The sequence below is a fragment of the Syngnathus typhle genome, linkage group LG6 (assembly GCF_033458585.1).
Source record: "Syngnathus typhle isolate RoL2023-S1 ecotype Sweden linkage group LG6, RoL_Styp_1.0, whole genome shotgun sequence".
Taxonomy (NCBI): domain Eukaryota; kingdom Metazoa; phylum Chordata; class Actinopteri; order Syngnathiformes; family Syngnathidae; genus Syngnathus; species Syngnathus typhle.
The window spans coordinates 14,292,176-14,580,533 of record NC_083743.1 but is presented as its reverse complement, the minus strand read 5'-3'; the positions used below and the strand labels follow the sequence as shown (position 1 = coordinate 14,580,533).

The 288,358-nt window shown below is 42.0% G+C and overlaps 11 protein-coding genes and 2 long non-coding RNA genes across 23 annotated transcripts in view; 5 read left to right on the top strand and 8 right to left on the bottom strand.

Moving 5' to 3' along the window:
• Window positions 1-14,537, bottom strand: part of zbtb44 (zinc finger and BTB domain containing 44) — a 21,135-nt gene extending 6,598 nt beyond the window's left edge. The window contains exons 1-6 of one of the 3 annotated variants that reach the window (XM_061280414.1): window positions 11,265-14,537; window positions 10,378-10,473; window positions 7,791-8,889; window positions 7,399-7,483; window positions 2,656-2,807; window positions 84-384 (exon numbers count right to left, since the gene is read on the bottom strand). In XM_061280414.1, coding sequence (XP_061136398.1) covers window positions 84-384; window positions 2,656-2,807; window positions 7,399-7,483; window positions 7,791-8,853 — 1,601 coding nt within the window. In that variant the 5' untranslated portion in view covers window positions 8,854-8,889; window positions 10,378-10,473; window positions 11,265-14,537. The remainder of the gene's footprint in view (window positions 1-83; window positions 385-2,655; window positions 2,808-7,398; window positions 7,484-7,790; window positions 8,890-10,377; window positions 10,474-11,264) is intronic. The other 2 variants (XM_061280413.1, XM_061280415.1) reach the window with 2 other exon arrangements.
• Window positions 14,538-17,592: 3,055 nt separating this feature from the next.
• On the bottom strand, window positions 17,593-28,816 carry LOC133155773 (A disintegrin and metalloproteinase with thrombospondin motifs 8-like). Of its 2 annotated transcripts, none has more exons than XM_061281313.1 (9): window positions 27,819-28,816; window positions 26,130-26,369; window positions 24,960-25,092; window positions 24,689-24,856; window positions 23,662-23,951; window positions 20,614-20,797; window positions 20,065-20,237; window positions 19,599-19,774; window positions 17,593-19,520 (listed from the first exon to the last, which is right to left on the bottom strand). In XM_061281313.1, exons 1-9 carry the CDS (start codon window positions 28,548-28,550, stop codon window positions 18,779-18,781), a joined length of 2,838 nt encoding a protein of 945 aa, XP_061137297.1. In that variant the 5' UTR covers window positions 28,551-28,816; the 3' UTR covers window positions 17,593-18,778. The 2 variants fall into 2 exon arrangements, with proteins under 2 accessions (XP_061137297.1, XP_061137296.1); XM_061281312.1 differs by having other exon boundaries at window positions 23,662-23,954; window positions 27,819-28,812.
• A 1,737-nt stretch (window positions 28,817-30,553) lies between these two features.
• Window positions 30,554-45,071, top strand: LOC133155931 (A disintegrin and metalloproteinase with thrombospondin motifs 15-like). Its single transcript, XM_061281606.1, has 8 exons — window positions 30,554-31,792; window positions 33,346-33,478; window positions 35,193-35,360; window positions 38,888-39,171; window positions 40,131-40,308; window positions 40,408-40,583; window positions 40,729-40,904; window positions 41,755-45,071. Exons 1-8 carry the CDS (start codon window positions 30,854-30,856, stop codon window positions 42,530-42,532), a joined length of 2,832 nt encoding a protein of 943 aa, XP_061137590.1. The 5' UTR covers window positions 30,554-30,853; the 3' UTR covers window positions 42,533-45,071.
• Window positions 45,072-76,088: 31,017 nt separating this feature from the next.
• LOC133155416 (uncharacterized) lies at window positions 76,089-80,855 on the bottom strand. 2 transcript variants are annotated; one of them, XR_009714671.1, is made up of 2 exons: window positions 80,569-80,855; window positions 76,089-76,562 (listed from the first exon to the last, which is right to left on the bottom strand). It is a non-coding gene; the product is annotated as an uncharacterized LOC133155416 (long non-coding RNA). The 2 variants fall into 2 exon arrangements; XR_009714670.1 differs by having other exon boundaries at window positions 76,089-76,502.
• A 1,214-nt stretch (window positions 80,856-82,069) lies between these two features.
• LOC133155026 (uncharacterized) lies at window positions 82,070-84,220 on the bottom strand. The gene is made up of 3 exons (XR_009714563.1): window positions 84,085-84,220; window positions 83,296-83,423; window positions 82,070-82,140 (listed from the first exon to the last, which is right to left on the bottom strand). It is a non-coding gene; the product is annotated as an uncharacterized LOC133155026 (long non-coding RNA).
• A 37,501-nt stretch (window positions 84,221-121,721) lies between these two features.
• Window positions 121,722-222,690, bottom strand: snx19b (sorting nexin 19b). Of its 3 annotated transcripts, XM_061279983.1 has the most exons (15): window positions 222,563-222,690; window positions 221,859-221,913; window positions 221,678-221,771; window positions 218,767-218,961; window positions 217,184-218,380; window positions 215,658-215,856; window positions 215,467-215,567; window positions 215,243-215,362; window positions 212,569-212,693; window positions 211,037-211,130; window positions 210,794-210,947; window positions 208,462-208,594; window positions 127,880-128,064; window positions 122,857-122,944; window positions 121,722-122,738 (listed from the first exon to the last, which is right to left on the bottom strand). In XM_061279983.1, the coding sequence occupies exons 2-15, from the start codon at window positions 221,879-221,881 to the stop codon at window positions 122,615-122,617; spliced, it is 2,832 nt and encodes a 943-aa protein (XP_061135967.1). In that variant the 5' UTR covers window positions 221,882-221,913; window positions 222,563-222,690; the 3' UTR covers window positions 121,722-122,614. The 3 variants fall into 3 exon arrangements, with proteins under 3 accessions (XP_061135967.1, XP_061135966.1, XP_061135968.1); XM_061279982.1 differs by having other exon boundaries at window positions 221,678-221,913; XM_061279984.1 differs by lacking the exons at window positions 121,722-122,738; window positions 122,857-122,944; window positions 127,880-128,064 and adding an exon at window positions 198,234-198,371 and having other exon boundaries at window positions 221,678-221,913.
• A 968-nt stretch (window positions 222,691-223,658) lies between these two features.
• On the top strand, window positions 223,659-230,099 carry il4i1 (interleukin 4 induced 1). Its single transcript, XM_061279985.1, has 8 exons — window positions 223,659-224,676; window positions 224,802-224,892; window positions 225,085-225,299; window positions 225,389-225,501; window positions 226,764-226,965; window positions 227,455-227,523; window positions 227,631-227,767; window positions 228,336-230,099. Exons 1-8 carry the CDS (start codon window positions 224,632-224,634, stop codon window positions 229,099-229,101), a joined length of 1,638 nt encoding a protein of 545 aa, XP_061135969.1. The 5' UTR covers window positions 223,659-224,631; the 3' UTR covers window positions 229,102-230,099.
• Window positions 230,100-232,029: 1,930 nt separating this feature from the next.
• Window positions 232,030-233,105, bottom strand: timm8b (translocase of inner mitochondrial membrane 8 homolog B (yeast)). The gene is made up of 2 exons (XM_061279987.1): window positions 232,851-233,105; window positions 232,030-232,385 (listed from the first exon to the last, which is right to left on the bottom strand). Exons 1-2 carry the CDS (start codon window positions 232,950-232,952, stop codon window positions 232,218-232,220), a joined length of 270 nt encoding a protein of 89 aa, XP_061135971.1. The 5' UTR covers window positions 232,953-233,105; the 3' UTR covers window positions 232,030-232,217.
• Window positions 233,106-233,398: 293 nt separating this feature from the next.
• sdhdb (succinate dehydrogenase complex, subunit D, integral membrane protein b) lies at window positions 233,399-242,779 on the top strand. Its single transcript, XM_061279986.1, has 4 exons — window positions 233,399-233,529; window positions 234,430-234,540; window positions 235,478-235,628; window positions 242,060-242,779. Exons 1-4 carry the CDS (start codon window positions 233,481-233,483, stop codon window positions 242,223-242,225), a joined length of 477 nt encoding a protein of 158 aa, XP_061135970.1. The 5' UTR covers window positions 233,399-233,480; the 3' UTR covers window positions 242,226-242,779.
• An 11,042-nt stretch (window positions 242,780-253,821) lies between these two features.
• Window positions 253,822-256,881, top strand: LOC133156070 (uncharacterized). The gene is made up of 3 exons (XM_061281830.1): window positions 253,822-254,803; window positions 255,250-255,374; window positions 255,566-256,881. Exons 1-3 carry the CDS (start codon window positions 254,435-254,437, stop codon window positions 255,861-255,863), a joined length of 792 nt encoding a protein of 263 aa, XP_061137814.1. The 5' UTR covers window positions 253,822-254,434; the 3' UTR covers window positions 255,864-256,881.
• A 2,378-nt stretch (window positions 256,882-259,259) lies between these two features.
• On the bottom strand, window positions 259,260-263,712 carry lrrc51 (leucine rich repeat containing 51). Its single transcript, XM_061281831.1, has 5 exons — window positions 263,466-263,712; window positions 263,209-263,268; window positions 262,824-263,029; window positions 262,604-262,752; window positions 259,260-260,839 (listed from the first exon to the last, which is right to left on the bottom strand). Exons 2-5 carry the CDS (start codon window positions 263,261-263,263, stop codon window positions 260,704-260,706), a joined length of 546 nt encoding a protein of 181 aa, XP_061137815.1. The 5' UTR covers window positions 263,264-263,268; window positions 263,466-263,712; the 3' UTR covers window positions 259,260-260,703.
• A 132-nt stretch (window positions 263,713-263,844) lies between these two features.
• On the top strand, window positions 263,845-275,296 carry LOC133155068 (nuclear mitotic apparatus protein 1-like). 4 transcript variants are annotated; one of them, XM_061280067.1, is made up of 25 exons: window positions 263,845-263,971; window positions 264,088-264,149; window positions 264,220-264,308; window positions 264,416-264,486; window positions 265,105-265,193; window positions 265,461-265,535; window positions 265,642-265,735; window positions 265,825-265,984; window positions 266,217-266,356; window positions 266,483-266,594; window positions 266,679-266,796; window positions 266,929-267,069; window positions 267,338-267,451; window positions 267,532-270,816; window positions 270,897-271,106; window positions 271,488-271,675; window positions 271,803-271,940; window positions 272,048-272,153; window positions 272,289-272,487; window positions 272,561-272,697; window positions 272,968-273,261; window positions 273,481-273,582; window positions 273,768-274,073; window positions 274,209-274,253; window positions 275,140-275,296. In XM_061280067.1, exons 2-24 carry the CDS (start codon window positions 264,108-264,110, stop codon window positions 274,212-274,214), a joined length of 6,216 nt encoding a protein of 2,071 aa, XP_061136051.1. In that variant the 5' UTR covers window positions 263,845-263,971; window positions 264,088-264,107; the 3' UTR covers window positions 274,215-274,253; window positions 275,140-275,296. The 4 variants fall into 4 exon arrangements, with proteins under 4 accessions (XP_061136051.1, XP_061136048.1, XP_061136050.1 ...); XM_061280064.1 differs by lacking the exon at window positions 274,209-274,253; XM_061280066.1 differs by having other exon boundaries at window positions 274,209-275,296.
• On the bottom strand, window positions 275,179-281,349 carry naalad2 (N-acetylated alpha-linked acidic dipeptidase 2). Of its 2 annotated transcripts, none has more exons than XM_061280069.1 (20): window positions 281,210-281,349; window positions 280,563-280,671; window positions 280,305-280,462; window positions 280,060-280,161; window positions 279,857-279,982; window positions 279,514-279,594; window positions 278,497-278,602; window positions 278,325-278,418; window positions 278,155-278,250; window positions 277,766-277,851; window positions 277,296-277,415; window positions 277,144-277,226; window positions 276,988-277,051; window positions 276,854-276,921; window positions 276,699-276,790; window positions 276,490-276,580; window positions 276,029-276,293; window positions 275,871-275,952; window positions 275,649-275,741; window positions 275,179-275,584 (listed from the first exon to the last, which is right to left on the bottom strand). In XM_061280069.1, the coding sequence occupies exons 2-20, from the start codon at window positions 280,597-280,599 to the stop codon at window positions 275,395-275,397; spliced, it is 2,034 nt and encodes a 677-aa protein (XP_061136053.1). In that variant the 5' UTR covers window positions 280,600-280,671; window positions 281,210-281,349; the 3' UTR covers window positions 275,179-275,394. The 2 variants fall into 2 exon arrangements, with proteins under 2 accessions (XP_061136053.1, XP_061136052.1); XM_061280068.1 differs by having other exon boundaries at window positions 280,305-280,491; window positions 281,210-281,343.
• Window positions 281,350-288,358: the final 7,009 nt, after the last annotated feature.

The window sequence follows — 288,358 nt, the reverse complement described above, 5'->3', positions numbered from 1 at the left end:
ACATTAATGTGACATACATAAATCAATATAAGAATGTTTTCTGACCCCCAATGTGATCGGAGTGAATGATGGGGTCTCCTCACCTGCTCTGGAAGTAGTTTGCTAGTTCGGATGCCTCATGGTTCAGACTCCTCAGGTGTACAATTAAATTGCCAGAGTTGGTGAACATGGCGCCACACGTTTTGCACTCATAAATCCGCGGCTTGCGGATTATGTGTCGGGAGACCCTCATGTGGTGCTTATATTCACCGAAGGACGTGAATGTGGCACTACAAATCTGGCACCGGAAACAGCGTTTACCTTCGTGCTTCAGCCGATGCATCTTTAAGGAGTAGGCCCGTGTGAACTTTTTCCCACAGCGGTCACACTGGAAAGGCTTAATGCCTAGTGGAATCAAGAAAAACAACACTTACATTCAGATTCAATTCACGTCACGACAAGGTCACACTTCATAATTTTACAATAACAAGAGAAGAGGATGTGGACTAAGCAAACCAAATGTTGACAACTGTGGATGTTAGAAGTAATACACCATAAATCTCGATTTTACGTGGACTTTAGGCTCCAGAATTTGGGAATCACGTTAACCCAAAAGTGCGTTGTATAGAAAGTCTTATTTTAGAAAAGTGTGTTTGTAGGCAGCCGAAGGGGTCCTTGGTTATTTTAATTTAGATCAGGCATGTTGTTGGGCAGCCAAAGCGGTCAGTTTGCTGTCCGTGACATCAAAGTCTGTTGACATTTTATTAAAAGAGAAGCAATACACAGTTGACAATATCAGGCGGATTGAGTAAGTCATTTTGATGCTATGTGAATTGGATGGAAGCGAGAATAAAGCAGCCACTTATTCTACTACTGTGTCTGGCCATGCTCTTTGACTTGTGAGTGACTGTGTGGATGAGGTGCTTCCGCAAACTTCTCCCTTTACGAATCCAAAACGATCCTAGCTATCCTTAACACTAAAAAAGATCAAACAGCCCAACTTATTATTACTTAACGCCTTTATATTGGTCACGGAAATTCATCAAATCATTAGCACTAAGGTTTACGCGCTAGTCATTTAGCGTCATACTGTCCTTATACCATCCATTTAAAATACCGTTTTTTTCCGTGTATAATGCGCGAAATTTAACTAATTTATTGTCCTAAAATCTGGGGTGCGCATTATACATGGGTACAATTTTTTTTTAATTTAAAAAAAACAATGATCGTCACACACACAGGGAGGCAATGGGTCCCATTTTTATAGTCTTTGGTATGGTCTTAACTAGGCTGGATGTATTTTTTTTGTTGGCGTTGATTTCTCCGACTGCCCATGAAGGCACCACCGCGATCCGTGCGCACATGTGAAAAAGGCGTGCAGACGTGAAAAAGGCGGCTCTGTATGGGAGAGACGTTGAAGAGGAATAAAAACACCCGTGGAAACCAAAACTTGCCCCTCATCGTGACTTGGAGCCGCAACAAATGTTTCGGATTTGTGTAGGGTACATTGTGACAGCAAACGAGCAGGTGATCGAGCAAGCGTCTGATACGAGAGCATTGCGGTCGTATGGAGCGTGTTTGAAGTGAACAGCAGAGACGAAAGGAACAAGGCAAAGTGTTGTGAAATAAAATATTACTTGTAATGCGCATTTTGTTATTTGCTGATTGAAACTGCTAATTAAACTGTGAATTGAAACTAATAGGAAGAAAACAACTCTCGCTCTTTATAGAGCTGACGTGTCTTGCGCATCCGTTCTGCGCATCGGATCCATAGTGCGCATGCGCAGTCATACTGCCTCCGTATGACGTCCGGTCCGCGATGGAGATTAAAAAACAAACAATATTTGACAATAACACACCATCAAGGATTGCACCATCGCATCAAACGATGTGTCGTCAATTATGAATTTTACTGACTAAGTGTGTTGGGCAGGATGGCTGAATGCGATGCGCGATTGACAACAAACAAGAAGAAAGGTGATTTCAAGTTTTATTTCGAGGGAGATTTGTCATGTCTCGTCCCCAGTTTTGCTATGTGTCTAGGTTGCCATAGTTTCTGTTCGCGTCGCCCCTCCCTTCCTGTGTCACCTCAATCAATGTAACGTGTTTTGTAATTTAGTCCTGTCTGCCCCTCGCTCACCGTCAGATGATGTCATGATGTCTGTTTGGTTTCTGTTCCTGTCTTTGGTAATGTCACCCTGTCTTTTTGTTCCACGTCTTTGTCGGTCAGTCCTGTTGTTGGTTTTGTTGTACCATGACTTTCTTAAAAAAAAAAAAAGAAAAAAAAAAGAAATAATACAAAATTTTGTACTTATGTATAATGCGCACCCCAGATTTTAAGACAATAAATTAGCTAAATTTGGCGCATTATACAAGGAAAAAAACCGTAAATTAAAAGTATCTCTGCTGATCCATGTGTTGCGATAACTCTCCCTCATTTTCTTCACGCGCTGCCTCTACACTTACTGCCTCGACTTCGCTCGAGCAGTCAGTCGGTGACAAATTGACAAATAGGCTCTGTCAATGTGTAATTGACAATCATGTGCAAGCTCTAACGTGAGCAGCCACATTAACACAACATTTTGAAGGTAACATCAACCTGATGTTACACAAATTTTATTTGGTTTTAATTTTTCACTGAAACTATCATGACGTCATGTTTGCATCTTTACCTACCGGAGTGTATGAGCATGTGCTGCTTGAGGTTTTGAATGCGTGTGAAGCGAACTCCACAGGTTGGACACTGAAAGGGTCTGTCCGGGCCATTGGTCCCAGGGCGGGCTGATGGGCCAATGTAGAGGTGGTAAGGATATTGAATACCTTCCAATCTGAAATACAAAACAAGAAAAAGCTTCAAATAAATGAATAACATATGGTTAAACTGTCCGCCTGACAAGTGTAACTCATCCCAAACATTACTAGAGGTGCAATGATTATTAATTAATCAACTACCGTATTTTCCGGACTATAAGCCGCTACTTTTTGCACAAGCTTTGAACCCTGCGGCTTGTCGTTTGGTGCGGCGTATCTACGGATTTTTCATGATTTTTGTGATGACTAATACATTTATACATTTATACTCAGGAGCGACTTGTATATGTTTTTTTTCACAACTTTTTACTTGATCATTAACACATCACTTACAAGTATAGTTGACCACTTCACATGTTATTTTTAGTATAGTTGATCACTTCACATGCTTTGATATCTTTATCTTGAACATATTCAGAACATGAAAAATATAGAGAAAAATCAAATAAAGTAATTAACACTTTAAAGCTCCATATCCTCTGGACATGTCCTCTGTCACCAGGATGACATAAAGGACGAGAAATTTGATCGATGGATTTAATGATTTGGAGTGACACAAATGGTTTGATAATATTGTTGTTTATGTGATAGTTATTTAAAATATAGTTTATATTTCATTGTATGGGCCTGTGGAATAATTTGAACTGCGGCGCGACACACGCCATTGTTGACAAAGGACGATCGATGGATTTAATGAATTGGAGTGACAGATGGTTTTATAAACGTGTTATTTATGTAATAGGTTTTTTTAAATAACTGAATGTTACGTCCGGCTCGTTCTCAGCTCCTCGTTTGTGTTTGTCACGTTAGCATACCGTATCGTTTAGCCCAGGGGCGGGCAAACTTTTTGACTCGCGGGCCGAACTGGGTTCTAAATTTGGACCGGAGGGCCGAACCAGGAGCAGATGGACGTAGGCTTTGTGTGAAGTCATATAAGCGACCTGTAAAGGTCATTGCATAAAAGATTTTGGCCTTTAGTAGGTAGTAAAACATGGATATTTCAGACAAGTTTTTTGAAAACAAATGCATTTATTAACAGCATTACAAAAAATAATAATAATAATTCACTAAAAAACTGCTATCAGTGATTCTCATAAAATACGACACTGTTATTATGAATAACAGTCTCCATCACTTCAGTGCCTGCAGGTCAGATTAGTGAAAGATGTTTATCTTATGAGATCACATCAAACGGCAAACATTCTGACCAAATATATCATCTTGAAGAATCGGTGAAAGCATACATCCAAATAAAGTAATCAAAACAGCAACACGGTGAGGGGTATCTGAAAATCAGAGCAGAGTTTTAGCTCACAAACACCTGGTAACAGAGGTGAGGAAACAGGAAACACTTCCTTAAAGTAAGCCTTAAGAACCTTACAGGTTAAGATTAGTCGCAAATAGGTGGTGCATCAATGTCCTTGAGCATCCTGCATTGTTTGAAAATGAGAATGGTCGCTAGGTTCAATCCCTGCTATGTGTACAAAATGACGTCATATGATGGCGCCGCGGATGGCAGCCACGGTGAGTCGCTCTCTGTTTATTTGTCTTATTTTGTGTGTTTTCTGTGTCCTCTGCTGTCCATCCCGGATCACTTTTACCAGAGAAGCTCTGTTAAACATCGGACAGACTTCTTCTGGTACTTTCCCTCCTGTTCTCTCCGATTCAGACTGTTTGTCGGAGATTCTAGCCGGAGCGGCGGTGCTGTACAAAAAAATTTTTGAACTACTCCCCTCTTTTGAACTACTCCCCTCCGGACGGCGTTATAGAGCTCGGTACGCCAAAACCAGCAGACACAGAGACAGCTTCTTCCCCCAGGCTGTTGCTCTGATGAACTCACACCACTCATAGAGTCTCAGAGACATTACTGTGCAATAACATCCTGCTCCTCACACCTTTTTGAATTTGTCTACACTGTTTCTGCCATTATTCACATGTCCTGAATGTTGTTAGTCACCTAAATGTTGAACAGAGGGTGTGTTTCTACCGAAGTCAAATTCCTTGTTTGGCACGCTCAAACATGGCGAATAAAAAACTCTTGAATCTTGAAATCATATTCAAAATGTATTTTTTTACAATAAACTTGAGAGCCTCCCGTTCATCTTCAGTGGGAACAGTGTTGTTGGTCTCACTTTTTTGCTAGTGCGTCATAGTCTGGAATAAAATTTGTTGTGGCAATTCTTAGGAGAGATCCGAGGTGTTGGTCCGTTTACCTCGATCTGTGACGGGTTGATGTTGATGTGGCTGAACGTCACGTCGCGTACGTCGCGCCAAATTGGCCACTCTCTTTTAAACACTCGGCACCGTGTCCACCTTGCTTTTCCTTGGGCGACTCATTTTAATGGAAGGATTCCAGGGGAAGGTTTGTGGGTGGCTTTAGCGCAAAACTACATCTGAAAGCTCAGCGCGCGAATTACAAGAATGCTGTCGTCAAAGCCCACGCTCTAAATTCGGGACTGATACGAATAGAGCGAGAGTGCGCCATGTCCGTACTACTGAGTACGTACACGCACTTGTGAGTGTGCACCGAGCTTTCTGACACGGCTTCCGGTAGTAAATGCGCAGGAGAGCGCTTCGCCATCTACTGGGGAAACGCAATCATTGCAGGCAAAATGACCCGAAAAAAAAAGTTTAATAGTACAATTTGTTCAGGGTTGGCAGGCCGGATTAAACGGTCCCGTGGGCCGGATGTGGCAAGGCAAGGAACAAGGCAAAGTGTTGTGAAATAAAATGCACAGAACGGCTGCGCAAGACACGTCAGCTATATAAAGAGCGAGAGTTCAGTTCTCTACCTAAATCCAGATTACAGGTAATATTTTATTTCACAACACTTTGCCTTGTTCCTTTCTTTTCTGCTGTTCACTTCAAACACGCTCCATGCGACCGCAATGCTCTCGTATCAGACGCTTGCTCGATCACCTGCTCGTTTGCTGTCTGTCAATGTACCCTACACAAATCCGAAACATTTGTTGCGGCTCCGAGTCAGGGGCAAGTTTTGGTTTCCAAGGGTGTTTTTATTCCTCTTCAACGTCTCTCCCATACAGAGCCGCCTTTTTCACGTCCGCACTCCTCTTTCCCGTGCGCGCACGGAGCGCGGTGGTGCGTTTACGGGCAGTCGGAGAAATCAACGCCAACAAAAAAAATTACATCCAGCCTAGTTAAGACCATACCAAAGACTATAAAAATGGGACCCATTGCCTCCCTGCGTGTGTGACGATCATTGGGACTTAAAAAATAATAATAATAATAAAAAAAAATTCATAAAAATTGGGTGCGTATTATACATGGGTACAGGCTTTTTTCCAGCATCAGCATGCCATTTTTAGGGTGCGTATTATACATGGGGGCGCACTATACACGGAAAAAAACGGTACACGATAGACATACAAGTAAACGACACAATATAAAAACAAGAAGGCACAAACAATAAATAATAAGAGTGATAATAAATAAACAGATAACACAACAAATAAGAGGAGCAAAACGGAGCCAGTGTGCATACAGCAGACAGTAAGCATAGCGCAAAAGTACAGGACGCTACGCAGAACGGGGAAGCGAGTTCAGGATCCTAACAGCCAGGAGTATGAAGCGGTTTGAGAGTCTGGTGGTCCTTCAAGGAGGGGAGCGAAGCACCAATAATCTTACCAGCCGTGTTCACTATGCGCTGCAGGGCCTTCAAATTGTAGACAGTGCAGCCGCCACCCCAAACAGCAATACAGCTGGAGAGGACACTCTCAATGGTGCCGCGGTAAAATGTAGTCATGACGGCCGGAGGAGTTTCCGCAGGAAGTACAGGCGGCGCTGGGCTTTCTTTGCCAGTGATGCGGTGTTGGTGGACCAGGAGAGATCCTCACTGATGTGCACCCCCAGGAACTTGGCGCTGCTCACTCTCTCCACCACAGCACCGTCTATGGTCAGCGGCAGGTGTTGGGTGTGACCCTTCCGGAAGTCCACAACAATCTCCTTGGTCTTGTCGACGTTCAGCAGTCTGTCTGTTCTTGGTGTTGGATATTGTCGAATAAATTGCCCCCCAAAATGCAACTTATACTGCGGAGCGACTTATATAGGTTTTTTTATCACATTTTTGGGCATTTTATGGCTGGTGCGACTTATACTCCGGAGCGACTTATAGTCCAAAAATTACGGTATTTAGGATTTGATGGATCATTTGGATCTTTTTTAATTCAAAAAATGTGAAAATGCTGGGAATATCTCCTTTTTTAGTATTTATGTAGTCTTGGTATCCATCCATCCATCCATGTTCTGAACTGCTTGTACCCACGGGGGGTGCGGGCGTGCAGGAGCCAATCCCAGCAGTCATCAGGCAGTAGGCGGCAAACACCCTGAACCGGTTGCCAGCCAATTGCAGGATACACAGTGACGAATAACCATCCATATTCACACTCACACTGACGGGCAATTTGGAGTGCTCAATCAGCCTACCATGCATGTTTTGGGATATGGGAGGAAACAGAAGTGCCCGGGAGAAAACCCACGTCAGCACAGGGATAACATGCAAACTGTGAGGCGGACGTGCTAATCAGTGCGCCTCCATGCCGCCCTGTATCTTGGTGTTCAATCAAATTAAAACATTAGCTTTTCCTATACCTTTCATCATCTTCGGCATGTCCTCCAGCACTAGAGGCACTCTGAATTGATGGCAAGCCCTCTGACGCTCCCTCATCCATTGATCCTGAAAAAGAAAAGAAAATTGCAAACATGTTATGGGCGTTTCCGCATTTATATTATGCAATCATCATATATTTAAGCTCATAATGAAAAAAGAATGACACTGAAGATGGGCTTGAAAGTCTGCGCGTTTTGGGGAATAAGGAATGTGTGAAAATATATTTTTTAAACTACCTAGATTAATTCTAGAACAGTTCAAAGTAGTATGTAAATAATCACTAAGGAAAAGCTGCCTCACACATTTGCAGCTGTAGTTTAACTTTTAAAGCCCATGAGTCAACAATTATTATTTTGCAGCGCAACTCTCCCACCTATGGATGATGACTGTGGACTGATGAGGAGATCTTCCTGAACCTGCTCACTTCCTGGCACCGTCTGCTGATCACTGAGTGAACTTTGGGAGGCACTGACAGCATGGGAAGGTGCTTCCTGGACCTCCTCGTCACTGAGGCGCTCAACTTTCACCCTCACATCTTCTTCCTCGGCCGGCACAGGTGGTGACACTGCCTTGGAACTTTCACACGTCAAAAAGTCACTGAGTCGCCGACCAACCGCCACCTCAGATGTAACTGTTGCTGCCTGCTCTTGGCACCGAGGGCTCTCTGGGAGCTTTGACTTGTCCGAGTGGAATCTCCTATCGATGCCGAACGGGAACGTCCACGGGAAGGCCAGGGAGGACTCCACAGGCTGGGCTGTGCTATCTGAAAATGAAGGGGATGGGTTGGGGACCTGTGGGGAGGTAGTGACCATCTGTGCAGTGCATTTGAGGGGACTCTCAGGCGAAGCCATGGTTACAAAATTCTTCCGTTTCCGGCGCGATTCGCGGCAGACGGGAACATTTCTCTCCATTACACTACAGTCAGATGACACAGGTGACACGCTACCATCAAGTGGCGTGAGGGCAGAGTTTGATGAGGCACTCTCAGGTGCTGATTCAAGGGGCTTGCTTGCTCCAAGTGTGCTGTTACTGTTGTTACTTGGACTCCATAGAATACTGGACTTCATGAACTCTGAACATGTACTTGCTACAGCAAACATCTGCATGTAACTTGCAGCTGCAAGGACATCAATGATATTTTCTGTACTGATGGAGAGCGTTGATGTGTAAGCGTATTCCAGCAGAGGAGCAAAGCCACTAACTGTTACATGGTGAAGGTCCAAAACAAACTTGTCCTCTTCCTCGGGCCGACCCACAAGTTTAGAACGGAAAAATTCGCTGCAGCAGGCCAGGACAACTTTGTGGGCCAGGAAATGTTTGTCTTGAACCCTGATGGTAACATCACACAAGTGACCTTGGTTACGCAAAGTGTTGAGCTTCTCGAGCATCTCTTGGCTGTGGGATGCCGAGCAGTGGGTAAAAGTTTTGACTCCCATGTTAGTCAGCTTCTGAACATGTAGAGAAACTGTATCCTACGAAGACAGACAAAGTATTTAGTGCATCATTTTAAAGAGGCGTAAGATCATGTAATCACTCACTACTCTCCATAATAATCCATGTTTATTTACAGAACAGGATTTGCACTGAATCAACCAAGAGTTTCTCTGTCACTTGCTTTTTTTTTAAGAGCATTCCAGTAACAACCTCAAGAATCGAATGTACGTACGGTTACCTACATATATATTACACAAAGTGCTGTTGGTAACGTTTTACTCAACAATAGGCATAAAGTAAATGTACACACACACATATATATATATATATATATAAGTTATATAAGTTATTTGTTTCCTGACTTTTTTTCTGTAAAGAACCTGGAAAGGGTTATTAAATAACCGTTATTTGGTTATGTGTGGCTTTCTGGAAAACAATAAAAAATTTAAGCTCCCCTACGATCGTCACACTTTTTCTGTAACAAACTGACACCGGCCCCCCATCAGAGAAGGGAAACGTTATGTGGCCCTCACAGGAAAAAGTTTGGGGACCCCTGTTGTAAATTGATCTATATTATTTCTTTAATGTTCATAAGAATGTAATAAAATGTAATGTAATTAATTATGTGCAGTGTACATAAACATTTTATGGCTAAATTACACTATTTAAAGTTGTGGCAGAGAATTGGGGGGGTTAATATTTTCTCCATTCTTGGGAGTCCGTCACAGAAAACAATTGTAAAGCAATGCTTTATACAAACTTTAAATAAAATGAAGTTTATACTGTACTGTTTATACTGTATTGCTTTACTTCAACATTAATTAGTAAGAGAACTTTATAAAGTTTTAGAGACAAGCTGAAAGTGCATCGTGGACAGTTAAACAGCAACATTCATACACTTTTAGGGGGAACAAAGGGGGGGGGGGGGGTGAATGGAGCATCGAGGACAGAATGCCAGGTTATGCAACTACAATCAATGCAAGCCAGGCTCATGTGGAGGCCAGTGAACTACAGGATGCTTAGCAGCTGACTGTGAGACATGTGGACTCTCCGCCATGACATTTTCCATCAAACAAAAGCTTGAGAAAGGGGCTCCTGTAGGGAAAGCACACTCCCTGTCACACTAACACACCAAATAAAAAGTACTCCTGGGCTGCGCTGGCCTAATAAAAGAAAAGTAAATTACGGATTTCAAGTAAAAATAATAGAAAATAATCTAATGTCATTTTTTAAGGATTCAAGAGCTTCTCTGGTCATTTAAAAGGGACTTAAATTTATTATGGTTTGGATAACTATGTAGTATTCATAACGCATTCTGGTTTTTCTGCAATATTGGTATGCGATCCAATGCGGAGTCAATCAATAGGATTATTTCTGTTTTAACTGAAAATAATGGGCCACAGGTAGATCAGAGAGGTAGATTGTAGATCAGAATACAATTTTATGCAATCGCTTAAATGTAACATCTCATATTTAATGTCTGAGAACCCCTAAAACATTACACACAAAGTTCATGTCCATCGTACCTCTCAATTACTCGTGATGGCGGCGTCCAGTTTACAACCTGGTCCTTTCACTGTAACTATCATCACATACTACTATACTAGCGAGTGGTCAGAAAGCTGAAACAAGTGGAAAACGTCGATTAATGGAAGCCGTTGGGCCAAGGTGAACATAAAAGACAAACACAGGACTCTATTAACGTGTGGCGAGGACGCAAAATGAACTTACTACATAAAAAAAACTAACAATGCAGTTTAGCGAACACCAGCTGTGTCAAGTTCCCATTTGTAATCACGGTTTAGATGAGAAATACATCCTGTTTCACCTATCAAATAAAACTATTTCACTGAGTTTGCTATTTCGATTGATTTACACGTTGTTGTCCCCCATAAATGATTGGAGGAAGTAAAGTTGTAGCAAGGTTCATTGAACATGTATGACGATGGCAGCGAGTCAAATAAAATAAACATAATGAACAATTTTCGATCAATGATTTTAGGTTACTTAATTCAAGTTTCCTTTATGTTCCTCCTATGTCCTAACGGTTACAGTAATAAAATGCTGTTTTGCAGACTAGACTTGTATGTATAATTAATTCATCACCCAGCTTCCTCCAATAAATACGACGTGGAGTATCGACACCAAGTACGCACGCCTTGGTTTACCTTCGAATTCAATATAAGCTTTTCTTTCGAAGCGTAGGATGTTGAACTTCCGGTTTTGCCGCGGATAATTCTAAGTACCTCAACACACCAAGCGATGCACGACAACTAGCACATTAGCTACCAAGCTTACCATAGCATAGAATCCTGCATCCGGCAATAAACAAAAAGGCCTACCCGACATAATAGTTGAACAAAAAACGCGCACCATGTGACACCAAAACATGAACTGCAATTACAATGTTTACCTTTTAGTACAGAGGCCACTTCTGGCTTCCGGGCCTGAGCATCCGAACAGTTGAGCTGACAAAAAGCTGCTCGCGACGTGTCTTGTCGCTTCTCCTGGAAAACTTACATCCCCAGCGTTATTCCGGCTAATTTCCAGCTCTGGCAACGCTCACTCGACCTCACTACATACCAAGTTGTCATTATAAGAGCCCGTTTGCTATTTTCTAACAGTTTGAGATACCGGCTAGCCTTTCAGCCCTCTTGTTTGTATCCCCACAATGCAATGCGCATCAGTACTGTACCGTAATGTAAGAGGCAGGAAGTCTCATTGTCCAACATCACAATAACGACTCTGCCACATAGCTTCCCAACATTGACCTTACATATTGCTTTTCAATTACTTGGACAAACATTACACATACTTGCCACAATATAGGAACACAAATACCATCAAATACAATCGTGTTGTTTTAAAGTATTCCTTAACAATATGTTATCCATGCTCACTTGTGCTTATTATTATGGTTGTGGTGCTCATCAGCATGTAATAGTAGTTTTTGATATTTGACACTAATGCACTACTCAAAATTTAAAAGACACAGGGGTGGCGCTACACTGGGACTAGAAGGGATATAGCGAAATCTGTTCAGCCCTACTGCATTTGATTTGATATTCTAAAATGTAGTTTTAAATTATTTTCTCAGCCCCGCTCTATATCAGTCTATCCCCACTTTATCCCTGGGTAAGAATAATTCCTAAAGCCATCCCTAGGAGTACAGTAGGCTACACGGCTTGCATTAGCAAATGAGCCTCAAATTCACTGAATCAATGTACCGTATTTTCCGGACTATAAGACGCACCTAAAACCTAAAATTTTCTCAAAAGCCGACAATGCGCCTTATAGTCCGGTGTGCCTTATATATGGACCAAATTCCTAAACTTAAACTGGCCTGAAGCATTATGTCATGAAATCAATCATAAATGGCCCGCTGAAGACTACTATGAATCATGAATCAAAAAGACTATGGATCATTATTTTGTGATTTGTTGCATCTGAAGTTGAAATGAAAAAGATAAAATGGAGAATGATTTGATTTGGATTAAAAATCTGACATGATGCATTAATGGTGCGCCTTATAGTCCGGTGCGCCTTATATAAGGACAAAGTTTTAAAATGGGCCATTCATTGAAGGTGGGCCTTATAGTCCGGTGCGCCTTATAGTCCGGAAAATACGGTACATATTTTTCTAAGTAGTGCATGGCTAAGATAAGGGACTAAAAAATTTAGGAACATATTGAAGTGTAAATCTAATGCAACGTGAAAACGTACTTGCTCTCTTTTCAAGTCCTTACTTAGTTTTCACCTCTGTGAAATTAGTGACATATTGATGAATGGTGTGCAAAGGTAGTAGGTACACAGTATAAGCCTGGATCAATCAGTGAAGAGCGGACATGACGTTGGGAAAAAAAATACTTTTTTAGAAATCACTTCGCTAGTAGTACCATCAGTGTTTAAATATCTGTCCTTGAAGACTTTTACAAAGTATTTTGTCTCAGCCATCATTAAGGACCCGCTGTATTCTGCCAGGAACTTGTTAGAACTTCTTCCCTTTGGGAGACAACGCTATGCAGGCCTTAATTTCAATTTTATTGTAACCTTGTTTTTTAAACTTATTTACCGTTTTCTTTCCATGTATAATGCGCAAAATTTAACTAATTTATTGTCCTAAAATCTGGGGTGCGCATTATACGTGGGTACAATTTTTATTTATTTTTTTAATCCGGATATCATACGGAGGCCGCCATTACAGATGTGCTTTCTTCTCTGCTGTTCACTTCAAACACGCTCCATGCGAACACAATGCTCTCGTATCAGACGCTTGCTCGATCACCTGCTCGTTTGCTGTCACAATGTACCCTACACAAATCCGAAACATTTCTTCGCTATTGAGTTTGCTAGCGCATGCGCAGTGATACTGACCGTCAGATTAACATCCGGTTGTTCCCAAAGATGATCTTTTTTCTGAAATAATTATACGTTTACGGACTTAAGCAGGAGTCAAAATTTGGGTGCGTATTATACATGGGTACAGGCTTTTTTCCAGCATCGACATGCCATTTTTAGGGTATTATACATGGAAAAAAACGGTAATTTGTTTGTTTCTAAATTTTGAATTTTTTTTATGTGTTTTATGAATGAATGTTGACAGTGCACTTTGTGTGCACTTGCACCTTTTTCCCAATGTGGTTTTGCACTGAAAATGGCAAATAAACCAAAATGAAAGACTATAATTACAGCAAATAAATAAACTTGACTGCAGGGTTCGTTATGAACCGAGGCCTTGGTCTCCAGACCCACTTCTTCTTGGCAGGCAAGGTATACAGCAGTGCTTCTCAAATAGTGGGGCGCGCCCCCCTTGGGGGGCGCGGTGCTATTCCTGGGGGGGCGCGTGTGACCCTGGGGAACAGGCTTTTTTTTTGGCAGTACTAGAATAAAGTGTAATTGCGCGTTTACTACAGCAGGGGGCAGTGGCGCTCTCATTGTTACTTCTGTCACGTTTGCGACAGTGCAACATTTTACGACTTACAAGACAAGTTAGGATAGTCACGGTGGGGAGGGGGGGCGCGAATAGTTTTCCTCTTGCTAGGGGGGGCCGTAACAGAAAATAATTGAGAAGCACTGGTATACAGTAATATCAAATTTAACATGATGTAGAGTTCAGTTGAAAAGCATTTGGTCTTGAATCTATATTTAATATGTTGTGAAAAAAACAATTATAGAATTACACTAAAATCTAAAATGTATGTCGGTCTCTAAGTAATCAGTGTCAAAATTTGTAAAGAATGTGTTGAATGATCACGTTTTTTGGAGCCAAACACATTTACCTATTGTAAGTAAAAGAAGGGGATCACCTATTGGGTAACCACCAATCACGACTTATGTTTTCAGGTTTTGTTCATGTGACATTCATAAGCTGAGCCAGAGGCACTGTGATGTCTTTTTCAGTCAGCAGCAAGTAGCGAAGTGGCCACCTGATGATGGATAAAAATGCATGGATGTTTTTTATATATATTCCACAAACGCAATATTAATCAGAATGATGTGTATATATATATACTGGCGGCTCGGTGGAGCACTTGGGTAGCACGTCCGCCTCACAGTTAGGAGGGTGCGGGTTCGATTCCACCTCCGGCCCTCCCTGTGTGGAGTTTGCATGTTCTCCCCGGGCCCGCATGGGTTTTCTCCGGGCACTCCGGTTTCCTCCCACATCCCAAAAACATGCTTGGTAGGCCGATTGAACGCTCCAAATTGTCCCTAGGTGTGAGTGCGAGTGCAAATGGTTGTTTGTCTCTGTGTGCCCTGCGATTGGCTGGCAACCGGTTCAGGGTGTCCCCCGCCTACTGCCCGATGACGGCTGGGATAGGCTCCAGCACGCCCGCGACCCCAGTGGGGACTAAGCGGTACAGAAAATGGATGGATGGATGGATATATATATATATACTCAGATTCAAGATTCGAGAGTTTTTATTCGCCATGTTTGAGCGTGCCAAACAAGGAATTTGACTTAGGTAAATCTCACCCTCTGTTCAACATTTAGGTGACTAACAGTCACTAACAGTGGTGCAGGATGTAGTGCAGTCCCATGTTGACCGCATCATCCACCGACCTGTTTGCCCGGTAGGCAAACTGGAGGGGGTGAAGCAGGGGGCCCGTGACCTCCTTCAGGTGGTTCAGCACTAACCTCTCGAAAGATTTCCTGACCACAGATGTCAGTGCGACGGGTCTATAGTCATTCAAACCTGTGATGGCGGGCTTCTTGGCCACTGGAACGATGGTGGAGCTCTTGAAGCACGAGGGCACCTCACACAGCTCCAGAGAACGGTTGAAGATCCGTGCAAAGGTGGGCGCCAGCTGCTCAGCGCAGACTTTCAAGCAGGAAGGTGACACGCCGTCTGGGCCCGGTGTCTTCCTGGTCTTTTGTCTCCGGAACATCTGGCGCACTTCCTCCTTGCGGACCTGGAGTGCGGGCGCGGCCTCTGCAAGAGAGAGAGTGGGTGACAACGATGATAGAGGTGTGGACAGAGCAGTTGTGGGGAGAGGTGTGTATGTAGATTGTGCTGCAGGAAGTCCTATTGTGTGGGAGGACCGATCAAACCTACAATAGAACTTGTTTAGCTGGTTATCAAGCCTTATATTCTTATATATCGTTTTTTTCCGTGTATAATGCGCCCCCATGTATAATACGCACCCTAAAAATGGCATGTTGATGCTGGAAAAAAGCCTGTACCCATGTATAATACGCACCCAATTTTTTAAAAGTTTTTTTTTTTTTTTTAAGTCCCAATGATCGTCACACACGCAGGGAGGCAATGGGTCCCATTTTTATAGTCTTTGGTATGGTCTTAACTAGGCTGGATGTAATTTCTTTTGTTGGCGTGGATTTCTCCGACTGCCCGTACAGGCACCACCGCGCTCAGTGCGCACATGTGAAAAAGGCGTGCGGACGTGAAAAAGGAGGCTCTGTATGGGAGAGACGTTGAAGAGGAATAAAAACACCCTTGGAAACCAAAACTTGCCCCTCGTCGTGACTCGGAGCCGCAAAATTCTTTTCGGATTTGTGTAGGGTACATTGTGACAGCAAACGAGCAGGTGATCGAGCAAGCGTCTGATACAAGAGTATTGCGGTCGTATGGAGCGTGTTTGAAGTGAACAGCAGTGAAGTGTTGTGAAATAAAATATTACCTGTAATACGCATTTTGTTATTTGCTGATTGAAACTGCTAATTAAACTGTGAATTGAAACTAATAGGAAGAAAACAACTCTCGCTCTTTATAGAGCTGACGTGTCTTGCGCATCCGTTCTGCGCATCGGATCCATAGTGCGCATGCGCAGTCATACTGCCTCCGTATGACGTCCGGTCCGCGATGGAGATTAAAAACCAAACAATATTTGACAATAACGCACCATCAAGGATTGCACCATCGGATCAAACGATGTGTCGTCAATTATGAATTTTACTGAGTAAGTGTGTTGGGCAGGATGGCTGAATGCGATGCGCGATTGACAACAAACAAGAAGAAAGGTGATTTCAAGTTTTATTTCGAGGGAGATTTGTCATGTCTCATCCCCAGTTTTGCTATGTGTCTAGGTTGGAATAGTTTCTGTTTGCGTCGCCCCTCTCTTCCTGTGTTACCTCAATCAATGTAACGTGTTTTGTATTTAAGTCCTGTCTGCCCCTCGCTCACCGTCGGATGATGTCATGATGTCTGTTTGGTTTCTGTTCCTGTCTTTGGTAATGTCACCCTGTCTTTTTGTTCCACGTCTTTGTCGGTCAGTCCTGTTGTTGGTTTTGTTGTACCATGACTTTCTTAAAAAATAAAAGAATAAAATAAAAATTAAAGAAAAAAAAAAAATGTTTGTACCCATGTATAATGCGCACCCCAGATTTTAAGACAATAAATTAGCTAAATTTTGCGCATTATACAAGGAAAAAAACGGTAAATTAAAAGTATCTCTGCTGAAATTTAAAAAAAAAAAAAATTAAAAAAATGTTGTACCCATGTATAATGCGCACCCCAGATTTTAGGACAATAAATTAGTTAAATTTTGCGCATTATACAAGGAAAAAAACGGTATATATATATATACATATATATATATACATATATACATATATATATATATATATATATATATAGAGAGAGAGAGAGAGAGAGAGAGAGAGAGAGAGAGAGAGAGAGAGAGAGAGAGAGAGAGAGAGAGAGAGAGAGAGAGAGAGAGAGAGAGAGAGAGAGAGAGAGAGAGAGAGAGAGAGAGAGAGAGAGAGAGAGAGAGCATTATTGTCAAGAGATGTTTGACTTTAATGATTCTTGATGCAACAGGCCTGAGGCAACCAGGCTTGGGAGTGGTCAGTGAAAATGAACTCAGCTGTGTCAGCTGACCCCAAGCTTTCTGAAACCTGGGAGCTCGAGTATTTCCTTTACAGTTTTGGAATTTCATTGTACCGACACAGATTCAAGACACTATGTTCTGAATACAAAAAAAAAAAATGCAGTCCCAAAACCAAACCAAAAAACTCCCTTCGTGTTTCACAGTAATTAAGGTGGTATTCTACACAGTACAGTACAGCAACAAAATGTTATTATTCCAAAAGGATAAGGATTTGGAATTTTATCAATGTGGTGTTTTGAGTGCACCCCCTTGAACTCAGATGTAGTATTTGGGGAAACCAAGAATTTTCATCACTTGGAATTCATTGGGGATTTGAATTAAGAATGCTTACATTCATTTTGATGCAAACCAAAAGCAGAACACAGAGTCTCATTTCAGAAACCTTAAATGCTGCATTATTGACGTAGATGTGTTTATTTGTCAATTTTTACAAACAAAACCATTTCTGAGACAGTAGCATCTGCCAGGTTCATTACATATACCAGGTAAAAAATAAATAGCTTAAAAGGAAGCTTTAATTGTAAAATGGTATGGTCCTTCATTGAAGGGATATAGGCCTAATGGTCCCTCTGATTTCTCTCATTACATGCTGTAAATTAACAGGAATGAAGAATAAAATAATACATACAAAAGCTTTTTAAAAAGTGTTTAAATATGATGGGTGATATTGTTAAGGAACGCAAACATGAAAATTGACCATCACAAGTACTTAACATGAAATGCACCTTAGATTAGGGGTAAGTACCCAAATATGAACATCTTGTACTGAAGACAGATGGTAAACCTGATACCTTCAACTGTAACATAAAGCAGAAACCAAAATGTAGGACATGGTAATTCTCTGTCCTGGGTTATTTATTTATGTGAAATATTTTACACAATGTGTAAACTTAAATTCTTACTACAAATGGAGTTTGGTATTGTAAGGAATTTGTTTTGACAAAAGCAGTACAACATTTATTTATTGCCCTATTTTAGAGTCGATAAAAGTCTCTCTCTCACACAAACACAAAATCACATTTACGATCTTTAACATAAATCAATTTGCTGTGTGTAGAAATAAGGAGCAGTGAAACAGGATCACACACAGAGAAAGCTTAAAACAACAACTCACTAACCTCATCTACCTCAGCAACTGGGGAAAAAACATTGAATTGAAGCAGCTAAGGGCACTGAGTTCTGCAGATGTCAGATGAAAGTACAGTATATTTACACCATGCTGAACAATAGTAGGCTTCATGCCACTTTCTTAGCCCCACAATAAATGAGAGCTAATTTCCAAATATATTCTGTAAGATAGACTGAATGTTACTCCAATAAATTAGTTGTCACTTGAAAGTGGAGAAAATACAACACAGCACCTTGATCTAGCATCTCTAAATGGCTTCTCATTACATTTCCGAGGTAGTTTTCCATTGGTTACTTTCAACAGTGGTTGAAATCTCCATCAGTGGTTGTCAACAGTCCCAAAATAAGACGGCAAAACCATACTCAGGCAAATGCACTTACTGTGATGTGATGCAATCTGTTGATAAGTGCCGTCAGATCAAAAAGGGAATTGTTCAGTTTGCTTATGTTCTTTCATAAGCACTCAAGGTTAAAACATTCTCCAGAGACAGGCGCGGGTTTTTTATTAGGGTCACACTTTTCTGGTTCAACAGTCTTCCCAGTGTAGTCTATACAGAAGATGCTGCGACGCCGCTCACCCTGACCGCAAGTTCGTGAGCAGGCCGACCAAGGTCCCATCTGCCAGATGGGACAGGGCTGGTCCCCGCAGGCCCTGATGTCCATTGGCTTCAGGTCTTTATCGCAAAGGCTTGAGAGAAAGCCTGCACTGTCTCTGCACTCCACATTCCTCCTGGACCACCCTGAACCGCAGCTCTTTGAGCACTCAGACCACTCTCCTAAAACCCAGTCTGGTGCACTGAAAGGATGAATCACATGCAAAGATGTCGAAGAGCCCGTCTTCTCTTTTGATTTAAGAGCAACATCTCTGGGGATGAAAAAGGAATATTTCACTTTTGGAGGACTGCTATCGCCCGCTGTAGCCAGAAGCTGAATAATGATGGCCTCTTTGAGCCGCATGAAACTCTGGATCCTCTCCAACGTGGTGGAGGAACCGCTGTATTTCAACACAGCACCAAGTACAGGAATGTCTTGTTCCATCGTCGATACTGAGAAGTTTCCATTGAGGATGTAACTTCCGCTCTCTCTCATTATAGCCAGGTAATTCCCGTCGTGTTTGATTCCTCTGTGGCTCCGCTGTTTGATATCAATATTGGTTGCACCGACAGGGATTGTGACAATGTCGCTGTATCCATAGCTGAAAGTGAATAGTAAGACATGATTTATTGATGATTTGGTATTTAATGAATGAAATAAAAAAAGTCCAGTGACTTACATTGCCTTGTTGTAGGACCCAGTGATCTTCCTGCAGGTAAGCCCATTTCCTCCACACACTCCACACTTATCCACTCTCTTATTGGATCCAATCACTTGATCGCAGCCTGCCTTTACACACTGGCCTTGGACGCACACAGATGTGGTGTCAGGACCACAGGGTGTTCCATCAATTACCTACACAAGTTGCATTATTAGAGTTCACGAAAAGGGTTTTTCATTTTCAACCCAAAGTATTTTATGGCAATGGAGTTGTAGTATGAAATGGAATGTACTAAATCTAAATACAGTGATGCTGTTGTAAAACCAAGTCCTATTTGCATATAGTATTTCCAGTTGAATATGTTACGATCATAGATCGAAAGAAAAATGCCAATTCAGGATTGATTCTGATTATTTGAAATTGTAAGTATTGCTTATTCTTACTCAGAAATGTTTTTTGAACAAGTTATGTTAGATGCATGTACCTTGGACTCAAACACCTTAAATTCACTGCTTCCCCTGGCCCGGCAGAACAGTTTGCATCTGTCCCGAGGAGACACACCAGCATACTTTGGTATCCAATGTTTTATGTTGCCGTTGTAATCCAGGTAGTTTGGGCTATTGTACTTCTCACACTGCTCCTCTCGATAACTTTTGCCTGTTAGAAAACAGCAGAACAAAGCTGTGTCAGTACCTTGTGTGGAGTTTGCATGTTCTCCCCGTGCCTGCGTGTATTCGGAAGATGAATGAATGATTGAATAAATAATATTTTGCTTTGAATCAGAGGTCTGATGGTTTTGTGATAACACTGACTGATATTTTGAACTTGTTATTATTCCCTCCATCTTGTCTAAGCCCAAGAGTTCCAGCTGAAGAAATACAGAACCAAGAAAGGAATTATCTTGGTCTCATTTTATATAACAGAAAAGCCTAGCATTTGAAAAGGGGTGTGTAGATTATTTATATCCACCATGTAGCGAATTTAATGATTATAAGGCTTAAAACCAATGAAAGGCATTGGACTTGTGTCTCACCATTGTTGTCACAAGGCTGTGTGTTGCAGGACTGGTACTGAACCCTCTGTCCTTCACAATAGTTTCCCCCATTCTGAGGCTCAGGGTTCGTACACTCCCTATAAGAGAACTCTACTCCACCTCCACATGTCCTGGAACATTGTTGCCATGGTCCCCATGTGCTCCAGCCACCATCTACAACCACCTGTGGTCAAGAAAAAAGGAACAAAAACAGGCAGTAGTCAGAGAGGTTGGTTGCCACAGGAAGTCTCAACTGTGCAGGCGAAACCACAGTCTGGGCTTCTTGCTCTGAGGCTTCAGTGGGTTGGCATGCCGTGACTGCAGGCTAATTCTGTGTTGAAGTATGGCACGCGTCTCCTGTCTGCCTGTACCCACATTCTTGCTTCATGTGTCACTCACTACTTGTGGAGCCTACCAAACGGTTCCTTGCTGAAGCACAATTTAAAGGCTGTGTGTGCGCACCTTTTCCAGAGGTTTAATGACTTTGGGACAGCTCAAATCCCAGCTGCCACTGTGTCTGGGTACATGAACAGATGTGTGATTATAAGTTATAATATACATAACTTTTTATATTATAATTTATAACACATGGATAAGCCATCAAGCACTGACTAAATTTAAACAGAGCAAGATGCTGAAAAACACCCATCAAAAACTCTCTGTATATTAACCATATTTTTTGCAGATGGTAAACAAACAACTCTTGCATTTGCGTTTGTTGTACAGTCCAGGTGTTGCAAGAGCAAAAGGCATTATATCTACAGACCGGTTCAGTGATAATACGCGCTTCGTACAATGGATGTAATGGATGTTTTATTTAATAATTTATGTCAGGATATATATATATATATATATAATCCCAGTGAGACCTAGATTATATATATATATATATATATATATATATATATATACACACACATATATATACACATATATATATATATATATATATATATATATATATATATATATATATATATATATATATATATATATATATATATATATATATATATATATATATATATATACTATATTAGGGGTGTAACGATTCATCGATACACATCGATTAATCGATATAATGCTCTACGATTTATTGGCATCAATGCTAAACATAAACATCGATTTATATCGCCGTGTTTGACCTCGGACATTAGTTGCGACTTTATTTTGAAATCCAGTTCATTATATATATGTGTATATATATATATATATATATATATATATATACACACACACACACACACACACACACGCGCACACACACACACACACACACAGTGGAGCCTCGGTTTTCGAACACAATCAGTGGAGCCTCGGTTTTCGAACACAATCCGTTCCAGAAGGCTGTTCGAGAAGTGAATCGTTCGAATTCCGCATCATATTTCCCCGTTACAAATAATGGGGAAAGAATTAATCCGTTTTCAAAAAAAAAAGATTCAACGCCTTTTTTACGCATTTTTTCATTTGCGCATTTTTGTCCAATCGCGCAACTGCAGCGCACCGCCGAACGCGCAACCGTAGCGCGTCGCCGACCGTGCAACTGTACCGCGCTGGTCGCATTATTGTGACAGAACCGTCGCTGAAATTCAGAAAATATTTTTAAAGTCCTGCTGTACTTTCCAAAATTTAAGTGGACATCAGTGCGAAGGGAGCTTAATTTTGTCCGATCGCGCAACTACAGCGCACCGCCGAACGCGCAACCATTGCACGCCGCCCACCGCGCAACTGCACCGCGCTGGTCGCATTATTGTGACAGAGCGGTCTCTAAAATTTAGAAAATAATTTTAAAGTTCTAATGTACTTTCCAAAATTTAAATGGACCTCAGTGCTCAGGGAGCTTAATTTCGTCCGATTGCGCAACCACAGCGCGCCGGGCGCTCAGTGTAGTATTGCTTTAGGTCCTTGTGTTTAAGGATGGCTTTAATGCTCCCACTTGCTTCCTTTAGAGGCATGATTAGAGTTGATGCAATCCTCAGAGTAACGAGAACTTAATAACGAACGGAGTCAGTTGGCATGCTGGTCCCCTCGGCTCATCTTGCGAGGTTCGACAACCGAATTTCGTCAGACATCCGAAGCAAAAAAATCTCGAATTTTTTGTTCGAATACCGATTTGTTCGAGAACCGGGACATTCGAAAACCAAGGCTCCACTATATATATACCGTATTTATTCTAATTATCGCCCATATTCTAATAATCGCCCAGAGTGTGTTAGCGATGACGTAAATAAAAAACATTGATACCTCTAATTATCGCCCATGCTGCTAAAAATTACCCCCAAAACTTACGTTTTGCTCCGCGACTGCATGCCGACGTCATTGTGCAAGTTCAAATATGACTGATTTGACAGCACGTCGAATATCCCTTTTAAATAGTTTTTCTCCATAAACTATGATACAATTACACTCGTCACTCCGCTACAATATCCTCACACAATTACGTTATCGGGGCGTGCGCTCGAACAAGGCAATCGCGATAACATGACGTGCGCAACATGTGATGTGCGATGGTAACGTGTCGCATCGATGGAGCGTCAATTGACGCACCCCGCTGTTAGAGGTAGATCAAAACAGCCGCTGTTCTAGTAAATATACAAAATATATTTACTAGAAAATATACATATTATCGCCCATTTCAGTGCCCCTTGTCACTTGACAACCTTCTCTAAAATAATCTAAAATAAATAAGGTATACCTCCGGCATGTGTGAGTTTTCTCCGAAACACTATATGTATATATATAAAGAAAAACATACTGTTCAAATGTTTTAAAAGATGAATGGTAATAAAACTAGCAACATCTCTATTTTTTAAAAGCAAAGACAAATCACGATTGTAGTATTGACACAAAGTCAATGCACAATTTGTCTTCACGGGCCAAATATAATTAGATTGCCACATTTGGCCCGCCGGTCAGAGTTTGACGCCCCTGCTTTATATAATGTCTGATGGTTCTCTTGCATTTTGAAATGAACTTAATATCATCAAATAACATCTTTCCACCTGTATACAAATATACGTATACACTTGTATATGCAGCTATTCTTACCAGTGGCTCCAGCACCTCCTTTGTCGGCATGCACACTCCATGAAGGCATGTCCTGTTGAGACTACAAGGGGTTCCGTCAGCCCAGGGCAGGCTGCCATTCTTTGTGGAGCACTGCGATGTTCCATCCTCTTGGCACCAGAGCTGGCTGCAAATATCACTGTCTGTTGTGTTGGGACAATGGTAGAATTCCTCTCCAAAAATCTGTTGGCACTGATGATCTAGGTTGTATTTGATGCCTGGCAGCTCCTTCGGCAATGGTAAACTGCTTTCTGGAAAATCCAGCAGGCAGTCTCCTGTGATGACAATACAGAGCAAAAACTGAAGCAGACCGATGACGCAGACCTTGTTCTTTGTGACAATGCAGTATTTGTGAATGTCTTTTTGTGTTCTACAGCAGAAGAAAAACTTTCAAGGTTGTGCCCTAAATGCTGAACTAATAAAATTAACCAATACAATATGTTTTTATAGGCGAGTCTGTAATTGTAGTCTGAATCTAACTAGTCGTTGCCGTCTAATTTGCTTTTATTGCACTCAATAAACTTTTTGTCTGGAGTAACATTCTCAGTTGGGAATGAACATGTTTTACCACGAGAGCTTTCTTTGGAGTCAACTGATAAAGAACATATTTTGGTGACAGCAGTTGTTTCTTTTGGCTCTCGGGGGCAAACAAGAAGAAGTCCATGCATAGTAAGACTCAAAGATCAAAAAGGTTCATCGTTAGTTCTAGCAAGTATACAAGCAAGGAAAGAAACATAACAATGAGTGCACCGTGAACACAAATTCAAGCGGGTTCAGAAGTAGAAGACAGCATGAGGAAATCGAGGGTGAGATAAACACTGCCTGCGGGTTAAAATTTATAGGGGTGGCATGTTAAGGCAGGAAAAACATAGTTAAGAAGAACTATCGATATATGTTATTCATCTCTGAATCACACTTAATTATAGAGTCTGTATACATGACTCATGTCCACAATGACAAAGTGTCTGCTCATATTAACAAGACTGATTTACACGTTCACTTCTCTTACCATGACCATTGTCAAAGAACTCTGTGATGTAGAGAGCACTACAGGGAGACCAAGGCATGGTTTTGTTGAGGCTAACAAACAATGGGGCCATCAAGTAATGTCCTCCAAGATCCCCAAACAGTCTCTCACAGGTTTTGGAGTCATCGTGGGGCATGCTAAGAACGTGACCTAAAGTAAGCCAGAAAGTCAAAATAAATAACATGATAAAAAAATAATAATAACTGAATAGAATATTGAAAAAAAACATATTTTACCAATCCAAAAAACTAACCAAGTTCATGTGCAGCAGTGAAAGCAGCTTGCAGACCATTGTCCTCTATAACAGAGCAGCTTCTCTTGGGATCACACATTGTCCCGACATCGGCAACACCCAAAGTATCACAGGTCTTTTGTCCACAAATGTCCTGCCACACAGAGAAAACACAGATCACTGCAACAGCAATATTATGACAGGAAAAGAATGACGTCCATAGACATTGAAATAATTTGAGACAAAAATAAAATGATGGATTTTTGTGCAGTATTCTACTCTATCTCTTCTTCATCTGAAAGTAAACTACAACTACATTAATACACAAAAGAAGAGAAAATATACTGAATCACTGAATGAAAATCACTGAATGAAAATCTGAACAAAGCAATACACATATTATATACATACATACGTACATACATACATACGTACATACATACTCACGCACACACACACATGCACACGCACACAGACACACACACAATAGAATTTCAGATACTGACATACCAGAATAAAAAATAACAACAGTGTGTGTTTGCAGTAAAAAATGAGAGCTGCATTAGACACATTCCCAAATATTCACAATCTACTATAATTGACAACACATCTGGTTTTGGATCTGCAGTTGAGCACTGCTCAGCATATTTATACATCTTGTTCCGCAAAAGCATCTGCCATTTATGTATTCAGCTCTTCATCTATGCCAGCAAGCATGGTTCAGCAAACACACAGATTTTTACCATCGTAAAACAAAGGCTGTGAAAGGTCAATAATCATGTACAGCACAAGTCGCATGTTTTTACTGCCTGCAACAATGTGGAAAACACAAAATGTGTCTCACGCAGTACAGGCTCTTGTGACTTTGGAAAAAATGACAGACACATATGAAACTGAACCTGGCTAAGCATTCAAGCTGGACCATGGGCTTCATAATGTCAGGGTTGATTTGTGGAGGTCCTAAAGTTAGCTCATTCATGAGGAGCCTTGCATCCTTTACATAACATATCTCAGTTTGGATGGAGAGGAGAAACACACACAACATTTGCATCAATGATGCCTTTTCTGATTGAATTGAACTCTTCTAAACAACCTCTTTGTTGTAATCGTCATGTTATGAGATTTGTGTAAGCACGTGATTCAGCAAGTCAGCTGGCTTCGAGCAGTCAAGACAAGTGGAATGCAGCTTACCTCTCTGGTGAAAAGCATGGCAGTGTCGTAGTGCTCTGGATGACGCTGACTTGGTGTGTTGAAGAGCTGCTGCCAGGAGCAAAAGTTCCTGAGAGCCACCCCTCCATTGCTGGAGACCTCTGGACCGACCTCTTCATCCTCTACCACCAGCAACTTCACTACCACTAAGTTCACGGAATTCTTTATGCTGGGGTGCTTGTACAGCTGGGCAGCCATTGACATCAAGGTCAAAATATAGTGCTGTGGAAAGGAAGGAGGAAAAATCTTTTTGATAAAAATTGTTTTGCATCAAATGGTTGGTAGGCGTTTTTATTTGGAGGCCTGAGTAGATATTCGAGGAGCTGCTGTTATGAATGTTATTCTTATGAACATTATTGCATGACCCGAAACAGGATATGCTGAGGGTAACAAGACAAATGGATGCTTTCATTTCTTTATATTAAATCTACTAATTGACAATCAGAATGTGGAATCATTCAAATCTGAAGGAAGTGATAGTTTGGAACGTAATCACAGTCTAAATTGATACAAAGATATTCAAGACTCAACAAATGTACAGTGATTGAAATGAGGTCCCTTTAGTGGCTTGCTGTAAACAAATATTTGGCATGTGAAAGAGAAATAAGAACTATCACGGTCTCCATGGCAACAAAAATGAGTTTGCATAGTTTGTGTATGAATGCTGTATTAGAATAGACATAGTACTATTGTATTTTCATTATATCCTTGCTACATTTGTGTGTTGTCACATTTTTGTTTTCACAAAAAAATGGAGAAACCTTCTGTCCAATAAACTGCATTGCCATTTGGAGGGAATGAGGGGAACAGATGTCTTGAAGACTCCAAGTAATGTGGAATATTTAGACTCTTCTCCATGTCTTGAACTAAGTGAATAATTAAGATTGATCGTCTTTCTGGCCTTGACACTGGAAAGACTTGTATTCAAATAATCTTATGTTCACTAGCCATGACTTTTATGTGAAGCACGCTTTCCCAATTCCAGTGTTTTTTTTCTTTTCTTTTTTCAGAAACAGTAAAACACAGTCAATACTATTGTGTGCCATGCATGATCTGTAATTACCTCTGAGGATATATTCTTTTTGTTGTTGCACAATTTCTTACGCAACAAATTATCCTACCATTCTACCTAGCACAGCATTTAGTTTGTGGGATCTTGTTTGTCATGACAAAACATGCCAAGTTTACATGCCGCTTGTCCACGTGACCTTGGGGTCTGTTAAACCCTGTAGAATTTGACACGTGTATCTTGATCAATAACAACTTTGACCACATTGTGACAACACTGTCAGCTTTTGACTTAGCTATTGCTTCCCATGGAATGCACTTTACATAGTTAAGTTATGAATCACGAGAAGTATCTTCCATGACGCTGCTGCACCCCTGCCAAATCATGATCAAGTCCTGAGGAATGTGTTTCAGCATTTTTTTGTTTTGCATTTTTGCTGCGCGATCTGTTTCTTTTATACAAAACGGAATTAAAGCAATCTCAGAACCAAAATGATTTTTCTCCAAACTCTCAATATAAAATAGACATTGTGCTACTAGCATTGTTGAACGTAATTGGGGGAAATATCAGATAATTTCAATTTCTGAAGAACAATATGGGCTAAATAAACATGACAATAAACTACCAAAGGTGTATACTGCGCAAAAGGGAGAGTGTCTGACCTTTATTTCATCCCCATAAAAGTGGGCCATGCTTGAATCTGCCACTGCCAGGGTCTCTATGAACCGTGGCGCGGAAACGAAGCGTCTCCGTCGAGGTTCCCTCGGTGTGTCACTGCCATCACGCGTAAAACTTTCCAACTTGCGTTTCTCCGGCCCACTCGCTTCGACCGCGCGATCGAATAGGAAAGGGACACCGTGGCTTTTGGACAATGTCCTCCTCTTGATCAGATGCAGCTGTTCAGCGAGTGACCCAAAGCCTCCTCGAAATTTGGGTTCAATTAGGTACTCTGTTCCCTCTGTTATGAAGGAGCCATAGACGCCGGAGCATAAACTGAGCGCCACAAGCGAGTGTTGATCTTGATCAACGTTCCCTGAATAAAAGCAACTTCTCAGCTCTCCTCCACTCTCATTCGTCTGGTTGATTAAATTGTGGAGCTCCTCACCCAGAGACGGTTGCGCACCTGAGGCGCTGCGTAAAAGCCCGAGGTCTTTGGCTCTCAGGCGCTGTATGGTAAAATAAGGTGAAATGAAACTGGTGTCGGGGATAAGATTTAGTGTCAACTCTTTCCCGAATGCGCTGAGGATGATTCTCGCCTGGTCCTCACTTCTTTTCCAAAAGCGACCGCTGACTCTTCCGTTTATCCGAACAGGTACAACATCCTCGGATTCAAACCAAGTGGAGAACGCTGGATGGAAGACGCACAAAAGCAGCAAGCAAACAACGGGGCACATCTTCTGCAAGTAAAATAGAGTTTTAGGCGAATTTATCACAATGCTCCTTAATCTTCGACAATGCGTCTGTCTTTAGGACTCAAACTCTTTCTAGAAAGCTTCTCACGTTCGGTTTTTAGTCCTGTATCGCCAGTCTTGGTCAAAGTGTGCCTGCTTGTAATTGCTAGTATGTGTGAGTGTTTCCGAACCGAGCTCGGTCCTTGTGTCACTCACCAGCGTCACTCGCTGCAGTCTGGACAGAGCGGGTCTATTTATACGTTCTGTTCTTCTCCAGACAGGAGGCGAGGGGGTTGGGGTGGGGGTATTTTTGATAATCTCGTTTGCTGGAAATCCTCCTCCCACTCGAACTCGAGAAACAGGAGGATAAAATGGACCCGATGAGAATAAGCCAACACTTACTCTTGTGGACAAACTATTATTAACCCAGCATGTTGAATGGATAGGCAGGACGGGCACGCTATGCATAGCGCGTGTCTGTATGCGTGTGTGCGTGCGTGTGCGTGTGTGTGTGTGTGTGTGTGTGTGTGTGTGTGTCCACTCACCTATGTGTGTATTATTATTATTATTATTATTATTATTATTATTATTAATGTTGTTATTATGAAAAACAATAATAATAATTTTATTTCTATGCTTGCCTTGCTTACAGCAGGGGGTTTTAACTGGTTTTGTCAAAGGGACCACCATTATAACCGAGAAGAACTCAGGGACCACTGCTTTGGCGGAATACTATTTTATTTTATTTTATTTTGCACCGAGGGAGGATAGACCTATACAAGCTTTTTATTTACATCTGTATGTATTTGAGAATCTCAGCTACATTTGACATATTTTGGATGGGTTAATGATTCACAAAATTAGCTGGAAAATGAATCAGATCTAAATAATTAATCAATTTTATTTTTAAACATTTTTAATTTCGCGGACCACCTGCAATACCGCTACAGACCGCTAGAGGGTCACGGACCACCGGTTGACAATCTCCAGTATTTATTTATTTATTTATTTATTTATTTATTTATTTATTTATTTATTTATTTATTTATTTATTTATTTATTTATTTATTTATTTATTTTATTTATTTATTTATTTGTTCGTTCGTTCGTTCGTTCGTTCGTTCGTTTGTTTGTTTGTTTGTTTGTTTGTTTGTTTGTTTGTTTACATCTATAATCCAAACCGTTTATAAGAGTTGCAGGGGTGCTGGAGCCTATCCCAGCTGACTGCAGGCAGTAGGCAGTGGACACCCTGAAGTGGTTATTTCCTTATTCTTAATTTGGTGTCCCTCTCACGTGATTAATTATTATAAACTAAAAGAAGGGTGTAGTCTTGAATCACTGCAAATTACAGCTACTTTGGGATGGTAATATCTGTTGTTTGAACTATCCCAGCTGACTTCGGGCAGTAGGGCGGTGGACACCCTGAACTGGTTTATTTCTTTGTTCTTAATTTGGTGTCCCTCTCATGTGACTAATTATTATAAACTCAAAGAAGGATGTAGTCCCGAATCACTGCATATTACTACTACTTTGGGATGTTAATACCTCTTGTTTGGAAATCAAAACTGCGCGTTATGATAGTTGTCATTGCTGGTGTTTAATGCATACCACCAGATAGCGCTAGAGGACAAGGCATTTTCACAGTGTCACAATCGTGCCGAAGTTTAAGTGGTTCCCAACACCAGCAGATGTCGCTCTTTGCCTTCAGACGATCATGGGGCAAACTGAATTATGGATGTAATGCCAGGCAATGATGTGCAAAAATGCAATGTTTATCTTCGTTCAAAATCCAGACCGTTTGTATTTTCTCCCCTACACGTTTAAAGTTGTTTTGATACAATTTCACAGGTGTTTGTCACCGTTGTAGAAAATCCCAATACTAAGCATCCAATTATGTTCCTGGATTTGTATGCAAAGTTATGCTGCTTCAAGCTGACTCGGTTGGTCTCTCTCGTGAGTGGGGGCAAGTGGGAGGGCTTGTGATGTTCTGGCTGGTGTCACACATGCTGCACAGCAACAATAATATTTGGAGAGTTACAAGCGGCTGCGGTCTGCAGCACAAACCGAGATGCAAGAACGATGAACTGTCTCTCTATTATGCGCACACCTTCAGCTGACAGAGGTCATCAGTGTGCATGCTTCGAGATTTAGAGCATGGGCACAGACTTTAGATCGACGATATAATGGCAGAATAGCAAAGCGGATTGAACTTGTAATTCAGTTTTTTTTTTTTAATAAGGGTGCCACTGTGCAATAAATTGCATGCAAACGTAATTTAGCGGACTTAAAAGGGGTGATTAGCAGCTATGGCTTTACTTAGTACTTTCACTTTGATAATTTGCGTAAAAGTGGTTCTTTATGTGACATTTACACACGGCATGGAAGCTGACTTCTGCAAACCTTTACGAGTGGACCCCCTTGCGCATGGAAAGCATTTACAGAATGAAAAACACGTTACTTTCAGGATCAATGCTTTCAAGCAGGAATTTTATCTTCATCTCCAGTCGGATTCTAATTTTCTCGGAGGGGGTCATTTAAACCCATTCGAACCCAACGCATCAACACCCGCGGACCTCGGGAAATGCTTCTACTCCGGTAACGTCAATTCCCAGGCGGACTCGTTTGCTGCGCTAAGCTTGTGTAAAGGTCTCAACGGGGGGTTCTATGAAAACGGCATGGAATATTTCATCAGCCTAGCAAGAGGTGAGGACGGAACAGCCCAGCTTGGGGACTCTTCATCCAAGACGCACGTCATCCACCGCCGGAGAAGCTCTGCGCCCTTGGTCGGAAACTTCACCAGCAGGTGTGGAGTGACACCTGACTCTAACTTCAACACATCCCTGGAAAAATACATGTATATGAAAGAAATAGAGATTGGAGGCTCGTCGGAAACTGTGCTGGAAAGACTGAGTAGGTCCAAAAGATTTACCTCCATCCCCAGATTTGTGGAGGTGCTGGTTGTGGCAGATCCATCCATGGATTCATTTCACGGGGATGAATTGAAACATTACCTGCTGACACTCATGTCGGTGGCTGCCAAGCTTTACAAGCACCCCAGTATCTTAAACTCCATTAACATAGTGGTTGTGGGCTTTGTGGTTCTGAAGGAAGATGACAGGGGTCCAAAGGTTTCCAGTAATGCAGCTCTAACTCTGCGCAATTTTTGCTCTTGGCAGAAGAAGTTAAATAAGCACAACGACAAGCATCCTGAGTACTGGGACACTGCAATTCTTTTCACCAAACAGGTAAGAAAAAGCAGATGCATCATGTAATCTGTGATTATTTAGTGATCCCTTCTAAAACGTCCACAATATTCAATTTTTTTCTAATGTATAGTTCTATTTTATTCAACGTGAGTTTTCAGCAACATAAAAACTCAACATTCCATAAGATGTCAGTATTATGGGTGACTTCACTTGAAAATGTTAGTTCATTCTTGGAATTGAAGTAAATAAGCTAACTGTTTTATTGTTGTAGGATACTTGCAATTGCTTGTGACTGTGTTACAAATAGTTCTCTTGAAGAATACTAATAATGCAATATTTTTGCTTACATGAGTTCTGACTGAACACCTGACACAGAAACCAACACTGCTTACAACTTATTTTTGACAGTGTGATTTAATTGAACAAAATTTCTCCATTTGCGTCAACGATGGGTTAACCAACATTGCTGCCAGACTACAGCATAAGCAACGAGACCCTTTAAGAATGTCGTCATTATGAGATCACAAAGAAAAACCTGAACCCCTAACCTACCCAAATCTCTGCAACAGCAGCACAGAGTCATCCATCACTATGTCATTTATAACATACCTGTGCTAAAACTACCACAGTAACTTGTAATTTGAACTTGCTTTGTGATATTTAACACTGTGAACATGAATGTACCATACAAGAGCAATTTTTTGTTTGAGCAATGCTATGGGAAGCATATTTTGCTGCAACATGCCACTCAGACGATAGTGATGTCCACCAAGGTGCACCGTTTACACAAGCGGCAAAAAATGTATGCGTGAAGCAAACAAAACATAAAGAGAAAAGACTAACTTATAAACACATTTTTTAAATAACAAATTGGCAATAGGTGAAAAACTGAAACGTAAGCTCAAATAAAATAATCGTAGATGCTTCTCCCTAAGCAACCTAAATCAAGTAACTTCACCGGTTACTTCCGCCTTTTCTTTCGCGGTTTCTTCCGAGGCGAAAGAAACCGCCGAAACGTGTCATGTCAGGTAATGCATCTAAAATAATTTGTTTGATATAAAAGAACCAGTGAAGTGATTAAAAAGGAAAAACAAGATGAACTTAGTACAACTAAATCAAGTAAACTACAACTTCATTCGTGCATCTGCCAGTTAGTTTAATTCCTTAAACGATCCCACGCAACATCGGTCCAGCCTAGTGGTTTACCACAAATGAGTAAATGACAAATTTGAGCTCACCCATAAATTGTGATGCAGCCAGGAAAAGGAAAACTGCCCAACCGTACTTCACCAGAAATAACATAATACATTCCTGCTCAATTAACCTTATATTGTTGACTATAGACTATAATTACATGGCCATACGTGGCCATATGTGTTCTTTCCTAATGCTCTTGTATTGCCTCTTTATCCAAGAGTCAATCTTGCTTGATCCCATACATCAACACACAGTAAGTTGACAACAAAGACAGAGCATGTGCCTTGTATTACTCTCTGTCATGGTCATGGCTCAAATATGCAAAACATATCATTAGTAAGATTCTGATTCCCCTTTTCTAGCAAGTCTTTTCATAATAAACTGTTGCCAACCAGGATCTTTGTGGGGCCACAACCTGTGATACGCTGGGGATGGCTGATGTTGGAACCATGTGTGACCCCAAGAGGAGTTGCTCTGTCATTGAAGATGATGGCCTACCTTCAGCATTTACAACAGCCCATGAACTTGGTAAGATGCAATGTTGGTCACTTCAGTTACTGTTTAGATCAACTGATTTTGTCCAAGGGACCACCATTATAACTAAGAAGAAACTCTGGGACTACTGCTTTGGCGGAATATTATTTTATTTTGCACCAAAAGAGGATAAACCGATACAAACTATTTACTATTTGCATCTGTAGGTCTATTTTGGGAATCTCAGCTACATTTGACATAATTTGAATGGGTAAATGATTCACAAAATTAGATGGAATATAAATATAAAGATATAAAATATAAAAAGCCTAAATAATAAATCAATTTTATTTTGAAAAATGTTACAATTATTTTCCATTTCCAATTTCACGGACCACCTGTTTAACCGCTATGGACCACTAGAGGGCCGTGGACCACCAGTTGACAATCCCTGGTTTAGATTAATAAAACCTCAATCTGACTCGTTTCCATCACAACAATGTGAGACACTTGGCCATAGCCTTGTTAACAATTGCAAATAGTGGGACATCATAGCAGTGTAACCATCACCAACAGTCCAAACATCCATCCATTTTCTGAACCGCTTAGTCCCCACGGGGGTCACGGGTGTGCTGAAGCCTATCTCAGCTGTCATCGGGCAGTAGGCGGGGGACACCCTGAACCGGTTGCCAGCCAATCGCAGGGCACACAAAGACAAACAACCATTTCACCAAACAACTAGGTGTGAGACAAACACCTAGGGACAATTTGGAGTCTTCAATCGGCCTATCAAGCATGTTTTTTGGATGTGGGAGGAAACCGAAGTGCCCGGAGAAAACCCACGCGGGCCCGGGGCAAACTCCACACAGGGAGGGCCGGAGGTGGAATCGAACCCGCACCCTCCTAACTGTGAGGCGGACGTGCTATCCAGCGCCCCACCGAGCCGCCTACAGTCCAAACAATGAACAATTTTGACACGGTGCAGTGGTGATAAAGGATGGATCTTTAATAAGGGTAACAAAGGTGTGATTTATAAGAAATGATGCTACAGAGTGTGACCATATAGAGCATGTTCTATTTTGCGACCCTTTATAATGAAAATAGACATAAGAAAACACACTGGTAATGCTTAGGTGAAACAAGACTTTTAGGTGCACACCTATGTTAATTTCTGCACTCAACTTTCAAATGACAGAAATGGAGATAGCCCACCCTTGTTTTCGGTGGATAAGTTATGAGGTTTGCTTTAGCTGAGTCCAAAACAAGCTAATAACTCCCCTGGAGACACAATGTATTACATTACACTTATGTACTATGTAATATAATAAGTGCTTAAACAAATTTGTCTCATAATGGATCACTCAGAAACCACAGTCTCTTTTCCTTTTGGAAGGATCTTCATGTTCATATTAAGGGAAAGAAATTGTTTCCTTGGGAACTGAATTCCCCTGTCAGGCCTGGTTGAGCACATGGATGTATGCCATGCTTTATATTCCCATGCATAGCTACATTCCTGCCTGCAATGACATCATCTTCAAATCAGTCCAATTTTAGTCTGTTCTGCCTTCTCCATACACAATGACTGGATGTCTGGCAAAACCTTTAAAAAAATGTTTTCATATGTGTCAGTGTTGATTTTAGAAACGTAGCTGCACATAGTGTGCCAAATAACAGATTATTTTGTTTTCAATAAACGGAACATAGAAATACGTCAAATAAAATGTGATCTTTTTTTTTTTTGTCTTCCCTTCCCACACTATCCTCTTAGGTCACGTCTTCAACATGCCCCACGACAACGTGAAGGCATGTGAGGATGTCTTTGGAAAACTAAAAGATAACCACATGATGTCCCCAACTCTAATTCAGATCGACAGGAATCGTCCCTGGTCTGTGTGCAGTGCAGCGATTATTACTGAATTTCTGGATCGAGGTCATGGTTAGTGAACCCTTCCTGTGTACGCTTCTTGATTCAGAAGGGAACGATAGATTCTGTCCAGGCGCTATACTATTAGCTGCTTGTGATCTATTTGTATATCTTTCAAAAGACACTTTGTGGCTAGATTGAATCAACTTGAACTTGTCAACATAGAGGCAAACCTTAACTAACAAAAACTGTGTTATAAAACACAGAAGAAAAATGAAAACGCGATGATTCAGTCTAAAAGCTTCAAAATAACGAACTGTGGAATGGTTCATTCATTTGACTTCTGTGGTGGCAGCGTCCATTCAATTCCCACTCAGTGATGTTGTAAATACAGCCTAAGTGTGAATGGTTATCTGTCTGCATAATGTATGTGACTGGTGACCAGTTCAATGTGTAGTCTGCCTTTCCCTCACTGTTGCTTAAGTTAAGGGTGTCAAACCCGTTTTTTTCACAGGCCGCATTGTAGTCATAGCTTATTTCGGAGGGCCATTATGACTGTCAACCCAAATAAATGTATGAGCACCTCATATTATATACAGTAAAAGCTACAAAACAAAGGGACAAATAACTTGTTTTCAAATCAGACTAGTAAAAACTGGTCAAATATTTAAAAAAAAAGATATTATTAAGACAATTTGCAATTCTAGTAATGACACGAATTTGATGCACAATTTGTCTTTGCGGGCCACATAAAATGATATGGCGGGCCGTATCTGGCCCCCGGGCCTTGAGTTTGACACCTGTGCTTTAAATGAAAGGGTTTAAGAAATGGTATATCTGTGTGCTAATAGGCAGATGTTGAACAGAGGAGTCCAAAAATACAACAGCTGTTTCATGAAGCCAATTTGAAGCTTCATTTTCCCTTTAATACTTTTTGAAATAGCTTCTTTTTTTTTTTAATTACATTTTAATTCCCTCTTTGACATAATAGTGGAGTTCACGTGAGTACCGTAATTTTCGGACTATAAGTCGTGTTTTTTTTTCATAGCTTGGGTGGGGGGGCGACTTATACTTAGGAGCGACTTATATACATATATATGGTTTTTTTTTCACTTTTTGGGGCATTTTATGGCTGGTGCGACTTATACTCCGGTGCGATTTATAGTCCGAAAATTACGGTAGCTTGAATTGTTTTCTTTGCTGCATCACAGGGTTAGACAGAATTCACACTGAAAACGTTCAGAGACCAGTCATGCCCACCAGTTTTAATGGAACATTAGAGGACGATGGTGCTTCAATGTGCCAATTCATAAAGCCAATTTGAAGCTTCATTTTCCCTTTAATACTTTTTGAAATAGCTATTTATTTATTTTTTAATTACATTTTAATTTCCTCGTTGACATAATAGTGGAGTTCACGTGAGTAGCTTGAATTGTTTTCTTTGCTGCATCACAGGGTTAGACAGAATTCACACTGAAAACGTTCAGAGACCAGTCATGCCCACCAGTTTTAATGGAACATTAGAGAACGATGGTGCTTCAATGTGCACCTATTCAAATATTTCTAATATAAACTTTTTTATTTCTCTTGTCAGGACAATACTATTTATGTGCACTCTTAGAATGCAAATTTCAGAACTAAAAGTTAAGATAGAGACATACTCATACACATGTCTCTGTCAAAACAGATCTGATCTCCATGTGTTTTTTTGTTTTTAGTAGTTGGTAGCAGAGGTTAATGTGAAAGCCATCCCTCATGATCCTACTCGAGAGAAATATCAGAGTCTGCAACTCTTCTTGACTTTGAGGGCTTCACACAAAGTTGCACAATCCGCACAAGTGCATTTGGCTTGGACTTTCGGAAGCTCCCTAAAACCCAATGACCTCACTACACAGTTTACACCACCTGGTTGAAAAAGGAGTCAATTGCAGTTCAATATTTATATTTTTGTTTTAGAAGTCTTGCATTGTGACTGCTGTAGGCTGAAGTTAAACACTTGGCTCATTTTAACAATTTGCATACGTGGTATGTAATTCTGGAGCAGATTAAACAGAACTAACTACTTTTCCTTTTGACTTGTCCCATTGTCCCACAGCGCGTCAGTCTTTTTCACCTAGGCCTATCTTCTGCAGCCTCATGTCTCCCTTCATTTACTGTAGCTCTCTTGCTTGCAGCTATATTGTCAACACCCATCCATCTATCCATTGTCTGTACCGCTTATCCCCACGGGGGTTGCGGGCGTGCTGGAGCCTATCCCAGCATTCATCAGGCAGTAGGAGGGGGACACCCTGAACCTTTTGCCAGCCAATCGCAAGGCACACAACCATCCACACTCGCACTCACACCTATGGGCAATTTGGAGTGCTCAATCGGCCTACCAGGCATGTTTTTGGGATGTGGGAGGAAACCGGAGTGCCTGGAGAAAACCCACACCTCAACGTCTTTCTACCAATACCCTCACTATCTATCCTCTGAATGTGTCCAAGCCATTTGATCTGCTCTCCTGACTCTGAAGGCCCTTGCATCATATATCACACTTTCCTCCACCCTTTCGAACCCACTTGACTCTGGTTTTTCTTCCCACGGTTAGGATTTGTCTTGACATTTGACCCTGTTGTCTCATCTTAATTCCTCTCCCTTCAAGGGCATGCCTCCACTTTTCTAAATGTCCATCCACCTGCTCCATGCTATCATACCAGATCATAAACTGCCATCTGTGAACATTATTTAAGTCCAACCACATTTGTCAGCTCATCGATTGTTATCCAAAGAGGCTCGCTGATGCAGTTCTCCCCTCCACCCTGAACTCTTTGGTTACACCCACAGCACACCTCACCACTGTCCTACAGCTGTTACACATGTTGTGTTGTATTCTAACATAACTTCCCTGCTACTCCAGGCTTTCTCACGCGGTACAGAGCCACTCTCTTGGTATCCTCTCATAAGTTTACTAACTGAAAACATCCAATTCTATTATCTGAGAAAGTGAAAAATCATTGCTGATAGTTAATACCACACTGAGAATATATATGATAGCCATCTATTTTTATTTATGTAGCTTCATTATAACATGTTTGCCCAAATCTAAATGCTTGCAACAGATTAAGTGGCTTCTATGTGCCTATAAAAATAAAACCCAACAATTTATGACATCCTCTTGACCTCTGTAATAGTTATCTAGCGAGCAGGCTGACAAACTTGAGCATGACTGAGTCATTTAGACAGCTTAATGATTAGTGTGACTGCAATATCCCATACAGTGTATATTTACTGCACAATTTATGTCCAACACTTACTCACAAGTACTCATTTGTCTTATAATTTAAGACATGTTAACAACTGAAGTAATTGATGCTGCAACATGGGTTTAGTTTTTACTCTGCAATGGTGTGAATGTCAGCATGAAAAGTTATCGCTATGTGTGATGTGACTGATGTATATTATACCTTTCAGCCAAAGTCAGCTGGGAAACGCTCTTGTTCTGAACCCTGAACAGGGCAAACAGTTATAGAAATGGATGGCTTTTTGTATCCGTATAATGGAATGAAGAACCTGAAATTGATTGTTTTTCCAAATGTTTTTTTTGGTTGTTATTGCAGGAGACTGCCTGCTGGATCAGCCCCAGAGGCAGCTGTCTCTCCCAGATAACCTGCCCGGCTCCAGTTACAGTCTTCATAGTCAGTGTGAACTGGCTTTTGGGGATGGCTCCAAGCCATGCCCCTACATGCAGCCCTGCACCAAACTGTGGTGCACGGGGAAAGCCCGTGGACAGCTGGTCTGTCAAACCAGACACTTTCCCTGGGCAGATGGCACCAGCTGTGGCACTGGTAGGGTGTGTTACCAAGGGGCCTGCACTGAGAAGAACACAACCATCCACATCAAGGTGTGGTATGCTGTTTGAATAATGGGACATTTTATTCTGAATAGTCACGAAATAGCACAGCTTCAGTAGAACCTTACTATTTTTATTCTTCAAACACTTTTCCCTCATAAATTGCATATTTAATATTGGTGGTATTGTATAAACCACCCAAAATTGTAGATGCCATGAAACTAACCAAATTGATTCAAAAGGCAGCTCAAGTTCTGTCTACCAAACACAATTGTTGTGTTTCTGGCTGATTAATAGTCTTTCATCTATCACCTATTTGATATAGATTATAAAGTAGTCTCGGCGGGTACATGCACTGTCATTTGATTTTTGCATCTCAGTAACGATTTGATCGCTTTGTAAAGAACACCCTCAAACACCCTGCAATTTCTTGACAGAATTATTTCTCAACCTATTTAACAAGAAATGTGGGCAGTATTGATGAAAATGTTCCAGTAACAAATTTATCAGATCGGATTGACCAATCCAATTACGTATATACTTTATTATCCGGATTATAACCCGCTATTTTTTTAACAAGCTTTGAACCCTGCGTCTTATAGTCCAATGAGGCTTATCTATAGAGTTTTTAATTGTTTTTATGATATTGTATGATTGTCTTATGTATGGAAATTAAACATTAACACCCCTGCGGTTTATAGTCTAGTGCGGTTAATATATGAATAAAACAGGATTTTCACCTAATTTTAGCTGGTGCGGTTTATATTCGGGTGCGGTTTAAAGTCCAGAAATTACGGTACAACAAAACCTTTACACATGGTCACATGTCATTATTGCAATCAATTGGCTTGTGCTATGGCATACCACAAAAGTGTTTTGAGTCTTCCAAAAAAGGGTATCACAAATGGCACGCTGTTTGGCAAATGGCAAAAGTTGGCCATCACATTTAAAATGTCTCAGGCATATTCTATTTTGAGCGGTGATAGAGTTATTTCTGCTATTTGTCTCAGGTGGATGGTAGATGGGGAAAGTGGGGCTCTTTTGGAGATTGTTCCAGAACATGTGGGGGAGGTGTCCAACTGGCCAGGAGAGAGTGTAACAACCCAGTACCTGAGAACGGAGGCAAATATTGCTATGGCCTTCGAATTAAGTATCGTTCCTGTAACCTCCACCCTTGTCTTGATACAGGTAGACAGCCCTATCTATACGTACATTACATTTTTATCACAGGACCTTGGATTCCACATCAGAAATTCTCAACTGGTTGCCATTTTTTTGCACCTTTAGATAAGAGTTTCCGTGAAGAGCAGTGTGAAGCGTTCAATGGCATAAACCTGAACACCAACAGACTGGGCTCGTCTGTGGTCTGGGTTCCTAAGTATTCTGGCATTTCCCCCAAGGACAAATGCAAGCTCATCTGTCGTGCCAATGGGACTGGTTATTTCTATGTCCTTGCTCCCAAGGTACGTAAAACCTTTCCCCATGTAGTGAAACACAATGATGGTCAGTAATAAAAACTATTAAATTACATGTTATATAAAAGTTGGACACTGTTCAGAAATTCATCTGTCGTGTAGCATGTCGTGATTCAATATCCGCACCCTACAGGTTGTTGATGGCACACCCTGTTCGCCGGACTCCACTGCTGTATGTGTTCAGGGAAGATGCATCAAAGCAGGCTGCGATGGGAAGCTTGACTCCAAGAAAAAGTTTGACAAATGTAGCGTGTGTGGCGGTGACAACCAGAGCTGTAAGAAGGTCTCCGGAATGTTCACAAAACCCATGTATGTAGTTTGTATGAGATTTGTCAGTATGTTTGAGAAACTCTGTCCAAACAGGACACACCCAAAGAACGATAAAGCTACTTTTAAGGATAACGAGCAGCCTAAACATTATTTTTACAGTGCATACATTATTGATTGAAGGTGCTGTACATCCCAGAAATAAAAGTCCTTAATACCTTTAATGGTGTACTAATAATTTAATACAAGGATAGTAAAAACAAAGGTACTGCTTTAACAGCTTTGGAAATAACTCATTTACAAGAAGTCCTGATTGTCATCTTCAGTGGATTGGAAAAAAAATCGGAGTCTATCTGAAACCACACAAGAATGTTGTGGTTTCTTTTTTACTCCATGCCACAGTTTTCTGAATATTGATTAACAGTTATGTTGTTGACAAACAAAAAAACAAAGAGAAAAACTAGCTTTAGTCTGTCATTCTGTTTATCTGTAAAGGATTTAATCCCAACAACACAGGAATGCAACAAACAAGCAGCGTCTAACAAACGCCGGACTTAAATACAGTGATTGAACTTTGTTATTGAAGTTTAATTCAAAATAATGACTATCAAAATACACAAATGGATAAGTAATGACAATTTAAACCCCCTTTCTAAAACTGAATTACTTAATTTGGGGTCATGCAAATGATCCAGTGAATCAGCAGGCTTAGCTGCCAAGTGTTGGGTAGAGAAACTTGCTGTGGGTTGTTATTTCCTTTTAGACTTGATGGGTTGGAAGGAACACCAGACACCCAAGCATTTATAAACAGTGAAAATATCAATATTGATTTCCTTTTTATGTCATTTTATTTCAACTCACCTGGAATGTTTACGTCTATGCTCTTTTCCAGTCATGGCTATAACTTTGTGCTGACGCTGCCTGTTGGCGCATCAAACATCGACATCCGCCAGCGGGGCTACCGAGGAATTGTCAGTGATGAAAACTACCTTGCAGTTAAGAACAGGCATGGGAAGTACCTGCTGAATGGCAACTATGTGGTGTCAGCTGCGGAGCGCGACCTGATAGTGAAGGGCAGCTTGTTGCGCTACAGTGGCACTTCGACATCTGTGGAGATTCTTCAGTCCACGAGGCCGCTGCAAGAGGCACTGACAGTGGAGGTGCTCTCAGTAGGGAAGATGACCCCTCCCAGAGTGCGCTATTCCTACTACCTTGCCAAACAGAGTAAAGAGGAGAAGGTCTTACGGAAAGAGGAGAAGAACCATGCGTCACACAATAGCGTCTTACTGAATGGCAACAAAGTAGAAGCCCAGAAAAAGCTAATGGGGAAGCAACCAATAAAGCACTGGGTGACCGGAAGCTGGGATGCATGCACAGTAACTTGTGGTAGCGGCCTGCAGAAGAGGCTGGTGATGTGTCAGAATACAGAGGGGAATCCGGCCTTTGGCTGTAACAGTGCTGTCAGACCTGTTGCTCTGAGAGCGTGTGGAGATCCATGTCCCATTTGGGATGTCGGGGCCTGGTCTCACTGTTCCAAATCCTGCGGCAGGGGCTTTAAACGGCGACCAGTGCGCTGTATGACTGAGAATGGACTTCAACTGCCGAGAGACCACTGCTCCGGAAGAAGGAAGCCTCAGGAGCTGGACCTCTGTTATCTGAGACTGTGTTAACGCTGACAAATACCACATCATTATAATGTTTGTTACTCGATTGTTTTTGTTGGTTGAAAATACAATCAAATGCCACATGACTGCAGCTGACAGGGACCAACATAACAAAGTCACTGATGACGGCGAGGGTCTTCCTCAGACCTTCTGTTTACAGGAGAAGAACATGTTTTGCTCTCCTCACCTGCCGAACCAACTGAGGCAGGTTGGACTTCTACCTCTTCCGGGACATGTGAAATGCGCTTCTTCATTCACAAGTAATACCTGGCATTCATCAGAGGATGTTTCAAGAGCAGAAAAGTTCAGGCTAACTCATACGATTTCAAGAGTCTGCTTGAACCCTGTGTTGTTATGAATAATGTAATGTGCGTTACCTGTGAAATTACTTTTTTTCCATTTTAGCAAAGAAATCGGTGGAAATGTGAAACGCAGTACTTTATTGGAAATATTTAACTGAAATGTTATGTTCCTGTGTTTTTGTTTCAGTGCTGTTGGCCAGTGAACAATTACCTTAGGCTAGAGTTACACTATAGGTCTAATTGTCCAATTCTGATTTAGCGTCTATCAGATTTTTTAAATGACTATTACATGTATCTTCAAAATACGCACATCAAATACCACCATTTACATTTTACAATCATACAATTTAGTTGGCCAGGACTGACTCTTCCCATCATTAAGTTAGATCAAAGTGGAAGTTTCCTTCCTTCACATACCCGCCGATTCAAATGATCAGGGTCATTAACAAGCTTCTACAGGGCTTGCTGATGACCTGATCACTTGAATCAGGTGTGTTGAGGAGGGACACTTGTAAAACTGGCAGGACAGCAGCTCTCTAAGATCGGACTTCGCTACCCCTGAGTTAGATAAATGCAGCTGCATTATTTTCCTTTTTAAAAGATCCACATACCAGTAATGTATAATTTTTAGATTGTCTTTAATGCTGTCAGGCATTTTGGTGTTGTTTTGCATAGAGGCCCGCATATAGTGTGTATTTGAGTGATACCAACATCACATTGGCAGGATACTGTTTGTATGATCTGTCGGTTGATACTGCAGTCACACTGATCACAAATACATTCAAACGTACTAGCAAATACGCTGAGACGTGCTTGCAAATACGTTCAAATGTACTTGGATTTAAAATCCCCAAATGTAGCATTTTTCTCATAATGCCACTGGGTACCTGTGCGAGTAAATAGTAAAAGTATTTAAATACCGTAACTTTCGGACTAAAAGTCGCTCCGGAATATAGGTTGCATTAGCCATAAAATGCACAAAAAAAACATATACTATAAGTCGCTCCGGAGCATAAGTCGCATTTTGGGGGGAAATTTATTCAACAAAATCCAACACCAAGAACAGACATGAACGAGCAACAACAGGCTAAACGATAGGTATGCTAACGTGACATAAACACAAACGAAGAGCTGAGAACGGGCCTGACGCATTCAGAGTTATGAAAAAAACGATTACATAAATAACACGTTTATAAAACTATCTGTGTCACTCCAATTCATTAAATCCATCGATCGTCCTTTGTTAACAATGGGTGCGCGCCGCTGACGGCGCTTGCACTTCAAAATATTCCACAGGCCCATATAATGATATATAAATTAGATATCAAATAACTATTATCTAAGCAATAATATTATCAAACCATCTGTGCACTCTAAATCATTAAATCCTTCGATCAAATTCCTCGTCCTTTGTCAACAATGCCGCGCGTGCGCCCTGACGTCAGCCTCGTCGTTATTCCACAGATCTAGTATATAACTATATTGTAGCATTAACAAAGTACAAGGAAAGACGTGGGTTTGGTAAACGGCTCTTTATTTAACAAAACAAACTTTCAGGCGTGTGGCGGCGTGGACTTCCAGCCACGGAGGTGGAAGAGAGCTCCATAGAATAGGACCGGGCGTGCGTAAAAGCCATGACCGAGCCCCATCCACCGTCCCCGTACAGCCACCCGGCCGAGCGTCGGCCCCCGACTACTATCCACAGAGGTGAAAGAGTGCTCCGTAGAGTAGGACCGGGCGTGCGTAAAAGCCATGTCCGAGCCCCATTCACCGTCCCTGGACAGCCACCCGGCCGAGCGCCGGCCCCCGACTTCGATCCACGGAGGTGAAAGAGAGCTCCGTAGAGTAGGACCGAGCGTGCGTAAAAGCCATAATAGTTTTTCAAACCTTCTGTGTCAGTCTAAATCCTTAAATCCTTCAAACTCTTCGTCCTCCGTGTCACTTAGAAACAAAGCCCCTAATGATGCCGGTAGTACGTGGGGCCCTTCGTCATCTTCGTCATCCCGTGATCAATCTTTGTCCTTTTTGTAAACAACCGCCGCGCCACGCCGCGCTGCTGACGTCACTTGAAATTCAAATTACAGTAATCCCTTGCTACATCGCGGTTCGTTTATTGCGGTTTCACTTTCTATTTTTTTTTAAATGTTTGAAAAAAAAACACATACCGTAATTTCCGGACTATAAGTCGCCGTTTTTTTCATAGTTTGGGTGGGGGGGCGACTTATACTCAGGAGCGACTTATATACATATATATGTTTTTTTTTTTCACTTTTTTGGGCATTTTATGGCTGGTGCGATTTATACTCCGGTGCGATTTATACTCCGAAAATTACGGTACAAGTCGCTCCTTATTATAAGTCGCCCCCACCCAAACTTTGAAAATAACGCGACTTATAGTCTGAAAATTACGGTACGCATTATTACCCTATAATGCACCCGTGGAAGTAAATAGCCCGTTGCATGATAGGGAACCATGCCGAATAAAAATCATGCACTGCAGCCACAGTAAAACCATAACATTTAGAATAAAGGTTTTTACTTGGTTATTATTTTAACATGCAGTATTGGTATAATGTTGGGCAAATGCTGACAACAAAATAACGTTTTAACTCACGCTTGCACAAGACAATACCAGGTGGTATCAAGGGGAAAATGCTACGTTTGTAGCATGTAGCTCCAACTACGTTTGAACATATTTGCAACTAGGTTTGAACGTATTTGCAAGTATGTATTTGTGAGTATGTTTAAATGTATTTAAATACGTTAGAACATACTTGCAATGATTACACCCCATTGGCAGCTACACATTTGTGTAGAAAAGCTACTTGGTGTAGGTCCTTGTTGATAGTTGATTGATGAATAATTTCTTAACACGTCGCAGTTTATAAGGAAATCTGGTTTCCGTAAACAGATATTATTTGATTTTAAATTTCAATTTACACATTTCCAATTGATCATGAAAATTATAGGCAAAAACCATCACATTTAGTGCGTTGCTGTGGGTTAATTGCTTACTGGCTGCTATCTTTTCTCCATCTTCTGGATGGCTGCTTCAGCACCTCAAGAGCTTAAAAAAAATCTTCAGATTGCAAATTCACGTTGACGTTACTTAGTTTTAAAAGCCTGCTGTATATACAATGCAGACAATGCAAAGTCATGTTGATGCATGAATTTGAAGTGAGCATAAACCAAAATCCACATTCGTAAGATATACTATTACATTGCATTCCATATTGCATATTACATTTCAGTTATCTTTTCTTTTACATTTCACTGGGGATTTTGGTACTCTTGTCATATGATCTGTTAAATTCCTTACAGTATCTCCATGACTTATATCAATCGCACAGAAATTTTCAACCATAGACAGTCAAAAGAGCCTATCACCCTGTCTCTTGTTTAATTTCAGGAAGACATATCACAGCATCTAAAACATGGCTTTGTATAATTTATTTCACCTTACCCTATGTATTGAAGATATTATTTCTGGTTTTATATTGTATACTATGTATACATTTATCTAGATGTATAAACTATAAATAAATAAATAGTCTGTATATGTGATGGAGGGGCATGTGATGCACATTCTTTCAAGGCACTTATTCGCAGCATATTTATGCATTTTGTTCTTCAATCATTCAAGTGCACACATTCACAATCACACACATAACATGTGCAGTACAGCTTAAGCCGAGGGTCTGCATATATATATATATATATAAATTCCCCTCTCACCCTCCGCGGGTGGTTTTCTTTTTTTCCACTCCAAGCTCGGGTCCTCTACCAGAGGCCTGGGAGCTTGAGGGTTCTGCGCAGTATTTTGGCTGTTCCTAGCACTGCACTCTTCTGGACTGAGATGTCTGCTGTTGTCCCTGGAATCTGCTGTAGCCACTCCTCCAGTTTGGGGGTCACTGCCCCAAGTGCCCCAATGACCACGGGCACCACCGAGGCCTTCACTTTCCAGGCCTTCTCAAGCTCTTCTTTGAGGCCCTGGTATTTCTCTAGCTTCTCAAGTTCTTTTTTCCTGATGTTGCCATCGCTTGGTATTGCTACATCCACTACAACGGCCTTCTTCTGCTGTTTGTCCACCACCACAATGTCTGGTTGGTTCGCCATCACCATCTTGTCAGTCTGGATCTGGAAGTCCCACAGGATCTTGGCTCGCCCGTTCTCTGCCACCTTAGGGGGTGCTTCCCACTTTGACCTTGGGGCTTCCAGTCCATACTCTGCACAGATGTTCCTGTACACTATGCCAGCCACTTGGTTATGACGTTCCATGTATGCTTTCCCTGCTAGCATCTTACACCCTGCTGTTATGTGCTGGACTGTCTCAGGGGCCTCTTTGCACAGCCTACACCTTGGGTCTTGTCTGGTGTGGTAGATCTTGGCCTCTATTGCTCTGGTGTTCAGAGCCTGTTCCTGTGCAGCCATTATGAGTGCCTCTGTGCTGTCCTTCAGTCACGCTTTTTCCAGCCATTGGTAGGATTTCTTGATGTCAGCCACTTCACTTATCTGCCGATGGTACATCCCATGTAGGGGTTTGTCCTCCCATGATGGTGTCTCTAGCCCAGGGGTGGGCAAACTTTTTGACTCGCGGGCCGAACTGGGTTCTAAATTTGGACCGGAGGGCCGGACCAGGAGCAGATGGACGTAGGCGTTGTGTGAAGTCATATAAGCGACCTGTAAAGGTGATTGCATAAAAAATCTTGGCCTTTAGTAGGTAGTAAAGCATGGATATTCCAAACAATTTTTTTGAAAACAAATGCATTTATTAACAGCATTAAAAAAATAATAATTCACTAAAAAACTGCTATCAGTGATTCTCATAAAATACGACACTGTTATTATGAATAACAATCTCCATCACTTCAGTGCCTGCAGGTCAGATTAATGAAAGATGTTTATCTTATGAGATCACATCAAACGGCAAACATTCTGACCAAATATATCATCTTGAAGAATCGGTGAAAGCATACATCCAAATAAAGTAATCAAAACAGCAACACGGTGAGGGGTATCTGAAAATCAGAGCAGAGTTTTAACTCGCAAACACCTGGTAACAGAGGTGAGGAAACGGGAAACACCTCCTTAAAGTAAGCCTTAAGAACTTTACAGGTTAAGATTAGTCGCAAATAGGTGGTGCATCAATGTCCTTGAGCATCCTGCATTGTTTGAAAATTAGAATGGTCGCTAGTTTCAATCCCTGCTATGTGTACAAATCATATTCAAAATGCATTTTTTTACAATAAACTTGAGAGCCTCCCGTTCATTTTCAGTGGGAACAGTGTTGTTGGTTTCCCTTTTTTGCTAGTGCGTCATAGTCTGGAGTAAAATTTGTTGTGGCAATTCTTAGGAGAGATCCGAGGTGTTGGTCCGTTTACCTTGATCTGTGACGGGTTGATGTTGATGTGGATGAACGTCACGTCGCGTACGTCGAGCCAAATTGGCCACTCTTTTTTAACATTCGGCACTCACTTCTTTTTTTCGGGCCACTCATTTTAATGGAAGGATTCCAGGGGAAGGTTTGTGGGTGGCTTTAGCGCAAAACTGCATCTGAAAGCTCAGCGCGCGAATTATAAGAATGCTGTCGTCAAAGCCCACGCTCTAAATTCGGGACTGATACGAATAGAGCGAGAGTGCGCCAAGTCCGTACTACTGAGTACGTACACGCACTTGTGAGTGTGCACCGAGCTTTCTGACACGGCTTCCGGTAGTAAATGCGCAGGCGAGCGCTTCGCCATCTACTGGGAAAACGCAGTCATTGCAGGCAAAATGACCACAAAAAAAAAGTTTAATAATACAATTTGTTCAGGGTTGGCGGGCCGGATTAAACGGTCCCGTGGGCCGGATGTGGCCCGCGGGCCGTAGTTTGCCCACCCCTGCTCTAGCCACTCTTCCTCTGTTTGCCATTGTCTGAGACATTCACTGAGCACGTCATCCGTTCGGGCCTTTTCCTTGATGTACTCATGGATCTTGGCTGTTTCATCCCGAACAGTGGCTCTCACACTCAGTAGTCCTCGGCCTCCTTCTTTACGGCTAGTGTACAGTCTCAGGGTGCTGGACTTAGGGTGGAACCCTCCGTGCATGGTTACGAGCTTCCGTGTCTTGACATCTGTGGTCTGCGTCTCTTCCTTTGGCCAGCTTATTATTCCTGCAGGGTATCTGATGACTGGCAGGGCGTAGCTGTTTATTGCCCGAATCTTGTTCTTGCCATTTAGCTGACTTCTGAGGACTTGCCTTACTCGTTGTAGGTATTTGGCTGTGGCTCCTCTCCTATATATATATATATATATATATATATATATATATATATATATATATATATATATATATATATATATATATATATATATATATGCTATAGCATATATATATACATACATATGCTATATATATGTATATATATATATATACATATATATATATATGCTATAGCATCCAGTCTTCCAAAAAACATGAATGAGAGTATATTTGACATCTCATCACTAACGCACGCTCAAGTGAGGCATGACTGCTGATGAAAACAGATTCATTCATCCATTTAAAAACTATGTTTTGTCAAGCAACCTCATACCAGCTGCACTGTGAAAACACACCATTCAAAGCTGGCACAAAATATTAGCACTTTTTTCAGAGATGAGTGTAGACACCCATTATTGCAGAAAATAAATATGTGTGATTTGGTTTTAATTTTAATATTGCAGTAAGGTAAACTGAGAACTGTGGATTTAGCTTGAGAAATAAAAATAATAATAAAGTGTATAAATATGTAAATTATAAAAACATTTACATCATCCTCAAAATCTCAATGTGCTACAATACATCAGAAAAGACAAAACTAGAAACTAATTAAATTATTTTTCTATAAATGTGTGTTGTCGAGCCTTCAAAAACAAAACAAAACAAAAAAACATCCACATTCTGTGGTGCCCTTAGTTCTTAACCTTTTTCCTTGTTCGCACCCCATTTAATTCACCAACCAGTTCTCGCACCCCTAACCATAACCCTAAATAATTATTATAATAATAATTGGTTTACTTTACAGCTATAAGGCTTAATTACCATTATCCCTAATGCCAATTAACACAATGACTTCTTGATTTCCAGAATTCTTCACTTTTTTCGGTTACCCGACCATTATCCCCGAAAAAATTGTAGATTTCCCCCAAGGTATCCTCGCACCTCCTAGGAAGCCTTCTCGCACCCCTAGGGGGTGTGAGCACCCCCGGTTAAGAACCACTGCCTTAGATGGTCCAGGAGAACATTCCGCTGACTGGGAGCGGTGGAGCAGAAGGCACAGCGGTGGAGCAGAAGGCGTGGTTGTTCATTGTTCAAAACTTAGTCCTCAGAGGCTGGAGATGGTTGGCCAGTGCAGAGTGGAGGTGGGGTGTGAGAAAATAGCAGCTAAGAGTTTCCTGAGGTATAGGGGGCAGTGCCATTGAGGTACTGATAGGACAGCAGAGCCTTTAAATTATTTCCGTTGTTGAACAGGAAGCCAGTGGAGGGATTTATGAATGGGTGTGATGTGATGGTACTTCCGCATTCCCATCAGGAACCTGGCAGTGCTGCTTTGTATATACTGCAGCTACGAAATGTATTTGTTGGGGATCCAGAGTTTTGCCATGTTTCTGAGATGAAAGGAGGTTTTGCAGAGGTATTTGATATGGAGCTCAAAAGTCAAGTGAAGGTCCATTTGATACCAAGGTTAGTGACTGGAAAATGAGAGGTGACCGTTATGGCCAGAAAACATGATGGAGGACGACCGGCTCTAGTGTTGGGAGCTTTGAGATTTGCTATCGTATTTGAGCTATTGAGTCATCCATGCCTTGGTCTCCTCCAGGTAGGTGGTAATATAGGATGAGGGCGGGGCTGCAGAGGGGGCCGGATTTGCTAAACGGTATCAAATACTGTTTTTTTCCATGTATAATGCGGAAAATTTAACTACCGTTTTTTCCGTGTATAATGCGCAAAATTTAACTAATTTATTGTCCTAAAATCTGGGGTGCGCATTATACATGTGTACAAAATATTATTATTATTATTATTTTTTTTTTTTAAGAAAATCATGGTACAACAAAACCAACAACAGGACTGACCGACAAAGTCGTGGAACAAAAAGACAGGGTGACATTACCAAAGACAGGAACAGAAACCAAACAGACATCATGACAGTAACACATGCAATGATCCGACGGTGAGCGAGAGGCAGACAGGAACTAAATACAAAACACGTTACATTGATTGAGGTGACACAGGAAGGGAGGGGCGACGCGAACAGAAACTATGGCAACCTAGACACATAGCAAAACTGGGGACGAGACATGACAAATATCCCTCGAAATAAAACTTGAAATCACCTTTCTTCTTGTTTGTTGTCAATCGCGCATCGCATTCAGCCATCCTGCCCAACACGCTTAGTCAGTAAAATTCATAATTGAATCGTTTGATGCGATGGTGCAATCCTTGATGCTGTGTTATTGTCAAAAATATTGTTTGTTTTTTAATCTCCATCGCGGACCGGACGTCATACGGAGGCAGTATCACTGCGCATGCGCACTATGGATCCGATGCGCAGAACGGATGCGCAAGACACGTCAGTTATATAAAGAGTGAGAGTTCAGTTTTCTTCCTATTAGTTTCAATTCACAGTTTAATTAGCAGTTTCAATCAGCAAATAACAAAATGCGTATTACAGGTAATATTTTATTTCACAACACTTTGCCTTGTTCCTTTCGTCTCTGCTGTTCACTTCAAACACGCTCCATACGAACACAATGCTCTCGTATCAGACGCTTGCTGGATCACCTGCTCGTTTGCTGTCACAATGTACCCTACACAAATCCGAAACATTTCTTCGCTATTGAGTTTGCTAGCGCATGCACAGTGATACTGACTGGCAGAATAACATCCGGTTTTTCCCAAAGATGATCTTTTTTCTGAAATAATTTTACGTTCACGGACTTAAGTAGGAGTCAAAATTTGGGTGCGTATTATACATGGGTACAGGCTTTTTTTCAGCATCAACATGCCATTTTTAGGGTGCGTATTATACATGGGGGCGCATTATACATGGAAAAAAACGGTACTTTGGCATGAGAGGTCAAAAAGACTAGTGAATGGTGAGCCAGCATCTGCTGTCATCAACAGCTTTTTTATGACCCTGACCGTAGAGACTCCGAAGTGAGGCGGTTGTGGAGTTCAGCTGCAAGAACACTTTTCACTTTACTATGTACCCTGCCTGATAACAAGCAAGACTTGCCCACTTTAATGTCCACTACCTTTGGCTCAATTAACCCAATATTATCATTTCCAACTGCCTCCAGTCTACAATTGGGACCTGCATATACATATACATATATAGTTCCTATTTTCATTGCAATGGGCTTATGGTCAGACATGCCGAGATCGCATACTAGGAGGTTATTGACGAAGGCAGTTTGTAATAATCAGCTGGAGGTTAAGGCCCCTGGGGTGGGTTCGGACATCAATGTGCTGGGTCATGTTGAAGCTGTCCGACAGATGGAAAAAGAATGGCGACACAGTAGGAAGAGGAGGGGTTGTTAACATGAATGTTGAAATCATCAAGAATGATAATATTCACTCAAGTTGTGCAATGGGTGGTGACTCATGAAGAGGTCATATAACTCAGGGATCAATGATGTATTCAGTTTGGGTGGCGGGGAGACAAGGAAAGCCGAAAAATTTAGATTTACATTGAATGCAGCATTCAAATGAGGTCTGAGCGAGCAAGGGCTTGGGAGACAGGTTAACACAATTCTGGTGCATGATGGCTTGGCCACACCACCCCGGTCTGTGGCACAAACTTTGTTAAGGTAGCCATAGCTTAGGAAACTGAATTTATTGAAACTAGCATGTTGCTCTGGTAGTTTCACTAAGGCACATAGTCATGAATAATGGATGACTTGTTATAGAAGTCTGAGCACTTTGGATTACCCACAATGCATTGCCAGTGGACATATTGGTTGGAAATCCCCGCTAACACAGCATAATTTGCCATTGGTCAAAACATGTACATGTGTCATTGTCGGCTGTGATAGTTACAGGGAAAAAGCGGAAGAGTTCTTTTTTTTTCCTTCCAAAGATTATTACAAACCAGAGATTTGACGCCGACCAAAAAGAAAATCCAATTGATGAAGATGAAATTGTTTTAGCTGTCCACACCTCTTTTTCACCACTAGCTGTTGCCATGATTACAAGACGTGCTAACCAGTGCGCCACTGTGCCACCTTGCAAATGATCAAAGTCCACTTAAAACTTCTAGTTGGATGAACTAATAAAAATATTTACACATACTAGCATATCAGGGTTTGCAAAGGAAAAACCGAGAGGCTGACTACCAGTACGGTCGGCTACATAGGATTATGGGATATGTTAGACCTTTAAAAGGCGGGGTTAAAGTTTTGACCGACCCAGAAAGTTTGGTCAATTTGACCCAACTTTGGGTTGTTTTGCAAAACATAAATGGATCATGATTATTTTTGCTTCATTTTGCTGTGCCTGAATAAATAGAGGTCAAATCAATAAAGAATAAACAACATTTCTTACTTTTAATTTGTATTATATTATACCTCTTTCTCATTATTTTTTCGAGTGTGTGCTTGAATAAAAGGATTTAAACAGATTAAACAATATATAAAGTTTGGAATGAAAAGACTACACTGCAAGGGGTGGGGGTAGAAGGGGCAGAGTAACTCATTTGGAGGAGCTTTGCTCACAAATGCCCCCGATGACGCCAAGTGTATTGTAAGGATCAATAGATTAACTTGGCCAACAATACTTGTCTACTTGGTTTTTTTCCATTAAGTTTGAAGGAAGTGAAGTTGCATTCTTTTGCAGTGTCTTCCTGTCTATTCACTGTGGCGATCTATGGACTATACTCAGTGCATCCTTAATTTAGAAGCTCTACTGAATGTTATATTTGGTTCAGTATTGAGGGAAGCATTCACAGTAGGTCTCTGCTGCAGAAAAGTGTGACGAGAGCTCTTGTCCGGAAATCACATTATATGCCTTACAGAGTGTGGCCTTGGCTGAAAGTGCAGCGGACTCTAATGCACAGCCCTGCCACCTCTCCACCCCAAATGGAGGCCTTTCCACCTATTCAGAGCACACTCACATGGCTAATGGGCATGAAGGGTTAATGTTTCCAGTCCATGGGAACTCCTAAAACTTTAAGTTGGCCTTTCTTTACATTGAGTGAGGCGCAAAGTCAAAATGACCATTCTTTACATGCTGTTAAATGGCTGTGAACAATGGGCCAATCCAAAACAACAGGGAGTACATCAAGTTCGTCTCCTGCTTAACTTTGTCATCAATTCAAATAAATTTTTAGCAAAACACTACATACAACTTTAGGAGTTGTATGGCTACATAAATAATTTGAATATATTTCAGTGGGCAAAAAAAGATTATGTCACCTAAAGTAGGACATAATATAGAAATATTTTTATTCCTTACAGACAAATATTTAGAATTTCTGGAATGCCTGTCCAACCTTCAAGTGTGAAACTACATAATCAAATAAAAATATCTCCATTCCCGGTGTGGTAACGACAATCAAGACCTAAGTTGGCCCCACTGTAGGGTGGGTAGCAGTTGCTGCCTTTTTACCGATTCCGGCCCCAACATTCATGAGGCTGGGCTACCAATCCCGAATAAAGGTTGAAGTGATCCTTATCACACATTGCAAATGTTAGCCTGGTTAGCTTGGAAAAAGTAGAGAAGGCGATAACAACTGTAGCCAAAGTACTCAAAGGAAAGATTTTTGTTTATTATGGCCTGCCAGAAAGCATTAATTCAGACCTCTGAGAGTTGGCTGATAAAATAGCTGCTGTCCGTGTTGAGGATAACAAAATCAAGAACACCCCCATATCACCCTCAGAGAGACCCAACAGCTACTAGATTGATTCAAGAGTCCTCTCCTGGCCATGCCGCCACAGATGGAATCAGTACTCAGCAAGTATTAGCCATATTATGCAGAGAACCCCATATGCCCTTCAATCTGTTTTTGGAAAAGATGATGCGTGACCATTGGTCAAGTCCAATTTCTGCTGTATTATGTTTACTTGAAGTGTACTTAAGCAAAGCATGTGCACTTATACATTTACAGGAAATGCATCTGGAGATTTCTGTCCAACTTTGCCTGGGCTGTCAGTCACAATAAAAATAGATGTGGAGACTCCTACAAGAGCAAGCATTCTATTACTGACCAAGTCATTTCATAAAATGGAGGGGGGAAACTAATGGGAATGTCTGGGCACAGACCAACAGTAAGTAGATAGATAGATAGATAGATAGATAGATAGATAGATAGATAGATAGATAGATAGATAGATAGATAGATAGATAGATAGATAGATAGATAGATAGATAGATAGATAGATAGATAGATAGATAGATAGATAGATAGATAGATAGATAGATAGATAGATAGATAGATAGATAGATAGATAGATAGATAGATAGATAGATAGATAGATAGATAGATAGATAGATAGATAGATAGATAGATAGATAGATAGATAGATAGATAGATAGATAGATAGATAGATAGATAGATGTCAAATATCCACCACCAGTACAATCGGTAGAAAAGAAACAATGGAAAAAGTAGTCCTGTAGAATCACTGACTTAAAGACTTAAAAAAAAAAAAAAAAAACGTGTCTGATGACGCATGCAAATGCAGTAACAAATAATAGAGGCTGGGAGATGTTTCCTTCAAAAGAAAAAAGATAAACATGACGTTATCCATAAAGCTTGAACTCTGGCTGTCTGTGAAACATTAGAGCCATATGTTTCTGAAACATTGGGTTGGATCATTGTGGTGATTTTTTATCGTAGATGCAACATTATTTTTGTGAAGTTAAATAGTGCTATGGTTTTGAGGATACTGAGGGAGACAAATTATCATCTGCTTTTTCACAAGAGGAATGGTAACCCCCTTACATTTCGATTGTTTGACACTTGGTGCTTTTAAAAGCACTATTCTTAACACTATAGTTTTCATTATCTGCGTAAGATCTTCAATGTCTCATGGTCCATCCCAATAACATACCAGCTTCTCAAACAAAAATAAATGGATAATTGTAAAAACAAAGAACAATATTTATAATATGCAATGTCATATTGAAATTAGTGACTATGGTTACCCACAGTGTCCTTGATTAATCTTTTGGTCCAAGAACTGTATGTCTGTATGTTTTCAGTAATTCATAGGCATACAATAAACCTCAAGACAATAACGACACGCACAGGGCTTGTTACTCTGATGATTTGTTGGTCGCAGCAACTGTCCAATCATGCATAAACATTTTACAGCCTCCAGACTAGCTCTTTTGTGTGTGTTTGACACAGTACTATTTTGACCGGGCACACTCAGCTGCCCTTAGGATAAGATGAAATGTCTATCTTTTTTCCCTCTCTTGTAGAACTTCAATGTTACGATAGAGTAAGTTTAATTTAAGGAGTGAGAAACTTTTTTCCCTAAACGTGTACATAACGACTTCTGCCATGTGGCTTTTAAAGTTAAAGTTAAAGTCCCAATGATCGTCACACACACACATCTGGGTGTGGTGAAATTTGTCCTCTGCATTTAACCCATCCCCGTGTGATTTTAATCCATCCCCTGGGGGAGAGGGGAGCAATGAGCAGCAGCGGTGCCGCGCTCGGGAATCAGTTGGTGATCTAACCCCCCAATTCCAACCCTTAATGCTGAGTGCCAAGCAGAGAATATGGGGCAATGGGTCCCATTTTTATAGTCTTTGGTATGACCCGGGCGGGGTTTGAACCCACAACCTTCCAGTCTCAGGGCGGACACTCTACCACTAGGCCACTGAGCTTACCTTCCCAGGTAACAGAAAATAGTCTTCACTGTAAACATATGTGCTCATATACTCAATTTTTAATGGTTTGTTAGGAAAACAAGGTAGCTCAACTTGTCCCTATTCTTGATTGACCTCAGTCTCCCCTACACTGCTACACAAATGATACACACTCAATTATCAAAACTGCACAGGTAAAATGGCCCTATACATATAAGGGCCGTCTTTATACTTTGACTCTTACATCCATTCTTGGTTCCCTCAGAGAACAAAAATGCTGACAAAATGGGGTTTTCCAGGTAAACTGTACACAGATTTGGGTTACCATGGGAATCCTGCAAAATAAGGGTCATGCTCTGCTTAAGTTTCGGCAATCATCTCGACTGTAATGAAAAGCAGCATGTCGCAATAACTTGAGTCTTTACACTCCTTGGCAGTCAGCTTTGTATTATTCATTCCTAATGTTACAGTGCCGAACATAACACTGTGGTTTGAATCGATCCCAGTTCCTTGTAAGAGATTGAGCTGATGAAGATGGGATGCACCCAGATGTTTTGCTGAAGACATACAATGAATGATTCATTTGCCTGAGTAAGAATTTACGGTACAAACACTAGATGATAGGACACTCCTGAAGATTTCTGAAAACTTTGTTCCCATTGGGGGACATCTGGCCCTCAGCCAATGTTATCATGCTGTGAGCAGGACTTAAAGCAAATGAAGTAAAAATAAAGAAGGAAATTAAGGAGAAACTGTTTAAAGTTAGTGAGGCTGAATGCAAATACAGTTAGAGCTGTTTTTCTGAGCTGTACTTCTATTGACTGGTGTTATCTTGGAGGAAAATGAAAAAGACACACCATACTTTTGTTTGGACACATATTTGGAATACTTGATTACAGTTTGATTTGACATGGGATCATATTGCCTGTATGCTGACCAATATATTTTGATTAACCTCACGTGAATAATGATAGTTGGACACAAGAAATCAAATAACAAAACCAAGTGTCATTGTTTTTAGTGTAGACCTATATTCCATTTTTCATGTTATACTGACTGATTTCAATTAGAAAGAGTTAGAAAGAGACATCCGTCCATCCACCCATACATACATCTGAATTATAACATGCTTTTACTCATCCTGCAAAAAAAAAAGAAAAAAGTTACTGTTCAATTGTGCTTTGACAATATAAAAAAGCACTTGTTTAGTTTAGTTTATTTTATTATATTTTTTAACAGGCATAAACATTACAGACATACATGTCATCAGGATCTCTCAACAGATTGTTATGGCAGGCCAAATCTCTGTTCTCTGCAATTTACACTGTTATCTAAATCCAAACACTAGACCAGGGGTGGGCAAACTTTTTGACTCGCGGGCCGAACTGGGTTCTAAATTTGGACCGGAGGGCCGGACCAGGAGCAGATGGACGTAGGCGTTGTGTGAAGTCATATAAGCGACCTGTAAAGGTGATTGCATAAAAAATCTTGGCCTTTAGTAGGTAGTAAAGCATGGATATTCCAAACAATTTTTTTGAAAACAAATGCATTTATTAACAGCATTAAAAAAATAATAATTCACTAAAAAACTGCTATCAGTGATTCTCATAAAATACGACACTGTTATTATGAATAACAATCTCCATCACTTCAGTGCCTGCAGGTCAGATTAATGAAAGATGTTTATCTTATGAGATCACATCAAACGGCAAACATTCTGACCAAATATATCATCTTGAAGAATCGGTGAAAGCATACATCCAAATAAAGTAATCAAAACAGCAACACGGTGAGGGGTATCTGAAAATCAGAGCAGAGTTTTAACTCGCAAACACCTGGTAACAGAGGTGAGGAAACGGGAAACACCTCCTTAAAGTAAGCCTTAAGAACTTTACAGGTTAAGATTAGTCGCAAATAGGTGGTGCATCAATGTCCTTGAGCATCCTGCATTGTTTGAAAATTAGAATGGTCGCTAGTTTCAATCCCTGCTATGTGTACAAATCATATTCAAAATGCATTTTTTTACAATAAACTTGAGAGCCTCCCGTTCATTTTCAGTGGGAACAGTGTTGTTGGTTTCCCTTTTTTGCTAGTGCGTCATAGTCTGGAGTAAAATTTGTTGTGGCAATTCTTAGGAGAGATCCGAGGTGTTGGTCCGTTTACCTTGATCTGTGACGGGTTGATGTTGATGTGGATGAACGTCACGTCGCGTACGTCGAGCCAAATTGGCCACTCTTTTTTAACATTCGGCACTCACTTCTTTTTTTCGGGCCACTCATTTTAATGGAAGGATTCCAGGGGAAGGTTTGTGGGTGGCTTTAGCGCAAAACTGCATCTGAAAGCTCAGCGCGCGAATTATAAGAATGCTGTCGTCAAAGCCCAGGCTCTAAATTCGGGACTGATACGAATAGAGCGAGAGTGCGCCAAGTCCGTACTACTGAGTACGTACACGCACTTGTGAGTGTGCACCGAGCTTTCTGACACGGCTTCCGGTAGTAAATGCGCAGGCGAGCGCTTCGCCATCTACTGGGAAAACGCAGTCATTGCAGGCAAAATGACCACAAAAAAAAAGTTTAATAATACAATTTGTTCAGGGTTGGCGGGCCGGATTAAACGGTCCCGTGGGCCGGATGTGGCCCGCGGGCCGCAGTTTGCCCACCCCTGCACTAGACACTGACTTTTAGGGGTGTAAATCGCGGGTTTCGTCACGATACGATATCATATCGATACAAAGAACTACGATACGATATTTGCACAACAACGCCGCGCATTGCTCCCGGAAAGAGGAAGCAAGCAACAATGAACTGGATTTCAAAATAAAGTCACGTCTAATGTCCGAGGTCAAACACGGCAATATAAATCGATGTTTACGTTTAGCATCGATGCCAATAATTCGTAGAGCATTATATAGATTAATCGATGTGTATCGATGAATCGTTACACCCCTACTGACTTTAGTCTTACAATAACTTTCTTCTCTACAGTCCACAAATGGATTGTAGTGATGACCAGAATACCATAAAGCATATGTCATGTCTTTTTTGACTTGCAAACTCTTGCAATTTAGTTATTAAACTTTTTTGCTAGTATATTTCCAATGTTACAACATTGCTCCAAAATCATGACATTACTCAAGGGAACCAGAAATCTTTTTTTTTCTTCTCTGGACATTGAATAACGTTCAAATGGGATTATTTTGGAATATTACCTCACCTGGCACGTAATTCTTCCACTGTGGCCTGTACTTCTGTTCTAACCATATTAATATGTCATAACTAGATAGATTTGTAGCCACTGTTCATGAAATTATTAGGTGGTCTACATGTCAATCAATATACACAACACCACTTGGAATTACGAATTACATTGTCACTTAAGGGGCAGATTTATGAAGCTTTTTATTTCTTAGACAAACAGTTATAAGTGATGGAAAAACTGAGTATTACGTATGTAGTTTTGGAGGTAATGATGACTCTATGTGTCTGTGACTGACATGAGTCCAAGAAATAATATTTTCACTTGGAAGCACTTAAATGAAGAGGCCAAAGTGTTTTATTCTAGGGGATTTTTCACAGCAATTTAAATCAGTATTTCCCAACCTTTTTTGTCCACGGCCCACCACCAGCAGAAAACTGAATATGTGCCGATGCAGCACAATCAGACCAACACAACATGCAATGTCAAGATCCTCCGATTAGCCACGCATGTGTGATTAGCCAGGCCTTGCGCTAACTGACAAGAGGTTTGGCGATCCTTTTTACAATGCACTGCCTTTAATCCATGGCAGCAATCTTGACAATATATATAGTATACAGGAAAGTCCTCTTATGTAACTACAACAAAATATATTTTGATGGAACAACACTAAAAATATGACAATTTGCTACAATGTAAAACAGTTGTTGTACGGCTTGTAACCATAGTCTCCCTTCAAAATAACTTGACTCACAGTCATTATTGTTTAAACTGCTGGTCAAAAATAGTGAGTAAAAACTTGGCCCCGTGTTCCCCCATCCATTTTCATGATGGAGTTTTTTTTCTAAATCCGGTGCACAAGAAATCCCACAAGCAAATTCAGGACATATGAAGATTACTGGAACCATCTCCCAGGTATGAGAATGGCAAATGTGAAAAAGCACGGAAAAGTAGCAGGGGGGGGGGGATATACGCTGTCGCGGCGGGTGGGGGAATGCCCGCGAGAGTCACCGAGGGTAACGTTGCCCGGCCAGCTAGCCGGCTGATCCCCCCCCCCCCCCCCCATATATAAAAAAATGATTTTATTAACAAATTTACACGATTCACGAAAATACTTTAGACGGAAAAAAACACGGAAATCCGCGGATCCGCGGAAAATTCTCATCCCTGATGTCCTGTGGTCTGATGAGACAAGTCAGTCAAGCATGGTGGTGTGAGTGCCATGGTCAAGACTGCTTGAGTGCAGTCCACACAGGGGAAGTAGCGTTAGCTTCTCTTTCCAGTATAACAACCCAAATACATCTCCAAGATGAGATGACCACTACTAAAGAAGCTGAGAGTAAAATGAGCCAAAACAGCATTAAGCATCTCTGGGGCATCCTCAAATGCAAGGTGCAAAAGCACAAGGCCGTCTTGAAACACAGAGGAGTGTTGCATACGAGCCAGAAACAAGAGCGCAAGAGAAAGCATGTCAGCAGTCTAATGTGAGATGTCTAAAGTTACCCCCTTCTTCATTCCTCCACATTCTGCAATACATGACTGTCAAAGTGTATGTAGGCCGTTTTCAAATAGTTTTGCTTGACAGGACCCATGACTTGAGTACAGTACAGAACAGTCATTCATACTAATCATAGGGGTAGACTGGACACGTTCTCGCTTTTTCTCAGCAAGTCATAGTTATGACAAGCACCTTTTCAATTAGCAGCCCCAGTATATGTTCCAAAGTCTTAAAAAATCCACGAAATGAAATGAAATTTAAATTGACTACACAAAAGCTAAGGTATGTGTTACTGTCGCAGTCAATAATACAAATGGAGCATTTATATTGCAGCCGGGGCATAATTTATTATGTCTTAGCATCTTGCTAAATTGAATACTAAACCTCAGTTAGGTCAAATCAAATTATCTATACTTGGTACACATGCACTGCTTGTGTTGTTGTTTCTCCAGCTTCCATGGTGAGCGTTGTTGGGCGGAGTGTCCAGCGCCACACCTGCTTCCTATTACAGTCAGTGAGTATATATTGTAGGTGCAGCTGAATGGGTGAGTGCCAGATCAATCAATTGCTCACCAACGTCTAGACATTTTTTTCAGTTTATTCCTGGTCTGTTGTTACAGAATTTCAGCCAGTGGTTTTACTGTTCATTTGACTATTTATTGAATGCAAGCACTTCTATGATTCTTTGATTTATTTAATGTTTTTTGTTTTTGTTTTCTACCTCTACCTTAATTTAATAAAGCTTTGCTTGATTGCCTAATCATTTATCTTGTCGCCTTCAGAGTCCATCGTTTGATGCTTTTTGACAACCGTTACAATTCTTGGGCATCATTTTGTTTGTTGTAGTCTTCTAATTTGCCAACAAAATAATAGTGTCCTACGTCTTCCATCCCAAACATGGGATTATTGGTAACGTAATATACAGTAGTTAGTACAAGGGTGTATATTTGGACAGCGACCCAATGATGGAAGCAGTTTTCCAATAATGACAACGGATGGACAGACGGATTATATTATGAATAAGGATGGAATGACAAAAGGTGCCCAGGTCACAAATGAAAGACGGACAAATCTGGTAAATTACCCACATTTAGAATTTAAATTAGGTACGTTAGTCTACCCTAGGGTGCAGTACAGTTCACATTTGTTGGTCTTGTCTGATCATTAGGCTCTTGCACCGCTCCAACTCATGTCAGAACAACACAACGGAGAGCAACAGTTATGTACTCAGATAATATACATGTTGCTTTTAACCAAGTACAAGGTACTTACCTTGTGAATCAAAGGAGTGTAGGAATTGCAATCATGCAATTTTTTTTTTAATCTTTTGGGCATTATTTTTCAGCAGCAAAAGAGACCAAGTACGTACTGTATATGTAATTATTAGCTCTCCATTTTGAGAATTTTGGAATCCAGAACGGAATCTCTCCTGCTTTCAGGATTTACCAAGACAAATGTCCAATCGAACTGGCTCCCACTCCCTTCAACTCCTCTCACAGACTGTTCAGCCCCTTGCCATCTGGCAGTATGTGCTGACGCAAAGTCCAATATCACTGGAATGAGCAACAGATTAAAATCCCCAGGCTCTTTCGACAGTCTACACTTATGCGCAAAACAGGAAGACATTGTTGCTGTGTGCAAGCAAATAAATTTTCTATGTGGTTCTGCATTCACACTTGCTGTTTGCTCTGATGTCATAACTTTATTAAACCCACACTCGGGTGTGCATTGCATAAAAGGGACCTACCAGTACCACGGCATACGCACACTTGACATGCAGCCAAATATAATGATCCATCGTTTTTTGCGGATAATTGGTTCCAAGACCACTCGCAATAGGTCCTTGATGTAGAGAAAATATATTGTTACGATATCCACACAAGACTGTTAGAAACCTTTATTATGTATTTCTAAACACTTTATTTTATTTTTAAATGCTTTTTTGTATTTTTATACATGTAAAAATTTTCAAGTCAAACGGACTTTCAGAAAGATTCTCATTTATTCAAATAAATAAGAAAATAAGAAAAAAAGAGGAAATATAGTGTTACAATATCCACACTAGACTTTTATGAACCTTTATTGTATTGTATTAAGACTTTATTGTTTAAAAAAATTTTTTAAACACTTTTGTAAACATTTTAAAGTCAAACAGACTTTCAGAAACATTTAAAAAAAAAAAAACATTATTTATTTAAATAAATAAGAAAATATAAAAATAAATAAGAGTAAATATATATAACCTTTTATGAAGTATATATATAAACTTGTCACGGCTCCGCTCTGCTCTTGATGGCTGACGCGCCCACGCGGCCCAGCGGTCCGCTCTGCTCTTGCCGTGCTGGCTGGCTTATGCACCCCAGCAGCCCAGTGCGAGGGTATTCACACAACTTGATTGATTGATTGATTGATTGATTGATTGATTGATTGATTGATTGATTGATTGATTGAACTTTATTTATCCCACAGTGGGGAAATCTTCTTGTCACAGCAGCGTACAAGAGTACAAGAATACAAGAAACAAGTGTCAAATGTAAAAATGGATAAATAACAGATAAACAAGGACAAAGACAAGTGCCACTAGTAGCGGTAGAGACAAAACAGAAGGAAACCAACACATGATCACGTGCCACACGTGTCTGACAGCAGTGGGAATGAAGGACCTGCAGAACCTCTCCTTTCTACACCGTGGATGTAAGGGACCGCACAAAGTCATAGTAGAGGCGGTGAGAGGTGTTGCCCATGATGGATTTCAGCTTAACTAACATCCTCCTCTCACCCACAACCTCTATGGAGTCCAAACTAGTCCAACTCATCCATCCATCCATCCATCCATCCATCCATCCATCCATCCATCCATCCATCCATCCATCCATCCATCCATCCATCCATCACGGGCATGCTGGAGCCTATCCCAGCTGTCATCGGGCAGTAGGCGGGGGACACCCTGAACTGGTTACCAGCCTATCGCAGGGCACACAGAGATGAACAACCATCCGCACTTGTACTCACACCTAGGGGCAATTTGGAGCGCTCAATCGGCCTACCGAGCATGTTTTTGGGATGTGGGAGGAAACCGGGGTACCCGGAGAAAACCCACAAGGACACAGGAAGAACATGCAAACTCCAAACATGCGGGGAGGGCCGGAGGTGGAATCAAACCCGCACCCTCCTTACTGTGAGGCGGACGTGCTAACCAGTATTCCCACAACTCTTATGATTTTATTTTTAAACACTTTATTGTATTTTTAAACACGTTTTAAACATTTGAACGTGTAAACGTGTCACGGCTCCCCTCTGCTCTCGCTGTGCTGGCCGGCGGACACGTCCCCACGGACCAGGGCGAGGGCATCCGCACAAGAATCTAATAATTTTATTTTTAAACACTTTATTGTATTTTTAAACATTCTTTTTTAAATTTTAAAGTGTAAACGTATCACGGCTCCGCTCTTCTCTTGCTGTGCTGGCTGCTCTCGCTGACCAGCGCATCAGCTTGCCTTGTTGTCCTGCTCTGCCGGCAGAGGCGTAGCCAGGAATTTTTCCAGTAGGGGCGCACGCCCACAGGAAAAAAAATCGAACATCACCCACGTCGTTCGCTGATCGCTATAACAACATCCGGGTCTGGGAGGCAAACGGTGAATGGATAACATCGCGCACATAGAATAGCGCAAGCACATTAGCGCAAGACCGAAAGAAAAAAACGGCATGAAAATGAAGAATCGAAAAAGCTCGATTTTTTTCAACCGGGGCGCAGGGAGTTCTAACCGGGGCGCCGCCCCGGCTCGCCCCGGCTTGGCTACGCCACTGTCTGTCGGCATTCCAGCCCTCCTTCTCCCCTTTAAACTTTGTGTGAGCCCGTCTTGCATTTGGCTGTCCCGCCTCGTTAATGACTAAACGAAGTGGAAATCAGAGATGCTGCTGATTCTGCAGACGTGAACAAAGTGGAAGAGTGCAACTGTGAGGGGCTGAGATAAAGCGTGGTTAGAACTCCTCTTACAGTCAAAGCCAATCACCTGCATGGTCAAGCGCGAAGTGGCGAGGGATCACTGTAAATAGAGAAGATAAAATAGAGTTGTATTCCACAGACATGACATGAATGACACGAGTCTCGTATTTTTTTTCTATCACCGATCACCACGCAAAAAAGGTGGGTGGGTGTCTGTGGTTTGAAAGCATGGATTGCATTTTCATTTGTGGAGGCTCACCTTGTCATCTTTGTCAACAAGCCAATGAATTTCCACATGCCACTTGTAAGTGGATCTGGTCATATGACCCATGCCAACACAAGTATCACCCAAAAATAGGGTATATATGATGTTATCTTCTAAATAGTGTCTCTTACCCTAATCTTAATACCTGAAGATGAAAATGTCTCAGTTTTACCTTTTCATGTGAAACACAAGAGTTATCAGTCGGCAGCAAAAATAAAGGAACTATTCAAATACTTAAGGATGCCAATCTCTGTGTGTTTGGTAGTCAGGTTATTCTTTTGAAAGACAATGTTGAAACTCCAGTAAATAAATACCATATCAACGTAGTTTTGTGTGAACAGAATGAGTATATCAAATCACAAAGCACAGAGGTAAGCATACCAAGTAAGCAGCACCAGCACTTAAATTCAGTTCAAAATTGGAGTCATTGAGAAACGCACATGTTTATACTATTAAATATACATTTTGATAAAACATAAGTGAAGCAGAAAAGGATAGTAATCTGGAGATGAGTTCTTTGTACACATGTGGATGAGTTCAGTCAAGTGTTTTTGCATGATTGTGGCAAAACTGAACATAGCAATTAAAGGGATGGTAACAGGTTGCTTGTGTACTGAAATCCATTGACATTAAAGTACTGTAAGGTTAGACCGACAGACAGATGAGGAATTAAATACCACATATCAATTGAAATAAAGACTTTTCATGTTTTCTCTTTGAGTGAGTGCCAGAGAAACTAGTGGAGGTGTTTCAACAAAGGCGAGAAGAGGGATTAACAAAAACTGTCAATTACAAATGATAATGTGAATTGATTTAGCAGGCCTATTTTAAATTGAACTTTTTTAATTTTTCACCCAAACATCCATCCATTTTCTATACCGTTTGTCCCCATGGACAAGCTTATGCCAGCCGTCATCGGACAGTAGGCGGGGGACACCCTGAACCGGTTGCCAGCCAATGTTATGACTCGTCCCTGGTTGTTTTATATGTAGGTTGTCATTGCTTCTGTCCGCGTCTGTGTACTCGCCCCTCCCTTCCTGTGTCAAGTCACTGTCAGGTCTAAATACCATCAGACATTTATTTACACACTGGAAACAAAGAGGAGAAGACAACCAGTATTCTTTTGCTCGCAAGGAGAATTAGGTAAAGGGCCCAGTTCACAGTCCTCCACCAATTCTGACCTGCCCTACCGTCATCTCCTCTTTTTATATTGGGTTGCCCTGGTTACAAGAGGCGTTGCTACACTAAAGGGAGGGGAGAGTGTGACTGTAGCAACGGTGTTCAGCTAGCTAATAATGTCGTGTGGTGCGAGGCCGCATGGCCTTGGCCGATCTGTTACCCCAGGAATGCAGAGTCTGTTCTTAGATGGTTGGCAGCCTCGTTCCCGGCTGCAATCTCCAAACCTGGATGCCGTGTCCCTGTAAAGCAATGCTCTAGACTTTCGTGCTACATTTCACACAATAATAATAATGAGTAAATAATCAGATACCTCTCGTGCATACACTCCAACAAACGTTAAGTAGATGTGAGATAACTTGCATGAAGTCTACTTAAACAAACATTGAGTAAATATGGGATAACTAAAAACTGTCTCGGACAAAAACAGTTAACAGAGAAAGGACTTCTCTTGAACTAACAAAGAACAAAGAACAAAGGTGTTCTGTTCCTAACTAGTGAGGGCTTCTCACAGATAAGACAAGGAAGGGAGTATAAGGACTCCCTAAGGCTAGCTGGCAGATATGTTGACTTGAGCAAAGATATGTAACCTCTGGTTTCAGGCCGACCAGCGCTTCAGCAAAACTAATTATTCTAACAGTTGTACTAGGTTCATCTTGTTTTTTCTTTTTCAATTACTTCTCTGGTTCTTCTATATCAAACAAATTTGTTTTAGGTTCATTTACCTGACACTCTGATGAAGGCGGAAGATTCCGCCGAAACATGTCAGGTAAATGAACCTAAAACAAATTTGTTTGATATAGAAGAACCAGAGAAGTAATTATTCTAACAGTCACAATCAACGTTCTAATCACAGTCACCTGCCTCTTGTTACCTGTCTTGTATTTAATTGATGACGTCATATGATGGCGCCGCGGATGGCAGCCACGGTGAGTCGCTCTCTGTTTCTTTGTCTTATTTCCTGTGTTTTCTGTGTCCTCTGCTGTCCATCCCGGATCACTTTTACCAGAGAAGCACTCTTAAACATGGGACAATCTTCTTCTGGTAATTTTCTCTCCTTTCCTCTCTGATTCAGACTGTTTGTTGGAGATTCTAGCCGGAGCGGCGGTGCTATACAAGCTAGCGCGACGACGGCGGCGCGGAAAACGAGCTGGAGCCCTCATAAAGCTGAGGCAGAGAGGGTTCCGTTCTGCCCTACCGTCAATTCATCTGGCGAATGTCCGCTCCCTGGCGAACAAGATGGACGAACTGCTGCTCCTCACTTCTAGGAACACGGACTTCAGCAGATCCGCCGCGCTGTGCTTTGTTGAGACGTGGCTCAGCGAACGAACCCCCCACCACGCCGTGGAGTTAGCAGGGTTTCGGCTAACACAGGCAGATCGCAGCGCCGAGCTCTCCGGAAAATCAAAGAGAGATGGTCTCTGTTTCTACATTAATGAACGTTGGTGTACTGATGTCACGGTGTTGAAAGAGTTTTGCAGCCCTCTCCTAGAAACCAGGGCTGTGGACTCGGACTCGGGGACTCGGACTTGTCGGACTCGGACTCGGTCATTTTGCCGGACTCGGTGCTGATTTTGACCGAGTCCACTGAGTCCGACAATAAATAAAATACGTTCAATTTTATTTTCATCATGCTGCTGAGAATGCGCGTAGGAATACTGTCCACAGCCCTGCTTGGTTGTTATGAAGACAAATTTAGTTGTTGCGTGCGCGCCCGCGCCTGCCTGCCTGCGTGCGTGCACGTACAAGACCCACAATGCCCCGCGCGCAGCCAAGATGGAAGAACCCGGGAGCAGCGAGAGAACAATGTTTTGCCTCTAGATTTGGGGGGGAAACGGAGCGTAAGTTACGATCAATGCGGCCACGTTGAGTTGCACTTAGGCTAATGTTTACATTATGTACCAATGTCAAGGACGATTATGTCACCCAGCTTATATCATTGATGTGTTTCGATAGTTGTGGGGTCGTCACTAATTATTTGTGTTTAGATATATGTCTGAGCTATAATGGTGTAATTAATGATTAAAACTTGAAAGTATCTGCTCATCGTATTCGTTTATATGTTTAATAAAGACAAAGCCATCACAAAACTGTTGTAATTATTTAGATTTTGATCTAAATTAGCCTTGAATAAAGACTAAGCAGTCACATGAATTAACAGAAAAAATGGACAGCCGGACTCGGACTTGGACTCATGGTCAAGTGGCCGGACTCGGACTCGGCGCAAAAATCCGACCGAGTCCACAGCCCTGCTAGAAACCCTTTTCATAAACTGCCGGCCGTTCTATTCACCACGGGAGTTCTCCTTGATCGTCATGGCGGCTGTTTACATTCCACCACAAGCACGTGCGAGTGAAGCCACGCAGACGCTGGCTGACCAGGTAACAGACATGGAGAAACTTCTACCAAACTCACTAATCATTGTTCTGGGTGATCTTAACAGGCTGCACTCCAGATCCGCGAGGAGGAAGTGCGCCAGATGTTCCGGAGACAAAAGACCAGGAAGGCACCGGGCCCAGACGGCGTGTCACCTTCCTGCTTGAAAGTCTGCGCTGAGCAGCTGGCGCCCACCTTTGCACTACATCCTGCATCACCTGGACATCCCAGGAACGTACGCCAGGATCCTGTTCGTGGACTTCAGCTCGGCGTTCAACACCATCGCTCCTGAAATCCTCCAACAGAAGCTCATTCAGCTTGCGGTGCCTGCCTCCACCTGTCAGTGGATCACCAGCTTCCCGACCAACAGGAGACAGCGTGTGAGGCTGGGGGGCATCACACCTGACACCCGGACCACCAATACTGGAGCCCCTCAGGGGTGCGTCCTCTCCCCACTGCTCTTCTCTCTCTACACCAACGATTTCTCCTCAGGTGACTCTCCTGTGAAACTCCTGAAGTATGCAAACGACACCACTCTCATCGGACTGCTCCAGGACGGTGATGAGACTGCGTACAGACAGGAGGTGGAGCGGCTGGTCCATTGGTGCAGCCAAAACCACCTGGAGCTGAACCCGCTCAAGACCGTGGAGATGACAGTGGACTTCAGGCGTGACCCTTCACCACTTTTACCCCTCACTATCCGCAGTAATACTATTCTCTCTACAGACACCTTTGAGTTCCTGGGAACCACAATCTCTCGGGACCTGAAATGGACCGGCCACATAGACTCTGTCCGGAAGAAGGCCCAGCAGAGGCTGTACTTCCTGAGACAGCTCAAGAGGTTCAACCTGCCGCAAGAGCTTCTGAAGACCTTCTACACAGCCACATCCAGTCTGTCATCTGCACCTCCATCACTGTCTTTAGATAGTGGAATCAACCTCCCATCTATCCAAGACTTGTACCTGTCCAGGACCAGGAAACGTGCAAGGAGCATCTCTAAAGACCCTTCTCACCCAGGTTGCAGTCTGTTTGAACTACTCCCCTCCGGACGGCGTTATAGAGCTCGGCACGCCAAAACCAGCAGACACAGAGACAGCTTCTTCCCCCAGGCTGTTGCTCTGATGAACTCACACCACTCTTAGAGTCTCAGAGTCATTACTGTGCAATAACATCCTGCTCTCCCCACCTTTTTTTAATTTGTCTACACTGTTTGTACTATGAGTCCTCTCTGCATCCATTGCAGCCTGGTCATCCTGGATAAGGGACCTCCCCATCTGTGGTCTCTTCTCAAGGTTTCTCATTTCCCCTAGCTGGAGTTTTGAGTTTTTTCCTTGGTGACACATTCACTTTTTGAATTAAACTGTTATGTTGATTTGAGAGGTTTTTTTTCTCTTTTTGTTTTGGAATTATGATTAAACCAGAGGCACAACAATTCAACCAGGGCTCGGAAACCCGCGGCTCCAGGTTTGCATGCCGCTCTTTAGCACTGCCTAGCGGCTCCCTGGACCTTTTGCAAAAATGCGTGAAAATAGAAAAATGTTGTTTACTGTTGTTAGTTTTTTTTTATTTGTTTTTTAGATGGTAATCATGACACAAACATTCTTATGCTGTAAAATGTATGTAGTTGTAAATATATTAAAAAATACCAAATTTCAGAATGGCCCCAAATAGCAAAATTGCGTCATTAAAGACGTGCCTCTCTCTGCAAAAAAACAGTGAAGGACAAGGTTATTAAAATAGCAAACAATAACACCGATCAGCAAATCAAGAACATGAATTCAGCTCCAGCTTTCTCAATTGTCTGTGATGAGTCGTGTGACTTGACCGATATCGAACAGACAGCTCTGCTATGCAGGTAAGTAAACTCTAATGGGCCACAAGAAGAAATGATCAAATTGATACCACTATTAATATTTTTTTATTATTTTAATAGTAGCCATACACCTTATGTATTGACAGTCTATGTTGCCTTATAAAAGGCTTTTAGATATTTGCAGCTCCAGACAGGTATGTTTTTTGTTTTTTGGGCCAATATGGCTCTTTGGCCATTTTCGGTTGCCACCCCTGGTATTAAACCAAAACAGTGGCACTTTTACTTAGGAGTTTAATTGGGTCCATGACCAAGATTGGAAATCAGTTTATTTGTACAGTATATATATTTATCAGCTCCAAGTACCTGTTCCCTCCACTGCAAAATGTTGTTAAATGTTTGTAGTAAAGACAACATGTACAGTGTTGTATAATATCAATCTAGACAATGTCACACACACACGCACACACACACGCACACACACACACTGTAGTACATTTGTGTATTGTGTAACCTTTCGGCATGTGGCTTAGAGTGATATCACCAGCCTGCAGTCAGCCTGGATGGCCGTTGTCCACAGTTCACTTGGCGTGGGTGTCCCCTTCATCCTCCTTGAGTCTTAAACCACCATTCTTTTTCTCCATCAACAACACTCTTCCACCTTCATCCTGACCAATCTGTTTTTTCTGTTACTGTCTTTTATTGCAGTGAGTCACCCTGTGAGACACGAGCCAATGAGTGGTAAAACACCAGCTGAGTTTAGACTTGTGGTTCTTCATTCAAATGATAAAACCTAGAATAAATGAATGAATGAATGAATGAATGAATGAATGAATTAATGAATTAATGAATGAATGAATGAATGAATGAATGAATGAAAAAAAAAGTCACTAGAACAAGAAAAATACATCTAAAAACTATACCATGACATTTGCCATCCATAAAACCCTTGTTCTCATGGTTGGAACAAGCAACACAGAAGATTTGAACCCATGAGCAGAATCGGACAGGTTTAGTGGCAACTTGTGGGTTTTGGGTCGTGCAGGAAGCCAATCCCTGCTGAAACCAAAATTGACAAGGAGCAAAAAAAAAACAAGATTAAAAAAACTAAACGTCCACCACAGACTCTTTTTAAAACCACAAATCCATGTAAACGCGCACAGAAATCCAAATATGCCCTTAATCAAGTTTTTAAAATTCCAAATATGACCCCAGGTTTACTTTTTTTTTGGAATCCCAATATCTCGTCGTGTAATCACCATCAGGTTACCCCCTTCTACCTGCACATGTTCTTGTTCCGTCTGCAAGGTATCTTGGTCTTTGTAGGACTTTGTGGTGCGCAACTCACACAAGTTGTTGTAAACAATCAGCCCACGTTTTGAGGCTTTTCGACAACCGTTACAATTGTTAGGCATCATGATAAAAATGTGTTTTTCCTTTCACTTGGGTGGCTGCTTTAGTGCTCCTTGTCATTGGCCTTGAGTTTTTTTTTTCATTGATAGTTGTGCAGGGAGTGGTTGCAGTGAATTCAGTGTTTGATAAGGTAGAGAATGACTTGAATTTCACGATTTTGAAGCTTCATTTTACTTGCAAACAAATTTACCAGGAGTACAAGTCATTTATTTTCCTGTGACAAGACTTTAATTGTTTAATAAAGTGTTAAAATAAAAGACAGGTATGCCAAATATTTCTTCAGATGAATAGCTGTTCACACTGTTAAACACGTTGAATTTACTTAATTGCTGTTCGTAAATACAGTGTAACTAACTTACAAGTGTAAGTTCCCTGAAATACAGACCAGACTGATCCAGCCAGACACAGGCAGCATGAATTTTTGTCTGTAATACATCACTTTTATTTCATAGTGGCTGTGCTGGACAAGTGGCACTTCATTTTATGCAGTTGAGTAAATTAGTGAGAGCACCTGGTATAAATTAAATGTACATTTGAAAATTTGACGTAAAATTAACGGGCGACTCATGTCTGGACTGACCTGCTGGACTAGTAAACTGCAGGGGAGAGCTTGGCAGTAGATTTTTACAAGTAACACCTGTCCTTGTACAAGCCAGAGGTAGACTGCTTGTTGTGTCTTGCTCAACATCTTGTCAGAACAAGAACAACTCTCTCTCTCTCTCTCTCTCTCTCTCCCTCTCCCTCTCCCTCTCCCTCTCCCTCTCCCTCTCCCTCTCCCTCTCCCTCCCTCTCCCTCCCTCCCTCTCCCTCTCTCTCTCTCTCTCTCTCTCTCTCTCTCTCTCTCTCTCTCTCTCTCTCTCTCTCTCTCTCTCCTCTCTTTTTCTCCCTCTCTCTCTCTATCTATGAGTTAGTAAGTTAGGAACTTACAGAGAACACACAGAATATGTCTGAAAGATTTTTTTTTGTCTGGCTTCAGGTCCTAGCTGTCCATCAAAAGTAAGGCAACTCTCAACTTGCAAGCTGACTCGATTGGTGACACAGCAGCACATTCATGAGCAACTCCACTCAGACATGTAAAGGCCTATTTGTCATGAGGGGCTTCAGGAAACCCTAAACACAAGAGATAAAATCTTGAAAGAAAAGAATCTCAGGGAATGCATGGAATTGTTCTCATGAGGTTTCTGGCACACCGATTGCTTTTCTGTCAATACATTTTAATTATGTATTATTAAATGCTTATGCTCCTTGAGGGTGCATGGGAGTTCGCCCAACCAGTCCACATGTGTTTTGTGGACTTGGAGAAGGCGTTCAACCGTGTCCCTCTGGAGGTTCTGTGGGGGGTGCTTCAGGAGTACGGGGTACTGAGCCAACTGAGGGCGGTTCGGTCCCTGTATCACCGATGCCAGAGTTTGGTCCGCATTTCTGGCAGTAAGTCGGATTCGTTCCCAGTGAGGGTTGGACTCCGCCAAGGCTGCCCTTTGTCACCGATTCTGTTCATAATTTTTATGGACAGAATTTCTAGGCGGAGCCAAGGCGTTGAGGGTGTCCGGTTACGGGACCTCAGCATCACGTCTCTGCTTTTTGCAGACGACGTGGTGCTGTTGGCTTCTTCAGGCCGTGATCTCCAGCTCTCACTGGAGCGGTTCGCAGCCGAGTGTGAGGCGGTCGGGATGAGGGTCAGGACCTCCAAATCCGAGTCCATGGTCCTCGATCGGAAAAGGGTGGAATGCCCTCTCCAGATCGGGGATGAGATCCTGCCCCAAGTGGAGGAGTTTAAGTATCTCGGGGTCTTGTTCACGAGTGAGGGGAGGATGGAGCGCGAGATCGACAGGCGGATCGGTGCAGCATCGGCAGTAATGCGGACTCTGTACCGGTCCGTCGTGGTGAAGAGAGACCTGAGCCAAAAGGCAGGTGGGTAGGCGTTCCGGGCATGTCCCACCGGTAGGAGACCCCGGGGACGACCCAGGACGCGCTGGAGAGACTATGTCTCTCAGCTGGCCTGGGAACGCCTTGGGATCCCCCGGGATGAGCTAGATGAAGTCGCTGGGGAGAGGGAAGTCTGGGAGTCCCTCCTGAAGCTGCTGCCCCCGCGACCCGACCCCGGATAAGCGGAAGAAGATGGATGGATGGATGGATGGATGGATGGATAAATGCTTACGCAAAAGGGATTTCAGCAAAAAAAGTATGAAATGTTAGGTATGCAATTCTTACTCGACTCTTCAATGAATTTGTGGGAAAAAATAGTCACAAAAGTCCATATGGAGGAGATATTGTGCCATTTTTGCTTTCCCTACATTTTTTGCCAAAGCATTCATTAGCAGATCTGATAGGTATGCTCAAGTTCTTTAAAGAAATTTAATTTATGTCGTGTCACTATATTTCTTCAGCAGTGTATTAGTATTAAATGAATTCAAGAACAAAACCTGTAGCGTCATTCTGGGCAATTTATAATCTTTTTATTTGGGACAATATGGAAACATTGGCACTCCAATTTCTGTCAAAATACAGAATTTAACAAATTGAGAGAAGTAACAAACAAACATTGGAAATATAGTAGTTAAGATGAGACACTAAAATGCCACATCAAGCAGTTACTAAATGTCAAATAAGGTTGTGCTTATTTCACTCCTATACTGCTCAGAGCCCATTATGAGCATTATTGGATGCCATTTAGGTACTGTCTATCAAGTCTAAATTAATTTGTTGCCTTTCATAATAGCAATGTAACTCGCGTTGTTTTTATTTATCCGCAATTTTGAGAAATGGCATATTGTTTTTATCTGAAGTTGAATAATGCAAACTCTGGCATGGAATGTGCACATACGAAATCTTTGTCAAAAAACTAAAGATAAATTAAAGACAGTTGACAACAACAAATAACCTTTAAGTAAGGCCTGTTGCAAAAGGTCATAGATTTGTTACCTGAGATTGGATGTACTGTCAAAACCACGGATCAGTACTTCAATTTATCTCTTTGAAAACCAGTAACTATCCTCAAATGACAGAGTAGCTTGATAAATGTTGCAAGGCAGGTGCAAAGATTTTTGCATGAAGTAGAGAGGTAATTGATATGAGGTCGTTGCGCTCTGAGCAAAATAGCTCAATACTGATGGAACTTTGTGAAATTACCAACTATGTTCATTGATGCTATCTCAGTGTGAGTGAATAGTACATCTGGAAGATTCAAAACTTTGAATCTCCATTCAGATCGTTCGCTCTGGAGTTCTAATAAATATGATCTCCCTTTACTTGTGTCCTGGGCACTTCAGGGCTTCTGAAAAAATCAAGAAGAAAATGCAATGCATTTTGGATTGCTGACCCCTGTCCTCGACTATGTGCAGAATTATTAGGCAAGTGCGTATTTTGACCACATGATCTCTTTTATGCATATTTTCCAACTCCATGGTGTACAAGCTTGAATGCTTACTCGATACATGTTTTTCAAGTGATATGTGTGGATAATTATTGATATAAAAGGAACTCCAAAACAAAAATGTATTGAAATTAACCTACTGCCAGTGTTATGAAGACACTTTCTTCAAGCAGTAGTACAGGAAAAAGTGTCCATCTTTCAAGAAGACCTTTATTTTTATGCAGGACAAAGTTCTCCACTGTGTGGCTTGCTGGTAAAGGCCTTAAAGATGATAGAATAAAGACCTAAACTTGATTGAGAACTTGTAGCCCCTTCCTAAATAGAAGCTCTATGCTGAAGGAAAACAGTACAGCTCTGTGAACAATCAAGTCAAGTCAAGTCAAGTTTATTTGTATAGCCCTAAATCACAAGCAGTCTCAAAGGGCTTCACATAGACAGAAATTGACAATTATTCTCAAAGCATCCCCTGATCTTAAGCTCCCAAAAGGGCAAGGAAAAACTTAAAAACCCCTAGCAGGGGGAAAATGAGAAACCTTGAGAAGGGACCACAGATGGAAGGATCCCCCTTTCAGGATCACCAGGTTGAAATGGATGCAGAGAGGGCACAAATGATACAACATGAAAATCAATTAAATAAAAAGTGGATGTCCATGTCACAGCAGAGGGCTGCCGAAAGGAGCCCTCAATTGTCCTGGCAGTGCTCTTCGAGGAGGTTGAGCTGCAGTTCCCCTATCCTGAATTGGCCACGAGAATCCAGATAGCCGCTGTCAGCATGGGTACCACCTAACCACCTCCCCGGCCGGGGAGGGGGGAGGGAGGGGGTGTAGAGGGAGAGAAAACAAACTCCAGCCGAATCGGCCACTACAGGTTAGTTAAAGGCCATGTCATAGAAATGTGTCTTTAAACGTGTCTTAAATGTTTCTACTGAGGTAGCAGTCCTAATATCCATTGGTAGGGCATTCCAAAGCTCTGGAGCCCGAATAGAAAATGCTCTAGAGCCTGCAGACATTTTCTTAGCCCTCGGTGTCGCTAAAAGGGTAGCGTTTTGCGAACGAAGGTTACGAGACGGAACATAAGGAACAACTAGGTCGACGAGATATGAAGGCGCTAAGCCATGCAGCGATTTATAGGTTAATAGAAGAACCTTGAAGTCACATCTTAAATGGACCGGAAGCCAATGTAAGTTGGCTAGTATTGGGGTAATGTGATCAAATTTTCTTGTCCGAGAGAGCAGCCTTGCAGCGGCATTTTGTACTAACTGTAGACTTTTGATGCGGGACTTAGGAAGACCCGAAAATAGTACATTACAGTAGTCCAGGCGCGACGTGACGAACGCATGTATAATAGTTTCCGCATCACCGGTCGAGAGGATCGGACGAATCTTTGCAATATTACGAAGGTGAAAAAACGCAATTCTGGTTATATTCTTAATGTGCTTTTGAAAGGAGAGAGTTTGGTCAAATATTACCCCGAGATTAGTTACAGTATCGCTTTGAGTGATAGTACGGTTATCTATAGTTATAGCGGTTTCCTTGAATAAGTGTTGATAACGAGCTGGACCAATTATCAACATCTCAGTTTTATCTGGGTTAAGACGAAGGAAGTTGAGAGACATCCATTGCTTGATCTCCGCAAGGCACTTCTCAAGATTACAACAATCCCGCGGATCTGTCATCGATAACGGCATATATAATTGGGTGTCATCCGCATAGCATTGAAAACTAATATTATATTTACGTATTATGTCCCCAAGCGGAATCATATAAATATTAAAAAGAATTGGTCCGAGAACCGATCCCTGTGGGACACCACATGTAACATTATAGAGCTCCGAGGACGCATTGCCATGGACCACTCGGTGCGTCCTGTTTGATAGATAGGAATGGAACCAGCCTAGTGCTGACCCTGAAATACCAACACAACTTTTAAGACGCCCTAATAAAATATCGAAGTCTACAGTGTCGAAGGCAGCACTAAGATCGAGTAGTAACAGTACAGACGAAATGTTTGAATCCATAGCTACGAGGAGATCATTAGTCACTTTCGCAAGTGCTGTCTCAGTGGAATGATTAGCTCTAAAACCAGACTGAAAAGTGTCGTATCGATTATTGGCGACCATGTAATCAATAAGCTGCTGCGCTACTACTTTTTCAAGAAGTTTTGCTATGAATGGGAGGTTTGAAACTGGCCTATAATTACTGAGACAGTCCGGGTCAAGATTTGGTCGCTTAAGTAACGGTTTAATGATAGCGGTTTTAAAGGCTGTTGGCACTATCCCAGAGGAGACAGACAGATTGATTATATTTAAGACGGACGGTCCTAAAATTTGAAATAATTCTTTAAGTAGTTTGGCTGGAAGAGGGTCGAGTAAACATGTTGTTTGTTTAGCCGCACTAACAATTTGTGTAAGCCTTTCAAGAGACACGCTTTTAAAAGTTGAGAGGGTTGTTGCATGATCATCAGCGTTGGTAAACGGCGTGCTCGACCGAGCGATTGGAATGCTATTCTTGATCTCATCCCTAATGGATTCAATCTTTTGAGCAAAAAATTTCATGAACTCGTCAGCTGAGTGGAAGGAACTATCGGAGGTCGGCTGGCGCAGAGTCAGCTTTGCCACTGTATCAAATAGGTGTTTCGGATTGTTTTTATTGAGATTAATAACTTGCGAAAAATATCGAGTTTTTGCTAAGATAAGCGCATCTTTATATTTCAGGAGGCTATCCTGCCATGCCTGATGGAAAACCTCAAGTTTGGTTAGACGCCATCTGCGCTCATGCTTTCTACATAATTGCTTAAGCGTACGCGTTTCATCTGTGAACCATGGAGTAGGCACTCTACGGCGAGTTTTCAGACGTAACGGCGCCACAGAGTCAATGGCATTTAACAATGTCGCATTGAATTCATTCGTAAGATTATCAATAGAGTCGGCGTATGTGAGAAAATTAGTGCTTGCCGGCGACAGTATTTCAGATAGCGCAGTTGCAGTCATAGAGTTGAAATGACGGCTCCTATAATGCTGATTGCTCTCTTGTCTTTGACAAGGAACTATAATTTCAAACTTTATTAAGTAATGATCAGACAAAACAGTAGTGTATGGCAGTACTGCTATATTTGAGGTTGCAAGTCCTCGGGATAATACCAGATCTATGGTATTTCCATTCTTATGCGTTGCTGCCTGTACAGCTTGCGTAAAACCAAAGGTATCAGTTAAAGTCTGAAACGCCGAAGTAAGTGGCTCTGACGGTAAATTCATGTGGATGTTGAAATCGCCCATGATAATTATATTATCCGCATTGGTTACTAGATCAGCCACAAATTCTGAAAATTCATCCAGGAAGCCAGAGTAAGCCCCGGGTGGACGGTAAATAACAACAAGATAAAATGACGGTAAAGCGGTGGATCGGACAATGAGAACCTCAAATGTTTTAAATACGTTGATCGAACGAGGCCTAAAACTAAGCTCGGAATTCGAGATGAGGGCGACACCCCCACCCTTTTTTCGAGGACGCGCCACATGCGAGCTCACAAAATTTGGAGGCGAGGCCTCATTAAGCGGCATCAGTTCATTAGGTTTTAACCAGGTCTCGCAGAGACCAAAAGCGTTTAGATTATGTTCTGTGATGAGATCATTAACGAGAATGGCTTTCGTATGAAGCGATCTAATATTCATAAAACCAAGTTTAAGTGTAATTGGTCGATCCGGGTGCGTATTTATCGAAGGATATTTATACGAAATGCGAGTAAGATTGTGTTCTCTAAGCCTGACATCACCTCTCAAATGTTTGTTAGCGCGGTGGGCTGATACGACCGTGGGAATCTGATAGTAAATATTTGTTACACGTATAGAATTATCTGAAACCGGCACCGTTTCCTCAGCAAAACCGGTCGGGGTGGAGTGATTGGATTTGTCTACTACCCCAGTAGAAAGTGCGTTTATGTGTACTGTCGCACTATTCAAACTATCACGCTCTAGTCTACACAAGGAGCTATGTGCATGCTGGGAGTCTAGCCTAGCGCTAGTTAACTTTATCTTAACAGACTCCAAACCCATCCTGACAGGTGGTCTAATCACCTGTGACCCGGCCTGCTCTAAAGTGACCTGTCATGTGTGGCTCAAACAGTAATCTATATTCCTAGAAAGAGTGAAGGCGCCTTCACGGTTAGGGTGAAGGCCGTCCTTCCTCAGCAGGTCGGGGCGGCCCCAGAAGGAAGGCCAGTTATCTATGAAATACAGTCCCTGCTTCTTACAGAACCCAGCCATCCATCGATTAAGGGAGACTAATCTACTAAGCCTCTCATCAGTGCCTCTCCCAGGCAGGGGGCCAGAGACAAATACTCGATGCCGACTCATCTTTCTAGCGAGATCACAAGTCCTCGCTATGTTTCTCTTTGTGATCTCCGACTGCCTCATCCTAACATCATTGGAGCCGACGTGTATCACTATGTCCGAGTAGCTAGTGTTGATGGAACTACGCTGTTGACTAGACCTATTGCGAGTCAGCTCCCTAAGATTAGCTTCTATGTCGGGTGCTCTGCCCCCAGGAATACACATTACCGTGGCTGGATTTGTAAGCGTAATATTTCGGGTAATGGAGTCACCTATGACCAAAGTGCGAGGGCCAGTAGACCGAGATGACTTTGGACGGCTATGCGTCTTACCTGGCTCATCGCGATTAGCAAGCCGCTTGGGGCTAATGCTAACTGGGCTAGCAGGCTGACTACAGCCCGCGTCTGTATCCGCCACATCTACAGTTATCGCGCAATTCTGCTCTAACTGGCGGACACGTCCCTCTAGCAGGGACAACCTCTCTAAGAGAAGGGTGCAGTTGGTGCACGAAGCCACACAAACCTCTCGATCCGCAGCCATACTTTGTGTCCGATGATCGACGGCAGACAAACGGCCACGAAGCCTCCGCTCTCCCAGGCACTCCAACTGTGAAAAAAAAGATCGACAGTGTAATAAAAGATTCAAACTTACTTTAGAGTCAGGGAGATGAGTTCCACGCTGGAGAAAACAAAATCGTCCAAGCCTGAAAAGTATTGGGAGTCTGGCTGAGAAGGAAGAGGGCCACAATGTCTGGGAGGCTCTGGTTGTTGCTGCACAAACGTTAATCATTAACAGATCAAGAAGCTGACAGACTCCATAGATTTAAGACTTATAACTCCTATTAAAAAGAAAGGTGACTACTATATTCGTCACAATTTTTTTTTTATTCATGTCAGTTTGTCCATTTTGAGTTGTATGTTAATTATACTCACTTTAACAAATGAAAAAAAACAAGTGAGATGGGAAAATTTCCGATTTTACTTTAGTTGCAAAATAATTGTGCACACTAATAGTTGCCTAATAATTGTGCACACATAGAATTTTTCCCAAGAAAGCAAGAATCTCACTTTAATCTGATAAATATCCAAGTTTAAGGTTTACTAACATTTTGGTTGACCAAGAGCACTGTAGTGGTTCAAAAATGAAAATAATCCTCAAAAATACTAATTGCCTACTGATTCTGCACAGTGTACATGGGTCAGGTGACCTAAACAATATCTTCAGCCCATGGCGGGGATGTATCATGGCAGCCCCAAAAAATGCCTGGAATCATAAAGCCACACATCTTAAAAATGTGTGCTTAAAAATAAGATATGATTCAAATAACTGGCATTGTATCCAGCTTTATCCTGCAATTGTGAGCCGGATTCAGGATTAAGAAAAGGGGATTTGAAATCCTTAAGATTGCATTTAAAATGAAAATGTTCAACTTTCTTCTTAGAGAGATGATCAAAGTGACACGGCACATCAGTCAAAGGTTCTCAGAGACAAAGGCCATATTTTGATTGACTGGCACTGTTCACGCAAAAATGGACATAACTTCCTTTTCGTGGCAATACAAGTCTCGTTGGGGCCTACCCTCTCTCCGGCTGTTCATCCAGTTCTTTCGAGGTGATCTTTAGATGTTTCTAGGCCAGCCAAAAAACATAGTCTGTCCAGCTTGTCTCTGGTCGTCCCTGGGGCCTTCTCCCAATGGAATGTGCATTTGGACATGGGCCCGGTGATCTACCTCTGGGACAAGGGAACCCATGTCCGGATGTCATCATGCGGGATTTTTTCATGAAGAAAACCAAGCTCCTAGGAATACTTTTAAGGTTACTGGGATGATATAGGAGCCTAATGTAAACCTTTCAAAAAAAAATTCTCCCCTTCAATAACTCCAATTGGCATAGTGTTAATTATCAATGTGCCAAAACCAATCACATATTTTTGTGTTGGTATTCAAACAGTTTTGAGTTGTCTAATGAATGAATGCACTCTCCTACAGTAGAGGGAAAACATTGTGGCCCTTTATCAATTTTACCTCAGCAGAGTGTGGAAGATCCATATGTAGCCACAACAGCTTGGCACATCTTCCTCATGCTGGCCACCAGTCTGTCACAATTGTTGATGGTCACCAGAGTTAGTTCAGTACCAGCATGAGTATTTAGCTGTGTGGATTAGGGTTGTTTCAGGTGTTCAGAAAATGTAAGCGCACACAACATATTCATGTTTTAAATCACTTTTTTAGTTGGCCTATGATGTCATACAAGATGATGCCAAGGTTGTTAGAGTTACAATGTTACCATGGCAAATAGTGATTTGGAAAGCATTACGGCACACATATTCTGATGTATGCTTAACTTGTGTCATAAATTAAAATTTATAATTTCTTCTTATTGCTTTGCATGTTTAAAGAACCCACAGCAGACAAGTGGGCTTAACACCAACCACAGAAGTGCACTAGGCCAATTTAGCTGTTAAAGCATGTTCCGTCAAATTTAATGACATCACTGTTTTGTCAGTTTTCAATGTGCATGTGTGCATGGTGCTCCTTGGTGCGTGGTCAGCTGTTGGCTTGCTCAGGCTGCATGATTGATGGCTTGCAGAGCAATTGGCAGAGGTTTCCACAGCTGCAGCACAGTGCCTCAGTGCTGCCAAGGCAGGCAGTTAGTATTACTCCATAAAAGGGTACATCGTATGCTTCATGCAATATGGTGCCTATACATTGACATGAATGTTCTCACACACCCATGCATATTACATACTGATGTATGACGAGCGCATTTCTAAAATGCTATAAATAGCTCTGAATTATTTTGAGAAAAATGACATTTACCCAAATGATAGGGTTGAGAATTTATTTGGATTTTAGGATTATTCTGAAATGCTGCCTTAGAACTGTTCATTCTGCATGTGCTTACTGTAAACTTGAGTGGTGTAAACATCTCCCAGCTGACCATTGTGAAGACAGAGATAAGACCACCTCTGCAACTTGCTGGAACCAGTTTGCAGAGACAACCCCAGCTGAAGCTTTCACAAGATAAAGACATTCTGCACACCCCACCTTCCTTGTTAAGAATAAATACAATTGCTGTGGGAGCAGAGTTTGGAGTTGCTTTCAAGCAATTTTGTGTTGAACAAAAGTGATGCTGGCTCTCCTCGCTTGCAAGCATAAAAATGGGCATACTGTCTCTATAGTGTGGTTCTTGCAAGGTGATAGAGTGAAGAAAAACTCAATTTGGTGCCATGACCCGGATCGCAACATACCTGATTGCTGGTAGATGGAGGACGACGCGCTGCAAACTGTCAACAACCCAGACTAAATAGAACTTCGTGAGGAAAGCCCTGGTAAGTGAATTCTTCACTGGGCTACCGTCTTAAGAGTCCTACTTCGTCTGCCAACGACAGATTGACGGGATCCGGAAATGCAACGAACAAAGAGACTGGTAAGTTCAATGCCCATGAGATGTGATCGCGTGAAACACATGAAAATAAAAAGTGCATTGGAAAAAGCTTGTGTTCAAGTCCCCCCCAACTGCCCCGACAAGAAGCACTTACAGCTTTCAGAATACAGGTGCGTGCTTAGGTCTGAGAAATATTGCTGACATATATTAAAATGCTCTACTTGATTGAGGTCCAAGACATTAAAGTGAACAATTTTGACCAATAGTAGAAGGAAGAATCAACAGAACTACCCCAACGAGAAGCACTTGCTGCTTTCAGAATACAGGTGAGTGCTTAGGTTTGAGTAATCTTGCTAACAATTTGGCTTGGTTGGGGTCAAGACATTGCATTGAACAATTTTGACAAATGGTAGATTGGAAAGTCATCAGGACTACCCCCAACGAGAAGCACTTACTGCTTTCAGAACACAAGTGAGTGCGTAGGTTTGCGTAATCTTGCTGACAATTTAGCATGCTCAACTGGAAATGTCTAAAAATGCATTTTCTTTTCCTCATTTGATATGGTCCAGGTCACATCCATATAGTACCACGATGGACACAAATCATGGCGATCATGTCTGTCTGACTGACTGCTCCAGCAAGCAGCACTTACTATTTTCAAATTCAAGCAAGTGTTCGAGTTGGGTCAATGCAACGGACTCGATGTGCAGGTCTTCCTTTCTTATGAGCATTGCCAGTTGCCTAATGGACCATACATGCCATGTCAAACTTCTTCCTGCTTCCTTGGGTGGAGAAGTTGTGCAGTCTTCTTGAATACAAATTCCAGCCATTGAAACTAAACTCCGCCTTTCACGCATATAAATATCAAAGGGATGATGTGACATCAGGAATGTATTGTGGTTAATGAATGGCGATAATCATTGTCAATTCATGCAATTGTTTTCAGTGGGAACAGCTGTTTTCTGAGAAATTCACTGCAGAGACAACCCCAAAAGGAAGCACTTGTGAAAAGAAAAACATTGGTGTCTCGATTTGAGGTCATCACAAAGTGGCTACGTGAGTACTTTTCAGTAATGCAAAAGCAGCAAATACCATCCAGGACATATCAGCATGCTAAACTTGGTTGAGATCAAGAAAGTAAATTGAACAATTGTGACCAATGGTAGAAGGAAGAACCAACAGAACTGCCCCAACGAGAAGCAGTTAATGCTTTCAGAACAGAGGTGAGTGCTTAGGTTTGAGTAATCTTGCTGACAACCTTGCGTGCTCAACTGGAAATTTCCAAAAATATTTTTTTTTCCTCATTTGATATGATGCAGGTCACATCCATATCGTGCCACTATGGACACAAATCATGGCAATCATGTCTGTCTGATTGCCCCAACAAGCAGCACTTACTATTCTCAAATTCAAGCAAGTGTTTGAGTTGGGTCAATGCAACGGACTTGGAGTGCAGGTCTTCTCTCTTATGAGCATTGCCAGTTCCCTGATGGACCATACCTGCCACGTCAAACTTCTTCCTGCTTCCTTGGGTAGAGAAGTTGTGCAATCTTCTTCAATACAAATTTCAGCCATTGGAACTAAACATTGCCTTTCACATATATAAAAGTCAAAGGGATTATGTGTTTCGATTTAATGTCATCACAAAGTGACTACGTGAATATTGTTCAGTAATGCAAAAGCAGCAAAAATCATCCAGGAATTGAGTTCCTATTATTTCCCAAGGGCCAGGAACTTAATGTTTGTTGAGCAACAATACCCCAACTAAAGCACTTACTGCAGTAAAAATACCCGGTAAGTGTGTTAAAGTCTTCTTTAACAAGGTCTGTAACCTCTTCCTTGTCAAAGGTATAAATACATGTCATGTCAAAAGTGACGACTATATCCCTCTGCAGAAAATTTGCGGTGACTGTGAGGATGCTGTGTAAACAAACCTGCATTAGAGGAACATTTCAAACCAAATCATTGACCATCCGAAGTCAAGTCAAGTTTATTTGTATAGCCCTAAATAACAAGAAAGTCTCAAAGGGAAAGAAACAATTGACAATTATTCTGAAACATCCCCTGATCTTAAACTCCCAGGAAGGCAAGGAAAAACTCAAAAAACCTTACTAGGGGTAAAATGAGAAATCTTGAGAAAAAACCACAGATGGGAGGATCCCCTTATCCAGGATGACCAGGCTACAATGGATGCAGAGAGGGCACCTACAACACATAATATAAAACAGCCCAAAGTGGATATCCAATTCAAAGCTGCGGGAGGTGCCCTCAATTGTCCTAGCAGTGTCTATGAAGGTGGTAATCTGCCGCAGTTCCCTCATCCCGATTGTCAACGAGAAATCTAGACTGCCGTTATCTGTTTGGGTGTCACCTAACCTACTCCCAAACCGCCACCACAGGTTAATTAAAGGCCATGCCATAACAATGTGTCTTTAATCGTGTCTTAAATGTTTCTACTGAGGTAGCAGTTCTAATATCCATTGGTAGGGCATTCCAAAGCTCTGGAGCCGAATAGAAAATGCTCTAGACCCTGCAGACATTTTCTTGGCCCTCGGTGTCGCTAAAAGACTAGCGTTTTGCGAACGGAGGTTACAGGACGGAACGTAAGGAACAACTAGGTTGATGAGATACGAAGGCGCTTAGCCATGCAGTGATTTATACGTTCATAGAAGAACCTTGAAGTCACATCTTAAATGGACCGGGAGCCAATGTAAGTTGGCTAATATTGGGGTAATGTGATCAAATTTTCTCATCCGCGTGAGCACTCGCCGCAGCATTTTGTACTAACTGTAGACTTTTACCCACCGTGGCAGATCTGCAACATGTTTTCTTTTTTTTTTTTTTTCCACATAAACATGAGTCAGCTAGTCCTATTGTTCATTATCCCTCTCTGCGATTGGCTAGAACATTGTTATTGAAGCCCTATACACAAGTCATTCAGCTCACACCTCGCCGGACAGCGGGAAGGACACATCTCTTTGTTACACTAGACTGGATTAATCAAAGAAAAGTAAGTAAAATGCTTTTATATATTTTTTGGTGATCATTAGAATGTCTAGAACACAGGTGTCAAACTCAAGGCCCGGGGGCCAGATACGGCCCGCCACATCATTTTATATGGCACGCGAAGATAAATTGTGCATCAAATTCGTGTCATTACTAGAATTGCAAATTGTCTTCACTTTTAATATATATATATTTTTTTAATATTTGACCAGTTTTTACTTGTCTGATTTGAAAATGAGTTATTTGTCAGTTTGTTTTGTAGCTTTTACTGTATATAATATGAGGTGCTGATACATTTATTTGTCATAATGGCCCTCCGAAAGAAGCTATGACTACAATGCGGCCCGCCAAAAAAATGAGTTTGACACCCCTGGTCTAGAACATGTGCATATGCTTATTTTGTTAAGTATATACCCCAAATATCAATTAGTGCATGTAGTATGTGTTGCAGATTTGCAACACTGGGAGAGCGTGGTAGCAAAAAAGGCCCTAATTGTGACCTGCATAATTGTAGTGTAAATCAGCATGGATCTTCTAGTTTATATTATCTTCTAATATACCGTTTTTTTCCGTGTATAGTGCGCAATATTTTAGTAATTTATTGTCCTAAAATCTGGGGTGCGTATTATACATGGGTACAAAGAAAAAAAAAATTTTTTTTTTTTTTTTTAATTTTTATTTTTTTTATTTTTTTTTAAATAAAGTCATGGTACAACAAAACCAACAACAGGACTGACCGACAAAGTCGTGGAACAAAAACTTAGTAAAATTCATAATTGACGACACATCGTTTGATGCGATGGTGCAATCCTCGATGGTGTGTTATTGTCAAATATTGTTTGTTTTTTAATCTCCATCGCTGACCGGACGTCATACGGAGGCCGCCATTACAGATGCGCAGAACGGTTGCGCAAGACACGTCAGCTATATAAAGAGCGAGAGTTCAGTTCTCCACCTATTAGTTTCAATTCACAGTTTAATTAGCAGTTTCAATCAGCAAATAACAAAATGCGTATTACAGGTAATATTTTATTTCACAACACTTTGCCTTGTTCCTTTCGTCTCTGCTGTTCATTTCAAACACGCTCCATACGACCGCAATGCTCTTGTATCAGACGCTCGCTCGATCACCTGCTAGTTTGCCGTCTGTCACAATGTACCCTACACAAATCCGAAACATTTGTTGCGGCTCCGAGTCACGACGAGGGGCAAGTTTTGGTTTCCAAGGGTGTTTTTATTCCTCTTCAACGTCTCTCCCATACAGAGCCGCCGTGTGCGCACGGAGCGCGGTGGTGCGTTTAGGGGCAGTCGGAGAAATCAACGCCAACAAAAAAATGACATCCAGCCTAGTTAAGACCATACCAAAGACTTTAAAAATGGGACCCATTGCCTCCCTGCGTGTTTGACGATCTTTGGGACTTAAAAAAAAAAGAAAAAAAAAAAAAAATTTAAATTTTTTTTAAAAAAATTCATAAAAATTGGGTGCGTATTATACATGGGTACAAGCTTTTTTCCAGCATCAGCATGCCATTGTTAGGGGTGCGTACTATACATGGGGGCGCACTATACACGGAAAAAAACGGTATTTATATTTATATTTGTAACGTTTGTAAACAAGGGTGTAGAGGATAAATCCAAGTAAACTCAGTTTATTAACCTCTTTGTCCATGTTCAGGAATGTGAAGGGTGGTCGTAAGTGTAACAGGTGTAAATGTTCAGGAATGTGATTTCTCTCCACACACCACTGGAGTACTTCAACCAGTTTGCTTCTAAAGAAATGATTCAGTCTCTGACGACAAACACAAATGATTACAGCTTTCAAACAAAGGGAACATGTGTGAACACCAATTCCAAGGACATTGAGAAAATGTTGGGCATGTACCTGAAGATGGGCCTAGTGCAAATGGCTGGTACCCGTATGTACTGGGAGGAAGACACACGACACCCTCCTGTTGCTGACGTGATGCCACGGAACAGATTCCAGTCTTTGTTGACAGCCTTACATTTTGTCAACAACTTGACAGTACCAGAGACTGAAAAGCAGGACAAACTGTGGAAGATCAGACCTTGGCTTGATTCATTCAGAGAGAACTGCCTGCATGTGATACCAGAAGAGCACAACTCTGTGGTTGAGATGATGATTCCTTTCAAGCGGAGATTCAGCAGCATCAAACAGTAAATGCGAGGCAAGCCACACCCATAGGGCTTCAAAGTATGGGTGAGAACTGGAGTCGCTGGCGTGATGTGTGACTTTGATGTCTACCAAGGAAGCAACAAAGGACTGCGAGCCAAACCAGAACTTGGCTTGTCTGGTGATGTTGTGACAAAGCTAGCCTCAACACTGCCAGAAGGTCACAACTACAAGTTCTATGCAGACAACTTCTTCACCTCTGTTCCACTAGTAGAGAAGTTCTTTGATCGAGGAATACATTACGTCGGAACAGCCAGGCAGGTGCGCCTACCCAACTGCAACCTTGAAGATGACAAGAGTTTGAAGAAGAAGGGGAGAGGAGCCTTTCACCACAGAGTGGAGGTGAAACACAACATTGTGCCGTTAAATGGTATGACAACCGAGCTGTCACACTTGTGTCGTCCTTTGCCGGAACTGAGCCTGTGGAGAAGATCCAACGCTGGGACAAAGTCAAGAAGACCTACATAGAAGTTGAAAGGGCTCACATCGTGGGCATTTATAACAAATACATGGGAGGTTTGGATTTGCTGGATTCATTCACAGCCAAATACAAGTTCCCCGTGAAATCTCGCTGCTGATACATGTACATCTTCTGGCACACCGTTACCCTTGCTCTGGTCAACGCCTGGCTCATCTACAAGCGGGACTGCAAGGCTCTCGGGGTCTCTCCGAAAGAGACACTGAACCTGAGACTGTTCCAGGCACAGCTAGCATCCTCTCTCATTCTGAAGGACACAATCAAGACTAATGAGGATCCAACCAGCGTCCCACCCAAGAAAACATGTCCACACCCACCACCGGATGTCCGCAAAGACCTTCTTGGTCATTTCCCAATGAAGACGAAGAAGAGAGGGCGCTGGAGACACTGCCCTACAGGATACACCGACACACAGTGCTACAAGTACGATGTCCGCCTTTGCTTCAAAGACGACAGGAACTATTTCTAGGATTATCAGTGCTAACGAAGGAAGAAGATGAAGTGGCTTGATATTTGAAGTAGTGTTAGCCTTGATTCTGCATGCACCCAGTATACTGAGCGTGACTTATTAGCCAGTGTACGTATCTAGCCTGCTTGCATTGTGCATGTAATCCTGTTTTTATTTTGCTCCATAAAAAATAAAAACACGAAAAATATGATAAATGTTGTCGTTATTCAGGTTACATACTGTGTAAATGATCTTAGCTGTCTAACATAGGAGCAAATAAGTTTATCTTGACTAGACCATGAGTAGGACCACACGAGGCCTACAGGAAATTCTGCTAGCCATCCCACCCATATAATAGGTTCCGCATCACTAGTTGAAAGAATCGGACGAATCTTAACAATATTACAGAGGTGAAAAAACGCAATTCTAGTTATGTTCTTAATGTAATTTTGAAAAGAGATCGTTTGGTCAAATATAACCCCGAGATCAGTTACAGTATCACTATGAGTGATAGTATCCATTTGTATAGTGGTTTCCTTAAACAAGTGATGCTAACGAGCAGGACCAATTATCAACATCTCAGTTTTATCTGGGTTAAGGCGTAGGAAATTGAGAGACATCCATTGTTTAATCTCTGCAAGGCATGCCTCAAGATTTCAACAGTCCCGGGGATTTGTCATCGATAACGGCATATATAATTGTGTGTCATCCGCGTAACATTGAAAACTAATGTTGTATTTACGTATTATGTCCCCAAGCGGAATCATATACGTAAATACTAAATAGTATTGGTCCGAAGTCTTTCCAATTAAGTGCTGAATAAAATTATACTGTTCTTGTTGTCTTGCTAATGTATGGGGAAAAATAATCATTTAATAAACAGGAGGGAAATGATGGGGTTGACAACTTATCTTGATTTTATGATTATTTTGAAGTGGTGACTTAGAACTGTTAATTTTGCTAGTGCTTGCTGTAAACTTGAGTTGGGCTCCACCTGGGAGTATAAACATCTGCTAACTGACCGTAGTGAAGATAGGGATAACACCATTTCTGCAACTTGCTGGAACCAGTTTACAGCCCCAGCTAAAGCTTTCACTAGATAAAGACATGTTCTGCACACCCCATCTTCCTTGTTGAGAATAAATACGATTGCTGCGGAAGCAGAGTTCGGAATTGCTTTCAAGCACTTTTGTGATGTGATCAAGTGATGCTGGCTCTCCCCGCTTGCAAGCGTAAAAATGGGCATATTGTCTCTACAGTGTGGTTCTTGCAAGGCGGTAGAGTGAGGAAAAACTCTGTCACCAGATCTGTACATTTTCCCAACACGCATTTTATCTATAATGGATGGATGGTGATATGATGCAGTGCACTTCTACATGACTCTAATAGAGCCACAATAATACATATATGTACATATCTTGAAACCAATGCCTCGTTGACAGTTTTGATCAAAATTCAACAATTTGAGGGATGTAAAGGTCTTTTTTCATCTGAGTTTAAGAGATTTTCTAAATGATCATAATCTTGTGGCTGGCCTTCGTGAGTCAGAGGGTAGATGTAAATCCAAGATTTAACTGGGGTATTGAGCTAGTGGGGCGAAGTCCTTTCCAAGAAATATATTCTAATCCTGCCAGCTCAGTGAGTCAGTGGAACAGTTATTGCATAAGTATGGCTTTGAAAATCAAACCATATATATGACATGGTTCAGTAAATCAGATTAGGATTTCATAATCCTGGATGCGGCTGTTCCAAAATGTCCTCATCATCTTCATGTGCAATGTGGTTATCACCACACAGAATAAATCCTTCCTCTGCTGTTATATAAAACATTCTTTGTAAAGCAATTACTTGCAGATGATAATAATTTTAATCCCATGATTTACATGTGCACTTCAAGTAACAAACTGGCATTATTGTGACTCTTAAACAGATATTGATGGAACCAAGATTAACCACAAGGAGTTATAGTCTTTAGTTTCTTCAAATGTGTCATGGGATGTGAAGTTTCACTGGTCTTTTTCCAAATGTGTATTCATTTATTACATCAATAGGAGGTTTCAAAATCAGGATGGCAACAATTAGACATGGGAACAGATTCATTTTCACAGGCAAAAAGACAGATCTGTCATGTAGTCTCTATCGTTCTTCCTGTCTGTTACTGAATATCACCATCAATTATAATAGTCAGCTGGCAAATTTGCCAGTCATAAAAGTTGAAACTAGTAAAGTGAGAGACAAACTATGATGCAAAATGATGAGAGCTGAATATGCAATGGAATGCTGCTGTGAACGAGTTGGCCACTCTTTGGATAACATCATAACAAGAACCAGAGTGGACTCAGTGCACTTAGTCATCATTCCATGCATCAAACATAGTTTGGTTCGACACATCTTGGAGGTTATTTGAATTACAAATCCATTGGGCATGGCATGCACAGCTTGGAACATTTACACTAGAGTCATTACAATGTGTCAGGATATGATTTTTTTTTATTTAGTCAATATCAAGCGCATCACGCTAGCAGTTGCTTAGCATGCAAGAGGTACACTGCAGCAGGACTGAAATAATCATAGTGTTCTGGAATAAAGGAAACTCTTAATAATGACACATCTTAAGGATCTTTGCCTTCCATAACTTGAAATGTTTTCTAAAATATAGGTATATACAGTACATTGACGACATGGTTGTCATCAGAACAGAATGCTTTGTTGAGTTATTGTTAAAAAACTGTTTGGTGAAAATGACCTTTTTTTAATCTTACATATTATATGAATCCTTCAGAATAGGAAAACTAACACAAACATAACAGTGACAAAATATGGGAGGAATCATTTATAACTGTCCTGGGGCATGTTGACATTCCTCAGTGAAAACAGTTTGACGTATTGGGCTTGACTTTCAAAAAGGTTTGAACTGAGCGTAAAATATTTCAAGACTGACAGGGAAAAAAAAACAAAAACATTTTGACAGAAAGTCAGGGACACAAAATTAATCCACCAAGAGTTAGTTTGAAAGTGACACATATACAGCATTGCATGCAGAACATATTTTGACTACACAACCATCCTTTTGTCCTTCTGTTATGCAGAAAGCTGCTCAGTCATTACAATTTGTGAACAAGTCCACTTAGTAGCACCTCTGTGAAAAAGAAAACAATAGCAACCTTTTCTTCATTCATCACAGACTTCAGACATTCACAGAAAGTCACTGAACTTGGTCCAAAAAGATGCACGTGGTGTCTGTCCTGACTCCTGAGTCACCGTTTTCCGTTTCTTCACTGGGAGTTCCACTTGGACAGCTTTACCTTCCATAAACATGAAAGAGGGGAGGGAGAACTCGTGGCATGTTTTACTTTATGACACAAAAATTATGTTCTGCTTCAAAATGTTATGAACCTCATCTTGGCCAATGCGTGCACCTCCACTAAGCTTAGAATACAATCCTGACTGAAGTGAGAGAAACAGCAACGTGTACATGTTTTGTTAAGTTAGACAAACTCATGCTTTTTCATGTTCATATATATGCAAATCCTCTTATTGTTTTGTATAGACATGACTGCTCGGTCGGGAGCACAGATGCAGCACACGGAGCTGTGTGGCCTTCCAATACACATGGGCACAGATGGCGGACACAACACACACACGCACACACACACACGCACACGCACACACACAGGGCGGTGACTCTCCAATACACTTAGATACCAAATGCTCAGGTGACGCTTTTCCGCCTTTTCCGTATAGTATAAAAGTTAAAAGTTAAAGTTAAAATCCCAATGATCATCACACACACATCTGGGTGTGGTGAAATTTGTCCTCTGCATTTAACCCCTCCCCGTGTGATTTTGATCCATCCCCTGGGGGAGATGGGAGCAGTGAGCAGCAGCGTTGCCGCGCTTGGGAATCATTTGGTGATCTAACCCCCCAATTCCAACCCTTAATGCTGAGTGTCAAGCAGGGAGGCAATGGGTCCCATTTTTATAGTCTTTGGTATGACCCGGTCGGGGTTTGAACCCACAACCTTCCAGTCTTAGGCGGGACACTCTACCACTAGGCCACTGAGCTGGAAAATGGGGGTGGTTGTTTCATCTGATGCCGTGCCTCGTGTACTGGCCGCCATTAAACAACCCAAGAACTTTCCGATAAAGAGCCAACTGTCACTCCACATCTTCGTTTTCCTTGCTCAACGACAGACATCTCAAACAACATGCAACATGAACCATACACACCATATTCATGTATGGTTAAAATCTAAGCAAAGTAGTACATTTATTCACTCTATTTTCGCAATTTTCAAACAACTTGGAATGTTTTTACTACCTTTTTTTCCAGACTTCACTCTTTCATGACTCGCCAATAACTAACCTTCAATATTTTTTTCTACACAAAAGTTCACCTAACACAATGAGAAAAAATAACTAACCTTCAATATTTTTTTCTACACAAAAGTTCACCTAACACAATGACAAAAATATTCACCTTTCTTTTTTATACAGATTATGATTTGTCGCAGTATCGTACTAACCAACTACTACTAAACGAGATTTACCGATTTACCGTTTTTTTTTTGCCTTCGGCTGGTATCGACAAAAAAAAGGCCGCTATCAGCCTGATACCCTTATCTGGGATCAATACTCGCCAGTCACCAATAAAACAGTCCGTTCTGAATGAGGTGCTTTTTTTAGGGGTAACAATGTAACAGGTCACTCTAGTGTGCCCATGAGTGATTGACACCTTGTAAGTCAAGACTTCTATATCTGATTGTTTTCCCTTGCATGCTGACGTTTCTTGCAGATCAACCTTACGCCACAAAATGAAAATACAGGCAATTCTTGGAAAGAAATGTTTTCCAGGCTTAAAGAAGAAATGTGCAAGTCATAAAAATAGAAGAAGAAGACGCAGACCTTTGCAAGTATCCCCTTGGGCTAGTATATATTTTCCAAGTGTTTTTTCATCATGTCAGCAGGGGTAGTGTAAGTGTGAAGGGCATATTGTTTGTCAAAGACCTTTTGATTTAGACGAATACAGTTTAGTGGGAGGATGTAGTGATGAGTGGCTTTCCTCTCCTCAATATTGACTCAGTTAATTCCCTGGCTGAGACAAAGTGATTTGTGGAATGTACAAACATCACACTATGAAGACACCAACAATGTTTCGCTTCAGTGTATCTCAGTACCATGGTAACTCCTTGCATGGGGGCAAGACGACCGCATCCCTGGCAGAGAACAAGGTCTCAGTCTGCTGAAAGATATTGTCTGGCAAAGGTAGAGGTACTGTGGGGGGTCCAAAATGTGCAAGACATCAGCTTTTCACACGTATGCATGCATGCACGTGCCCACTTACTCACGGCTTCAGAAGAAAAACAATCCCGTGACTGCTGATGACATCAGCAAGGAATTTATGCCCCCGCTTTCTTTTTTAAAGTTTAGATCATCTTCATGACCGTTGAGCCATGTTGTCTCTTGTGAACTTTAGTTAACAGACTGTAAAATAGGTTATTTTATGCCAAATTAGCGTCACGTTCTCACGGGGTCAGACACACTTATATGTTCAGATACATGTCATGCATGGACCAAGGCACATGTATAGGACCTATAAATGTAAGAAACAAAGAGAGTTGCCCACACTTTGCTACAAACCTTTAATTCGGTGAAATAGGCAAATAATAAAAAACAGATCTGGCGTAAATGTTACAGAACATTTCAGAAAAACACAAAATAACAACAGTCAAACATGGTGGTGGTAGTGTGATGGTCTGGGGCTACTGTGCTATTTCAGGACCTGGATGGAACCGTGATTTCTGTTCTCAACCAGAAATAGCCATGGGAGAATTCGGTCTCACTGACCTCACGATGAAGCGCACTTGGGGACTACGTCAGGGCAACAATCTGAGACACACCAGAAAGTCAATTTAAAAAACACAAAGCAAAGGTTTTGTGCTTGAATCCAATTGAAATATTCTGGCATGACCTTAAAGAGGCAGTTAATGTTCGAATATCTTTTAGCATTGCTGAGTTTAGAGATGCACCGATCCGACTTTTTCAGTTCCGATACCGATACCGATGCCGTGGCTTTGCGTATCGGTCGATACCCGATACCGATCCGATATTAAGGTTGACTTAACAAGCTACATAACTCTACATGTGGAACAGAAAAGACCAAAGGCAATGCCATCAGGCAGACTACACAGTTCTTTGCTCTAAATTAGGGGTGTCCAAACTAACGGTCCAGTTTTTATTGGCCCGCAGCAAATTCTGAAAACATAATTGAATATGGCCCGCACAAGAAGCTTGAGCTCAGCTTCTCAGTTTCCACACTAGATGGAGCCCGCCACACAAAGCGTTTGACGTCCCATTAACACCCCCCCGGAAGAGAAGCGAACACGCAGCGTTTGACATCCGATTAGCCTCAGCCCCCCCCCCCCCCCCCCCCCATTCGGGAGAGAAGCGAACGCGCAGCCTTTGACGTCCCATTAGCAACCCGAAGAGAAGCGAACGCGCAGGGTTTGACGTCCGCTTAGCAACCCGGGGAAGTGAAGCGAACGTTCGCTCCATGTTTGCGTTTGTTTAGAAAACTCTCGTGGCGTGCGGCACACGTGCTGCTGACGTATGACGTAGCCCGCGTCCTAATAGATTAAGGGAAATATCGGCTCGCAGATCGGCTGTATTTTCCGATACCCGATCCATCTATTTTGTTGATATCGGGGCCGATATCCGATCCAGATATCGGATCGGTGCATCTCTAGCTGAGTTGAAGCAATTCTGCCAGGAAAACCTTTCAGTGGATTAGGAGACAACAGTGGACTCGTTATATTTCATCTGCCTGCCCAAAAAAGTCATGTAGTTTTTTTAATCATTTAGGGCGTATTCAGACCAGAAAAGTCCTTTCGTCCGCTTGTTTGGTCCGGGCCAAAAGCAGACTTATTTTTTTTCGTTAGGCGCGGTTCCGATTCAGACATTTTGCAAGTGAAGTATATTTCGTAAACACATCCACGCTTGTGATGATCTCTGCTCCCATTGAACAGCGATGACCAGGGCGGCACACACATCACAGACCTGGATATGGAGGAAAACATGCGAGTCCTTCGTGCTGCATTCTTGCCCTGCATATATGTCCAGTTGGTTTGGATCTACACTATTCACACCTGAAGCGAACAGCACCAGAGTTCATTTGGAAGCAAACCGAGACCACTTAAAAGTAGGTCTCGGGCCGGTTCTTTAATTCGCACCAGGATTTGTTTGCGTGTATTCACACCTGCATAAAAGGTTCGGACCAGAGTTAGAATCAAATCCTGCCGTTTTAACGTGGATCAAACAGTCAGGTCTGAATACACCTTTAATGATGTATTTCCTGTGGTGTCATGCAATGTCTCAGGGTCAGTTAAGCAGTCCTAATCTAGTTCCATCCATCTATTAATTATAAAGACTTTCAAGAAGGGGCCCGAGCTAAATCCAGTTGGGATTTGGTGATAGAAAGCAATTTTGTGTTGTACAGTATGGACCAAATTGAGTCCCCTTTAAATGAACAAAAATGCAATCATGAACATGCAATATGACAATGGAATTTCTTCAAATTATGTATGTACGTATCCGTATCTATAGGAGCAGGATAAATATTGACGAGTAAGCCTTATTCATGTATCTCTGTTGTTCCACACGATGACATATAGTAGTACTTATGGTTTATGCGCACAGAACATCGTCGATTCAACTCATTTAAAAAATGGCATGTCAGTCCTGATGCAATACACAGGTATTGGGCGCTGCAGGCTTCTGAATTCCACTGCTCACAGCAAACAACATTAAAGCATCAAAGTTGACATTACTTCCTGTCCTGCTCAGGCCGACCTGGATGGTTCCTGCCTTAAACGCGAACCTGGCCCATCCAATATGGCCGTCGCTACTGTGGCTCAGCCGGGCTTCAACATCAAGTTTTGCCTTCATATACTACTCAGTGATATCACTTAAATACATATATCTCAAGATGAGAACGTGGGTCCAGCCTGCATGGATAAAAACGGGTATGATGGAGGTTTCTCATCTAAATTACAGACAGACTACGGTGAAGACTGTCGCTCTCAGACCCTCCACAGCTTGCTACCAGTGTTTCCAGATCCTTTGTACAGCTTGGTGCTATCGAACCATGCACACAAGAACCAGCTGACGTTCGGAGAGCATCTTTTCTGCCATTAACTCGTCTAAATATTTGAGTCAAAATTCCATAGTGATATACCACAATTATTAACTACTATTTAAGACTATTCAGGAAGTTCAGTGATGTTGCCATGTTGTCCAAATGTTAAAGAGGTCTGGTACACATTTTTAAGACATGATTTCTTAAAGGTTAAACGTTCATCATCATTTGTCTTCGGGTTAACCATGCTAGGATATATCATCACCCAAGAGTGGCAAACATGTGCTCTTTCTTTGTTATGTTAAAACAAAGCATAGCCACAAGCATTTTTTTTTCTTGAACTGACATCACTCATCCGGTATGTTTTTAATTAGATGTGCAACTTTAGAGGCCACTTCAGTCCAACATATGGCGAAAATTTTCTCGTGTCATAGCCCATGAAACACTCGACAGAAATGTTAACCAGAGGGCGAACATGTCCCTGGAGCAGACAATATAACACTAATAGCGTTATGTCACAGATGTGTTGTTAGAGTAAAAGTGGAGAACACATTACAAAGAATGTGTGTATGAACTGTAATATACTGGCCATTGGCTTTTTTTTTTCTTCAAAACATTTCTGTCTAAAGCAAACAGTACAGTAGGTTTGAGTGTAAGGCAGTGGTGTCAAACATACGGCCCACGGGCTGGAACCGGCCCGCAAGGAGGTTCCATCAGGCCTGCAGGATAATTCAAAAGTGAAAAACTGCATAAAAGACACAGAATTAATATTTTCAATATTATGCAATTCATGGATTATCCGCTATGGGGCACACTGTTTTGATCAGAGTAGAAGACAACAATTTTTTTGGATCAGAGAAGACAGACCCAACACAGCAGACGGTAGCAATGCGCCAATTGCTGCTTGTTATGATGTTTTTTCTACCCTAGTCTCTACTCCTCCCTTGCACCTTCATTAGCCAAAATGTCATTATCCAAACGGAGAAAAGTACATCGAATTTTCAATGAAAAATGGACCATGTCCTATTTATTTTTATAAATGCACGGAAAACCTTTGAGCGTTTACAACAAGCTTCGGTATTGAAGGAATATAATATTTGACGCCACTATGAGACTCTTCACGGCGAAAAATCTAACGGTTTGCGAGGGCAACTAAGAAGAGATAAGATCAACGAATTGCAGGCGGGTCTGAGGAAAAACCAGTCAACTTTCATCCACAGCCGACAAATCGGTGAAGCAGCAGTAAAAGCCAGCTACCTAATTGCCAGCGAAATAGCATTAGGATGAAAGCCGTATTCGATTGTGACTTTGTTAAACGACGCATGAAGAAGGCGGCTGAATTTATATGTCCCGAGAAGTGACAAGCTTTTGCTAATATTAGCCTGAAAATGAATGTATTAGAGCTGATCTTCACTTCCACTCCATTGTTGCGTAGCAGCGGGCCTAATTTACATAATATCCACCCGCCACATATATTCTCCACCCATTACATGACCACCTCGATGAAGATCCAGAGCCATTTTTAAGCGGCTGTCTGAATAATTATTCAGAAGCACAATTGCGCATAAACACGCATGCTAGGGGTGTGTATCTCTTCGATTAAAGAAGCTGTTGTATTTAGCACCGTTATTAAAATGTAAAAGTACCGTATTTTCCGTACTATAAGTCGATTGTTTGGCCGGGGGTGTGACTTATACTCAGGAGCGACTAATGTGTGACACATTATTAACACATTATTATATAATTTCACATGTTATTTTCACACTAACCCGCAAGGGGGCACTCTAGGCCTGTGGAATAATTGGAACTGCAACTGACCACGAGTCTGACACAGAATTTTGTCAACGTGTTGGACACAAAAGGAACTTTCAGACACATCACAAAATGATATGGAATAAGGAGACAGTGGCCACAGTCCATTAAATACCACCTGTTGACTGACTGGAATCTTCATATATGTGCAAACATAGTTATGTGTATTGGTTTTAGGTGATCAGCATAATTTTGTTAGTCTCTGTGGCTAAAACATTCAAATCTTATGCCATTTGAACATTACGTAAACACCATCTCTCTTCTATCTGGTATCTGATAATGGCAGGCTAGTCCATTGTTTTTCTGAAATTGCTTAGTTTTCTAAACACGATACAATAAAGTGAGACAGTGCCTACATCTGTAAATGTTTTTTCATACAACGTACCCGACTTTTTTCAGACAGTAATTTATCCACTGATGAATCAAAGGGATGATGTAATTTAATGCGAGGCTGCACTAAGACTGGGAAAAACAAAGTTGCCCTCGTGAAAGTCTTAGTATCTGTGCAATGTACTAGGGAATTACTATTATTATTAAAATGCCTCCCTTGGAGCATTTATATAGACTACCACGCTCTAATGAGGCATAATTCTGGGGTGTGTTTATTGCAGCTGTAATGGGAAGGTCAATGACACCATTGATAAAACAGAACACTTGTCAAACTCGACAACAAAGAAGTGCACACAAACCTTCTGAACACAATCAGCCAGCCACATGATGTCATGCAGCAGGAGAAAGAAGACTGTGGAAATTAAGTCAGCTGTCTAAATACAAGTTAATTGCATGCTTCGTGTCTCATCCACATTGCAGTGCAAGAAACATGAAACATCCTTTATTAAAAACACATCACCAATAAAAATTCCAGAGACCATGTGTATGCGTTAAGGTGGAGTGAGTGACTGACAGACAAAAGAATATAGTAAAACAATAGTAGTATGTGACCAAATGTTTACCTTCTAATCATTTCAACCAGGTTTCCATGCACACGTTTTGTCAAATAATTCATCTAACACAATGGTTAATGAAAGTATTGCATTCAAAATAGTAATTGTAAGCTGATGTTGGACCTTTCAGTTAGGGTTTGGGTCAGTCTTAGTACGATCACAGACGTCTGAGTCATTTCTAGACATGTTCAGATTTTGACTTGCTTTTCATTTACATATTTCCACATGTTGCTGTGTGTGTGGCTGTGTGTGATGGGTGGAGTGTTTATCGCAGAACGAAAGGGAAATGAGTGACAGAGGACAAGAGGAATCCCCTCCCCTTAACGCCAGAACCAGCACACTTGTTACTAGCCACACTGCATGTTGGCCAACGCTAACAGCTGCATTGCTCAAGTGAGTTTAATGATCGTACATCATCATCCAAGCGCCACACCCAGTCAATTTAGCCCAAAATCCCCTTTCTCACCCCCTCCCTACCGTCATCATTTTTCTCTCTCTCCGTTTCTTGAGCTGCACGTTCCAGGTAACAAGACTAACAAGACACACATGGAGTGCAGCCATGTGTTCATTTTGCTGCCTTGTCATCCGCTGAGCACTAACACCATCATTCTCATTTTCGATGACAATTCTGACATATCTAGCCTTATAGTTGCTATACTCGTGCCACTCGTTTGTACTCTTTTGCTTTCACATAGGCAAATACGTCATGTGTTTTTCTGTGATAAATTTTGAGCTGTGGTGCATGCCCCGAACAAGCTTGGTCGATGCACCGTGCTAATGTAAGATGACATTGCTCATTGCGTTTCATTGATGCTTGTGCCGCCATCTGTCATATTACATAACTGTAGAGATTACATTGAGCCACTTTTGCTGCTCAATATGAATGTCTTTACTAATTCAGAGAGGCTATTACTTACTATTAATCTTTATTCACAATTAAATACTGATGGAACTGTTTGGGCCAAATGTTTTCTTCTGCTTTGGACTCCTGTGTCATATCTTGACACTTCTTTGCCCTTAAGACATTTTATTGTTCAGAATCTGTGCTGACAATCCAATGAGACAGAAGAGGAATTTTAATCTTAAATGAGTAATACTGCAATGACCAATCAGATTATCGGATTAATAGGGGCCAAAAGAGGGTTCCCTTGCATTAGTTGTGTCAATTTGAGCATGAGCAAATGTTTGGCTGTTATGTCAAAATCATATGCCTCCTCTGCCTTGTTGTCATGTAGGCTTAATTGAGCTCAAGGATTAGTCAGATTTTTAATTTGTGGTCAGGGGAATTTTGGGGGGGCAATTTAGAAACTATATGCCTTTAGAAAATGCAATGCAGCTATGGTAAGCATGTGTTAAAACCGGGCTATAGCACAGATTAACCACTAACTTCTTCCAAATGTGCAGTGACACAGTGGAAAGTGACATCATCAATGCATAAACCATTTTGCGTTGGAGTTCTGCTGTGGAAAGTCCCTTGGTTTCTGTTTCTAGTGAGATGTGAACAAAATAATAACAACGTGACACAGAAGACTCGCCTCTGACCTTGGCCACCTCAAGAGAGGCTGACTAAACATACGGACATGTTCCCACCATCCACTGCTGTATGTGTGTGCGTGTGTGTGTGTGTGTGTGTGTGTGCGTGCGTGCGTGCGTGCGTGCGTGCGTGCGTGTGTGTGTGGGTGTGTGTGTGTGAGTGCGTGCATGGTTACGTGGATGTGTTCCCATCAAGTGGTCCCAGAGACGGCAACAGGTGCAGCTGATTATCAAATGCCCCTCTCTTAGAGGAATTTTGCGAGGGGGGAAAACTTTATTCTCCTTCCGTCCCAGTGGGCACATTTGTTTTTAGTCCATTGGGCAACAGTCCAACTAGAATAAGTAGATCTGCAAAGACAAGTGTCACACCAAGCTCAAAACTTGACTCTGAAAATGACACAGATCTTCACTGAATGGGGTACAAACATTTTCGACAAATGGATATTTAATATTCCCAAAAGAGTCAATATAGATATAGCAAAGGTAATACCGTTTTTTTCCGTGTATAGTGCGCCCCCATGTATAATACGCACCCTAAAAATGGCATGCTGATGCTGGAAAAAAGCCTGTACCCATGTATAATACGCACCCAATTTTTATGAATTTAAAAAAAAAAAAATTGTTTTTAGTTTTTTTTTTTTTAAGTCCCAATGATCGTCACACACGCAGGGAGGCAATGGGTCCCATTTTTATAGTCTTTGGTATGGTTTAACTAGGCTGGATGTAATTTTTTTTGTTGGCGTTGATTTCTCCGACTGCCCGTAAACGCACCACCGCGCTCCGTGCGCGCACGGGAAAGACGCGTGCGGACGTGAAAAAGGCGGCTCTGTATGGGAGAGACGTTGAAGAGGAATAAAAACACCCTTGGAAACCAAAACTTGCCCCTCGTCGTGACTCGGAGCCGCAACAAATGTTTCGGATTTGTGTAGGGTACATTGTGACAGACAGCAAACAAGCAGGTGATCGAGCAAGCGTCTGATACGAGAGCATTGCGGTCGCATGGAGCGTGTTTGAAGTGAACAGCAGAGAAGAAAGGAACAAGGCAAAGTGTTAAAGTCCTTAAACCAACAGTGCCATCTAGTGTCAAAAGGTGCAATAACTGGTTCATGAAGCAAATTCTAAGCTTCATTTTCCTATCCCTACTTAATACATGTGGTCAGATCAAAGGACGAATGACACCTTTTGTTTGAAGCCTCCCACTTTTCAAGTGAGCAAACGCAGTGGAACGAACAATATTAGCTTAATGTGAATAACTTAATATTTTGTGGCATAACTCTTACCACATCAATGTGAACCATTGTCTTTGCAAGAATGTTATTCATTTGGAATGCTTTTCCAGGCTTTAACTGCAGCCTGTTTTGGTTCTTGTTACTTTCTGGGGGTTTCTCCCTTCAGTGTATTAAGGAGGTCAAATATATGTTCTATTGGGTTAAGGTTCGGCTTGGCCAGTCCATCCTCTTTTACCCCCTAATGAAGTCCTCTGTTGTTATGGCAGTGTGTTTTGGGTCATTATTTTGTTGCATGATGAAGGTTCTTCCCATTGATTTGGATGCATTGCCAGACAAAATGTTTTGGAGACTTCATTCTGCTGTTACACCATCATGACTTCCATCAAAAAAGAGGAGGGAGCCCAGTCCAGAAGCAGATATGCGAGCGCCCAAGCCGTGACATTTCATTTGCCATGTAACTGTGTCCAATGATGGAATAGACATACATTGGGTAGATGGAGCCCATGAATGAATGACTTTTTATATATATGCGTATATGCACAGTTTTAGTGGCATAGTCGCAGTGGACTTTTCAGTCTGGTTTCAGAGCTAATCATTCCACTGAGACAGCACTTGCTAAAGTGACTAATGATCTCCTCATAGCTATGGATTCAAACACTTCGTCTGTACTGTTACTACTCGATCTTAGTGCTGCCTTCGACACTGTAGACTTCGATATTTTATTAGGGCGTCTTAAAAGTTGTGTTGGTATTTCAGGGTCAGCACTAGGCTGGTTCCATTCCTATCTATCAAACAGGACGCACCGAGTGGTCCATGGCAATGCGTCCTCAAAGCTCTATAATGTTACGTGTGGTGTTCTACAGGGATCGGTTCTCGGACCAATTCTTTTTAATATTTATATGATTCCGCTTGGGGACATAATACGTAAATATAATATTAATTTTCAATGCTATGCGGATGACACCCAATTATATATGCCGTTATCGATGACAGATCCGCAGGATTGTTGTAATCTTGAGGCGTGCCTTGCGGAGATCAAGCAATGGATGTCTCTCAACTTCCTTCGTCTTAACCCAGATAAAACTGAGATGTTGATAATTGGTCCAACTCGTTATCAACACTTATTCAAGGAAACCGCTATAACTATAGATAACCGTACTATCACTCAGAGCGATACTGTAACTAATCTCGGGGTAATATTTGACCAAACTCTCTCCTTTCAAAAGCACATTAAGAATATAACCAGAATTGCATTTTTTCACCTTCGTAATATTGCAAAGATTCGTCCGATCCTCTCGACCGGTGATGCAGAAACTATTGTACATGCGTTCGTCACGTCGCGCCTGGACTACTGTAATGTACTATTTTCGGGTCTTCCTAAGTTCCGCATAAAAAGTCTACAGTTAGTACAAAATGCTGCTGCAAGGCTCCTCTCGCGGGCAAGAAAATTTGATCACATTACCCCAATACTAGCCAACTTACATTGGCTCCCGGTCCATTTAAGATGTGACTTCAAGGTTCTTCTATTAACCTATAAATCACTGCATGGCTTAGCGCCTTCATATCTCGTCGATCTAGTTGTTCCTTATGTTCCGTCTCGTAACCTTCGTTCGCAAAACGCTACCCTTTTAGCGACACCGAGGGCCAAGAAAATGTCTGCAGGCTCTAGAGCATTTTCTATTCGGGCTCCAGAGCTTTGGAATGCCCTACCAATGGATATTAGGACTGCTACCTCAGTAGAAACATTTAAGACACGTTTAAAGACACATTTCTATGACATGGCCTTTAACTAACCTGTAGTGGCCGATTCGGCTGGAGTTTGTTTTCTCTCCCTCTGCACCCTCTCCCTCCCCCCTCCCCAGCCGGGGAGGTGGTTAGGTGGCACCCATGCTGACAGCGGCTATCTGGATTCTCGTGGGCCAGTTCAGGATGAGGGAACTGCAGCTCAACCTCCTCGAAGACACTGCCAGGACAATTGAGGGCTCCTTCGGCAGCCCTCTGCTCGCACATCCACTTTTTATTTCATTGATTTTCATGTTGTATCATTTGTGCCCTCTCTGCATCCATTTCAACCTGGTGATCCTGAAAGGGGGATCCTTCCATCTGTGGTCCCTTCTCAAGGTTTCTCATTTTCCCCCGGTAGGTTTTTTTTTAGTTTTTCCTTGCCCTTTTGGGAGCTTAAGATCAGGGGATGCTTTGAGAATAATTGTCAATTTCTGTCTATGTGAAGCCCTTTGAGACTGCTTGTGATTTACGGCTATACAAATAAACTTGACTTGACTTTTTTCAGAGGTCAGACATGGATCGCCGAGCTTAGGCAGATTGAATCAAGAGGCCGTTATCATTTAAAATGGTTAATTAAACAATATGTGTTTAAAATGAATGTATTCAAACACGGCTTGGAATGCTGCCTGAGTGTGTTCAGGCTGCTACTATGACCTGAAAGACCGCAGAGCAAAACTCCATCCTGCTTCACGCTGCACACTGAAAGTGTAGCGATGAAAGCTTTTAGCTGAGGCCAAAGACTGAGGTCAGCCATTAATTAGGAAAGGAAACTGTATGACTTAGAATGATATTCATCATTTTAACTGGCCTTATAAACAGAGCAGTGTGTGCTTGGCAACCAACAGTATATCTTATAGTTGGTGAAAAATATTACAGGATGACATTCCTTAACGAATACGTTATGGATCTGGAAGCAAATGAATGACGGCTGATAAGCATGAGTCTGGGAAAGACCAGACATGCTGGGTGTCTGAATATACAACTGGCTGTTAAATCAACTTTCAAACCTGTCATTCATCATTAAAGATTTGGAGGAGTGTTCCGTTTGCGTTCGCTCCGGCGTCTCCCGTTCCCATTCGCTTTCCCCTTTTTTTCCACTCTCCTTTACTCCCCTTTCTATCCCTTCCTCCCACATCTCCATTGCGATTACCAGTTGTGATGAAATACCTGAAACCAGCTGTGGCTCGAAAATTGTAATATAATCCACATTGTCCTCCGTGCTTTTGTATTCACATCCATCTTGATAAGGCGTGTGCCATCCGCTTCTAAAAAACATATTGATAGCAAACATCCTAGATAGTTTAAATTATCTATAGTGTCTTGTTTGAAAAAGAAAAATAAAGATTTTTAAGACAAGCAAAAACCCATTACAGACGCTGTAATGCAAATTGTCACCAAAGAAAATTTTCGAAAGAACAGATGTCATAGCACCAAATCTGCATAATTTTATGTGGTTCACTAATATGTTTCTTGCTCAATTGGTTTGTTCTTTTCTTTGGGGCAGAAAATAGCACAATTTCTTCCCTAACATTTATTGAATTAATTTTACCTATATTTACCTATATACTATATTTCCGTTCCATTATTTTCCATGACGTTGATGTCATTTTAAATTTGATGAAAACAATATGCAGGTGCATTTGTGTAATTGGCTCAGGCCCTCGGAAAAAAAAAAAAAACTACAACGCAGCTCCCACCAAAAGTTTAAATAAATATAATAAATAATAACAATAAATAATAATAGTAAATAGTAAAAAATAAGTTTGACACTTCTGCTCGATAGGATAGCTCAGTGCTTCTCAAATAGTGGGGCGCGCCCCCCTTGGGGGGCGCGGTGCTATTCCTGGGGGGGCGCGTGTGACCCTGGGGAACAGGCTTTTTTTTTGGCAGTACTAGAATAAAGTGTAATTGCGCGTTTACTACAGCAGGGGGCAGTGGCGCTCTCATTGTTACTTCTGTCACGTTTGCGACAGTGCAACATTTTACGACTTACAAGACAAGTTAGGATAGTCACGGTGGGGAGGGGGGGCGCGAATAGTTTTCTTCTTGCTAGGGGGGGGGCGTAACAGAAAATAATTGAGAAGCACTGGGATAGCTAAAGCATACACACATTAAGCCTCATTCCCTCCTTTCGATCAAAATCAGCAAAGGTTTCTTAAAGATTATCCTGATCAACTATTCTCTTGTGGAGGATGTATGAAGAGTTAATTTTCCCACCGAACTGTCATCTGTAAAAATATTCAGTATTCACAATCGAAATTCCGTTTGTGTGTGATGTGGGCAACACTGGTCGCCCAAACCACAGATTGTGTGATTGTGACGTTTAACAGAACAATAGCCTACTAAAATGCAACAAATGGAGCAGGAAACGGTTGTGTTGAGTGTTCGTCTAACATGTCTCACAAGTCATTCGTCATAGTAAGACTGACTAGAAGAGCTTGCATCAACATACTATACATAGCGGATAAAGTAACAGTGAGTCTAGCTTCTTTTAATCCTTCTTCTACTCTTTCGTCTTCTTTTTACTTTCCATCTGGATGCCTTGTGGCATCATCCTGCCCTTCACATGGTGCCACTTAGTATACTCTGCCACACATCTGGTTTGGGAGAGGAGCATCACAATTGTCTGTGGTGATGTTGTTATGTACGTATGTGGCGTGCTGAGTTGGTCTCAAGTACACCATACATGATACTGTAGAGGCGGACTTCCTAATTTTTTGCTGATTGTGTATTTGGGTCTCTCGCATTTTATGTGTATTGGTCAAGCCCCACTTTAGCTCTGGAACAGGAAAAATACTGGAACCGACACCAGGACCGGCTATCTCAAGGCTAGAAATCGGTTGTGCAAGTGTGGGCTGTCACCCGTCGCTATATGGAGGCTATGCCTACAAATGACATGTGAACCATCGCATTGTTTCTCTACGGTATCGACTCGAGTTGCATCATTTCAAAGTGAACCAAATCACTTTGCCCTTCAAGATATTGTTATTAATGTGCGTCAGAATTCGCAAATCTATATACTGCATGTATCAAATTGGCGTTGTAACAGAGATTCCCAACCTGAGTTGACTCAGATAGGCATCACCTCCTCACTTCAATATTGGCCCAAAGAAGCCACATGAAGTTGCTGAAGCAATATTTTTATTCTAGACAAGACTTTGGCTTAAGCACAAAAGTAGCAAATGAGCTACTTTTACATAGAATTACCAAATACATGAAATACAGCCACAAGACATAAATGCTGATTCAATGAAAACTTCAAAAGTAAACAAAACCCAAAATAATTTAGGTGACAGGACTGAGTTGTGATTTAACGCCTCCTCCTACTCCTCCATCACTTCTGAATGATGTAACCCCATGGGAACCATGTAACTATTGCAACTATTCCAAGACTATTCCAAGGTTACGGTTATAGCAGTAAGTGAAAATCCAGAAACACACAAAAAGTGTGAATTTGAACAAGTTGTTAAAGAAAATAAACTCAAAGTTGGGATAACAAGTAACACAAATATGTGAGTTAAAGAAATCTTATAAGAAACTTATAGGAAACTTCTAACTTATGGGAAATGTATAACTTATAAGATATATGGAGAACAAGTGCTGTTTCTCTACTGTTCAAAGTATAGTTTAATTTGAAAGGTAAGTTTGGTTCTTACATTTTAACATTATGAAATATGCAATTGGATGAATGTGCAAGACTCTTTCACTTAATAAATACATCTCAATAATTGGGCACAGTGGTTCCTTGATATACGAGTGCCCTGAGATGAGATACAAGACATCGATCGTCACATGGCCCATTTTGTGTTTTGATTTACTCACAACAAAATTGAGACACAAGCACTAGATCATGACACTAAATTCCAAGGATGTTCTAAAAAGAGGCTTCTAAGATGAAACTTTTACGACGAAAGTTTCCTGTCGAACTAAACAAAAAACAAACAAAGACAATGTGAATCTGAACCACATACCAGCCTGAAAAGTCTGCTAGTTTAATGCCAACACATACCACTTCTACACTATATAGTTAAAAACAGCCATTTAACAATTCTGTTTAGCAATTGAGTATTTTACTTTTATCCTCTCTTGGGGCCTTCACAGCTCTGAGAAAGTAATGATGGACCGAAACAGTGCTTTAAAACGTCATAAATACTCTTCATGGGCCCTTGACCTTTATCATACTTCAATACAGCCTTCGCGTTCTATTGATGACTGGACACAAGAAGAAAATGACCATTAAAGTAATATTTGAAATGAAAGAACAATTTAGCATTTAAAAGTTTTGCTTGGATACTTTTTCTACCTTTTTTTTTTAATCCAGAAATTAGCATTCTACAATTGGACGTTTAACAGACTACCGTTTTTTTCCATGTATAATGCGCCCCCATGTATAATACGCACCCTAAAAATGGCATGTTGATGCTGGAAAAAAGCCTGTATCCATGTATAATACGCACCCAAACTCCTACTTTAGTCCGTAAACGTAAAATTATTTCAGAAAAAATATCATTTTTGGGAACAACCGGATGTTATTCTGCCGGTCAGTATCACTGTGCATGCGCTAGCAAACTCAATAGCGAAGAAATGTTTCGGATTTGTGTAGGGTACATTGTGACAGCAAACGAGCAGGTGATCGAGCAAGCGTCTGATACGAGACCATTGTGTTCGTATGGAGCGTGTTTGAAGTGAACAGCAGAAAAGAAAGCGCATCTGTAATGGCGGCCTCCATATGATATCCGGATTTAAAAAAAAAAAAAAAAAAAATTGTACCCATGTATAATGCGCACCCCAGATTTTAGGACAATAAATTAGTTAAATTTTGCGCATTATACATGGAAAAAAAACGGTACTTGACTTGTAGACTTTACTACTCCACAAGTGTAGAGGCGATTAGTCGACATTTTTATGGCTTGAGGAGGAGGCAAATTAGAAATTTGGCAGAAATTAGTCCATCACCTTAATTGATTTGAATTGTCCTCTATTTCCGGATGTGCAGCTTTGATAAGTGAAGGAGAACCAGTAAATGGGAACAAAACCAGCAGGATTTGGAAAATTGCTATTGAAGTGCAAGGAGACAGGAAATTCCACCGCACACAAAGAGGTCCATGATTAGTATTTGCAAACACCGCAAATTCACATCATGCAGCGGACCTTAACAATACAGGAGCTGCAGGACCAGAAAAAAACACCCTCCTCCAATGAATCATGTTTGTTATAGACATATTGTGACTGCCATACAAAACTTTAAACTGTTAGCGCTGATGCTAATGTTGCATTAAAGGGTAAGGCAAGCAGCTTCTGTACGTACTTCAATATAGTATTTCCAGAGCAATGAAAGCTCTTGATGCTTGTGAATGTTGTATCGAGAAATAACTAGCAATAAAGAAACCTAATCATTGTTTTGATCTTCTTTGGGCTCCAGGGATTTTCTGTCATCCCCTCCCAAAATTTGTGACCATGCACTTTAAGCACATGAGACACCCAAAATGAGTTTGAAAGAATCTATTTTCAGTGTAGTTGTTCTCAACAAGATGTACACCCCAGAGGCTTGTGCACAGTTCAGACTTTTTTTTAGTTTAGTTCACACCGAAGTTTTATTTTTTGGCTGAATTATTTGAGCAGCAAGAGCTATCAACACTCCCAAAAGCTGATGTGCAAATACACTTCATTCAATCTTGTTTCCAAAATACCGTGATTTACCATGCATAATGCGCACAATTTAACTACCGTTTTTTTCCGTGTATAATGCGCCCCCATGTATAATATGCACCCTAAAAATGGCATGTTGATGCTGGAAAAAAGCCTGTACCCATGTATAATACGCACCCAATTTTTATGATTTTTTTTTTTCTTTTTTTTTTTTAAAGTCCCAATGATCGTCACACACGCAGGGAGGCAATGGGTCCCATTTTTATAGTCTTTGGTATGGTCTTAACTAGGCTGGATGTAATATTTTTTGTTGCCGTTGATTTCTACGACTGCCCGTAAAGGCACCACCGCGATCAGTGCGCACATGTGAAAAAGCCGTGCGGACGTGAAAAAGGCGGCTCTGTATGGGAGAGACGTTGAAGAGGAATAAAAACACCCTTGGAAACCAAAACTTGCCCCTCGTCGTGACTCGGAGCCGCAACAAATGTTTCGGATTTGTGCAGGGTACATTGTGACAGCAAACGAGCAGGTGATCGAGCAAGCATCTGATACGAGAACATTACGGTCGTATGGAGCGTGTTTGAAGTGAACAGCAGAGACGAAAGGAAATTACCTGTAATACGCATTTTGTTATTTGCTGATTGAAACTGCTAATTAAATTGTGTATTGAAACTAATAGGAAGAAAACAACTCTCGCTCTTTATATAGCTGACGTGTCTTGCGCATCCGTTCTGCGCATCGGATCCATAGTGCGCATGCGCAGTCATACTGCCTCCGTATGACGTCCAGTCCGCGATGGAGATTAAAAAACAAACAATATTTGACAATAACGCACCATCAAGGATTTCACCATCGCATCAAACGATGTGTCGTCAATTATGAATTTTACTGACTAAGTGTGTTGGACAGGATGGCTGAATGCGATGCGCGATTGACAACAAACAAGAAGAAAGGTGATTTCAAATTTATTTCGAGGGAGATTTGTCATGTCTCGTCCCCAGTTTTGCTATGTGTCTAGGTTGCCATAGTTTCTGTTCACGTCGCCCCTCCCTTCCTGTGTCACCTCAATCAATGTAACGTGTTTTGTAAGTCCTGTCTGCCCCTCGCTCACCGTCGGGTCATTGCATGTGTTACTGTCATGATGTCTGTTTGGTTCCTGTTCCTGTCTTTGGTAATGTCACCCTGTCTTTTTGTTCCACGTCTTTGTCGGTCAGTCCTGTTGTTGGTTTTGTTGTACCATGATTTTCTTAAAAAAAAAAAAAAAATTAAAAAAAGAATTGTACCCATGTATAATGCGCACCCCAGATTTCAGGACAATAAATTTGTTAAATTTCGCGCATTATACACGGAAAAAAACAGTAATTTATTGTCCTAAAATCTGGGGGGCGCATTATGCATGGGTACAACAATTTTTGAAGAAAATCTCCCTCGAAATAAAACTTGAAATCACCCTTTCTTCTTGTTTGTTGTCAATCGCGCATCGCATTCAGCCATCCTGCACAACACACTTAGTCAGTAAAATTCATAATTGACGACACATCGTTTGATGCGATGGTGCAATCCTTGATGGTGTGTTATTGTCAAATATTGTTTGTTTTTTAATTTCCATCGCAGACCGGATATCATACGGAGGCCGCCATGACAGTATGCGCAGAACGGATCCGCAAGACACGTCAATCGCACATCGCATTTAGCCATCCTGGATGGATGGATGGATGGATGGATGGATGGATGGATGGATGGATGGATGGATGGATGGATGGATGGATGGATGGATGGACGGACAGATCTGATGGACAGATCTGATGGAGAGGTCAGTCTTGTTTTTATTAATATTTGGACATTTGGTGCTGAACCACCTGAAGGAGGTCACGGGCCCCCTGCTTGACCCCCTCCAGTTTGCCTACCGGGCAAACAGGTCAGTGGATGATGCGGTCAACATGGGACTGCACTACATCCTGCACCACCTGGACACCCCAGGAACGTACGCCAGGATCCTGTTCGTGGACTTCAGCTCGGCGTTCAACACCATCGCTCCTGACATCCTCCAGCAGAAGCTCATCCAGCTTGCGGTGCCTGCCTGCACCTGTCAGTGGATCACCAGCTTCCTGACCAACAGGAGACAGCGTGTGAGGCTGGGGGGCATCACATCTGACACCCGGACCACCAATACAGGAGCCCCTCAGGGGTGCGTCCTCTCCCCACTGCTCTTCTCTCTCTACACCAATGATTTCTTCTCAGGTGACTCTCCTGTGAAGCTCCTGAAGTATGCAGACGACACCACTCTCATCGGACTGATCCAGGACGGTGATGAGACTGCGTACAGAAAGGAGATGGAGCGGCTGGTCTACTGGTGTAGCCAAAACCATCTGGAGCTGAACCCACTCAAGACCGTGGAGATGACAGTGGATTTCAGGCGAGACCCTTCACCACTTTTACCCCTCACTATCCGCAGTAATACTATTCTCTCCACAGACACCTTCAAGTTCCTGGGAACCACAATCTCTCGGGACCTGAAATGGACCGGCCACATAGACTCTGTCCGGAAGAAGGCCCAGCAGAGGCTGTACTTCCTGAGACAGCTCAAGAAGTTCAACCTGCCGCGAGAGCTTCTGAAGACCTTCTACACTGCCATCATCCAGTCTGTCCTCTGCACCTCCATCACTGTCTGGTTTGGATCGGCCTCCAAACAAGACAAGTACAAACTGCAACGGACCATCAGGACTGCAGAAAAGATCATTGGAATCAACCTCCCATCTATCCAAGACTTGTACCTGTCCAGGACCAGGAAACGTGCAAGGAACATCTCTACAGACCCTTCTCACCCATGTTGCAGTCTGTTTGAACTACTCCCCTCCGGACGGCGTTATAGAGCTCGGTACGCCAAAACCACCAGACACAGAGACAGCTTCTTCCCCCAGGCTGTTGCTCTGATTAACTCACACCACTCATAGAGTCTCAGAGTCATTACTGTGAAATAACATCCTGCTCTTCACACCTTTTTGAATTTGTCTACACTGTTTTTGACATTTTTCACATGTCCCGAGTGTTGTTAGTCACCTAAATGTTGAACAGAGGATGTGTTTTACCAAAGTCAAATTCCTTGTTTGGCATGCTCAAACATGGTGAATAAAAACTCTTGAATCTTGAATCTTGAAATTTACTGAGTATCCTCAGTCATGCTTGTTGGGTTTCTGTAATAACTTCCTTTTTCCTTCACAATGCGATGTTTATTGCTGAACGGTAAGTCGTATATGAGGGAGCTCCTACTTTGTTGCATTTATTCCTTGAAGGATTGGGACATGTAGTATTTTGATGCTGTTGGTAAATACTATGTATAGTGACGATATCCCGATATCGGGGTCTTTTGTGTTATTACTATCAACAGGAACAGAAGCTTTATGGAAACTTTTTAGGGTTGCTATTTTGGTACAAATTCTATTCTTTTGTTTTGTGACCAAAAAAGAGAAAGTATTCATTCCATATTGTAAATAAAAATATCTTGCATGTTTAGGAAGCAGAAGTGCAGATCAGCAAAGACAGAAGACAAACTGTGTCCTGCATTGTCTTTTGCAGGATCGTTTTTCCTTGACATTTTTATTGCTATTAGTTTTGTATACTCCCTCGGTGAATTGTCTCATTTGAGCCAATAGATGTCATTATTTTCCCGTTAATGTGTTCTTGTTTTTAAGATGTTTGAAATAAAATCTACCCCTCCGTGAGTCGTCACCTTATTGTGGTGGAGAGGTTTGGTTGGACTCCGCCAAGGCTGCCCTTTGTCACAGATTCTGTTCATAATTTTCATGGATAGGATTTCTAGGCGCAGCCGAGGCGTTGAGGGGGTCCGGTTTTGGGACCTCAGCATCGTATATCTGCATTTTGCAGACGACGTGGTGCTGTTGGCTTCTTCAGGCCGTGATCTCCAGCTCTCACTGGAGCGGTTTCCAGCCGAGTGTGAAGCGGTCGGCATGAGGGACAGCACCTCCAAATCCGAGTCCATGGTCCTCGATCGGAAAAGGGTGGAATGCCCTCTCCGGATCGGGGATGAGATCCTGCCCCAAGTGGAGGAGTTCAAGTATCTTGGGGTCTTGTTCACGAGTGAGGGGAGGTTGGAGCGCGAGATCGACAGGCGGATCGGTGCAGCGTCGGCAGTAATGCGGACTCTGTACAGGTTTGTCGTGGTAAAGAGAGAGCTGAGCCAAAAGGCAAAGCTCTCAATTTACCGGTCGATATACGCTCCTACCCTCACCTATGGTCACAAGCTATGGGTCGTGACTGAAAGAACGAGATCCCGGATACAAGCGGCCGAAATGAGTTTTCTCCGCAGGATGTCCGGGCTCTCCCTGAGAGATAGGGTGAGAAGTTCGGTCATCCGGGAGAGACTCGGAGTAGAGTCGCTACTCCTCCACGTTGAGAGGAGCCAGATGAGGTGGGTCGGGCATCTCATCAGGATGCCTCCTGGACGCCCCCCTGGGGAGGTGTTCCGGGCATGTCCCACCGGTAGGAGACCCCGGGGACGACCCAGGACGCGCTGGAGAGACTATGTTTCTCAGCTGGCCTGGGAACGCCTTGGGATCCCCCGGATTGAGCTGGATGAAGTGGCTGGGGAGAGGGAAGTCTGGGAGTCCTTCCTGAAGCTGCTGCTCCCGCGACCCGACCCCGGATAAGCGGAAGAAGGTGGATGGATGGATGGATGGATGGATGGATGGATGGATGGATGGCTGGATGGATGGATGGATGGATGGCTGGATGGCTGGATGGATGGATGGATGGATGGATGGATGGATGGATGGATGGATGGATGGATGGATGGATGGATGGATGGATGGATGGATGGATGGATGGATGGAAATAAAATCTACAAAATGCTGTTTTCTTGAAAGACCCTGTACAACAATTACAACAATATAGTTAACATAATTTTTTTTTTTTTTACAAAAGATTCTGTTCATGTTGGAAGGGAACTTTGACAATGTGATGTTGATTGTTGAAGTGCAGATTAGCGATGCTAGAAGACAAAGTGTATCCTGTATTGTATTTTTCAGCAAATACATAAATCCCGGAAACCAGTGAAATTGTCTTCAGTGAATCCAACACACAAATCTGTGACACAACTTCAGATTTAAGATTATAAATAACAACAAAAAAACATGGTATTTCAAAATAATCGAATAAAGACGGCAAAAATTACAGTATCTCAATAACAGGTTACATCATCATCAGCATCGGTTTAAAGTCCGCTTTCCAGGCGCCGCTGGGTTGGACTGGGTTCTCGATATGGCTTTCTTCCACCGGGGACGGTCCATGGCCATCTCGTGATTGATGCTGAGTGCCTACATATCCATGATATATGGGCTATGGGAGTGAAAGTCATCATTCTGAAAAACAAACACAATTTCTTAAAATGAATACTCGTGTTGTTTTCATCTGGTTCAGTGGAGGGAATTGCAGCTGACCTCCTCAGGTGAGAACACTTCATGGCCTTGAGCCCAAATGTCAGTTAACCCCAAATTCACCTTCTCCGTGAACCTTCCCTTGCAATTACCTCTGATGGTTTAATGAGTCCTTAAAAGAAAGCCTGGAGAAACAAAGCCTAATGCTTTTTCTTTCTTTCTTTCTTTCTTTCTTTCTTTCTTTCTTTCTTTCTTTCTTTCTTTCTTTCTTTCTTTCTTTCTTTCTTTCTTTCTTTCTTTCTTTCTTTCTTTCTTTCTTTCTTTCTTTCTTTCTTTCTTTCTTTCTTTCTTTCTTTCTTTCTTTCTTTCTTTCTTTCTTTCTTTCTTTCTTTCTTTCTTTCTTTCTTTCTTTCTTTCTTTCTTTCTTTCTTTCTCTCTCTCTTTCTTTCTTTCTTTCTTTCTTTCTTTCTTTCTTTCTCTTCACCCAATTTACCTGTGTACCTTTATTCATTCGTTCATTGTCTAACAAATTTGTTTATTTATTCCTTCAAGCATTTATTTGTCCATCCGTCCATTTTCTGTACCGCTTGCCCCACGGGGGTCGCGGGCGTGTTGGAGCCAATCCCAGCAGTCATTGGCCAGGGGACACCCTGAACCGGTTGCCAGCCAATTGCAGGGCACACAGAGACCAACAACCATCCGCACTTGCACTCATACCTCCGAGCAATTTGGAGTGCTCAATCAGCCTATCATGGATGTTTTCGGGATGTGGAAGGAAACCAGAGTACCTGGAGAAAACCCACGCAGGCACCTCGAGAACATGCAAACTTCGCACAGGGAGGGCCAGAGGTGGAATCAAACCTGCACCCTAGCCAGTGCCGCCTCATTCATTCATTCATTCATTCATTCATTCATTCATTCATTCATTCATTCATTCATTCATTCATTCATTCATTCATTCATTCATTCATTCATTCATTCATTCATTCATCCATCCATCCATCCATTCATCCATCCATCCATCCATCCATCCATCCATCCATCCATCCATCCATCCATCCATCCATCCATCCATCCATCCATCCATTCATTCATTCATTCATCCATCCATCCATCCATCCATCCATCCATCCATCCATCCATCCATCCATCCATCCATCCATCCATCCATCCATCCATCCATCCATCCATCCATCCATCCATCCATCCATCCATCCATTTATTTATTTATTTATTTATTTATTTATTTATTTATTTATTTATTTATTTATTTATTTATTTATTTATTTATTTATTTATTTATTTATTCATTCATTCATTCATTCATTCATTCATTTATTTATTTATTTATTTATTTAATTTATTTAATTTATTTAATTTATTTAATTGTTTATTCTTATTTTTAGTGGTTTTGTGGTGCCCAGGTTAGAATATTTGATTATCTTTTTGACTCATTTAAAGATGAAAAACAATGAAAGCTATTCTTCTTTTCATGTGAGAAATGATGGCCCGTTTCCAATTATTGGACCTTTTTTTTTTTTTTTTTTTTTACCTTCAAGGCATTTTTAGGTTCTTCTGTACTACAAAGCAGCTCTGTCAGATTAATAATGATAGTTATCTAATAATCATTTATACACATTAATTTTACCATAATTTACTAAATTATCAACAATTAGAGACTTTAAAATTACTCAAGTATGTATAAGGGAGGTGAACTATCAGTCCCAGCCCAAATGCAGGCATGCTTGTAATAGCAGTAAAGTCTGTGTGCAATCCTCAAACACTCTTTAAATAAACATAGACTTTGAGAGCTAGATTGTAGCCTGCATGTGTAAGCATTTGTGTTAATTTGTTGCTCTGCTTGATTAATGCTGTTTTATTCTTGTCTGCATCAAAGTCTCGACACCATCATTCCAACAAGAGCAGTCCTATTAAAGTCACAATTTTTAGAGCTGTTTGACAAATGAAGACAGATTTCTCAGGAAGATGAATAGAATAAATACAGCAGAAGTCAATTATAACGTGCAAATGAAAAAGGCAGGTTGTGGTTCTGAAAACAGCTGTGCACATTTGTTTAATGTTTAGTTGAATAGCTGCAGTGGGGAATGCTTTCCACTCGCTATGGTTTCTCCACTCACTGAATTCTCTACAGACATCATTCATACAACATGTTCAGATTTGAGGAGCAGAGCTCCAATCACATTATCCTACTGTATCAGCCTGGGAGACCGGGAAAATTGTAACACTTGTAGGGTTGCATTTAATGATTGTTTTAATAGCTGAGTAATCTGTTGATTGATTTGTTGGGTAATTGATGAATTGGATTTAAAAAACACAGGTTTGAATTTACATTCCTTTATTCAAAAACTGCACGCCCACAACCCTTGTGTAGATAGAGCAATCCCGAAGATGCAGAAATGTAAATTGTTTCAGTTATGGGTTTGTTGTGTAGATACTGTCAAAATATCAGCAATTAGTGTTTTGTTCTGAAACACCAAACAAACAGAATTGTCATTTCTGACAGAGAACTACAGAAATTCAGCTGACCCAGGGACCATGGGGGTAAAATCTGACATTTCCCGAATTGCATTTGAGGTGAGGTAATTTTTCATGCCATTTATTAGGAGACACTTGAAACAAATTTGCATTGCAGTTTAAACAACTAAGGACAAAAAAGTTAGACGCAAATGTTAAATGTCTCCGGTCTCCCCTAAAATAAAGTGGTCCAAATCACTCAGCCAGGGCAGAGTGCAATGTTCACTCCCACTGTGACTGATACATGCAACTGTGTATGTAGTGCTGTTAATGATATTGAATGGGACTGCACTGCATTATGTCCTTACTCCGCTCTGTTTATTTATTGTCAACGCCTCCACGTGGCGAGTGAGAGGAAAATCCCAGAATCAGTACTTGGGTGTTATTGCTACCTGGTGGTAGAACTGTGGAACCCCAAAAACTGCACCGCTCCACATTACTGTACTTAGTGTACTAATGCTGTGTCCGGGTTTTCTTTTTTGCAATTAATAAGGTATTCAAGTGTTTGCGCTGTGAACCAAATCCAAGTTCAATAGATGTACTGGATGAGCTATAAGCATGTTACTGTACAAAAAGAATGATGCCTTACAAAAACAATAACGCTCAATTAAGATCTTTGAGTATTTAACATAATCGCTCATATTTATGTTTGAAGAATTTGCAAGTGTAGAACTCTGTATAAAATAAAATAAAAATGCTGCCTTACGAACACAATATGGCTCAATTATGATCTTGAATCATAATCGCATATTTATGTTTGAAGAATTTGCAACAGTGTCGAACTCAGTGTATGTTGAATTTATTGTATTAAGAGCTGTTGTAATATGATACCGCTCTACTGCATTGCAAATTACAATAACCACAAATACAAGACGAGTTTGGAGAGCAGTGCGTATTTAAAGTGTCTAATTATAAATAATAATGCGGATTGATTTTTCCACTAGGTCGTTCAGTTAAATCACATTCTCATTGTAACCACAAGAGGGCCCTGTGGTGCAAAACATGCCCGAATCGCTTTAATACACGGACGGTTTATTATTAAGTCAATGTATGTATATACCGTATTGAGTGCATTGCGTATTCAAATTATTACCTATGTAGAGCTCACTGAACTTGAGAACATCATCTCAACACACCTTTTGCTCATATCATGGTTGATTTATTTAAATTTCTATTGCATTGTAAACAGATATTTTGAAGAATTTGCAGATTATTTTCCAAGGCCTGGAATGCAGAAAGTTTGAAAAGCAGAAAAAACCTTTGGGATGCTTATGTTGAGCCTGGTAATCATTGACATGGCGCCTTGCTTTTTGCATTTGCACAGATGCATTTCTCTAATTTCTGCATCTTGCAGACATCAGGAAACACTTTTTGAAGGCTTTGTGGCTAAAGTGTTGTCCTCAAAGGGCAGTTTGCACAAACACGCACGTCGTCTGAGCTTCAGGCCAGGAAAACAGAATGAAAGTGATGTGGCTCTTCAGAAAACAACCAGACAGCAAGGCATGTCAGACAGTTTGCGTGTGTGTGTGCGTGTGTGTAGAGGGGAGGACACGACGTGAGGGGATTGCATAACCCGTTGAGGATAAAGAACATGTGGTTTCCATATAAATCAGTCACCCTGTGCAGGCTGAAGCTTTTATAAAAACAAGATTCTCAAAGGTTTTACTACACACCGTGCTAATAATGATGTAATGACACTGATGAGAAGAATAGTTTATTTGAAAGTAATCACTCATCTTATTTGGGCAAAACCTCAGCTCCATTTAATAAGTAGTCTGTGGTCCTATCATATTGTATCACCTGTACATTCTACAGAGGTTATGAACATCCAGTGCTTTTTACTTTACATTTCATAATCTTTGCAAGCATGACTTTACCAATTCAAAACATGTAGCCAAAGTGTTAAAATGTAAATAATGTTTGACAGCTCAACAGCATGACGCAATACTCGCAATGACTGTACTTATTAGGTCAAATAAACTCTGTCTTTCTCTTTTGTTCTTTGCCACTATTTTTTACTGACTGCACAGATAAGATTGCATAAAGGTACAATAGATGATGCGGACAGACAAGTGTAACACAGGAATGAATATTAAAATAACATCTCTGTCCAAGCATGCCAGACAGCGTAGGTTATTAATGAATATACCGTAAGTAACATCAGACAGGCCCTAAGTTCCAGCAGCCCTGAGAGAAAACAGCAATTCCCAATGGGATCACAGCACAGCGACAGACCTCCTGACCTGTCAGACACATCTCCATGAATAGTCTTCCTGGAATCGGAGCTTATGACGTGCACACCGAGAGACTTTTACTGGTATGGTTGTTCTTTTCAGCTCTCTCTTGTCCATATTAGGACCACTTGCAACATTTGCTAATGTATAATTATGAAAGCAGATGAAGCAAATCAAATCAGTATGCCTGCCAAACTAAACCTCTTCTGCAAAGGTGACCTTGTCCAAAGTGCAGGGTTCGATATGTGTTTGATTGTTTTGAAATTTCTTTTTATGTTCACACATCAGATCAAAACACAAAAATTGGCATTACTGCTTTATTCACTCCGAAGGGTCATAAATTGGAGTTTGTACTCATTGAGAGTACTTAACCCAGAATAATTTTTGTGGTGATAGACCTGACCCTGACTTTTAGGCAAAGTGGGTAAACACACCTTGACCTTATAACTAATTTTAAAGCCCTTGTCAATTTGACATCAAACAGTATTATGATGCAACAAATAACATTTTCTGGAATTGTTGTCAAATTAGACACACCCATATTTAGTGGCCTGCTGTTAGTTCTGTTTGGGTTGGTTAATCAAAGAAAACAAATGGATGAAGATCTTCATTGATCCCATTGTTGTGCTAATTTAGGTTTGCAGATTTTTTTTGTTTACTGAAAAATTTATCTCAGCGTTTTAGTTGTTAGCTAACATAATAAATTGTTTTGCCACATCTTGTGGCTTTTGAGGGCCAAGGGACTATGTGATGAGGATCTTAATTTGGACAACAGCAGTGGGCAATGGTGGTAATTTGGGGATAAAATCTGGCAAACAACGGTTGGAATGGCACCCATATGCACGTTAGGTTAACTTTAGGCTCTAAATTGCCCATATGTGTGAATGTTCAGTTTGACAATTAAATCATGAAACACAGCTGTGACATTCCATTTAATGTTGCACTATGATCATGACAAAGTGGAATGAATACATTAAAGTGGATATACTATGGCACACAAAAGCGTGCATTTCGGCATTCAAAACATCGCATCACCTGCAGCAAAGCTATGACAAAAGTGTTGTGCACACCTGCACATGTACATAAACATTCAACTCTTCAGTTGATTCTTTAACGACATGATCACTCGCAGTGCTATTATAATCAGGGTATTCCATGTTCTTACTTCCTGCGAGATTAGATGAAATTAGAAACATTGGTCATAAATTGCAGTTTTTCTTTATGTTAATATGTAAATAATGTAGTAATAATAATATGTAAAGTGACACCATATAACATTATTATAATCAAACACGGGATCAGTAGTCACTAGCTGGGTATGGGCACTTTGATTCACTTAAATCAGGATTCTGCGCAGCAGTTATAAGGCAAAAAAAGGAAAAGAAAAGAAAGAATTTTTTATTGTTCTCTAGGAAGAACATTGTTGCTATTTTTGTGTAACACTGACTTTGTATGAGGGTATGATTTACCAAACCTATGGAGCAGGAACCCAACAAACTGGATTCGGTTATGATGTTATTTATTATTATTATTACTGAGCAACTGTCAGTGTGAAATAGTGTAAACTACATCGTTGATTGTCAAGTAAACACACACAGATTTGGCAAAATGCTTATAATATAGCTCAAGCTCGCTGAATCATTTATTATCGGTTTAAGAACAATATGTTGACGTTACGGCAGCACATGGTTATATTTGAGTGGGTTCGGGTTCTGAGCAGGAATTGAATTTCTAGTGTGCATCTTGAACTGGAAAGGTTTGGGGAACCATGAGTGGGGGCAAGATGTGTAACAGCCCATTTGGGTTGTCTTCTCATGCCACGAGTTTTTCCGGGTTTTTGGAAAGGCTCTGCAGCAAACTACTTTGAAAGCTTTGCTCTGGTAATTCAGGAACCAGGAATTCCACTAAAAGGTCACAGATGCTGTAAACCAGATGTCTAACAAAACAGAACACAGGAGTTTAATTAGTAATGGGAACAGCAATTGACTACTGAATCACTAGAATCAGATCATAAACTTTATTTAACATGTTGCGTTCATCGGGTCTACACTTACCTGTTAATGTAGGGGTTTTGGAAGGAATCAAAGACAGACTCCCAACTGAGTTTGTACTTCGTGGAGTTGAGCAAATCTATGACTATGTCTGTGAACACAAAGGCGAGGAAAGGAAATAAAATTACTGCCTAAATTATTTTCATATCAAAGTATGGGAAGCATCTGTTCCTTGTGTACATTTGGGTTTGCCTATGAAGAAAACAGCAGTGTTGACTAAAACAGATTTGACACATTCAGGATTTATGTGGTCTATCACTGATCACAAAGTTATAAAAAAAAACAATCGATTTACAAGGTGGGGAAGTGTGCTGTTTTAAATGACTTGTTTATTTCCTTCACTTGTGTATTACTGCGTATGAACTTTTTACCACGTTTAACAATGTCTGCCATGCCAGATGAAGAATCTTTTCTAAAGACATATTGGAGCAGCCTACTAAGAGAGCACGAAAGTAAGCCTAGTGGTCATGAACCAGTGTATTAGTTTTTCAGCATTAGTGAATTGCAAGAAAGTTTGAATTCCGCAAGTGAGAAAATGCTCCCTTTGACACTTTTTTGGACACGAGTGTTAAATGGTATCCTCTTGGTCAGAAGGTCAAAATTTTAATAAAATGATTAGCTCCCTAACACTTTTTACATTAAATAAAGTTTTGCAATTTTCAGAATAACAGATGTTGATATTTCACTTATCTTTGTTTTTTAAAAGTTCATCTCTAATATTTCAAACAGTTGCACTTAATGAAATAGTTATAAATTTACTTGATTTAAAAAATATATATTTATATTTATTTATTTAGATTATATTTATAAAATCCGATTGTTCTGTCTCCATAGCAACAGTTATTTTTAACTACCGTATTTTTTGGACTATAAATCGCGTTTTTTTCATAGTTTGGGTGGGGGGGCGACTTATTCTGGGGAGCGATTTATATGTGAATTTTTTCACAAATTTTCAAAATTACAAAAAAACAAAAAAGAAAAAAGAGAGACCGCGATAAACGAACCGCGATGTAGCAAGGGATTATTGTAATTTGAATTTCAAGTAACGTTGCGTCTGTTGTGGGACACCACACGTAACATTATAAAGCTCAGAGGACGTATTGCCATGGACCACTCGGTGCGTCCTGTCTGATAGATAGGAATGGACCCAGCCTAGTGTTGACCCTAAAATACCAACACAACTTTTAAGACGCCCTAATAAAATAGTCTACAGTGTCGAAGGCAGCACTAAGATCGAGTAGTAACAATACAGATGAAGCGTTTGAATCCATAGCTATGAGGAGATCGTTAGTCACTTTAGCAAGTGCTGTCTCAGTGGAATGATTAGCTCTAAAACCAGACTGAAAAGAGTCATATCGATTATTGGCGACCATGTAATCAATAAGCTATTCGTTTGTGTTTATGTCACGTTAGCATACCTATCGTTTAGCCTGTTGTTGCTCGTTCATGTCTGTTATTGGTGTTGGATTTTGTCGAATAAATTTCCCCCAAAATGGGATTTATACTCCGGAGCGATTTACCGTAATTTTCGGACTATAAGTCGCGTTTTATTTAATAGTTTGGGTGGGGGGGCGATTTATACTTAGGAGTGACATATATATGTTTTTTTTTCACAAATTTTTACTTGATCATTAACACATCACTTACTTACAAGTATAGTTGACCATTTCACATGCTTTGATATCTTTACCTTGAACATATTCAAAACATGAAAAATAGAGACAAAAATCAAATAAAGTAATTAACACTTTAAAGCGCCATATCCTCTGGACATGTCCTCTGTCACCAGGATGACATAAAGGACGAGAAATTTGATCGATGGATTTAATTAGGGGTGTAACGATTCATCGATACACATCGATTAATCGATATAATGCTCTACGATTTATTGGCAGCGATGCTAAACGTAAACATCGATTTATATCGCCGTGTTTGACCTCGGACATTAGACGCGACTTTATTTTGAAATCCAGTTCATTGTTGCTTGCTTCCTCTTTCCGGGAACAGTGCGCGCGGCGTTGTTGTGTTGTGAGCAGAGCAGGCACGTGAAAGGGGAGTCGACAACTAGTACGCGGCTCCTGGGCTGGTGCTATGGCTAGTGTCCAAAAAGACGAGGAAATTTGCTCCCCTTTAGGCTTCAAGTCATTCATTTGGAAGCACTTTGGATTCCAAAGAAAAGATGGCTCAACGGACAAGACACGTGCAGTCTGTAAATTCTGCCATGCGGTGATGAAATATTCAAGGAGCACAAATCTCGCCGCACATTTAAAGAAAAAACACGACATCAAAGTTCAGTGTTAAAATAAGCACTTTTTATACTACAATACTCTTGTAATTTCCTAAATAAAGAGTTTGCAGTACCTTTTTGATTTTGCGTATGAGTTCACGCAAAATAAATCAGGATATTGTTCTATATTTTTTATTAAAAAAAAAAAAATCGATCGTAGAGCACTATATCGCGATATATCGTGAATGAATTGCAGCAGGCTTTAAGATATCGGCAAATATCGTATCGTAGTTCTTTGTATCGATATGATATCGTATCGTGACAAAACCCGCGATTTACACCCCTAGATTTAATGATTTGGAGTGACACAAATGGTTTGATAATATTGTTGCTTATGTGATAGTTATTTAAAATATAGTTTATATATCGTTGTATGGACCTGTGGAATAATTTGAACTGCGGCGCGGCACATAGCATCGTTGACAAAGGACGATCGATAAAAGACGAGAAATTTGATCGATGGATTTAATGATTTGGAGTGACACAAATGGTTTGATAATATTGTTGTTTATGTGGTAGTTATTTAAAATATAGTTTATATATCGTTGTATGGGCCTGTGGAATAATTTGAACTGCGGCGCGGCACACGGCATTGTTGACAAAGGACGATCAATGGATTTAATGAATTGGAGTGACACAGATGGTTTTATAAACGTGTTATTTATGTAATAGTTTTTTTTTTTAAATAACTGAATGTTACGTCAGGCCCGTTCTCAGCTCCTCGTTTGTATTTGTCACGTTAGCATACCGTATCGTTTAGCCTGTTGTTGCTCGTTCATGTCTTTTCTTGGTGTTGGATTTTGTCGAATAAATTGCCCCCCAAAATGCGACTTATACTCCGGAGCGACTTATATATATATTTTTTTCACATTTTTGGGCATTTTATGGCTGGTACGACTTGTACTCCGGAGCGACTTATAGTGTGTGTATAGAGTGTGTGCAAGTACAAGAGAAAACGGTGAAACTGGGTGAGATTTTTTCGAATGAGAAAGGTCTCCTCTGCAAAAGTGAAGTCAAAGTGGCGGGCGAGTTTACGGAGGGAAAAATATGGAAGGAATGGAAATTGGACTACCTATCGGAGTGGTGCGGAGAGAACAATCTGCTCCTAAACGCGGCTAAAACCCAAGAACTGGTCATTGATTTTAGGAGGAAAAATAAAACGGACATTCTACTAGTTATTACCAACGGGGTCTGTGTGTAGAGGGTGTCCTCCTTCCGCTACCTGGGAGTCCACATCGAGGAGGACTTCACCTGGAGCGTGAACACCTCTGAGCTGCTAAAAAAAGGCCCAGCAGAGACTCTACTTCGTAAGGGTGCTGAGGAGGCACAGCATTACACAAAGACTGCTGGTGTCCTTCTATCGCTGCTCCATAGAGAGCACTTTAACATACTGTATATGTGTTTGGTACTCTAGCTGCACTGCTGCTCAGAGGAAAAAGCTCCAAGGGGTCATCAACACAGCACAGAAGATCATTGGCTGCCCTCTCCCCACAGTGGAAGACCTACACAGAACCCGCTGTCTCAAAAAAACACAGAACATTCAATTCTCAAGGACAATTCCCACCCTGGCCACTCCCTTTTTGAACTGTTGCCATCAGGCAGACGCTATAGATCAATTAGGTCAAGGACTAGCAGATTCGCCAACAGTTTTTACCCTACAGCGATAGTCACATTGAATGCCGCTAAAAGAAAATGATTATGTCTGTGTATGTTCTTCTGTGGGTTTTTAGCTTGTATTTTTTTTATCTTTTTATTCTATTTATTCTTTTTTTTTTCATGCACTGATCGGTTGGCACTTTTAAAATTTCGTTGTACATGTGTGACAATGACAATAAAGATCTATTGAATTCTATTCTATTCTATTCTATTCTATTCTATTCTATTCTATTCTATTCTATTCTATTCTATTCTATTCTATTCTATTCTATTCTATTCTATTCTATTCTATTCTATTCTCAAGCGTCACATTCAGGAGAAATGTCATTTGAAAGCTGTTGGAATTGTACAAAGACTCAAGATGGGACAGGGGATCGGTACATTACTGGAAGAGAGCGCAAAAGACCGACAGAAAAGGAATGAGCTGTCACACAAAACAAAATCCGACCCCCGAGCAAGTTAAACATTGAACATTGACAATATTTTATTTATTTATGTGTGTATGTATGCAGGTAGGTATTTATTTATGTATTTATTTATTATTTAATCTGGTGATGTATAGAGTGGTCCACAGTGTGCACAGGGACCTTGTGTGTTTGCACAGACACTTGAAAAATTAGAGGGAAAACTGCTTACCGCTATTTTGTATTTTTCTTCTTCGTGCTACCGCTATTTTTATTTTTCATGACAGGGGTTCGCTTTGGCCTGGGGAATTAAGTTCAGCATTCGCTTTAAAGATATTTGCCGCCATCTAGCATTGTGAATGGGTATAACGTCTAGACCCCGAATGTAAGACGACCCCCACTTTTTAGTCTCATTTCAATGAAAAAAAACACCGTCATATATTCGGGCCAATACGGTATGTGCCAAAATGCCAAATATCACATCTAATAATCAGTTTATACGTAAACAAAACAACTTGAAATGAAATCATAAAAATCATAGCCAAGCAAAAAAGCCTCATCCACACATCATTGCCGTGAAAACATGCAAGAGACAGTGTTGCAACAGTTATCTTGTAGTATTTGGATTGATTTCATTCAACCTTAGCGCTTCCACTATAGTGAAACTCAAATTGTGTACCTGGCAGAAGATTCATAAGACAATACAAGGCTTGATTCTTGGTGTTGTCCTTCTGCTGCTGACTTCGTTCTATTTGAGGTGAGGTAGGCAAAACTCCTCCTGGCCATACAGACTCCTGGATGACCTGAAGGTAATGGACCCAATATCTGGTACATGTCAGATTGGCTACACTCACATCCAGCCATCTGAAATTTGAAAATACACAAGAGTTTCAGGTTTGAAACATTGAAGAAAACTGGATTTTAGGTTAATCATATTTAATAATAATACGTTTATTTGTATTTTCTTTTTTTTTCAGGCTAAGAAAGACACACACAAAAAAAAGTGATATACAAACGCCAGTCAGTTGAACTCCCGTCACGACAAGTTAACACAACGGTCATCGAGGTCATTGAGCCTGACTTGAGCGACACTGGATGTGACCTAGAGTCTAGGTCCTAGACCAGGGGTCCCCAAACTTTTTCCTGCGAGGGCCACATAACCTTTCCCTTCTCTGATGGGGGGCCGGTGTCAGTTTGTAACAGAAAAAGTGTGACGATCGTAGGGGAGCTTACATTTTTTAAAAGCTTAAAAAATTTATTGTTTTCCAGAAAGCCACACATAACCAAATAACGGTTATTTAATAACCCTTTCCAGGTTCTTTACAGAAAAAAAGACAGGAAACAAATAATAACACTATTAATGAAATAAATAATAACTAAATAACCCTCTCTGAGTTCTTCACAGAAAAAACAGGAAATAAATAATAACTAAATAACTCTCTCTGGGTTCTTCATAGAAAAAAAAACATGGAACATTAACTTTCTGTTGTGCCATGCACAATCTTAACAGATAAAAGTTCAGCTCAGTTGTCAGAGCAGAATCTCTCTGACATATATGAGCAGTCTCTTAAAGTTCTTGTGTTCCTTCCTTATAATCCTTTTGTAAGTTCCAGTAGGCTTGTAGACACCGCTGTCTTTTTTGTTAAAGTTTGCTAGTGCGTCATAGTCTGGAGTAAAATTAGTTGTGGCAATTCTTAGGCGAGATCCGAGGTGTTGGTCCGTTTACCTCAGGGGTCCCCAAACCTTTTCCTGTGAGGGCCACATAACTTTTCCCTTTTCTGATGGGGGGCCGGTGTCAGTTTGTAACAGAAAAAGTGTGACGATCCTAGGGGAGCTTACATTTTTTATTGTTTTCCAGAAAGCCACACATAACCAAATAACGGTTATTTAATAACCCTTTCCAGGTTCTTTACAGAAAAAAAGTCAGGAAACAAATAATAACACTATTAATGAAATAAATAATAACTAAATAACCCTCTCTGAGTTCTTCACAGAAAAAACAGGAAATAAATAATAACTAAATAACTCTCTCTGGGTTCTTCATAGAAAAAAAACCATGGAACATTAACTTTCTGTTGTGCCATGCACAATCTTAACAGATAAAAGTTCAGCTCAGTTGTCAGAGCAGAATCTCTCTGACATATACGAGCAGTCTCTTAAAGTTCTTGTGTTCCTTCCTTATAATCCTTTTGTAAGTTCCAGTAGGCTTGTAGACACCGCTGTCTTTTTTGTTAAAGTTTGCTAGTGCGTCATAGTCTGGAGTAAAATTAGTTGTGGCAATTCTTAGGCGAGATCCGAGGTGTTGGTCCGTTTACCTCAGGGGTCCCCAAACTTTTTCCTGTGAGGGCCACATAACTTTTCCCTTCTCTGATGGGGGGCCGGTGTCAGTTTGTAACAGAAAAAGTGTGACGATCGTAGGGGAGCTTACATTTTTTATTGTTTTCCAGAAAGCCACACATAACCAAATAACGGTTATTTAATAACCCTTTCCAGGTTCTTTACAGAAAAAAAGTCCCAGGTTCTTTACAGAAAAAAAGTCAGGAAACAAATAATAACACTGTTAATGAAATAAATAATAACTAAATAACCCTCTCTGAGTTCTTCACAGAAAAAACAGGAAATAAATAATAACTAAATAACTCTCTCTGGGTTCTTCATAGAAAAAAAAGCCATGGAACATTAACTTTCTGTTGTGCCATGCACAATCTTAACAGATAAAAGTCCAGCTCAGTTGTCAGAGCAGAATCTCTCTGACACATATGAGCAGTCTCTTAAAGTTCTTGTGTTCCTTCCTTATAATCCTTTTGTAGGTTCCAGTAGGCTTGTAGACACCGCTGTCTTTTTTGTTAAAGTTTGCTAGTGCGTCATAGTCTGGAGTAAAATTTGTTGTGGCAATTCTTAGGCGAGATCCGAGGTGTTGGTCCGTTTACCTCGATCTGTGACGGGTTGATGTTGACGTTCATGTGGCTGAACGTCACGTCACGTACGTCGAGCCAAATTGGCCACTCTCTTTTAAACGCTCGGCACCGTGTCCACCTTGCTTTTCCTTGGACGACTAATTTTAATGGAAGGATTCCAGGGGAAGGTTTGTGGGTGGCTTTAGCGCAAAACTGCATCTGAAAGCTCAGCGCGCGAATTACAAGAATGCTGTCGTCACAGCCCACGCTCTAAATTCGGGACTGATACAAATAAAGCGCGAGTGCATGGCATGTCCGTAGCTACTGAGTACGTACACGCACTTGTGAGTGTGCACCGACCTTTCTGACACGGCTTCCGGTAGTAAATGCGCAGGCGAGCGCTTCCCCATCTACTGGGACAACGCAGTCATTGCAGGCAAAATGACCAAAAAAAAAAAAAAGTTTAATAATACAATTTGTTCAGGGTTGGCGGGCCGGATTAAACGGTCCTGTGGGCCGTATCCGGCCCGCGGGCCGTAGTTTGGTGACCACTGTCCTAGACCATATCAAATGAGGAAAAAAAAAATCTTTGTATAAATTTCCAGGTGAGCATGATAATATATCGAAAGATTAGTCAAACCTAAGCATTCACGTGTGTTCTGAAAGCAGTAAGTGCTTCTCGTTGGGTTAGTCCTGGTGACTATCCAATCTACCATTAATCAAAATTGTTCAATGCAATGTTTTGACTCCAACCAAGCCAAATTGTCAACCAGATTACTCTAGGCCAGGGGTGGGCAAACTTTTTGACTCGGGGGCCGAACTGGGTTCTAAATTTGGGCCGGAGGGCCGGACCAGGAGCAGATGGACGTAGGCGTTGTGTGAAGTCATATAAGCGACCTGTAAAGGTCATTGCATAAAAGATCTTGGCCTTTAGTAGGTAGTAAAGCATGGATATTCCAAACAAGTTTTTTTGAAAACAAATGCATTTATTAACAGCATTAAAAAAATAATAATTCACTAAAAAACTGCTATCAGTGATTCTCATAAAATACGACACTGTTATTATGAATAACAATCGCCATCACTTCAGTGCCTGCAGGTCAGATTAATGAAAGAGGTTTATCTTATGAGATCACATCAAACGGCAAACATTCTGACCAAATATATCATCTTGAAGAATCGGTGAAAGCATACATCCAAATAAAGTAATCAAAACAGCAACACGGTGAGGGGTATCTGAAAATCAGAGCAGAGTTTTAACTCGCAAACACCTGGTAACAGAGGTGAGGAAACGGGAAACACCTCCTTAAAGTAAGCCTTAAGAACTTTACAGGTTAAGATTAGTCGCAAATAAGTGGTGCATCAATGTCCTTGAGCATCCTGCATTGTTTGAAAATGAGAATGGTCGCTAGTTTCAATCCCTGCTATGTGTACAAATCATATTCAAAATGCATTTTTTTACAATAAACTTGAGAGCCTCCCGTTCATTTTCAGTGGGAACAGTGTTGTTGGTCTCCCTTTTTTGCTAGTGCGTCATAGTCTGGAGTAAAATTTGTTGTGGCAATTCTTAGGCGAGATCCGAGGTGTTGGTCCGTTTACCTTGATCTGTGACGGGTTGATGTTGATGTGGCTGAACGTCACGTCGCGTACGTCGAGCCAAATTGGCCACTCTTTTTTTAACATTCGGCACTCACTTCTTTTTTTCGGGCCACTCATTTTAATGGAAGGATTCCAGGGGAAGGTTTGTGGGTGGCTTTAGCGCAAAACTGCATCCGAAAGCTCAGCGCGCGAATTATAAGAATGCTGTCGTCAAAGCCCACGCTCTAAATTCGGGACTGATACGAATAGAGCGAGAGTGCGCCAAGTCCGTACTACTGAGTACGTACGTACACGCACTTGTGAGTGTGCACCGAGCTTTCTGACACGGCTTCCGGTAGTAAATGCGCAGGCGAGCGCTTCGCCATCTACTGGGAAAACGCAGTCATTGCAGGCAAAATGACCAAAAAAAAAAAGTTTAATAATACAATTTGTTCAGGGTTGGCGGGCCGGATTAAACGGTCCCGTGGGCCGGATGTGGCCCGCGGGCCGTAGTTTGCCCACCCCTGCTCTAGGCCCTAAGCACTCACCTGTGTTTTCAAAGCAGTAAATACTTCTCGTTGGGGTAATTCTGTTGGTTTTTCCTTCTACCATTGGTCAAAATTGTTCACTTTAATGTCTTGGACCTCAACCAAGTTGAGCATGTTAAGATGTAAGAAAGATTACTCAAACCTAAGCACTCATTTGTGTTCTGAAAGCAGTACGTGCTTCTCATTGGGGTAGTCTTGGAGGCCTTGACGATTCTCCTGTTCCAAAACCTATTCTCGGGAGTTTCAGCATTCATTTGCAATAGCATTACGTTCTTGGTCATTAACACACCCCAAACAATTGTACTGACTGGTATTTTATCTGCAGTAATTGCTTTTGTTGGGGTATTGTTGCTGCACAAACATGAAGTTCTTGGCCTGTGGGAAATGGCGGGAACTCAATTCCTGGATATTTGCTGCTTTTCCATGCATCAAAATATTCACAGTCATTTTATGATGACCTCAAATTGAAACACCAATGTTTTTATTTTCACAAGTGCTTCCTTTTGGGGTCGTCGCGGCGGTGAATTTTTCAGAAAACAGCTGTTCTCACTGATAACAATTGCATGAATTGACAACGATTATAGCCCATTCATTAAAAACAATACATTCCTGACATCACATCATCCCTTTCACATTTACATGAGTGAAAGGCTGAGTTTAGTTTCAATGACTGAAAATTGTATTTAGGAAGACTGCACAACTTCTATACCCAAGGAAGCAGGAAGAAGTTTGACGAACTAAAACTGGCAATGCTCATAAGAAGGAAGACCTGCACTCGAAGTCGGTTGCATTTGCCCAACAGAAACACTTGCTTAAATTTGAAAATAGTAAGTGCTGCTTGTTGGGGCAGTCAGACAGACATGATCGCCATAATTCGTGTCCATAGTGGCACTATATGGATGTGCCTTTAGAAATTTCCAGGTGAGCATGCTGATATGTAAGCAAGATTACTCAAACCTAAGCACTCACTTGTGCTCTCAAAGCAGTAAGTGCTTCTCATTGGGGTAGTCCTGGTGACTTTCCAATCTACCTACCATTGGTCAAAATTGTTCAATGCAATGTCTTGACCGCAACCAGCTAAATTGTCAGCAAGATTACTCAGACCTAAGCACTCAACTGGTTTCTAAAAGCTGTAAGTGCTTCTCCTTGGGGTAGTCTTGCTGACTTCCCAATCTACCATTGGTCCAAATTCAAGTTCAATGCAATGTTTTGACCCCAACCAAGCTAAATTGTCAGCAAGATTACTCGAACCGAAGCACTCACCCGTGTTCTGAAAGCGGTAAGTGCTTCTCGTTGGGGTCGTTCTGTTGGTTCTTCCTTCTACCACGATTGTTCAATTTAATGTCTTGACGTCAACCAAGTTGAGCATGCTAATATGTCAGCAAGATTACTCAAACTCGCTTGCGTTCTGAAAGCAGTAAGTGCTTCTCTTTGAACTTTCCAAACTGTCTTTTCAAAAGTTGATGATATCAAATCATGACCACGTCAAACGGAGGCCTTGACGATTTTCCTGTCCCACAACCTATTGTCGGGAGTTTCAGCATTCATTTGCAATAGCATGACGTTCTTGGTCATTAACACACCCCAAGCAATTGTACTGACTGGGATTTTTACTGCAGTAAGTGCTTTTGTTGGGGTATTGTTGCTGCACAAACATCAAGTTCCCGGCTTGGGACATGGTGGGAACTCAATTCCTGGATGATTTTGGCTGCTTTTGCATTACTGAAAAATACTCGCGTAGTCACTTTGTGATGACCTCAAATTGAAACACCAATGTTTTTCTTTTCACAAGTGCTTCCTTTTGGGGTTGTCGCGGCAGTGAATTTCTCAGAAAACAGCTGTTCCCACTGATAACGATCGCATGAATTGACAACGATTATAGCCATTCATTAACCCCAATACATTCCTGACGTCACATCATCCCTTTGACATTTAAATGCGTGAAAGGCGGAGTTCAGTTTCAATGGCTGAAATTTGTATTTAAGAAGACTGCACAACTTCTCTACCCAAGGAAGCAGGAAGAGGTTTGACGTGGCAGGTATGGTCCATCAGGGAACTGGCAATGCTCATAAGAAGGAAGACCTGCACGCCGAGTCCGTTGCATTGACCCAACTCGAACACTTGCTTGAATTTGGAAATAGTAAGTGCTGGTTGTTGGGGCAGTCAGACAGACATGATCGCCATGATTCGTGTCCATAGTGGCACTGTACGGATGTGCCTTTAGAAATTTCCGGGTGAGCATGCTAATACGTCAGCAAGATTACTCAAACCGAAGCACTCACTTGTGTTCTGAAAGCAGTAAGTGCTTCTCGTTGGGGGTAGTCCTGGTGACGTTCCAATCTACCTACCATTGGTCAAAATTGTTCAATGCAATGTCTTGACCCCAACCAAGCTAAATTGTCAGCAAAACTACTCAAACCTAAGCACTCACCTGTGTTCTGAAAGCAGTAAGTGCTTCTCGTTGGGGTAGTTCTGTTGGTTTTTCCTTCTACCGTCGGTCAAAATCGTTCAATGCAATGTCTTGACCCCAACCAAGCCAAATTGTCAGCAAGATTACTCAAACCTAAGCACTCACTACTTGTGTTCTGAAATCAGTAAGTGCTTCTCGTTGGGGTAGTCCTGGTGACTTTCCAATCGAGCATTTGTCAAAATTGTTCAATGTAATGTCTTGACCCCAAGCAAGCTAAACTGTCAGCAAGACTACTCAAACCTAAGCATTCACCCGTGCTCTGAAAGCAGTAAGTGCTTCTTGTTGGGGTAGTCTTGGTGACTTCCCAATCTACCATTTGTCAAAATTGTTCAATGTAATGTCTTGACCCCAAGCAAGCTAAACTGTCAGCAAGACTACTCAAACCTAAGCATTCACCCGTGCTCTGAAAGCAGTAAGTGCTTCTTGTTGGGGTAGTCTTGGTGACTTCCCAATCTACCATTGCACAACTAAACAAAAGGCGGAGTTTAGTTTCAATGGCTGAAATTTGTATTTAAGAAGATTGCACAACTTCTCTACCCAAGGAAGCGCGAGGAAGTTTGACGTGGCAGGTATGTCCATCAGGGAACTGGTAATGCTCATAGGAAGGAAGACCTGCTCTCCAAGTCCGTTGCATTGACCCAACTCGAACACTGGCTTGAATTTGAAAATAGTAAGTGCTACTTGTTGGGGCAGTCAGACAGACAGACATGATCGCCACGATTTGCGTCCATTGTGGCACTATATGGATGTGATCTGGACCATATAGAATGAGGGGAAACAACTGTATTTTAGAAATTCCCAGTTGAGCATGCTAAGTTGTCAGCAAGATTACTCAAACCGAAGCACTCACTTGTGTTCTGAAAGCAGTAAGTGCTTCTCGTTGGGGGTAGTCCTGGTGACTTTCCAATCTACCATTGGGTAAAATTGTTCAATGCAATGTCTTGACCGCAACCAAGCTAAATTGTCAGCAAGATTACTCAGACCTAAGCACTCAACTGGTTTCTGAAAGCTGTAAGTGCTTCTCGTTGGGGTAGTCTTGCTGGCTTCCCAATCTACCATTGGTCCAAATTCAAGTTCAATGCAATGTCTTGACCCCAACCAAGCTAAATTGTCAGCAAGATTACTCGAACCGAAGCACTCACCCGTGTTCTGAAAGCGGTAAGTGCTTCTCGTTGGGGTAGTTCTGTTGGTTCTTCCTTCTACCACGATTGTTTAATTTAATGTCTTGACCTCAACCAAGTTGAGCATGCTAATATGTCAGCAAGATTACTCAAACTCGCTTGCGTTCTGAAAGCAGTAAGTGCTTCTCTTTGAACTTTCCAAACTGTCTTTTCAAAAGTTGATGATATCAAATCATGACCACGTCAAACGGAGGCCTTGACGATTTTCCTGTCCCACAACCTATTGTCGGGAGTTTCAGCATTCATTTGCAATAGCATGACGTTCTTGGTCATTAACACACCCCAAGCAATTGTACTGACTGGGATTTTTACTGCAGTAAGTGCTTTTGTTGGGGTATTGTTGCTGCACAAACATCAAGTTCCCGGCCCTTGGGACATGGTGGGAACTCAATTCCTGGATGATTTTTGCTGCTTTTGCATTACTGAAAAATACTCGCGTAGTCACTTTGTGATGACCTCAAATTGAAACACCAATGTTTTTCTTTTCACAAGTGCTTCCTTTTGGGGTTGTCGCGGCAGTGAATTTCTCAGAAAACAGCTGTTCCCACTGATAACGATTGCATGAATTGACAACGATTATAGCCATTCATTAACCCCAATACATTCCTGACGTCACATCATCCCTTTGACATTTAAATACGTGAAAGGCGGAGTTCAGTTTCAATGGCTGAAATTTGTATTTAAGAAGACTGCACAACTTCTCTACCCAAGGAAGCAGGAAGAGGTTTGACGTGGCAGGTATGGTCCATCAGGGAACTGGCAATGCTCATAAGAAGGAAGACCTGCACGCCGAGTCCGTTCCATTGACCCAACTCGAACACTTCATCATCATCATCGGTTTAAAGTCCGCTTTCCAGGCGCCGCTGGGTTGGACTGGGTTCTCGATATGGCCTTCTTCCACCGGGAACGGTCCATGGCCATCTCGTGGTTGATGCCGAGTGCCTGCCACTTGCTTGAATTTGGAAATAGTAAGTGCTGGTTGTTGGGGCAGTCAGACAGACATGATCGCCATAATTCGTGTCCATAGTGGCACTGTACGGATGTGCCTTTAGAAATTTCCGGGTGAGCATGCTAATACGTCAGCAAGATTACTCAAACCGAAGCACTCACTTGTGTTCTGAAAGCAGTAAGTGCTTCTCGTTGGGGGTAGTCCTGGTGACGTTCCAATCTACCTACCATTGGTCAAAATTGTTCAATGCAATGTCTTGACCCCAACCGAGCTAAATTGTCAGCAAAACTACTCAAACCTTAGCACTCGCCTGTGTTCTGAAAGCAGTAAGTGCTTCTCGTTGGGGTAGTTCTGTTGGTTTTTCCTTCTACCATCGGTCAAAATCTTTCAATGCAATGTCTTGACCCCAACCAAGCCAAATTGTCAGCAAGATTACTCAAACCTAAGCACTCACTACTTGTGTTCTGAAATCAGTAAGTGCTTCTCGTTGGGGTAGTCCTGGTGACTTTCCAATCGACCATTTGTCAAAATTGTTCAATGTAAAGTCTTGACCCCAAGCAAGCTAAACTGTCAGCAAGACTACTCAAACCTAAGCATTCACCCGTGCTCTGAAAGCAGTAAGTGCTTCTTGTTGGGGTAGTCTTGGTGACTTCCCAATCTACCATTGCACAACTAAACAAAAGGCGGAGTTTAGTTTCAATGGCTGAAATTTGTTTTTAAGAAGATTGCACAACTTCTCTACCCAAGGAAGCGCGAGGAAGTTTGACGTGGCAGGTATGTCCATCAGGGAATTGCTCCTGCTCTCCAAGTCCGTTGCATTGGCCCAACTCGAACACTGGCTTGAATTTGAAAATAGTAAGTGCTACTTGTTGGGGCAGTCAGACAGACAGACATGATCGCCATGATTTGCGTCCATTGTGGCACTATATGGATGTGATCTGGACCATATAGAATGAGGGGAAACAACTGTGTTTTAGAAATTCCCAGTTGAGCATGCTAAGTTGTCAGCAAGATTACTCAAACCGAAGCACTCACTTGTGTTCTGAAAGCAGTAAGTGCTTCTCGTTGGGGGTAGTCCTGGTGACTTTCCAATCTACCATTGGGTAAAATTGTTCAATGTAATGTCTTGACCCCAACCAAGCTAAATTGTCAGCAAGATTACTCAAACCTAAGCATTCACCCGTTCTCTGAAAGCTTCTCGTTAGGGTAGTTCTTCCTTCTACCATTGGTCACAAATGTTCAATTTAATGTCTTGCCCTCAACCGAGTTGAGCATGCTAATATGTCAGCAAGATTACTCCGACCTAAGCACTCAACTTGTGTTCTGAAAGCAGTAAGTGCTTCTCGTTGGGGTAGTCCTGGTGACTCTCCAAGCTACCATTGGTCACAATTGTTCAATTTAATGTCCTGGATGGTATTTGCTGCTTTTGCATTCCTGAAAAATAGTCACGTAGTCAGTCACTTTGTGATGACCTCAAATCGAAACACCGATGTTTTTCTTTTCACAAGTGCTTCCTTTTGGGGTTGTCTCGGCAGTGAATTTCTCAGAAGACAGCGGAAGGAATGGGGTCAAAAAACAGAAATCCTGCGAAAGCGCGCTTCCCAAGTCGTGGACCAAATCCAACACAGCTGTTCCCACTGACAGCTATCGCATGAATCGACAACGATTACAGCCATTCATTAACCGCAATACATTCCTGACGTCACATCAGCCCTTTGACATTTATATGCGTGAAAGGCGGAGTTTAGTTTCAATGGCTGAAACGTGTATTTAAGAAGACTGCACAACTTCTCTACCCAACGAATCAGGAAGAGGTTTGACGTGGCAGGTATGGTCCCATCAGGGAACTGGCAAGACCTCATCTCCAAGTCCGTTGCATTGACCCAACTCGAACACGTGCTTGAATTTGAAAATAGTAAAGTGCTACTTGTTGGGGCAGTCAGACAGACATGATCGCCATGATTTGTCTCCACAGTGGCACTATATGGATGGATGTGCCTTTAGACATTTCCAGGTGAGCAGGCGAATATGTCAGCAAGATTACTCAAACCTAAGCACTCACTTGTGTTCTCAAAGCAGTAAGTGCTTCTCGTTGGGGTGGTCCTGGTGACTTTCCAATCTACCATTGGTCAAAATTGTTCAATGCAATGTCTTGACCCCAACCAAGCTGAATTGTCAGCAAGATGACTCAAACCTAAGCACTCGCCTGTGTTCTGAAAGCAGTAAGTGCTTCTCGTTGGGGTAGTTCTGTTGGTTTTCCTTCTCCCCTTGGTCAAAATTGGTCACTTTAAGGTCTTGACCTCAACCAAGTTGAGCATGCTGATATGTCAGCAAGATTACTCAAACCTAAGCACTCACTTGTGTTCTCGAAGCAGTAAGTGCTTCTCGTTGGGGTAGTCCTGGTGACTTTCCAATCCACCTACCATTGGTCAAAATTGTTCAATGCAATGTCTTGACCGCAACCAAGCTAAATTGTCAGCAAGATTACTCAGACCTAAGCACTCAACTGGTTTCTGAAAGCTGTAAATGCTTCTCGTTGGGGTAGTCTTGCTGGCTTCCCAATCTACCATTGGTCCAAATTCAAGTTCAATGCAATGTCTTGACCCCAACCAAGCTAAATTGTCAGCAAGATTACTCGAACCGAAGCACTCACCCGTGTTCTGAAAGCGGTAAGTGCTTCTCGTTGGGGTAGTTCTGTTGGTTCTTCCTTCTACCACGATTGTTCAATTTAATGTCTTGACGTCAACCAAGTTGAGCATGCTAATATGTCAGCAAGATTACTCAAACTCGCTTGCGTTCTGAAAGCAGTAAGTGCTTCTCTTTGAACTTTCCAAACTGTCTTTTCAAAAGTTGATGATATCAAATCATGACCACGTCAAACGGAGGCCTTGACGATTTTCCTGTCCCACAACCTATTGTCGGGAGTTTCAGCATTCATTTGCAATAGCATGACGTTCTTGGTCATTAACACACCCCAAGCAATTGTACTGACTGGGATTTTTACTGCAGTAAGTGCTTTTGTTGGGGTATTGTTGCTGCACAAACATCAAGTTCCCGGCCCTTGGGACATGGTGGGAACTCAATTCCTGGATGATTTTTGCTGCTTTTGCATGACTGAAAAATACTCGCGTAGTCACTTTGTGATGACCTCAAATTGAAACACCAATGTTTTTCTTTTCACAAGTGCTTCCTTTTGGGGTTGTCGCGGCAGTGAATTTCTCAGAAAACAGCTGTTCCCACTGATAACGATCGCATGAATTGACAACGATTATAGCCATTCATTAACCCCAATACATTCCTGACGTCACATCATCCCTTTGACATTTAAATGCGTGAAAGGCGGAGTTCAGTTTCAATGGCTGAAATTTGTATTTAAGAAGACTGCACAACTTCTCTACCCAAGGAAGCAGGAAGAGGTTTGACGTGGCAGGTATGGTCCATCAGGGAACTGGCAATGCTCATAAGAAGGAAGACCTGCACGCCGAGTCCGTTGCATTGACCCAACTCGAACACTTGCTTGAATTTGGAAATAGTAAGTGCTGGTTGTTGGGGCAGTCAGACAGACATGATCGCCATGATTCGTGTCCATAGTGGCACTGTACGGATGTGCCTTTAGAAATTTCCGGGTGAGCATGCTAATACGTCAGCAAGATTACTCAAACCGAAGCACTCACTTGTGTTCTGAAAGCAGTAAGTGCTTCTCGTTGGGGGTAGTCCTGGTGACGTTCCAATCTACCTACCATTGGTCAAAATTGTTCAATGCAATGTCTTGACCCCAACCAAGCTAAATTGTCAGCAAAACTACTCAAACCTAAGCACTCACCTGTGTTCTGAAAGCAGTAAGTGCTTCTCGTTGGGGTAGTTCTGTTGGTTTTTCCTTCTACCGTCGGTCAAAATCGTTCAATGCAATGTCTTGACCCCAACCAAGCCAAATTGTCAGCAAGATTACTCAAACCTAAGCACTCACTACTTGTGTTCTGAAATCAGTAAGTGCTTCTCGTTGGGGTAGTCCTGGTGACTTTCCAATCGAGCATTTGTCAAAATTGTTCAATGTAATGTCTTGACCCCAAGCAAGCTAAACTGTCAGCAAGACTACTCAAACCTAAGCATTCACCCGTGCTCTGAAAGCAGTAAGTGCTTCTTGTTGGAGTAGTCTTGGTGACTTCCCAATCTACCATTGACGATTTTCCTGTCCCACAACCTATTGTCGGGAGTTTCAGCATTCATTTGCAATAGCATGACGTTCTTGGTCATTAACACACCCCAAGCAATTGTACTGACTGGGATTTTTACTGCAGTAAGTGCTTTTGTTGGGGTATTGTTGCTGCACAAACATCAAGTTCCCGGCCCTTGGGACATGGTGGGAACTCAATTCCTGGATGATTTTTGCTGCTTTTGCATTACTGAAAAATACTCGCGTAGTCACTTTGTGATGACCTCAAATTGAAACACCAATGTTTTTCTTTTCACAAGTGCTTCCTTTTGGGGTTGTCGCGGCAGTGAATTTCTCAGAAAACAGCTGTTCCCACTGATAACGATCGCATGAATTGACAACGATTATAGCCATTCATTAACCCCAATACATTCCTGACGTCACATCATCCCTTTGACATTTAAATGCGTGAAAGGCGGAGTTCAGTTTCAATGGCTGAAATTTGTATTTAAGAAGACTGCACAACTTCTCTACCCAAGGAAGCAGGAAGAGGTTTGACGTGGCAGGTATGGTCCATCAGGGAACTGGCAATGCTCATAAGAAGGAAGACCTGCACGCCGAGTCCGTTGCATTGACCCAACTCGAACACTTGCTTGAATTTGGAAATAGTAAGTGCTGGTTGTTGGGGCAGTCAGACAGACATGATCGCCATGATTCGTGTCCATAGTGGCACTGTACGGATGTGCCTTTAGAAATTTCCGGGTGAGCATGCTAATACGTCAGCAAGATTACTCAAACCGAAGCACTCACTTGTGTTCTGAAAGCAGTAAGTGCTTCTCGTTGGGGGTAGTCCTGGTGACGTTCCAATCTACCTACCATTGGTCAAAATTGTTCAATGCAATGTCTTGACCCCAACCAAGCTAAATTGTCAGCAAAACTACTCAAACCTAAGCACTCACCTGTGTTCTGAAAGCAGTAAGTGCTTCTCGTTGGGGTAGTTCTGTTGGTTTTTCCTTCTACCGTCGGTCAAAATCGTTCAATGCAATGTCTTGACCCCAACCAAGCCAAATTGTCAGCAAGATTACTCAAACCTAAGCACTCACTACTTGTGTTCTGAAATCAGTAAGTGCTTCTCGTTGGGGTAGTCCTGGTGACTTTCCAATCGAGCATTTGTCAAAATTGTTCAATGTAATGTCTTGACCCCAAGCAAGCTAAACTGTCAGCAAGACTACTCAAACCTAAGCATTCACCTGTGCTCTGAAAGCAGTAAGTGCTTCTTGTTGGGGTAGTCTTGGTGACTTCCCAATCTACCATTGCACAACTAAACAAAAGGCGGAGTTTAGTTTCAATGGCTGAAATTTGTTTTTAAGAAGATTGCACAACTTCTCTACCCAAGGAAGCGCGAGGAAGTTTGACGTGGCAGGTATGTCCATCAGGGAATTGCTCCTGCTCTCCAAGTCCGTTGCATTGGCCCAACTCGAACACTGGCTTGAATTTGAAAATAGTAAGTGCTACTTGTTGGGGCAGTCAGACAGACAGACATGATCGCCATGATTTGCGTCCATTGTGTGACTTTCCAATCTACCATTGGGTAAAATTGTTCAATGCAATGTCTTGACCGCAACCAAGCTAAATTGTCAGCAAGATTACTCAGACCTAAGCACTCAACTGGTTTCTGAAAGCGGTAAGTGCTTCTCGTTGGGGTAGTTCTGTTGGTTCTTCCTTCTACCACGATTGTTTAATTTAATGTCTTGACCTCAACCAAGTTGAGCATGCTAATATGTCAGCAAGATTACTCAAACTCGCTTGCGTTCTGAAAGCAGTAAGTGCTTCTCTTTGAACTTTCCAAACTGTCTTTTCAAAAGTTGATGATATCAAATCATGACCACGTCAAACGGAGGCCTTGACGATTTTCCTGTCCCACAACCTATTGTCGGGAGTTTCAGCATTCATTTGCAATAGCATGACGTTCTTGGTCATTAACACACCCCAAGCAATTGTACTGACTGGGATTTTTACTGCAGTAAGTGCTTTTGTTGGGGTATTGTTGCTGCACAAACATCAAGTTCCCGGCCCTTGGGACATGGTGGGAACTCAATTCCTGGATGATTTTGGCTGCTTTTGCATGACTGAAAAATACTCGCGTAGTCACTTTGTGATGACCTCAAATTGAAACACCAATGTTTTTCTTTTCACAAGTGCTTCCTTTTGGGGTTGTCGCGGCAGTGAATTTCTCAGAAAACAGCTGTTCCCACTGATAACGATCGCATGAATTGACAACGATTACAGCCATTCATTAACCCCAATACATTCCTGACGTCACATCATCCCTTTGACATTTAAATACGTGAAAGGCGGAGTTCAGTTTCAATGGCTGAAATTTGTATTTAAGAAGACTGCACAACTTCTCTACCCAAGGAAGCAGGAAGAAGTTTGACGTGGCAGGTATGGTCCATCAGGGAACTGGCAATGCTCATAGGAAGGAAGACCTGCACGCCGAGTCCGTTGCATTGACCCAACTCGAACACTTGCTTGAATTTGGAAATAGTAAGTGCTGCTTGTTGGGGCAGTCAGACAGACATGATCGCCATGATTCGTGTCCATAGTGGCACTGTACGGATGTGCCTTTAGAAATTTCCGGGTGAGCATGCTAATACGTCAGCAAGATTACTCAAACCGAAGCACTCACTTGTGTTCTGAAAGCAGTAAGTGCTTCTCGTTGGGGGTAGTCCTGGTGACGTTCCAATCTACCTACCATTGGTCAAAATTGTTCAATGCAATGTCTTGACCCCAACCAAGCTAAATTGTCAGCAAAACTACTCAAACCTAAGCACTCACCTGTGTTCTGAAAGCAGTAAGTGCTTCTCGTTGGGGTAGTTCTGTTGGTTTTTCCTTCTACCGTCGGTCAAAATCGTTCAATGCAATGTCTTGACCCCAACCAAGCCAAATTGTCAGCAAGATTACTCAAACCTAAGCACTCACTACTTGTGTTCTGAAATCAGTAAGTGCTTCTCGTTGGGGTAGTCCTGGTGACTTTCCAATCGAGCATTTGTCAAAATTGTTCAATGTAATGTCTTGACCCCAAGCAAGCTAAACTGTCAGCAAGACTACTCAAACCTAAGCATTCACCCGTGCTCTGAAAGCAGTAAGTGCTTCTTGTTGGAGTAGTCTTGGTGACTTCCCAATCTACCATTTGTCAAAATTGTTCAATGTAATGTCTTGACCCCAAGCAAGCTAAACTGTCAGCAAGACTACTCAAACCTAAGCATTCACCCGTGCTCTGAAAGCAGTAAGTGCTTCTTGTTGGGGTAGTCTTGGTGACTTCCCAATCTACCATTGCACAACTAAACAAAAGGCGGAGTTTAGTTTCAATGGCTGAAATTTGTATTTAAGAAGATTGCACAACTTCTCTACCCAAGAAAGCGCGAGGAAGTTTGACGTGGCAGGTATGTCCATCAGGGAACTGGTAATGCTCATAGGAAGGAAGACCTGCTCTCCAAGTCTGTTGCATTGACCCAACTCGAACACTGGCTTGAATTTGAAAATAGTAAGTGCTACTTGTTGGGGCAGTCAGACAGACATGATCGCCACGATTTGCGTCCATTGTGGCACTATATGGATGTGATCTGGACCATATAGAATGAGGGGAAACAACTGTATTTTAGAAATTCCCAGTTGAGCATGCTAAGTTGTCAGCAAGATTACTCAAACCGAAGCACTCACTTGTGTTCTGAAAGCAGTAAGTGCTTCTCGTTGGGGGTAGTCCTGGTGACTTTCCAATCTACCATTGGGTAAAATTGTTCAATGCAATGTCTTGACCGCAACCAAGCTAAATTGTCAGCAAGATTACTCAGACCTAAGCACTCAACTGGTTTCTGAAAGCTGTAAGTGCTTCTCGTTGGGGTAGTCTTGCTGGCTTCCCAATCTACCATTGGTCCAAATTCAAGTTCAATGCAATGTCTTGACCCCAACCAAGCTAAATTGTCAGCAAGATTACTCGAACCGAAGCACTCACCCGTGTTCTGAAAGCGGTAAGTGCTTCTCGTTGGGGTAGTTCTGTTGGTTCTTCCTTCTACCACGATTGTTTAATTTAATGTCTTGACCTCAACCAAGTTGAGCATGCTAATATGTCAGCAAGATTACTCAAACTCGCTTGCGTTCTGAAAGCAGTAAGTGCTTCTCTTTGAACTTTCCAAACTGTCTTTTCAAAAGTTGATGATATCAAATCATGACCACATCAAACGGAGGCCTTGACGATTTTCCTGTCCCACAACCTATTGTCGGGAGTTTCAGCATTCATTTGCAATAGCATGACGTTCTTGGTCATTAACACACCCCAAGCAATTGTACTGACTGGGATTTTTACTGCAGTAAGTGCTTTTGTTGGGGTATTGTTGCTGCACAAACATCAAGTTCCCGGCCCTTGGGACATGGTGGGAACTCAATTCCTGGATGATTTTTGCTGCTTTTGCATGACTGAAAAATACTCGCGTAGTCACTTTGTGATGACCTCAAATTGAAACACCAATGTTTTTCTTTTCACAAGTGCTTCTTTTTGGGGTTGTCGCGGCAGTGAATTTCTCAGAAAACAGCTGTTCCCACTGATAACGATCGCATGAATTGACAACGATTATAGCCATTCATTAACCCCAATACATTCCTGACGTCACATCATCCCTTTGACATTTAAATACGTGAAAGGCGGAGTTCAGTTTCAATGGCTGAAATTTGTATTTAAGAAGACTGCACAACTTCTCTACCCAAGGAAGCAGGAAGAAGTTTGACGTGGCAGGTATGGTCCATCAGGGAACTGGCAATGCTCATAAGAAGGAAGACCTGCACGCCGAGTCCGTTGCATTGACCCAACTCGAACACTTGCTTGAATTTGGAAATAGTAAGTGCTGCTTGTTGGGGCAGTCAGACAGACATGATCGCCATGATTCGTGTCCATAGTGGCACTGTACGGATGTGCCTTTAGAAATTTCCGGGTGAGCATGCTAATACGTCAGCAAGATTACTCAAACCGAAGCACTCACTTGTGTTCTGAAAGCAGTAAGTGCTTCTCGTTGGGGGTAGTCCTGGTGACGTTCCAATCTACCTACCATTGGTCAAAATTGTTCAATGCAATGTCTTGACCCCAACCAAGCCAAATTGTCAGCAAGATTACTCAAACCTAAGCACTCACTACTTGTGTTCTGAAATCAGTAAGTGCTTCTCGTTGGGGTAGTCCTGGTGACTTTCCAATCGAGCATTTGTCAAAATTGTTCAATGTAATGTCTTGACCCCAAGCAAGCTAAACTGTCAGCAAGACTACTCAAACCTAAGCATTCACCTGTGCTCTGAAAGCAGTAAGTGCTTCTTGTTGGGGTAGTCTTGGTGACTTCCCAATCTACCATTGCACAACTAAACAAAAGGCGGAGTTTAGTTTCAATGGCTGAAATTTGTTTTTAAGAAGATTGCACAACTTCTCTACCCAAGGAAGCGCGAGGAAGTTTGACGTGGCAGGTATGTCCATCAGGGAATTGCTCCTGCTCTCCAAGTCCGTTGCATTGGCCCAACTCGAACACTGGCTTGAATTTGAAAATAGTAAGTGCTACTTGTTGGGGCAGTCAGACAGACAGACAGGATCGCCATGATTTGCGTCCATTGTGTGACTTTCCAATCTACCATTGGGTAAAATTGTTCAATGCAATGTCTTGACCGCAACCAAGCTAAATTGTCAGCAAGATTACTCAGACCTAAGCACTCAACTGGTTTCTGAAAGCTGTAAGTGCTTCTCGTTGGGGTAGTCTTGCTGGCTTCCCAATCTACCATTGGTCCAAATTCAAGTTCAATGCAATGTCTTGACCCCAACCAAGCTAAATTGTCAGCAAGATTACTCGAACCGAAGCACTCACCCGTGTTCTGAAAGCGGTAAGTGCTTCTCGTTGGGGTAGTTCTGTTGGTTCTTCCTTCTACCACGATTGTTTAATTTAATGTCTTGACCTCAACCAAGTTGAGCATGCTAATATGTCAGCAAGATTACTCAAACTCGCTTGCGTTCTGAAAGCAGTAAGTGCTTCTCTTTGAACTTTCCAAACTGTCTTTTCAAAAGTTGATGATATCAAATCATGACCACGTCAAACGGAGGCCTTGACGATTTTCCTGTCCCACAACCTATTGTCGGGAGTTTCAGCATTCATTTGCAATAGCATGACGTTCTTGGTCATTAACACACCCCAAGCAATTGTACTGACTGGGATTTTTACTGCAGTAAGTGCTTTTGTTGGGGTATTGTTGCTGCACAAACATCAAGTTCCCGGCCCTTGGGACATGGTGGGAACTCAATTCCTGGATGATTTTTGCTGCTTTTGCATTACTGAAAAATACTCGCGTAGTCACTTTGTGATGACCTCAAATTGAAACACCAATGTTTTTCTTTTCACAAGTGCTTCCTTTTGGGGTTGTCGCGGCAGTGAATTTCTCAGAAAACAGCTGTTCCCACTGATAACGATCGCATGAATTGACAACGATTACAGCCATTCATTAACCCCAATACATTCCTGACGTCACATCATCACTTTGACATTTAAATACGTGAAAGGCGGAGTTCAGTTTCAATGGCTGAAAATTGTATTTAAGAAGACTGCACAACTTCTCTACCCAAGGAAGCAGGAAGAAGTTTGACGTGGCAGGTATGGTCCATCAGGGAACTGGCAATGCTCATAGGAAGGAAGACCTGCACGCCGAGTCCGTTGCATTGACCCAACTCGAACACTTGCTTGAATTTGGAAATAGTAAGTGCTGCTTGTTGGGGCAGTCAGACAGACATGATCGCCATGATTCGTGTCCATAGTGGCACTGTACGGATGTGCCTTTAGAAATTTCCGGGTGAGCATGCTAATACGTCAGCAAGATTACTCAAACCGAAGCACTCACTTGTGTTCTGAAAGCAGTAAGTGCTTCTCGTTGGGGGTAGTCCTGGTGACGTTCCAATCTACCTACCATTGGTCAAAATTGTTCAATGCAATGTCTTGACCCCAACCAAGCTAAATTGTCAGCAAAACTACTCAAACCTAAGCACTCACCTGTGTTCTGAAAGCAGTAAGTGCTTCTCGTTGGGGTAGTTCTGTTGGTTTTTCCTTCTACCGTCGGTCAAAATCGTTCAATGCAATGTCTTGACCCCAAGCAAGCTAAACTGTCAGCAAGACTACTCAAACCTAAGCATTCACCCGTGCTCTGAAAGCAGTAAGTGCTTCTTGTTGGGGTAGTCTTGGTGACTTCCCAATCTACCATTGCACAACTAAACAAAAGGCGGAGTTTAGTTTCAATGGCTGAAATTTGTTTTTAAGAAGATTGCACAACTTCTCTACCCAAGGAAGCGCGAGGAAGTTTGACGTGGCAGGTATGTCCATCGGGGAATTGCTCCTGCTCTCCAAGTCCGTTGCATTGGCCCAACTCGAACACTGGCTTGAATCTGAAAATAGTAAGTGCTACTTGTTGGGGCAGTCAGACAGACAGACATGATCGCCATGATTTGCGTCCATTGTGGCACTATATGGATGTGATCTGGACCATATAGAATGAGGGGAAACAACTGTGTTTTAGAAATTCCCAGTTGAGCATGCTAAGTTGTCAGCAAGATTACTCAAACCGAAGCACTCACTTGTGTTCTGAAAGCAGTAAGTGCTTCTCGTTGGGGGTAGTCCTGGTGACTTTCCAATCTACCATTGGGTAAAATTGTTCAATGTAATGTCTTGACCCCAACCAAGCTAAATTGTCAGCAAGATTACTCAAACCTAAGCATTCACCCGTTCTCTGAAAGCTTCTCGTTAGGGTAGTTCTTCCTTCTACCATTGGTCACAAATGTTCAATTTAATGTCTTGCCCTCAACCGAGTTGAGCATGCTAATATGTCAGCAAGATTACTCCGACCTAAGCACTCAACTTGTGTTCTGAAAGCAGTAAGTGCTTCTCATTGGGGTAGTCCTGGTGACTCTCCAAGCTACCATTGGTCACAATTGTTCAATTTAATGTCCTGGATGGTATTTGCTGCTTTTGCATTCCTGAAAAATAGTCACGTAGTCAGTCACTTTGTGATGACCTCAAATCGAAACACCGATGTTTTTCTTTTCACAAGTGCTTCCTTTTGGGGTTGTCTCGGCAGTGAATTTCTCAGAAGACAGCGGAAGGAATGGGGTCAAAAAACAGAAATCCTGCGATAGCGCGCTTCCCAAGTCGTGGACCAAATCCAACACAGCTGTTCCCACTGACAGCTATCGCATGAATCGACAACGATTACAGACATTCATTAACCGCAATACATTCCTGACGTCACATCAGCCCTTTGACATTTATATGCGTGAAAGGCGGAGTTTAGTTTCAATGGCTGAAACGTGTATTTAAGAAGACTGCACAACTTCTCTACCCAAGGAATCAGGAAGAGGTTTGACGTGGCAGGTATGGTCCCATCAGGGAACTGGCAAGACCTCATCTCCAAGTCCGTTGCATTGACCCAACTCGAACACGTGCTTGAATTTGAAAATAGTAAAGTGCTACTTGTTGGGGCAGTCAGACAGACATGATCGCCATGATTTGTCTCCACAGTGGCACTATATGGATGGATGTGCCTTTAGACATTTCCAGGTGAGCAGGCGAATATGTCAGCAAGATTACTCAAACCTAAGCACTCACTTGTGTTCTCAAAGCAGTAAGTGCTTCTCGTTGGGGTGGTCCTGGTGACTTTCCAATCTACCATTGGTCAAAATTGTTCAATGCAATGTCTTGACCCCAACCAAGCTGAATTGTCAGCAAGATGACTCAAACCTAAGCACTCGCCTGTGTTCTGAAAGCAGTAAGTGCTTCTCGTTGGGGTAGTTCTGTTGGTTTTCCTTCTCCCCTTGGTCAAAATTGGTCACTTTAAGGTCTTGACCTCAACCAAGTTGAGCATGCTGATATGTCAGCAAGATTACTCAAACCTAAGCACTCACTTGTGTTCTCGAAGCAGTAAGTGCTTCTCGTTGGGGTAGTCCTGGTGACTTTCCAATCCACCTACCATTGGTCAAAATTGTTCAATGCAATGTCTTGACCGCAACCAAGCTAAATTGTCAGCAAGATTACTCAGACCTAAGCACTCAACTGGTTTCTGAAAGCTGTAAGTGCTTCTCGTTGGGGTAGTCTTGCTGGCTTCCCAATCTACCATTGGTCCAAATTCAAGTTCAATGCAATGTCTTGACCCCAACCAAGCTAAATTGTCAGCAAGATTACTCGAACCGAAGCACTCACCCGTGTTCTGAAAGCGGTAAGTGCTTCTCGTTGGGGTAGTTCTGTTGGTTCTTCCTTCTACCACGATTGTTTAATTTAATGTCTTGACCTCAACCAAGTTGAGCATGCTAATATGTCAGCAAGATTACTCAAACTCGCTTGCGTTCTGAAAGCAGTAAGTGCTTCTCTTTGAACTTTCCAAACTGTCTTTTCAAAAGTTGATGATATCAAATCATGACCACGTCAAACGGAGGCCTTGACGATTTTCCTGTCCCACAACCTATTGTCGGGAGTTTCAGCATTCATTTGCAATAGCATGACGTTCTTGGTCATTAACACACCCCAAGCAATTGTACTGACTGGGATTTTTACTGCAGTAAGTGCTTTTGTTGGGGTATTGTTGCTGCACAAACATCAAGTTCCCGGCCCTTGGGACATGGTGGGAACTCAATTCCTGGATGATTTTTGCTGCTTTTGCATGACTGAAAAATACTCGCGTAGTCACTTTGTGATGACCTCAAATTGAAACACCAATGTTTTTCTTTTCACAAGTGCTTCCTTTTGGGGTTGTCGCGGCAGTGAATTTCTCAGAAAACAGCTGTTCCCACTGATAACGATCGCATGAATTGACAACGATTACAGCCATTCATTAACCCCAATACATTCCTGACGTCACATCATCACTTTGACATTTAAATACGTGAAAGGCGGAGTTCAGTTTCAATGGCTGAAAATTGTATTTAAGAAGACTGCACAACTTCTCTACCCAAGGAAGCAGGAAGAAGTTTGACGTGGCAGGTATGGTCCATCAGGGAACTGGCAATGCTCATAGGAAGGAAGACCTGCACGCCGAGTCCGTTGCATTGACCCAACTCGAACACTTGCTTGAATTTGGAAATAGTAAGTGCTGCTTGTTGGGGCAGTCAGACAGACATGATCGCCATGATTCGTGTCCATAGTGGCACTGTACGGATGTGCCTTTAGAAATTTCCGGGTGAGCATGCTAATACGTCAGCAAGATTACTCAAACCGAAGCACTCACTTGTGTTCTGAAAGCAGTAAGTGCTTCTCGTTGGGGGTAGTCCTGGTGACGTTCCAATCTACCTACCATTGGTCAAAATTGTTCAATGCAATGTCTTGACCCCAACCAAGCTAAATTGTCAGCAAAACTACTCAAACCTAAGCACTCACCTGTGTTCTGAAAGCAGTAAGTGCTTCTCGTTGGGGTAGTTCTGTTGGTTTTTCCTTCTACCGTCGGTCAAAATCGTTCAATGCAATGTCTTGACCCCAAGCAAGCTAAATTGTCAGCAAAACTACTCAAACCTAAGCACTCACCTGTGTTCTGAAATCAGTAAGTGCTTCTCGTTGGGGTAGTCCTGGTGACTTTCCAATCGAGCATTTGTCAAAATTGTTCAATGTAATGTCTTGACCCCAAGCAAGCTAAACTGTCAGCAAGACTACTCAAACCAAAGCATTCACCCGTGCTCTGAAAGCAGTAAGTGCTTCTTGTTGGGGTAGTCTTGGTGACTTCCCAATCTACCATTTGTCAAAATTGTTCAATGTAATGTCTTGACCCCAAGCAAGCTAAACTGTCAGCAAGACTACTCAAACCTAAGCATTCACCCGTGCTCTGAAAGCAGTAAGTGCTTCTTGTTGGGGTAGTCTTGGTGACTTCCCAATCTACCATTGCACAACTAAACAAAAGGCGGAGTTTAGTTTCAATGGCTGAAATTTGTATTTAAGAAGATTGCACAACTTCTCTACCCAAGGAAGCGCGAGGAAGTTTGACGTGGCAGGTATGTCCATCAGGGAACTGGTAATGCTCATAGGAAGGAAGACCTGCTCTCCAAGTCCGTTGCATTGACCCAACTCGAACACTGGCTTGAATTTGAAAATAGTAAGTGCTACTTGTTGGGGCAGTCAGACAGACATGATCGCCACGATTTGCGTCCATTGTGGCACTATATGGATGTGATCTGGACCATATAGAATGAGGGGAAACAACTGTATTTTAGAAATTCCCAGTTGAGCATGCTAAGTTGTCAGCAAGATTACTCAAACCGAAGCACTCACTTGTGTTCTGAAAGCAGTAAGTGCTTCTCGTTGGGGGTAGTCCTGGTGACTTTCCAATCTACCATTGGGTAAAATTGTTCAATGCAATGTCTTGACCGCAACCAAGCTAAATTGTCAGCAAGATTACTCAGACCTAAGCACTCAACTGGTTTCTGAAAGCTGTAAGTGCTTCTCGTTGGGGTAGTCTTGCTGGCTTCCCAATCTACCATCGGTCCAAATTCAAGTTCAATGCAATGTCTTGACCCCAACCAAGCTAAATTGTCAGCAAGATTACTCGAACCGAAGCACTCACCCGTGTTCTGAAAGCGGTAAGTGCTTCTCGTTGGGGTAGTTCTGTTGGTTCTTCCTTCTACCACGATTGTTTAATTTAATGTCTTGACCTCAACCAAGTTGAGCATGCTAATATGTCAGCAAGATTACTCAAACTCGCTTGCGTTCTGAAAGCAGTAAGTGCTTCTCTTTGAACTTTCCAAACTGTCTTTTCAAAAGTTGATGATATCAAATCATGACCACGTCAAACGGAGGCCTTGACGATTTTCCTGTCCCACAACCTATTGTCGGGAGTTTCAGCATTCATTTGCAATAGCATGACGTTCTTGGTCATTAACACACCCCAAGCAATTGTACTGACTGGGATTTTTACTGCAGTAAGTGCTTTTGTTGGGGTATTGTTGCTGCACAAACATCAAGTTCCCGGCCCTTGGGACATGGTGGGAACTCAATTCCTGGATGATTTTTGCTGCTTTTGCATTACTGAAAAATACTCGCGTAGTCACTTTGTGATGACCTCAAATTGAAACACCAATGTTTTTCTTTTCACAAGTGCTTCCTTTTGGGGTTGTCGCGGCAGTGAATTTCTCAGAAAACAGCTGTTCCCACTGATAACGATCGCATGAATTGACAACGATTATAGCCATTCATTAACCCCAATACATTCCTGACGTCACATCATCCCTTTGACATTTAAATGCGTGAAAGGCGGAGTTCAGTTTCAATGGCTGAAATTTGTATTTAAGAAGACTGCACAACTTCTCTACCTAAGGAAGCAGGAAGAGGTTTGACGTGGCAGGTATGGTCCATCAGGGAACTGGCAATGCTCATAAGAAGGAAGACCTGCACGCCGAGTCCGTTGCATTGACCCAACTCGAACACTTGCTTGAATTTGGAAATAGTAAGTGCTGCTTGTTGGGGCAGTCAGACAGACATGATCGCCATGATTCGTGTCCATAGTGGCACTGTACGGATGTGCCTTTAGAAATTTCCGGGTGAGCATGCTAATACGTCAGCAAGATTACTCAAACCGAAGCACTCACTTGTGTTCTGAAAGCAGTAAGTGCTTCTCGTTGGGGGTAGTCCTGGTGACGTTCCAATCTACCTACCATTGGTCAAAATTGTTCAATGCAATGTCTTGACCCCAACCAAGCTAAATTGTCAGCAAAACTACTCAAACCTAAGCACTCACCTGTGTTCTGAAAGCAGTAAGTGCTTCTCGTTGGGGTAGTTCTGTTGGTTTTTCCTTCTACCGTCGGTCAAAATCGTTCAATGCAATGTCTTGACCCCAACCAAGCCAAATTGTCAGCAAGATTACTCAAACCTAAGCACTCACTACTTGTGTTCTGAAATCAGTAAGTGCTTCTCGTTGGGGTAGTCCTGGTGACTTTCCAATCGAGCATTTGTCAAAATTGTTCAATGTAATGTCTTGACCCCAAGCAAGCTAAACTGTCAGCAAGACTACTCAAACCTAAGCATTCACCCGTGCTCTGAAAGCAGTAAGTGCTTCTTGTTGGAGTAGTCTTGGTGACTTCCCAATCTACCATTTGTCAAAATTGTTCAATGTAATGTCTTGACCCCAAGCAAGCTAAACTGTCAGCAAGACTACTCAAACCTAAGCATTCACCCGTGCTCTGAAAGCAGTAAGTGCTTCTTGTTAGGGTAGTCTTGGTGACTTCCCAATCTACCATTGCACAACTAAACAAAAGGCGGAGTTTAGTTTCAATGGCTGAAATTTGTATTTAAGAAGATTGCACAACTTCTCTACCCAAGGAAGCGCGAGGAAGTTTGACGTGGCAGGTATGTCCATCAGGGAACTGGTAATGCTCATAGGAAGGAAGACCTGCTCTCCAAGTCCGTTGCATTGACCCAACTCGAACACTGGCTTGAATTTGAAAATAGTAAGTGCTACTTGTTGGGGCAGTCAGACAGACAGACATGATCGCCACGATTTGCGTCCATTGTGGCACTATATGGATGTGATCTGGACCATATAGAATGAGGGGAAACAACTGTATTTTAGAAATATCCAGTTGAGCATGCTAAGTTGTCAGCAAGATTACTCAAACCGAAGCACTCACTTGTGTTCTGAAAGCAGTAAGTGCTTCTCGTTGGGGGTAGTCCTGGTGACTTTCCAATCTACCATTGGGTAAAATTGTTCAATGCAATGTCTTGACCGCAACCAAGCTAAATTGTCAGCAAGATTACTCAGACCTAAGCACTCAACTGGTTTCTGAAAGCTGTAAGTGCTTCTCGTTGGGGTAGTCTTGCTGACTTCCCAATCTACCATTGGTCCAAATTTAAGTTCAATGAAATGTCTTGACCCCAACCAAGCTAAATTGTCAGCAAGATTACTCGAACCGAAGCACTCACCCGTGTTCTGAAAGCGGTAAGTGCTTCTCGTTGGGGTAGTTCTGTTGGTTCTTCCTTCTACCACGATTGTTTAATTTAATGTCTTGACCTCAACCAAGTTGAGCATGCTAATATGTCAGCAAGATTACTCAAACTCGCTTGCGTTCTGAAAGCAGTAAGTGCTTCTCTTTGAACTTTCCAAACTGTCTTTTCAAAAGTTGATGATATCAAATCATGACCACGTCAAACGGAGGCCTTGACGATTTTCCTGTCCCACAACCTATTGTCGGGAGTTTCAGCATTCATTTGCAATAGCATGACGTTCTTGGTCATTAACACACCCCAAGCAATTGTACTGACTGGGATTTTTACTGCAGTAAGTGCTTTTGTTGGGGTATTGTTGCTGCACAAACATCAAGTTCCCGGCCCTTGGGACATGGTGGGAACTCAATTCCTGGATGATTTTTGCTGCTTTTGCATTACTGAAAAATACTCGCGTAGTCACTTTGTGATGACCTCAAATTGAAACACCAATGTTTTTCTTTTCACAAGTGCTTCCTTTTGGGGTTGTCGCGGCAGTGAATTTCTCAGAAAACAGCTGTTCCCACTGATAACGATTGCATGAATTGACAACGATTATAGCCATTCATTAACCCCAATACATTCCTGACGTCACATCATCCCTTTGACATTTAAATACGTGAAAGGCGGAGTTCAGTTTCAATGGCTGAAATTTGTATTTAAGAAGACTGCACAACTTCTCTACCCAAGGAAGCAGGAAGAGGTTTGACGTGGCAGGTATGGTCCATCAGGGAACTGGCAATGCTCATAAGAAGTGTTAGGATACGGATTTTAGCTATTGATCTGACTCCAAATTGTGATCAACACTTAACACAAAAATTGCTATGTTCTAATCCACACACTGGCGCACCTAACAATTTTGCGAGTTCGTTCTGTCAAAGAGAAGACCAGTAGATCAATCAGACCGAATTTACCAATTGTTTAATCTTGACAAAGCAAGCTAATACAGGCGCCTGGGTCTTTGGGTCCTTAACACAAAAACTCGTGTGCCTTCGTGACCAGAAAGACGACACATTCTTCCGGGTTGCCCAGTTTTAAAGAAACACAATATGAATATTCAAACATGCAAAAGATTGTGTGGTGATTGGTCGATGGTCTGTGGTCATCTCCTCCTCGTTTGGGTTTTCCCCTGCTCAGCACAGGTGTCTGGACCACAAAGACGAGTTGTTTTTCGCGTTCCCATCGGCCTTGAGATATGCTCCCTTTCCGGACCTCCTGTTCCACAATACTTTGAAGAAAACAAATTCATGTAGCCTGCACATTCCTTTCCACTTATTAAGCAACCACACTACTACTAGAAATTATATTGATATGGTTATATGTGTCTAACGGAGCCTTAATCAAATGTGTTTGTAAACTGCCGAAAGTACATTTCCCTTTAGAAGGAAGACCTGCACGCCGAGTCCGTTCCATTGACCCAACTCGAACACTTGCTTGAATTTGGAAATAGTAAGTGCTGGTTGTTGGGGCAGTCAGACAGACATGATCGCCATAATTCGTGTCCATAGTGGCACTGTACGGATGTGCCTTTAGAAATTTCCGGGTGAGCATGCTAATACGTCAGCAAGATTACTCAAACCGAAGCACTCACTTGTGTTCTGAAAGCAGTAAGTGCTTCTCGTTGGGGGTAGTCCTGGTGACGTTCCAATCTACCTACCATTGGTCAAAATTGTTCAATGCAATGTCTTGACCCCAACCGAGCTAAATTGTCAGCAAAACTACTAAAACCTTAGCACTCGCCTGTGTTCTGAAAGCAGTAAGTGCTTCTCGTTGGGGTAGTTCTGTTGGTTTTTCCTTCTACCGTCGGTCAAAATCTTTCAATGCAATGTCTTGACCCCAACCAAGCCAAATTGTCAGCAAGATTACTCAAACCTAAGCACTCACTACTTGTGTTCTGAAATCAGTAAGTGCTTCTCGTTGGGGTAGTCCTGGTGACTTTCCAATCGACCATTTGTCAAAATTGTTCAATGTAAAGTCTTGACCCCAAGCAAGCTAAACTGTCAGCAAGACTACTCAAACCTAAGCATTCACCCGTGCTCTGAAAGCAGTAAGTGCTTCTTGTTGGGGTAGTCTTGGTGACTTCCCAATCTACCATTGCACAACTAAACAAAAGGCGGAGTTTAGTTTCAATGGCTGAAATTTGTTTTTAAGAAGATTGCACAACTTCTCTACCCAAGGAAGCGCGAGGAAGTTTGACGTGGCAGGTATGTCCATCGGGGAATTGCTCCTGCTCTCCAAGTCCGTTGCATTGGCCCAACTCGAACACTGGCTTGAATCTGAAAATAGTAAGTGCTACTTGTTGGGGCAGTCAGACAGACAGACATGATCGCCATGATTTGCGTCCATTGTGGCACTATATGGATGTGATCTGGACCATATAGAATGAGGGGAAACAACTGTGTTTTAGAAATTCCCAGTTGAGCATGCTAAGTTGTCAGCAAGATTACTCAAACCGAAGCACTCACTTGTGTTCTGAAAGCAGTAAGTGCTTCTCGTTGGGGGTAGTCCTGGTGACTTTCCAATCTACCATTGGGTAAAATTGTTCAATGTAATGTCTTGACCCCAACCAAGCTAAATTGTCAGCAAGATTACTCAAACCTAAGCATTCACCCGTTCTCTGAAAGCTTCTCTTTAGGGTAGTTCTTCCTTCTACCATTGGTCACAAATGTTCAATTTAATGTCTTGCCCTCAACCGAGTTGAGCATGCTAATATGTCAGCAAGATTACTCCGACCTAAGCACTCAACTTGTGTTCTGAAAGCAGTAAGTGCTTCTCGTTGGGGTAGTCCTGGTGACTCTCCAAGCTACCATTGGTCACAATTGTTCAATTTAATGTCCTGGATGGTATTTGCTGCTTTTGCATTCCTGAAAAATAGTCACGTAGTCAGTCACTTTGTGATGACCTCAAATCGAAACACCAATGTTTTTCTTTTCACAAGTGCTTCCTTTTGGGGTTGTCTCGGCAGTGAATTTCTCAGAAGACAGCGGAAGGAATGGGGTCAAAAAACAGAAATCCTGCGATAGCGCGCTTCCCAAGTCGTGGACCAAATCCAACACAGCTGTTCCCACTGACAGCTATCGCATGAATCGACAACGATTACAGCCATTCATTAACCGCAATACATTCCTGACGTCACATCAGCCCTTTGACATTTATATGCGTGAAAGGCGGAGTTTAGTTTCAATGGCTGAAACGTGTATTTAAGAAGACTGCACAACTTCTCTACCCAAGGAATCAGGAAGAGGTTTGACGTGGCAGGTATGGTCCCATCAGGGAACTGGCAAGACCTCATCTCCAAGTCCGTTGCATTGACCCAACTCGAACACGTGCTTGAATTTGAAAATAGTAAAGTGCTACTTGTTGGGGCAGTCAGACAGACATGATCGCCATGATTTGTCTCCACAGTGGCACTATATGGATGGATGTGCCTTTAGACATTTCCAGGTGAGCAGGCGAATATGTCAGCAAGATTACTCAAACCTAAGCACTCACTTGTGTTCTCAAAGCAGTAAGTGCTTCTCGTTGGGGTGGTCCTGGTGACTTTCCAATCTACCATTGGTCAAAATTGTTCAATGCAATGTCTTGACCCCAACCAAGCTGAATTGTCAGCAAGATGACTCAAACCTAAGCACTCGCCTGTGTTCTGAAAGCAGTAAGTGCTTCTCGTTGGGGTAGTTCTGTTGGTTTTCCTTCTCCCCTTGGTCAAAATTGGTCACTTTAAGGTCTTGACCTCAACCAAGTTGAGCATGCTGATATGTCAGCAAGATTACTCAAACCTAAGCACTCACTTGTGTTCTCGAAGCAGTAAGTGCTTCTCGTTGGGGTAGTCCTGGTGACTTTCCAATCCACCTACCATTGGTCAAAATTGTTCAATGCAATGTCTTGACCGCAACCAAGCTAAATTGTCAGCAAGATTACTCAGACCTAAGCACTCAACTGGTTTCTGAAAGCTGTAAGTGCTTCTCGTTGGGGTAGTCTTGCTGGCTTCCCAATCTACCATTGGTCCAAATTCAAGTTCAATGCAATGTCTTGACCCCAACCAAGCTAAATTGTCAGCAAGATTACTCGAACCGAAGCACTCACCCGTGTTCTGAAAGCGGTAAGTGCTTCTCGTTGGGGTAGTTCTGTTGGTTCTTCCTTCTACCACGATTGTTTAATTTAATGTCTTGACCTCAACCAAGTTGAGCATGCTAATATGTCAGCAAGATTACTCAAACTCGCTTGCGTTCTGAAAGCAGTAAGTGCTTCTCTTTGAACTTTCCAAACTGTCTTTTCAAAAGTTGATGATATCAAATCATGACCACGTCAAACGGAGGCCTTGACGATTTTCCTGTCCCACAACCTATTGTCGGGAGTTTCAGCATTCATTTGCAATAGCATGACGTTCTTGGTCATTAACACACCCCAAGCAATTGTACTGACTGGGATTTTTACTGCAGTAAGTGCTTTTGTTGGGGTATTGTTGCTGCACAAACATCAAGTTCCCGGCCCTTGGGACATGGTGGGAACTCAATTCCTGGATGATTTTGGCTGCTTTTGCATTACTGAAAAATACTCGCGTAGTCACTTTGTGATGACCTCAAATTGAAACACCAATGTTTTTCTTTTCACAAGTGCTTCCTTTTGGGGTTGTCGCGGCAGTGAATTTCTCAGAAAACAGCTGTTCCCACTGATAACGATCGCATGAATTGACAACGATTACAGCCATTCATTAACCCCAATACATTCCTGACGTCACATCATCCCTTTGACATTTAAATACGTGAAAGGCGGAGTTCAGTTTCAATGGCTGAAATTTGTATTTAAGAAGACTGCACAACTTCTCTACCCAAGGAAGCAGGAAGAAGTTTGACGTGGCAGGTATGGTCCATCAGGGAACTGGCAATGCTCATAAGAAGGAAGACCTGCACGCCGAGTCCGTTCCATTGACCCAACTCGAACACTTGCTTGAATTTGGAAATAGTAAGTGCTGCTTGTTGGGGCAGTCAGACAGACATGATCGCCATGATTCGTGTCCATAGTGGCACTGTACGGATGTGCCTTTAGAAATTTCCGGGTGAGCATGCTAATACGTCAGCAAGATTACTCAAACCGAAGCACTCACTTGTGTTCTGAAAGCAGTAAGTGCTTCTCGTTGGGGGTAGTCCTGGTGACGTTCCAATCTACCTACCATTGGTCAAAATTGTTCAATGCAATGTCTTGACCCCAACCAAGCTAAATTGTCAGCAAAACTACTCAAACCTAAGCACTCACCTGTGTTCTGAAAGCAGTAAGTGCTTCTCGTTGGGGTAGTTCTGTTGGTTTTTCCTTCTACCGTCGGTCAAAATCGTTCAATGCAATGTCTTGACCCCAACCAAGCCAAATTGTCAGCAAGATTACTCAAACCTAAGCACTCACTACTTGTGTTCTGAAATCAGTAAGTGCTTCTCGTTGGGGTAGTCCTGGTGACTTTCCAATCGAGCATTTGTCAAAATTGTTCAATGTAATGTCTTGACCCCAAGCAAGCTAAACTGTCAGCAAGACTACTCAAACCTAAGCATTCACCCGTGCTCTGAAAGCAGTAAGTGCTTCTTGTTGGGGTAGTCTTGGTGACTTCCCAATCTACCATTTGTCAAAATTGTTCAATGTAATGTCTTGACCCCAAGCAAGCTAAACTGTCAGCAAGACTACTCAAACCTAAGCATTCACCCGTGCTCTGAAAGCAGTAAGTGCTTCTTGTTGGGGTAGTCTTGGTGACTTCCCAATCTACCATTGCACAACTAAACAAAAGGCGGAGTTTAGTTTCAATGGCTGAAATTTGTATTTAAGAAGATTGCACAACTTCTCTACCCAAGGAAGCGCGAGGAAGTTTGACGTGGCAGGTATGTCCATCAGGGAACTGGTAATGCTCATAGGAAGGAAGACCTGCTCTCCAAGTCCGTTGCATTGACCCAACTCGAACACTGGCTTGAATTTGAAAATAGTAAGTGCTACTTGTTGGGGCAGTCAGACAGACATGATCGCCACGATTTGCGTCCATTGTGGCACTATATGGATGTGATCTGGACCATATAGAATGAGGGGAAACAACTGTATTTTAGAAATTCCCAGTTGAGCATGCTAAGTTGTCAGCAAGATTACTCAAACCGAAGCACTCACTTGTGTTCTGAAAGCAGTAAGTGCTTCTCGTTGGGGGTAGTCCTGGTGACTTTCCAATCTACCATTGGGTAAAATTGTTCAATGCAATGTCTTGACCGCAACCAAGCTAAATTGTCAGCAAGATTACTCAGACCTAAGCACTCAACTGGTTTCTGAAAGCTGTAAGTGCTTCTCGTTGGGGTAGTCTTGCTGGCTTCCCAATCTACCATTGGTCCAAATTCAAGTTCAATGCAATGTCTTGACCCCAACCAAGCTAAATTGTCAGCAAGATTACTCGAACCGAAGCACTCACCCGTGTTCTGAAAGCGGTAAGTGCTTCTCGTTGGGGTAGTTCTGTTGGTTCTTCCTTCTACCACGATTGTTTAATTTAATGTCTTGACCTCAACCAAGTTGAGCATGCTAATATGTCAGCAAGATTACTCAAACTCGCTTGCGTTCTGAAAGCAGTAAGTGCTTCTCTTTGAACTTTCCAAACTGTCTTTTCAAAAGTTGATGATATCAAATCATGACCACGTCAAACGGAGGCCTTGACGATTTTCCTGTCCCACAACCTATTGTCGGGAGTTTCAGCATTCATTTGCAATAGCATGACGTTCTTGGTCATTAACACACCCCAAGCAATTGTACTGACTGGGATTTTTACTGCAGTAAGTGCTTTTGTTGGGGTATTGTTGCTGCACAAACATCAAGTTCCCGGCTTGGGACATGGTGGGAACTCAATTCCTGGATGATTTTGGCTGCTTTTGCATTACTGAAAAATACTCGCGTAGTCACTTTGTGATGACCTCAAATTGAAACACCAATGTTTTTCTTTTCACAAGTGCTTCCTTTTGGGGTTGTCGCGGCAGTGAATTTCTCAGAAAACAGCTGTTCCCACTGATAACGATCGCATGAATTGACAACGATTATAGCCATTCATTAACCCCAATACATTCCTGACGTCACATCATCCCTTTGACATTTAAATGCGTGAAAGGCGGAGTTCAGTTTCAATGGCTGAAATTTGTATTTAAGAAGACTGCACAACTTCTCTACCCAAGGAAGCAGGAAGAGGTTTGACGTGGCAGGTATGGTCCATCAGGGAACTGGCAATGCTCATAAGAAGGAAGACCTGCACGCCGAGTCCGTTGCATTGACCCAACTCGAACACTTGCTTGAATTTGGAAATAGTAAGTGCTGGTTGTTGGGGCAGTCAGACAGACATGATCGCCATGATTCGTGTCCATAGTGGCACTGTACGGATGTGCCTTTAGAAATTTCCGGGTGAGCATGCTAATACGTCAGCAAGATTACTCAAACCGAAGCACTCACTTGTGTTCTGAAAGCAGTAAGTGCTTCTCGTTGGGGGTAGTCCTGGTGACGTTCCAATCTACCTACCATTGGTCAAAATTGTTCAATGCAATGTCTTGACCCCAACCAAGCTAAATTGTCAGCAAAACTAATCAAACCTAAGCACTCACCTGTGTTCTGAAAGCAGTAAGTGCTTCTCGTTGGGGTAGTTCTGTTGGTTTTTCCTTCTACCGTCGGTCAAAATCGTTCAATGCAATGTCTTGACCCCAACCAAGCCAAATTGTCAGCAAGATTACTCAAACCTAAGCACTCACTACTTGTGTTCTGAAATCAGTAAGTGCTTCTCGTTGGGGTAGTCCTGGTGACTTTCCAATCGAGCATTTGTCAAAATTGTTCAATGTAATGTCTTGACCCCAAGCAAGCTAAACTGTCAGCAAGACTACTCAAACCTAAGCATTCACCTGTGCTCTGAAAGCAGTAAGTGCTTCTTGTTGGGGTAGTCTTGGTGACTTCCCAATCTACCATTGCACAACTAAACAAAAGGCGGAGTTTAGTTTCAATGGCTGAAATTTGTTTTTAAGAAGATTGCACAACTTCTCTACCCAAGGAAGCGCGAGGAAGTTTGACGTGGCAGGTATGTCCATCAGGGAATTGCTCCTGCTCTCCAAGTCCGTTGCATTGGCCCAACTCGAACACTGGCTTGAATTTGAAAATAGTAAGTGCTACTTGTTGGGGCAGTCAGACAGACAGACATGATCGCCATGATTTGCGTCCATTGTGTGACTTTCCAATCTACCATTGGGTAAAATTGTTCAATGCAATGTCTTGACCGCAACCAAGCTAAATTGTCAGCAAGATTACTCAGACCTAAGCACTCAACTGGTTTCTGAAAGCTGTAAGTGCTTCTCGTTGGGGTAGTCTTGCTGGCTTCCCAATCTACCATTGGTCCAAATTCAAGTTCAATGCAATGTCTTGACCCCAACCAAGCTAAATTGTCAGCAAGATTACTCGAACCGAAGCACTCACCCGTGTTCTGAAAGCGGTAAGTGCTTCTCGTTGGGGTAGTTCTGTTGGTTCTTCCTTCTACCACGATTGTTTAATTTAATGTCTTGACCTCAACCAAGTTGAGCATGCTAATATGTCAGCAAGATTACTCAAACTCGCTTGCGTTCTGAAAGCAGTAAGTGCTTCTCTTTGAACTTTCCAAACTGTCTTTTCAAAAGTTGATGATATCAAATCATGACCACGTCAAACGGAGGCCTTGACGATTTTCCTGTCCCACAACCTATTGTCGGGAGTTTCAGCATTCATTTGCAATAGCATGACGTTCTTGGTCATTAACACACCCCAAGCAATTGTACTGACTGGGATTTTTACTGCAGTAAGTGCTTTTGTTGGGGTATTGTTGCTGCACAAACATCAAGTTCCCGGCCCTTGGGACATGGTGGGAACTCAATTCCTGGATGATTTTGGCTGCTTTTGCATTACTGAAAAATACTCGCGTAGTCACTTTGTGATGACCTCAAATTGAAACACCAATGTTTTTCTTTTCACAAGTGCTTCCTTTTGGGGTTGTCGCGGCAGTGAATTTCTCAGAAAACAGCTGTTCCCACTGATAACGATCGCATGAATTGACAACGATTACAGCCATTCATTAACCCCAATACATTCCTGACGTCACATCATCCCTTTGACATTTAAATACGTGAAAGGCGGAGTTCAGTTTCAATGGCTGAAATTTGTATTTAAGAAGACTGCACAACTTCTCTACCCAAGGAAGCAGGAAGAAGTTTGACGTGGCAGGTATGGTCCATCAGGGAACTGGCAATGCTCATAGGAAGGAAGACCTGCACGCCGAGTCCGTTGCATTGACCCAACTCGAACACTTGCTTGAATTTGGAAATAGTAAGTGCTGCTTGTTGGGGCAGTCAGACAGACATGATCGCCATGATTCGTGTCCATAGTGGCACTGTACGGATGTGCCTTTAGAAATTTCCGGGTGAGCATGCTAATACGTCAGCAAGATTACTCAAACCGAAGCACTCACTTGTGTTCTGAAAGCAGTAAGTGCTTCTCGTTGGGGGTAGTCCTGGTGACGTTCCAATCTACCTACCATTGGTCAAAATTGTTCAATGCAATGTCTTGACCCCAACCAAGCTAAATTGTCAGCAAAACTACTCAAACCTAAGCACTCACCTGTGTTCTGAAAGCAGTAAGTGCTTCTCGTTGGGGTAGTTCTGTTGGTTTTTCCTTCTACCGTCGGTCAAAATCGTTCAATGCAATGTCTTGACCCCAACCAAGCCAAATTGTCAGCAAGATTACTCAAACCTAAGCACTCACTACTTGTGTTCTGAAATCAGTAAGTGCTTCTCGTTGGGGTAGTCCTGGTGACTTTCCAATCGAGCATTTGTCAAAATTGTTCAATGTAATGTCTTGACCCCAAGCAAGCTAAACTGTCAGCAAGACTACTCAAACCTAAGCATTCACCCGTGCTCTGAAAGCAGTAAGTGCTTCTTGTTGGAGTAGTCTTGGTGACTTCCCAATCTACCATTTGTCAAAATTGTTCAATGTAATGTCTTGACCCCAAGCAAGCTAAACTGTCAGCAAGACTACTCAAACCTAAGCATTCACCCGTGCTCTGAAAGCAGTAAGTGCTTCTTGTTGGGGTAGTCTTGGTGACTTCCCAATCTACCATTGCACAACTAAACAAAAGGCGGAGTTTAGTTTCAATGGCTGAAATTTGTATTTAAGAAGATTGCACAACTTCTCTACCCAAGGAAGCGCGAGGAAGTTTGACGTGGCAGGTATGTCCATCAGGGAACTGGTAATGCTCATAGGAAGGAAGACCTGCTCTCCAAGTCCGTTGCATTGACCCAACTCGAACACTGGCTTGAATTTGAAAATAGTAAGTGCTACTTGTTGGGAAAGTCAGACAGACAGACATGATCGCCACGATTTGCGTCCATTGTGGCACTATATGGATGTGATCTGGACCATATAGAATGAGGGGAAACAACTGTATTTTAGAAATATCCAGTTGAGCATGCTAAGTTGTCAGCAAGATTACTCAAACCGAAGCACTCACTTGTGTTCTGAAAGCAGTAAGTGCTTCTCGTTGGGGGTAGTCCTGGTGACTTTCCAATCTACCATTGGGTAAAATTGTTCAATGCAATATCTTGACCGCAACCAAGCTAAATTGTCAGCAAGATTACTCAGACCTAAGCACTCAACTGGTTTCTGAAAGCTGTAAGTGCTTCTCGTTGGGGTAGTCTTGCTGACTTCCCAATCTACCATTGGTCCAAATTTAAGTTCAATGCAATGTCTTGACCCCAACCAAGCTAAATTGTCAGCAAGATTACTCGAACCGAAGCACTCACCCGTGTTCTGAAAGCGGTAAGTGCTTCTCGTTGGGGTAGTTCTGTTGGTTCTTCCTTCTACCACGATTGTTTAATTTAATGTCTTGACCTCAACCAAGTTGAGCATGCTAATATGTGATTATGTGATATGTAATTTGTATTTAAGAAGACTGCACAACTTCTCTACCCAAGGAAGCAGGAAGAAGTTTGACGTGGCAGGTATGGTCCATCAGGGAACTGGCAATGCTCATAAGAAGGAAGACCTGCACGCCGAGTCCGTTGCATTGACCCAACTCGAACACTTGCTTGAATTTGGAAATAGTAAGTGCTGGTTGTTGGGGCAGTCAGACAGACATGATCGCCATAATTCGTGTCCATAGTGGCACTGTACGGATGTGCCTTTAGAAATTTCCGGGTGAGCATGCTAATACGTCAGCAAGATTACTCAAACCGAAGCACTCACTTGTGTTCTGAAAGCAGTAAGTGCTTCTCGTTGGGGGTAGTCCTGGTGACGTTCCAATCTACCTACCATTGGTCAAAATTGTTCAATGCAATGTCTTGACCCCAACCGAGCTAAATTGTCAGCAAAACTACTCAAACCTTAGCACTCGCCTGTGTTCTGAAAGCAGTAAGTGCTTCTCGTTGGGGTAGTTCTGTTGGTTTTTCCTTCTACCGTCGGTCAAAATCTTTCAATGCAATGTCTTGACCCCAACCAAGCCAAATTGTCAGCAAGATTACTCAAACCTAAGCACTCACTACTTGTGTTCTGAAATCAGTAAGTGCTTCTCGTTGGGGTAGTCCTGGTGACTTTCCAATCGACCATTTGTCAAAATTGTTCAATGTAATGTCTTGACCCCAAGCAAGCTAAACTGTCAGCAAGACTACTCAAACCTAAGCATTCACCCGTGCTCTGAAAGCAGTAAGTGCTTCTTGTTGGGGTAGTCTTGGTGACTTCCCAATCTACCATTGCACAACTAAACAAAAGGCGGAGTTTAGTTTCAATGGCTGAAATTTGTATTTAAGAAGATTGCACAACTTCTCTACCCAAGGAAGCGCGAGGAAGTTTGACGTGGCAGGTATGTCCATCAGGGAACTGGTAATGCTCATAGGAAGGAAGACCTGCTCTCCAAGTCCGTTGCATTGACCCAACTCGAACACTGGCTTGAATTTGAAAATAGTAAGTGCTACTTGTTGGGGCAGTCAGACAGACATGATCGCCACGATTTGCGTCCATTGTGGCACTATATGGATGTGATCTGGACCATATAGAATGAGGGGAAACAACTGTATTTTAGAAATTCCCAGTTGAGCATGCTAAGTTGTCAGCAAGATTACTCAAACCGAAGCACTCACTTGTGTTCTGAAAGCAGTAAGTGCTTCTCGTTGGGGGTAGTCCTGGTGACTTTCCAATCTACCATTGGGTAAAATTGTTCAATGCAATGTCTTGACCGCAACCAAGCTAAATTGTCAGCAAGATTACTCAGACCTAAGCACTCAACTGGTTTCTGAAAGCTGTAAGTGCTTCTCGTTGGGGTAGTCTTGCTGGCTTCCCAATCTACCATTGGTCCAAATTCAAGTTCAATGCAATGTCTTGACCCCAACCAAGCTAAATTGTCAGCAAGATTACTCGAACCGAAGCACTCACCCGTGTTCTGAAAGCGGTAAGTGCTTCTCGTTGGGGTAGTTCTGTTGGTTCTTCCTTCTACCACGATTGTTTAATTTAATGTCTTGACCTCAACCAAGTTGAGCATGCTAATATGTCAGCAAGATTACTCAAACTCGCTTGCGTTCTGAAAGCAGTAAGTGCTTCTCTTTGAACTTTCCAAACTGTCTTTTCAAAAGTTGATGATATCAAATCATGACCACGTCAAACGGAGGCCTTGACGATTTTCCTGTCCCACAACCTATTGTCGGGAGTTTCAGCATTCATTTGCAATAGCATGACGTTCTTGGTCATTAACACACCCCAAGCAATTGTACTGACTGGGATTTTTACTGCAGTAAGTGCTTTTGTTGGGGTATTGTTGCTGCACAAACATCAAGTTCCCGGCCCTTGGGACATGGTGGGAACTCAATTCCTGGATGATTTTTGCTGCTTTTGCATTACTGAAAAATACTCGCGTAGTCACTTTGTGATGACCTCAAATTGAAACACCAATGTTTTTCTTTTCACAAGTGCTTCCTTTTGGGGTTGTCGCGGCAGTGAATTTCTCAGAAAACAGCTGTTCCCACTGATAACGATTGCATGAATTGACAACGATTATAGCCATTCATTAACCCCAATACATTCCTGACGTCACATCATCCCTTTGACATTTAAATACGTGAAAGGCGGAGTTCAGTTTCAATGGCTGAAATTTGTATTTAAGAAGACTGCACAACTTCTCTACCCAAGGAAGCAGGAAGAGGTTTGACGTGGCAGGTATGGTCCATCAGGGAACTGGCAATGCTCATAAGAAGGAAGACCTGCACGCCGAGTCCGTTCCATTGACCCAACTCGAACACTTGCTTGAATTTGGAAATAGTAAGTGCTGGTTGTTGGGGCAGTCAGACAGACATGATCGCCATAATTCGTGTCCATAGTGGCACTGTACGGATGTGCCTTTAGAAATTTCCGGGTGAGCATGCTAATACGTCAGCAAGATTACTCAAACCGAAGCACTCACTTGTGTTCTGAAAGCAGTAAGTGCTTCTCGTTGGGGGTAGTCCTGGTGACGTTCCAATCTACCTACCATTGGTCAAAATTGTTCAATGCAATGTCTTGACCCCAACCGAGCTAAATTGTCAGCAAAACTACTCAAACCTTAGCACTCGCCTGTGTTCTGAAAGCAGTAAGTGCTTCTCGTTGGGGTAGTTCTGTTGGTTTTTCCTTCTACCGTCGGTCAAAATCTTTCAATGCAATGTCTTGACCCCAACCAAGCCAAATTGTCAGCAAGATTACTCAAACCTAAGCACTCACTACTTGTGTTCTGAAATCAGTAAGTGCTTCTCGTTGGGGTAGTCCTGGTGACTTTCCAATCGACCATTTGTCAAAATTGTTCAATGTAAAGTCTTGACCCCAAGCAAGCTAAACTGTCAGCAAGACTACTCAAACCTAAGCATTCACCCGTGCTCTGAAAGCAGTAAGTGCTTCTTGTTGGGGTAGTCTTGGTGACTTCCCAATCTACCATTGCACAACTAAACAAAAGGCGGAGTTTAGTTTCAATGGCTGAAATTTGTTTTTAAGAAGATTGCACAACTTCTCTACCCAAGGAAGCGCGAGGAAGTTTGACGTGGCAGGTATGTCCATCAGGGAATTGCTCCTGCTCTCCAAGTCCGTTGCATTGGCCCAACTCGAACACTGGCTTGAATTTGAAAATAGTAAGTGCTACTTGTTGGGGCAGTCAGACAGACAGACATGATCGCCATGATTTGCGTCCATTGTGGCACTATATGGATGTGATCTGGACCATATAGAATGAGGGGAAACAACTGTGTTTTAGAAATTCCCAGTTGAGCATGCTAAGTTGTCAGCAAGATTACTCAAACCGAAGCACTCACTTGTGTTCTGAAAGCAGTAAGTGCTTCTCGTTGGGGGTAGTCCTGGTGACTTTCCAATCTACCATTGGGTAAAATTGTTCAATGTAATGTCTTGACCCCAACCAAGCTAAATTGTCAGCAAGATTACTCAAACCTAAGCATTCACCCGTTCTCTGAAAGCTTCTCGTTAGGGTAGTTCTTCCTTCTACCATTGGTCACAAATGTTCAATTTAATGTCTTGCCCTCAACCGAGTTGAGCATGCTAATATGTCAGCAAGATTACTCCGACCTAAGCACTCAACTTGTGTTCTGAAAGCAGTAAGTGCTTCTCGTTGGGGTAGTCCTGGTGACTCTCCAAGCTACCATTGGTCACAATTGTTCAATTTAATGTCCTGGATGGTATTTGCTGCTTTTGCATTCCTGAAAAATAGTCACGTAGTCAGTCACTTTGTGATGACCTCAAATCGAAACACCGATGTTTTTCTTTTCACAAGTGCTTCCTTTTGGGGTTGTCTCGGCAGTGAATTTCTCAGAAGACAGCGGAAGGAATGGGGTCAAAAAACAGAAATCCTGCGAAAGCGCGCTTCCCAAGTCGTGGACCAAATCCAACACAGCTGTTCCCACTGACAGCTATCGCATGAATCGACAACGATTACAGCCATTCATTAACCGCAATACATTCCTGACGTCACATCAGCCCTTTGACATTTATATGCGTGAAAGGCGGAGTTTAGTTTCAATGGCTGAAACGTGTATTTAAGAAGACTGCACAACTTCTCTACCCAACGAATCAGGAAGAGGTTTGACGTGGCAGGTATGGTCCCATCAGGGAACTGGCAAGACCTCATCTCCAAGTCCGTTGCATTGACCCAACTCGAACACGTGCTTGAATTTGAAAATAGTAAAGTGCTACTTGTTGGGGCAGTCAGACAGACATGATCGCCATGATTTGTCTCCACAGTGGCACTATATGGATGGATGTGCCTTTAGACATTTCCAGGTGAGCAGGCGAATATGTCAGCAAGATTACTCAAACCTAAGCACTCACTTGTGTTCTCAAAGCAGTAAGTGCTTCTCGTTGGGGTGGTCCTGGTGACTTTCCAATCTACCATTGGTCAAAATTGTTCAATGCAATGTCTTGACCCCAACCAAGCTGAATTGTCAGCAAGATGACTCAAACCTAAGCACTCGCCTGTGTTCTGAAAGCAGTAAGTGCTTCTCGTTGGGGTAGTTCTGTTGGTTTTCCTTCTCCCCTTGGTCAAAATTGGTCACTTTAAGGTCTTGACCTCAACCAAGTTGAGCATGCTGATATGTCAGCAAGATTACTCAAACCTAAGCACTCACTTGTGTTCTCGAAGCAGTAAGTGCTTCTCGTTGGGGTAGTCCTGGTGACTTTCCAATCCACCTACCATTGGTCAAAATTGTTCAATGCAATGTCTTGACCGCAACCAAGCTAAATTGTCAGCAAGATTACTCAGACCTAAGCACTCAACTGGTTTCTGAAAGCTGTAAATGCTTCTCGTTGGGGTAGTCTTGCTGGCTTCCCAATCTACCATTGGTCCAAATTCAAGTTCAATGCAATGTCTTGACCCCAACCAAGCTAAATTGTCAGCAAGATTACTCGAACCGAAGCACTCACCCGTGTTCTGAAAGCGGTAAGTGCTTCTCGTTGGGGTAGTTCTGTTGGTTCTTCCTTCTACCACGATTGTTCAATTTAATGTCTTGACGTCAACCAAGTTGAGCATGCTAATATGTCAGCAAGATTACTCAAACTCGCTTGCGTTCTGAAAGCAGTAAGTGCTTCTCTTTGAACTTTCCAAACTGTCTTTTCAAAAGTTGATGATATCAAATCATGACCACGTCAAACGGAGGCCTTGACGATTTTCCTGTCCCACAACCTATTGTCGGGAGTTTCAGCATTCATTTGCAATAGCATGACGTTCTTGGTCATTAACACACCCCAAGCAATTGTACTGACTGGGATTTTTACTGCAGTAAGTGCTTTTGTTGGGGTATTGTTGCTGCACAAACATCAAGTTCCCGGCCCTTGGGACATGGTGGGAACTCAATTCCTGGATGATTTTTGCTGCTTTTGCATGACTGAAAAATACTCGCGTAGTCACTTTGTGATGACCTCAAATTGAAACACCAATGTTTTTCTTTTCACAAGTGCTTCCTTTTGGGGTTGTCGCGGCAGTGAATTTCTCAGAAAACAGCTGTTCCCACTGATAACGATCGCATGAATTGACAACGATTATAGCCATTCATTAACCCCAATACATTCCTGACGTCACATCATCCCTTTGACATTTAAATGCGTGAAAGGCGGAGTTCAGTTTCAATGGCTGAAATTTGTATTTAAGAAGACTGCACAACTTCTCTACCCAAGGAAGCAGGAAGAGGTTTGACGTGGCAGGTATGGTCCATCAGGGAACTGGCAATGCTCATAAGAAGGAAGACCTGCACGCCGAGTCCGTTGCATTGACCCAACTCGAACACTTGCTTGAATTTGGAAATAGTAAGTGCTGGTTGTTGGGGCAGTCAGACAGACATGATCGCCATGATTCGTGTCCATAGTGGCACTGTACGGATGTGCCTTTAGAAATTTCCGGGTGAGCATGCTAATACGTCAGCAAGATTACTCAAACCGAAGCACTCACTTGTGTTCTGAAAGCAGTAAGTGCTTCTCGTTGGGGGTAGTCCTGGTGACGTTCCAATCTACCTACCATTGGTCAAAATTGTTCAATGCAATGTCTTGACCCCAACCAAGCTAAATTGTCAGCAAAACTACTCAAACCTAAGCACTCACCTGTGTTCTGAAAGCAGTAAGTGCTTCTCGTTGGGGTAGTTCTGTTGGTTTTTCCTTCTACCGTCGGTCAAAATCGTTCAATGCAATGTCTTGACCCCAACCAAGCCAAATTGTCAGCAAGATTACTCAAACCTAAGCACTCACTACTTGTGTTCTGAAATCAGTAAGTGCTTCTCGTTGGGGTAGTCCTGGTGACTTTCCAATCGAGCATTTGTCAAAATTGTTCAATGTAATGTCTTGACCCCAAGCAAGCTAAACTGTCAGCAAGACTACTCAAACCTAAGCATTCACCCGTGCTCTGAAAGCAGTAAGTGCTTCTTGTTGGAGTAGTCTTGGTGACTTCCCAATCTACCATTGACGATTTTCCTGTCCCACAACCTATTGTCGGGAGTTTCAGCATTCATTTGCAATAGCATGACGTTCTTGGTCATTAACACACCCCAAGCAATTGTACTGACTGGGATTTTTACTGCAGTAAGTGCTTTTGTTGGGGTATTGTTGCTGCACAAACATCAAGTTCCCGGCCCTTGGGACATGGTGGGAACTCAATTCCTGGATGATTTTTGCTGCTTTTGCATTACTGAAAAATACTCGCGTAGTCACTTTGTGATGACCTCAAATTGAAACACCAATGTTTTTCTTTTCACAAGTGCTTCCTTTTGGGGTTGTCGCGGCAGTGAATTTCTCAGAAAACAGCTGTTCCCACTGATAACGATCGCATGAATTGACAACGATTATAGCCATTCATTAACCCCAATACATTCCTGACGTCACATCATCCCTTTGACATTTAAATGCGTGAAAGGCGGAGTTCAGTTTCAATGGCTGAAATTTGTATTTAAGAAGACTGCACAACTTCTCTACCCAAGGAAGCAGGAAGAGGTTTGACGTGGCAGGTATGGTCCATCAGGGAACTGGCAATGCTCATAAGAAGGAAGACCTGCACGCCGAGTCCGTTGCATTGACCCAACTCGAACACTTGCTTGAATTTGGAAATAGTAAGTGCTGGTTGTTGGGGCAGTCAGACAGACATGATCGCCATGATTCGTGTCCATAGTGGCACTGTACGGATGTGCCTTTAGAAATTTCCGGGTGAGCATGCTAATACGTCAGCAAGATTACTCAAACCGAAGCACTCACTTGTGTTCTGAAAGCAGTAAGTGCTTCTCGTTGGGGGTAGTCCTGGTGACGTTCCAATCTACCTACCATTGGTCAAAATTGTTCAATGCAATGTCTTGACCCCAACCAAGCTAAATTGTCAGCAAAACTACTCAAACCTAAGCACTCACCTGTGTTCTGAAAGCAGTAAGTGCTTCTCGTTGGGGTAGTTCTGTTGGTTTTTCCTTCTACCGTCGGTCAAAATCGTTCAATGCAATGTCTTGACCCCAACCAAGCCAAATTGTCAGCAAGATTACTCAAACCTAAGCACTCACTACTTGTGTTCTGAAATCAGTAAGTGCTTCTCGTTGGGGTAGTCCTGGTGACTTTCCAATCGAGCATTTGTCAAAATTGTTCAATGTAATGTCTTGACCCCAAGCAAGCTAAACTGTCAGCAAGACTACTCAAACCTAAGCATTCACCTGTGCTCTGAAAGCAGTAAGTGCTTCTTGTTGGGGTAGTCTTGGTGACTTCCCAATCTACCATTGCACAACTAAACAAAAGGCGGAGTTTAGTTTCAATGGCTGAAATTTGTTTTTAAGAAGATTGCACAACTTCTCTACCCAAGGAAGCGCGAGGAAGTTTGACGTGGCAGGTATGTCCATCAGGGAATTGCTCCTGCTCTCCAAGTCCGTTGCATTGGCCCAACTCGAACACTGGCTTGAATTTGAAAATAGTAAGTGCTACTTGTTGGGGCAGTCAGACAGACAGACATGATCGCCATGATTTGCGTCCATTGTGTGACTTTCCAATCTACCATTGGGTAAAATTGTTCAATGCAATGTCTTGACCGCAACCAAGCTAAATTGTCAGCAAGATTACTCAGACCTAAGCACTCAACTGGTTTCTGAAAGCTGTAAGTGCTTCTCGTTGGGGTAGTCTTGCTGGCTTCCCAATCTACCATTGGTCCAAATTCAAGTTCAATGCAATGTCTTGACCCCAACCAAGCTAAATTGTCAGCAAGATTACTCGAACCGAAGCACTCACCCGTGTTCTGAAAGCGGTAAGTGCTTCTCGTTGGGGTAGTTCTGTTGGTTCTTCCTTCTACCACGATTGTTTAATTTAATGTCTTGACCTCAACCAAGTTGAGCATGCTAATATGTCAGCAAGATTACTCAAACTCGCTTGCGTTCTGAAAGCAGTAAGTGCTTCTCTTTGAACTTTCCAAACTGTCTTTTCAAAAGTTGATGATATCAAATCATGACCACGTCAAACGGAGGCCTTGACGATTTTCCTGTCCCACAACCTATTGTCGGGAGTTTCAGCATTCATTTGCAATAGCATGACGTTCTTGGTCATTAACACACCCCAAGCAATTGTACTGACTGGGATTTTTACTGCAGTAAGTGCTTTTGTTGGGGTATTGTTGCTGCACAAACATCAAGTTCCCGGCCCTTGGGACATGGTGGGAACTCAATTCCTGGATGATTTTGGCTGCTTTTGCATGACTGAAAAATACTCGCGTAGTCACTTTGTGATGACCTCAAATTGAAACACCAATGTTTTTCTTTTCACAAGTGCTTCCTTTTGGGGTTGTCGCGGCAGTGAATTTCTCAGAAAACAGCTGTTCCCACTGATAACGATCGCATGAATTGACAACGATTACAGCCATTCATTAACCCCAATACATTCCTGACGTCACATCATCCCTTTGACATTTAAATACGTGAAAGGCGGAGTTCAGTTTCAATGGCTGAAATTTGTATTTAAGAAGACTGCACAACTTCTCTACCCAAGGAAGCAGGAAGAAGTTTGACGTGGCAGGTATGGTCCATCAGGGAACTGGCAATGCTCATAGGAAGGAAGACCTGCACGCCGAGTCCGTTGCATTGACCCAACTCGAACACTTGCTTGAATTTGGAAATAGTAAGTGCTGCTTGTTGGGGCAGTCAGACAGACATGATCGCCATGATTCGTGTCCATAGTGGCACTGTACGGATGTGCCTTTAGAAATTTCCGGGTGAGCATGCTAATACGTCAGCAAGATTACTCAAACCGAAGCACTCACTTGTGTTCTGAAAGCAGTAAGTGCTTCTCGTTGGGGGTAGTCCTGGTGACGTTCCAATCTACCTACCATTGGTCAAAATTGTTCAATGCAATGTCTTGACCCCAACCAAGCTAAATTGTCAGCAAAACTACTCAAACCTAAGCACTCACCTGTGTTCTGAAAGCAGTAAGTGCTTCTCGTTGGGGTAGTTCTGTTGGTTTTTCCTTCTACCGTCGGTCAAAATCGTTCAATGCAATGTCTTGACCCCAACCAAGCCAAATTGTCAGCAAGATTACTCAAACCTAAGCACTCACTACTTGTGTTCTGAAATCAGTAAGTGCTTCTCGTTGGGGTAGTCCTGGTGACTTTCCAATCGAGCATTTGTCAAAATTGTTCAATGTAATGTCTTGACCCCAAGCAAGCTAAACTGTCAGCAAGACTACTCAAACCTAAGCATTCACCCGTGCTCTGAAAGCAGTAAGTGCTTCTTGTTGGAGTAGTCTTGGTGACTTCCCAATCTACCATTTGTCAAAATTGTTCAATGTAATGTCTTGACCCCAAGCAAGCTAAACTGTCAGCAAGACTACTCAAACCTAAGCATTCACCCGTGCTCTGAAAGCAGTAAGTGCTTCTTGTTGGGGTAGTCTTGGTGACTTCCCAATCTACCATTGCACAACTAAACAAAAGGCGGAGTTTAGTTTCAATGGCTGAAATTTGTATTTAAGAAGATTGCACAACTTCTCTACCCAAGGAAGCGCGAGGAAGTTTGACGTGGCAGGTATGTCCATCAGGGAACTGGTAATGCTCATAGGAAGGAAGACCTGCTCTCCAAGTCCGTTGCATTGACCCAACTCGAACACTGGCTTGAATTTGAAAATAGTAAGTGCTACTTGTTGGGGCAGTCAGACAGACATGATCGCCACGATTTGCGTCCATTGTGGCACTATATGGATGTGATCTGGACCATATAGAATGAGGGGAAACAACTGTATTTTAGAAATTCCCAGTTGAGCATGCTAAGTTGTCAGCAAGATTACTCAAACCGAAGCACTCACTTGTGTTCTGAAAGCAGTAAGTGCTTCTCGTTGGGGGTAGTCCTGGTGACTTTCCAATCTACCATTGGGTAAAATTGTTCAATGCAATGTCTTGACCGCAACCAAGCTAAATTGTCAGCAAGATTACTCAGACCTAAGCACTCAACTGGTTTCTGAAAGCTGTAAGTGCTTCTCGTTGGGGTAGTCTTGCTGGCTTCCCAATCTACCATTGGTCCAAATTCAAGTTCAATGCAATGTCTTGACCCCAACCAAGCTAAATTGTCAGCAAGATTACTCGAACCGAAGCACTCACCCGTGTTCTGAAAGCGGTAAGTGCTTCTCGTTGGGGTAGTTCTGTTGGTTCTTCCTTCTACCACGATTGTTTAATTTAATGTCTTGACCTCAACCAAGTTGAGCATGCTAATATGTCAGCAAGATTACTCAAACTCGCTTGCGTTCTGAAAGCAGTAAGTGCTTCTCTTTGAACTTTCCAAACTGTCTTTTCAAAAGTTGATGATATCAAATCATGACCACATCAAACGGAGGCCTTGACGATTTTCCTGTCCCACAACCTATTGTCGGGAGTTTCAGCATTCATTTGCAATAGCATGACGTTCTTGGTCATTAACACACCCCAAGCAATTGTACTGACTGGGATTTTTACTGCAGTAAGTGCTTTTGTTGGGGTATTGTTGCTGCACAAACATCAAGTTCCCGGCCCTTGGGACATGGTGGGAACTCAATTCCTGGATGATTTTTGCTGCTTTTGCATGACTGAAAAATACTCGCGTAGTCACTTTGTGATGACCTCAAATTGAAACACCAATGTTTTTCTTTTCACAAGTGCTTCTTTTTGGGGTTGTCGCGGCAGTGAATTTCTCAGAAAACAGCTGTTCCCACTGATAACGATCGCATGAATTGACAACGATTATAGCCATTCATTAACCCCAATACATTCCTGACGTCACATCATCCCTTTGACATTTAAATACGTGAAAGGCGGAGTTCAGTTTCAATGGCTGAAATTTGTATTTAAGAAGACTGCACAACTTCTCTACCCAAGGAAGCAGGAAGAAGTTTGACGTGGCAGGTATGGTCCATCAGGGAACTGGCAATGCTCATAAGAAGGAAGACCTGCACGCCGAGTCCGTTGCATTGACCCAACTCGAACACTTGCTTGAATTTGGAAATAGTAAGTGCTGCTTGTTGGGGCAGTCAGACAGACATGATCGCCATGATTCGTGTCCATAGTGGCACTGTACGGATGTGCCTTTAGAAATTTCCGGGTGAGCATGCTAATACGTCAGCAAGATTACTCAAACCGAAGCACTCACTTGTGTTCTGAAAGCAGTAAGTGCTTCTCGTTGGGGGTAGTCCTGGTGACGTTCCAATCTACCTACCATTGGTCAAAATTGTTCAATGCAATGTCTTGACCCCAACCAAGCCAAATTGTCAGCAAGATTACTCAAACCTAAGCACTCACTACTTGTGTTCTGAAATCAGTAAGTGCTTCTCGTTGGGGTAGTCCTGGTGACTTTCCAATCGAGCATTTGTCAAAATTGTTCAATGTAATGTCTTGACCCCAAGCAAGCTAAACTGTCAGCAAGACTACTCAAACCTAAGCATTCACCTGTGCTCTGAAAGCAGTAAGTGCTTCTTGTTGGGGTAGTCTTGGTGACTTCCCAATCTACCATTGCACAACTAAACAAAAGGCGGAGTTTAGTTTCAATGGCTGAAATTTGTTTTTAAGAAGATTGCACAACTTCTCTACCCAAGGAAGCGCGAGGAAGTTTGACGTGGCAGGTATGTCCATCAGGGAATTGCTCCTGCTCTCCAAGTCCGTTGCATTGGCCCAACTCGAACACTGGCTTGAATTTGAAAATAGTAAGTGCTACTTGTTGGGGCAGTCAGACAGACAGACAGGATCGCCATGATTTGCGTCCATTGTGTGACTTTCCAATCTACCATTGGGTAAAATTGTTCAATGCAATGTCTTGACCGCAACCAAGCTAAATTGTCAGCAAGATTACTCAGACCTAAGCACTCAACTGGTTTCTGAAAGCTGTAAGTGCTTCTCGTTGGGGTAGTCTTGCTGGCTTCCCAATCTACCATTGGTCCAAATTCAAGTTCAATGCAATGTCTTGACCCCAACCAAGCTAAATTGTCAGCAAGATTACTCGAACCGAAGCACTCACCCGTGTTCTGAAAGCGGTAAGTGCTTCTCGTTGGGGTAGTTCTGTTGGTTCTTCCTTCTACCACGATTGTTTAATTTAATGTCTTGACCTCAACCAAGTTGAGCATGCTAATATGTCAGCAAGATTACTCAAACTCGCTTGCGTTCTGAAAGCAGTAAGTGCTTCTCTTTGAACTTTCCAAACTGTCTTTTCAAAAGTTGATGATATCAAATCATGACCACGTCAAACGGAGGCCTTGACGATTTTCCTGTCCCACAACCTATTGTCGGGAGTTTCAGCATTCATTTGCAATAGCATGACGTTCTTGGTCATTAACACACCCCAAGCAATTGTACTGACTGGGATTTTTACTGCAGTAAGTGCTTTTGTTGGGGTATTGTTGCTGCACAAACATCAAGTTCCCGGCCCTTGGGACATGGTGGGAACTCAATTCCTGGATGATTTTTGCTGCTTTTGCATTACTGAAAAATACTCGCGTAGTCACTTTGTGATGACCTCAAATTGAAACACCAATGTTTTTCTTTTCACAAGTGCTTCCTTTTGGGGTTGTCGCGGCAGTGAATTTCTCAGAAAACAGCTGTTCCCACTGATAACGATCGCATGAATTGACAACGATTACAGCCATTCATTAACCCCAATACATTCCTGACGTCACATCATCACTTTGACATTTAAATACGTGAAAGGCGGAGTTCAGTTTCAATGGCTGAAAATTGTATTTAAGAAGACTGCACAACTTCTCTACCCAAGGAAGCAGGAAGAAGTTTGACGTGGCAGGTATGGTCCATCAGGGAACTGGCAATGCTCATAGGAAGGAAGACCTGCACGCCGAGTCCGTTGCATTGACCCAACTCGAACACTTGCTTGAATTTGGAAATAGTAAGTGCTGCTTGTTGGGGCAGTCAGACAGACATGATCGCCATGATTCGTGTCCATAGTGGCACTGTACGGATGTGCCTTTAGAAATTTCCGGGTGAGCATGCTAATACGTCAGCAAGATTACTCAAACCGAAGCACTCACTTGTGTTCTGAAAGCAGTAAGTGCTTCTCGTTGGGGGTAGTCCTGGTGACGTTCCAATCTACCTACCATTGGTCAAAATTGTTCAATGCAATGTCTTGACCCCAACCAAGCTAAATTGTCAGCAAAACTACTCAAACCTAAGCACTCACCTGTGTTCTGAAAGCAGTAAGTGCTTCTCGTTGGGGTAGTTCTGTTGGTTTTTCCTTCTACCGTCGGTCAAAATCGTTCAATGCAATGTCTTGACCCCAAGCAAGCTAAACTGTCAGCAAGACTACTCAAACCTAAGCATTCACCCGTGCTCTGAAAGCAGTAAGTGCTTCTTGTTGGGGTAGTCTTGGTGACTTCCCAATCTACCATTGCACAACTAAACAAAAGGCGGAGTTTAGTTTCAATGGCTGAAATTTGTTTTTAAGAAGATTGCACAACTTCTCTACCCAAGGAAGCGCGAGGAAGTTTGACGTGGCAGGTATGTCCATCGGGGAATTGCTCCTGCTCTCCAAGTCCGTTGCATTGGCCCAACTCGAACACTGGCTTGAATCTGAAAATAGTAAGTGCTACTTGTTGGGGCAGTCAGACAGACAGACATGATCGCCATGATTTGCGTCCATTGTGGCACTATATGGATGTGATCTGGACCATATAGAATGAGGGGAAACAACTGTGTTTTAGAAATTCCCAGTTGAGCATGCTAAGTTGTCAGCAAGATTACTCAAACCGAAGCACTCACTTGTGTTCTGAAAGCAGTAAGTGCTTCTCGTTGGGGGTAGTCCTGGTGACTTTCCAATCTACCATTGGGTAAAATTGTTCAATGTAATGTCTTGACCCCAACCAAGCTAAATTGTCAGCAAGATTACTCAAACCTAAGCATTCACCCGTTCTCTGAAAGCTTCTCGTTAGGGTAGTTCTTCCTTCTACCATTGGTCACAAATGTTCAATTTAATGTCTTGCCCTCAACCGAGTTGAGCATGCTAATATGTCAGCAAGATTACTCCGACCTAAGCACTCAACTTGTGTTCTGAAAGCAGTAAGTGCTTCTCATTGGGGTAGTCCTGGTGACTCTCCAAGCTACCATTGGTCACAATTGTTCAATTTAATGTCCTGGATGGTATTTGCTGCTTTTGCATTCCTGAAAAATAGTCACGTAGTCAGTCACTTTGTGATGACCTCAAATCGAAACACCGATGTTTTTCTTTTCACAAGTGCTTCCTTTTGGGGTTGTCTCGGCAGTGAATTTCTCAGAAGACAGCGGAAGGAATGGGGTCAAAAAACAGAAATCCTGCGATAGCGCGCTTCCCAAGTCGTGGACCAAATCCAACACAGCTGTTCCCACTGACAGCTATCGCATGAATCGACAACGATTACAGACATTCATTAACCGCAATACATTCCTGACGTCACATCAGCCCTTTGACATTTATATGCGTGAAAGGCGGAGTTTAGTTTCAATGGCTGAAACGTGTATTTAAGAAGACTGCACAACTTCTCTACCCAAGGAATCAGGAAGAGGTTTGACGTGGCAGGTATGGTCCCATCAGGGAACTGGCAAGACCTCATCTCCAAGTCCGTTGCATTGACCCAACTCGAACACGTGCTTGAATTTGAAAATAGTAAAGTGCTACTTGTTGGGGCAGTCAGACAGACATGATCGCCATGATTTGTCTCCACAGTGGCACTATATGGATGGATGTGCCTTTAGACATTTCCAGGTGAGCAGGCGAATATGTCAGCAAGATTACTCAAACCTAAGCACTCACTTGTGTTCTCAAAGCAGTAAGTGCTTCTCGTTGGGGTGGTCCTGGTGACTTTCCAATCTACCATTGGTCAAAATTGTTCAATGCAATGTCTTGACCCCAACCAAGCTGAATTGTCAGCAAGATGACTCAAACCTAAGCACTCGCCTGTGTTCTGAAAGCAGTAAGTGCTTCTCGTTGGGGTAGTTCTGTTGGTTTTCCTTCTCCCCTTGGTCAAAATTGGTCACTTTAAGGTCTTGACCTCAACCAAGTTGAGCATGCTGATATGTCAGCAAGATTACTCAAACCTAAGCACTCACTTGTGTTCTCGAAGCAGTAAGTGCTTCTCGTTGGGGTAGTCCTGGTGACTTTCCAATCCACCTACCATTGGTCAAAATTGTTCAATGCAATGTCTTGACCGCAACCAAGCTAAATTGTCAGCAAGATTACTCAGACCTAAGCACTCAACTGGTTTCTGAAAGCTGTAAGTGCTTCTCGTTGGGGTAGTCTTGCTGGCTTCCCAATCTACCATTGGTCCAAATTCAAGTTCAATGCAATGTCTTGACCCCAACCAAGCTAAATTGTCAGCAAGATTACTCGAACCGAAGCACTCACCCGTGTTCTGAAAGCGGTAAGTGCTTCTCGTTGGGGTAGTTCTGTTGGTTCTTCCTTCTACCACGATTGTTTAATTTAATGTCTTGACCTCAACCAAGTTGAGCATGCTAATATGTCAGCAAGATTACTCAAACTCGCTTGCGTTCTGAAAGCAGTAAGTGCTTCTCTTTGAACTTTCCAAACTGTCTTTTCAAAAGTTGATGATATCAAATCATGACCACGTCAAACGGAGGCCTTGACGATTTTCCTGTCCCACAACCTATTGTCGGGAGTTTCAGCATTCATTTGCAATAGCATGACGTTCTTGGTCATTAACACACCCCAAGCAATTGTACTGACTGGGATTTTTACTGCAGTAAGTGCTTTTGTTGGGGTATTGTTGCTGCACAAACATCAAGTTCCCGGCCCTTGGGACATGGTGGGAACTCAATTCCTGGATGATTTTTGCTGCTTTTGCATGACTGAAAAATACTCGCGTAGTCACTTTGTGATGACCTCAAATTGAAACACCAATGTTTTTCTTTTCACAAGTGCTTCCTTTTGGGGTTGTCGCGGCAGTGAATTTCTCAGAAAACAGCTGTTCCCACTGATAACGATCGCATGAATTGACAACGATTACAGCCATTCATTAACCCCAATACATTCCTGACGTCACATCATCACTTTGACATTTAAATACGTGAAAGGCGGAGTTCAGTTTCAATGGCTGAAAATTGTATTTAAGAAGACTGCACAACTTCTCTACCCAAGGAAGCAGGAAGAAGTTTGACGTGGCAGGTATGGTCCATCAGGGAACTGGCAATGCTCATAGGAAGGAAGACCTGCACGCCGAGTCCGTTGCATTGACCCAACTCGAACACTTGCTTGAATTTGGAAATAGTAAGTGCTGCTTGTTGGGGCAGTCAGACAGACATGATCGCCATGATTCGTGTCCATAGTGGCACTGTACGGATGTGCCTTTAGAAATTTCCGGGTGAGCATGCTAATACGTCAGCAAGATTACTCAAACCGAAGCACTCACTTGTGTTCTGAAAGCAGTAAGTGCTTCTCGTTGGGGGTAGTCCTGGTGACGTTCCAATCTACCTACCATTGGTCAAAATTGTTCAATGCAATGTCTTGACCCCAACCAAGCTAAATTGTCAGCAAAACTACTCAAACCTAAGCACTCACCTGTGTTCTGAAAGCAGTAAGTGCTTCTCGTTGGGGTAGTTCTGTTGGTTTTTCCTTCTACCGTCGGTCAAAATCGTTCAATGCAATGTCTTGACCCCAAGCAAGCTAAATTGTCAGCAAAACTACTCAAACCTAAGCACTCACCTGTGTTCTGAAATCAGTAAGTGCTTCTCGTTGGGGTAGTCCTGGTGACTTTCCAATCGAGCATTTGTCAAAATTGTTCAATGTAATGTCTTGACCCCAAGCAAGCTAAACTGTCAGCAAGACTACTCAAACCAAAGCATTCACCCGTGCTCTGAAAGCAGTAAGTGCTTCTTGTTGGGGTAGTCTTGGTGACTTCCCAATCTACCATTTGTCAAAATTGTTCAATGTAATGTCTTGACCCCAAGCAAGCTAAACTGTCAGCAAGACTACTCAAACCTAAGCATTCACCCGTGCTCTGAAAGCAGTAAGTGCTTCTTGTTGGGGTAGTCTTGGTGACTTCCCAATCTACCATTGCACAACTAAACAAAAGGCGGAGTTTAGTTTCAATGGCTGAAATTTGTATTTAAGAAGATTGCACAACTTCTCTACCCAAGGAAGCGCGAGGAAGTTTGACGTGGCAGGTATGTCCATCAGGGAACTGGTAATGCTCATAGGAAGGAAGACCTGCTCTCCAAGTCCGTTGCATTGACCCAACTCGAACACTGGCTTGAATTTGAAAATAGTAAGTGCTACTTGTTGGGGCAGTCAGACAGACATGATCGCCACGATTTGCGTCCATTGTGGCACTATATGGATGTGATCTGGACCATATAGAATGAGGGGAAACAACTGTATTTTAGAAATTCCCAGTTGAGCATGCTAAGTTGTCAGCAAGATTACTCAAACCGAAGCACTCACTTGTGTTCTGAAAGCAGTAAGTGCTTCTCGTTGGGGGTAGTCCTGGTGACTTTCCAATCTACCATTGGGTAAAATTGTTCAATGCAATGTCTTGACCGCAACCAAGCTAAATTGTCAGCAAGATTACTCAGACCTAAGCACTCAACTGGTTTCTGAAAGCTGTAAGTGCTTCTCGTTGGGGTAGTCTTGCTGGCTTCCCAATCTACCATCGGTCCAAATTCAAGTTCAATGCAATGTCTTGACCCCAACCAAGCTAAATTGTCAGCAAGATTACTCGAACCGAAGCACTCACCCGTGTTCTGAAAGCGGTAAGTGCTTCTCGTTGGGGTAGTTCTGTTGGTTCTTCCTTCTACCACGATTGTTTAATTTAATGTCTTGACCTCAACCAAGTTGAGCATGCTAATATGTCAGCAAGATTACTCAAACTCGCTTGCGTTCTGAAAGCAGTAAGTGCTTCTCTTTGAACTTTCCAAACTGTCTTTTCAAAAGTTGATGATATCAAATCATGACCACGTCAAACGGAGGCCTTGACGATTTTCCTGTCCCACAACCTATTGTCGGGAGTTTCAGCATTCATTTGCAATAGCATGACGTTCTTGGTCATTAACACACCCCAAGCAATTGTACTGACTGGGATTTTTACTGCAGTAAGTGCTTTTGTTGGGGTATTGTTGCTGCACAAACATCAAGTTCCCGGCCCTTGGGACATGGTGGGAACTCAATTCCTGGATGATTTTTGCTGCTTTTGCATTACTGAAAAATACTCGCGTAGTCACTTTGTGATGACCTCAAATTGAAACACCAATGTTTTTCTTTTCACAAGTGCTTCCTTTTGGGGTTGTCGCGGCAGTGAATTTCTCAGAAAACAGCTGTTCCCACTGATAACGATCGCATGAATTGACAACGATTATAGCCATTCATTAACCCCAATACATTCCTGACGTCACATCATCCCTTTGACATTTAAATGCGTGAAAGGCGGAGTTCAGTTTCAATGGCTGAAATTTGTATTTAAGAAGACTGCACAACTTCTCTACCTAAGGAAGCAGGAAGAGGTTTGACGTGGCAGGTATGGTCCATCAGGGAACTGGCAATGCTCATAAGAAGGAAGACCTGCACGCCGAGTCCGTTGCATTGACCCAACTCGAACACTTGCTTGAATTTGGAAATAGTAAGTGCTGCTTGTTGGGGCAGTCAGACAGACATGATCGCCATGATTCGTGTCCATAGTGGCACTGTACGGATGTGCCTTTAGAAATTTCCGGGTGAGCATGCTAATACGTCAGCAAGATTACTCAAACCGAAGCACTCACTTGTGTTCTGAAAGCAGTAAGTGCTTCTCGTTGGGGGTAGTCCTGGTGACGTTCCAATCTACCTACCATTGGTCAAAATTGTTCAATGCAATGTCTTGACCCCAACCAAGCTAAATTGTCAGCAAAACTACTCAAACCTAAGCACTCACCTGTGTTCTGAAAGCAGTAAGTGCTTCTCGTTGGGGTAGTTCTGTTGGTTTTTCCTTCTACCGTCGGTCAAAATCGTTCAATGCAATGTCTTGACCCCAACCAAGCCAAATTGTCAGCAAGATTACTCAAACCTAAGCACTCACTACTTGTGTTCTGAAATCAGTAAGTGCTTCTCGTTGGGGTAGTCCTGGTGACTTTCCAATCGAGCATTTGTCAAAATTGTTCAATGTAATGTCTTGACCCCAAGCAAGCTAAACTGTCAGCAAGACTACTCAAACCTAAGCATTCACCCGTGCTCTGAAAGCAGTAAGTGCTTCTTGTTGGAGTAGTCTTGGTGACTTCCCAATCTACCATTTGTCAAAATTGTTCAATGTAATGTCTTGACCCCAAGCAAGCTAAACTGTCAGCAAGACTACTCAAACCTAAGCATTCACCCGTGCTCTGAAAGCAGTAAGTGCTTCTTGTTAGGGTAGTCTTGGTGACTTCCCAATCTACCATTGCACAACTAAACAAAAGGCGGAGTTTAGTTTCAATGGCTGAAATTTGTATTTAAGAAGATTGCACAACTTCTCTACCCAAGGAAGCGCGAGGAAGTTTGACGTGGCAGGTATGTCCATCAGGGAACTGGTAATGCTCATAGGAAGGAAGACCTGCTCTCCAAGTCCGTTGCATTGACCCAACTCGAACACTGGCTTGAATTTGAAAATAGTAAGTGCTACTTGTTGGGGCAGTCAGACAGACAGACATGATCGCCACGATTTGCGTCCATTGTGGCACTATATGGATGTGATCTGGACCATATAGAATGAGGGGAAACAACTGTATTTTAGAAATATCCAGTTGAGCATGCTAAGTTGTCAGCAAGATTACTCAAACCGAAGCACTCACTTGTGTTCTGAAAGCAGTAAGTGCTTCTCGTTGGGGGTAGTCCTGGTGACTTTCCAATCTACCATTGGGTAAAATTGTTCAATGCAATGTCTTGACCGCAACCAAGCTAAATTGTCAGCAAGATTACTCAGACCTAAGCACTCAACTGGTTTCTGAAAGCTGTAAGTGCTTCTCGTTGGGGTAGTCTTGCTGACTTCCCAATCTACCATTGGTCCAAATTTAAGTTCAATGAAATGTCTTGACCCCAACCAAGCTAAATTGTCAGCAAGATTACTCGAACCGAAGCACTCACCCGTGTTCTGAAAGCGGTAAGTGCTTCTCGTTGGGGTAGTTCTGTTGGTTCTTCCTTCTACCACGATTGTTTAATTTAATGTCTTGACCTCAACCAAGTTGAGCATGCTAATATGTCAGCAAGATTACTCAAACTCGCTTGCGTTCTGAAAGCAGTAAGTGCTTCTCTTTGAACTTTCCAAACTGTCTTTTCAAAAGTTGATGATATCAAATCATGACCACGTCAAACGGAGGCCTTGACGATTTTCCTGTCCCACAACCTATTGTCGGGAGTTTCAGCATTCATTTGCAATAGCATGACGTTCTTGGTCATTAACACACCCCAAGCAATTGTACTGACTGGGATTTTTACTGCAGTAAGTGCTTTTGTTGGGGTATTGTTGCTGCACAAACATCAAGTTCCCGGCCCTTGGGACATGGTGGGAACTCAATTCCTGGATGATTTTTGCTGCTTTTGCATTACTGAAAAATACTCGCGTAGTCACTTTGTGATGACCTCAAATTGAAACACCAATGTTTTTCTTTTCACAAGTGCTTCCTTTTGGGGTTGTCGCGGCAGTGAATTTCTCAGAAAACAGCTGTTCCCACTGATAACGATTGCATGAATTGACAACGATTATAGCCATTCATTAACCCCAATACATTCCTGACGTCACATCATCCCTTTGACATTTAAATACGTGAAAGGCGGAGTTCAGTTTCAATGGCTGAAATTTGTATTTAAGAAGACTGCACAACTTCTCTACCCAAGGAAGCAGGAAGAGGTTTGACGTGGCAGGTATGGTCCATCAGGGAACTGGCAATGCTCATAAGAAGTGTTAGGATACGGATTTTAGCTATTGATCTGACTCCAAATTGTGATCAACACTTAACACAAAAATTGCTATGTTCTAATCCACACACTGGCGCACCTAACAATTTTGCGAGTTCGTTCTGTCAAAGAGAAGACCAGTAGATCAATCAGACCGAATTTACCAATTGTTTAATCTTGACAAAGCAAGCTAATACAGGCGCCTGGGTCTTTGGGTCCTTAACACAAAAACTCGTGTGCCTTCGTGACCAGAAAGACGACACATTCTTCCGGGTTGCCCAGTTTTAAAGAAACACAATATGAATATTCAAACATGCAAAAGATTGTGTGGTGATTGGTCGATGGTCTGTGGTCATCTCCTCCTCGTTTGGGTTTTCCCCTGCTCAGCACAGGTGTCTGGACCACAAAGACGAGTTGTTTTTCGCGTTCCCATCGGCCTTGAGATATGCTCCCTTTCCGGACCTCCTGTTCCACAATACTTTGAAGAAAACAAATTCATGTAGCCTGCACATTCCTTTCCACTTATTAAGCAACCACACTACTACTAGAAATTATATTGATATGGTTATATGTGTCTAACGGAGCCTTAATCAAATGTGTTTGTAAACTGCCGAAAGTACATTTCCCTTTAGAAGGAAGACCTGCACGCCGAGTCCGTTCCATTGACCCAACTCGAACACTTGCTTGAATTTGGAAATAGTAAGTGCTGGTTGTTGGGGCAGTCAGACAGACATGATCGCCATAATTCGTGTCCATAGTGGCACTGTACGGATGTGCCTTTAGAAATTTCCGGGTGAGCATGCTAATACGTCAGCAAGATTACTCAAACCGAAGCACTCACTTGTGTTCTGAAAGCAGTAAGTGCTTCTCGTTGGGGGTAGTCCTGGTGACGTTCCAATCTACCTACCATTGGTCAAAATTGTTCAATGCAATGTCTTGACCCCAACCGAGCTAAATTGTCAGCAAAACTACTAAAACCTTAGCACTCGCCTGTGTTCTGAAAGCAGTAAGTGCTTCTCGTTGGGGTAGTTCTGTTGGTTTTTCCTTCTACCGTCGGTCAAAATCTTTCAATGCAATGTCTTGACCCCAACCAAGCCAAATTGTCAGCAAGATTACTCAAACCTAAGCACTCACTACTTGTGTTCTGAAATCAGTAAGTGCTTCTCGTTGGGGTAGTCCTGGTGACTTTCCAATCGACCATTTGTCAAAATTGTTCAATGTAAAGTCTTGACCCCAAGCAAGCTAAACTGTCAGCAAGACTACTCAAACCTAAGCATTCACCCGTGCTCTGAAAGCAGTAAGTGCTTCTTGTTGGGGTAGTCTTGGTGACTTCCCAATCTACCATTGCACAACTAAACAAAAGGCGGAGTTTAGTTTCAATGGCTGAAATTTGTTTTTAAGAAGATTGCACAACTTCTCTACCCAAGGAAGCGCGAGGAAGTTTGACGTGGCAGGTATGTCCATCGGGGAATTGCTCCTGCTCTCCAAGTCCGTTGCATTGGCCCAACTCGAACACTGGCTTGAATCTGAAAATAGTAAGTGCTACTTGTTGGGGCAGTCAGACAGACAGACATGATCGCCATGATTTGCGTCCATTGTGGCACTATATGGATGTGATCTGGACCATATAGAATGAGGGGAAACAACTGTGTTTTAGAAATTCCCAGTTGAGCATGCTAAGTTGTCAGCAAGATTACTCAAACCGAAGCACTCACTTGTGTTCTGAAAGCAGTAAGTGCTTCTCGTTGGGGGTAGTCCTGGTGACTTTCCAATCTACCATTGGGTAAAATTGTTCAATGTAATGTCTTGACCCCAACCAAGCTAAATTGTCAGCAAGATTACTCAAACCTAAGCATTCACCCGTTCTCTGAAAGCTTCTCTTTAGGGTAGTTCTTCCTTCTACCATTGGTCACAAATGTTCAATTTAATGTCTTGCCCTCAACCGAGTTGAGCATGCTAATATGTCAGCAAGATTACTCCGACCTAAGCACTCAACTTGTGTTCTGAAAGCAGTAAGTGCTTCTCGTTGGGGTAGTCCTGGTGACTCTCCAAGCTACCATTGGTCACAATTGTTCAATTTAATGTCCTGGATGGTATTTGCTGCTTTTGCATTCCTGAAAAATAGTCACGTAGTCAGTCACTTTGTGATGACCTCAAATCGAAACACCAATGTTTTTCTTTTCACAAGTGCTTCCTTTTGGGGTTGTCTCGGCAGTGAATTTCTCAGAAGACAGCGGAAGGAATGGGGTCAAAAAACAGAAATCCTGCGATAGCGCGCTTCCCAAGTCGTGGACCAAATCCAACACAGCTGTTCCCACTGACAGCTATCGCATGAATCGACAACGATTACAGCCATTCATTAACCGCAATACATTCCTGACGTCACATCAGCCCTTTGACATTTATATGCGTGAAAGGCGGAGTTTAGTTTCAATGGCTGAAACGTGTATTTAAGAAGACTGCACAACTTCTCTACCCAAGGAATCAGGAAGAGGTTTGACGTGGCAGGTATGGTCCCATCAGGGAACTGGCAAGACCTCATCTCCAAGTCCGTTGCATTGACCCAACTCGAACACGTGCTTGAATTTGAAAATAGTAAAGTGCTACTTGTTGGGGCAGTCAGACAGACATGATCGCCATGATTTGTCTCCACAGTGGCACTATATGGATGGATGTGCCTTTAGACATTTCCAGGTGAGCAGGCGAATATGTCAGCAAGATTACTCAAACCTAAGCACTCACTTGTGTTCTCAAAGCAGTAAGTGCTTCTCGTTGGGGTGGTCCTGGTGACTTTCCAATCTACCATTGGTCAAAATTGTTCAATGCAATGTCTTGACCCCAACCAAGCTGAATTGTCAGCAAGATGACTCAAACCTAAGCACTCGCCTGTGTTCTGAAAGCAGTAAGTGCTTCTCGTTGGGGTAGTTCTGTTGGTTTTCCTTCTCCCCTTGGTCAAAATTGGTCACTTTAAGGTCTTGACCTCAACCAAGTTGAGCATGCTGATATGTCAGCAAGATTACTCAAACCTAAGCACTCACTTGTGTTCTCGAAGCAGTAAGTGCTTCTCGTTGGGGTAGTCCTGGTGACTTTCCAATCCACCTACCATTGGTCAAAATTGTTCAATGCAATGTCTTGACCGCAACCAAGCTAAATTGTCAGCAAGATTACTCAGACCTAAGCACTCAACTGGTTTCTGAAAGCTGTAAGTGCTTCTCGTTGGGGTAGTCTTGCTGGCTTCCCAATCTACCATTGGTCCAAATTCAAGTTCAATGCAATGTCTTGACCCCAACCAAGCTAAATTGTCAGCAAGATTACTCGAACCGAAGCACTCACCCGTGTTCTGAAAGCGGTAAGTGCTTCTCGTTGGGGTAGTTCTGTTGGTTCTTCCTTCTACCACGATTGTTTAATTTAATGTCTTGACCTCAACCAAGTTGAGCATGCTAATATGTCAGCAAGATTACTCAAACTCGCTTGCGTTCTGAAAGCAGTAAGTGCTTCTCTTTGAACTTTCCAAACTGTCTTTTCAAAAGTTGATGATATCAAATCATGACCACGTCAAACGGAGGCCTTGACGATTTTCCTGTCCCACAACCTATTGTCGGGAGTTTCAGCATTCATTTGCAATAGCATGACGTTCTTGGTCATTAACACACCCCAAGCAATTGTACTGACTGGGATTTTTACTGCAGTAAGTGCTTTTGTTGGGGTATTGTTGCTGCACAAACATCAAGTTCCCGGCCCTTGGGACATGGTGGGAACTCAATTCCTGGATGATTTTTGCTGCTTTTGCATGACTGAAAAATACTCGCGTAGTCACTTTGTGATGACCTCAAATTGAAACACCAATGTTTTTCTTTTCACAAGTGCTTCCTTTTGGGGTTGTCGCGGCAGTGAATTTCTCAGAAAACAGCTGTTCCCACTGATAACGATCGCATGAATTGACAACGATTATAGCCATTCATTAACCCCAATACATTCCTGACGTCACATCATCCCTTTGACATTTAAATGCGTGAAAGGCGGAGTTCAGTTTCAATGGCTGAAATTTGTATTTAAGAAGACTGCACAACTTCTCTACCCAAGGAAGCAGGAAGAGGTTTGACGTGGCAGGTATGGTCCATCAGGGAACTGGCAATGCTCATAAGAAGGAAGACCTGCACGCCGAGTCCGTTGCATTGACCCAACTCGAACACTTGCTTGAATTTGGAAATAGTAAGTGCTGGTTGTTGGGGCAGTCAGACAGACATGATCGCCATGATTCGTGTCCATAGTGGCACTGTACGGATGTGCCTTTAGAAATTTCCGGGTGAGCATGCTAATACGTCAGCAAGATTACTCAAACCGAAGCACTCACTTGTGTTCTGAAAGCAGTAAGTGCTTCTCGTTGGGGGTAGTCCTGGTGACGTTCCAATCTACCTACCATTGGTCAAAATTGTTCAATGCAATGTCTTGACCCCAACCAAGCTAAATTGTCAGCAAAACTACTCAAACCTAAGCACTCACCTGTGTTCTGAAAGCAGTAAGTGCTTCTCGTTGGGGTAGTTCTGTTGGTTTTTCCTTCTACCGTCGGTCAAAATCGTTCAATGCAATGTCTTGACCCCAACCAAGCCAAATTGTCAGCAAGATTACTCAAACCTAAGCACTCACTACTTGTGTTCTGAAATCAGTAAGTGCTTCTCGTTGGGGTAGTCCTGGTGACTTTCCAATCGAGCATTTGTCAAAATTGTTCAATGTAATGTCTTGACCCCAAGCAAGCTAAACTGTCAGCAAGACTACTCAAACCTAAGCATTCACCCGTGCTCTGAAAGCAGTAAGTGCTTCTTGTTGGAGTAGTCTTGGTGACTTCCCAATCTACCATTGACGATTTTCCTGTCCCACAACCTATTGTCGGGAGTTTCAGCATTCATTTGCAATAGCATGACGTTCTTGGTCATTAACACACCCCAAGCAATTGTACTGACTGGGATTTTTACTGCAGTAAGTGCTTTTGTTGGGGTATTGTTGCTGCACAAACATCAAGTTCCCGGCCCTTGGGACATGGTGGGAACTCAATTCCTGGATGATTTTTGCTGCTTTTGCATTACTGAAAAATACTCGCGTAGTCACTTTGTGATGACCTCAAATTGAAACACCAATGTTTTTCTTTTCACAAGTGCTTCCTTTTGGGGTTGTCGCGGCAGTGAATTTCTCAGAAAACAGCTGTTCCCACTGATAACGATCGCATGAATTGACAACGATTATAGCCATTCATTAACCCCAATACATTCCTGACGTCACATCATCCCTTTGACATTTAAATGCGTGAAAGGCGGAGTTCAGTTTCAATGGCTGAAATTTGTATTTAAGAAGACTGCACAACTTCTCTACCCAAGGAAGCAGGAAGAGGTTTGACGTGGCAGGTATGGTCCATCAGGGAACTGGCAATGCTCATAAGAAGGAAGACCTGCACGCCGAGTCCGTTCCATTGACCCAACTCGAACACTTGCTTGAATTTGGAAATAGTAAGTGCTGCTTGTTGGGGCAGTCAGACAGACATGATCGCCATGATTCGTGTCCATAGTGGCACTGTACGGATGTGCCTTTAGAAATTTCCGGGTGAGCATGCTAATACGTCAGCAAGATTACTCAAACCGAAGCACTCACTTGTGTTCTGAAAGCAGTAAGTGCTTCTCGTTGGGGGTAGTCCTGGTGACGTTCCAATCTACCTACCATTGGTCAAAATTGTTCAATGCAATGTCTTGACCCCAACCAAGCTAAATTGTCAGCAAAACTACTCAAACCTAAGCACTCACCTGTGTTCTGAAAGCAGTAAGTGCTTCTCGTTGGGGTAGTTCTGTTGGTTTTTCCTTCTACCGTCGGTCAAAATCGTTCAATGCAATGTCTTGACCCCAACCAAGCCAAATTGTCAGCAAGATTACTCAAACCTAAGCACTCACTACTTGTGTTCTGAAATCAGTAAGTGCTTCTCGTTGGGGTAGTCCTGGTGACTTTCCAATCGAGCATTTGTCAAAATTGTTCAATGTAATGTCTTGACCCCAAGCAAGCTAAACTGTCAGCAAGACTACTCAAACCTAAGCATTCACCCGTGCTCTGAAAGCAGTAAGTGCTTCTTGTTGGGGTAGTCTTGGTGACTTCCCAATCTACCATTTGTCAAAATTGTTCAATGTAATGTCTTGACCCCAAGCAAGCTAAACTGTCAGCAAGACTACTCAAACCTAAGCATTCACCCGTGCTCTGAAAGCAGTAAGTGCTTCTTGTTGGGGTAGTCTTGGTGACTTCCCAATCTACCATTGCACAACTAAACAAAAGGCGGAGTTTAGTTTCAATGGCTGAAATTTGTATTTAAGAAGATTGCACAACTTCTCTACCCAAGGAAGCGCGAGGAAGTTTGACGTGGCAGGTATGTCCATCAGGGAACTGGTAATGCTCATAGGAAGGAAGACCTGCTCTCCAAGTCCGTTGCATTGACCCAACTCGAACACTGGCTTGAATTTGAAAATAGTAAGTGCTACTTGTTGGGGCAGTCAGACAGACATGATCGCCACGATTTGCGTCCATTGTGGCACTATATGGATGTGATCTGGACCATATAGAATGAGGGGAAACAACTGTATTTTAGAAATTCCCAGTTGAGCATGCTAAGTTGTCAGCAAGATTACTCAAACCGAAGCACTCACTTGTGTTCTGAAAGCAGTAAGTGCTTCTCGTTGGGGGTAGTCCTGGTGACTTTCCAATCTACCATTGGGTAAAATTGTTCAATGCAATGTCTTGACCGCAACCAAGCTAAATTGTCAGCAAGATTACTCAGACCTAAGCACTCAACTGGTTTCTGAAAGCTGTAAGTGCTTCTCGTTGGGGTAGTCTTGCTGGCTTCCCAATCTACCATTGGTCCAAATTCAAGTTCAATGCAATGTCTTGACCCCAACCAAGCTAAATTGTCAGCAAGATTACTCGAACCGAAGCACTCACCCGTGTTCTGAAAGCGGTAAGTGCTTCTCGTTGGGGTAGTTCTGTTGGTTCTTCCTTCTACCACGATTGTTTAATTTAATGTCTTGACCTCAACCAAGTTGAGCATGCTAATATGTCAGCAAGATTACTCAAACTCGCTTGCGTTCTGAAAGCAGTAAGTGCTTCTCTTTGAACTTTCCAAACTGTCTTTTCAAAAGTTGATGATATCAAATCATGACCACGTCAAACGGAGGCCTTGACGATTTTCCTGTCCCACAACCTATTGTCGGGAGTTTCAGCATTCATTTGCAATAGCATGACGTTCTTGGTCATTAACACACCCCAAGCAATTGTACTGACTGGGATTTTTACTGCAGTAAGTGCTTTTGTTGGGGTATTGTTGCTGCACAAACATCAAGTTCCCGGCTTGGGACATGGTGGGAACTCAATTCCTGGATGATTTTGGCTGCTTTTGCATTACTGAAAAATACTCGCGTAGTCACTTTGTGATGACCTCAAATTGAAACACCAATGTTTTTCTTTTCACAAGTGCTTCCTTTTGGGGTTGTCGCGGCAGTGAATTTCTCAGAAAACAGCTGTTCCCACTGATAACGATCGCATGAATTGACAACGATTATAGCCATTCATTAACCCCAATACATTCCTGACGTCACATCATCCCTTTGACATTTAAATGCGTGAAAGGCGGAGTTCAGTTTCAATGGCTGAAATTTGTATTTAAGAAGACTGCACAACTTCTCTACCCAAGGAAGCAGGAAGAAGTTTGACGTGGCAGGTATGGTCCATCAGGGAACTGGCAATGCTCATAAGAAGGAAGACCTGCACGCCGAGTCCGTTGCATTGACCCAACTCGAACACTTGCTTGAATTTGGAAATAGTAAGTGCTGGTTGTTGGGGCAGTCAGACAGACATGATCGCCATGATTCGTGTCCATAGTGGCACTGTACGGATGTGCCTTTAGAAATTTCCGGGTGAGCATGCTAATACGTCAGCAAGATTACTCAAACCGAAGCACTCACTTGTGTTCTGAAAGCAGTAAGTGCTTCTCGTTGGGGGTAGTCCTGGTGACGTTCCAATCTACCTACCATTGGTCAAAATTGTTCAATGCAATGTCTTGACCCCAACCAAGCTAAATTGTCAGCAAAACTACTCAAACCTAAGCACTCACCTGTGTTCTGAAAGCAGTAAGTGCTTCTCGTTGGGGTAGTTCTGTTGGTTTTTCCTTCTACCGTCGGTCAAAATCGTTCAATGCAATGTCTTGACCCCAACCAAGCCAAATTGTCAGCAAGATTACTCAAACCTAAGCACTCACTACTTGTGTTCTGAAATCAGTAAGTGCTTCTCGTTGGGGTAGTCCTGGTGACTTTCCAATCGAGCATTTGTCAAAATTGTTCAATGTAATGTCTTGACCCCAAGCAAGCTAAACTGTCAGCAAGACTACTCAAACCAAAGCATTCACCCGTGCTCTGAAAGCAGTAAGTGCTTCTTGTTGGGGTAGTCTTGGTGACTTCCCAATCTACCATTTGTCGAAATTGTTCAATGTAATGTCTTGACCCCAAGCAAGCTAAACTGTCACCAAGACTACTCAAACCTAAGCATTCACCCGTGCTCTGAAAGCAGTAAGTGCTTCTTGTTGGGGTAGTCTTGGTGACTTCCCAATCTACCATTGCACAACTAAACAAAAGGCGGAGTTTAGTTTCAATGGCTGAAATTTGTATTTAAGAAGATTGCACAACTTCTCTACCCAAGGAAGCGCGAGGAAGTTTGACGTGGCAGGTATGTCCATCAGGGAACTGGTAATGCTCATAGGAAGGAAGACCTGCTCTCCAAGTCCGTTGCATTGACCCAACTCGAACACTGGCTTGAATTTGAAAATAGTAAGTGCTACTTGTTGGGGCAGTCAGACAGACATGATCGCCACGATTTGCGTCCATTGTGGCACTATATGGATGTGATCTGGACCATATAGAATGAGGGGAAACAACTGTATTTTAGAAATTCCCAGTTGAGCATGCTAAGTTGTCAGCAAGATTACTCAAACCGAAGCACTCACTTGTGTTCTGAAAGCAGTAAGTGCTTCTCGTTGGGGGTAGTCCTGGTGACTTTCCAATCTACCATTGGGTAAAATTGTTCAATGCAATGTCTTGACCGCAACCAAGCTAAATTGTCAGCAAGATTACTCAGACCTAAGCACTCAACTGGTTTCTGAAAGCTGTAAGTGCTTCTCGTTGGGGTAGTCTTGCTGACTTCCCAATCTACCATTGGTCCAAATTTAAGTTCAATGCAATGTCTTGACCCCAACCAAGCTAAATTGTCAGCAAGATTACTCGAACCGAAGCACTCACCCGTGTTCTGAAAGCGGTAAGTGCTTCTCGTTGGGGTAGTTCTGTTGGTTCTTCCTTCTACCACGATTGTTTAATTTAATGTCTTGACCTCAACCAAGTTGAGCATGCTAATATGTCAGCAAGATTACTCAAACTCGCTTGCGTTCTGAAAGCAGTAAGTGCTTCTCTTTGAACTTTCCAAACTGTCTTTTCAAAAGTTGATGATATCAAATCATGACCACGTCAAACGGAGGCCTTGACGATTTTCCTGTCCCACAACCTATTGTCGGGAGTTTCAGCATTCATTTGCAATAGCATGACGTTCTTGGTCATTAACACACCCCAAGCAATTGTACTGACTGGGATTTTTACTGCAGTAAGTGCTTTTGTTGGGGTATTGTTGCTGCACAAACATCAAGTTCCCGGCCCTTGGGACATGGTGGGAACTCAATTCCTGGATGATTTTTGCTGCTTTTGCATTACTGAAAAATACTCGCGTAGTCACTTTGTGATGACCTCAAATTGAAACACCAATGTTTTTCTTTTCACAAGTGCTTCCTTTTGGGGTTGTCGCGGCAGTGAATTTCTCAGAAAACAGCTGTTCCCACTGATAACGATCGCATGAATTGACAACGATTATAGCCATTCATTAACCCCAATACATTCCTGACGTCACATCATCCCTTTGACATTTAAATGCGTGAAAGGCGGAGTTCAGTTTCAATGGCTGAAATTTGTATTTAAGAAGACTGCACAACTTCTCTACCCAAGGAAGCAGGAAGAGGTTTGACGTGGCAGGTATGGTCCATCAGGGAACTGGCAATGCTCATAAAAAGGAAGACCTGCACGCCGAGTCCGTTCCATTGACCCAACTCGAACACTTGCTTGAATTTGGAAATAGTAAGTGCTGGTTGTTGGGGCAGTCAGACAGACATGATCGCCATAATTCGTGTCCATAGTGGCACTGTACGGATGTGCCTTTAGAAATTTCCGGGTGAGCATGCTAATACGTCAGCAAGATTACTCAAACCGAAGCACTCACTTGTGTTCTGAAAGCAGTAAGCGCTTCTCGTTGGGGGTAGTCCTGGTGACGTTCCAATCTACCTACCATTGGTCAAAATTGTTCAATGCAATGTCTTGACCCCAACCGAGCTAAATTGTCAGCAAAACTACTCAAACCTTAGCACTCGCCTGTGTTCTGAAAGCAGTAAGTGCTTCTCGTTGGGGTAGTTCTGTTGGTTTTTCCTTCTACCGTCGGTCAAAATCTTTCAATGCAATGTCTTGACCCCAACCAAGCCAAATTGTCAGCAAGATTACTCAAACCTAAGCACTCACTACTTGTGTTCTGAAATCAGTAAGTGCTTCTCGTTGGGGTAGTCCTGGTGACACTCCAATCGACCATTTGTCAAAATTGTTCAATGTAAAGTCTTGACCCCAAGCAAGCTAAACTGTCAGCAAGACTACTCAAACCTAAGCATTCACCCGTGCTCTGAAAGCAGTAAGTGCTTCTTGTTGGGGTAGTCTTGGTGACTTCCCAATCTACCATTGCACAACTAAACAAAAGGCGGAGTTTAGTTTCAATGGCTGAAATTTGTTTTTAAGAAGATTGCACAACTTCTCTACCCAAGGAAGCGCGAGGAAGTTTGACGTGGCAGGTATGTCCATCGGGGAATTGCTCCTGCTCTCCAAGTCCGTTGCATTGGCCCAACTCGAACACTGGCTTGAATCTGAAAATAGTAAGTGCTACTTGTTGGGGCAGTCAGACAGACAGACATGATCGCCATGATTTGCGTCCATTGTGGCACTATATGGATGTGATCTGGACCATATAGAATGAGGGGAAACAACTGTGTTTTAGAAATTCCCAGTTGAGCATGCTAAGTTGTCAGCAAGATTACTCAAACCGAAGCACTCACTTGTGTTCTGAAAGCAGTAAGTGCTTCTCGTTGGGGGTAGTCCTGGTGACTTTCCAATCTACCATTGGGTAAAATTGTTCAATGTAATGTCTTGACCCCAACCAAGCTAAATTGTCAGCAAGATTACTCAAACCTAAGCATTCACCCGTTCTCTGAAAGCTTCTCTTTAGGGTAGTTCTTCCTTCTACCATTGGTCACAAATGTTCAATTTAATGTCTTGCCCTCAACCGAGTTGAGCATGCTAATATGTCAGCAAGATTACTCCGACCTAAGCACTCAACTTGTGTTCTGAAAGCAGTAAGTGCTTCTCGTTGGGGTAGTCCTGGTGACTCTCCAAGCTACCATTGGTCACAATTGTTCAATTTAATGTCCTGGATGGTATTTGCTGCTTTTGCATTCCTGAAAAATAGTCACGTAGTCAGTCACTTTGTGATGACCTCAAATCGAAACACCGATGTTTTTCTTTTCACAAGTGCTTCCTTTTGGGGTTGTCTCGGCAGTGAATTTCTCAGAAGACAGCGGAAGGAATGGGGTCAAAAAACAGAAATCCTGCGATAGCGCGCTTCCCAAGTCGTGGACCAAATCCAACACAGCTGTTCCCACTGACAGCTATCGCATGAATCGACAACGATTACAGCCATTCATTAACCGCAATACATTCCTGACGTCACATCAGCCCTTTGACATTTATATGCGTGAAAGGCGGAGTTTAGTTTCAATGGCTGAAACGTGTATTTAAGAAGACTGCACAACTTCTCTACCCAAGGAATCAGGAAGAGGTTTGACGTGGCAGGTATGGTCCCATCAGGGAACTGGCAAGACCTCATCTCCAAGTCCGTTGCATTGACCCAACTCGAACACGTGCTTGAATTTGAAAATAGTAAAGTGCTACTTGTTGGGGCAGTCAGACAGACATGATCGCCATGATTTGTCTCCACAGTGGCACTATATGGATGGATGTGCCTTTAGACATTTCCAGGTGAGCAGGCGAATATGTCAGCAAGATTACTCAAACCTAAGCACTCACTTGTGTTCTCAAAGCAGTAAGTGCTTCTCGTTGGGGTGGTCCTGGTGACTTTCCAATCTACCATTGGTCAAAATTGTTCAATGCAATGTCTTGACCCCAACCAAGCTGAATTGTCAGCAAGATGACTCAAACCTAAGCACTCGCCTGTGTTCTGAAAGCAGTAAGTGCTTCTCGTTGGGGTAGTTCTGTTGGTTTTCCTTCTCCCCTTGGTCAAAATTGGTCACTTTAAGGTCTTGACCTCAACCAAGTTGAGCATGCTGATATGTCAGCAAGATTACTCAAACCTAAGCACTCACTTGTGTTCTCGAAGCAGTAAGTGCTTCTCGTTGGGGTAGTCCTGGTGACTTTCCAATCCACCTACCATTGGTCAAAATTGTTCAATGCAATGTCTTGACCGCAACCAAGCTAAATTGTCAGCAAGATTACTCAGACTTAAGCACTCAACTGGTTTCTGAAAGCTGTAAGTGCTTCTCGTTGGGGTAGTCTTGCTGACTTCCCAATCTACCATTGGTCCAAATTCAAGTTCAATGCAATGTCTTGACCCCAACCAAGCTAAATTGTCAGCAAGATTACTCGAACCGAAGCACTCACCCGTGTTCTGAAAGCGGTAAGTGCTTCTCGTTGGGGTCATTCTGTTGGTTCTTCCTTCTACCACGATTGTTCAATTTAATGTCTTGACGTCAACCAAGTTGAGCACGCTAATATGTCAGCAAGATTACTCAAACTCGCTTGCGTTCTGAAAGCAGTAAGTGCTTCTCTTTGAACTTTCCAAACTGTCTTTTCAAAAGTTGATGATATCAAATCATGACCACGTCAAATGGAGGCCTTGACGATTTTCCTGTCCCACAACCTATTGTCGGGAGTTTCAGCATTCATTTGCAATAGCATGACGTTCTTGGTCATTAACACACCCCAAGCAATTGTACTGACTGGGATTTTTACTGCAGTAAGTGCTTTTCTTGGGGAATTGTTGCTGCACAAACATCAAGTTCCCGGCCCTTGGGACATGGTGGGAACTCAATTCCTGGATGATTTTTGCTGCTTTTGCATTACTGAAAAATACTCGCGTAGTCACTTTGTGATGACCTCAAATTGAAACACCAATGTTTTTCTTTTCACAAGTGCTTCCTTTTGGGGTTGTCGCGGCAGTGAATTTCTCAGAAAACAGCTGTTCCCACTGATAACGATCGCATGAATTGACAACGATTATAGCCATTCATTAACCCCAATAAATTCCTGACGTCACATCATCCCTTTGACATTTAAATACGTGATAGGCGGAGTTCAGTTTCAATGGCTGAAATTTGTATTTAAGAAGACTGCACAAAATCTTGACGTGGCAGGTATGGTCCATCAGGGAACTGGCAATGCTCGTAAGAAGGAAGACCTGCACGCCGAGTCCGTTCCATTGACCCAACTCGAACACTTGCTTGAATTTGAAATAGTAAGTGCTGCTTGTTGGGGCAGTCAGACAGACATTATCGCCATGATTCGTGTCCATAGTGGTACTGTACGGATGTGCCTTCAGAAATTTCCATTCCAACAAAATCCATTTATGTTATTCATCATAAGGGGCTTGTGTGAGCCATGCTTTGTCTGGCCCCTCACCTAGGACCCGTTTGCCATGGGTGACCCTACCAGGGGCATGAAGCCCCAGACAACATGGCTTCTAGGATCATAGGGGCACGCAAATGTATTTAAAATAAAACATGACCGAACAATATCTTTATCAAAGTAACACATTTAACAACCTATTAATAATCAGTTTGGCTTGACAAATGATCTACTCTGTTGTGGTTCAAAAGTAAATTGCATCAATTTAGTGATATACCGGTACTACTTCTTGTACAAGTATTTGATTGTTCAAGTGTACCTAATAAAAAGTCCACTAAACGTACCAGCCAATGCAGTTGAAAGACTAACAGTTTTAAGGGGGAAGTAAACCCCCAAAATGTCTTTATTATAATATGTTGTATGTTCCTCCACTAGTCGAAACGCTGCATTGTGATTGACATTTCGTTTTGGGAATACGAGTCAAGTAGTAAAATTCACCCGTTTTTTCCATCTCAGCGGTGACCATTTTGCCACTTCCTGTCGACTGAAAATGACATCACAGTTTAGAAAGAACATTTTGAGGTTGACTTCCTCTTTAACTAACACCTACTGAAGTGGTTTTCACCTCGCTGTGATGTCTGCACCCAGCGAAGCATACAGCTCAATCAGGCAGTCTGGTTCACCATTGCCACCTTTAATCAGGCCATGGTGAAAAGCTTGAGTCATAAATGCCCCTTCCATTTCATTTGTGGTTTGAATGTGGACACATGCAGTTTGATTGGGACATGTCATGGCGCCTTGATTTATACGAAGTTCAAATCATAAACATGGCATCTAAGCTGTGGCCCAGAACATCAGATACGGTACACACAAATTTATATTAACACTGTCTTGGTTCAGGGCAGTGGTCCCCAGGCACCGGGCCGTGGACCGGTACCGGACTGTGGGTCACTTGGTACCGGGCATTCATTCACGACATAGTGCTCTACAATCGATTTTTTTTTTAATAAAAAATATAGAACAATATCCTGATTTATAACAATTCATACGCAAAATCAACAAGGTACTGCAAACTCTTTATTTAGGAAAATTACAAGAGTATTGTAGTATACAAATTGCTTACTTTAACACTGAACTTTGATGTCGTGTTTTTTCTTTAAATGTGCGGCGAGATTTGTGCTCCCTGAATATTTGATCACTGCATGGCAGGATTTACAAACTGCACGTGTCTTGTCCGTTGAGCCATCTTTTCTTTGGAATCCAAAGTGCTTCCAAACGAATGACTTGAAGCCTAAAGGGGAGCAAATGTCCTCGTCTTTTTGGACACTAGCCATAGCACCAGCCCAGGAGCCGCGTACTAGTTGTCGCCTCCCCTTTCACGTGCGTGCTCTGCTCACAACACAATAACGCCGGGCGCACTGCTCCCGGAAAAAGGAAGCAAGCAACAATGAACTAGATTTCAAAATAAAGTCGCGTCTAATGTCCGAGGTCAAACACGGCGATATAAATCGATGTTTACCTTTAGCATCGATGCCAATAAATCGTAGAGCATTATATCGGTTAATCGATGTGTATCGATGTATCGTTACACCCCTACTGGTTAGCACAACCGCCTCACAGTTAGGAGGGCGCGGGTTCGATTCCACCTCCGGCCCTCCCTCTGTGGAGTTTGCATGTTCTCCCCGGGCCCACGTAGGTTTTTTCCGGGCACTCCGGTTTCCTCCCACATCCCCAAAACATGCTTGGTAGGCCGATTGAGCACTCCAAATTAGGTGTGAGTGTGAGTGCGAGTGGTTGTTCGTCTCTGTGTGCCCTGCGATTGGCTGGCAACCAGTTCAGGGTGTCCCCCGCCTACTGCCCAATGACTGCTGATTTGATTTTCAGTGGGAACAGTGTTGTTGGTCTCCCTTTTTTGCTAGTGAGTCATAGTCTGGAGTAAAATTTATTGTGGCAATTCTTAGGAGAGATCCGAGGTGTTGGTCCGTTTACCTCGATCTGTGACGGGTTGATGTTGACGTTCATGTGGCTGAACGTCACGTCGCGTACGTCGAGCCAAATTGGCCACTCTCTTTTAAACGCTCGGCACTGTGTCCACCTTGCTTTTCCTTGGGCGACTCATTTTAATGGAAGGATTCCAGGGGAAGGTTTGTGGGTGGCTTTAGCGCAAAACTGCATCAGAAAGCTCAGCGCGCAAATTACAAGAATGCTGTCGTCAAAGCCCACGCTCTAAATTCGGGGCTGATACGAATAGAGCGAGAGTGCGCCATGTCCGTACTACTAAGTACGTACACGCACTTGTGAGTGTGCACCAAGCTTCCGGTGGTAAATGCGCAGGCGAGCACTTCGCCATCTACTGGGGAAACGCAGTCATTGCAGGCAAAATGACCCAAAAAAAAAAAAAGTTACAATAATACAATTTGTTCAGGGTTGGCGGGCCAGATTAAACGGTCCTGTGGGCCGGATGTGGCCCGCGGGCCGTAGTTTGCCCACCCCTGGTCTACAGTATACATACTATGTGCCGAGCTGACAAACAACTGTTCCTTTGATTTCTTCTGCCATTTATGGTAAACACAGACAAGTAAAACGCAGTTCTGTTTGAGCTAAAATAAGCCAACACATAATGTCATTGCACAAGTATGTCTCTGGAGACAGAAGATGAACCATAACTTCGAAGGCACATCTCAGGGCCCCGACTCAGGTGCGTAGCGAAAACGGACACTAGAGAGTAGAGGGGGGCCTATGAGCTGCTGCATGACTTCATAACGCGCCCGTTTTATTTACAACACAGTATTTATCCCTCATCAAGATCGTTTTGCAAGCATCCAAGGGGTGTCTGGTTACGTCCTACTTGCTTTTCATGTAACTCGATTAACGATAATTAGGTGTCGTATTCACTTGTTGTGACATGTTGTGACAACAGCGTTGTGTGTATTTCATAACCTTAACAAGAATTCACTTACTAGCATATAAATTGGCCTTTAAATAATTATTTTTGCTTTATTCTAACATCAGCAGTACATACTAGCAAGCTAATTGAATTTGTACACTGAATATTTATAATCAGTTGCAGCATAAAGAAATGACTCCAGAATGCTATAAACATAATGACCAATAAGTCAAACAAACCTTGACGGAATCTACTATGTATGTGTTCATGTCAGTAAAATAATCTGGGATTTATATACTAGTATGATTCAAACAACTGACAGGACAATGTGACTAAAATTGGCAATCTCATCTCAGCATGTCTTTCGTGATTATTGCTTTAACTCTGACCTGACACAAACCACAAAAACAGCGTGCTTCCACATTGAGGAGAGTGTCTAGGTATGCCCGAGGAACAGCATGTACGGAGATGTCACACCTCCTCAGTCTAACAAAGCTGATGGATCACACATCTTATGTAACAACCATCTTTTTATCCAATTCTCTCGTCGCATCTTGTCATCAATTGCACATTTGTTACGTATAGTTTACTGGTCAGACAAAAATTGCCAGGGAATGAATTCCTGCTGCCATTAGGACTGAGATTAATGACCCAATATAACCAATGAACGAGCCAAAACCTTAAAAATAAATAAACAGCATCTGAACTGCAAAAACCAACTCATCAAATAATAAAGACCAGATTTCCAGGGAATCCTCTTTAACTTACCATTTTACTGACAAGCATGTTGAGTTAGCGTATGGTGGGAAAAAAAAGTACTCTTAGTAAGAAGTGCCAGTTGAAACACTGTGTCCAAAATCATAGACTCTTGGAACTACTGCTGTTAAAATCCCGTCTGGAAGACCGTGATTCATATGACAGGTAACAAATCAGGCCTCATCAAACCCAAACACAAATGGCTACACTAAGAAGCCTGCTAATACTGTAAATCAAAAACAGATACCGTTTTTTTCCGTGTATAGTGCGCAAAATTTAACGAATTTATTGTCCTAAAATCTGGGGTGCGCATTATACACGGGTACAAAAAATTTTAAATTTTTTTTTTTTCTTTTTTTTTTTTAGTCGTGGAACAAAAAGACAGGGTGACATTACCAAAGACAGGAACAGAAAGCAAACAGACATCATGACAGTAACACATGCAATGATCCGACGGTGAGCGAGGGGCAGACAGGACTTAAATACAAAACACGTTACATCGATTGAGGTGACACAGGAAGAGAGGGGCGAGGCGAACAGAAACTATGGCAACCTAGACACATAGCAAAACTGGGGACGAGACGTGACAAATGTCCCTCGAAATGAAACTTGAAATCACCAAGTTTGGGTTTCCAAGGGTGTTTTTATTCCTCTTCAACGTCTCTCCCATACAGAGCCGCCTTTTTCACGTCCGCACGCCTCTTTCCTGTGCGCGCACGGAGCGCGGTGGTGCGTTTATGGGCAGTCGGAGAAATCAACGGCAACAAAAAAAATTACATCCAGCCTAGTTAAGACCATACCAAAGACTATAAAAATGGGACCCATTGCCTCCCTGCGTGTGTGACGATCATTGGGACTTAAAAAAAAAAAAAAAAACAATTCATAAAAAAAAAATCATAAAAATTGGGTGCGTATTATACATGGGTACAGGCTTTTTTCCAGCATCAGCATGCCATTTTTAGGGTGCATATTATACATGGGGGCGCACTATACACGGAAAAAAACGGTACATGGTAATACATTTTTTGGGATGTGGTAAATTTGGTGAATCTGGGCTTTTCCTCAACTTTCCCAAGTCTGCAGCTGACTAAACAGTAAACGACCTGTTACTTCAAATTGATCTGGTCAACATGGTATTAGAAGAGACACAGTTGTGTTGTGTCTAAGGTCATTAATATCACACCTTGCTTTTTTCTTCTCCACTAATAAGCACCTTTTTACCATCCCAATTAAATAAACCTGTGCATCGTGTAAAAAGTAAGCATGACCAATTACTATAATGAGCAAATTAGACATTGCCTATAATTTGAGAAAGAACGCATGTTTATATGGCCTTAATATATAGAGGTCTTCTACCTCGTGTTGGCGAATAACCACATACTCAGAAACGGGGTTTTGCGGTTTTTAGTTCAAAACCAATGTTATGGTCATTGACTCCTTAGATGTCACATTCATTTACAGCAATTGAACCTCAAGCAAAAACTCAATGCCAGAGAAACATCCCTCCACAAACAGTGGGGGGGGGCACTGAAGGATTGAGGTCATTCCCAAAGGACAACTGCTGACAGGCTTTAAATCCTCCACTCATCCTCACCTAGGATATCAAGTTGTCATCAAAGACTCGCAGTCCAATTTGAAGTGTTTATATGAGCATTACTATGCCATTTTAGGAAGTAAAAATAAAGAATCACTCAGTCATTTAGAGACAGGTGCAGAAGAGGACTCGGGGCACTGCAGGACCATTTGAACTTCAGAGAGGATAAATATATTGTACTGTAAAGGAAGCAAACACACATTCCAACACAAAGCCAGAGAGGGGTAAATTGATATACTTCCTACATAACTTGGAAATGAAACACTAAATAAGTTTACTATGAATTAACTAGATCGCTGACTAGATCTCAAATATTGGAAGGGGGGGGACCACTACATGTTGAAACCCAGTGAACTACTTTAAGGTTTGTTTATGTTTGTGCCAGGATTTGGAATCAAATTTAGGCAACTCTATTAAGTAATCACAGCCCATGCCAAAGGGGTTACTCTGAAAACCTTATTGTAAAATTAGGATCATAACAACAAGCCAGATTGTCTCCACAGCTGCAAACAGTGTTCCTTCCTGATAGCATTCTAAGAAGAAAAATCCCACCCATTCTTAAATGTAGGGGGAGAAGATGCTCCCGTGCGCTGTCCAACGATATGATAAATGAGAGGAAAAACCTGCCACACAAAGCTGTCACTGAAGCGCTGACAGACTGCTGCCTAATATAGGCGAGGTCAAACAAAAGCACAAGGCCTGTCATGCTTGGCCGTTGGAACTATTTAAAATAGCGGACACCGTATCAAAATGAAGCAACAATATTTTGGTACCGACACCCTAGGGAGCATCAGGTCATACATACACTATTAGACTAGAAGGCCAGAAGTGGACGGCACTGTCGGCATATTAGCTTACTGGCAGCTATTTGACATACCTATCGAAACAAATGTTTGGGTAGTTTATCACGGGCCAACTTGTTCAAGGTCAACGGTGCTGTAATGTACAGACCGTGTTTCATTGCAGTTTTTATTTTACAACAAATCTAAAATGGAGATCATAAAAATATCAAAAATCAAAGCAACCTCCACTAACCTGGGTTATTTTTGGAAAAACATTGCAGCGGCCAGTAATTCAGTTTTCATCAACCCGATAAACTCTCCCAACACCCATAATGTCCGCTGTGTCTCTCTGGCTTGTAAACATCTTCCCTCTCTGTCGAATCTCCACTAGGAAAAACGTTTTTTCAGGTTTCGACCTGGCAAAATCTACCGTCAGAGTTCAAACGTAGTTTCCAGCAATTCTCTTTGCTGAAAGAAAAATAATTCTTGAAAAAACATCTATACTGAAAGCCAAGAGTGATCCAACGTAAGTGAAGTCTAAATTCTAGCTGGAATGTTCAAAACATATTTTGTTCTCATTAAAATTACATTTTTGTCATACATCTGGTTAGGAAGTCCAATGTGACAGCCCAGTAAGCACTGGTGAAATATTGCGGAATCTTCCAATGTTTAGAAGTTGCTCATCCCTGCTTGAAAGTGTTATTTTCTGTGTTAGTACCACAGAGTTAATCTCATTTATAAAAAAAGAAAAAAAAAACCATTTCCTGTCTACATATACAATCATTGAGACCCTAAACATTTTGCTTTCAGTGATTAACCTTAATTTCTGCATGGAAGTTGCTATAAATGTAGCAGATAAATCAAAATAATTCTCTAAACACATCTAAGTGTGGGCAAGTCAACTTTCAAAATGTTCATTTACTTTCACATTGAATTGTCATTTTTCAAATCCAATTTATTTTAATTTACTTTCACATTCAATTGATGTCATTTTTCAAATCCAATTTATTAGCCAAAGCCAAATAAATATCACTTGAACCCCTAGCTTCTCTCACTCACTCTACATTTGCTCACCGTGGATTTCTTTGATTGATTGGAACTCTGATGTGAATGATGACACAATTTATTAACGTCACTAAATTGTACATTATTTTATGTTAAAATACAGAAAGTAGTTATTATTATTTTATTCATTTGGCTGAAGCAACTCAAGTATATTATTTGTTGGTAGTATAGTTTGACTATTCTCGATTTAAAAAAAATATGCTTCTTACTGAATTAGTTTCTTCAATTAATATCACCTGTTAATAAGGGTCCCAAACAGCAACCTGATGGTCCTTTGAATGTTCTCAGTGCACAGCCAACTCCACTGCTCTCTCATGATCAGACACAGGATGTTCAAAGTGACGTCAGCCAATGCCATCTCAGCTGCACCTGTGCCCGCACCATACAAAATATCATTTGCCATTATTGATATCCAATCCAAATATAAGAAGATTGCTTCATATTGAACATGGCAAGGCATGATGGCTTACAACCATGGTTTCTCTACTTTATCTCTTCAATAACACTGCCCTCTAGTGTAACAATTACAATACTTCACCTCCAACGATTAAACGTTTGAGATGAAATATTGTTCCATAGTGTTTTGTGGAACTGGATTATGTATTTTAGGGATATTCAAACATTTTCCTCCAAGTGCTGCATGAAGACAAATAGATGGATGTGAGGACCACTTTGACTTCCTTAATAATAATTTATCAAAGCAAGTTAAAACAACTACATCAAGAAATTATGTATTGTTTTCATATATATTATAGTTACTTCGGAAAAATTAACATCATAGCTGTCTGTTAAATGTAGCAAATATTTTAGGATTTTTCTGAATTTTGGTGTGGCCCACTAAATTAGATCCACCACTGTACTAAGCAGCAACCGAATCACCAAATTCAGTTTGGTGTTCAAACTAAATTGCCAAAATCAAAATGAAAGCAAACTTAAATCTTTAAAGCATTTTTTACTTTTTAAATAGCGCTGTGTTGTGTGTAAAATGTCATTTGTAGCATCAGCCACATGCCACTGAAACACAAATGGCAGGTCATAAATGTCCCATGGACTGTACTTTGGAATAGTGTGTCCAAAGAGGTCATCGCGTGACATAAATTTTCATTAAATGGAGCGTCCGTCATCATGTGCGACTGTGACTGGGATTGTCAAATCCTTTCCCCCGCCTATCCAAGCCTCAGTGTGTTTAGCGGGGTTTTATTTTGAAGTCTAAGAAGAGAAAACCTGGCATCCTTGAATGAAAGTAAACTGCCCTTCAAAACCATTCAATGGCCCCAAAATGAACACGTTCACAAGAACGCCCACGGAGCAAAAATGTGCTATACGTTCAGTTTACGTTGGTTCAAAATATGAACGAGTTCGTGAACTTTAGTTCATTGAACGCATTCAGGTACAACACTGACTGTTAACATGGCCAGGATCTCCACTCTTCACTCACACGAGGGGGCGGGCGTATCAGTTGAGTTGCGCATGCACGTCTCAGAACAAAAACTCCAAATAATTTGTCCTCGATTATATGAATTTAGAGATTGTCTGGAGCCAAAATCATGATTATTATCAAACTTCGATTAATTGAGCAGCCCTACATAATTGGCTAATTAAACTAAAACTAACTAGGGAGGCACAGGTGGAATTACATGCACTCACATTTACCAGCCATAACAACGATACCATTAACTACCGTATTTTCTGGACTATAAATTGCGGTGTGGGGGTGCGCCGTATACTCAGGAGTGACTTATGTGTGAAATTATTGCTCTTCGTTTGTGTTTATGTCACATTAGCATACCTATCGTTAAGCCTGTTGTTGCTCGTTCATGACTGTTTTTGGTGTTGGATTTTGTCGAATAAATTTCCCCCCAAAATGCGACTTATATATGTTTTTTTTCACTTTTTTGGGCATTGTATGGCTGATGCGACTTGTACTCCGGAGCAATTTATAGTCCTAAAATTATGGTATATTTTTCACATGTTCTTTTCACACTACACCGCATGAGGGTGCTCTAGGCCTGTGGAATAATTGGAACTGAAACTGATGATGAGTCTGACGTAAACCACATAGAAGAGGAAGCACTGCATCTTCTACTTCCGGAGTTAGGGGAGTTGTTTATAAGTGACACAGAGGATGAAGATTTTGTTGGATTTAATAATTTGGAGTGACACGGTGGTTCGATAAACTGGTTAGCATGTTAATTATGCTATGGTTATTTGAATAACTCTTAATATATTATGTCAGGCACATTCTCAATTCCTTGTTTATGTAACGTTATCATACCGTACCATTCAGCCTGTTGTTGCGTATTCTATTTTCATTTCAAATTGCCTTTCAAGATGACATATGTTCTTGGTGTTGGATTTCATCAAACAAATTTCCCCCAAAAATGCAACTTATACTCCGGTGCGATGTATGTCTTTTTCTTCTTTATTAAGCATTTTATGGCTGGTGCAACTTATACTCTGGAAAATACGGTAATTATTTTTAGATTTGTGTAGTTTTTGCATAGTCAACTTGTCCAAAGTGTTGATAACAACAATAATGCCATTACAATGGGAGCCCCGCGCCCTTACCATGTCCTTGTCTTTGCTTTCTGATGGTACAGTCGTTCTGTCTGTATTGTGTGACAATTGGACTGTCCCTGCAATTTGGCAAAGATGTGGCAGACAGATTCTCTTCTCTACAGATAAAGTTTTGCAGGTCCTCCAAAGACATCCCATTAAACACCTGTGAGTGTACAGCAAATAAAATAAAAAAAAACATTACCAAAACAATAAAATGCCACTGTGGAAAAGTCAAAATGATTTGTGGCTTACTGTATGAGTTTGTTCCAGGCTAAACAGGACAGGTGCTCTTATATCAGAGCCATTCATGAATGGGATGCTTTTGCTGGAAAATTTCAGCCGTGACCTAAAAAGAGGAAAAGAAAATCCCTTTTCATCTTATAATAGTTTATGTTGACAGGTACACAAAATTGTATTCTGTGTGTTATGTAAGTATTAATGATAATTCAAAGTCATATGTAACTATCAAACTGCGTGTTTCATGAGTTGAAAAAGCAACGTAAATATTAGTGTAGTCAAGTTCACATTCATGAGTGAACTGTACCTGCGTCAAGCTGTTTGTTTGTGCATCGTTTGTGCTGGTTTGTGTCGTAATTTCATTTGGGTTCATTTGGAGCAGAACTCTAGATGACCTATAAAGTAATCTCTTATAACTACAAAAATGTAGCAGCAAAAAACTACTGGACTACTTCAAAGAGAAAGTGCAGGTGGTGGTATGGGTAGACGTGAAATGATGTCAGTAGAGCATAACAGAAATGATGCTTGTAGATCACAGCAACACCAGAGATAATAGACAGAGATAAAAAGAGAGTCTGAAGAGTTAAAGAAGTCATCCCCAAAAGTTTCTTTGTAATATGTCCTGTGCAGCATAACTAGTTGAACTAATTGTAGAATATAAATTAAACTGTTAAAATCAGTTTTTTTTATCCATCTCAGGGGTCAGCCGCTTTGCCACTTGCTATCGACTGAAAATACATCACAGATGCTCGTGCTCAGGTCACAACCAATCACGGCTCTGGCAACTATGATGTCATTTTTAGTCAACAGCAAGTGGCAAAACGGCTGACCCTTGAGGTGGATAAACACAGGTGAATTTGCCTACTTAACTCATATTCCACAAACGTAATATTAATCAGAATGCCATGTTTAGTCGAGTGAACATACAACATATTGTTCAGAAAATTTGGGGCTTGACTTCACCTTTGGGAGGGGATAGTAGATCTGATTGAATACTTATTTAGCTTCAAGCAATTGACAAATCCCTGACACGTTTCTGTTTGTGGCTTTGTCTTTCATTGATTGAGAGCAATACTCTAACTCACTAGTGGTAAGGAAGCCATAAATTCCTTCAGAAGTGGGGGGTACTATCGCTTACCATTAAAACCGCAACTGCATTTTGTCATTGCAAAATAACATTTGGGTTATTGCTTGACTTTCATCCACAAAGTGGATGCATATGTGCCAATGCAGCTCAATCAGACCGACACAACATGAAATCTCGAGATCCTCCGATTGGCCACGCATGTGCGATTAGCAAGCGGCTGACTACGCCTTACGGTAACTAACCAGTGGTTTGGCGATCCTATTTACAATAATATTGAACAATTTCCCATGGCAGCGCTGAATATCTCTCACGGCACACCAGTGTGCCGCGGCACAGTTGTTGGGAAACACTGCTGTACAGAGAAGGAAGGTTGCAAATCTTATAATGCACATCTCAACATTTACATTTGTTATGTTGAAGGCATTTTCTATTTGGGGATTTTTTTTCTCAAATCACATACCTGCTCTTTTTATCAGTATTAAGTTTCCCCACATCCAGCTCGCCTTCATTTTCGTCAGTTGGGCTCTGAGGCTCTGAACGAGGAAACGCTGTCTTGAGAGTGTCCACGATTGCATTCACCACAATCTACATCGACACACAATATTACAAACAAGCAATCATTGCAGCATGTGCATTCATCAAGCTCCTAATATTGCATCTACGACAAGTCAACCTAATGATAATTATTTCAATGGCAAAATAAGGCAACTACCGTACCTTTCGGACTATAAGCCGCAACTTTTTTCTCAAATTTTGAACCCTGCAGCTTAATAGTTCGGTGTGGGTTATCGATGTATTTTTTTCCGTTATTTTTGTGATGACCTGATCACTTTTATACACTCGTAAAAAGGCTGTGGACCGCTGTTGTGCTGGGCGGAGGGATATGTGACATGGTCACTGGAAAGAAAAGTGGTGTGTTGATCGCATGTCCATCCGCCAGGCAAATAGTGCCGTATAATCCACACATAGAGACAGAACGAGATCAAGACGGATATTACTGACAGGACGCTTTAATACTAGGGGTGTAAATCGCGGGTTTTGTCACGATACGATATCATATCGATACAAAGAACTACGATACGATATTTGCCGATATCTTAAAGCCTGCTGCGATTCATTCACGATATATCGCGATATAGTGCTCTACGATCGATTTTTTTTTTTTTTAATAAAAAATATAGAACAATATCCTGATTTATAACAATTCATACGCAAAATCAACAAGGTACTGCAAACTCTTTATTTAGGAAATTACAAGAGTATTGTAGTATACAAAGTGCTTATTTTAACACTGAACTTTGATGTCGTGTTTTTTCTTTAAATGTGCGGCGAGATTTGTGCTCCCTGAATATTTGATCGCCGCATGGCAGGATTTACAAACTGCAAGTGTCTTGTCCGTTGAGCCATCTTTTCTTTGGAATCCAAAGTGCTTCCAAACGAATGACTTGAAGCCTAAAGGGGAGCAAATTTCCTCGTCTTTTTGGACACTAGCCATAGCACCAGCCCAGGAGCCGCGTACTAGTTGTCGACTCCCCTTTCACGTGTCTGCTCTGCTCTGCTCACAACACAACAACGCCGCGCGCACTGCTCCCGGAAAGAGGAAGCGAGCAATAATGAACTGGATTTAAAAATAAAGTCGCGTCTAATGTCCGAGGTCAAACACGGCGATATAAATCGATGTTTACGTTTAGCATCGCTGCCAATAAATCGTAGAGCATTATATCGATTAATCGATGTGTATCGATGAATCGTTAGACCCCTATTTAATACACAAACCGTCATTACGGGGGACAAAAGAAATGCATATTATCCAGCTTTTAAGTTAAAGGCTGCTTAACTTAAAAGCCTTTAGCTTTTAAGTTAAAGGCAGTCGATTTGGCCCATTGTTGAGGACATCGTGTTGCGTCATCCTTTTTTTTATTTCCCAGTCACATCTACTCTGGAGCAGTAACTTAGTAATGTAGTAATGTAACTTAGCGCTTCGTGCGTGAATAAAATTAATAATAAATAAAATAAAATTAGCATGAACAGACCCTCATCATAGAAAATGCTAGAAGAAATGCATAAAAGCGACGGCGAAAGAGAGACTGAGAAAGTGTGTGGCGAAGGTTCTCTAACCCTATTCCAATCGGACACTGAGGAGGAAGACTTTGATGGTTTCAGTGCACAGGAGAAAGATGAAGACGGGTCTTTTACTGGCTCTTTTATTTACTTTAACTGGTATGTTTTTTTAACCAGCTGGGTTAGGGCTGTGCTACCATGTTACTGCTGTATTACCGCTGCGTCTCAGTGACTTTTACCGGTATGTTTTTTTTAATCCAGCCCTATTAGTGCTGTGTTACTTCCGTGTTGCTGCGGTATTACTGCCGCGTCACAGGCAGTGTTCGGAAAGAAATGTTAAGGTATGTTATTAAAACTTCAAAAAGGCTTTCTGTGTACAGTCTTTCTTTGTTAATAACTTGCGTGCACACTTCCGTGTTGCTGCGGTACTACTGCTGCGTCACAGGCAGCGTTTAGAAAGACATGTTAAAGTATGTTATTAAAACTTTAAAAAGGCTTTCTGTGTACTGTCTTTCTTTATAAATAACTCGTGCGCACGTGCGGCTTATAGTCCGGTGCGGCTCATATGAGAAAAAAACTGAAATATCCCCAAATTTTAGCTGGTGCGGCTTATAGTCCAAAAATTACGGTACTTAGCATTACTACCCTACAAAGAAGTACTGGACTGTCCAGCCCAGTGGTTCTTAACCTTTTTCCTTGTCCGCACCCCATTCAATTCACCAACCAGTTCTCGCACCCCAAACCCTAACCCTAAATAATTATTATAATAATAATTGCTTTACTTTACAACTATAAGGCTTAATTAGCATTATCCCTAATGCTAATTAACACGATGACTTCTTGATTTCCAGAATTTTTCACTTTTTTCGGTTACCCGACCATTATCCCCCCAAAATTTTAAATTTCCCCCAGGGTATCCTCGCACCCCCTAGGAAGCATACCCCCGGTTAAGAACCACTGGTCTAGCCAGACTAAAGAACATTATCTTTAAATGAGTGTAATTTAATGTGTGTACTGCATGCATTTTTATAGTGTGCACAGCAACTCTTCAGTTAAGGCCAATGCAAACAAACCTTGTCAATGCGGGAAACTATAAAAGGTTTCTTGACGAAGGCAATCCGGGCATCGGTATTAAGTGCCAGAAACTCCTGCATCTGTTCACTGTTGGCTATTTCAGGAATAGTACAAAGATGCTGGGGGAAATCAAAAACATGTAGTTGTTGTTGTTTTTTTTTTACGAAAAACAAATAAGCCTTACATTGGGCTCGATTTAATGAAATATAAATGACTAACACACCTTTAGAAAGGTTTCCAGCATTCCTTTTCTGGCCTCTATTTTGTCACTGTCCATGTTTCCAAAGGGCATGTCCGGAAATATTTTCTTTGGACCTTTTACACCTTCAAAACAGTATAAATAGGAAATAATATACATACTGTACATTTTGATTAGAAGGCCTAATTCAAAATCGAATAATCTTCTAAACCTACCTTTGATGAGTTTCTTTAGTTCTGTTCTCTCTTCCACGCGTGCTTGTAGGTTAAGAAATTCACTGTATCGTCTGTTGACCATATGGTAGGCCACTGGGTGAATGGAAGATGGACTTTCAAAACTTGAGTGCAATGTGTCTCCATCCTCTGAGAATGACTGGATACGCTCTGGGTTATCACAACACATCGCTGTCTCATACTGAAAGACATCAATAAAAAATACAGCTTGACATAAATCTATATACTGTATAGTTAAGGGTCACCCAGACAATTTAGTCTTGTTTTCTGTGAAAACTAACACAATTGCACAAGGGTTTTCAAGGGTTTCCCTAATCATGCATTACCCTTCTAACCAAATTAGCAAACACAATGGAGCACTGGAGGGACGGTTTCTGGAAATTACCCTTTATACACGTATGTAGATATTGCATTAAAAACCAGACGTTTGCAGTTAGAATTTACCACATTAACAATGTGTAAAGTGTATTCCTGATTAGTTTCAGTTATTGTTTTAATATATATATAGAGAGAGAGAGAGAGAGAGAGAGACAGACAGAGAGACAGAGAGACAGAGACAGAGACAGAGAGACAGAGAGACAGAGAGACAGAGACAGAGAGACAGAGAGACAGAGACAGAGACAGAGAGAGAGAGAGACAGAGACAGAGACAGAGAGACAGAGAGACAGAGAGACAGAGACAGAGAGACAGAGAGACAGAGAGAGAGACAGAGAGAGAGACAGAGACAGAGAGAGAGAGAGACAGAGAGAGAGACAGAGAGAGAGACAGAGAGAGAGACAGAGAGACAGAGACAGAGAGAGAGATAGAGAGAGAGATAGAGAGATAGAGAGCTAGAACATATATACATATACACACACACACACACGCGCCTATTCACTTTCTCTGAATTGTTTTGCTATGTGGTACGCCATGAATTTTTTTCTGATGTGAAATATGTGCATTGGGTTAGCTTCAGGTGTTTCAGGCTTGATGTTTTAACGTGTGCGTCATTTTGACTGGCTGACAGGATTCAGCCTTCATTACTTTGCCAATGTCTCTGGTCACACCTTGTAGTTGTAGGACCTCCATGTAGGTTATACAGTAAGTCCTGACGACACCTACACTGGAGGGCAATCTGTTCCTATCGGTCTTTGTAAATATTTGGCAGTTACCGGCAATTTGACTTTTTTTTTGTTTTTGTTTTAACTTGTGTGTCTTTTTGACTGGCTGACAGAATTCAGCCTTCATTACTTTGGCAATGTCTCTGTCCTTGTACTTTTGGGAACTCTATGTAGGTTATACAGTAAGTGCAGAATACATTTGCACTGGAGGGCAATCTGTTCCTATCATGTATAAGTCTTTGTAAATATTTGGCAGTTACCGGTAATTTGACTTGGGTTTTTTTCCTCAACATGTTTGCTCTAAAAAAGTTTGTTGCAATTGAACCATAATGAATGACTGTATTTCGTCACGTCTGAAAACTGACAACTTGTTGTTGCTGCTGCTGCTGTTTTAAATGCCGTTCTTACCTTGATGGTGTAAAGTGTGTACGGGTGTGAGCCAGTCCCACGGTGTTCCTTAGCTGTGATTGTGCCAGTAATACGAAGGTTTTGGATAATTATCGGTCCATCGGGGCTGCTTAGAGGCTCAAAACTGAATGAAGGCAAGGGGGACGAACCATGTAATGGGCTTATGACAGTTGGTTCATTGGTGTTCCTCATTGGTTCAACACCCAGAGGAAGCTCCTTTGCTTGGCTTTCTGAAGAGAAGCTACCTTCACTTTCCAAGTTCTGAAGGCTGCTGACTGAGCGATTTTTCATTCTTTCCAATGAGCAATTTGAGTGCTCTGATGTGTCTGAATTCAACAAGACTATTGGGCAGAAAACATCTAATTGATTGGAACAAAGACCCTCCGAGTCTTGACCATTGTTGCTTTCAATTCCACATTCCTTAGTTTGGTCACAGAAAGCATCCTCTTCTGTCATGACCAAGGAGTCGATGGAACTCAGTTTGTAGTTGCCTAATGGAGATTCCAAGTCGGAATCATTTTCTTCATAAAAGGAATTCGAGTTGATTCCTCTCAAAGAATTTCTTAAGGTCTGACTTGTATCTTCAATATTGTTCTGTTGACAATAGACCTCCTCTGAATCCGTCCCATCGTGCATAGAGAGTTCAGGCAAGATCATGTCTACAGAATGTTCCCTTTCTGTTTGAGCTTTTGGAGGAGGGACATCAGCATTACTTTGCTGGGCGTTAGTAGTCTCTTGTGGTAAAGTGAGCTCTAATTCGGCACAGGGAAGCGGTACTGACAAATCCTGTGTCTCTTCTTTAATCATCTCCCTTGATTTATTAGAACTGCCAAATATGTCTATCATGAAAAGATTCAACCAGTCGGGGTCAGACATTTTATCAAAAAGAGGGAGCAGGACATTGCAGGTGATGAGTTCTCCAACAACAAATCGTCCTGTGCCTGTTTCCAAGTGAGGCGGGGGTACTAAAACATGCAGCAATAAGTCCACCAGAGTTCTTGTGTAATTGACTTCCACTGTCTCGCTGGTCATAACACAATGAGGTGTGGTAACCCTGGAATAGGCCTGCCACAACTTTTCCCTCTCACTATTCACTTTTGTAGTTGGAGACCCCTGCCGCTGGGCAACTAGCTCCTTGGCTCGAAGGTAATCCTGCAGATGGCAGCCAAACATTCCCAAGATCCTCTGGCTCAGTCTCTGCAGCAACACAAAATACCAATAAATGAGAATGGCCTATTGATCTAGCCATAAATCTTCAATCCCATTTATCAACCAGCTAGTTTCCACCTGGGTGTTAGTTACAAAATAATTGTTAAGTACAGACAATAATTTACAGTCTAAATTAAACAAATGGTGCATTTCTGTTTCATAGCCATCAATATTATTGCCACAGAATTCAATGCATTCTGTATTTGGGTATTAGATTACATTTGACAGAACTATGGTGAGTTACAGGCGTGAAATTAAATGGTAGAAATGCACACTCTTATTACGTTTGCACAATATGTATAACATTTTTGCATATAAGCCAAGTATATCCATTACCCAGCTATAGTGACTGTCTCACAAAATACCGATAGTACCTTTCTGTCTAATTGCTTTGCACGGATCTTCAGCTCCATGCCCATAGAAATCATAGCCTCTTGAACCTCCTTTTCAAAGCCACTCTCAGAGGAAACAGTCTTGTACCAAGAAGAAACAAAGTCCCTGATAATCTTCCTCACTGAATGGTGGATTTCTTGGTCCAAGAGATGCTCATCCTCCTCAGTGGAAAGAATCTGAAAATGAGCAACAAGTGAGAGAAATTGGAGGTGTAGTATATAAGGCCTTAAGTGTCAAAACAGGTTTGTGTGATATATTAAAAAAAAACAAAAAAAACACAAGATTTATAAAAAAAAAAAAAAATTAAAAAAAAAAACTAGATGTACCCCATTTCAAAAACAATTTTGTTAAACTGAGCTACTGGCTATGTTCAAAACTGATTGATTACATCAACACATTAGTCAGCACAAATATGGCACCATTCAAACTGCCTATGATTAACCCCAAATAAAGATCAGATGCCCTAGTATCATTTATTTTTTTCATTTTTGTCATTGGCAGCCATGATCCGCAAAAAACTTCCACAGCACAAGAGCTGTGTAATTTTTCAAAGCCATCAGTCTGGTGAAAGATACAAAACAATTTTCAAGATATTAAATTGTACATAGAACACAATGAAGACAGCCATCAAGTAGAGAAAATAGGGGCACCAGTGGCATCGCCAAACTTCGTTGCCTTTCTAAAACTGATGGGGGAAAAAAAACAAGAAGAAAACTGTTCAGGGAGGATACCAGGAGAACAGCAACAACATTGAGCGCATCCAGCAACAATCTTCCTTCACATTCAAATGTGTTTGGACGATTGAGTGGCATGAAAGAATCCTTACAGTATCTCACGAAAACAACCAAGCCTGAGTATAAAATCACAAAAACGCTGTAAAAATGCCCCCCCCCCCCCTAATGAATGTAGGAGGAAAATGTCTCATTGGTCTCATAAAGCAAACTGAATATTTTGGCCACATTCCAGAAGGTTTGATGCCTTCATAACTGAATTGAATATTAAATATTGACAAAAATAACTTGTTGCTTCCATCATATTTATTCATGAAATTTGTACTGGCCCACTCAAGCAAGTTGAATTTTAGGGGGCCTGTGACCTGTCAACTGACCCGGGGTTACCTGACCAGAATATTTTAATGCTATCTAGTGGTGAACAAACAGAATGCAACAACCTAAATTCAAAGTGTGTGCCTGACAGTGCATCAGAGAGCACACTTCACAAGCCTACCACCAATGTCTTTAGAAGAAGTGAAAGCAAAATGTCATCACATACGTCTTCTGGTATTCCCTCAACTGATGAAGTGCATTGCAACACATGCTGTAATCATTGATCTAGCAAATTGAGTGATTTGTCTCCTTTGGGCATCAGAGAGATGCCAGCAAAACATGTCAGCCTCCTGTGCTTGTAATATAATTAGCAATTATTGGATCTACAATGATATTTAAAAAAAAAAAGTACATTGATGTGATATAACATTTTTTTGCATATTATTGATTTTAATTGTGGGTTTTTAAAACAAATGAACAGTACAGAATCAAACATTCTATACACTGTCCTTTTAATGTATAACCCTGCTTGTAATGTAAACTTGCTGTCAGTTTTGCTTTTTATTAACTTTCATTTTTTTTCATTGATTCATTGAAAGGTAGAAAGCAGAGGGAAGAGTCCCTTGTCAGCTCCTTCACTTCCCGGACGTTGAAGGGATGCTACCAAGCCGCGGTTGAAATGTCGGAAAAAGTCGGTACCGATACCGCGGTCGGCAGTTTCACCATTCAGTCTGTAAACACTGCGTCAATACTTCTCTTGAAACTTTCCTCTGACTGGGCTGTGATACATGATTCGGGTAGGCGGTTCCAGCTATTAACTACACGGGTAGAGAGAGTAGCGTCGCCATGGATGCGTAACCTCCTCGGTTTGTATAGCTTCAAACTGTGACCACGTGTCGAAGTATCATTATTTAAGATGAAATACTCCCTCAGGTCTTCACCAAGTTCGCCTCGGAGAATGCGCCGGGTATATATCAAATCTCCTCGGTGACGACGGTAGGCCAGAGAGAAGAGATTCAACTGTTCCAGTCGATCTTCGTAGGAAAGCTGGTGAAGTTTTGCGACTGTTTTCGTACCGCGACGTTGAACACGCTCCAGCATATCGGTTTCGTACTTGGTCAATGGGAATACTGCAGGCAGTCCGTACTCAAGAATGGGACGCACGTGAGAAATAAACAGGGGTCTGAAAATCGCAGGAGTCATACGGGCAAACGACCGTCGGATGGATCCAAACATCCTGGTGGCAGCGGTGACCTTCTTCGTGGTGTCAAGACTAGTCTTTAGGTCTGACGACACTATGACACCAAGGTCCTTCTCACTTGTGGTGTTTTTAAGGAGATATCCTCCAATATGGTACGCCCTGAGTGGATTCTGAGTTCCCATGGAGAGCACTGAACATTTGGCATGGTTTATTGGAAGCAGCCATTTTTCCGTCCAACAATGGAGCCTATCTAACACGTCTTGGAAACGGTCAGCATCCTCGACGCTAGTAACTTCAGCCCAAAGTTTCAAATCATCCGCGTACAGTAAACACTGAATGTTCAGTTCTTGCGGGAGATCGTTGACGTAGAGTTTGAAGAGTTCGGGTCCAAGGACCGATCCTTGTGGCACTCCACTAGACATAAGCACAGGCGCTGAGTATGCGTCGTTGACTTTCACTCGCATATAACGTCCTTCCAGAAAGTCAGCAATCCAGAGTCCAGAGGATGCAACTAAAATATATCCCAAACTTGCATTGGGATTCATCAGAGAAGAGGGCCAATGGGATATATTGCTGAGGTCACTTTCAAAACAAATCAAATGTATAACACTTACTTACTTGGAGTATTTAAGTGATTATTTTTACCTGTTCCAGAGTGAAAAACCTCTCCAAGTGAATCACGCTGTTGGATTCCAGGATGGCTTGTGAGCCCAGCCAGCCCCCAAGTACCACAAGCAGGCTGGTGAACACGCACAGCAGCCAGATGTTAACAAGCAGATGGAAAAGAACAAGCCAAGCCAACAGTACGCCAAGGCCCAATAAACACCTCTGTCCCAGCACCTCTGCCATACTGAGGAATGCTTGTCAATCATGCATCAGACCTAAAAAACAAGAGGGAGACACTATGAGATGGGTATTGGTCACACACTGAAAAACAAAACATTCTACCATCTTATATTGTGTGAGAAAAACAGATATACTTTAAAAGTCAAAATACTAGGAGAATAAATTCACATCTCCTGGTGTCACTTTTTTGTCAACTCCAAGTCCATTTTTCATACAAAGTTTTTGAAGACCACATGAACATACACTCCCCCATCCATCCTTCTGAGTTCCACGGCATTACTAGCATGGTAATAGCCATTCCATAATCAATCGGTTTTGAACATCGAATGCCACAGTTAGCAGAGCGATTGCCTATTTAAGCTTATTCGTTGCTTAAATGAGACTCAATCGCACATGAACACAGACGAGGATTGTGTTATTCTTATTGTTAACGTTTTGATATTAACATGTAACTAGTCGTTGCAATTGTAGTAGTGTCGCAGGGCAAATATGCGACGCGTTTATCTACACTTGTGATGCTATACGTTAGATTTGAAAACCGTTATGTATCTAAATGTTATATCCTTTCACGTTAACACTGGCGAAGAAACAAAATGACGAAATAATTGTCAGGGGTCGAAAAATAAACTAACGATAACGTGGTTCCTTCATTTAATTGGTCAGAACGACATAGATATTGCTTACCTTACAGCATGCTTAGTATACTTAAAACAGAACAACAGTAACATCCAAATTGTTTCAATCACTCAATGAACAAGACCCCTCTTGTGAGCTGTGTACTTCCTGTAGCGTGACGTCATTGCCGGATGAACCGCCCACTAAAAATATATGTTCATTACGTTACGTTACGTTACGTTACGTTACGTCACATTACATTACATTACATTACATACAATAATGTACGACCATTTATGTATGGCAAACACGGTTTTTATTGTACTGTATCCTGGATAACCAATGGTGTTTGAATTATTGACGATCTTCGTGTAATAAAGTTTAAATACTTGCAAAATTTCGACTGCCGATTTTCAACGTTACTGTATATTCTGCGTGCCATCGATCTGTAATTTCTCCTGCTCATCTCCCCCGACGTTACAGTGACGTCAACAGTTTATATTGTGGGGAACGCACACTGCGCAAGCAGGTGGGCTCCATCCGAACGGCCGATGTTGCTCTACTTAACATTAATGAAAGTATGTACTCTAAAAACGCCGTTGCAATAAAACGTAGGGCGTCGGAGAGGCCCACATATGCTCTGCCACCGAATTTGTGTGTGTGTGTGTGCGTGTGTGTGCGCGTGTGTGCGTGCATGGATGTGTGTGTGTGTGTGTGTGTGTGTGTGTGTGTGTGTGTGTGTGTGTGTGTGTGTGTGTGTGTGTGTGTGTGTGTGTGTGTGTGTGTGTGTTTGTGGCGTGCGTTTGTGTATACTGCCACTCTGTTTCAAAATATCGTTTAATCACTTCTCCGTTTTTTTCAGGGGGAATTGGAGCATTGACATATTTTTTTAAATGCAGACCTATCATATAAGTGCTAATGTTGGGCCCGCTTTACTGCCTCTTTAAGTCATGTGACTCTTCACCGCTGCAATCTAGGTCAAGACATGTAACTAAAGGAGATGAGTATTTTTTGTTTTGTGGAGAAGATGTAATCTATAGACAAACAATACATTTTTAGAAGAGTTACCCCCTGCACCTCATCCTCTCAAAGTGCCATCGGTAGTCTTTGTGTCCAAGCTTACCAAGTCCTCAATACCGAGTACACTACTGCCCCACACAGTTATGGTCAAAGCAGCTTGACGCAGAAGGCTGCAAATTACTAAAAGTTGCACCCCTTGTGCTTATACTTCATCTCATGTCGCCTCCCAAGTACGTAGGTTTCCTTGACTTGAAATGAAAATTAGCAATTAGTTTTTAGCAAAATGCTGACCTTTTTGAACTAATAGCTATCAGAAAAAGACAAATATTAATACAGCATATAGAGATTATTTAGAAAATGTGAACGCACAGCATACACGTTATACATTAACAAAGGATTTGGCCACTGTCCCACGTGTTCTTTCTTTACTGACAATATTGTAAAATAAAAACCTGCCTTTGACCTCAAACAATGCTGTGTTCAGCACTAGATTTACCTTACATTGCAAGATAGTTTCATAACTGGTTGTGTACAGAAGTACTATATAATCCATTCCACTCCACAAGCATCTGAACCATATAAAGTGTCTCTCTAGATTGAATGATGCACAAGTAACCAAGAAGTCCAGGTCTGTAAAATCCAGAACTTTTATTTGTAAGGTATAAATAAACAGATAATATGTGTTTTTATTTAAATCCTTTCAATGGTATTGTTGTATTATAGTTGTATAATGTATGCTCATGCCTTTTGATTCACGCACCAAGGGTAAAAAGGATTTAAAGATTTTTACCCTATACTGAAAATGATTCTGAACGTAAAAGTGAGAGTACTTTTGAATAATACTCCATGAGCAAAGTCAGGTTTTAAAATGAGTGAAGATGGGGGAAATGGGTTGTGCTGACTAGCAGGCTATAACCTCACTAATCTTATTTGTTCAGTGTGGTTGACTCTTGAGCTGGTGTGGGAAAATCTTTCGCCAAGGACTTTAAAGCCCTAAGGGCTCTCATTAATATACGCAAATTCATACATACCAAACATACAGGTTCGCCAGCTCACCTTGGTTTAGAGTGCAAATGTGTTAAGAGCTTCGCTCAGCAGGGACACTTGCATCCTCGGTCATGAATAAGCGGTTGACAACTTATGAGACATTACCTTTGTTAAAGGTAAGTTAAATGCAGACTTTGTCTTCATTTGATTTGTGTGTCTGTAATCCAAGGATAGCTTTTGAAATGACATCATTTCACATGTCTTCATTACCTCGTAATCAATTATATGCTTGTCTTTATAGGCTTCGTTTTCTTTTCACAAAATCCGCACAAGAAAGTCCAGACTGTGTTCCATTGTCAAGATCATAACACACATGTCACTGTGCAAATTTTGTAAGTATTAAGCTGTGTATTAATGTAAAATAGAGCGCTTGAAATAAATTCCATATATATATTTTATATATTTTTTTATATACATATATACATATATATATATATATATAATTATTAATTTTATTTTACATGCCTGTATTTATGAGTTCACAATTTGACAACTCAAACTGACTTGTTCTCCGTCTCTGTCAGTTGCTTTAGTTCTATTGGGGGTTGTGGTGTACGTAGTGAGCGGGATCACTGGAGACCCCCTGTATGAATGCCTTCAAGACACAGACTATAGTGAGCTCCTAGATATTGTGGATAAAGGACTACCTGCCACAAAGACACCTCAACACATAGCAATTATTGGTGGGGGCATTGCTGGACTCACCGCAGCCAAATTTTTGGAAGATGCTGGCCATAAGGTAAAGTGACGAAGGCCTCCCTTGTGTAAAAGCCCTTTTGCTTTATGTAATCGTGAGAAGGCTGATAATGTGACCCGATGCACGACAAGGTGACCGTAATAGAAGCCAGTCACCGTGTTGGAGGACGCATTGAGACGTTCAGGAACACAAGAGAAGGCTGGTATGCAGAATTGGGTGCCATGCGGATCCCCAGCTTTCAGAAGTGAGTGCTGCACTTTTTGACACTGCTTCATTTTGTTCATTATAAATTTCCGGTTGATTTTTTAACATATTTCTGCTTTTACAGTTTAAAGTATAACGCTGACTTTTTTGTGTGAAAAGAAATAATAAATGTTCAATTCTCTTTGGATATTAAAGTATACCTGTGGTGCTCAAAAGGAAAACATATGTATGTTATTTAACAAGAAAAACTGTGTCTAAAGGCATTTTTTGTTACACTGGTTGTAATTAAGCAAGCTTACCAAACTTATTTATCAAGATGCTCTGGACGCCTGGAAGAAGGCCGCAGAAGGAAAGCCGTGACGCAGGGGCGTTCACAGCTGTCTTTGCTCGGTTGCCTCTCAAGATTTTCTTGGTTAAATTCTGACAACTCTGAGTCATTCTCTCAAATTACCAAGGTGGATTCTGATGGAAGGTGAAAAAAATAATTGAATATATACAACGTCTAGATGTCAAATGAGAATGCAGGCAGGGCTGACGCGCACGCTCTTGTAGCAACAGAATCGTGGGTAGTGAGTGGGTCGTACGTCTGCCTCAGTCAGGAAATTCTCGGGCCCTCTGTGGGGACCACAGTACTGTGAATTCTCCACAGGTCCGAATATGAGTGTGAACGTTTACCGGGACCCTCAAAAAAAATGAAACAATAGATAGAAGGTGCATTTGAGGCAGTCGTATTATGTCAATAATGATTTTTGTTGTTGTAAGACTCATCGCGTAGATGAAGAGACCAAAATTAAAGAATTGAAATGATATATGTTGTACCGTATTTTCCGGACTATAAGGCGCACCTAAAAACCTAAAAATTTCTCAAAAGCTTTATAGTCCGGTGCGCCTTATATATGGACCAAATTCCTAAATTGAAACTGGCCCGAAGGATTGTGTCATGAAATCAATCATAAGTGGCCCGCTGACTATGAATCATGAATCAAAAAGACTATGGATCATTATTTTGTGATTGTAAAGTAATTTGTTACGTCTGAAGTTGAAATAAAAAAGATAAAATGGACAATGATTTGATTTGGATTTAAAATCTGACATGAGGCATTAATGGTGCGCCTTATAGTCCGGTGCGCCTTATATAAGGACACAGTTTTAAAATGAGCCATTCATTGAAGGTGCGCCTTATAGTCCGGTGCGCCTTATAGTCTGGAAAATACGGTACTTTAAATCAAGTGCATAACAACTTCTACACCTTCACATTCTATCCTATGTTGAATTTGCTGTAATATGTTCTATTTTTTACAGGATTCTGCTCTCCTTTGCTTCCAAATTGCAAATTCCCTTGAACCATTTTATCCAAGATGACAGGAACACCTACTTTTTACTAAATGGCAAACTTCATAAAAACTTTGCTGTGGCAAACAACAATGATGCGCTTAACTACACACTAACTGAGGGAGAAAGGGGGAAATCAGCTGGGCAGCTCTTCAGTGAGACTCTGTGGAAGGTTAGTTGAGAGTCTGGGCCAGGGGTCGGGAACCTTTTTGGCAGATAGAGCCATAAATGCCCATTTTTCAAAAATAATTTCCCGTGAGAGCCATACCATTTTAAAAGAACGATAGGTTAAATACAATTAAATGCATGTATTTTAATTAAGACCAACGTTTTTTTGAGTGTACTAATGTATTCTTTTTAATAACGTTTTTAACGTCGCCAAAAGAGCCATATCTGGCTCGCAAGCTATAGGTTCCCGACCCCCGGTCTGGGCTCTCTGAGTCAATCCAGTCATCAATTTTCTGTGGCGCTAATCCTATGCATGAAGCCTACCCAAACTGACTGACGGGTCACCAGTCCATCACAGGGCTGATAAACTGAAACAGCCAACCCTGAACATTCCTGCTATAATAGTGTACTATCAACTATAGTAGGCTCTTTTGGTTTTCCATTTCCACAATGAGAATGAGTTCTCGTACTAAATATTTCAATCTTTGCACAGGTGAGAGATGATCTTCAGACAAATGGCTGCAGTGCAACCCTAGCAAAATATGATTCCTACACAGTCAAAGTAAGGATTATTTACAGCATATTAACTAGGTTAATTTAGGTTGATTGTGACCAAAGAAAGATTAGACTTAATTAAAATAATTATTATCATTTTTTGTTTGGCAATAGGAATACTTGGTGAAAGAGGGCAATCTGAGTCGTGGTGCGTTGCGGATGATTGGAGACATCTTGAATGAAAACAGCCTCTTTTACACCTCCATGAAAGAGATGTTGTACATGCAGTCCGACATCAATGACAACACTGAGTAAGAAAATATTTAAATAAATAATAAGTAATATTTTATGTGGAGATGTTTTATATTTTCAATACAGACTGCAGTATATTCTATATTATACAATAAAATAGTGGCATAGGATTTGATTGAATTGATAAATAGCTAGATTTATAATCACAGGCCAAAAAAAAAAAAGTTTGGTCAAATGGTATTACATTTTTAAAAGTAAAAGGTTTTTAAAAGTGAACACAATTTGCAATTTTGAACTTTGGCAAGTAACATGGAATTGCTACACCTAATTTGCTTTCATGGGCCACAGAAAATGATTTGGGGGGGCCGGATCTGACCCCTTGGCCTTGAGTTTTATACCCATGATCTGCAATGTTTTGTTTATTCCTTTTTAGAGTTGCACAGGATATATGTCACATAAATGATGTAAAACATTTTGAAATGGTATATCTTGTCATTGTTCTACTTTGTATTACCACAAAAGCCTGTCATATGAACAGGGGTGTGTAGATTTTTTTATACCCGCTGTAGCTCATGTGCTCATACAGAAACAAGTAATGAATCATTTAAAACTCTGGATGCTTCCCAGGTACTATGAAGTGACCGATGGTTTTGATCACCTCACAACAGCTTTGTACAGGATGTTAAACGCCACAACCATCCTAAGCTCCAAAGTGAAACTCATCAACCAATCAGGAGGCAGAAGCGTGACAGTGTCGTACCAAGATCTGCGTAATCCAGGCTCCCTGACCAACCTGACAGTCGACCAGGCCCTGGTTACAGCCACAGCCAAGGCTACTCTCTTCCTTGACTTCCAGCCAGCACTTTCTAGTGACAAGATGGAAGCCCTGCGCTCAGTTCACTACATGAGCGCCACCAAAGTGATACTCAGCTTCAGGGAGCGCTTTTGGGAGAAAGAGGGCATCAGGGGAGGGAAGAGCATCACAGACCGACCGTCTCGCTTCATTTATTACCCCAGCCACGGTTTCCCAGGAACGGATGCGGGGGCCCTGCTGGCATCTTACACTTGCTCTGATGATTCCACCCTCTTTCAAGGTGTGAGCGAAGATGAGCTAAAAGCTGTGATCCTTGATGACTTGGTTAAAATCCATGGTGCAGATATCAGGTCTCTTTTTACTGGTGGACTGGTGAAGAAGTGGGACTTGGACCCCTATAGTCTGGGAGCGTTTGCGCTTTTCACACCCTACCAGGGCCGCTATGCCAGAGAGCTATTCCAAAGTGAGGGACGAGTGCACTTTGCAGGGGAACACACAGCTTTACCTCATGGCTGGATAGAAACTTCTATGAAATCTGCTCTTAGAGCAGCTAAAAATATTAATAGCCTCACAATTTAACCCTCGTTAATTGGGGAGGGGGAATTTTAAATCCAGTCATCTTTTTTATTTCAGTCAGATGTGTTTTATAGATACATAAAGTTGTTGTATTTAAATCATTTGTATTCAAATATATCAGTAATCACTTTACAATGGCTGTTTGCTCTAACTTTCTAATTCAGAAGTTTGAGAATTCAAACACCTGAAATATTTCAGTCTATAGAATCAATTGTTAAACATGTTCCAGATGGTGGTGATTTTATCTTATAGCAGGGATTATAATATGAAACACTTTATGATATCTAAGATTACATAAATTACAATGTGATATTTATAATGAGTATGTTAGTGACATTGATTTGACTTTACAATGCAGTTCACAAGACTGACATTGACTAGACACGCAATCTCACGTTAATTGAAGGCTTGTCTTTGCGCTTCGGTGTGAACATGAGTCATTTGTAACTTGACCATGCATTACGTTTACGTGTGCTGTTATCGCAAACATTTACAGCAGTTATATTGTACCTTAAAAGTTTCCAGATTTACAAAGGTAAGATTTGTATTTAACAATTTAGTGTGTGTTTTCTGTAGTAAGTAAAAGTTTTACGTTAACGCCACGAGTTATGTTGAGCAGAATCTTCTGCACTCTCTAATATAACATTAAATGCTAGAACTGTATAAAAGGTTCTCCCGATGAAAACAAAATAATACATTTTGTCAGTTACATCAGGGTAATGTGTCAAAAACAACAATTACATTTTAGCTTCAGTTTGCATGGGCAAAAGAGATATAACTGAATTATTTGAGATGTGTTTCTAATACTTTGATTTCCTTATCATAAATTGACAATCAAAACTGCAACAATACGATGTAGTTCTGCACCACCTTGTTACTATAGATGCCTTCTAAATGCAGTTCTAATGTTCTGTGGACATGCTAATGTTTTGTTTGATATGATACTGTATGTTCTTACATATTTTTGTTGTGTGAACTATTTGTTGTCAACTTTTTGAAAAGATGATGTTCAGTAAAAAAAAAGCACCTGCAATAATATTATCTTCTTTTCCTTTGGGCTTTTCCCCTCAGGGGTCGCCACAGCGAACAATCTGTTACCATCTCACCCTATCCTGTGACTCCTCTTCTCTCACCCTATCCTGTGACTCCTCTTCTCTCACCCCAACTAACTTCATGTCCTCTTTCACTCCATCCATAAATCTCCTCTTTGGTCTTCCTCTTGACCTCCTACCTGGTAGTTCCATCCTCAGCATCCTTCTACCAATATATTCACTATCCCTCCTCTGATAGGGATCCTCTGATGTCCGAACCGTCTCAGTCTGGCTTCTCTGGCTTTATCTTTGAAACACCTAACATGCGCCGTCCCTCTGATGTACTCGTTCCCGATCTTGTCCAACCGCATAACTCCCAAAGAGAACCTCAGCATCTTCATGTCTGCCACCTCCAGCTCTGTCTTCTGTCTTTTCGCCAGTGCCACTGTCTCGAAACCATATAGCATCGCTGGTCTCACAACTGTCTTGTACACCTTTGCCTTCATTTTTGCTGAAACTCTTTTATCACACACCACCCCTGACACTTTTCTCCACCCGTTCCACCCTGCTTGGATGCACTTCTTCACCTCTTTTCCACACTCTCGGTCGCTGTGGACTGTTGACCCTAAGTACTTAAAATCCTTCACCTTCTGGATCGTTACTCCCTGTAGCCTCACCATTCCACTTAGCTGCCTTTCATTCACACATATGTATTCTGTCTTCTTTCAGCTAATCTTCATCCCTCTCCTTTCCAGGACATTGTCATTCCCAATAATTTACTAAACTATGATATACTGCAGGGATGGCCAACAAGTCAGAGACTAAGAGCCACATGTTTTACTGTGTTACCGTAAAGAGCCACATCATACACATGAGCACACATGAACTACCCCCCACCCCGGCTGCTCGGTTTTAAATGGTTTGCCCCTCCTTTGCGGGATTTCACCTCATGCGCGTTTGAAGAAAATACCATATTGAACTCAAGCGAAGCGAACACGCAGCATTTGACGAAAATAGAATATTGAACTCAATCGAAGCAAACACGCAATATAAACCCCCCACAAATGTTGATATGAACGTGGCGAGCAAGCCACAGGTTGGTCACCCCTGATATACTGCATTATTTATTCATATGCAGGTGCCTTTGAACTGTTGAGGGAATCATACCCCAAAGCACATTCATTGGAGTTCTGTGGATCTGGATTAAAAAAATGTCCGATTTAGCTAGAGTTCATCTACGACGTAGATGAACTCTAGCTAAATCTCTAGCTAAATCGGACAATAGGCAAGATGTTTTGAAAATGAATGTTATACTCGCGCATGGAGAATGGAAATGTGGAAAGAGAGCTCTGGCATGGATAATGAGAACATAGCAAAAAACATTAACCAGGATTAATATTGTATTGAGTTGATCGTCGGACAAGACAGTTCACCATGACCTAGGAGATGAAGAAATGAGACGGTTTACACAAATTGGCGCCAGCAAAAGTACAAGCGCTCCCAAGGATTGGACAAGATGTAGCAGGCCATCTGGGTGAGGGGAGAACTAGACTTTAAAATATCCAAAGAAGGACAAGACTAATCGTCTCCACCTCTTGTTACGAAACCAAGTGAAGTGCATAAAAATGTGTGAGTTGTTTTATGGGGACCGGTCCTTCCATGTGTTAGGGGAGAATGCCCGGCGCCGAACAGTCTTTTTCCTGAAAGCAGACTTAATGTAATTTAACTAATCTGGTGTGAGTCTGATTTATGTGGATATCTTTGTCCTTAGAAGAAAAACGAACACGCATTAAAGAAGTTGGACACAGGTAATTAGTAATGGTTGATGCAAGCCGGAAGGCCCTTGCCTCTTATACGTTAAAATTTTCCAACAGTTCTACGTAAATGAATCCTGACAAGATTTACTCTCTTACAGTAACAGCCAGTTTACTGTTTATTGATCATATTCAATGACCACTCCATTCAAACATGAAACGGTCACAAACATGCGTGACAGCAGCTCAGACACGTCACTCTTTGCATCCTAACATGTTAGCAATACAAAACATATGCAAATAGAGCCCAACAAAGGTATTTGCAGTCCATCATTCAATGAGTGCCTTTCTGCACCATTTGAGTGAAGCGGTTGGTGATGGTCAAGGTGGTGTCGATAAATCGCTCCACACAGCTCACAAGGCAAGTCTCTGTCCGGTAGTCTAATTTGGTTCCTGGGCTATCCACGCACTTGTCCCAGCACACATCTGTGAAGTTGTGCACCTGAAACAGGCAGAAATTATGGAAATGTAAATTCGTAACATGACAAAAAACAGACGCACGTATTTTCTTTTACAACTAAGTAGTATTAAGCATGTGTGTAACTGTGACTTGCGTGTCAATGTTTTCAAATTGGACTGGTATGGAGGAGCATCTTTTCAGTGCAATTTACAGTGTATACACAATAACCTGAGTTACAATGTATTCGAAAATGTTCTTTCTTACACAGCAGTTTACCAAAACACAGTTCATAAGTACATGAAATATTACTGCAAAGACGTACGTAATGCACTTTCTAAAATAGTGATCGTCCTAAAAGTACTTTATTACAGTGACACCAGATGGACTGGGTTAAGTGTTGCAACAAATTTGTCGTGATTTGCACGGTTCCAACCGCCTTGTCAAAAATCTCCATGTGATAGTCATGTTCATAGGGCTGCAGTGTTGGGTCCACGTTGGGATACAAACCTGGGCCTGGAACTGAGCCTTCTGCTGTTCGACGGCGATCAAGCGCTGAAGCTCTGTCGCTTCCGCTTTCTCCGATGCACTGAGATTGTCAAAACCGTCCATTGCGGTTCTAAAACTGATCTCAAATAGAGAGCAGTGCGTTTAAGTAGAAACGGTTACGAGTGACCATCGGTAAAGTGACCTTCTAACTGGCTGCGCATGCGCGCGATCGCTACTTCAATTTTGCGCGGACAACGGACATACAAGTTATGGGATGCGTCACTTTACATCACTCGCGCCTTTCCGTCTCGTTTGTAAATCAGCTCCTCTCTGATGACGTATGGCAAATATATCAAAGCGCGTTAAATGTTTCAAGAGGGAACCATGTCGAAAAGCAACGTGATGTTTAACTGTTGTATTACAATTTTCGGGAAGCACAATTAACTAATAAACAATTCATGGTTAGTTATTAAATATATAAATGTATTTTGGATCATATTTATGATTAGCTTTCAAAATTTGCTTTGATTAACGTTTAGTAGGTATACATTTAGGCAAGGTCTATCTCAACTCACGTAAACAACCTTTGTATTAGGATGCCTTAGCAACAACTTCCGGGTAGCTTGTGATGACCTTGCTGGGTTGATCATCATGGCGGCTATCGTTCGGTTAAGTTCTGTTTGTCGCAGAGGAGTTCATCGTAAGAATACGAGCCTATTTTACAATGTTTTGCCTGTTTTGAATTTGTGCGCGCATTAGGCAGACCTTTCAACAGCTATGCTGTTTAATAGTTCCCGTGTCTGATGGCTCTAATGTGTTGAAACATGCTACCCAGAAATCAGTGACGCCGTACTCAAGTTCATGACTTTTTAGTGAAGCAAGCTTTTCCCATATGATTTGAATTACCCCCAAAGGCATTTTATATCGCCGTATAGGAAGTTAACAACATTAACAGTAATCAACTATTATACGTGATCCACGAATAAAGAAATACAGCGTTTCTGGAAAGCTGTCAGGAATCACAGGATAAATCATAGGTCCTGTTCAATATGTTAAGATTCTTTTTTCATCCCGGCACAGATTACCGTTCTCAGAAAGGGTTTTTGAGTGATCCGAGTGTTACGAAGACATGCACTGTGTCAACTAGAAGACTATGAGTCACACCTTTGGAGCAATAATTGATGATTCTGTACTACGTGTATCGAAATAAGTATTTTTTTCGTGTGTCAAAATAAGCAAGGTCAATGTATTCTCAGCAAATTAATTGCAGTCCCCTTGGCCAATATTCAACTGTCGGCTGGCAATGCTCATTTAAGTTTTCGTCTGACGAGTTTAAAATCCTCCTCATTCAGATACAAGCCTCCTCATTCAGATAAAAACATACAATTGCATTAGAAAATCATTGCATGTGCCACTATCGTGATATTGTGTTTTTTTTATATATATATTAGGAAGTGATAATCGAGTTAATCTCTGTGACTGAATATGTTTGTGTTCACTTTTTTAAAACAGTTGTCTTATTAATGATCTGTTTTAATACTGTGTTTATAATACATGTTATTTTATTTATTTTTTATTTTTTTTTTTTCTTTCCTCCCAGCTCTGATCTACCAAAGCACCTTGCTGGCAAGGCCGTTGGTGGTACCACACAAACATCAGGAGCAGACTTATCTGCTCACTGCAAGGATTCATGCATCTCAAACCTTAAATGGTCAGTATACAAGTCTTGTCTGTTCAGTGGAATCTTGACATACCGGACTAATAGTGGGGGAGTGGTTGTTCATTAACACGGTTCTTGGTTAAAGTGTAAAAATTGTTGTTTTATTGCTTTTTTCATGGCCTGAAAGTCTGTACTGGCAGCCTCGAGCCATCAAGCAATATGTTTTATTGTTTTATTGGTGTGAAGCAGTGTTCAACAGCAAAATGTTCAACCTCTGATTCATCAGACCACAACAACTATTTGTTCAAGTGTGACATTTCATAATATAGGCGGGTTTTGAGTTTTTTTCTTTCTACATAATATTCTTTTGTCGGGCAACCACTTCTCGTCTTTTTGACAATTTTGGATCCCCATCACATTTTTGGCAATGTTACTGTTGTGCCTCACTGTATTTTATCCACTCGATGTGTTACTCTTATATTACTGTGTTCTATAGTCCATTGGAATGTGAGGAAAAGACATTCGACCTTTATTTGGAGGCATTTAAAGAGGTGGTAGACATCTGCTGACTCCCATTTAACATAACTTTTGTATGGTATTGTAAACACAGCCTCATTAGTAGTTAGTCGAGGGTATGCGCATTTGTGCAACCACATTATCTCGTTTTTTTTAAGTTGTACCTCCCTACTCAAAGATTTCTAAAAAACTGACTTTCACTTTCCCTTTCTTTAAAAAAAAAATCAAATAAAAACCCACAAATATGGAAATAACTGAATATGCAGCATTTTCACACTGCACCCTGTTCGTGACTTTAAAATGTCATACTAAGGGATCATTGTAAATTGAGCTTTTTACAATTTTCTAGTGTTAGAAACGTATCTTGCTTCACTTCAACCCACCCATGATTCTATGTGGCTGTGTGAAGTCATCCATGTTGTCCTGTGTAAATGAGTGTATTTGAATTGCGCCTGTTTCTTCTATTTTAAAGCGAGCGCCGACTCCAAAGCTGCCTCTCTGCACTGGACAGCTGAGCGAGTGCTGAGCATCCTGTTGCTGGCCATGGGGCCTGTTGCCTATTTTCACCCTGGCCCTGCTATTGACTACTCTCTGGCTGCTGCACTCACCCTTCATGGACACTGGTAAGATGCAAGGAGCGGAACAAATTGGGAGTGGGAATCAAATATGAACCCACAGTGACAATCGATTCTAACACACATTGATAAATGACATAATGGACTACAAACTACATTTCAGTACTAGAAAAGCATCTCAACCCTACCTTTAAAAAAAAAAAAGAAACAATACCACATAGTTTTGATAGTAGTACAAACCGGATTCGGTTGAAGTTGGGAAATTGTGTAAAATGTAAATGAAAACAAAATACATATCCAATTAAATACACTACAAAGCCAACATATTTAATGTTCCAACTGATAAACTTAATTGTTTTTTGCCAAAGAATAACTTAAAATTTTATGGCTGCAACACGTCCAGTTAGGGGTGTAAACCGCGGGTTTTGTCACGATACGATATCATATCGATACAAAGACGCACGATACGATATTTGCCGATATCTTAAAGCCTGCTGTGATTCAGTCACGATACATCACGATATAGTGCTCTACGATCGCTATAGAAAAATATCCTGATTTATAACAATTCATACGCAAAATCAACAAGGTACTGCAAACTCTTTATTTAGGAAATTACAAAGTGCTTCCAAACGAATGACTTGAAGCCCAAAGGGGAGCGAAATTCCTCGTCTTCTTGGACACTAGCCATAGCAGCCCAGGAGCCGCGTACTAGTTGTCGACTTGCCTTTCACGTGCCTGCTCTGCTCACAACACAACACGCCGCGCACTGCTCCCGGAAAGAGGAAGCAAGCAACAATGAACTTTCAAAATAAAGTCGCGTCTAATGTCCGAGGTCAAAAACGGGCTATATAGATCGATGTTTACGATTAGCATCGATGCCAACAAATCGTAGAGCATTATATCGATTAATCGATGTGTATCGATGAATCGTTACACCCCTAGCATATATAATTGGGTGTCATCCGCGTAGCATTGAAAACTAATATTATATTTACGTATTATGTCCCCAAGCGGAATCATATAAATATTAAATAGAATTGGTCCGAGAACCGATCCCTGTGGGACACCACACGTAAAATTATAGAGCTCCAAGGACGCATTGCCATGGACCACTCGGTGCGTTCTGTTTGATAGATAGGAATGGAACCAGCCTAGTGCTGACCCTGAAATACCAACACAACTTTTAAGACGCCCTAATAAAATATCGAGGTCTACAGTGTCGAAGGCAGCACTAAGATCGAGTAGTACAGATGAAGTGTTTGAATCCATAGCTATGAGGAGATCGTTAGTCAATTTAGCAAGTGCTGTCTCAGTGGAATGATTAGCTCTAAAACCAGACTGAAAAGAGTCATATTGATTATTGGCGACCATGTAATCAATAAGCTGCTGCGCTACTACTTTTTCAAGAAGTTTTGTTATGAATGGGAGGTTTGAAACTGGCCTATAATTACTGAGACAGCAGGGCTCGAAACTAACAATTGCCCGATTGCCCGGGGCAAGTAGCGATGGCAGACGGGCAAGTAGAATTTTTCCTCACTTGCCCGAACTTGCCCTGCCATAATACCATGTTTTCAAGCTGTAAAAAGACGATTTTGTGCATAATTTCTCGCAACTTCTGCCGCTTCTGGTCCGACATTTTGTTTTCTAGGGAGCGGTTAGTTTCTCGTGTAAGTCTGCAATACATTGATAACGGCAAAGCGCTTCGTAATTAAATGCATGCTCCCTTACCTGTCCCGTCCCTGGCTCTTCTGCGCCTGCGCACCAGCAGAGCTTGTTTCCGGTTGGACGGTGGATGCCTTTTGGGCGAGGGAGGAGGGGCAGAGGGCCAGGAGGGCAGAATACATGGAAAGGCAGAGGGCCAGGAGGGACTGAATGAATTTTGGTACTACAGTAGACTAGTGTGGTTTAATTGCATCAAAAGTTCTACACTGTATTAAAACAGGCTGCAGGCACAATTTGATGGAATAAAAACATATGAAGGCAAAACTTATAGTGTTGTCTTTTTTATTGCAAAAATGTGTCGGGCAAGTAAAAATCCACTCCAAAAAAATTCGGGCAAGTAAAATTTTGTTTCGGGCAAGTAAAATTTTCTCCAACTTGCCCGAGGGCAACTTGGGCAAAAAATAAGCTTCGAGCCCTGGACAGTCCGGGTCAAGATTTGGTCGCTTAAATAACGGTTTACTGATAGCGGTTTTAAAGGCTGTTGGCACTATCCCAGAGGAGACTGGCAGATTGATTATATTTAAGACGGACGGTCCTAAAATTTGAAGTAATTCTTTAAGTAGTTTGGCTGGAAGAGGGTCGAGTAAACATGTTTGTTTAGCCGCACTAACCAATTGTGTAAGCCTTTCAAGGGACACGCTTTTAAAAGTTGAGGGTTGTTGCATGATCATCAGCGTTGGTAAATGGCGGGCTCGACCGAGCGATTGGAATGGTATTCTTGATCTCGTCCCTAATGTATTCAATCTTTTGAGCAAAAAATTTCATGAACTCGTCAGCTGAGTGGAAGGAACTATCGGGAGTCGGCAGGCGTAGAGTCAGCTTTGCCACTGTATCAAATAGGTGTTTTGGATTGTTTTTATTGAGATTAATAACTTATCGAAATATACCGAGTTTTTGCTATGATAAGCGCATCTTTATATTTCAGGAGGCTATCCTGCCATGCCTGATGGAAAACCTCAAGTTTGGTTTGACGCCATCTGCGCTCATGCTTTCTACATAATTGCTTAAGCGTACGCGTTTCATCTGTGAACCATGGAGTAGGCAATCTGCGGCGAGTTTTCAGACGTAACGGCGCCACAGAGTCAATGGCATTTAACAATGTCGCATTGAATTCATTTGTAAGATTATCGATAGAGCCGGTGTATGCGGGAAATATAGCGGTTGCCGGCGACAGTATCTCAGATAGCGCAGTTACAGTCATGGAGTTAAAATTACGGCTCCTATAATTCTGATTGCTCTCTTGTCTTTGACAAGGAATCAGAATTTCAAATTTTATTAAATAATGATCAGACAAAACAGTAGTGTATGGCAGTACTGCTATATTTGAGGTTGCAAGTCCTCGGGATAATACCAGATCTATGGTATTTCCATTCTTATGCGTTGCTGATGAGGTCATTAACGAGAACTGCTTTCGTATGAAGCGATCTAATATTCATAAAACCGAGTTTAAGTGTAATCGGTCGATCAGGGTGCGTATCTATCGAAGGATATTTAAACGAGATGCGAGTAAGATTTTGTTCTCTAGGCCTGACGTCAGTAAATTCAGTTCATCACTACATCAGTAAGTGCGGGTTGAAACTCTGCCATGCAAAGCAAAAGCCATTTATGAACAACATGCAGAAACGCCGCCGGGTTCTCTGGGCCCGAGCTCATGTAAAATGGACTGATGCACAATGAGAAAGTGTTTTGTGGTCTGATGAGTCCACTTTTCAAATTGTTTTTGGAAACACTGGACGTCGTGTCCTCCGGACCAAAGAGGAAGTGGACCATCCGGACTGTTATCAACGCAAAGTTCAAAAGCCAGCATCTGTGATGGTATGGGGGTGCATTAGTTCCCACGGCATGGGTGACTTACATTTCTGTGAATGCAACATAAATCCTGAAAAGTACATACAGATTTTGGAGCAACATATGCTGCCATCCAAGCAATGTCTTTTTCATGGACGCCACTGCTTATCTCAGCAAGATAATGCCAAGCCACATTCTGCACGTGTTACAACAGCGTGGCTTCAAAGTAAAAGATTCAAGATTCAAGAGTTTTTTATTCGCCATGTTTGAGCGTGCCAAACAAGGAATTTGACTTCGGTAGAAACACACCCTCTGTTCAACATTTAGGTGACTAACAACATTCAGGACATGTGAATAATGGCAAAAACAGTGTAGACAAATTCAAAAAGGTGTGAGGAGCAGGATGTTATTGCACAGTAATGTCTCTGAGACTCTATGAGTGGTGTGAGTTCATCAGAGCAACAGCCTGGGGGAAGAAGCTGTCTCTGTGTCTGCTGGTTTTGGCGTACCGAGCTCTATAACTCCGTCCGGAGGGGAGTAGTTCAAACAGACTGCAACCCGGGTGAGAAGGGTCTGTAGAGATGTTCCTTGCCCGATTCCTGGTCCTGGACAGGTACAAGTCTTGGATAGATGGGAGGTTGATTCCAATGATCTTTTCTGCAGTTCTGATTGTCCGTTGTAGTCTGTGCTTGTCTTGTTTGGAGGCCGATCCAAACCAGACAGTGATGGAGGTGCAGAGGACAGACTGGATGATGGCAGTGTAGAAGGTCTTCAGAAGCTCTCGCGGCAGGTTGAACTTCTTGAGCTGTCTCAGGAAGTACAGCCTCTGCTGGGCCTTCTTCCGGACAGAGTCCAGGTTATCCCCTGGCCCGCTTGCAGTCCAGACCTGTCTCCCATTGAAAATTTGTGGCGCATTATGAAGCGTAAAATACGACAGGAAAGACCCCGGACTGTTGAACAACTGAAGCGGTTCATCAAGCGAGAATGGGAAAGAATTCCACATGAGAAGCTAAGAGAATTAGTCTCCTCTCTTCCAAAACGTTTGCGTGTTATTAAAAGGAAAGGTGATGTAACGAAGTGGTAAACATGCCCTTTCCCAACTTCTACTGCACGTGTTGCAGCCATGGAATTCTAAGTTAATAATTATTTGAAAAATAAAATAAATAAATTTCAGCATTAAATAGGGTTGTCTTTGTAGTGTATTCAATTGAATGTAGGTTGAAAAGGATTTTCAAATCATTGTATTTTGTTTTTATTTACATTTTACACTATTTCCCAACTTCAACCGAATCCGGTTTGTACCGTTTTTTTCCATGTATAATGCGCAAAATGTAACTAATTTATTGTCCTAAAATATGGGGTGCGCATTATACATGGGTACAACAAAATATATATATTATTATTTATTTATTTTATTTTTTTAAATCCGGATATCATACGGAGGCCGCCATTACAGATACGCTTTCTTCTCTGCTGTTCACTTCAAACACACTCCATACGAACACAATGGTCTCGTATCAGACGCTTGCTAGATCACCTGCTCGTTTGCTGTCACAATGTACCCTACGCAAATCCGAAACATTTCTTCGCTATTGAGTATGCTAGCGCATGTGCAGTGATACTGACCGGCAGAATAACATCCGGTTGTTCCCAAAGACGATCTTTTTTCTGAAATAATTTTACGTTCACGGACTTAAGTAGGAGTCAAAATTTGGGTGCGTATTATACATGGGTACAGGCTTTTTTCCAGCATCAATATGCCATTTTTAGGGTGCGTATTATACATGGGGGCGCATTATACATGGAAAAAAACGGTACTTTAAAAGCAGCCGCAGTGCTCTGTGGGCAGCGTTTTTCTGATGGCAGACAAGGGAACAAATCCAATATGGCTGAACACCTGTCTGAATGGCATCCTCAATTTTACCGAAAATTCAAAACTCGACAAGTTAAAATTTGACACGTTTGACTGACCTTCGACTAAACTAAGTGAACTGAGTCTGATTTAATTTTTGACAAACTTGTTCTTGGCTGGTTGTATTTAATGAGCCATTAAAAATTGTGAATACAGTGTACAATCCCCTAAATACGGAACTGGGGGTTGGATAACTACTGCCAATGCCAAAATCAACAACAAAGGTATTTGACAATAAGACTATGTTTTGGACTAAACCTTCATCTGACTGTCGGGAAGAAAGTGGGCCAGGATCATGTTTCAGTATGCTTGGCAAGGCTCCGGACAAAGTCTGCCTTTTGCAAGTCAAACAGAGGGATGAGTGATGCATCCTTGGGCCTTGCTCAGGTCTGTTCAGCAAACATTCAAACCGGGAAAAGGAAGAAATAAAAAAAAGGCCAGACAGTCACAGCACCGCTGTCAGCAGAAATCGGTCAAGTCCTGATTAGTTCCAGCTAGTTGCAGACCCGTGAAGATGCTTTGAGCTTAGTGTCTGAGCAATGTGCTGCTCCATCAGTTAGAGCAACCACTAGACAGCCTGGCAGGCGCAGGCCACAAATCCCAATCATGAGTGGTGATAAATCCTTCTAAGCCAAGGCCTTCAGGCCAGGTGGGTATCTTAGAAGGCCGGGTTGCGTCCTCTTTGACCGCAACCAGTGAGACAAATATCTTCATGTCATTTGCTGGCAGCAGCGGTGCCATGAGGTGTAACATGACGGCGAGAAAATTTCTTGCGTGTAGTCTGTGCCTGATCGGATTAGAAAGCTTCAAGCGCTGGAGAATGTCGGCAATGAGTGAACCCATGGAGGTCACCAACTTGGAGGGCAAAGGTGTCAAATTGATAGTTTTTTTTTTTTTTTTTATATAAGGCTGACATTGTGACAGACTGTAACATAACATTTAAAGTAATCCAATGGGAGGTTTGGGGCCAGATATTATCATCATGCGCTTCAGAAGATGAATGAATGAAGAAATTTGTTATTAACTCCCACCTTTCACATTTTTGTCCTGTTAGGGGTCTCGGGCAGGTGTTGACAGATTACGTTCATGGTGACACCAAGATCAAAATAGCCAATGCGGGTCTCTTTCTCCTGTCCACGGTCACATTCGCCGGCCTTTGCTACTTCAACTACAACGACGTGGGCATCTGCAAAGCCATCACCCTGCTTTGGAGCAAATGATAATGGATATGGACTGGGCAGCTCAGATGAATGACCCAAATATGTTTCATGTCAATTATTATAAATATACAGCTTTGACAATATTTCCGGCGATTTACATGTGTGTAACTGTACTTCATATAAATCTTTTTTTCTTCTTCAACTGAATTACTGGTTGTTAAATTTCTTACCTGCAAGGAACATGTAATGAAGTTGGGCAATTCTTAGTCTGTACTGTCGTATCATATTTTCGTGAATCATAGCTCACAAAGTTTCATATTTTTACACAAAACATCTGTCACATCATACAGACCAGAATAGTCTTATTTGACATCTAATTTATTTTTTCCACAAGAGGATTCTGTCTTCCGTGTACATACCTTTTGATCTTTAATCCATCTGATATGTGCTATGTTATATTTTATGTTGAATTTGAGATGCTTCATATTGGTCAAAGGTTTATTGCCATCCTCTTCCAACGAAAAAATATGTACTTGTTCCTGTCCTTTACACTAAGTCTCTCAGCCTTGCCGTAAAAAAAACACTTCAAAATAAAAATTTAAGCATTTCACTGACATCGCTCATGCATGACAATTCCATTTATTTTAAAGCCTTTGAGTTGAACCCAGACCAAGCCCTCTGCTTGTCTTGAGCTATTTGTCATTGTTGACACATTTTGCAGGATTGTTGATCAGAATCTTATGGTATTCATAAATAAGAAAGCGAATAGGCATACCTAATAATAATTCATCTGGGCTTCACCTGACTCAAAACCTATTGGTGTGACTTTGGGGGAAAACCCCTTTTGAGTTCCAGCATGTCTGCCAGTTTGAGTTTCGCATATGAAAACTTGATTGAGACCCATGAAACACACGCGGTTCGATCAAACCCAGGTTAAGAACCACTGTCATAGCTGCAAAATGAAATATTTTCTCCTCTGTTTATTTGCACAGTGAATCTGGAAAGTATTTATAGCATTTAGCATGCAATCAATCATGCATATGCAAACAAGCAGTGTATTTACGTATTTACTAGGGGTGTAACGATTCATCGATACACATCGATTAATCGATATAATGCTCTACGATTTATTGGCAGCGATGCTAAACGTAAACATCGATTTATATCGCCGTGTTTGACCTCGGACATTAGACGCGACTTTATTTTGGTTTCCAGTTCATTGTTGCTTACTTCCTCTTTCCGGGAGCAGTGCGCGCGGCGTTGTTGTGTTGTGAGCAGAGCAGGCACGTGAAAGGGGAGTTGACAACTAGTACGCGGCTCCTGGGCTGGTGCTATGGCTAGTGTTCAAAAAGACGAGGAAATTTGCTCCCCTTTAGGCTTCAAGTCATTCATTTGGAAGCACTTTGGATTCCAAAGAAAAGATGGCTCAACGGACAAGACACGTGCAGTTTGTAAATCCTGCCATGCGGTGATGAAATATTCAGGGAGCACAAATCTCGCCGCACATTTAAAGAAAAAACACGACATCAAAGTTCAGTGTTAAAATAAGCACTTTGTATACTACAATACTCTTGTAATTTCCTAAATAAAGAGTTTGCAGTACCTTTTTGATTTTGCGTATGAGTTCACGCAAAATAAATCAGGATATTGTTCTATATTTTTTATTTAAAAAAAAAAAATCGATCGTAGAGCACTATATCGCGATATATCGTGAATGAATTGCAGCAGGCTTTAAGATATCGGCAAATATCGTATCGTAGTTCTTTGTATCGATATGATATCGTATCGTGACAAAACCCGCGATTTACACCCCTAGTATTTACGTATCATCAGATTTAAGATTATTCTTAATTTATTAAATTAAGAACCGAACAATTCGTCTGTCTCTTAAAACATGAAGAATTACAAAAGTGTTATCACACATCGCTCATCTTCTTCATAAGTCTTAATGACCAAGGTGAGGTGAGAAAGATCATCTCTCTGTGGCTGAAGACCCAAGCACTCTTTTGGGTAACGGGAGGACTCTAACATGTATTTGTTTGTTCCACTTAGTTGAATCATGTAGAACAAAGCTTCATGTTTATCATCTTCTATATTGTCTGGAATATCCTGTGGTTAAAAAAAACAAGCACATTGGGTTATTAATGGCTTGAAGATCAAATTGTGGCACTAAGACTCGAGACATTTCTAGGAATGGTTAATACTCACCATAGCCTTTGGGTAAACTTTTTTGTGGTCACCACAGCAAACTACAATCTTACCGCTGTTTCCAATAGCATACAGCATGACAGGCATGCGCACCGTATGTTCAAGACTGGAGTTTTCAAAAAAATGGAAGGTGAATTTGCAATCTAAAGACAAAAAAAGGATAATTAGTTTAAAGATTTTTTGACATACCAGATATGTTTGTTCTGATATCCTATCATGGTGTGTGTAAACCTTAAATTGCCATCTTAATTCATCAGCTAGTTAAGTGTTTTTTTTTTAGGGGGTTGTTTTTACTGCTAATTTTCTTAGTACAATTTAACTGCAAAAAAGGCAATCCCAATTCAGTTAATATCAATAATATTATCAATACATTAACATTTTGGTTATTTTAATTTCCATTGATTCATTTGGAATACCTGTAATGAGTTTTAGAAGTAAAAAAATGAAAGTAAAAGTTACAGAATGAATTGTTTTCTGCTTTAAATCAAAATGCCAGAAGGCCACGGCGCAACAACGGAATGACTTCTTACCAGAATTGCATTGTTGCTGTCTAGTTAAGTTTTGGACTTCAAATTGGCAGCCTTCCACTAAAAGCAGATATTTGTTCTCGTTATTTCTAATCAATCTATTAAAGGACCGTTCAGACCTCCTCAAGGTAGCCCCATCTGTAAAAAAAAAACAAATATACTGAAAATCATAATGGAAGGAATACTGCGTCCGCTTGCATAAGTACAGCTAAAACAATATGTAGACAATAGTCATCCGTATTGTTCTATAACTTTCTTTACCTTGCTCGTCCACGTCAACTGGAGCTGCAACACAGACAAGGACAGGAATTCAGGCATTTTGTTTAAAAAAAAAAAGAATTACATTACAAAACAAAAGTAATTGACCAACAGATGATAAACCCAGTATTATTTTTTGTGTTATTAGTAATCTTGTCTTTGTAATGTATTCAGTTGATTATCAGTTCAAAATGGTTTGCAAACAATTCTGTATTTCTCTACATTTTAAACAATGTGGCAACTTCAATGGAATTAGTGTTTTTTTTGTCGTGATTGTACACCAGGATACTTGCAAGCAATAAAGAATTGAACTGACCTTGAAAATAGAAGCGGTTGTTATCAACATTAAGAAACTTAGTGGATGTATATCCATTGGTAGACATTATGTTGATCTGTTATGAAAAAAAAGAAGTTTTATTTAGTTTATATTTATTCATGCATAGTATTTTGTTTCAACTGGTTTTGGACATTCTTTTAATTCCTTTCTCATTGTTACACATTGTCAAACTACAAATAGACAAACTTTTCCTGGTTGTGTATAATTTCATATTTTGAAGTTCTGATGACACCTCAAATGGTAATAATTCCCTACTTTATTCCGAAACAGATTGTTAATGTTTTCTGGGATTTTCTTATTTCGAGCTTATATTAGTTTATACAATATATGTGAATTGTAATAGGTTTGATTCAGGAAAGCATTATGGTGGACGACTGCATAGTTAGAACATCTGCCTCACAGTTAAAACATTGTGGGTTTAAATCTGGGCTCTACTGTGAGAACAAACATGTCACTGTAGCAGATTTTTTTTTAAGAACAGGAAATGCATCTCTTTCTAACTTATACCATACACTTTCAGAAAAAAACAGGTACTGTAGTAGTCTGTTTATGTTGTCTAACGTATACATATTCGTGATGTTATGTGATTCACAATTGAATTTTAAGTACTGTTTATGGTTAGAACAGTTAAACAAATGGTGCAAACAGGCAAACCATTTTTTTGGGGGCAAGTAAGGGTACAAACAAGTGCTCGGTCTATGTGAATGACTTTTGGAAGAGCTGTCTGTATTACGGAATGTATCATTTCATAGAAATAAACAGTAAGTGAAGTAAACTAGACTAGAGATAGGAAAATAATTGCTCTTTGTGTGCTTTAAACCAACTGAGAATCAGTGTACTTTTGTACATACAACCACTCTTTGGTTCTGGCATGCTTTACCGCATGCCATTTTACTTGCACCTCTGCTGAAGATATTGGTGGTAAGCTTCTCTACACACTTTCCTTTAGAGGTATAGTGGTCTCAAACCTTGGACTGTAATAAGACAAAAATAAGTACAACACTTCCGGTTTAACAGAGGCTGAAAAATATTTAACTTTGAGTAGTGATATTCAATCTACTAATAATATTAAATACATGAGATAGCAAAATGAATTTATTAAAGGCATTTGAAAAGGCTGGAGGTGGGTGGGCATTCCATCCCAGGCGCAGAACACTTTGTCCATCCGTCCCGATACTACTACTCTTATTGGTCCAGTGCCTTAAAGTTATTCTTATCCGTTCTTCTTTTGTTTAGAAAAATAAAAACTACAACTTTATGTGTTTAAGAAAACTTGCGTGGGGCAGCAAGGCTGGAACATGCTCTTGGACTGAAAAGGCACTTCTGAAATATATATATATATATATATATATATATATATATATATATATATATATATATATATATATATATATATATATATATATATATATATATATATATATATATATATCTCTTGTGTTTGCCCCTAACATTTTACCTTGTGACAATGAGCACATCAAGCATAACCAAACGTTCTAAGTAAATCAATTGGTCTTGCCGAATGAAATACTCCAGCATCTGCTTTCCTGCTCCGTTCGCAACAGAGGTACACAAATGTGAACGAGGCCAGATTGCATTTGTACGCACGAAGATCAGGGCCAGTGAAGAAACAAAAAAAGGGGGTGACAGGATGCTGACTTTTTTCCTCGGAAATCTGACTTTCAGAATCAGTGATGAAAAAAAAAGAAGGGGGGGGGGGGGAGCGGGGTTTCAGGATTCTGACTTCCTAATCATTTTCCGTGCCCCTCAATGCGCGACCTGGCTATGGCGCGTATTCGAATGGGCAGGTGCGGCTGGCAAAGTCCGCGCCACGGTTACACAAACATTGAGCCCGCACGTCAAAATAACTTTGTAAAAGAAACAATGTTACACGGCACAATGGACATTTTAATTTAATACCGCCTATCATGATTCATGTTGTGAGAAGATCACACAGCAATACAGTGCAGGAAGAGCACTCTCGCTCAGCGAAGCTGAGAGGCGCCTCCGATTGCTAAGTCTACTAACTTAGTATATATATTATATAGTGCCAGTATGATATACTTAGTATATAGTATTTAACAGAATACACTGTCAAGTGATGAAATTCTCACCATACCGTCAATGACTGGCGCAGCTTGCTCCCGTGGCTCTTCGATTGTTAAAGCGGGATCAAACAAGTGAGGTATAGCTCCTCATAGTGTTGGCTCGTGAGTGAACGATTCGTTCAAAAGGAGCGAATCCTTTCAGTGAACGAGAGTGAACGAATCACTTCCTAAAATGATTCGTTCTTTTTTTCCTTTCATGTATAACTTCAACCAGTAGATGTCAGTAATGCCCATTGAAGCTGGTGCTACCTCGCCGTAAAACAAAACGAAGAAGAAAATCAGCCAATCAGCAGCGCCAGCGAGCGTTAGATGGAGGAGGGACTTTACAGTGACGCAACTTCCCGTTCGAGTCGAACGTGCCGAGTCGGCATAACGTGTGTCGGGTGGCAATGGCATAGCAGCAATGCTGTCTGTCACTCACTCACTCACTCACTCACTCACTCACTCACTCACTCACTCACTCACTCACTCGTGAAGAACAATCAGCAGCGCCAGCAAGCGTTAGATGGAGGAGGGACTTTACGAGTCAGTGACGTAACTTCCCGTTCACGAACGAGTCGTGAATTGCATTTCCCGTTCACCAACGAACGAATCTGTGAGTGAACGAATCACTCACTGAGCGATTCGCATTTCCAGTTCACCGTGAGAACGGATCAGTGAGGGAACGAATCCTGGCTTTCCCATTCGCTAACGAGTCAATGAGTGAACTGCCTTCCTGTGCATCAACGGATCAGTCAGTGGACCTGTTAAGTGACCCAGTGCCGGCTCTACGCAGGGGCAGGAGAGGGCAACGCCCCCTCGAATCAAACTTTTAGAAGTGAGAAATCCGCTGATAGAAACACACGTTAATCAGCCCCGTCTCTTCTCTCATGTCGGTGCAGTGTGTGTCTTCACACAGCCTGCTGTCAGGACTCCGCGCCCCTCCGTAAACATCCAATCACTGTGAGTATGCGAATGAGGCAAGACGCAGCCAGAGAGTGTCAAGTTACAGTCAGTGCGATAGGAGTTGGAAGAAGCAGTAAAAACTCCACCAAACTCGTCGCAATGACACGTGATATAACTAATGATTAGCGACAACTCAAATAACAGTTAATATAACATTAATATTATATGTCACCCCCCCACCCCCCCACCCCTGAGAGATTGCCACCTTATTGTGGTCAGGGGGTTTGCGTGCCTCAGTGACCGTAAGAGCAATACCAGCAGAAGCTTTAATCTTCAGGTGGGACACCCAAGCTGGACAGGTCTTAGTGTAGAGGCCTGACAGAGTGCAATCCACTTCTCCAGGTTGAGATCTGGACACACAGCTAACAACTGCTGTGAAAAAAACACTAACAGTGTTAAAAATGTGTAAGAAAAAAAAAAACATGCCCTCTTCACGTTTCTGACTGCCCCCTCTTATATGCATTCCTAGAACCGGCCCTGGTTTAGTCTCCTGGCGTGAACTATGTAAACCAGAATGTAGATTTACGATTTACTTACAGTAGGTTTTAAATAACATGTATGCATATATATGCCTAAATATTGTTATCCAATATATCGACTGCAGTTTCACATTAGATTGCTGGTTTGAGATGTTATTTTATTTATTTATTTATTTATTTATTTATTTATTTATTTATTTATTTATTTATTTATTTATTTATTTATTTATTTATTTATTTATTTATTTATTTATTTATTTATTTATTACCGTGTTTTTCCATGCATAATGCGCAAAATGTAACTAATTTATTGTCCTTGTAAATGGGGTGCGCATTATGCATGGGTACAACAATTTTTGAAGAAAATCTCCCTCGAAATCACACCTTTCTTCTTGTTGTCAATCGCGCATCGCATTCAGCCATCCTGCCCAACACAGTCAGTAAAATTCATAATTGACAACACATCGTTTGATGCGATGGTGCAATCCTTGATGGTGTGTTGTTGTCAAATATTGTTTGTTTTTTAATCTCCATCGCAAACTGGATATCATACGGAGGCCGCCATTACAGATGCGCAGAACGGATGCCCAAGACACGTCAGCTATATAAAGAGCGAGAGTTCAGTTCTCTACCTAAATGCGTATTACAGGTAATATTTTATTTCACAACATTTTGCCTTGTTCCTTTCTTCTCTGCTGTTCACTTCAAACATGCTCCATACGAACACAATGCTCTCGTATCAGACGCTTGCTTGATCACCTGCTCGTTTGCTGGCACAAATGTACCCTACACAAATCCGAAACATTTCTTCACTATCGAGTTTGCTAGCGCATGCGCAGTGATACTGACCGGCAGAATAACATCCGGTTGTTCCCAAAGATGATCTTTTTTCTGAAATAATTTTACGTTTACGGACTTAGGTAAGAGTCAAAATTTGGGTGCGTATTATACATGGGTACAGGCTTTTTTCCAGCATCGACAGGCCATTTTTAGGGTGCATATTATGCACGGGGGCGCATTATGCATGGAAAACACGGTATTATTATTATTATTTTGATAAACATTTAAGTTATAATCAGTCTGGTGTTTTATTCCTTGTTTTTATATTCAAAACATAAAAATCTGACATTTGGTTAACTGCTTTACATGACAATATGTATATGTGTTTTACGTTGTTATATGAGTTGGTGTCCCCAAAATTAACAAATGTCGGCAAAACGTTTTTTTTTTTTTTCAACCTTTTATTCAAACACAAACACATTCGATATATACTAACACCATCAACTACAAGCCAACAAAAACAAACTTAAAACAACAATGTCGGCATAAAGTGTGTCGGGTGGCAATGGCATAGCAGCAATGCTGTCTGTCACTCACTCGTGAATCTTCGCGAACGACCAATCACCAGCGCCAGCGAGCGATAGATGGAGGAGGGACTTTACGAGTCGGTGACGTAATTTCCCATTCATGAACGAGTCAGTGACGCAATTTCCCGTTCACGACCGGGTGAGACTGTTGCCAACGGATCAGTGTGTAAGTGTTGTATTATAAAAATAAATGTGTTAATTACCCGAGCCAATTATTATTATATATAATAATAATTTGAACACTCCAAATTGTCCCTAGGTGTGAGTGCGAGTGCAAATGGTTGTTTGTCTCTGTGTGCCCTGCGATTGGCTGACAACCGGTTCAGGGTGTCCCCCGCCTACTGCCCGATGACGGCTGGGATAGGCTCCAGCAAGCCCGCGACCCCCGTGGGGACTAAGCGGTACAGAAAACGTATGGATGGATAATTTGGCGGGGTTCTGTGGTTGTATTGTTTGATGTGTATGGGTTGTTGCCACTGGATGTAAAAAAATAAAACCCCCCAAAAACGTATCAGTGTGTGTGTGAGGGGAGGATAGGATTGGGGGGGATTCATTGAACGATTCGTTTGAACGAATCTTTTGGGTGAACCGACTCTAAAGATTCAGTTCACCTAAAAGAACTGGAATGCACATCACTAGCTCCTCACACAGCCCGCTAAATCAAACGCCCCCCTGGTCACACACTGCCGACAATGACTGGCGCAGCTTTCCCGGGTGCCGCTTCAATTGTTAAAGCGGGAAAAAACAAGTGAGTCTGACTCAAGAACGGGTATCAGTCCTCCTACAGCCCACTCGGAAAAAAGAGTGAAAATGCGGAAGCGGAACGTGCAATACTTTTTTCCGTGAGGGAATTTTGATTCATACTGTAATTTCTTGTATTATCTGTTCATTGTAGTTGTTCGTGCGAGGGCGGTTTCAGGAGTGTGAAGTGGCGTCATGCGTGTATGTGCGGAATGATTAGCTTGGTGTGTGGAGCGCATGTGCGTGAGTTGTGGCCACCAGCAACTCCTGTATGGAATGTGTTTTTTCTGTTGCCTTCTTTTGTTATAATAAAAGCGGCGATCAAACCGTATGAACATCGTTGAAGCACTGAGGGGCATTACATTGGTCTTGTACGCCGACTTTTGTGTGTCAGGGTGGTCTACCGAGTGGCGGTTCTCCCTACGGGCAGAAGGGTTGCCGTGTTTGAGGCGAGGTCGGCTTCACCCGCCACTTCGGGACGTGCTCCCTTTCCCCACCCCTGCCCGGCTGGGGAGGTGGTTAGGTCAGTGTTTCCAGACCTTTTATCATTCACGGCACACCTTTTCATTGGAAAAAAATCTCGAGGCACACCACCAACAAAAATCTGTTGAGTGTTACACCAGCTTCTATATTAAAATCTGTTATATTACAACGAAAGACGTAAAGTCCTATTCCTATATATGAATGAAAAGTCGAATAATTGAATAAAAATAAATACTAAAGATTCTTTTAATTGTATTTCTTTTTTTAAATAAAAGTGAGTTTTTGAAAAATGTTTTAGATAGTGTAAGGAATAAACTATTGAAAGTGATTGTGATTAAAATCCAAAAGAATCAACATAACTTTGCCTACTGTTTTAGACTAACCCTATCACAGCAAAAACTAGAGTGTTGAAATTTCAGGGTTAAACATTTTATTGCTTGTTCAGTTTTAGTTGCATATTAAGTGCTTATTACTGACATTTTTGTTGTTGCATGTCTCAGCATAATGCTGGTCCAGGTTCGGTACTGCCAACAGCAGAAGTATGTGAAGTTGGATGAGGTTGATGGATGGTTTGATTTGTTTTTGTTTTACTTATGCTTGGTTTAGTAAAAGTCGGGAGAAGAACCCCCCTTTCTTTAAAATTTGGACTGAAAAGGGAATGTATTTCATGTAGGGGAGTTAGTGTGGAGTTTGTTTAAGCATACAGTGGTGGATTCATTTATTGAATGTGAATTCATTTGTGAGGCAAGAACAGTGCTGGATTAAAGGTCCACTCAGATGTATCTTATCTCTTCCAGTCATCGAGAGATTTTGCCTGCCACCTGACACAAAAGTAGTGTACAAAGATGCAACAGGGACAGAAGTTGATGGAGACATTTTTATTCTATGTATAGTCATTATTATTGTTTTGGGTTGTTGGGTTCTGTGTACATTACAGTAACATTTAGATTCTGAGATTTCTCAGGAGTTTATGAGTTTGACAACAGATTAATTCTGAATGTATTTCCGTTTTAGGAACACTTCTATGATGCTGCAAGCAGCACCGGATACACTTCTTGGCGTCTGAAGATGATCCAGAGAAAGATTCGAAGAGGAACTGCATCTACAAGTGGCCCCACTGGCTTTTCACCAGGAGAGAAAGAAAGAAAGAACTGTCCACAAACTAGATAATGGTCCCATTAACATTTACTTGTACTTAATTGTACTATTCTATTACCTACAGGCTAGGCTTTGTTTTTGTGTTTTTTTTTAAGTGAGTCGTGTTCACTTTTCTTCAGGGGGCCCAAATTTCCGAAAGTCCATTATTGTTGAACAGCAGCATGATGGGGATGCATGCCAGGAAGTCATCTCTTTGCTCAAACATACAAGACACTTCCTTAATCTTCCAAAAGATGAGAGAGACCTTTCAGCACCGTCAGAAGCTTATCAATGACCCAGTCTTGATATCCTCTCCATTTTTGCAAGATTCCTGGATACAAAGGGATTGGTAAGTACGAAATAGGATGTTTAGAGTGGCTTGAAATGTTGTGCTGAATGTGGTAGTAGTATATTTTCTTTGTTATAGGTGAATCAAGATTTCACTCTCCTGTTTGATGATGAGGTTTCCACCAGGCTGCTTCAGAAATGGGATCCGATCTTCAGGTATAACATCATCAGAGGCCAAGCAGCTCACCTCAACACCAGAGTTGCGTCAATTGGTGCAGTCAGCAGAGCGTCCACCAGAAAGTGATCTTGATGAGGCACCAAGTGAGTTTTGTTCTATAGAATTTGCTATAAGCAGTTACAGTTCAATACAAGTTCAAGTGACTCTATTAATAAAGGTCAATTTAATTTTTTATGTTACTGGACTTCAATTGTTTATTCTGTGTATTTCAAATGATTTTTTGAAATAATTTTCTTTAGCTGTCAGATGACAGTTTATTGCAGCACATTTCATCTCTTCAACTGTTACACTTAAACATGCAGGATTTAAAAAAATGCCTTTTCAACATTTCAACTGCTGTTAGACCTTTACAAAAGCCATTCCATTCTCAACTTCTTGTCTTCACGGACATCTTTAACATTTCCCTGCAGCAGGCCATCGTCCCTTCGTGTTTCAAGGCTTCCACCATCGTACCTGTGCCGAAGAAACCTGCTCCGTCCTGCTTCAATGACTACCGCCCCGTGGCACTGATGCCCATCATCATGAAGTGCTTTGAGCGGCTTGTCATCGAGCACATCAGATCCATTCTTCCCCCCCCACCACCACCACCATAGACTCCTTCCAATTTGCGTCCCAAGCCAAACGGTCCTCAGAGGATACCATCTGCTCTGCCCTCCACTCGGCCCTCACCCACCTGGAGACAAGGGACTCGTATGTGAGATTGCTGTTTGTGGACTTCAGTTCTGCCTTCAACACCATTGTGCCACAACGACTCATCTGCAAACTCGCCAAGCTGGGCCTCACTACCTACCTCTGCAACTGGCTACTGGACTTCCTCTGTCAGAGGCCTCAGGTGGTACGTGTTGGCGACAAAATCGCCGCCAGCATCACGCTGCGCACCGGGGCCCCCCAAGGCTGTGTGCTCAGTCCGCTGCTCTTCACCCTGCTGACGCATGACTGCACTGCAGCTTCCAGTAGCAACCGCGTGCTGAAATATGCCGACGACACGACTCTGGTGGGTCTCATCACCGGGGGCGACGAGACTCAGTACAGGTCGGAGGTCGACCTTCTGCCCACGTGGTGCAGGAACAACAACCTCCTGCTGAACCTCAACAAGACCAAGGAGATTGTTGTTGACTTCCGGAAGGGTCACACCCAACACCTGCCACTGACCATGGACGGTGCTGTGGTGGAGAGAGTGAGCAGCACCAGATTCCTGGGGGTGCACATCAGTGAGGACCTCTCCTGGCCCACCAACACTGCATCACTGGCGAAGAAAGCTCAGTGCCGCCTGTACTTCCTGCGGAAACTCAGGCGAGCAAGTGCTCCCCCGGCCGTCATGACTACATTCTACCGTGGCACCATTGAGAGCGTCCTCTCCAGTTGTATCGCTGTCTGGGGTGGTAGCTGCACTGAATACAACATGAAGGCCCTGCAGCGCGTAGTGAACACGGCTGGTAAGATTATTGGTGCTTCACTCCCCTCCCTGAAGGACATTTACACCTCCCATCTCACCCGCAAGGCGACCACGATTGTGAGTGATGTGAGTCACCCCACTCACTCTTTGTTTGATCTTCTGCCCTCTGGGAAGAGTCGGAGTCAGCTTTATTGTCAATTCCTTCATGCCAAGACATACAAAGAAATCGAAATTGTACAGGAGCCCGCGCTCCCGCACCAGCAGACTCACCAACAGCTTCATTCTCCAGACGGTTAGGATCCTGAACTCTCTCCCCCCCTTCTGCGTAGCGTCCTGTACTTTTTGTTTGTTTGTATTGTTTGCTTGTATGTATATTGTGTACTATGTCTTGTCACCGTGGGATAGTGGGAACGTAATTTCGATTTCTTTGTGTGTCTTGGCATGTGGAGAAATTGACAATAAAGCTGACTCACAGAAAATGCTGTTTCTAGTTCTCATTCAAACTTCAAATTCAAACAATATCTTTTGAAGTATTTGCAGTTAATTATATTCTCGTGACTCTTTATCCATAGCCTATGACCAAGAGATGGCCTCCCTGTTGCTGCTGTTACATCTCCTTCCGCCACCACCAGGGGGATCAAAATGTCCAAAAATCAGCGCCTCTGACGCAGTTGAGAGACTTGTCATCTTTCATAAGGTAATTATAGTTCATTTATGGTTTTTATGATAACTTGTCATCTCACCCTGATGTGTAAATGTAAGTGGTGGATGAAACAAATTACAGTCGAGTTTACATAGGATGTTTGAATAATGAATTCTGTAACGCTATTTTATCTGACTTACCCTGACTCTAACGTCCAATGTCCTTGTCAACCCGTCTTGCTGCAGTTTGGAAGAACATCTTCAGAATCAGCAGAGCCAGCAGCCGTACCTCCTGGCTGTTGGCCGCCAGAAGAGGAAGATTGACAACTTCTATGTCTTCATGGACAAGCGTCTCATCCCCTGCCAGGCCAACCGCTCCCTTGGGGCATTTGATGAGCTTTTTAAAGCTCATTTTGTGTTCAATGTGTCTTATGATGGTGCGCTTGTGAATTTTTATACCTTTCTGCAGACAACAGTGTATAACATTGATATGGGGAAAAATGGAGTCACCAAGCCTTCGAGACTTGAGAGCCAAACTCCTTAACCAAGAAATGCCTGCGCTTAATTCATTGCAATATTTCCATGTTTGCCATAACTACTCGTTTGACATAATGCACGATCTTCTTGAATGTGTGGCTCAGTATGAGATCAAATTGCTTTTTGAGTATCTCACCAGCCACTTCATATCAGAACAGAACTTGCTTTCAAGGATTTATGGTTTTGATTAAGGATTTTTAGAAGGAAGGAACCGCCCGACGAAAATCATATTGGATAGTGCTGGCAATGGCTTGAACTTTATCCAGACATTCTATCTCGTCCCACATCCCACTTTTGTTTGGTGACATTATTCCTGCAGAGAACAGACACTGGGATGTGTTACTGTTGTTACTTCAAATTATGAACATAGTTTTTTCACCTTCTCTCACTCTGGCTATGACTGTATATTTAAAGAATTTGATTGTTGACCACCACAAACTATTTAAGTGCTTGTATCCACACAGAAACCTGATACCTAAGCATCATTTTATGGTTCATTATCCCTCTTCTATTAGGAAAATTGGCCCTTTGTTGTATGTCTGGAGTATGAGATTCGAGACAAAGCACAAGTTGTGTAAAGATTATTTAAAAATTTCAAAAACATAACCAAATCACTCGCCAAAAGGCATCAAATGCCCATTGCTTATCACTGGGAAACCTTCACCCTTAAACAGAAGGAATATGGGCCAATACAATTATTGCGCTGGTCGCTGTAGTGGTCGGATCATTCTGTCATGATTAGGAGTGGAAATGGCGCAGGTTTTCTGGTTGAAAATGACATTTCTTTATTGACACACAAGCTATTTACAGAGAACTTTGATGAACACCACCACTCCTTCAAAGTATTACCAACTGAAGAAAGGTGTGTCATAAAAATAACTGAACTTAAATGTCACAAACCATTTGATATTCAAAGCTCATATGGGGCTGCAGATGAAAGTTTGTACATTATACCTTCGTTTATTATGTTTTGATTAGTCAATCATGGGAAAAAAGATTGTTAAAATAAATGCTGTTTTTGAAAATGTATTTTTCTTAGAATTAATTATTGTCATTTTAATTGTATTATGAAGTTAAAACTATGTAGTGTTAATTTAACCCAGTTCAGGGAGTTGAAAGGTAACTCTGACATAGTGTTGATGTAAATTGCTCAGTGTTAATTTAACCCAGGTCATGGAGTTAAAAGGTAACTCTGACATAGTGCTAATGTAAATCGCTCAGTGTTAATTTAACCCATGTCATGGAGTTAAAAAAGTTACTCTGACATAGTGTTCATGTAAATCACTCAGTGTTCATTTAACCTAGTTCATGGAGTTAAAATGTAACTCTTGTTACAGTGTTAAATAACGATTTTTGAAAATGTTAATTTAACTCTGTAGAGTGTGGAAACCCTCAAAAAGTGTTAAAATTGACTCTGTGGGAGTTGATTCAACACTCCAGTTTTTTGGGGGGGTTGGGTTGCTAATGGGACGTCGAACGCTTCGCTTGATTTCATTTGTGTGGCGGGCTCCATCTAGTGTTGAAACTGAGAAGTGCAAAAGAGTTGAGCTCAAGCTTCTTGTGCGGGCCATGTTCAATTATGTTTTCAGAATTTGCTGCGCAGTTGGCCCGCAGGCCATAGTTTGGACACCCCTGCTCTGAAGGGATCTCATGCAAGGCTGTGATTGTTTTAGCTGCACATTTGAGCTTTCTGTAATGGGTTCTTGGCGTTTTTTTCTACTTATTGCTTTGTTTCTCAGATATATAATCCTACCTGAAATATATATACATTCCGGAATCTGCTGTACGTCTGGAGCGGCTAGCGTGCTATCGGGCGGACCAAGCCATTGTAAGAGGGGAAAATCGCGAGGAGGTGGAATGTGCGTCTACATCCGTGACGAATAGTGCCGGGACTGTAGTGGCAGAGGCGTAGCCAAGCCGGGGCGAGCCGGGGCGGCGCCCCGATTATGACTCCCTGCGCCCCGGTTGAAAAAAAATCGAGCTTTTTCGATTCTTCATTTCATGTGCGCGATGTTATCCATTCACCGTTTCCCACCCGGACCCGGATGTTGTTTTAGCGATCAGCGAACGGCGTGGGTGATGTTCGATTTTTTTTCCTGTGGGCGTGCGCCCCTACTGGAAAGATTCCTGGCTACGCCTCTGTTTGCCACTACAGTACCACTACCACTACAGTAGTGGTATGCAAGCACTGCTCGCCACTAGCGGAGTTTGTGATCTCCAGGCTGTTAGGGTCCTGAACTCTCTCCCCCCTTCTGCGTAGTGTCCTGTACTTTTGCGCTTTGTTCTAACTGTCTGCTGTGCACTCTTGCTCCGTTTTGCTCCTCTTATTTACTGTTATTTGTTTATTTATTATTTATTCGTCACTTTTATTACCGTTTTTTTCCATGTATAATGCGCAAGATTTAGCTAATTTATTGTCCTAAAATCTGGGGTGCGCATTATACATGGGTACAAAAAAAAAAAAATTCTCAAAATTTTATTTTTATTTTTATTTTTTTTTTAATCCGGATATCATACGGAGGCCGCCATTACAGATGTGCTTTCTTCTCTGCTGTTCACTTCAAACACACTCCATACGAACACAATGCTCTCGTATCAGACGCTTGCTAGATCACCTGCTCGTTTGCTGTCACAATGTACCCTACACAAATCCGAAACATTTCTTCGCTATTGAGTATGCTAGCGCATGCGCAGTGATACTGACCGGCAGAACATCCGGTTGTTCCCAAAGATGATCTTTTTTCTGAAATAATTTTACGTTCACGGACTTAAGTAGGAGTCAAAATCTGGGTGCGTATTATACATGGGTACAGGCTTTTTTCCAGCATCAACATGCCATTTTTAGGGTGCGTATTATACATGGGGGCGCATTATACACGGAAAAAAAACGTATTCATTGTTTGTGCCTTCTTGTTTTTATTTTGCGTTGTTTACTTGTATTAGGGGTGTAAAGATTCATCGATACACATCGATGAATCGATATAATGCTCTACGATCTGTTGGCATCGATGCTAAACGTAAACATCAATCTATATCGCCCGTTTCTGACCTCGGACATTAGACGCGACTTTATTTTGAAATCCAGTTCATTGTTGCTTGCTTCCTCTTTCCGGGAGCAGTGCGCGGCGTGTTGTGTTGTCAGCAGAGCAGGCACGTGAAAGGGGAGCCGACAACTACGCGGCTCCTAGGCTGGTGCTTTGGCTAGTGTCCAAGAAGACGGGGAAATTCGCTCCCCTTTGGGCTTCAAGTCATTCGTTTGGAAGCACTTTGTAATTTCCTAAATAAAGAGTTTGCAGTACCTTGTTGATTTTTCGTATGAATTGTTATAAATCAGGATATTGTTCTATATCGATCGTAGAGCACTATATCGTGATGTATCGTGAATGAATCACAGCAGGCTTTAAGATATCGGCAAATATCGTATCTAGGTTCTTTGTATCGATATGATATCGTATCGTGACAAAATCCGCAATTTACACCCCTAACTTGTATGTGTATCGTGTACTATGTCTCGTCACCGTGGGATAGTGGAAACGTAATTTCGATTTCTTTCTGTGTCTTGGCATATGAAGAGATTGACAATAAAGCAGACTTTGACTTTGAAAAAATATTTGTAATATCTTAGGCTAGTACCAAAAAAAAATACCCTGTTTTTGTTTTGTTTATTAATTCATTATAAACCTTCAACAGCTGTTGTGTGTGTGATGGGGTTTTCAAACTATTATTGATGTATTACAAATGGCACTTTTGGAGTTTTATATTAAAAAGAGACCAAATGTGTTTGCTATTGAACCGCATACACCTTTTAAGTAAAGGTCTTGTAAAACAGTTGAATGCTCGCAAATTGGAATACAATCACAAAAGTATTAACTTGTTTCTTTTGCCTGGGTTGCTACTTTGTTGCCATATTTGTGCCAAGGCTTCCTCTTGAAGTTCATCTTAAATCCACACTGAGCAGATATCATGAAGAATTCTGACCCCCCCCCTCCCTCAAAAAGTAATGTCAAACTAAGTGGAACTAACAGGCTGACCGACACGACACTCCAAAAACACACAGTTCACTGACTGGTGACTAAGAATATTGAAGGTGGACCCAACTATGGATACTTGGGTGTAATGCGAGCTCGATCTGCATTTAGTAACGTTAGAAATGTTACTGTCACGACTCGTCTCCGGTCGTTCCCTTGTGTGTTTATATTGTCATGGATTCTGTTTGCGTCTCTGTGTACTCACCCCTCCCCTTCTGTGTCTACTCACAATGTATGTAATCACAGTCAAATGCATCTCGTTACCTGTCGTGTATTTAAGTCCTGTCTGTGTGTTGGGTTGTTCTCGTCTCTAGTCTCTTTGTCGCTGTGGCTTTCTGTTGCTTTCTGTTGCTTTCTGTTACTTTCTGTTAGTCTGTTTCTGCTCATCTTTTGGTTCCCCCTGTCATTCTGCCCCCGCAGTTTATGTTAGTTTGCCGGTTCCTATTGGTGTGTTCCCCTCATCCTCCCTTCCAACACAATTTTCCCTCAATAAACCCTGGTCCATTCCCGAACGTGACAGTTACTCAACATGCTTGGCAACACTGGTTCGGCCTTGCCAGCTTTCTTGCATGGGTTCGCTAATCAAGCTAAAGAAAAACCACTGAAAATTGTACATATGATTTAAGAAATACTTTATGATCTGTCGAATGTAAAAATTGCAAATATACTACATTTGTGGATGTTAAAAATGGGAAAATCGCAGATGTTTTCGGGGATGTGAAAAACGTGAAAATCAAGGGTGTATTTCTGTCAATAGTTCTGAGACAAATCTTTCCCTATATTGGACACTTCTTGTGAAACAGTTGCGACTTCAAACGGTCACTGAAGCGTTTGCTTATTTCGTTTACCTGGCTTGTTGCTGCGGTGCCATATTTGTGCCAAAGCTCGCTCTTGAGGGGTCACAACACTGAAGTCCATCGTCTTTAATCCACGCAGGGTAGATATCACATGAGTCCTTAACAGAAAAAATGAGAAATTGTTATATAGAAGTAAAATGATGAATAAGAGTTTTTCTTCACATAAATTAACAAATGAAGCTGTCACGTCTCGTCCCCAGTTTTGCTATGTGTCTAGACTTAGACTTAGACAGACTTTATTGTCATTTTGTAAACACTCAGTGCACACAAAACGAAATTACGTTGCATACGGCTCTCAACAAAGGAATGACATTTCGGCTGGATAAAAAGTGACATATTTCTATGTAAATATGAAATAAGATAAGATAAATAAGATAAATATAAAGTGCAGCAATGAAGGAACAAAAACAGTATTTACAAAGTGCGCAGGGGAATGCTAGGTTGACTTCAACAGTCTGACGACAGTAGGGAAAAAACTATTGCAGAACCTGGTAGACCTGCAGCGGATGCTGCGAAACCTCTTCCCAGAGGGTAGCAGGGAGAACAGTCCTTGGTGGGGGTGTGATGGGTCACTAATAATATTTCGGGCTCGGGACACGCAGCGCTGGGATGACAAGTCCTGAATGGAGGGAAGAGGAGCCCCGATGATCCTCTCTGCTGTCCTCACCATTCTCCTTACGTTCTTCCAATCGGAGGCGCTGCAACCCCCACACCACACCGAGAGACAGCTCGTCAGAATGCTCTCTATGGTGCTTCGGTAGAACGTCCTCATGATGGGTGGGGGCAGGTGGGCTCTCCTAGGTTGCCATAGTTTCTGTTCGCGTTGCCCTTCCCCTCCTGTGTAATCGCGGTCACCTGCCTCATGTTTTGTGTTTTGTATTTAAGTCCTGTCTGCCCCTCACTCCCGTCGGATCATTGTTGTCATACTGTCTTGCTGTCGTCATGTCCTGCTGTCTTCTTGTTTCACGTCCCAGTCAGTCAAATTATTGTTTTGTTATGTCATGTCAGTTTGCCTTTTGAGTTCCCTTCAATAAACCCTGGTCCAAGCTGCATTTGGTCGCCCTGCTCCATTCTGATCCGTGACAGAAGCTTAATATAAATCACTTGAAGAATTTGTCCTACTTGGTCTCAAATGAAAAGGAATACAGTCAAACCTCGGTTTTCGAACATCCCGGTTCTCGAACAAATCACTTTGAACAAAAAATTCGAGATTTCTTTGCTTCGGTTGTCGAACAAAATTCGGAGGTCGAACCTCGCGAGATGAGCCGGGAGGACCCGAGAAAACCAGACCGCGCGGTCCGGATGCCGACTGACTCCGTAGTTATTGTATTTTCGTTACTTTGAGGATTGTATTAACGCCTAATCATGCCTCCAAAGAAAGCAAATGGGAGCAGTAAAGCCATCCGAAAACACAAAGACGCTCTTAAAGCAATGCGACAGTGAGCGCCCGTCGCGCTGCGGTTGCGCGATCGGACCAAATTAAGCTCCCTACGCACTGAGGTCCACTCAAATTTTGGAAAGTACATCAGGACTTTAAAAATATTTTCTAAATTTCAGCGACGGCTCTGTCACAATAATGCGACCAGCGCGGTGCAGTTGCGCGGTCGGCGACACGCTACGGTTACGCGTTCGGCGGTGCGCTGCAGTTGCGCGATCGGACAAAAATGCGCAAAGGAAAAAATGCTTTAAAAAGGCGTGTTTTTTTTTTTTAAAGTCTTGGAACGGATTAAATTTTTTCCATTATTTGTAATGGGAAAAATAGATGCGAGATTCGACCGATTCGCTTCTCGAACCGCCTTCTGGAACGGATTGTGGTCGAAAACCGAGGTTTGACTGTATTAATTTCTTTATTTATTTTGAACCTGTAGGCCTTGTTTGTTTCAATGATGTTTCCATGTAGGGTGATGGTGTGTAGATGTGGAAGACCTTGTAGCTTGTCTACCTCTGATAGAGTAAAAATACGGTTGCCGTGAAGATACAGCACCCTTAGTTGAAGCAGCTCACACAAAACCTACAACACACACATGTCGAAAGCTAGAAGGAACATGTATGTGAACATACAAAAAAAAAATCTCATCTCACTTTGTCTATATTTGTGATGTGGTTGAATGAAAGGTCCAGCCAGGCGAGCAGTGAAGGTTCAGCCAAGAAATGGTTCATGGTTTTGTGAAGGTCATAGAGGTTTGTAATATTATTGTTATTAAGTCGAAGGGAGACACTTTGGAATTTCCCCACTGAATTTGTCTTTAAAGGCCGCAGACCTTTGCTTGGTTCTTCTAACTGCGTATCTGAAATGTAGATAATGATTTTCAGACAGCGCTGATAGTCTTTGCTTTCGTCAGTCATTTAAAAATAACAAAGCATTGGAGCCTATAGAGTAACTTTTGGAAAATTTGGTGCTAATTAGGACATGCAAACATAAAAAGGTGATGATTGATGATGAAAAGATGATAAATAAATAATCTACCTTCCAAGTTGCTAATGTCTTTAAAAGATAAATCCACTGGAGCTCCATACATCATCTCATCTGTGATAAGAGTCACAACATGGTTAATCAAAATAGTTGTTTAAAAACTTTATCCTCTTAGAAAACTATACTAAAGTGCTATGGGCGCTGCAGTTGTTTGAGACTTTTAAGTTATCATATGCGTACAAAAACATTGTATCTTTATAAAAATGAACGCAATTTATTTTCTTGCGATAAGTGTAAAAACCGACGTTTACCTGAAGTAGTCAACAGTCTGTTTCCATGGTAACCCGTAGACAGTCAAGTTTGCTGCATTCAGTCCCCACAATAAGAGTCGCGTTGCAAAATATATGCACACTAACTGGATTGACTGATGTTAGTGGAAATAAAATCATGAAAATGTATCTCTTATCGAGTGGAGGTTTTTATTACCTATTTTTTTTCAATGAGAATAAGGTTGGTTTGATTCTTAATGCGAAATATTCCCTGCCTTGCGTTTTTACAGCTGGCTGTCCCTGTTAACAAAACAAGCGCGACGTTCATTCAATTTCCGGCCTTCTATCCAATCAATGTCCTTTATTTTGAGACGCTTCGCCCTAGCGAAAAATGATTGGTTGGTTTAATCTTCTTGTGCGTGTTTTGAAATGTTCGACGAGGTCATAGGACCGTTGATTTCAGACCAGTACATGTTGTCAGAATTAGTCGTCAACGCCAATTTGATTATTGCGTTAAGTCGGGTGTAACAACAGCATTTCTTCTGCAGGTACTGTTGAACGGAGATCTTTACGTTTATCATTGCTAACACTTCTATCGTGGATTTATGCCTGTGCGATTTCTTCCAAGACACCCAGTGTAAATATTGCATTTTCCTCCCAGCAGGGTTGAAAGGGTAAGTCGAAATGGCACTCATGAATCTGGGCGTTAAGGCGCTACTTGGCTGGGTAAGTTAACGCCACCGTGGCTCGTAGTATTTTAAGTTTTGACCTAACTTCGTCCATGCTGTGTTTGCAGATAAGTAATCTCACGTTGCCCCACCGAGCGATAAAAAACATCGAAGACTTACAGAATGGGGAGTTGCTGCTTCATGTTGTTTATCAAATGTGAGGACTGTACATTAACAATGACGTTTATTCAAGACAGCCTCAATGGTTTACTCTTGTTTTCCCTACTTATTACTTTTATCCTGCTGTCTTTTTTTCCACCACAGGAAAAATGAACAACCTCCTTCAATAACATCACCGAGAGAACGTTTTAAAGCCATTGCAGAATTTGTGGAGAGTGAGTTTCTGACGTAAATGTCTGGGCATGTTTTTTTCCCCTCGGATATGTATTGTTCTACTCAGTACATACTTTGATCAGAATAAGGAGGCAGACCGAAAAAAATAGGCAGGTCGGTAAAGTGTGTCACATTACTTTTGGTGTTGCCCAACCCTTAATAAGCCTCTTGCACATCCAATCTGCGCATGCATAAGAATCAAGTGTTCAAATATGGCTATTAAACAATAATCAGTTTTGTATAATACTTTATATGCAAGCACTTGGCTTTGAGTCTGAAATGAAAAATCGAAAGGTGCACGAGAGAATGTTTTAAAGCCACTGCAGAATTTGCGGAGTGAGTTTCTGACACACTACGTCTGGGCTTGTTTTTTCCCCTCGCATTACGTATTGTTCTATTCAGTACATTCCAATGGTGCACTTTGTGCGGTGTTTAACTGCTTTAATGAAATTTTTAGTCTTGAACATCAGTGTACAAAAAACACCATTGTAAAGCGACGTTCAGTTTCATTCTTCACAATTTCATTTTTCAGTTGCACCTTCTGACAGAACACTATGTTTTAATGTCTAATCTCTTATGTGAAAAACATTATTTCAACTTAATGTTTTGTGGTTGGACAGAGGTTTGCAGATTCAGCGCGACCGAAAGTTGTTCATTATCCTGGGACAACATAAATAATGGCATCAACTTGACTTTGGAAATAGCAAAGGTACACAAAGCTGTTTTGCATCCTATGCACATAAGTTATATTGTGGCACAGCAATATTGTCTTTGTCATTTGTCACTTGTGTTATGACTCACTGGTTGGCAGTCAGAGATTAAAAATGTGCTTCTGCCACAATAATATTGCCGTCTTTCATTGTTCTTAGTAGGTGTTCGAGTACACTGTCTCCTGAACATAGTGGTCAAGAACAATGACATCCTTCTATTGTTTTATACACAAAGTAATGGGAAATGTCTGGCCTACTCTTTTTAGGTGCTGTTGTTGCTGGTTTACCATGACATGATGAGTGAACGGTGCACACTTAAAACCTTGGACTGTGAGGTGGAGGTAAGCGGGCACAATTGTTTTTGCTGAAACTATGAAAATACTATGCTGTTAATGTTTTCTTTTCCTTCTGCGCCATTGTAACAATATTTCCATTCCTGCTTGTCAGGGGGAGATTGCAAATCTGACTGGTTCTTATGTGATGGAGAATGAGGGCAGAGTTTATCTGAGTAGTAGTCTTGATGCCTACTTGGCAAGGCAATGTGAGTCTCATATCCATTCCTGCATTTGACTCGTGGGTGTGCTTTCAGGCTTTTGAATGCTCATTGGAGTGTTTGACTTAATCCTTCAGATTTGCCTGTGACTCCTGAAATATTCGCTAGAACGACAAGCACCTCTACTTCCAGTTTATCGACAGCCTCTACACTCTCGGATGAAGACTCCCCGGTGTTCCATCGCACAAAGAAAATTGCCTTTGTCGATATGCACACTGTGGCATCATCTTCTTTCAGGTATCATTGACTAATGTTAATTATATATTGCTGGCATTGGTCCTACTTTTGGTCAATATTCCCAACGTTTTAAGATGCTTGGAGCTTGGCCATTTGTTGTTTACAAAACATTTCATGAGTTTGACTCAAATACTTAACTGTACAAAAGAAAAAGACCTTGACACCAATGTGAGTTAATTAGATTGAAAGCATTAAGTATGTATTCATTTTGCTTGAATATTTATTTCCACAGCAAATCTCCTCTTCAAGATATAATGAACACTCCCAAATTCCAGTTGAGGAAGATTCAGCGGGAGATGATCAGAGAGCGAGATTATAGGGATGGACTGGAGAAGGAGCTCGCTGGGAAAATTAGCCTCATTGCACAAAGAGGTACTCAATTTATGTTTTTGTGTGGTATTTATGATGATTGACAAATGATATAGAATTTAAAAAGTGCACACAGATTATATTGCATGCCTTGCCTTTAATGTTTCCTTCTGTTTACATTTTCTTTAGAATCTCACATTAACCAGCTGCAGTATCATCTGGAGAAGATGAAAAGGGAACAAACAGCTAATGAGCTCAGCACCAGGGACCAAATCAATGAACTTGAGACGAAGAATAACTCGTAAGACCAACTCTCCTCTCTGTATAGCCCCCCCCCCCCAATAAATGGGCCGTCATTCATTATTTCCACATTTCTGTCTTTCAGGTTACAACGGCGACTCAACGAGCTTCTAAAAGAAAACAAAGACGGCAAAAGTTCCTGTTCGCTGACGGAACGAAAAGTGAATGAACTTGAAGAGGAAAACGGCGTCCTCTCTTCACAGGTATGAACACTTGCTCAAAGCTTGTGAGAGGCACTCTGTTCTCGGCTACATTTTTTGTGGTCATTTTGTAAAATGTCCATGTATGTATAAAATACACATGGCCATTGGTCACATTGGAATGCATTTCCTCAGATGCGTACGGTGCGTGCGCAGCTGTCTATGTGTCAAGCTGAAGTTGTCAGGTTGACAGAAAGCCAAGCGTCTCTTCAAGAGGAGTGGAGAACCAAAGAGGACTACTTAAACTCTGAACTCAGTCAAGCCACTGCGCAAAAGGTAGGAGTGTTTCATACTAGGATTAGCACATGCCAAGATGTTTTTTTGTGAGAATCCATCACGGTTCGCATAGTTAATCGCAATCACAATATTTAGTGAATAATATGCAATTACGGGTAGATTGCTTTCCAAAATACGTTCAGCACCCAATCGCAATTGCAGAAACTTTGACTTAATGTATCTTGGCCCTGAAGTCCTTATAGAAGAGACCCTTATCTAGTCTGTGCGGTACAATTTTATCTTCTTCTTAATTCCTTTTTCATTACAGGAGCTCCTGACTGAACAAATTCAGATACTCCAGGGAAAGATATCATGTTTGGAAGAAGAAATTAGAGCAGCCACAAAGCAAGATGTCGGCGAAAACATGGGGCCAGTTATTGAGGTAAAGTATTATGAAATTAATGTTTTGTGCATTATGTTTATTTTGTAAAACTATTTGCTTAAATCTTTTTGAATTGTCAGAGAGATGAGCTGGATTGTGAAATTGTCCGCTTAAAGAATGAGCTGGACAGCACATTTTGCTGCTTGAAGAAGGCCGAGGCCAACGTGGAGGCTAAAACGCAGCAGCTTTCAGACTTTGAGCAAAGAATCGCCCAACAAAAAGAACAACTGGAGCAACAAAAACTGCACATTAAAGATATTGTTCAGGCCAAGGATCGGATCTTGATGGAGCTGCAAAAGGAAATCTCTGAGCAGAGAACAGCCCTTCAGAAAGAGATTGAGCATCTTAAATTTCACCTCGAGCAAGCGGAGCAGCAGAAAGCCCAGCAGATTAGTGAACTACAGAAGGTTATTGCTGCTTTACAGCAAGAACTGGACACCCTTAGGGAAACTAGTCGAGAAAAGGAACAGGTCCTTGATCAGACCAAACAAAAAGTGAAAGAGCTCGAAACCAAGTTTGAAGATCTAACATCAGTCTTGGTGGATAAAGATAATCAAATTAACATTCTCAAGGAAGAAGTTAACGTTTTTACAATTGAAACTATGAAAACTAAAAATGAAATTGAAACCAAAGACCAACTGCTGTCCCAGCTACATCTGGAGAGTTCTAACCAGCAAGACATTCTCCAGAATCAAGTCCAGACTTTGACGGTTGAAGTTGAAAACCTTGGTTTGACTGTCCAACGCGCTGAACAGGAAGTCCAACTTAAACGTGATCTTTTGGCTCAAACCAAACAAGAGTATATCAAGGAGAAGGATGTACTTCAGCAACAGATTGCAACCAGTGAGGAGGAGACTTGCAGGCTTCGCTCAGAGATCGATGCCAAAAATGAGCAGCTTGTCATCTTACAGAAGGATACTTCCAATCAGTCTGAAATCCTCCAAGAGCAGATGAACCATCTTAAAAGTCAAGTTGAAAGCCTTACTAACTCTTTGGCAAAGGCTGAAGACCATGTCAAGTCTCTGCAGGAGCTTCTGGTGAAGCAGGAGCAGGAAAGTGCTGGTCAAAAAGATCTTTTGCAGCAGCAACTGATTGCTTCTGAAGAGAGTGTGAGGACAATGCAAGTGGAGATCCAGACTAAGGAGGACCAAATCACTTTACTAAATAAGCAGTTTTCAAAGAAGTCGGAACGTCTTCACCAAGACATCCAAAGTTTAGAGGAACAGGTAAAAAGCCTCAGTTTATCCTTGAAGAACGCTGAAGGGAATCTGAAATCCAAGGAGACTCTTTTTGCCGAGCAGCATTCACAGAGTACCCTGCAAATTGAGGCACTGCAGACACAGATGATTTCTTCTCAGCAAGAAGTGAGCAGACTGATTTCACAACTTCATGACAAAGAGGAGCAGCTCAGTCTGCTGGCGAATACAAGCTCTGAGCAATCTGAATTGCTTGAAAAGAAGAATAATGGTCTGGACAAACAACTGGAGAGTGTGAACAATTCTCTCCGAATTACCAAGGACCAAGTGAAGGCCAAGGAAGATTTAATTGCCAAGCTGGAGAAAAAGAATTCTTTCCACACAGAGACACTCAAAAAGGACAATATGGAGCTTTTGGAGGAGGCCAAACAACTCAAGGAGGAACTCCAAACCAAAGAAAGCCAGTTTAACCTATTTAAGGTAGAGAGCAGCGAGCAGTCTGAGGTGCTGAAGGATGAGATTGAGGCTCTTAAGAACCAAATAAAAAAGCTAACGGAATCTCTTCAAGCTACACAAGAACAAGTCAAAGCAAACGTTGATCTCCTGGCAAACAAGGAAATGGAAATTTCTAAGGAAAGGAACAAGTATGAAAGCTTAATGGAGTCCTCTTCAGAGGAGGTGACCACGCTGAAGGAGCGTATACGGAATCACGAGGAGCAGCTTGTGACTTTGAAAGAAGAAGGTTCTTCACAAACAGAAATGCTACAGAAGGAGACGAGTCAGCTCAAAGAGCAGTTGGCATTGATGAACAATTTGCTCTCCGAAGCCGAGCAGAGGGTTCAGGCCCAGTTGGCTGTGATAACTGCACAGGAGCAGGAATGTGCTCACCAGAAAGAGCTTCTGCAACATCGGCAGTCCGCATCAGAGGCTGAGATGAGAAAAATGACGGCAGAGATCCAAGTTGGAGAGGAACGTATCATGCAATTGAATGTCAACTCTGAGGAGTCTGGTCAAGAGGTGCAATATTTAAAGGAACAAGTACAGTCTCTTGAAATTCTTCTCAGAAAGGCTGAAGAAGATGTTCAATCTAAAAATGAATTGTTGACTCAGCAGAAGATAGAAATAGACATAACTCTTCAGGAGAAGCACCAAAAAGATGAGCTACAAGAGAAACAGATTTCCTCCTTTGAAAATGAGATCCTTAAACTCAGAGAATGCTGCGATGAGAAGCAAACACTCCTCATCAAGACTGAAGAGCAATTTGACATGCTCAAGTCTGAATTGGTTGCCGTCAAAACACAATCAGACGAGAAAGACCACAGCCTCGACACCCTCAGCGCTGAGGTTGCCGCCCAAGCTAAATTGCTTGAAAAATCAAAACAAGAAGCTCAGGACAATGGCAACATGCTTGTGAAGATCCAGGACGAAGCATCCCAACAAAACATTGCACTTCAGCTTGAGGTAGACGACCTTAAGAGACATTTGGAAGTTATTACCCAAGAACTTCAAGACAAAGGCCAAGAGTTACTTCAAAGAAATCAAGGATCCGCGGAGCTGATGGAGAATCTGAAGATGCAGCTTTCTGCATCACAGGCAGAGGTGAGCAAGATGAAGGTGGAGATCCAAGCTAAAGAGGAATATGTCATCCAATTGAAAGACGCTAACTCTGCGCAGTTGGACTTGGATGTTCAATATAAGAGTGATCAACAGGAGGAAGAAGCTGACAGAACCCTACGGAATGATGAGCTCCTACAAAAACAAATTTCATCGTTTGAAGAGGAGATTCTGAAGCTCAAAGAATGTAATGATGAGAAGCAGGAACTCCTCAATCGGGCTGAAACGAAACTTAACGTGCTCCAGACTGAGTTGGTTGCCATGGAAACCATAACGGCCCAAAAGGATAAAGACCAGAAAGCTCTGCAGAAAGAAGTGGCTATGCTGATCTTGGAGAAGGAGAGACTTGTTCAGACCAAGCAGGCCACAGAAAGACAGCACTTGGCCTCACTTAAAATGGAGCAAGAGCTCAAGGAAGAGCTTGAATCGTTGAAGATGGAAAAAGCTCTGCTTTTAAAAGAAATGGAAAAAAAACAGGAGACCAAGTGGATCAAGAAGGATTTGCAGGAGCAACTTGTGGCGAAAACTGAGGCTGTGGAACACTACAAAGCTCAGGTAGGTGTGAACTCGGGTCGACATGCATTTATCGGTACTTTTCTGTTCGGTGACTATCACCCAAACATCAAATGTCGTAGATGGAAAAGGCTGTGAGTCATTACAATGACAAGAAACAGCTTCTCCAGGAGAGCCAAGAGGAAGTGGCCAGGCTGAAGCACACCCTGGAAGTAAAAGAGCGGGAAGTGAACGCCAGTGGTACGGAGCTCAAATTGCTCCAGCTGCAAGTGGAGAAGGCTCAAAGCAAGGAAAAGGACATGCTGAGCAAGCTGGCCCGTTTGGAGGCACAGGTTGGTTTTGCTATTAAAAAGAGAAAATGGCAGTTTCAATCTCGATTTGCAATATTGCGAAGGAAAAAAAAAAAAAAAACCTCACTTTTAGATTATTCTCCCCAAATGGTAGTGCAAATGCAGATTGTCCTCATTAAGGTTATGTGGGATGCTGCAGGGACTGTCTCATTTCTCATTGTCACATTGACCTACTTCAGGATTGATGTCAGTGCCGTTGCGCCATTTGATAACTTCTAAAACCAGTTTGGCTTCATTACACCACTATAATGGCCGTGTCTCTGTTACAAAGCTGTGTCAGTGACCTCTGATCTCTGAAACTAGTGCCTTTGCTGTAAACAAAAACCAAAATGAAGCATGTTTCTCACTTGTGCTTGTGCTAAGGTGGCCTTTTCTGACTTCAACCTGCACGCACACAATCAAATCCCTGACCGTCAAGGAGAAACATCAGAGATGTGTTACCTGAAACTTCCAGACGTGCACTCAAAGGTTCTTAAAGTGGAGCCAAAGAGAAGGATGAGCTCAGACAGTCTCGACCAAAGCTCCCTCGAAGACTCGCTGAACAGCACAAGGTAAAAAATGCTGCTATGTATTAAGTGAACTAAAATTCATCAAAGGGAAAGATTTGACAAAATCATCTGTGCCAGCAATTATGTGAACCTAAATTTAATTGGTGTGATTTGGCCTTCAATTTGACAGGAAGCTTTCGGCGCCTGGCGAATCAAGCACGCCGCTTGTCCGTAGTTCTGAAAGACTGGCGGCCAAACGTCGTGGTCTGAAGGCAGAGTCATTGGAAAGTCTTTATTTTACACCAATAAATACAAGACACGTCCACAGGTACTAAATGGCAGCCAATACAGATTTTCAATTTTACCTCGGTGTGCTACTTGCTTGGTGATGATGTAAACAAACAAAGACAAATCAGTATCGATATTCTCTTCTAGAGCAACTGCAAAAATCAAAACAGAAATGGATTTCCCTTGCTTAAACCCATCGTCATCTGTCAAAAGACGGAGGACGACGCAGGTTATAAACATAACCATGACACAGGTAAGTGAAACTTGTTGATATGATTCTGAACTTTGTTTATATTTGACCAACCGGCATTTCTTCAATTGCATGTTACTCTTATCAAGGGTGTGAAAACGTTCTCCTTCAAGCATTGTATGGTAAACTCCTCTGCAGAAAACTCCAGGTGGCGTTGAACATGATGAGACGTTCTACAGCCTGTCTTCAGCTCAATCGCAGCCCAACCTCTCCGGTGCCCGTGGCGCACGCCCTGCGTTCATGGAGCTCTCCGACACGCCGGCGAAAATGACCGGAGCTGTCAGCGACCAGCTCAGCGGTCTTCCTGGTTATCGGCGGAGCACGATCCATTCGCAAAGTAAGTTTGAACCGAGGAGCGCCACAGCAGAAATCTACCCAAGAAATAATGGAAGTCCTTCCAATGTGTTTAGCCACAAGTACGTTTTGCGTCGGGGCAGTGAATGAGCCAGAAGGTGCGCCTGATGATTGGATGAGGATTGCTGAGCTCCAGGCCAGGAACAAAGCCTGCCTTCCTCATCTCAAGAGCAGCTATCCTGTCGAGTTTGAGGTTGGAAGATTCTCTACTCTTGTAACACTTGGAGTCATTATAGTTTTGTATGTTATTTGAGAGAGAAATGTTCTACCTAAAATTTGAATTGCTAGTTTTTTTTTTTTACATCTTTATTACTTTTAACATCTTTTCTGATTATTGTCAGGATTTCTTTCATTAGGAAAATTTGGACTCTGGAAACCAGTTTACATAAAAATACTGAATTTTAAACAACCCAAGTTACAATGCCAGTTTATGTTACCAATTGGAACCCTTCTCTCCCTTTAGAATGGCTTCAAGACCGCGCTGACATTCACCGACGAAGATGTCCGCACTGGTGACCCAACGGAGACCATTCGTCGAGCATCCGTCATGCCGGGCCAGCTGCAAGAATCCGTTGCTTCCCATCGCCTCTCCCTTGCAGCGCCACACTCGAGTAGCACATCCAGCATCCGCTCTCACCGTTTGTCCTTGATGGCGGGCTGCCCACCATCTAAATCGGTCAGCTCATCTCAGCTGAAAAGCCCAAGATGCTCAAAGAGGTCTGCGTCCACGTTGTCTGTTACTCAGACTTCACCCGAGGTTGGTCTGTTTGTCATATTGGCAAAATCAAAGATTGTTTGGATTTAAAATGCTTTTATCTTTTCCTTTTCTTTTCAACCATAATCAATAATTTTATTTTCTAAGACCTTTATTTGCCAGGAAAAATGCCTTTGTTTATTTTTGAAGTCCCTTTATTTTGTTTCCTTTCCTTTTTAACCATAATAAGTTATTTTACTTTCTAAAACCTTTATTTGGCAGAAAAAAATGAAAGCAACCTGCTTCCCCCGTCCCCTCACTCCTAAAAACAAGAACATGAACGGCGGATCCACCAACTCAAACCTTCACCCCGCCCTTACCCCGGTGAGTTTGAAAAAACTCATGTCATAAGAAATCAATCCCTTGTGAAACAACAATTATGATCAATTCCACCAGCAGAAATTACTCATACAAATTTACTCACTTTCTTTGTGAAACAAATTTCAAAATGTGACAGGTTTCAAACAGAAAATGGTCAGCTAATCAGACTTCTCCTTTTATCTTCTCAGGTTGACCGCAGGCAGTCCATGATGTTCAGCATCGACAACACCCCTAAGAACAGCAGCAGCAACTACCTCAAAAGAGGCCTGAATAAACTCCGTAGCTCCACCCTCAAGTCACCAGGCAAAACTTCCAAGAAATCTCCCGCGAAGACCGCGCACAAAGAAAATAAACAGGCCGCCACTTTTCGTGCTGTGGTGGGTCGAGCGGGCCGAGTTGGAAGCTTCAGGTCACCCCAAGTGGTCCCCAAAGAAAACAAGAAGACGTCTCAAACTTTTGGCAAATCACCACGGTTGACGGAAAGCGCTCGTAAGGTATGAACATGCTCTTGGAGGTAGAGATGGATAAAGAAATTCCTACCTACTCCGTGATTTTATCTGGCTCACCATTTACATTCAAATCCTGGAAGTGTTTTTAGTGTATGTGGTTAATCCTAATCCTTTTTTCAGGAATGAGTCAGTCAATAACAAAAATCTTCCTGGAAGAATGACAAGGTCTATGATCAATGCAAATGATTTGCTTGCTGCTTTTAGTTTCTTGTACCGTATTTTCCTGGACTATAAGGCACACCTAAAAACCTCAAATTTTCTCAAAAGCCGACAGTACGCCTTATCCGTCCGGTGCGCCTTATATATGGAACAAATTCCGCCCCGCGGGCCAAATGTGGCCCGAAGCATTGTGTCATAAAATCAATCATAAGTGGCCCACCCGAAGACTATGAATCATGAATCAAAAAGGCTATGGATCATTATTTTGTGATTATAAAGTAATTTGTTGCATCGGAAGTTGAAATAAAATAAAATGGAGAATGATTTAGATTAAAAACTGGCATGACGCAACCTGGCCTGTTTACTGCTGTCACAAACACCAATATCACCTTTCTTATTCATACAACAATAAAACAAATTTAATACATCTAATAAAAAATTCATTCAACTTTAATAAAATTGTTAATTTGTTATTTTAATCTTTAACTTTTCTGGTAGTGCAATTGACAACAGATTCTCATTTGCAACATCAACCTATCTGCAAAGGAGATACGTAGTTACATATTTACAAGTTTATTCATAATGGTAATGGTTAGTGGAATGTCGGCGCGAACGGTCAGCCCCTATACAGGACTCTCAGAAGGTTAATGATGCGCCTTATAGTCCGGTGCACTTTATATATGGACAGTTATAAAATGGGCCATTTACTGAAGGTGTGCCTTATAGTCCGGAAAATACGGTACTTGTTTGTGGCATCTGGTGGTTGGCTCCCAATAACAAACTCTGGTGATCAAGTTACTGGGTGTAAATGCTTCTTACATGATTGTGCTATTTGAATTTTGTGCTTACATTTTTTTTCTGCAGGCTCATCTTTTTTTGTTTTATCCTACAGGTGAAGAGGAGGATGTTGAACTGATGAAAAACTGAAGTGTACAGTTGTATTTTTTAATCTATGCACTTTTCAATTTTGACCACTACCTTCTTGTAATGGTTCTCTCTGTATTGTCTTATTACTTGTCCAATAAAATTTTCTACGTAAAGCTTTTAAATATTACAAATGCATCAGTTGATAACATTTTCAGTGAGTCCCGTCCTTCATTAAGTCAAGGCACATTTAGTTTGAAAAAGTTGCTAGCTCATGTGTGCATCATCCAGGCGGTTCAAGTGTCATGGCAGCAGCTTGGACTGTGAATGTTGCTATGCTAATTTGTCGTTTAACTTCATTCCAAGCCTTCTCTTGGTTCGCTGAGCGCTCAATGTCAAACAATGCGTCGTAGATCCCGGGAAAAGACTCTCCTGCATATTTATTATGGCTGCTAGGAGCAAATACCACATGCCTGGAAAACAGGTGGGATTAGTAAGTGAGCGTGAAGGGCAGGCAGTTCAGTTTGTGTGTAATACCTGTAGAATGGTCTTCCAGGTAAACCCAGGGGGTCTATAAAGGCTCTCTCCAAATACATGAGCTGATCGTTAATTCTACGTATCTGCAGAGGACTGATAAGAACATACATCGTAGTGTAAATGAAAATTGTGTCGGACCTTTACTCACTTGAGAGCCTAACTTTCTCAAGTGTTCTTCTCACTGACATTTTAGTCAACATGACGAACAAAATGTCTTCTTACTCTGCTCTGTTGACATGTTGTAGACGCTCGTGGAACTCCCTTGCTGCAATGGTAAAATTTTCAACAGCTGAAAACAAGGAGTCTGGGGGGAAGATAAGGAAAACAACCTGATCATAACAAATATGATTTGGAGCAATGTTTATTGATTTATGGCTTACCAAAAGACACCTGGTATGTCTTCATCTCCTTGGGGTGCGTTTGTGCGATCTCTGCAATGCTGTGTGCGTACTTGTCGAGGGAGATGGCATACTGGTTGGCATCCAGAGGGATGATTTGGGAATCCGCCAGGAGGAAGACGAGCCCGCCTCTCACTTGAGCCACAGCCCGAAGCCTCGTGAAGGAAGGGTCATAAAACTTCTCCACAAGCTCGAATGTTTCATAAACCGTGTGATAGACAGGATAATTGCTGTATCGCTCCATTTTCTACACACACACACACACACACAAAATACAATACAACTTATATAGATGTGGTCAATGTCATGTGCAATGTCCCAAATACCCAAAGGAAACGGACCAAAGCCAGTGTGTGGAATCATTTTTTTCCGTGTTATAAATAACAATTGCATCGAAAATACTCCCAACTTTACAAAGTATATTCCAGTAAAGAGAATTTTACCCTGTTCTTGGTGTATCTTGCTCTGCCCGCTGCAATCCCCAGACGAACATAATAGGCTTCGAAATCACTTCCTGAGCCCAGCTTGCTGATCCTACACAAGAGCACATAGTGGACCGATAGGTACCCTTCATTGTTTTGATTGAAGAGAACAATGCCAAAGATGACATGGAAACATTAAATAAACTAATAAGTACTGTGACGCAACCTACCGAGGGGCATCACGGTTATTTGTCCAGTTGTCTCTCTTATGCCAACTTTCATACAGAGAAACTCCTTCCTCTCCTTTCTCTGGACTGGCTATCTAGTACACACATAAATAGCAAAGTGAGAGACTGCTACCAAACATTTGTGTGTTTGTATTTACCTGCTTTGTGAGGTCATATACTAGCGTGTGCAGAGATGGTGTACAGTCAACCCTGAGCGTATACATACCTTGAAAAGACAAATGCACAAGTCACCTTCACAGCAGTCTGTATACTGTAAAATATTTGTATTCACCCTCTATGCCAGAGTCGGCATTGATGTAGGCCACGGCTCTCTCCTGAAGTAGTTTGGCATTGTCCTATTAACAAATATGGAGTAAACACATATGTTGATCATATTGTGAGCGGAGCTGTGCTGCTCATTGCAAACAGTAATAATAAGAAATTCTACCTCTGCCCATTCTGTGGAGCCCAGCAATCCAAATTCCTCAGCATCCCAGCTGGCAAATATTATTGTTCGTCTTGGCCTCCACCCTGCACGCAAACATTTTCATCTTGATTGATTACTGGCAGAACGCTGGACGCAACGGCAACTGCAAGTACCCTTTCTGAGAAGCTTGCCAGCGCTGCGGACAGTTTCATGGACCAAAGCAGCTCCCGACATGGGATCGATTCCTCCAAAAACCCAAGCGTCACGGTGTCCGCCCAGAATCACACATCTGTCTAGTCCAACACATGCCACAAATATTATCACAGCATGCTTTGATCAAAAGATACTTTTTAAAACTGAAGTGACTAAAAGAGTGGGTACATTTTGATTTTAAGTCCAAGTTACTACATATGGTTCCTTCCCCTTCAAACAGTTACCAAAATTCCAATGTGTATCAGTGAATGTGTAGCTATGCCCTACTATCCATAAATAATTCCAAACTCCACATCAACAGCAAGAGTGTGATCAAGTGTATTGCAGCAAACGTCGGTTCATCTGAACTAATTTTTCTTCATGGTGTGCAAATAATTGTAAAGCTCTGTAAAAATTATTCATGGTGCACATGGGGTTGGTATTTTTGTACCTGGCTCTAGAGCTCCTCTTATCCTTCCAATGACATTGTAGATCCTTGTCACCTGATTATTAGTGTAGATGTTCATGCGCACTAACCTAGAACGAGCACATTTACGAGAAAAATGTGATTTTACCAGAATTTTTTTTTTTTTTACATCATGAGCTTTTCACTTCTAAATTCAATTTAGTACACATTATTTCTTGCTAGTGGTCTAACAACCACGTGAGAATGGATGCTTCTTCCAAACAAGACGTCCTTTGTGCTGTATTTGGCAACATGCCACTAGCTCTAGCCAGAATCCAAACAAAAACTGCAACAAAGGAAAAATTCAAAGAGCGGAGTAAGACAACAGGATGTCCCTGTGAATGAATGGACACAAACCATGTCCAAGAACTTACTGGCTCTTGAAGTCATCTGTAAAGCCTGGGCCGATTTTGTAGGAAACATTTAAAGCTCCTTTCCAGTTGTTTGGAGAAATTTGTCCCCCCATATTCCTGTGAAGTGGGTCATCAATTAATTTCATCAATGCGCATGATTAACTTCGAGGCAAACGAGTGAAATAACTTACTTGAGAAGATGAAATGCATCATGGTAGCCAATGGGATGCACAGGGATGCTGGGAAGTCCCACTCCATCTTCAAGACGGGATCTGTAGGTATATTCTGCAGGAGATTAGACAGCAGTAAGAATTTCAGGCTTGACTGTTAGGAAACAAAAACAAAACATAAACACACACACACCTTTAGCAGGATATCCCGGTGTGAGAGAATCTCCTGCTCCATTCAGGTTCATAACATTTCCTCTCTGAGCTCCACCACCCGGAAGGTTCCAGCCTTCAGGATATGGCTACCCAAACCAAAAATTGAAGGAGTTCATATCATTCAAGGCAGAATATTTTTCTCAATGTTTTGTTCAATGTTTTTAATGCAGCCTAGAGCCTGAAAGGCAAAGTTAGCCGCTATAAAGTCAAAATGTGTTTTCACTCATGGAGGAATGACTTTATCTCCAAGTCGCCAAATTTGTTCAAATTCTTGTGCAGAACTATGAATATAGTGCATGCACACTTGGAAACATTAATTCACCCAGTCACCACTTTAACATTCACTTATTACATTTATTTATGACAGAAAAGTATGTCAGATGGCGGCTCGGTGGTGCACTGGGTAGCACGTCCGCCTCACAGTTAGGAGGGTGCGGGTTCGATTCCACCTCGATTCCTGTGTGGATTTTGCATGTTCTCCCCGGGCCCGTGTGGGTTTCCTCCGGGCTCTCCGGTTTCCTCCCACATCCCCAAAACATGCTTGGTAGGCCGATTGAGCACTCCAAATTGTCCCTAGGTGTGAGTGCGAGTGCGTATGGTTGTTTGTCTCTGTGTGCCCTGCGATTGGCTGGCAACCGGTTCAGGGTGTCCCCCGCCCACTGCCCGATGACGGCTGGGATAGGCTCCAGCACGCCCGTGACCCCGTGGGGACTAAGCGGTACAGAAAATTGTTGGATAGATGGAGTATGTCAGTTATTAGACGCTAGCTCTGATAATGCTATTAGCTAATGCACCAATATGATTACAGATATAGTGAATGTGTCAACTAACAAAGACACTTGGTTGCAATTTTCCTACTTATACTTAAGGATTTATACACAAGCAAATAATAAAATAAATTGTGCATACATCCACTTAGAGACACTAAAATATTCACCTGAATATACTAATTCAGACCATCGACTGCACTGCCTTGACTCAAATTCGTACAAATTACCTTGACTCCATCTGCACTGTAATCAGCTGGATCAGAGAACAAAATAAGTCCCTTTGCGCCTGCCAGCATTGCATTCTTCACCTGATGAAGGCAACAGACAGCAAATCCACAGAATTAAGTCATCCAATCAAAGGTACCCCCCCACCACCACCACACACACACGCGCGCACACACACACACACACGCGCATGCGCTGTATAAGTTTTTAATGAGTGCTTTCTTCACAATCCCAAAAGTTGAAATTTATTTCTCAATATTTTTAATTGATAAATGAACTATTTCGAAATCTGACCTGCACAACAGCCTGTATAAAAGTGAAGTGCAGAGTGTGTGTATTTCCTACTTTGTTGCCCCGGAATATCTTCCCGTATCTGACAATGACAATCTTGCCAGTCACATTAATTCCCATCTGCCTCTCCAACTGGGAAAAGTCTTCGGTGCGGCCGTAGTTGACGTACACCAATTCCCCCTGGGCAGAATAAATGCAAGTGTTTGTTGTATTAGCATGACAACATGAATGATATATTATTGTTTGTGTGTTTGCACCTCAGGCTGTCCTTTAGCAGAGAAGGCACTGTAGGGAGGCACAATGTTGGCGACGTCTTCATAACTCTCAGGACTGGGCTCAGTCAAGGAGGTGTTGAAAACCTTTAAAACAGATCGAATCAGGTGAAATGTGACTTGGTATAAAAAATAAAAAAAAAGTAACAAAAATTGTAGTATTAGTACTCTGCAAGGGCTAAATTTGGAACACATTTTTCTTAGTTGGGAATTGAATAGGGGCATATTACCTCATTGCCTCGTGCGTCAACTATTGCAATGTAATTGGGCTGCGATACATTTGGGTAGGACAGCAGGACGTCATACGGCACCATCTCTACTGAGTCCAAGCCAAATTCCTGCCACTCTGTTTGAATCTGTTCTGCATATTTCAGGTTCTGCTCTGTGCCTGACAGGTGGGGGAGACGTGTAAATTTCCTTGAAAAGGGGAAAAAGTGCTTAATCACAATTGCCTTAGAATAATCACCGACAGGATGACATGATCTTACCTGAGGTGCTCTCTGATCTTGGTAGGATGCATTTCATCCAGAAACTCCCTCATATATTGACTGGAGGCACTGCTTGCATAGTTTGGGTGGGCGGGTTTTGCTAACCAGCCTGCAGCGTACAATACATGGCAGTCAGTACATACACTAATTCAAAGTGTCGCATGCCTTAAGAACAAATTCATTAACTCTCAAGCTTCTGGGAAGTGTCGTGAAAATCTTCCTTGCAATGCAGTAGCCTCAAGATTGAACATTGTGATTTTTTTTAGACCATGGCGCGCTTTAATATGTGCCTAGGGCGGCAACACCAACATGAGTTTAAAGAAAAATCCAATATGAGTGTCTGAAGGCGTCAAATTAAATTGTGCCGCATAAATGACTCAAACTCATACATCAGACTGAGATACTGTACAAATGTCTACGCAGCAACTGTGAAATGTATCGAAGAGGTCAAAGCGCGCACCTCTCTTCTGCAATTTCGAGTAGTGATTCAATATCCGACCACATATGCAAAAATGTCCCGTTTTGTCCATAAAACGTCTAAATAGCACGCGCGCCCTTTACAATAAAAGTTCTAAATTGCTCTCGCACAGCGTGTGCACATGACTTTTTTTTTTTTTAAACTGTGTTTGTGACTTCGCGTGACTCACCTACGATAAAACCCAAACAAAACAAAGCTGCCACGGCCAAAATCCACCAGATACAGCGACTGGATCTACTACGTTTTGTCATGTTGTCCCACGCTGCACCGTGCACAACCTTCCGACAATCCAGACGAGTGCCTCTTACTTGGCTCGTGAGTGAACGATTCGTTCAGAAAGAATATATCCTTTCAGTGAACGAGAGTGAACGAATCACTTTTTTACCTTTCATATATAACTTCAACCAGTAGATATCAGTAATGCCCATTGAAGCTAGTGCTACCTCGCCGTAAAACAAAACGAAGAATAAAATCAGCCAATCAGCAGCGCCAGCGAGCGTTAGATGGAGGGACTTTACGAGTCAGTGACGTAAATTCCCGTTCACGAACGAGTCGTGAACTTTTTATTATCATCATTATTATTATTAATTAATATTATTAATATATTATTATTATTATTAATATATATATATATATAATTATTAATAATTATTAATAATTATTATTATTAATAATAATAAACATTTGTTAAAACGTATCTAGTTTTTTATTCCTTGTTATTATACTCGCCTATTAAAACATAAAACTCCGACATTTGGTTAACAGCTTTATATGACAATATGTACATGTGTTTTACGTTGTTATATGAGTTGGTGCCCCCCCAAATAACAAATGTCAGCATAACGTTTTTTTTCCAACCTTTTATTCAAACACATTCGGTATAATAACACCATGAACTACAAACCAACAAATACAAAATTAAAACATCAATGTCGGCATAACGTGTGTCGGGTGGCAATGGCATAGCAGCAATGCTGTCTGTCACTCACACACTCGTGAAGACCAATCAGCAGCGCCAGCGAGCGTTAGATGGAGGAGGGACTTTACGAGTCAGTGACGAAACTTCCCGTTCACGAACGAGTCGTGAATTGCATTTCCCGTTCACCAACGAACGAATCTGTGAGTGAATGAACCACTCACTGAGTGAATCACTCACTAAGTGAATCACTCACTGAGCGAATCAACTAACTGAGTGTTTCGCATTTCCAGTTCACCGTGAGAACGGATCAGTGAGGGAACGAATCCTGGCTTTCCCATAGGGATGGGCGATACCAATGATTTTGGAATCGATCCGATACCAAGTATTTCCTACCCAAAATACCCGATATTCGATCCGATATCGATACCGGAAGTGTAATTTCCCGCCAAAAAACCAATTTAAATGCAGTGGCATTCTTGCTCTTGGAGAGTCATCTATTGAATTCTGTAGAAAAAAGTATTACGTCATGTACATGAATTATTAACCTTTTTAGACATTAGTGCATTAGTGGAAGATGCATATTAATAGTATAACTGTAGTGGGTTGACATAATTCACCCGGAACCTAAGTTCACGTTGCAGAGTTCCGGTGGGATGTTTTACACGTGTGGGAGTTTCCTGTTTGAGGAGTGTGCGTTAGGATCTCGAGGGAAAAAGAGTCGGCCCGTGGTTGCGAGAAGATAATTATAAATGTCATTAAAACAACTGCCGTTGGCACCGTCATTTACCACTCCGCCTCCGACTCCAGTCCTTGCACACCACATAACTTTAATAAAAAGGAGCTATTCTTTACTTTTTTCTCTCTCTCTGTTATTGGGAAAAAGTTTTGTCTTTTAGTATAATCTAAAAAGAGACATGGTACCAACAGAGATGCAGGGCTTAATCGTCATGAGCAGCAAAACTATCAATTTGTAAAGCCACTGGATACTTACATTTAATATTGTAATACTTTAGTGTTGTTTATAGGAAGTGGAGTTACAAATAAAACGTATGGCGTTCGACCACAAATTGAAAAGGGGAAAACTTTATATATTTGACATATTTCACATTTTGCCTCGTTGTTATTAAGTAAAATATAATATCCCCAAACCAGACTTCTCTTGCGTTCGGACTGGGCCGCCACCGTGGCCATGCTTGTTTGTGTTTGTTTGGATTGGAACGGGGGGGCGGAGGAGGAGGGCTTGGCTTGTGAGAAAAGGGGGCGGGAGCAGAGCAGAGCAGGACACGCCGGTGCAGCAGGCGGAAGGAAAAGTAGTGCTAGCATGAGTGCAAGTCGTCAAATTGGAGCAGAAAAAAAATGAGGAAAAATATTATTAAATAATTGTAAGTATCAATATTTTAGCTAGGAAGATCGATACTCAAAAATGAGCAAACTGGATCGATATATCGATATTTCGATATCGATCCGCCCATCCCTACTTTCCCATTCGCTAACGAGTCAATGAGTGAACTGCCTTCCTGTGCATCAACGGATTAGTCAGTGGATGTCTTGCGTCTCCTGACGTGAACTATGTAAACCAGACTGTAGATTTACGATTTACTTACAGTAGGTTTAAATAACATGTATGTGTAGTGGGTTGACATAATTCACCCGGAACCTAAGTTCACGTGGCCGAGTTCCGGTGGGATGTTTTACTCGTGGTGGGGGTTTCCTGTTTTGTAGAGTGTGCGTTAGGATCTCGAGGGAAAAAGAGTCGGCCCGTGGTTGCGAGAATATAATTATAAATGTCATTAAAACAACTGCCGTTGGCACTGTCATTTACCACTCCGCCTCCGACTCCAGTCCTTGCACACCACACTGGTGACCCCGACATCAGTCCCGCTGAGGATTCCGGGACTGAACGGAATACCGAGCGAGACGGCATGGCGCATTCCGCCGTCCTTAGACTGCCTGAGTTTTGGGAGACTTCTGCAGCAACGTGGTTCGCACAGGCGGAGGCTCAGTTCGCCCTCCGGGGAATTACGGATGATGCCACATGCTACTACCACGTTGTCTCGGCACTCGGAAGCTCCACCGCAGCCAGAGCCGTAAGTTTCATCACTTCCCCTCCGGCCCAGGATAAATATGCAGGGCTCAAGGTTTATCTCCTCAGGACTTTTGAACTGTCGCGATCCGAACGAGCCCGGCGCCTGCTTGCTATTCAAGGCATGGGGGACAGCAAACCCTCTGAACACATGGAGATGATGTTAAACCTGCTGGGTGGGGAAGAGCCGAATTTTCTGTTCATTGAACTGTTTCTGCGACATATGCCGCCGCACGTCCAAACGGCCCTCGCAAATACGACCATTACGAAGCCGCGTGCTCTGGCGGAGGAAGCGGACCGTTTCTACTTGGCCACCCAGCGTTTCGCCCCTGGTGTGCTGGCCCCAACACGCAGCTACACGTCCCCGAGCGCTGGCGTTTCCCCTGGCAGAGGACACGCTGCAACTGACAGCCGCACCAGCACAGGTTTGTGCTACTTCCATGCACGTTTTGGCGCCGAGGCTAAAAGGTACCGCTCCCCTTGCAACTTCGACACGACGGGAAACGCCAAAGCCTGCGCTCAGTAGTGGCCGTGACCGCAGGCAAAAAGAACCGGCTGCTGTTCGTTGAGGACTCCCTCGCTGGTCGCAGATTCCTCTGTGACACCGGCGCCCAGAGAAGCGTCCTGCCGGCTACAGTGGACGACGCCGCTGGAGGGTTGCACGGCCCGCCCTTAACATCCGCCAACGACACCCCCATCAGGACGTATGGCACAAGGACTGTGGACATATGTTTTGGGGGTCAGCGTTTCACATGGGACTTTGCATCTCCTTCCCCCTGCTCGGCGCAGATTTTTTGTGCGCCCACGGACTGCTCGTGGATGTTGAGAACGGCCGCCTGGTGGACGCGTTAACCTTCTCCTCCTTCGCATGGGTCCGCGATGAGGGGAATTATGTGAGTCTCTCCAGTTCGCTCTCCGAGGGCGACATGTACCAGAAACTCCTCGGAGAGTTCCCCAGCCTTACACGGCCCACTTTTGCCGCCACCACAGCTAAACATGGGGTCGAGCACCACATCGAGACCAAAGGCCCCCCCATCTACGCTAGGGCCCGACGGCTCAACCCGGAGAGACTGACAATTGCTCGGGCCGAGTTCGCCAACATGGAACGCCTTGGCATTGTTCGCCGCTCTGACAGCCCGTGGGCCTCCCCACTTCACATGGTGCCTGAGCCGGACGGTGGTTGGCGCCCGTGTGGCGACTACCGCCGCCTCAATGATGCCACCACGCCCGATCCCTACCCGGTCCCCCATGTTCAGGACTTTTTGATGCATCTAGCAGGGAAGCGCCTGTTCTCCAAAGTGGACCTGGTGCGGGGTTATCACCAAGTCCCAGTGCACCTTGCTGACATCCCTAAAACGGCGGTGGTGACTCCTTTCGGGCTTTTCGAGTTTCTTAGGATGCCCTTCGGCCTGAAAAACGCGGCCCAGTCCTTCCAGCGGTTGATGGACTCTGCGCTTAGGGACATGCCTTTCATCTTCGTCTACTTGGACGATGTCCTCGTCGCCAGCTCCTCGGAGGAGGAGCATGCGGCACACCTGCGGGCCCTTTTCACAAGGCTCGACCAGCATGGCCTGATCATTAACCCGGCGAAGTGCGTCTTCGGGGTGCCGTCGATCCAGTTTCTTGGGCATCTCATCGGCAGTAATGGGGCCACCCCCCTCCCGACAAAGGTGGAAGCAGTCTCCGCTTTTCCCCGCCCACGTTCGGCCCGGGGGCTCCGGGAGTTCCTTGGGATGGTTAGGTTCTACCACCGATTCATACGCCGGGCGGCCCACATCATGCACCCACTGTATGAGGCCCTTAAGGGTAAGACCCCCAACCAGGACATCGACTGGACCCCCGAGAGGATCAAAGCTTTCGAGGATACTAAGGCTGCGCTGTGCCAGGCCACCATGTTGGTCCACCCGTCGCCTGGGGCCCCGGTCGCCCTCACAACCGACGCATCTGACTACGCAGTTGGTGCTGTATTTGAGCAGTGGGTTGGTGGCGCCTGGCAACCGCTCGCCTTTTTCAGCCGCCAGCTGGTCCCTAGGGAGCGCAAATACAGCACATTCGACAGGGAGCTACTCGGCGTCTGGTTGATCGCCATTTTCGCTCCATCCTGGAAGGCCGTGAGTTTACGGTTTTCGTCGACCACAAACCCCTCACGTTCTCTATGTCCAAGGTGGCTGAGCCATGGTCCGCCCGCCAGCAGCGTCAGCTGTCATTTATCTCTGAGTACACCACAGATATCCGACACATCGCCGGCAAGTCCAACGTGGTCGCCGATTGCCTCTCTAGAGCGGTCGTCCACACGGTTCAGCTGGGGCTCGACTACTCAAGTATGAGTGCTGACCAAGCCTCAGATCCTGGGATCCAGTCGCTCAAAGACTCTGACACTGGGCTGCGTCTGGAGGTGGTCGCGGTTGGCGACTCAGGAGTCAGGCTGTGGTGCGACCTCTCCACCGGCCAACCTAGACCACTTGTCCCTGCCGGCTGGCAGCGGGCTGTCTTTGAGGCGATACACGGCCTGTCCCATCCTGGCAGAAAAGCGTCCGTGAGGCTGGTGGCTCAGAAGTTCGTCTGGAAAGGGCTGAAGAGGGACGTGCGGGCCTGGTTCGACTCGTGTGTGGCTTGTCAGCGTGCGAAGGTGCACCGCCATACCAAGGCCCCGTTGGAGCCGTTCACTGTCCCCGAGAGGAGGTTCGACCACGTCAACATCGACCTTGTGGGCCCGCTCCCCCCTTCCCATGGTTTCACCTACCTCCTCACCATGGTGGACAGGACGACCCGTTGGCCTGAGGCCGTCCCCCTCTCCTCAACCTCGGCTGCTGACGTGGCCCGGGCGTTTATTGGCACATGGGTCGCGCGCTTTGGAACACCTTCAGACCTCTCCTCGGACCGGGGTGCACAGTTTACTTCCGAGATCTGGAATGTGGTTGCTGGAGGCTTGGGCGTCAAGCTGCACCGCACCACCGCTTATCACCCCCAGGCTAACGGGCTGTGCGAGCGGTTCCACCGCTCCATGAAGGCTGCTCTACACGCCAGTCTGGTGGATGGCGACTGGGTGGACAGACTTCCCTGGGTCATGCTGGGCCTCAGGACGGCCCCTAAGGAGGACCTGCAGTCCTCGTCTGCTGAGCTCGTCTACGGCCAGGTACTACGAGTTCCTGGGAACTTTATTCCAGACGCCACAACGCCTTGGTCGGCGGCCGGGCAGCGGTGCTCCCTGCTGGAAGTTGCCAGGACGTTCGCACCTGTCCCCACGTCACGGCACTGCACCCCTGTTTCCCGGGTGCCCACCAACCTACGCTCGGCGGGTTTTGTGTTCATCCGCCACGACGCCCACCGCGGGCCGTTGCGTCCGCCTTACGACGGGCCTTTTAAGGTCTTGCAGCACGGGAGTAAGAGCATGGTCGTGGACATCGGCGGTAGGCCTGAGACTATCTCGGTTGATAGGATTAAGCCTGCCCACGTGGATGTTTCCCGGACGTTGGAATTGGCGCAGGCCCCACGCCGCGGACGCCCCCCAGCGCCTCGCCCCTCCGACCTGACCGAGCTCCCGCCTGCCCGACCGACAACGCGACCGTCCAGCCCAGCGGTCTTTCCGGCGGCGCCCCCTACCCTTGACCCCCTGCCAGCCCCTGCCACCTACACCCGCTGTGGTCGGGCTGTCGTTCCTTTCCGGCGCGGGGATTTTGACTATGGGTGAATTCTGGGGGGGCTTGTGTAGTGGGTTGACATAATTCACCCGGAACCTAAGTTCACGTGGCCGAGTTCCGGTGGGATGTTTTACTCGTGGTGGGGGTTTCCTGTTTTGTAGAGTGTGCGTTAGGATCTCGAGGGAAAAAGAGTCGGCCCGTGGTTGCGAGAATATAATTATAAATGTCATTAAAACAACTGCCGTTGGCACTGTCATTTACCACTCCGCCTCCGACTCCAGTCCTTGCACACCACATATGCATATACGTATATGCCTAAATATTGTTATCCAATATATCGACTGCAGTTTCACATTAGATTGCTGGTTTGAGATGTATTTTAATTATTATTATTATTATCCATCCATCCATTTTCTGAACCGCTTAGTCCCGACAGGGGTCACGGGAGTGCTGGAGCCTATCCCAGCCGTCATCGGGCAGTAGGCGGGGGAATTATTATCATTGTTATTATTATTATTTTAATAAACATCCAAGTTAGAACTTGTCTGGTGTTTTATTCCTTGTTTTTATATTCGCCAATCAAAACATAAAAATCAGACATTTGGTTAAGTGCTTTATGTGACAATATGTATATGTGTTTTACGTTGTTATATGAGTTGGTGTCCCCAAAATTAA

Excerpts from the sequence above, each read along its gene's own strand:
- timm8b (XM_061279987.1), bottom strand. The coding sequence starts at position 232,952 with ATGGACGGTTTTGACAATCTCAGTGCATCGGAGAAAGCGGAAGCGACA. Across the intron at positions 232,386-232,850 it reads AGGCTCAGTTCCAGGCCCAG|GTGCACAACTTCACAGATGT; the intron begins GTTTGTATCCCA and ends TGCCTGTTTCAG.
- LOC133155773 (XM_061281312.1), bottom strand. The coding sequence starts at position 28,550 with ATGTGCCCCGTTGTTTGCTTGCTGCTTTTGTGCGTCTTCCATCCAGCG. Across the intron at positions 23,955-24,688 it reads GTTCTTTGACAATGGTCATG|GAGACTGCCTGCTGGATTTT; the intron begins GTAAGAGAAGTG and ends TTGTCATCACAG. Across the intron at positions 19,521-19,598 it reads GGGTCCTACAACAAGGCAAT|CTATGGATACAGCGACATTG; the intron begins GTAAGTCACTGG and ends ATTCACTTTCAG.
- sdhdb (XM_061279986.1), top strand. The coding sequence starts at position 233,481 with ATGGCGGCTATCGTTCGGTTAAGTTCTGTTTGTCGCAGAGGAGTTCAT. Across the intron at positions 233,530-234,429 it reads TTGTCGCAGAGGAGTTCATC|CTCTGATCTACCAAAGCACC; the intron begins GTAAGAATACGA and ends CTTTCCTCCCAG. Across the intron at positions 235,629-242,059 it reads CTCACCCTTCATGGACACTG|GGGTCTCGGGCAGGTGTTGA; the intron begins GTAAGATGCAAG and ends TTGTCCTGTTAG.
- il4i1 (XM_061279985.1), top strand. The coding sequence starts at position 224,632 with ATGAATAAGCGGTTGACAACTTATGAGACATTACCTTTGTTAAAG. Across the intron at positions 225,502-226,763 it reads CGGATCCCCAGCTTTCAGAA|GATTCTGCTCTCCTTTGCTT; the intron begins GTGAGTGCTGCA and ends TATTTTTTACAG. Across the intron at positions 227,768-228,335 it reads GACATCAATGACAACACTGA|GTACTATGAAGTGACCGATG; the intron begins GTAAGAAAATAT and ends GATGCTTCCCAG.
- LOC133155931 (XM_061281606.1), top strand. The coding sequence starts at position 30,854 with ATGGCTTTACTTAGTACTTTCACTTTGATAATTTGCGTAAAAGTGGTT. Across the intron at positions 33,479-35,192 it reads TACAACAGCCCATGAACTTG|GTCACGTCTTCAACATGCCC; the intron begins GTAAGATGCAAT and ends CTATCCTCTTAG. Across the intron at positions 35,361-38,887 it reads ATTTCTGGATCGAGGTCATG|GAGACTGCCTGCTGGATCAG; the intron begins GTTAGTGAACCC and ends TTGTTATTGCAG.
- LOC133156070 (XM_061281830.1), top strand. The coding sequence starts at position 254,435 with ATGGACGGTGCTGTGGTGGAGAGAGTGAGCAGCACCAGATTCCTGGGG. Across the intron at positions 254,804-255,249 it reads CGACCACGATTGTGAGTGAT|CCTATGACCAAGAGATGGCC; the intron begins GTGAGTCACCCC and ends CTTTATCCATAG. Across the intron at positions 255,375-255,565 it reads GACTTGTCATCTTTCATAAG|TTTGGAAGAACATCTTCAGA; the intron begins GTAATTATAGTT and ends GTCTTGCTGCAG.
- LOC133155068 (XM_061280064.1), top strand. The coding sequence starts at position 264,108 with ATGGCACTCATGAATCTGGGCGTTAAGGCGCTACTTGGCTGG. Across the intron at positions 271,107-271,487 it reads TGGCCCGTTTGGAGGCACAG|GTGGCCTTTTCTGACTTCAA; the intron begins GTTGGTTTTGCT and ends GCTTGTGCTAAG. Across the intron at positions 273,583-273,767 it reads TTCACCCCGCCCTTACCCCG|GTTGACCGCAGGCAGTCCAT; the intron begins GTGAGTTTGAAA and ends TTATCTTCTCAG.
- naalad2 (XM_061280068.1), bottom strand. The coding sequence starts at position 281,291 with ATGACAAAACGTAGTAGATCCAGTCGCTGTATCTGGTGGATTTTGGCC. Across the intron at positions 280,672-281,209 it reads TTGTTTGGGTTTTATCGTAG|GCTGGTTAGCAAAACCCGCC; the intron begins GTGAGTCACGCG and ends TGTACGCTGCAG. Across the intron at positions 279,983-280,059 it reads CTGCTAAAGGACAGCCTGAG|GGGGAATTGGTGTACGTCAA; the intron begins GTGCAAACACAC and ends TATTCTGCCCAG.
- snx19b (XM_061279982.1), bottom strand. The coding sequence starts at position 221,881 with ATGGCAGAGGTGCTGGGACAGAGGTGTTTATTGGGCCTTGGCGTACTG. Across the intron at positions 218,381-218,766 it reads CAAAGCAATTAGACAGAAAG|AGACTGAGCCAGAGGATCTT; the intron begins GTACTATCGGTA and ends GTGTTGCTGCAG. Across the intron at positions 215,363-215,466 it reads TGCTGGAAACCTTTCTAAAG|CATCTTTGTACTATTCCTGA; the intron begins GTGTGTTAGTCA and ends GATTTCCCCCAG.
- lrrc51 (XM_061281831.1), bottom strand. The coding sequence starts at position 263,263 with ATGATGTATGGAGCTCCAGTGGATTTATCTTTTAAAGACATTAGCAAC. Across the intron at positions 263,030-263,208 it reads AGACATTAGCAACTTGGAAG|ATACGCAGTTAGAAGAACCA; the intron begins GTAGATTATTTA and ends TCTACATTTCAG. Across the intron at positions 260,840-262,603 it reads GAAACAAACAAGGCCTACAG|GACTCATGTGATATCTACCC; the intron begins GTTCAAAATAAA and ends TTTTCTGTTAAG.